We start from the raw sequence: 288,358 nt of genomic DNA, 5'->3' as shown, positions 1-288,358 counted from the left end.
CTCTCTCTCTTTTTTTTTCTTTTTTTTTTTTTCCCATGCTGCTAGTGAGTAATGAACATGATTATTTTACTGAGAATAGGGGAGAAAATGGAAACTAAGCAAACAACTGCAGTACTAGAAAAGTCTACTTCATACATTATGTTGATAAGGAAAATGTAGCTTGGTGAGTTTACAATGCTTGAGTTTCAAATTGAATTGATATAAATAAAAGTGCTTTGTATGCATTGCAGAGCACTTTCAGGAGGCTGTTTCCTGCTTTTCGTGATGCAGTATCTTATAATGAAATAGGTGTTTGGGCTTTTCAGTAATGATGTGATGCATTTTATCTAGACTATCTTACACTGCACAGGAATAGGAAATTAGTAATTGAGCAACATGGTACATTTAGTCAGTTATCCTCACACTGAAATTTGAAAAATAAAATTACTTAAAAAGCTTTTAGATTTTATCTTCTTTAAAATTTTCCTTTGCTCTAACTCCTCCCCAGAGGCCCAAGTTTATTATAGACCACAAATGCACACATAAAAGATTCTGGCTAGACTCAGTACACCTTAGATCCTTTTCACTGGAAGGCACAATGAGAAAAGCTGACCAGAAGAGATGCAGTAATGTATTCACGTCAGAAGATCTACATTTTGCATGTAAATGTAAAAAAATGTCTGTCTCCCTTATTTCTGAAAAATTACCATAAAAATCTCACTTAAATCTGAATTTTTTGCTGCTTTCCATGACAAAGCTACTATATATACTAGGAACATACACCTTGCTGTTAATGACTTTGAAGCCATCACTTCACCAGTTGACAATAGAATCCCGATCAACTTTTAAAGACAGATGTACATTCTCAGACAGCCTAAAGACATGTGCCTAAAACCAAGGTAAAACTTTCAGAGAATTATTTTGGTAATGGATTCTCCATATGTTGCAGCACACCACTTTTTCACAAACGGAGATTTCATGTTTTGCATCTGTCCTGGCAGAACTTTGCCTTATGAAATACTGCTAACTATATGTATTATATGCCAAAAATGTCTTTTAGTCACATGATGGATCTTTTGCGGAAAAACACTGGAAATAATGCAGTCATACCATACAGATTTCAGACTGGAACCTGAAGTAGGAAAATATCAACAATAATACAAAATGCCCTAACGCAACAGAGTAATAAACTCTACCTCTTAACAATTTCAAGCATTAGTCATTGTGTAGTTTTAAAAATTTACAGCAAGGTGATGAAGATCCTGATGATTAATCATAAATGAAAAGATAAAAGATTTTTACTCTTCAAATTCTATTAATAAATTAGCAAATAAATTGTCTGCATATGAAACATTCCAGTGACAACTCCCAGTGTAATTCTCATATGAATGTAAGGAAATAGAGCTTTGACTCCCAGATTCTAAAGTGTGTTAAGACTTGAAAAAATAAATTTTTTTGGGTGGATATCTTGAAGACTTCTAGTAGTTTTATGTTTTCTGAAGTAAAACTCTAATGGGAATTTTGGGTGTCCAATGCTGTTCTTCCTGGTACTTCTGCCAACACTGCGCCTCATTGCCTTGCATATTCTGAGAGTGTCAGATTCCTAGTTTACAGTCTGACTCTAAGACCTATGGAAGTCCTCCTAAGGGAAAAATATTTATTGATTTGATCGAAGGTTATCAAACACTAAGAAATTAAAGACAGTTTTTGTGTGCATCTTACAAACAAAATATAACTTCAGATGTTTGTAAGAGAAAATACCATTTCAATGTAAAGTTATAATGAAGAATTAAAATAAGTTAATATTGTTCTGAATAAGGACTCATGAGACACATACCACATTTTCATTATAGTTTACCATCCCTGTTAATCTTATTTAAGACTCAACTTGATTAACTCAATTCCCTAATGCTAGTTCTAAAATTTGTATTTTTTACTTAAGTTAAAAAATACATACATAGAATACCCTCACGCATAGTGATCAAGTAAGGATCTCCCTTTTAAATATATGGAAATCAGTTAATTTTCCATGTATTTTTAACAGAGATGATGGTGGAACAGTTCAGAAATGCTATCAGTATTTGACTGCTGCCCATGTAGAGGCTTGATGCCAAATGGACAAGGCATCAACACTGATGCCAAGAACTAGTTTGGCAGAGATGGAGATTTGACTCATGGATACATTCCTAAGGGAAGAATAAATACTAAATTGAACGTCACAGACATTGCTGCTGTAGCAACGCCTGGTGGGTTGTCTCAGGAAATGTCAATGGGGTAGATCTTTGCCCGAGATTCTGCGAGTGGGAAGAAGCTCAGATCATTCAGGACAGGAAAGAAATGGGGGAGTATTGGCTTAAAGGCATGTTTTCACTTCCTTTCCAACATCAGAGAGGCTTTGTATAGGTGTTCCATGTAAGTGACTCAGAAGGCAGGGACAGCTGCTTTCTCTACAGCTTTTGTGGACTGTGTTTGAGGTTGTTGAGATATAAATTGAGATGAATTGGACCCCTATCATAACTAAACTACCATTAATTCAGAAAAATGTTTTCAACAGAGAGGAAAAATGAAAGAGAGTTATGTACAAGGACATGAAATACAGAAGTACTTACATCACAGAACCCCGTATCACAAATGACTGTTCCTATTTACCCAAATGGGCACAGACAATCCCTCTGTACCATTTATCTCCATCATACTGAGAATTTATTTACTCTTGCTAATGAAACTTGTTTTAGAAACTCATTCCATTCTATAGTCAGAACAATGTAAGAAATAGTCAGATTTTCTAGAGAAAAGCTTTTACTGCAAAACATTTCAAGATCTTTCATGGCAGAATCCTCAGTACGGGAAGTGGCCAAAGAGCCATTGTCTAACAGTCAGTTAAGAAAATTAAGATACACAACAATGGAATGAGCCTTCCTTTTCTGTAACGGTGACATTAGCTTGTTATGACTATCTGAAGAAAGAAAGTAGCTTATTTTGGAGCAGTATCTTTAGTCAGCTATATTGGAACAGATGTATATGGTTCCAGTGAGACTAAGGCCAGAATCTGTCTCATTTTGTTTAAGCCTTTTTGATATAACTTTACTATATGCATATAAATGACTTTGACTTGACATGGAGAGAAATAACTCAGGTTGGTTTTAATGAGATCTAGATTATTAACTGTAACACACATTGTTCTTTTTCATATACTGAGCACAGCCGAGTAAATTTTAATTGTGATGCTTAGGGATTTTCATTAGCAGTGAAACCCCTTGTGCACTGAAATGAGAGTATTCCCTAGAGAGTGCAGAAGCAAGTAAGAAAGAATATGTAATGAACTGAGCTCAGTGAAAATGAAGGTCAGAGCCAAAATTCATGCAGAGAAAAAAAAAAAAAGGGACACCTTAGGAAACTGCATTATCAAATACAAAATACAACCTGGAATACATACACCTTGACAAGTAGCAGGGAGAAATCGCTAGTTAGTTCAGTTACAATTAAACGATAAAATGTAGGTGGATTTGCAGTGGATTTGAAAGCCAAAATCCAAAATACATTTTAAGGAACAAAATTTTCACTGATTTACCAAACAAAATATGACTTTATTGGCTAGAATCTTGGCTTGTATGACTATCAAGTACCAATTTGTACTGCTTTTAAACTAACATACAGTATTTTTTTTTTCTAAAACGCAATGTGTAAAGTATTTGTCACATCAATCAAATGAAAGTTAGTAGTACTGCCAGTACAGAGTTTACCAAAAAGGAAAATTACAGCTTTATGTTGCAGTAGAGAAAAAAAAAAAAAACAGGGAGAAAATCCTCTCTAGAAAAACATCATGATGTGGACAAACATGGACAGACGCAAATTTTGGATGATGAAGACTAATCAGCACCATATGAATTACTCCTGGAATAGACAAAATACAGTAAACAAACTCTGAACAGCATGAGTACTGCGGGCTGTGAACAGCAGAAAGCAGGCAAATTATCAAACAGAAATGACTGACAGAGGACCTTGTGTTTACTGTTGAGCAGCAGCATGCCTTTTCAGCTACAGTTCAGCTACAAATCAAGTGAGATGATAAAAGTTTAATAGCTGTCCCAGTTCTTGTGAAGCAGCAAAGAGGCCATACTGAGCACTCACAGGTATTTGATATTTGACAGTGAACAGTTATTCCTTTCCTAATTTGTCTGACATGTCCACCACAGGATTTATCCTAGGGTTATCCTGTTCACCAAATCTCATCTAGAACAGTGGTTATTGATGAGCATTTGAATTTTACACTTTTTAAGTAGTACTTCTTCTTAAAAAAGTTTTTCTTCACAGTTAGATGTCCCAGAAGGGTTTTGATGTTCACTGTGGACTCAGTAGCCTGATGAAAAGAACTGTGGCCTTTCAAGAAGTTTTAATAGTGGCTTCCCTCCCTTTTTTGTTCTAATATCATTTACATAATTCAGCATTTGAACTTACTGATTAGAGTGATTTATCACAGTTGTCAGTCACAGTAAATATTATAGTTAAAACTTTACAGCATTGCAAGAAACACAATGGTTGAGCTTACAAACTTCATTGTGATGTTACTGTGGTATTTTCTGTGTTTTGTTTTGTTGTTGTTGTTTGTTTTTTCAAAGTGGATTAAAAAAAAGAAAGAAAGAAAAAAAGCAGAAACAAGAGAAAGTTGAAAAATGCATGGAAATGGATGGAAAAGCATCGTTATTCTCAGCTTTGCCAATATTCAACCACATATGCATCAAAAATAACTCAGCTGACACTGATAAGAGTTACTCTGCCTTTAGGGTGGAGAAACCGAATAGAATATGGTTTACTACTCACTCAGCATCTCTGGTTGATGGGGAGATGTCATGCCTAACAGTTAAAACACATGGCCTTGGATTGGTGTGCAGTCAAACTCCCTTGCAAAATGAAAAGAATGCTGAGATAACAAATAGTCTATCCTCTATGACAAGCTTTACGAATTTCACTATGTTAATAGACAGATGAACGTTTTGCATATTTAAACTATCCAGAGAAAAAAACAACAGTTTGAATCTTTACTATCATGTCTGGAAGTTTATCCCCAAAGTACATGACTTTTTCAAGTAACCCTGAACATATTGTCTATGTATACTATACGCAGATGTGTTCTGCTCCTCCTTTCAGCTGACCAGAAGCAGTAGGCCTGTATTAGCAAGAACAGGACTTAACATCTCCTGCTTCCCCGCCAAGCTTATTAGTGTGGGCTGAATGCCTCATTAACCCTGTGAGTATGGCTTTTAGTTGGTTCAGAGATCACACAGCATCTTAGGGGTGCCTGCAAAAGACTGATGAAATGGCACTATATTGTATTTAAGACCAAAAAAGCAGAGATTTTAGTATGACTCTATGGATATGATTTTAGGCCGTAGATGTGTATAGGACTTCATATCTTTCAACTCTCTCAGTACAGCCAGATCCTGCATCTTAAGAAGTGCTTACTAATCTCATAGTGATGCTTAAAAACAAGTAAGATGAAATGCATGAGCTATCTTTAAAAACACTGACTGTTTGCCAAGTCTACTTATTTCCTACATAAAAGGCTTTGGGGGTTTATGTTATACTCAGGAAAGAGGAGGGGAAAAAAAAGAAAAAAAAGAAAAAAAAAAACAATTTCTAAAGAAAAAGAAAGAGAATTTCTAAAGAAAAATTAATGCCAAAGAATGTAATTATAAACTGAACAGAGAGGAGGGGGAAGAAGTGGAAACCTTTTGGAATAAATTATGGGAAGATAGTCACAAGCATACCAGAGGAAGAGCTAAACTCTTTTCCTTTCACTGGGTGAAAAGAAGGACAGGAGAGCAGGACGGGAGTTTATTACCTGCTGTAAAGTGCGCTCAGACAGGATGAAAAGAATGGTTTGCTGGCCTTGTAACAAAGTAGCTGTTAATCTCATGCATACACCCTAGTGCTTTGTTTCAGAAATCTGGCTTGTGCTGAATCAAACGAACAAGGATCATGACTTGGTAGTAGCTTTAAGATGTTCAAAACCTACATAAGCCAGACATAAAGCACTGGCAAGGGACAAAAGAAAAATTTCAACTAAGAATGATTCATGGAAGATATAATTGTGTAAGGAAGCTCTGGGAAGGACTGGAAGACTTTCATTTACGTGAGCTCGATGAAATAGTTATTTCATTCATGAATTGGTTCCCATTTTTTACACTTCCCACTCTCTTCATATCTCTAGAATTTCTCTTTGCCAAACTGTTGTCTTTTTTTTTTTTTCAGTTAATAATATATATATAGTTCTATAAAATCCTTGGCACTTACAGATATATCAAGTAGAAGCACCTATGATGCTTTTTTCAGGAAAAAAAAAAAAAAAGGAGAAAATCTTAACTGGCTACTAGCAGGAAATAGACATGTCTGCTTTTAGAATTCAGGATTGTGTAGGAAACCTGGAAACAAGCTGGTGAGAAATGTCCAAAGCTTCTCCATTTATGAGTGTCTGTTTAGATTTTGTATGGTCTTCGCTTAATGGAGGGGACGCTTCTTTCCAAAGGGCACAATGGAAAAGTGTTAGACTTCATAAAGGAGCAGCACGGTTTGTGAATTCAGTAGGGTTTGAGATCTGAGCAAAACCTCAGTGGTTCTGACAGCAATCCACTCCTCTGCATTCATTTCTCCAAAACAGTCAGAACCATTTTTTTTTCAGCTTTGTTGCTTCCTGCAGCTGACAGTTATTTGACACAGTTAATGTCCACAGTAGGTATTGAAAGCCGTCAGCCAGTAATAACCTTCATTGTTAAACAGAAACAGGTAGTCTCTCTTCTCCTTGGCATAACAAGGAAAATAGACATTTTTCCACTGCAGGAATTAAAATTATTTGACACTAATATTCCAATAGTGCCATACACACTGAATAGTAATTTACAGGTGCAAAAGGACAGAAGTTTCCCAATGCACATTAATATCTTTCTCAAGAAGAAAAATTCATCTAGGCCTTGAAAAATATAATTTTCTTGCTTCAGTGCAGTACACAAGTTGAACCCCTTTCCCTTTTGCGTGTTAAAAATCAAGAACTGAACTCTGTAAACAAGACTGTTCAAGTAAAGAAAACACATAATTAGATCTTAATTTTAGAGGAAGGAACTGATAATTGTGAGATTACCCTTCAGCTGTAGGAACATCTTGCTCCAGGAAAGGTTCCATTGAATTAAATAAGGCCATTTGGGGAACAAGATAATATTCAATACAAATATTAGTTTCAGAGATTTAGATACTGAACTAAACAATTTCATCAGCAGTCTTACAAAACGTGTACTTGATCTGAAGTATAAAGATCACCATATTTTTCTGTTAAATAGACAAGTCAATGCTAGGAATGCTCCCAAATTAACACAAATGTATACTTAAAGAAAACAAATTATTTTATGTATGGTTATTTTATGTATTAAAACATCAGGTTGCTGCATTTTAAAAATCTTATTCTTGTTTTCTGTTTTCTAGATATTTCTTCATTTAGTCCCCCACTTCTCATTTGGCAATGGGACAAAAACTACTCAGCTGCTTTCAACATACATGTAACTGTTTATGTATTTGGATCGCCACATACCAAATACAATGAACTGTTACAAAGTCCATATTACAAAGAACAGCATGGCATGTTAAACCAAAGCATCAACTCCTCTCTTTAAAATTGTAAAAGGCTACAGAAGCAGCTGAACTACTTCTAGGTTCAATAGAAGATTCATTTTTACAAAATCAATATGTCGAAAGTAAAACAAAATTATTGTTTCCACCTTTTAAATTCAAAAACATTTCTAGGTCCATTTAAGCAGCATTAAATAACAAATTTTAAAGGATAATAGATTTATAAAAGACTAGAAGACTAAGATATGTCATACGGGCCAGGACAAGAACCTAATGAACACACAGAAACATCTTTATTGATATGGAAAATTTTCGAAATAACCAGTAGAAACGAAATCACTGGGTGTATTTTTCCTGGTCAAAATTGTCTGGTGAATAAATTTGAAGACTGAAACATTATGGTCATGCAAAGTGATTATGAAATATATATAAGAACCTGGAAATTAACACTCAGAGAGATGAAACTGCACTAAAAACAGTACAGCCATGCTGATTTATGTTATTCAAGGTATGGCCTTAATGTCCGCTATGTAATAATTGGGTGTATGCAACTGTTCAGGTGTTTATTTATGTTCTAGTTTTCTTGAAGGGAACTTCAAGGGATCAGTTATAGACGTCTTACCTGAAGGCAGTTCCAGGAGAAAGACAACAAATTTGTTCTCTCTAGCTTAAAAAAAAATGCAGAATATTCACCTTTCTTCACCCACCCACAGAAAATATCCCTCCATCAACACTTTTTCACTGACTGAATCACCTTAAACTGCCTACTGATCAGATTAGACACAAATTAATTTCTAACTAAATTGCCTCATGACATATCACAAGCCATCACACGTCTCACAGTGTGGTGCCTCCATTATGTGCAGTGACATTACTAGGCGATACGTCATGTTCAGAAAGCACCGTCTCTTTAATTGCCTGTCACTACAAAACACTTCTGTTTTAAATAACAACAATTCCTAGCAACTTTGTTTTCATGACTGAATTTATACAGTTCCGTGCTGAATCTTAGAGAAAAGGCAGGATAACAGGTCAGTGGTAAATAAGGATATCTGTCCATCAGCTATGCTGAGCAGAGCAGATGAAATGGTCGCACCTTCCATAATCATCTGGCCTCCAGCAATGTTATCATCCCTGGAAGTTTCTCCAGAAGGACAGTTAACAAATCTGGACTTTCAGTAGAGCTGCTGGTAAGAAAGATTTGCTTGAGCACCTTTGTGCTCTTCTCCATATCTCTTAGAGGGCTGCACCTCTGTAACTCTTAATAAAGTTGAGATGACACAGGCAGAACAATGGTCTCACAGGTTAACTTGAAGTGGATTTTGAAATGGGTTTAAGCACAGAGGGTTTCATAACCTCTGGAATTCCTCAAGCAGTGTCTAGAGGAAGAGACTAGCAGCGAGGTTACACATCATTCCTCCCTGACTGAGTGAATAGATATGAGCATCTCCCTGCTACTTCTGCACAACCAACTACATGCACTGCCCCTTTCTCAAAGCTATGGGCTCCCAGTCTCTTGAGAAAACTGAGTTCAGTTAGGTGCACATACTGTGTTTGGACATGGTTTGATGAGTTCTCATTTGTGAAAATAGAGGATTAGTTGGCCTGAACTGAGATAAGGTTAATCCTGAATCAGATGGTAAAATAAAACAAAGGGTAAAAATTAGATTCAGAGTATTTTATTTATTTATTTTGTTAAAATTTGCTGACACCCCACTCCCTGCCCTAATTATATACTACAGTGACTCAAGATATTTTCTTGGTCTGCCACTGTCTTCAGGCTACCTGCTATATATCATGTCACTGTCTCGTCTTTAATTTCATTTTGCATGTACATCATAAGAGATAATGTCTACCCTTTGTCAATCCTCAGTTTTCTGTTGTGTCCAAATGTCTCCCATGAAGCAAAAGAGGTGAACACAGCTATCTGTGCAGAGATCAAAAGACAGGGAAACAGCTGTGTTCTTTCATGCAGAGCTGTTTTGTAGGATTAACAAGAGAAACAACACTGGGGGCAAGACAGAGGAGTTACAATAACGTTTGCATTAGACAACTTTTGCTCCTACCACCAAATTTACAAACTGCAGCAAAAATCATCTCCCATCTGCAAGAAAAGCAACTGGGCGTTATATACTACTACAACTGCATGGTCTTCAGACAGCATGTCAGCTTTGAAGAGTACAGGTCAAACTTGGCACAAGTTAGTGTCTAAAACAATTTGATATCATCGACCTTATCTTTAAGTCTTGTTCATTTCACATGATGATACCATCAAACAGCTTGCCACAATTGGCAATTGTAGCTAAAAAAGAGGACGAAGCATTACATTATAGTGGCATTAAAAATGTCCAAGTACAAAATCTTCTATGAAAGGGGCTGGCAGGGGAAGTGCAGGGGGTGGACTGTTTGAAAAACAACAGCTGTACAGCCAATATGTTTGTCTTGTCTGTAGCCTCTCCCAAACTTTAGCCACAATGTATTCAAAGTAAACTACGAAACAAGTTCTTCCCCTTTTCATTTAACATTATTGGCCTAATTCTATTTTTCTACTGTTTTTCAAGCCTCCTTATTTTGGTTTATCACTAACACCCTTCCTAAGATCATTTTATGGACTTAGAAATACAGTGCATCCAACTTTGCACACCAAAAACAATCTAAAGGCCCTGGCCTACTTCTAGAAATGCCTAAATTTTTATTCATTTATTTATTTTAACCTGAAGTAAGCAGGAATCATAGGATCCTATCTTGAACGTGTTCCACAGAACTCATAAATTTAAAAAAAAAAAAGTCCCTTTTCCTCACTCTGGATAGTAAGATGGATTTTTCTAACAGCTTTAGCCTGGCTCAGCTTGCTATTCCAGTCAGTTTTGTTGCTTTTGATGATAAGAAGTCAAAATAAAAGTTCTGGAAATCCCAGGTTACTTGTCATTTAAACAGGAAGGATCACTTGCCCATATATAAACTGAGGTCTGTGACTGAAAACAAAAACAAGCCTTTTGTTTTGTTTTGTTTTGTTTCTGCTTTACAGGACTTAGGGTTTTTAGATGGTCATTTAGCTGGTAGTGATATCTGTTACAAATGGACTGATTCATGGGGGATTTAACATAAGCCAGGTTCATTTTAGGCCAGTACTCATCTTTCGTACTTCTGATAAGCCTCCCTGACAATGCAACAATAAGAAGACTTGAAAATAAATAATGTTTCAGTCAATTAGACCTTATTTTAAAAAGGATTCATGGCAATTCAATAATTGAAAATCATTTGGCTTCTTGCCTCCTTCAGTAATTATTCTGACTTATTCCTTGCAGCTGATTCAAAGCTGTCTAGCGGCATACCTTCCTCACCGGTAAATGAAGCCTTTCATCTTAGCGAAAACATTTCATAGGCTAAGGAGACTAGATGAGATTTCTTGGGTCACAATATCCAGCTCCTTTTCTTTTGGAGTTAACCATGTAACAAAGCCATGCTCACACCTTTTTTTTATTTCCATATACCAGGATGCCTAATTTCACAGTAGATGAAAACAGAATGTGGGAAAGAATGATCAGTCATCAAAAACAATTTGGGGAGTCTTTATAGCCTCTAATATCTTTGCACCCATAAGTAACAGCTAAAGGAAGGCTGTAATTAGATTAGGCTATTTTTAAATGACCCATTCTTTGCATGAAAAGCTGTTTGGTGGGACATTTTTGCTGCCAATGCAACTTGAGACGTAGCTGTAGCAGCTGAGGATTTATATGTTGTTGTTTTTTTGACCATGTGTTTTTTTCAGCAGATGCTGCCATTAATATTTAACTCTGAGGGCCTCTAATTTTATTACCTGGGAAACAGTTAAATACTGATAAGATGTGAGACTCTACCAAGAGACAGATACTCAGTAAATATCACATTATATCTATTACTCTGCTCATAAATAGAAAGACTAAACTGTATGCCTTTTTCAACACTGAAGGAAGCTTTTTCGGGGACTGACTTCTCTATTTTCTGTGTAATCAAATAAGACCACAGAAGATGCTCCAGGCAGTTCAGAGCTGGTACTTCTGACCAAAAACTGTATATTAGACTTTCAAGGGGTTCAAAAGGCTACAGAAGAAAATGGTAAGTCAAAATATGTAAAATATTTATTTGCATACTAGTGCTTTTAGAAAGCTTTATTTTCTAAATGATATCTCTGTACAAAACCAGACTATAATATCATGACAATCTTGTAATATTTTAGCTTAATACTCCCTTTAAAGTGATTTCATTTGCTTTTACAGACTACAGAATAGGCATCTAGGACACTGAAACCTTAGATCTAAGGAAACAGAATCAGAAGTCTTCATTTCCATTTCTGTTCTTGTCCTTGATTTGCTGTGTTAAGATAAAGAAATCAGTTCAGTTTATAGATCTGCCTAAAAATATATAGATATATAAATTACATTTCCAATAGTTTGGGAGTCTTGATTCACAGGTATCCCAAACCACTGTATTAGAGGATTGATAAAATCACTGGACGGGGGTTGTCTCAGTAATGGAAGGTAACCCTTTTTATTTGTGTAACCCTGGCAAGTAGATATCTCTGCTTATAACTTCATTATATTCAGTGATAAAGATGAAGTTTTGGTGAGCAAATTTTAGCCCTCCTGACGAGTTCCAAACCGGTCCCTTTAACTGCCTGCTATCCGTCACTCATTGCATGGGATTTGTGATCTAAGACAACTGATTTTTTTCTGCTGTCTGAAGAGATGCCTGAAATATCCCAAGCAGGAAAATAGTAAATAACAAATATTTAAAAACAAATATGAGTGTTAGATCATGACTGCCTTTGTTCAAGTCCAAATGCAGGTATTCACATGACATTCTCCAAAAATAGTGCATTGTGTGAGCATTCACACTTGGAAAGCAAGGTATTTCATGAGGGTTGAGTGTAACAAATTTCAAGGGATTCACACCAATATCGTTAACATTGTTTATTAGCATTTATCTGTCTTCAGGTGCTTGGAGACTCTCAAGTGAAAAGTTATAAATATATACTAAGTGCAGCACTTTTTTTCCTTGATATCTAAATTTTTTCTCCAGATAAAAGAAAGAGGCAATCACATATCAACAAAAAACACTCAGCAAGGTGCTTTCTGGGTATTTGACATTCCTTTTTAATTTACACCTATCACAAAATCACTTTCTGTGTGATCCATAAATCAAAGAATTAGAATAACTTCCTGCCTTTTGGGCATGGAGTAGATAGAATTTCATAAGCATACACTGTAAATCCCATTCCCAGAATACAGACCTATGAGACTGTGCTTCTCTACCCATTTTCTTCATTTTTAACTGAGCAATAGTCAGTAACAAGTGTATCAGACATTGTGTTAGATCTCCAAGCCAGAGTCAAGAAACATTGGCAGCAAAAATACAACGATTATTATTTCATGCTCCTCTCCTTTCCCTGCCTTTCCAATGATTGTTTCATGCATTTATTTTGGTAACAGGAAAAAAAAAAAAAAGAAAAAAAAAGTTAGTAATCCATTGGTGTTATCAGAATTACTAGGCACATCTAGATGATGCAGCATGATGAAGAGAAAAGGAGAGCTAGTACCACACCAGAACATGAAGCTAGTTTTTCTTCACAACCCACCAGAATGTTGGTGGTTGGTGGAGCTCAGCCAGAGCTGAGTCTGCTTGAGCACCTTTTTTTCCTGTGATGTAAAAGTCTAAGTACCACAACTAAACATTTATTAGGATTTACACACCTAGCCCCCAGTTAGTTCCATGACCTTCATTCACCTTCTGAAATAACTCTGTAAATCCAGCTGTACATTATCTACAATGTGTATCCCATTCAGTTGTAGTCAATCTGATAGAAAATGTTTTGGCAGAGCAGTTTTGTATCCACATCCTTAAACCTGCCAGAAAGAGTGAATTTCTCTCACAACAGATCAGTAAAGTCAAAATGCATAATTCTTGTGCTGTTTTAACTCCCTGTAATACAGATTATAACATAATGGTTTATAACTTGTTGAGAACAAAATATTTTATAATATTTCTTTTCACCATTTACTTACTTATTTATGTGTTTTATGAGGTTTCTACTTTTCAATTTTAAGAGGAACATAAAACTTGCTAGAAGAGGGCAGAAGAAAGTCAGCTCTCTGGTCTCAAGCAGGGACCAACAGGGCATGCCTCGAAGCCCACAAAACACAGCAGAAGCTCAGGAAGCCTTTGGGACATCTCCTCTGCCTCCTGCAACTGGTGGCTGAATATTTCCAGACTTCTAGACTGTGAGTTGGAGAATCAGCACTTTATACACTTTAGTCCTATATCACTTAAAACACTCCTGGAAATCTCAAATCTCATGAGCGAAGTTTTGAAAATACGTCATTTAATGTGGAATGAACTTGGGACTTTCAATTAGTCCCCAAATTATTTATAATTTCCTATAGAAACCGATATACTTTCTTGAACTGACACTTTTATCTGGAACTGTGGAAAGTAGCTAGTATTTTTTAGAAGATGCCTCCTGCAAAACATTTTATTTTACATAGTTATATCATTTCATGCAGATTATTCAATAGCTCTGAAACAAGGCAATACAGTCATCAATTTAGTTGTTACAAATTGATCGTGCAGTAGATTTTGATAAACCATCCCTTTAACTATCATACGGAATTACTGAACACTGCAATGTTCAGGCTACTAAATAACACACTCAAATAAATCTTCTATGTTAATGCTGATGTGGATTTTATATTGACTTTGACTTCAGAAAAATTATTTATTTTTTTTTCATCTTCCTACAAGCTGCATATGCAGAACTATTTATCGTTAAAGCAAACTATGCAAACGTAATGTTATGGCAGTATGCATGGTTCCTTTTCAGCAACTGAGCAAAAATACCATAAAAAAATAAGATACGTATTTAACATGCCTAACAATTCACAGGTAATCAAGTACAAATACAGAATTAAGTGCAATTTTTTAAACAGAAGAATCATTGCTGAATATTTGTATCTGTCTATACTGGGATAAATACGGAACTCTGTTTAAGATGATACAAAGGGATTCTTGTGATAATGAGCTTGCATTCCTGAATGCCATTATTTCCACTGGTAAACTAAATTTTCAAAAAATTTAATTGTTCCAAGCCAAAGCAGAAGAAAGCTGGAGGAGGGAGGGAAAGCCCTAACACTGTGGAATGGTTGGTCAATAAGGCTCTAAAAGACAATATGAACATAAGATACAGTTTGTAAAGCATTGAGGCAATTAAGAAGGAAAAATGAAAATGAATGGAAGTTGAAAGTCTGCTGAAAAAGAATCTAATCCACTGCTGCTGAAAATCTTATCCATATTCTTCTAAGAACATCACAAAGGTAAATGACATAAGGAAAAGATTTTCAAAGACACAGAAGGACAAATAAGTGCCCAACTCCCATTAAAAGTGGGAGTCCCATTGACTGCTTTCAATAAATCCACTAGAAACAAATATAGACTCTTAATTTATGGAGAAATGGGAAACAATTTGTTTTACTCAGAGCATTATGAATTGCAGTGCTAAACCAAGGAGGAGAACAATTTAGATAACCCTATCACTCAGACAGCAGGAAAAATAAATAAATAAATAAGTTTGGTTTTTTTGCATTGAACAAATGAATGATGGTCATGAGAAAGGTATCAAAATGACAGTACAGAGACATTCACCGAGATAAACCTACCCATAAGGAAGGCACCCACAACATTGTGATGACGATTTTTCAGCAAGTTCATGACATGCAACTGTTTGACATCCTTCATGGAGAAATTCCCCAGAGCAGCACTGAGCTCTTAGCAGCATTAAGTACTTTGTCTTAATCTAACAAGCCACAGAAAATACATGGAACAATGATTTTAAGCACATTCCTAAAGACGAGAAGGTCCTGTATGATTTGCTACACAGTGGGCAATTGTTGCCTGTGCAGACTCCAGTGAAGATGAACTTCAAATATTAGTATCATTTCTAGTTAGCTTTTCTGTCTGATAGCCAAGTACCTAGAATATATAAAGACATAACCAAAGCATCACAGGCATGACTGAGAACTTTTTGTTTATACTCAAAATATTGTTTATATTTATTAAAAATAAAATATTTATTTAATAAAAATATTTATTAAAGTGGCAACAAGAGGGTTTAAAATGAGCGATCTTTATCCCCTGCCCCTCACAGCATAAATCTTGGAAAAGGCAGCATTCTTGGAAGTGTGAAGAGCAGAATACACCTTTAAGAAATATGAAACCCATTTGGGCTCTCTAAAATACAGAAAAAATATACTGCAGTTTCACGCAAACCTCTTGTTTCAAGGAATATGCTCTTACTGTAAGTAGAAAAGTATATGCTGGAGCAGCCCAGCTTGGTGGTTGCATTGCAAAGGTACAGACCACAGGCTGCATGGGGGCTTGGAGGCAATCTGGGCTTGAAGTGCCCTTCTGTATGAGATAACGTATAATTCTGAAAGTCTGTGAGAGTTCAACAAGCTCTGAAATTACAATGTAAAAAATAAAAAAGCAACAAAACTGTGAATAACATTTGAAATTTCTTCTTATTTCACAACTTCTTAACTTCAGAGATGCAGCAAAACCTGTTCTCAGGTAACAGATAGTTGTAAAGTGATTTAATATCCTCAGATGAAAGTAGCCATATAAAAAGTAAGTCACAATAGATTGGTATTTGTTATTTCGTGACATACACACATCTTGTTCTCATTTATGTGGCAACAAACTGAAGAAATCTCAGCACTGTTTATAGGTGGGGAAGGAAACAATCAATTCCTAAGTGCCATGTATACAGGGAAGGCTGCATTAAACCAAAAGGATTACAGCAGTTAGGTTAAGGGAGAGAGTGGACATATTTCAAGAGCGCTGAGTAACTCTTCATTTACCCTGTGCATCAGAGCTGGCTCAAGCTTCTTCAATAAAATAGACAAAAGTTCAAATTAGATGCTCCGAATGAAGGCGAGTCATTCCTGCCATGGCAGGGGAATGGAAAGGAAAAAACAGACTGGGAGGTAAGGCAGCTGGAGATAGCTGCAAGGATCCCAGCTTGCTGTCCCTGCTCTCCTGCTGTGAGCGTGGGACATTGGATGGGGTGGCACCGCTGCTAGAGGCAGCCGCCTACGCAGCAGTGGCCGTCATGCCTTACAGCCCACCGGGGCCTCAGCAGCTGGCACCGGGGCTGGCAACCTGTTCAACTCACAGACACTGCAAGCAGGGCAGCTACAGCTGGGTAGCTCTCGGTGGCTTGTCCTGGGTGGCTGGCCATTTAGCTTGTGCATAAAGCCAGCCTTGCTGCGTCTTGTTGCATATCTAACTTCTGACGAACTTGAAACTGTCCAGCACCGCCCTGCTGCCAAAGAAGTTATGTTAACATTTCTACTACCCTAATGGTGCAGGATCATGTGGTGGAGGATAGGGAGGTATATACATGATACAGAGTGGATGTTTTATTATTCAGCTGATGTTAGTCAAGTTTTTATTACTGTGCTTCCCAGGGTACGTGTTCAAACCAAATCACAGGCACGCATTCACTGCAGCGAAGCCACATGGGCAGCAGAAATAACAAAAAAACATAACAAAACCACATGGATCACTAGTGACCTGGCTGTGTCATTCTCTCCCACCAATGAAAATCAGAGCTGAATGGGCACTATATTACCACAGAGCAAATGAGCCCACAGCTATTGCTGGCCAAAATGTTTACTGCTCTTGTTCCTGCTGTGTCATTCCAAGGATTTAACTCCAGTATGAAGGGAGATAGTATTGCTTTTTTTTTTTTTTTTTTTTTTAATACAGCCATCTGCAATGCTGAACCTTTAGCCTAGACGAGCAGACTTCTCATTAATCTTGTTTTTCATTAAAGAAAATGAGTTCATAAACAAGAATAGGAACAGGTATCTGGAATGCTTTTCAGGATTTATCACAAGCCTCCCTGTGTTGATGAATTATTTATATGTGAAGTTCTTCAGTGTATACTATGAAATTGCCGTCAGAGGGCTTTTTCCAGGTATTTTGGGAGAGACACAAATATGGAAGATTTTTTCTCCTCAGCCTCTCCATTTTCCCTCAAAAACTTGGAAGTCTAGTGATTGATTTAAACCAAATGTGATTAAAGACAGTGATTTCAGAGAACTTAATGCACGTTTCATGATTATTGGTCAGCAGGTACAGGACAGATGGCATAGAAGAAAAGGGTCAGAGCAGACCCTGCATCATTAGAACCGGCTAGATGACCTACCCCCAAGGCATTTATACCATTAAGATATGGAATTTCATTTTTCATTGCTTACAGAACCACATCTTACCAGAATCAATATTTATCCATTAATCATACTAAAGAGTGGCAATTGCATAAATAATAATCATTTTTATCAGTACTTCATACTAATAACTCACTGTTGGTCAGCAGCCATTAACCTGTGCCTCTATGGACTCAAGATAGCTGCACTATGTTACAGAAGAAAAATGTTCCACTTCATATTCTTCAAGTGGACAGTTAACAAGCAAGCAGCTCAAAGTGCTCAACACTAGTAAGGAACGGTTGGGACCAATTACTTTTTTAAAAACTAGTCATACTGGAGAATTAAAATGAATTTAATTTCCTCTTGATCAGACATATGGAAAGCAGCTTCAGAAAATCCATCCAACAAGAATTTAAGCCTGATTACACATGCCAATTTCAATATGACTGAAAAAATAGAACTGATTATTTGAGGCAGTCAACAAATTGTCTTAATTTTTCATACTGCTTCACTAGCTTTTAGAAGAGAAAGAAAGTCCTCCAAGAGTCTGCCTACCCTTCCAAGCTCTCTCTCTGGAGAAACAACTTTGACTCCTATTGTGTCCTGAGAGCACATGGGAAAAAAGGAAGAAAATGTGCTTCCCTTTTCTCTTCTGCCCACACAACAACCTTTAGGTGAACTTCATTTACAGTTAAGCATATTAATGTTCACCCCAACTGAAATGACAAAGATTTATTGCTTAAAGTGATCCTCCACAAGCTGTATGTATATAGGGATTAGTATTGTATGATCTCTTACTTCTGAAAACTGACTAGGTGTTTCAGTCTTTAGGGCAAAGCCATGCTGCATTATGTTAAATAATAATAATAATAATAATGTGTTTGTGATAAAACAATGCCAAGCAAAATTATCAGTGCTGCTGACTGCATAATAACTTGTTTTCATTACAATATTTCTCTATCTGCCATCCCAGTCAACTTACTACTTTATTCAACTCCTATACCCCTATCTCAATAAGCTTTTTGAATTAGGAAATATCATTTATTATGAATTTGTACTATGTCACTGCATGAACATTGCACATTATTCCCAAAATAAATTTCAGTAAAAAGTCCAAAATAAAGCCAGTATGTAAGTCCAGGTAAGAGAAGGTGTTTAGAGCTGACACAGAATTTGAAGTTTTTGCAGTGTTCCCTCAACTTTAGTCTACCTGGATATTTAGGAGGCTAAAAAGATCTCCTTTAGTATGTAAATTAGACACTACATAACTGGAAATGAAGTGACATTTAAGTCAGTTAATTTATACCCAATTTAGTATTTTGATAATGATGACATAACCATTCCTTTTGATTTAAAGGAATTATAATACTGGAGTTATTCATTTACTTGTGTAATTTTCAGTTCAGTAGGTAGCCAATGGATTCATCTTTTACCTAATTATTAGGATTCACGTTGGCCCCCTTATCCGATGATTATTTCTATTTTTAGCCACAGGCATACATATTGAACCCTCTAAGTAGAAACAAGTTTAGAATCTACAAAATTCTTCCATAGTGACTTTTGCGGAGATACTTTCTGTTATGCCAGAGAGATTTATTGACTTTGCAATGAATCAAATCAGAAGGTTATATGCTTACTACTGGCCTGTGTTTCATCTGAAACTAATTATAACATGTTCAGTGGAAACAGAATTAAGACACAGTTCACAAAATAATAAATAAAATAAAAATAAAAAATAACGATAAAAAAGAAAAATAAAACCTGTAGAATCAGTTTCTGCTCAGCTATAAAAATCACATCCTGAACTGGTAAAAATAAAATAACTTCAGAAACTTTTTTCAGATTGGGGCCAACCTCCATGGGATGTGCTGGAAGCTAGGATGTGAATGCTGCTTTCAGTACTATGCTTGAACAGAAAACACTTTGAATCAAATCTTGTAGGGAAGATCATCTTTTCTCTGTTGATCCATATTGCTGGTGACCAGACTGACTGACTGATAGAGAAAACACCTCCATTTCTAAAACTTTTAAAATAATGTATGTGGGGGGGATATCCAAAGTACATCATATCTTACAGGTTGATTTTTTTCAAAGGTTCTACACATTGTCTTAATTCAACACAGATAAAATAGAAAAAAATACGAATTACTTCATTAGACAAGTAAAAAAATGTCTGCCATCATACCAGTAAGTTCAGCACAACTGAGAACTAAGTAAAAATGCATTTTCATTAAAAAGAATATATTATTCTCCAGAAGATATGAAATAGAAATCCTTTTTCGATTACATGTTGAATGATCATATTTATAATGAGAAAAATATCAAAAATCCACGTGATACTCTCTTGCTGGTGTTCATTTTCTTTTTACAGAGTAGAAATATTTATTATTTTCTTTCAGGAGAAAAAACCCCCGGCATAAGATTTTTAAATTTCAGGGTATACATTATAATCTCCTTAAAACAACAACAATGATCCAGAAACTAAGCATAAGCCCTGTCAAGGACACATTACCGTTCTACATCATACTGCCACAGGTCATAAGCTATTCATTTTCCAGCTATTTTGTTAACGATGCCTTGTAAGGATTTTCTACTGTGTATTTTTTTTCTTGCCATATTCCATAAATCATCACATAGCACTCTTACCTTTCTGTAACGAATGAAAATTCGGTGTGTAGGATGTTTCATGGAGTTGCAAGAATAATAACAATGGGTTTCAAGAAATCAAAGATCAGTGAAGCCATATGTGGCCATAAGTGTGAATTTCAAAATAGAATCATTTCATTCCAGAAGTTATAAAGATGGACTTATGTATGTAGCAATTAGACAAACAGATTGCTTCAAGTCAACCCAAACAGAAGGCAGCTGCCATGTTCAGTGTTCCTTGGGAATCATGTATATTTCATCAAAGATTATTTTTATATATTCAGTCTCCAAATTTGTGATCTATTTTCCTGTGTGAACCTCCAGGACCATGCAGACCATTATGAAAATCCAGGTTCAGTGCTAATATACTCCATATTAAAAATTAAACATATGCAGAACAGGACAACTACAGCAAAGCTCCAAATCTTTTCCAAAAGATTTTGTTTTGAAAAGGTCTGTTGAGTTAAAAGAGCAGAAGGAGGGAGAGAGAATCATCTGCTTCATGAATATTATATTTCTGTTGACAAGAGACTGATTTTGTACATTGCTGATTACTAGACAATAAAGGATAAATAAAATTTAACCTTGTATAGTTTTATATTTTTCTTCCCCTCTATAAGAGTAAGGTTAACCTAAAACATAGGAGGTTCATCAGCAATCCACTAACCCCTCTCTTCTGTAAACCCTAAAATATCGCACTCCATGAATTGATTTTCTTTCATTCTCTGCTGCAGGCATAACTGTTAATGAAGTTGCCAGGTCTGTTGAGATTCTAAAGATTTATTTGTTATACTGAACATAACGTCAAGTCAGAGAGTTATTGGCTGCTTTACTTTGACAGTTTTATTCATGAAGCAGAATACTGGAACTTACGGAAGCTTAGCTCATTCAATATATCATTCCTGAAACTTAGTTAAAAGATTAATGTAAACTTAGTTTAAAGGAGAACAATTGCATTTAACATGCAAATATTTTATAAATAAATTGTCATAAAACATCTAAGTGAATTATTCTGTCATAATCACTTTGAGGAAAGTTGTGGGCTGACTTCCTTGTACTAGCAATCAATCCAAACCATAGAAGTCAGTATTAGAAATGTCCCTTTAAATGTCCTACACTGTTCAATGTCCCTATCCACTATTGTGCTCAGCTCAGCTACATCAAGGTAAATTTGGAACTCAAATTTGGATCTGGGACATAAAAATTAGACTTGAGACAAAACATCAGTTTGCTACCTCCAGAAATAAGTAAAAACACTCAATATTGTTATTTGTATAGTTGTGGTACTAAAATTCATGCAGCAAGAGAGGAACCCCACCGTTCAATGTGATGTCCCGTTTTAACCATAGCTCAGAGCTAAGACTCAGACCAGTACTCTCTCGTGGCTCCCTGGCCTTGATGATCAGGATAACACATCCCAGTGCCTGCCAAGCTTGGCTGTGAGCTACTACAAGCTAGGGTTTTATCATCAAAATTTTAGGAAACAAGGGAAAAACGGACTGCGGATTGAGAGCTGTTTATCATTAAGACACTGGTGGTCTTAAACCATACTCACTCAGAGTGGTCCCACGAGTTCCAAGAAGAAATCAAAAAAGATAATTCAAAATTATTTTAGGAAAGTTAAACAAATGATGGTGTTTAAATTGAGTTGTTTGAAAAAATGGAAATTTAAACAATAAGAAATTGTTATGACCATCAGTGACAAATGCTAGTTTAGAAAAACAATACACTGTTCTACAATCAGAAGGAAGAAAATTACCAGTGCAGGTGAGACACTTTCTGGAAACTGAAAGCTTTAGCTTACACAGAGTGCTTTCAAATCAAAAGCAGAACAATTTAAAATTGTCAGCAATTAACTTAAAACTCTGTTTCTATGTTGTTGTTGTTTCTTGGAAAAATCCCATAGATAGTGAGTTGTCCACATTTGCAGAGCTGGACTTTTTATAAAGAAAAGTCAACTATTGGACTTAATGTACTGAAAAAAAAAAAAAGTCCTTTAACTGTTAAATACTATTCATTTTGGCATCACTGACCAAAACAAAACAAAACAAAACAACTAACAAACAAACAAAACTTAGAAATATTTTAATGTGCACCATTTTGGTAGGATTTAGTAAGGAAAAATGAATTTGGTTTCTGGAGCCATTTAATCAAATATCTATTTTCTGAAAATATGAATTTGCTAATCAAAAACTTAGCATCACAAACTTGAGAAACATTTGAGATTTCCTTAACTCAAATAAATAAATAAACCCAAATTCCTACCTTGAATTGAAGAAAGGATGCTTAAACCTTTGAGTGAAAACATTTTTTTCTGAAGTGACTAGAGGCTTCTACCAAACATGCAAGCACCTGAACAGAAGAGACAGGGTTTTTGGACTCCTATTCTCTTAGACAACTCCAGTGACACCAAATAAGCTCTATCTTAAAACCAGTTTGATTTCTTCTTTTCCTCTCAATCCCCCTCCCAAGACACTCAAGTACTCCTACTAGAAAATATATGCCTGTGGATCTTGAAACATAAAAATTAGAACAAAACCAACACAACACTTGAGTTTAATAATATATACATTTGCCAGAATATAAATGTATGGAAGTCAATATTTATGGCCTTCCAGAAACAAGACACATGGCAGTGCAGAGAGGTGGGAAGGCTTTTATGAGTTTGGGATGGCTGCATTACTCAGGGAAGAACTAAATTCCCATAAAAATCTTTACACCCTTCCAATCACAGTGTGTTCTGTGTACATTTTCTCTTGTAGAAAATAACATTTTACAGTGTTTTTAAAAGATTATTTTTTGTCTTTCTTTTACAAAGCAAAAATACCTTTAGCTATAATGAGTCAAAAACAGCAGGAAAAGAATATGATATGGAATATATCCATAATATACTTGGACATAGAATGAGAAGACACTAAAAAAAAAAAACTGTGCTTCTCTCTCAGTATTTCCTATGTAAGTGCTATTTACCCTGTCAGTCCTTTGCTGAAAATACGAAATGACTTGATCCAGCCATGACATATTCCTTCCATACATCTAGTCTTTCCTTTGGCATATTCTGATCTTGCACTAAAATTGGTTCAGTAAGAATCTGGACCTTCCAATTCCCAATAAGTGCATTTTGCTTAGTGCTCCCCCATTACTCTTTTCTTGCAATCTTCACTGAACCTCAGCGTTATTCTCCCAGTCCCAAATCATATCATATCATATATTCATGCTTTATCAAATCATATTCATGCTTTCAGTGTTTTGTGAATAATACTTAAAATCTGTGTCCAAAATAAGGCTTTTGCTTCCATTGCTTCACTTACAAAATAGTTTAAAATGTCTCAAAAAAAAAAAAAAGTCATTTCAATAACTTATTCTTCCCTCCTCCCCCCAGGAAAAACAAAAAGCAACAAATGAAGAACAATTCAGGTTTAGGCAACCTGGATGTTTTTGTTTCTTCTTTTCCTGTTCCTTTGTTCTGTCACTAAACTGAACGTTGCAGACAACCCTGGCCAGAGGCAAAGTACAGTGCACATTTATCACACAATTCTACATATTATCTCAGGGACATCACCTACAAACATATAATGCATAATTTTCTGTAAAAGCTCCTTGCTCAGCAGTCTCTAATGCCTGAATTTGTCATTTGACAGGCAAAGGTGAAGATGAGACAAAATGAGAAAAATAATGTTTTTTCTATTAGGTAATGACAGAAGTTTCTGCAGTATGCCCTCCCTCTCAGCCAAACTCCATAGAACGTCAAGAGTTGTTCTACACAGGTAAAACTGGTCTTCACATATATAATTATTGCAAGAATTCATGGAATACCTCGTGTCTATCTCCTACCAAAGCGACCAATTTCATTAGAAAAACAGGAGTTTAATAGACAAGAAAAACAGGAGTTCAATAAAATACAGCAGAGTTCCACAAACCAGGGAAAAACACATGTTCTTGTTCAAGGTCATAGACCCAGTCTGAGATGTTGTTAAATTAAAGCTAGCCTTTTGAGATTCTTAAATTATCTGTGTCATGTGGATTGGGACCACTGACAGCTGATGAGAAAATTACTTCTATACTATCTCAGGGGAATTCCCATACCTATTAGGCCTCAGTGGAAATGAGATAAGTTTGCTTTAAGCTCCTTCTGGGCTGTATGCCAGAGTTTGGCAGAGTGCATAAAAGAAACAGAGCTCCCAGGCCAGCAATCACTTAGGTTTGGATTTGGTGTTTGACAAGGAATGCCCAAATGAAATAAAATTAAAAAAAAAAAAAAAGTGTCTAGTTTTGACTAGGTGAATCAGACAGTACAGTCTTTCAAAAGAGTTAATGTTAAGAGACAAATATCTTCTTATTTCCAAATAAGAATTGGTGGGTAAGAGGGTGGGATTGGGTGTGCAAACAAAGCTGAGTCAGTAAAAAAATAACATAAAAACAAGGTTATCAATTTAGCAGCCAAAGTTTACAAAATATGCTGTAGGACAGTTATAGATCCTGATGTGCAATTTCTCAGATGCACATGACAGATCATAATAAATAATAAACCAATGCACAAATGTAGCTTATATCTTGGGGGATAATGCCACATTCTTTTCACTTGCAGGTCATCAGCTGTCGTTTTAATTCCTATCATTAAGGTCTTCTAAATCCCTCAACACTGGCAGCCCACTTCTAAATAAATAATGCCGGATTCCTGTAGATAGCTGAGTTTTCTAGGCAATAATTGAATGTAACAGAGCAGAGTATCTTTTCTTAATTGTCACAAAAAAAGCAGGAAAAGTGTACTTTATTCCAACATTGTACACGGTGGTCTTTTGTCCCTCCTTACTTTACGGAGTGCTAGGCACTGTCCATCTTTTCTTTGCATCTATCTGTTCACTCCTAGGTGAACTACTCTGTGTTTGTTGGTATGTCTTTTACATTTGACTCTCTCTCTGTTGGTCCCTCTCTCTGGCTTCATTAACATATTGGAATACAAGATACGATCATGGATAATTCACATTGTATGGACCCTCAACAGGTCTCTACTGCAACCTCCTGGGTGAGCAGGGTGAGCTATGAGGTTCAATCAAGTTACCTAGAGTTTTATGCAGGCTAATCTTGAAGGTCTCCAAGAATGGAGACTGCACAACCTCTTTGGGCAACCTGTTCACCGTCCTCATGGTGAAAAATTTTCTTCTTGTATCCAGTCAACAATTCATATAACTTAAAGCATAATTCCCACTGCACCTTATCATCTAATTTTTGAAGGAGGTTCCTATTTCTCCATGACTGATCATACACAGACTCCTATAGCCTCCATTTAGAAATTAATGGAAAGCTTACATTCAGTTGTTATGCTCTACTATTTAATGTTTGTTACCCGACATGTGAATAATATGTTCTTACCTGTAAGATTTGGTTACCTTTTCCACCCAAATTGATTCTCTTTTTCATGGTTAAAGAAAATAAATCTCACCTGTGTTTCCGTGATTTAATACCATCATTGGTTTATTAATCTCTGGAGAAAGTGTTTAGAAAAAAAATATACTTAATGCTTGAAAGAAAATGAAGTAATACTGCAACTTTTCACTTATTTCCTTTCAGTATTTTTTCCAAACTGTACAGAGATCTACAAATATCATGATGTTGTTTTGTAGATGTAATCTGGAATATGTTTTGAAGTACACTAAAGAAGAAATAAAGTCTCTCCACTATTACTATTTACACAGCTGAACCAGTCTGTCAGAAAGCTGAATGAAAAGTCACTGTATCCTTGCTTTCAGTTCCAGGCCAAGCTGGAAATACGTTAGGGTACTCTAAATTTTATCAGCTGCCATCATCTCCTTTGGCATTGCCTGTACCAGGAGCTCCAGAAGAAGAGATATAAAGAACACTCTCATTTGTTCCTGGTCACCTGGGATTTCTCCACTTTAAGAGAATCCTCAGTTGGAAATGGCAAAATTAGAAAAATCCGCCCACAAGACCTGAAAGAGTGGCTAGGCATAAAGAATCTGATCTGGTGTCTGTCATTATTTTAATTGCTTTTTAAATATAAGATGGAAGGAAGGAGGGAAGGAGGGAAGGAGGGAAGGAGGGAAGGAGGGAGGGAAGGAGGGAGGGAAGGAGGGAGGGAGGGAGGGAGGGAGGGAAGGATCTCTGAAGGCAGCCTGAAGAACATATTAAAAATTTTATGTGAATATTCATTTGCTTTGTTCATATTCCTTTTTGTTTGTGTTTCCCAAAATACTCCAGAGAAAAAGCTTTCCTAGCTCAAGTATTTGCAAAGATTTAGTACTGTATGCTTGAATTGCAAATAGAATAGTAGGAATAGTACACTCAAGTATGTGGTTCACATTGCTTTTAGTTATAAGTCATTTGAACAGAGGACAGGAAAGTTGCCACATGCTTTCCCTAAATGAATATTCATAATTGAGTGTTTGTGAATGCCTGAGAATTACTGACTTTAAAAGACAAAATGGAAAGCCTACAAATAATTCTGACTAATGTATGAATTGGAGAACAGTGGATTGAAGAGAATAAAACAAATGGATACACTTCAAGATGAAAAGCGCAACCGTGCTCTTCAGTGAGATGGCTAAAACCTACCTTCCGTTATTTTGCTTTAACAACTACCAAAGAACAGTCTAGGTCAGCCAGCCTCTGCCTTATACTTACAAAACCTTTCTTTCACCTTCTTTCAAAGGGGGCATATTTGTGTTCTGGAGGCTGTGCATGTGAGAACCTCAGGTTTCCTTCTCCTCCAGGATACTAAGGGGCACTTCCTTCTGGGAAGTGATCATTTTCTGACCCTCAGCTTCATTGCACACCAGTTAAAAAGCTAGAAACAAATCACAATCAGGCATACTGTACTTTAACCCTGCCTATACTCTCCAATTAATTAACCTAAAGTGAAAGAGTCCACAGATCCTTCTGTCAGTCTAACTTGCATGAGAAATTCTTCCTTAACTGCTGAAACCTGCCAAGAGTATTTCAGAAGCACAAGAGCAAAAACTACTGTGAAAGAATAATTACTGTTACCATAAGAGATTTCCCTACAAAGGTTATGAGGAGATCCATCAAGACCCATCCAAGCTTAGGCAAAAAAGCAACAGACTCATTTCTTTCTGTTTATGAGTCTGATGTTCAAATACAGAGGAAGGTGACTATCATCTCCAGGCCAAAGCTAGAGCAAGGGAAGAAAAAGAGGTTGTTTCTCAAGTGCCCACGTAGGACCCTCCATGCCCAGCTGCCTTGTGCACCCATGCAGGAACAAGGTGAAAATTTGAAAAGCAGCAATTGCAAGGAGTCCAGGCGAGGAGAGGGAGAGGGCCCAAAATAGAATTCTGATCTCAGGCAACCTCAAATTATAGACTGCGTTGGAAACGAATGACATCTCAAAGCCAAGTTGCTATAGTGAACCTGGAGGAGAGTAAGCGTGCGTGTGTGAATAGAGCTTCCCACTTGATTCATTGCTGTTATATGCAAATTGCTAGTATTGTTTTGTTGGTAAATCTACTGTGTGCTATCAATGTCATCATCAGATACTCATGAACTGTGACTCACAACACATCTGACAGTTTTTTGTTTTTTCCCTTGAGCTCTAGCTTTGTATTTTCATGTTGTTGTGTGTGCTCCTAAAGGACCAAATTCTGAAATATTTTAATCAGGAAACACAACCGCTATATCTGCGGAGGCCAGGCATTTACAACTGAAAAATAGCTTTAACCCCAGAAGAGTGATTGAGAGACAGAGAAATGAATTGTGACTTTAAACGTAGCCTGCATGAAAAAGCAAGCAAGGGAGGATGTTGTTTGGGGGGGGAAGTCTTATTTCACTAGAGACTTAGGGCTTAATAGGGTCCGAAGCCTTGGCTTGCCCTACAGAAGGGAGTATGTCCATTGGAGCAGAGTTAAGCTTAGTGAATGTGGGGCCTCTCTGAGCAAAAACCTAAGAGTCTGCATTGATTTCCTACAGCAAGATACTGCAACATTCCCTCACGTTAAAGTTAATTCTGTTTGATACTGTTTATCTGGCTAAGACACATTGACATGGAACATTTTTCAATATAAGAAGATTTAGACTCCTATTTGTGACCACTGTCAGAGAGGATTCCTGCATCACTTGGCTGACAGCAGGCAGGGAAAATAGGCAGCTGTGAGAACTGCCTACCATTAATAATCTGGTATATTTCCAGGTGTTGTCACTGAATGTCACTCTGACATATTCCCTGAAGAACCCTCACTATCTAACTGCCACAAGCATAGGTGAGATTTGTAATAATGCTCAGGAGTCTCACAGAAGGGTTCTCACTCAGTTTTCCAGTTCTGCATCTGCTTGCACAGAGACAAGCCTTTTGATAGGCCTCAAAAGTGTCACATAAAATGTCTTGTATATTTCATGTTTTTAATGCAAGCTTTTGCTTGCTAGCTACAGCAGGCTCAACTATCCCCAGCTGCTACTACTACTATTTTCGGGACCTGTTTTATAAGTAGCTCTTCTTAAAGAGTATGTTGTAACAGAGATGAGATCATAAGAGACTTAGACACAAGGACCACAAGCCTTGGTTAGCAGGGAATGGAGCCCTGAACATTTCTGTGCTTAAGCTCAGTAAAGAGTGCAGAGATGAAAGACAGAAAGTGCCTACTGTTCCCCCTTCTCCTGTCCTCCTTCTTCCCCAGTCCATTTGTGTTTCTTGCTGTTCTAGAAAATCACGCTTGGCAGTCTTCATCCAGTTGAAGCTCTTCTTCTGAGTAGAAAAAATGGTGCTGATTATGGATCCTGTTCCAGGCTGGCAATTTACACATCTTAACATTCATTCACATAAACTCCACATCCTTAATGATAATGATGTGCATCCTACTCTTATAGTTGGATCTTGGCAAGTAATACCAAATACTCAGAATTTCTTCTGTCCCACCTTTTAACACAACTTACAAGCACTCAGATGTCCTGTAACAATACAGTAAGCAATACTTCTAAAGGCAAAATACTTAAAAGATTTAAATAATAATAGAAAAATTTTATTCGGATATCACCCCAGCAAGACCTAATCAATATACTTCTTATGTTATTTTAATAGGTAGTAGAAATTTGGATTCTTAGGTCCTTCAGAGTACATGAGACCTTTCAGATAGCTGTAAGACAATCCTAATTCTGTAATCAACAGGTGAAAAAGTAGCGGAACTGTCATCACATGAAGCTTTATTGACTTCTTGGACTAAGACACTCAAAGTGTGAATTTCTGCTTATGGGCTTACAAAGAAATATATGATCTACATCGTAAACCACTAATATCATATCAGTATTTGCATACTAGATCAAATCCCAGAACTCCTCAGTGGATCTCTGGATACTAATCAAAATTTCCATAAATGAAGCTCACTCAGTATTTTCTTAATTTATACCAGGTCCTTGGAACACTTTGAAATTTAAATACTTTAATCACAGGCTGCACTGCATTTCTCTAATAAGCAAGAGTTCATGGAACGTGCTGCTCTGCAATAGAACACATCCTACGGTGGCTCATAATATGAGTGGGAAGGTAACAGACACTTTTAATAGCACAAATTAACTTGATGGTAATGAGGAAGCCTCTCTGTCAGTGATATCACAAATTAAATTATCTGCTACCTCGCTAGTGATGAGCAATAAATAAGAAAACTACAGGATTGCTTATGAATAAAACAGCACCAGATCAGCCTGAAGATCTCTGTCCCGGAATCGTTTTGGCATAGCCACATTTACTCCCTTAACTCTGATACCATTTGTTTGTAGGTAAACTGGATCTTCAGCATTATCTTAATTAAGCTTTTAAAATTTAATTTCCTATTTCAAAGGAGAGTATCTTGGGCACTACACAGCATGTTTCCATTAACAATGCAGCAGCTTCAACAGACTACTTTCAAGATGAACAGAAAACAACAACAAAAAGAACTCTATCAGCCATGTCCCTGTGGGGAAAGGAGGGAGATCTGTTCAACATGAGTCTCTTGATAGCCACCATAAAACACAATAGATTTCCCAAAGGAAGTCAGTCACTATGCAATTAAGCTCCAAACTATGCTTTAAGGCCATATAGTTTATTTAAAGTAAACTTTGAGTTTGTAGGCAAATGTTAAAGACAACAAATACTTTGTATTAAAAGGCATGTTTTGTTTTTGGTGTTTTTTGAGGGGGGGAATCTTTGATATTTTAAGATTTAATTCATATCAGAGCCCTTTGTTTTTATGACTTTGAAAGTAATTGAAGACACTAGCACATTATTTTCCCAAAACTAGTTACAACAGAACAGGTTTGCCAACTGTTATAGCTGTAACAAAACTCATTCAAAGAGATTCCAAGACTGCTCTTGGCAGTTTAATAATTAATCATATTAACTGCAGATGCAATACCCTTACTTGGCACTTGTTAAAATTGCAAAATCTAAAAGATCCAAGACAATGAATGATCCAAATAGTTAAAGTACAATGAATTTTTAAAAACTTTTATAAAGTGCAACGAATCATTGATGTCAACCAAGATTGTAAAATACAGAAATATTAATGATTGTTTTCTTTGTTGTTGTTGTTTTTTCCATACCTTTGATATGATTCTGCACTTTCCACTTAAATCCAGAATGTATAATATCCCATGAGTCATTACTGAGAGATAAAGATGAACCTGCAGCAACTGAGCTTAAAATTTCGCAGCTCACACAATATAACACTGATGTACTTTGTGAACAATTGAGGATAAGGTTTGAGTTTATCATGTGCTGGTGTTTTAATTGAAGCAGTTTAATAACACTTGACATATTATGCAGCCTTTTCCAGTTAACATGCTATTGTAACTAAGTATGTAAGTGTAATAAGGTTAATTGAGCAGTCCTTTGGCAAATAGGTAATACAGAAACATTGCTAGTGATCTGCCAACCCTCTGCTAATAAAAGTGATGTTAGAATAGAGATACAAAATAATGCAGGTCTGAGCTGTTTCAGTCAACAAGGTAAGGCTAAAAAGGAGAGCAGAGTGAAAAGTAGTAATACATTCTCCTCAGTTAGGATTTTCAAGATTTAGTGGAGAAATAATGTTTTAGCAGTCCTAGTCAGTTGGAACATAAAAATAAATGCATATATGTGTCCAGTCAGAGAATACATGCTGACGAAAGCTTATTTTAGAAGGTAAAAACTCAGTGAATGAAAAAACAAAACAAAAAAAAAGAACTAACACATAGTTGATAAAAAGATAAAATATTAGACAAAGCCGTTTGGCTGTAATTCCAGTAAGATTAGTGCTCTGTTAGATACACTAGAGTTTAAATAGTCCAAAATTGTACAAATTGCACAAATAATCCATACTTTTATTTCCCTGCTTACTAGAAAGACCAAATTTCCTGAAATAGTCTGATTTTATGGAACCATATTTCTTTGTATTCATGATGGTGAGTAGCAAGAGATCTCCTCTTAAATACTGAACTAGTTTTGAGAAAGTTTTTCTTTTGTGTTTAGTAAGGACAATGAAACTATTCACAGATAGCCTCTGCTGGAAAGAAAGGATATTTTGCAATAACTATTTTGTAAAATAATGGAACTAGGCGAACACTGGGAGAAAATGAAAAAATATATTTTGTATAACCATGTCTGGCAAATTTTGAAAGTCTTGAGTAAAAGTGTTTTATAGACAGATCACGCAAACAGCACCATTAAAATTAAACTATATTCAAGTATGCTCTGTTAAAACTGAAATAGTTATAATTTTCCATTCAGGGAATGAATTAAAATATTGCATTATCTAGTAAAGTTATCTAAAGATTTAAGAAGATTATACTGAGAAAGCAAGGCAAAAGTGAAAGTATATTTATCTAAGCTATTTTGAATTTGCAAAAGCATCCCCAAGATCACAAGTAGAAACAAAAGTTCCAAACATCCAGATAATTCTGAAAGTGGTTTAAATTCATTAATAATTGGTTGGATCTTTTTGGCATATACAATGATATTTATAGCCTAACACACAGTAAAATATACAACGATGAACCTAGAACAGCGAGATTATGAAGACCGCAGTCTGCGAGTAGATGAACAATCTACTTACAATATACTGAATGACTGTATGTAATTTTTCTGTATATATGTTTAAGGTAAAAACAATTCCAAATATTTATTCATTCATTTGATCAAAAGAAACTTCCATATTTTGTGATACTGCTTCAGTCACATCAAAGAGCTTTCATTATTTTGTGCAACTATAGAACTGCAGTTGATTCATATTTCTATTAGATTTGATTTCAGACATTCATAAATGAGATATGGACAACTGCAACAGAAGTACTAATGCTGCTTGTCTTCTGTGAATGATAAAAATTTTGATTTAAGTCTTGTCAATGCTGACAATTGATTTAGGGAAAAAAACAGAACACCCTTATCACCCGATTCCATAGAATTTCTTCCTTTATTGCAGTTTGGATGCAATATTAAAGCACATTCTGTTTCACCTTGTTTTAATTGTTGGTTTGTCGGGCTTTATTTTGTTCTTACTTTCACAGTAGATTTGGACAAGAACTGTGTACAATTGAGTGAATTAACAAATTATTTAGACTTGTTTCTACTTATATTTAGAATAAGATAACTGAGAACACAAACCTTGTTGCAGAAAAAAAAAAGAAATTGTGTGAGGACAGTGGAAACAATACAGCTCAACACCAAATCTCTGGACATCTAAAGCTCAGCCAGTTTATGTTGGAAATGCTACTACTGTTCTTTTTAGTACAATTTTAAGCACTTTTTAGGTCTCTCTGGTGTGATGACACGTTCTGTTTGAAGACTGAAATGATAATCTGTAAGACTGGGATCAAAGGCACAGAGATCTGGAAGCGTCTTGCTGTCATGGCCATAAAGCAAGACCTTACCTGCCACAGTATTCCAGGATATTGAGAAAAGACAGGTACAGCTTAGGCTTTCTTGTAAATAGATACACCAGACATGTGTTTAGCATGCCTAATGCCTTCAGTGAGGTCTCCTGCTTCTTTGTAGATAACTACCTCATTTTTACTTTCATTTGACTTTTCATTTTACTAATCATTTTTACTTTCCAGCATATTACTCTCATAGGCTGTGTTGCCAAATGTGGTATCATTCCTAGACTCATATGGGCAATAAACTCACAGGAAAAAGTATCAAGATTATATCTAGCTATGCAGAGCAAGGCAAGCAAAATAAATTGTAAATCCACATACCTATCCATATTCTAGTCCTCTGAGTTCGTTTCATAGTTACAGATTTACGAAGTCCTCTCATCCAAAAGCACAGCCTCAATTTTGCAGCTTTTAGTTTTAAGTGTAATCTCCTTCCACTTACATCTTGACATAACACAGTAAATGTATTTATTTATGTAAATTATCTATCATCTTGCGCCTATTTACAGAAACAAAGACAGGCCACAGGATACAAATATATCATCTTCCATAGCTGCCTGCCTCCTCTTCCCCCCATCTACACACATGCAATTTACAGCCATTTTTGTTTCTTTCCCTCAAAAACAATCTGATAAGACAGAATGTCTCTGACCTTGGTGACTCACTATTACTCAAACACAGGTTAGTAAAATGAATTCACACCAGAACTATTTGCTTCCAAACAAATAGTTACAACTTGCCAAAAACCTTTAGCGACCACATGGTTATACAGGTATTCTGAGTTTGTAATTTTTTTTTTTTTTTAACATTTCTCAGGCAAACGAGCAAAATACAAAACCCTGGTGCTATATTGAAAAATAGTTAGGGGTAGGCCAAGAACAAAGCTTGAAATCGTGCTTCCAAGGCTCTGCACAGTCCCCTTGTGTGTGCTGATTGCTACAACCTGTCATCTCTTGTTGATACGAGAAAAAGGCTATGCGTGGCAAAGAAAATTATGCAGACCAGCTATAACACACAGATTTTCTTCTGATAGATCATGATATTCTATTGGAACCAGAATGGACCATGATAATGAGAATACATGCACATCTGTTAATGTGCATACATCTTACTGATAATTAAACATGCTTCAAAGTGTCAGAAAACCATGCATTTATAATGTTTGGCTATCATATTGAATTTTCTTATTTCATTAGTAAAAGTCAAACAGCTTTATTTTAAAATACTTTTTTAATATTTTTAAAAATTTTCATTACAGCAAGCTTCCAAATTACAGACTGACTCTTACAATAAGCCTTTGTAATACATTCCATCACTTCAATATTTTACTGTGTATTCAAATTACTTGCAGCATACCCAACAGTTAGTAACTTTAGCCTTACAGTTTAAATAGAAGTTGACCACCTTCCCTAAGAGACTGCTTACAGCCTTCAGACTTTTGCTTTCATTACTCAAATACATGCTAAACTCAAGATTAATCCTTGATGGTTTTCCTCGTAACAAATCAGAATGCTGTACTCTGCTTGAGTCCACAGTGGCCAACAGAAGGCTTTCTTACTGAGTAAATTAGCAATATAAATTCCACACAGCTGAATGTATTTAGGTGCATGGTGAGATCATTAACCTTATTATGCCACCCCATCTTCTTTTTAAGCTTCCTACTAATCTGTTGTTAATAGATAAATGTGCCAAATCATTGCCTACAAATGCCTTTTCCTACAATGGAAATCATCATTTGTGCTGCTACCATTTATCATTCATGTTTCTAAGGTGCCTCTTATGCTAACATGTGGAAGACATTACAAACATTTTGTAACTCCACAGAGGGAAGCGCTGGTGCTGCTGTCTGTCTGTTTGTTCCCATCTGTGTATTCACAGACAGCCAGCCAGGTCGAGCTGACTCACTTCAGAGCCCTGTTGTTTAGGAAATATCTTGTGACACAGAAGAGGTTCCTGAATTCTGCAAAACTATAGCTCAGTTTGCTGTCTCTTGGCCTTCTCCAGAGGAAATTCTCTTTCCTTCACACCAACTTGCCAGCACTTTGTTTAGACTCAGACCTACACCAGGTATAAAAAGCCTAGTGCACAGTCCCGTCTAAAGGGACCTGCTAGCTGGTGGCATTACGCTACAGGGAGACTGATGTGGCTATCAGCCTGGAAAGATATGGCTTCAGGTGCTAGCAGAGAATTGCCCAACTGGAGCTGTCTGAGTCCTGCTCTCTCTTAAGGAAGTATACTAGCAGTCACTTGCAAAATCCCACTATCCCAGTGTGGTGGTTTTACTCGGGTGGGCAGCCGAGCTCCACCACAACCCCTCTCTCACTCCCCCTCCTCAAAGAGGAACGGGGAGAAAATATGAAGGCCGCAGGGGACTTCTGCTCCGGTGCCTGGAGCACCTCTCCCCCTCCTTCTTCACTGACCTTGGCGCCTGCAAGGCTGTTCCTCACTCCTCTCACTCTCCCAGCTGCTGTGTGGCGCAGCGTTTTCCCTGACTTAAAAATGCTCTCACAGAGGTGCAAAACAACATCACTTATTGGCTCAGCTCTGGTCAGCAGTGGGGCCCTTACCAAACATGGGGCAGCTTCTAGATCCTTCTCACAGAAGCCACCCCTATGGCCCCCGCTACCAAAACCTTGCCACGTAAACCCACTACACCCAGGTCACTTTATTCTGTCACAAGATGAAGTTTCCTAAACTTCTCCCATATCTAAGGCACTCTCACAGGGAAGCACCTTACTTCTCTCTCTCCTCACAGCTCAATTGAAAACTATCTTGTTAAGACTGGTTACTTAATGCGTCCTTGTGACTAACTATAACTCACTTTAATTAATTTGATATTTTTGTGTCCTTGATGTTCTCAGTACAAGTTGACAGTATTCTCTGGAAACATTATTTCTTCACGTCCCTCCACACGTCTGTTAGCTACTTCTTTGTATTGCTAGTGAATCTAAACAACACCTTCAGGCGAACCTTGATTAGCATGTTAATTAGGAAATTCCTAGCAGGCACTTTGGGTGACAGCTTACTCCCAAACACCAACAATAAAACGTGTTCAGATTGAAATACCAGGTTGAATTATAAATATGGACACACTGGAAATGCTCATCAAACAAATAAATCCCTCTCTGCATTCCATGTTCCTTTCCCTTACTTCTTCTGAGGTACAAGCCCTTAGAAAGCAAATGCTTGCACGAAAGAAGTCAGGCGCTGGTTTCTGAAGCAGCCTCCAGGGACTGTTGATCTTTCTATTCCTTCTCTTTACTGTAAAATACTAACACAGATACAGGACTGAGAGCTATGGAAAGCAAGGCTAGTCCGGTACTCCAAGCACCTCTTTGCTAGCTGAGACCTAATCCTGTCTGCACCTCATTGACGGCTATGGGAACGTTGCCAATGATTGTGGCAGCCTTTGGGTAATGCATAAATTGTGCAAGGTCAGATTATGAAACACAGTCTACTCTTCTGCTTTACAAGACAATATCCTTTCTGCATGCAAGTCCCAGCTGATGTAAAGCCTGTGCCATCTCCCTTTCCACATACCTCATTGCACCGCACCAGTTGCTACCTGACAGTGAAAGATATCCAGAACAAATTGGTACAAAGCACTGACTTTCCAATACTGGTTTAAATGAGCAGGATTATCACATACCACCTCAAACTGAAATATACTGCTTTCCTTTCCCCCCCTTCTTCCAAAACAAACAGTCAAAACTGAATCCAGGTCCATAGCTGTTTAAGAAATGTTTGTTTATCCTTAAAAAAAATCTGCCTTTACAATTTTTTGCTTTACTATTTTGGAGCTAAGGCTCATTCAGCATGCATCCAGTACACAAGCAACAGTGATGAAACACAGTTGCAATAAGAACTAGTTCCCAGCTGAACGAAGAATGCTGATTTTTTATTGTGCATGGGTTAGTGAGGAAGAGAAAATGCCCATCATTGTTCTCAGTTGAATTATTCTTCTTTTCAATAAGATTTTTTTAATATGGATGGAGTCTCAAAGTGTCCCAGTTCTCCCGCATAATTTCCTACTGAGTAGTGCTTTAATCTGCTATTAGTCTCAGTATTTTCAGTGGGGCTACACAAAAGTACAAGGACTTTTGCAGATAACTACACAGTAAGATTAGACAAAGTCTACTATCCCAGCATGTCTACTGTAATCCACATGGGGAAGTTTCTACCCTGGAGACAATGACATGTTTGTCAATGGTGTATTATCAAAGCATTTAATTAAACTAGGGCTGTAGGTTCTGTACACAACATACTGGACTGTGAACTGTGGCATCTGAAAAGAGAAATGGCACCCTTCCTGCCATTTCCACTCCAAGGATGGTAACCCTCAATAAACAGTAACTCCACAAACTTTGCCAAAATCTGAGTTTACCCATTAGAGCTTCAGTACATTACTCACCATCACCTTGCAAAGGGAGATTCATCCTCACGTATGTATCCCATTAAGACACCTGGAGTATGGACATCCCCTGCAAACCAGAGGCCCCTTTCTGTCTCCATTCCCCTTCACAAAACGTAGCTTGAACAGACAACTTTGACTAGAGACATAACGTTCAGGATGCTAACATTAATCAGTATCCTACCTTTGTTCTGTCTGAATCTAGATGGTTTTAGTAGAGAAGGGATGAAACCAGTACAAGCTGAGGTCTTCTGTTATGGTTGGGAACCACTGTTTTTACCTGCTTTTTGATCACTTTTCCTTTCAATAACTCATTGTGGATTAGGTCGGCTTCAACACAAAATTAATTCCGACAACTTCAGCTCACCGTTGTATAACAAAGAAGCACATTTGGGCCTAGAAATCTCTTGCAGCGAAATGCTGGTACAAAAGGGTATTCTTTCCTCGTGTCTAGCTCAGTCAGTAATTTATTCTAGGGGCAATATGGTACTTGATACACAGATAGGGGAGCACATACAGATACAAAAGATTTGTGTTCAGACAAATTAGGTTACTGAAGAAAAAAGCAAATAAATGCGAATTTTCAGTCTGAAGGTTTGAGATGGGGACTGGGATAGTTCTGTCATCAGTTTGAGTAGGTAACCTTTCTTTATGAAACAAAGTACTGCTAGGCAGGTTTATGTAATAAATGCCCATATGTTCATTATTTTACACTAACAACAAATGCACGCAATAACTGAGATGGAGCTGTTATGCACATTAAAGTATTTATATGTATAGTTTGCCTGTAGACATTTCTAAGGTAAGGAAAAAAAAAAAGTGGAAATACAAAACATCAATATTATTGACTTTTTAGCAGAAAGGTATTCACATAATACTTCTGAACCCTAGCCCATATTAAAACAAAAACAAACCAACAAAAAAGCATAGTTCTTTAAAGCTGATGCAGAAGAAAACTAAATTTTGTAGAGGCAAAAACTGGAAAATGAACATGTCATTCCTACATATTCATTGAAATGTGGCTCCAGGGGATATAGATATACACAGAATATAGGCGTTGGAGCAGTATAGTGGCATTAACTTGAAAAAGTCCTTTAAATCCTAATTAATTTTAGAACACATCTGGAAGAATTGAAGTGTAGCACCAATATAATTTTTAATGTTGAGTATGCTTTCAGTACTCAGGCAAAGTATTTCACAAAAAAAATATTTTTCCTCCCTCAGGAGCTCTCCAGATTTTCCTTATTTTTCCTCAAGGGAAAGAATAAAACAAACAACAACATAACAGACATTTCCTCCTCTTCCACCACAGCCGAACAAACACGCATAATCAAATGAGAAATATGTTTTTTGCCCTTAAAGTTTCTTAGTGCTTTCTTATCTCAGCAATCTTTAGATAATGTGGGCAATGGGAAGTGTATGTTATTCAGCCTGTTAATTTCTTGCTCTTCATATTCTTGGTGGGAAACTAAGAAGAAAAGGCAGGTGGAATAATGGCTTTCTTGAAGAGAGTGGAACCTAAATTTCACCCAGGCTACACATTCATTTATATGTTGCAATTCTTAACAAAGTGTTTTTTTCAAGTTGTGCTTTACATGTTCTTTGTAAGAACAGTGTCAAACTGTAATAGCATCAAATTATGCCATGTGAGCATTCAGGCCCTGAAACCAAGTATTTTTGCATTAAGGCAAAAATGCATGCATAGAATGAATTGTGCAATCACAATGCATGTTAGTAGCCACGGTTTTATCTGTTCTGTTGTTTGATTTCACAAAAGAGAGGAAGGAATGACAAAGTCTTCAGATGTATGACACAGAATCAAAAAGCATTCAGGTGACTACACCCCAGTTAATGTGTTTGTCAATATAAAACAGCTTAAGTAGGGAGACTGGATATTGGTTTGATTGCTCTTACAAGATACATTATATTTTGGTTTCAAAGGCAACTTGAGTCTAATCCAAAAGCCACTGAAATATGTGGAAAGCCTCCTACTGGCTTCAGTGGGCTTTGGTAAAGTACAGTGTAGCCTCCAGCCTGATTTCATGTTAAGAGAGCAGTTGTGGATTATCCAATACTTTAGGAGTACTAAAGATTTCACCCTATGTCAGTATTATATTTACAAACATAGAAGCACGTAGATGAGAACACTGCCATCACCCATGCAGAGTTGTGACTATTATTTCTTACATCTTAAGAATGTTAATCACAATCTCCTTCCACCAACAAGGTTGCTAAATACATGTTCCAAAAATTTCATATTTAAAATATGCAAGTGAAAACATTATGGTAACTCTTTACATATCCAGTAGCACAGAGCTGCAGCATGTTTAGACACAAGATCTTCATTTGTTTCTAAGTGGTAGAGGGGGAAGGGAGATATCCCAATTCCTTGACAACATTAGATTATGCATAAAGACAATCACAACGTGTTTAACAATTTATATTTTAATTTACAGCCAGTAACTTGCATAGTTGACTATACCCACAAATAATACACAATACCAAATAACCATCTTTTACCATGAGTAATGCACTGTTATTGTGCTGGAATATCTCACCAAAAAAATGTTGGTGCTGGATTTAAAAATGCAGATTTACTTAAAAGTTTAAGAAGGTGCTTGTTTTAATTGAACAGTACCCAGTGTATGGACAGCCTTGCTGAAATTCTGTAATAAAGAATATTATTTAATTATCACTGTTGCCATTAGTGGTACTACATAATGAAATATTGGTACTGTCCTTGGCTTTGTTCTACAGACAATTTAAGAATTATCCTTTATGTTGGTGTAGACCAACTACAAAAGCCTACTGACATTCTTTTCCTTGTTGGCATATGTTCTTTTTTCTGTTCTCTGTAATTACCAAGCCTCTAGTATACACTTGAATACACTAGCAATGAAAATGGAAAACATAAAATATTTAATACTAAACCTTCAAGGTGAGCACACACAGATATACATAAATCCCCTACTTCTTACAAACCTATGCCTACATTGTCGTTGTTTTTTGACTGAGCAACCTACAGAAGAACATTTCTATATATCTTAGGAATACTACAGGGACCATAAGCCAAAAACAAACAAAACAACAACAACAAAAAAAATCACTGCGGAAACAAACAAACATTAAAGTTGCTTTCCAATTTCAATGTTACCCAGAACAGATAGAGCAGAAAATCGTACTTCCCATGCAGGGGTCTCTTGACTCTCATTGAAAGGCAGCACAATATTCTAGAAATCTTCAGATAGCACTTGTCTCTTGGGATACTGTAATCCAATAATAGTGATTAAGAAGACCCCAACTATCTATAACCTATGCCAAGGCTGACACTAAACCAGCTGCCCATTCAGAGCCAAAAATTGTGGTTTTGAGGCCCTGGTGTCTGCTCTGTCCAGCAGATACTGAATGAACAGCTATTAATTGCAGCTATTAATTAGAGCACATATTTATGCCAGTGCTCTTCCCAATTGGAATACAATTCAGTGCATTTCTCTTTGCACAGAACGCAACAGTTTTTAATAAACTAGAGGGAAAGATAACTTACTTCCCATTCTCTTCCTCCTGCATTCCTATTTGAAGAAAAAAAAAATCATTCTCCAGGAGAAAAGAAAACTGTGGAGTATGTATATCCCTCTGGGTTCATGATGGACCCCTTCAGTTTTATCAACACAGAGGTATAAATAAGCTGTTCTATTACAATACCCATGAAAATCAGAAGACTTTAAAATTTCTTTTCATATATACCAGTCCTTTGTTTTCTTTCCAGTCTGCCCCATTTGAGATTTGGCACAAATATTTAAACTCAAGCCAGAGTAGGAGAAAAAATGACTCAGGATCTTCCCAGGAGGAACTTCAATTCCATGCTTTTGTGATAAAGTTCATTTTTTGTTTTGTTCATTTTTTTCCACTAGCATTCTCTTGTTCATTTTGAACAAGCAACTACCCACTGGATACTCCAACGTGAACACTCATCAAGCATCATTGGATCCCCAAAATTCATATTCCTTTCCTCCAGATTGCTCTTTTATACAAATAAATGTTTAACATGATTTCAAATCATAAAACCCTTTTTTCAAATTTCTCTCACTATAACCAAAGCCATGTTATGCCTTTTTTTTTTTTTAATCAGGGAAACAGACTCTTCCTCTCAGCCAAAGTTCAAATCCCGTATCTCCAAGTGCCACTCAAGCTGTTACACTCTAAAATTCATGACTCCTGTCATTCAAGCAATCTGGAGGAGGCAGAACATCCTTGGTGCTGCTCTCTTGACCCTTTGTAAAGCTAGCAGCAGTGTTTTTCAGCACAACAGATTAACCTGCTACTCATGTTTCTTTCTGCCTCTGGCTGCATCTGACTTCTTGTCTCCATTATGTAATAAGTAAATCTTTAGTCACTGCAAAACCGTGTTGGTCAGCAGATAGATTTCACCACCTCCTTCCCCAGAAAAATGGTTTGGATTTGGATTCATTTTACCTGAATTACTGAAGTTGATGGCAACAAGCTTGGATATCCAACTTTGCTCCCACTTAGGCATTCATTGCAATAAGGTCTGTTTCCAAATCAATAACCTTGGCACTCTTGGGGAATGAAATGAAGTTATCACAATCACTGTCTGAGCTGAGAGTCTGGTGACAATCACTCCACCACTGTGGAGTACGGGTTAATCTGGGCAGTAAATTGGGATGTTCTTCTAAAAACATCAGCAATATTGTAATGAAAATGTCAGTAAATCTATTCCCTAAATTACAGCAGCCTTAAGTAACAGGGATGTGGTAGTACAAAAAAGCTAATTAAGCAAGTATCAGAGGCATCTTTTACTGCCTCCCACATTAATGTTTCATTAAGGAACTCCTGGAACTGCTCTTAGACTGGAATAATCACAGCATGCATGTGTTATGGACAGCATAAATGATAATGTGAAGTGCAGGACAGTACAAAGCACAGACTTAAATGTTAATCAGTCCTATACTTTATCTTAAGTTTGTATTCTTCAAAATACAAACACTGAGAAGGGAAAACCCATATTTTCTTCATCAAAACTACTTACAGCCTTAGGTAGAGTCATTTTTTACTTTCCTCAGACCACCCAGAGGCAGGTCAAATGGAGTACAACACATGAATGACAGTTTTGCTTCCTTATGATTTTCGCACACAGAAGCTGACAGACAGTATGACTATACACGTGCCTGACATCTTACCAACATTTTTCATGCTCTCCTGTAATAAATCTTTGACAAACAGCAATGAAAGTAGCAACATTTTCACAAAAGATGGCTTGGTCATCATGGTACCATCATGGTACTCATACTATAGAAATGAAACTTAAGTAAAGACATGGTTGGGCTGCACCAGCCCAGGAGACATACCCCATGAAACTGTTCTCCTTTGTGTTTGTCAGATTTGAGAGACTTGTGTTCCATTTGTTCATAGCCCACTGAACATTTACAACTTTTCATGGCTAGGTGACAGCTTTGAGTATAGAGGCTAACGTTGTTGGGTAAGATAGACTACATAGGTCTTAAGTAGATGGACACTTTTAAACTACCATCAAATTCTGTGCTTTCTTACATAACGAATAAAAGTGTTTTTGTTTGTTTTTGTTGTGTTTTTTGTTGTTATTGTTTGTTTTGTTTTCCCCCAAGCCTATAACACATTTGATTAGGAGCCTCCAGATGAATTCAAATCAAAACTGGATTCCATGGATTTTGGACACGAAGATCAACTCTAGTCTGCATGGAAATATTTCTTGCAAATACAAAACTGGATCCACAGGTTTCACTTACATTTAAAATTTCCCATACTGATTAGTTCCTTTTAGGTAATTCTTTGCCATGAAAACAAAACAAAACAAAACAAAAACACAAGCAAATAAACACAGAAAATTAACCTATCAACTATTACCTAAATATTTTGATTAGAATCTGAAAGTCAGCAAATTCTCATATAAAACACTAACAGACCACACGGGTTTCTTAAAAAAGATCGGCATGTCCCATAGAAAGTAGGTAACAATGGTTATGAAGGCTAAAGCTTTGACACCCAGGCATTTTTTCAATATTCATTGAAAATAATATAGTCACATGCCTGCTAAACCCCACACCAAGGCAATATAACTGTATGCATAATCTTCTAGTTAAAAGATTAGCATTTAAAACCAGCATTTAAAACACAAGACTGGCCTCTGAAGTATTTTGGAAAACAGAACAAAAATGAAAATCTTGATCAGCCCCTGTTAAAATATGATAAATAAATCCTCACAGAATGGAATGGTTTTCAATGCAATATCACAACTTAATTTTTGTATATTTAGTAAACATATCTGAATGTTAGCATCTCTGTACAAGAGAAGGGAAAATATTGAAATGAATGACAGATCTCTACCTGTGAACACATCCTATGGTTGGAGATGATTAATGAAGATGGTAGGGGGCTGCCAAATCCAGAACCTCTGCACACAGTGTTTGTCACCTTCTACATTGCAAGGATGAGCTCTATCTGCAGAGACAGATGTTGTTTGGTCTTTCTTGTGTTTCACAGGAGGGAATGTCACCGGGACATAACTTCTCATTGATACACTTCATAGTAGAGGAGGTTGCCTCAAAGCTTTTACTAAATGCAAATGTAAAGCTCTGAAGCTTGGATCTTACTAGCATGGACACACCAATAAAAATGTAAGAAGGAAAAGCCCATTTAATTTCTCCTCTGATTGTAAGATAGCTCTCAGCAAACATGTTCAGCTTTCACCTGTTACAATTTTAATGTCACAACTAACCACCAAAATAACCATCATTATACAACACTTACATACTGGGGAAATCTCCCAGTATAAAGGCTCTCAGTTCCACCTACTCAGGCTAGATGTGTGCGTGCCAGAAAGGCCTGAGCAGATCGTGCAGTGCACACTGTGCTAGCGATGAGGCTACGTGCTCCTCAACAAAGTAATAGGAAAATTCATATTTAACACTGCATTTTCCATTATTTAAAACACTTGACAGTGCTTCTATTGTTTTTCATCCAAATTACAGCTTGGTGAAATGAACCACAATCATGTACTAAGAACATTTATGTTCGTGTCTCACTGTGCAAACCTGGAAAGAGTACATATGGAAAAATGGGCATGTGTCTTAATACATGGAAAAATAGGATTGAAACCCCTTAAAAATGCTGGAGGAGACAGGGGATTTTTACGTACAGATCACTGTCACTAATGGGTAAAGTGTCTTACAATTTGGACTCTCTTCATGATACAAAGTTAGCATTGCTATGTTGCCTTTATAAGGAAACGTATATGAAATCAACATATTTGAAATGGCTTTCCTGTGTCTATAATGTTAAGGGCATTTGAGAACACAAGTATGAAGCTGCTTTCTAAATTAATAATGTCTACTCCTTATGTCATTACGTGACGGAAACAGGTTCTTGAAACTTACTGACTGTGAATGATTCACTTAAACCACTGCTGAGCCAAAAGTAACAAAGAACAAATCACTTTCCAGCCAACATGGCACAGTCCCATTGCTTGAGGAACTGAAACCAGCAGGAATGCTGCAAGGACAGAAAGGGTAGCAGACTCTTCCCTCCAAGCCCAGCCCTCCTAAAGACAGGGAGATGGATATTGCTTCTGTTCTGCTCTCTGTGAAACCAAATTAGTGCTCTCTGGAGCTGAACTCGGAGAAAAGAACTTGGAGAAAAGGGAAGACTACTCACTAAATGACATAGAGGAGCTGAATTGTTTGTTGATGCCAGGTGGTGCAGGAGCTCAGAAGAAGAGAGCTTTGAATCTCATTAGAATATAAACAAAGCAAACTTCTGATATAGGAAAAGCTCTGACCTGACAGCTTAAGCAGAAAATGATACAACTTGTCCCTCTGCATATGTCCTCACTGGGCAAAACTTCTTCAGGACTGCTCTTAGATCAAGCAGATTTCAGTGTAACCTCTGGAGACAACAGCTTCCTGCAGTACCACTGGGTCGCTTGAGAAGGTCCCTTCCTTTCCTACCCTCAGGGCCTTGGCAGCATGTTTGCTTCTAACTGTCCTCAAGAGTATCCTAATTTGTTCTTCTGCTATAGGTCCAAGCTGAGTGAATCAGTCCCATACAAGCTGTGCTTGTGCACCAGAATATTTCCTACATGGGAAGCATGTTTGGGGAAGGCAGCAGCTCTTTCCCTTGAAGACATGGCTTGATCCAGAGTGCTGGATGAGCCAAGATGAAGCATACAGGCAATCCACCCTCTGCTATCTCCTGACTTAAGAAAAAAAGGGGGGTAAGAAAGAAAAAAAAACAGCACTAGAAACAAACAGAATGGATAGTGTCTGCCAGATCTGCTTATTTCAATACTAATGGCCATTCAGGACCTTGAAAATCTTAGTACTCTGTATTCCAGCTGGTCTTTTCTCCTGCCAGCACAGTATGTTCAACTGGCACACTGTTACATGCCAGGGGCCATGCTGCTAATCCATGAGAATGTGGCAAAGACAACAGAGTTAAGTTTTAATACTACAAGCAGCAGTTCTTATGCATTACATTGCTTTACAGCCAATGTTGCCTGAGTGAAGGTTCACTCCTCACAGACCTGCCACAGAGCCCTCTAGCAGCACAAAACAAGTCATCCTACTGGATACAGTCATATACCATCAGAGCAGCGTACAGACATACACAGGGATTTATATATCGGACAGATCTTTAACACTGGGCAATAACATTACCCAGCCATCTCTTATCACTGTTGTGAAATTCATCTGTGAAGACAGAGGTCCCCATGGTAGTGGAAATCATGCCACACAGATGCTGCTCTATGCTCTTTCAATCCTTTTGTTGGTCTTTAATGTGCCTTTGTTCCTCTGCATGCTGCAGAAGAGAAATGAACAGCTGGTGATTGTCTCCAACTTTATATCTAGCTTTTATTTAAAAATTTCACAGTGCCTCCAATCTTCCCAGCAGACTGAAACAGAATGAAAAGCCTTACTTACAATACACATTCCTCCTGTGCTTCTGTACCTGGCATTTCGAGTGCAGGTTGCTGGATTCCCCCTCTCCAGCTTTACTCCCCAGCGTCCTTGCTTGCTTGCTAGATGCATTTAGAAAGCATCCGACTGGACCACTAACAGATGGCCTGCTGTGACTTCAGGCACCTGTTGAGCCAGGTGTTTCCATATTGAAGCTATTACAGACAATTCAATCCATGCTATGATGCTTTTTGAGATGCTAAATGATCACTCTGATTTAAAGTACAGCAGCATGAAGTTTTTGAAAGCCATATGCCATCACTGCTTATACAGATAAGGCCAACTACTCGGTGTAAATAATATACCTCACAGGAAACCAATAGAATAAGATGATTTGCGTTAGTATGACCCATATTCTGTAAGTAGATCTTTTACAATGCAATTTATTCCTGACAACTAGAAAATTATTAACCTTTAGAAGTGGCTACTCTCATCTCCTGAAGTTCCATTTGACTACAAGAGAGAGCCTCCAGCTAATAGACTACCCTTTATAAAATCTGCTGTGGAAAATTCCAAACACTGGATCCACTAGAAGGCATCACAACACATTGTGCAGACATTTCACGGGCCACTGCCACTTCTGAGTGGCCCATGAAATAACAGCTTTACTTACTATGCATAAAACAAACATTCCAGTGAAATGAAAGAAATCCAGGTTTTCTAAATATGTGGACTGGGACTAGCCTTCACATACAATGTTATTTGTAGCTACCAGCAAGCAAATTTCAGCATTTAACAGAAAGGGGACTGGGAAAGAGATCCTGCTACCTTTTCCTCCAGCCCTGCCCTGTCCATTTCCCCAGAAAGTTTCTGGAATTTACCAGCCCCCAAATTCTGCAAGTTGAAAGGGAAGAAAAAGAGTTTACCTACATTAGGTTTAAATCTTAGCAAGTACAGGTGGTGCTCCACAATCAAACATGACCGAACAAGAAATAAAACAATCCCTATAAATTTCTTTGCCATTCAGACACAGGAAAGTTTGTCTATAAATTGAAGTATATGTCATAAGGCTTGACAGTTGCATGAGATTTATATCATAAACTGTGTTAGGAATACAATAATGTGTTGCACTGCACACTGCATAGCATGATTTTTAGTTCCCTGAACATCACACCCAGCATTTAGACTCTGAGCACCATTTGGGAAAGAATTTGGAAACCAAGAGAGATGCCCAGGGCTAGCAGCATCGACAGCAGGTGGTTCTAGCTAGCAGCCAGTGCTTCTAACTATACTGTGCCTGCACTTCAGCATCCAATGGCTCTGTGTCAATGCATCAGACTGGTTCATTACAATGCAAAGGGGAGACTCCGGTCTAGCTGAGAAGACAAGGTATTTCTGTCAGCACTGAGTAGCCCCTGTTGTTGATGTTGCTAAATATAGAACATTTTGACTACCACATCACAGTGTGGAAGGCCAGTAGTAGAAAAGAAAACCCTCTGCATGTATAATGAAATAAGAACCTATGAAATTATTCAGACAAAGCATTCAGATTCCATATTGGGGTCAGTGGGATTCACATCTCCTTATCTTGTTCTTGATGTGAGATTTTTGCTCATCAGCCCTGTCTCCTTCCCACATATGCTGAACATGACGGAGCAGCTTTTCCCAAGTAAGGACCTCTTCAACCAGCTTTGGTTAGGCTGCCTCCAGCCTATTACCAGGATGGATAGATTGTCATTGCTGCTTGAGAGTGGGACTGATGAGCAGGGTCCACATCACCTCTCCATCACTTTTACTCTGCAATGACACATTCAAAACCTCAGTTCACTCTCCCCCACTTCTCTCTTTACCTCTCTGTTCTTGTGCACTTTTAGTTGAACCTTCTGTTTAACTGAAGGCTTAGCCCTGGCATTCTCCCATTTCCACGTTTTTTAGGCAGAGAATATGCTGAACCTACATCATCTAATGACTTCCCCCCACCCTCCATGTCCCATTCCTCCCCATTATGAGGATCCTAATCAGCACTTTTTTAGGCCAGCCTTTGGCCTGTTTAACAATGCCAAAATCACATCAGTCAAGAAGAGTCTGAACTGAAAATCTGGCCCTGCAAAAATATTAATTCAGTTAGAGAAAGGCAATCTTACAGAAAAATATTCCCAATTGTTAATTTTTGCTATAGCTGTGTTATGTTAGCTCATTGAAATTTAATTGCTAAAGGGTTATAAGAGCCTAGAAACAGACCTAGCATCTGTCTTTTTTTAATGTCTCAATTATCACCACAGTAATTTAATGGCACCGTGTTAGAGAATCACCATTGACATGCTAATGAATGGCACCATGTTCACTTACATTAGCTCTATTTTTAAGAGGTTATAGGTTGAAGACAGACATTTTATGCTTCAGATATCACTAAGGCAAGCTGTATCACATTTATCTCATTTTGCTTTTACAACTCAAATTACGTATCTTAAAAATGTTCACTGAACAGTGAACTGCAAATGGGTTAAACTGTGGTCAATTACAATTATGTACTTGCTTCTTTAGATCAAAATAAGTAACACAAATCCTTTCAAACCATTTATTACTTAATTTGTCTGTCAGCATTTACTGTGGAAATTCTGTTCAGTTTGTTTTGTTTTTCACAAACAGATATGTCCTTTACGATTAGCTTTTTTTAATTGAACAGCCATGCTTTATTATAAATGTTTTACACTGTTCTCATTTCACTGAACCAAGTTTACCTATCAATATTTTTCCTTCATTTATTCTGCAGAAACTGTTCCTAACTAAAAAGTCCCAAATCTATTACATCTAAATGATCACAGCAATTTCCATAATAAGAGATGCAATGATGTACACTGAGCTATTTATCTGCAGGCTTTTCAACACATCGTATATGAATTTCTATAGACAAGTAATAAGGGATTGACTTCACAAACACAATGGAACAGCCTTCTGAGATCAGCTAAGTACTAGTGTTATCATCCGAATTAATTTTGTATGGAAAGCTGCATCCTGACAATAATGTGAAGGGATTTTTCACTTCAGCAAAATTAGCACAAGAGTGGCAAATGTAAATAATAATCCTATCATATTTAATATTAACATATATCTAATAACCTTTTCCAATTCATTTCATTCTATCATCCATGCATGCTTTCATCAGTTCCACTGCACAGCTTAGTTCTGCCATGAACAATTACAGAGGCAAGGCTGCAACAGATTTAGGTACAGGAATCAACTGTGATGTTTCAGAATGTCTCAGCTCTCCTGGCTTTTCAGTCCCACACATAAGATACACAGAGGAGTATACTTGAAGTTGTATAATAAAAAATTAAGTTTTCTAAGTGTATTGTTGGCAACACAATCATTACAGAGAGAGCTTCGTTACATTACATCTCACAGAATAATCTCTCCTCTGTTTAACCTACATAGGGAGGTTATAATTGCACCTTCGAGTCCTCAGCACTTCAGGCAGTGTTCATTGCACCCCCTGGTGTCCACAACTCCTATAGCAGCATCTAAAAATCTAGTGAAAAAAAGATCATTTCTGCAGCTTTCTCTGCTCTCCCTGCTTCTGGGTTTAATAAATAAATAAACAAACAAATTCACACAAGCCTCTAAATGCTAACACAGTTTTTAGGTTTTCTCCCATTTGACGCTTATTGCTTTTGTGTTGTGAATGTTACTTCCTCCCCTGGATGAAAAAGAGAGAAACCAAACCTGGGCTTTTCTGCAGGGTCAAGTGTAAGAGGCTTGGGACAGGGAGGCAAATACCACTCTTAATTTCTCTGTCTGCCATCACCTCTCACAGAAAAATACCACAATGTGTGGAGCTAATCTTGTTACTGAGACATTTCTCTGGCCAAGTGCCAGGCTGTCCCTCTGTGATTAGGCTGCAGTCTTTTAGGAGAGTTGTCACTAATTAGCTTTGTAATCACAGTGAGGGAAGCAATGCGGGTGGAGGAAAAAACTGGTCATTCCATTAACTATTTCTTATCTGCAACCTCAGGAGCTTATAAATTGCATCACAGTAATAATTACCATCTGTCTAGTTGCAGATGTCCACACAGTTTTACTCTCAGACACCCCTTCCACTGCTCTTTCATTTTTGCTATTCTGTCACTCAAGATGATGCTACCGCATTTATTTTTTTCATAAAGAGGTAACCTCTCTGCACAGAGCCATCACACTTCCTTTGTTGAGAAGTATGGAAAACTTTCTAAGCCAGACTATGCCACAGCTGCGTGGTATGAGAACACACAAAGAAATAAAAAAGCAAATGAAATTCTGTCAGGTAACTTAGAATCCTAGAATAATTGAATGGCTTGTGTTGGAAGGGACCTTAAAGATCACTTAGTTCCAACCCCCCTGCCATGGACTGGGATGCCACCCACCAGATCAGGTTGTCCAAGGTCCCATCCAGCCTGCCCTTGAGCACCTCCTGAGATGGGGTACCCACAGCTTCTCTGGGCAACCTCTTCCAGTGCCTCACCAACCTCTGAGTAAAGAATTTCCTCTTTATATCCTCTAAATCTCCCCTCTTTTAGTTTAACACTGTTCTCCTGTGTCCTATCACTATCTGCCTATCTAAAATGTTGATCTCCAAACTTGTTACATCTATTTGAGTGGAAATCTTGCACCTCCATATTTGCAGGAGAGCCTATATTCTGTCTGAACTTGTCATCCTGACAAACTGATCTAGGAAGAACTTCACAGGAGAATTGTGGCAGACTTCCTCTCCTCCCTCATACTACTCTTTTAGACAAAGGACATAATTTGCAGAGTAAGTTTCAACTGAAAAATTAGGGGAAGGTTGCTTAGATGAGTTTAGGGCATATAATCTAGTGAATATTTTTCCCTAGCACCATGTTGATTGCTTGAAGGTGAGTTTGTAATACACTCACTGGCTATAACTATGGTTTATATTTTCTCATGCTACTCTTTATTAACCCTCTACAACTGTGAGCTTGGTATCAATCATTACAGGGATTACAGCCTTCCTCACACAATTTAAACCTGAAGGGTAATACATGGTCCTTAAAAGAAAAACTATTTATCGCAGGAGGAGTCCAATCTATCTGCAAGTATCTGTAACTGGGGGCTTTGAGATATAGGGCAGGGAATAGAAATGAATTAAACCTTTGTGATGTTGATCTAAAAACGATGGATGATACAATCAATTGCAACTTCTTCAAGGGTCTTCTTGCTCATGTTTTGCAGGATTAGATTTACATTGGTGCTCATGAAAATTCATTATATTAACCTCCAGAGTGACCTGGTTAAAGGTCCTCATCCCAATTAATTGTTTTCAACATGCAATTGTAACTAGGTAAGGAACCTTTCACCTCCAGGTGACTGATTGGAATTTTATGTGGGTCAAGAGGAATTGAAAATCACCAAGAACATTTCTAATTTGGATCAATAATCTCATGAGCTAGGAGAAGTAAATCACCATTAGAAGGTTGAACAATGCTGGGTTAAATTAAGTTCACAGCTTCCTCTTATTCCAGGGAGTATGTGTATACACTTGGCTAGTTAGGATACAGCTAAACAAAGTTTGGCAAAAATTCAGGTAATATTTTTTTCCAGTGATTTTCTTTTTTTTTTTTTAAGTACAATTTTTGTGAATCAACATAATAAATGGGAAATATGAAAAGAATTACCATAGAAATTGCTTCTTGTTCCATAGTATGTAGTCAACAGCAGTCATCTTTCTACAGGATCTCTATCAAGCAAGACTGCTTTAGCTAAACACTGGAGTGGATTATTTTTTTTCTCAGAATCCAAATTCATGGATTCCAAATTCAAAGCCATACTTAAAAAAAAAAGTCTAGACCAGCTCCCAGAGAATTTTCAAAAGCAGCCTTGAGTGCACCATCAGTGGTCACAAACCCAAGAACTGATGGACATAAAAGTTTCTTGAGTCCTGCCGGGCATAAAATAACAATGTGAGGAAAATAACCATAGCTTTAATTTGAAATTATTTTTAAAATACTCCTTACCATACAAGACACATGAGCTTTATTAAATAATAGCTAATCTAAAAACTTTGTAACTATACATTTCTAGGATGTATTTTTTATTTCATCTTCTATGTCAAGAAAGCTAATTCTCATGTACAACCCCACACAGCCATAATTTTTTTTTCAGTTTTAGTAGCAAGCTATTCTCTTGATCAGAAAACCTGCTTGAATTATATATTCAAAGCAGTCACTTTGTAATTTTGTCTCTTATAACCAGGCGCCACCAAATCACTCACCACAATGGTTTTTTATTATTAACTCTCTAAAGACACTAGGCATTTAAAAGACAGAAGGAAATTATAAATTTAAATTAAGGCACAGAAAGGTCATCTTTGGAATACCATATACTTTCTACTTTTAGACTAATATTTCTCTTCAGGGGAACTGCACCAGATTACCCACAAAGACTTTATCCCTGCTGTTCCACAGGCTTTTCAGCAATGAATGCTTATCACACTTTTAAATTTAGGGGTGAGTAAATATAGGATTAAAAAAGGAGAGAGACTCTTGGAATCCCAAGTCTTGGAATTCGATATGCAAAACACACATATTCTATTCTTCAACTTCAAATCTATCAAAACCTGTCACAAACTTCAGGTTTTGTGGTCAGAGCTCATTAACATTTGCATAATCATGTCTACTAAAAGAAGGTCTTCTCCTACACATGAGCATGTTCAGCTCCCACTAGCAAGAGCAAGAATTAATTACCAATGTTACAAGTGCCAAGAATCTCAGCTCACCTGATTGCTGAGGTCTTGAATATCACATCAATGATCAGAAGCTTGAACTTAAAAATTCCCCTTCTCCTGCTTCCTACTTTGAGAGAATATGCAATGTTGTAGCAATGTACAGCAATGGGATTCATTCTGCAGCTTCTTGTCTCCTCAAGAGGGATTTAGTACAAATTCTGTCTTAAGACTTTCTATGAATCTGGACTGCATATACCAATGTTCTGTACTTAAAGGAAAAATGCAAGTCACAAACATGAACCTTCCAAAAGAAAAAGTACTACAGTGTGGCAATGACAACCAGAGCAACAGCGGCGCAGGTATCCATGCTTGGGACTGTTTTCACTTTTCTCTGCAACATAGCATGTCTGCTCCCCAGGACCAACATTACAGCACCTCAACCTGCTCTTCAGCATAACCATCTCCAATTCTTGCAATTAAAGTAAAGCCTCCTGTAAAACATTTGTATGTTTCAAACCTCACCAGTGCAGAACCCCCTGCCACTGACTCCTGGACTACAGCTCTGGCTCTTAAGATGTTAATTGTACAACTCTCCCTAGTGAAGATTAATGCATATTTACTTTTATGGTGTCTCTGAGAGTAATCTAGTGCCAAAGGGTGAATTTTCCTCACTGTTCAAGTGTTTTAATTAAAACAAGCCATGTAACATTCAAGCATTTAAAAACAAACTAAACCCAAAGGATAAACCACAGCCATCACCACTGCTAGTAGCTTGGCAGGGTGCTGTGACCCACAGTGCCTGCAGCAGCCCTATGAGTTTTGCATGAGCCAGTACCTGGCTGGACTGTCCGAGTGTAAGTACCAGCAATGGCATGCTTCATGGGGAGTACTTCAGGGGACTGATCTGATCAAAGCCAAATGTAGTTAGCTGGAGGTTCAGAGGTGGATGGATGATTGCTGTACTACACAGTGCAAGAGAGCTCTCAATGCCCATGAACATCCAGGCAGAGGTAAGCAAATTTTAGTTAGTCTTTTCAAGTCTTTTCAAACAGAAAAGGCTTAAAAAAAAACACAGGGGTTTGGGTGTCTAATTTTCTGCGCACCAAGGGCTTCCATTGATTTCACTCATTTTAATTTTTTATAAAGAATGAAGACTTCTATAAACAGTGACACAAAAAAAAGGAACAACAAAACACAGCGTTTCTAAACTGCAAATTTTCTGCTATGTTGAAATAACTTCCATGGCTTAAAAGGGAACTTAGACCATGTAAAAAGCAGAATGCAAACAGGTAATGGCGCGCACTACAAAAGAGAAACAATTATGCGTGATAAACACTCTCATATTTTGAGCAGAAGTTCTGGAAACTTGAAAGATTAGATTAAATCCAACTCATTTAGTCCAATAACTTAGGCAGAGTCAAATTTAATGATAAGACTAGGTATGTAATTTTCTGCACTTGTTTTGTGTAGTGATGAATGCATTTAAAGATTAGCAGGTTGCAAACACTTCAATTAAAACATATTTGTTATAATGGCACCTAAAATGAAGCATCTCAAAAGGAATTGTGGGTAGTATACACAATATGCTTGTGGGCAGAGATTTGAACCTTCATGAAGAAAGCTCTCAGCCTGCCTTGAAGAAAACTATAATCAATCTCTACTGTTTGTCCAGTGGGCTTTGGAAGAGAGAGTAAAGCCTGAAGGATGCCAATATTTATATCTGAGAAATTCAATTTTATCTGACAGCAACACTAATCACAAAGAAAGAACAAAACAAAACCAACCAAAAAAAAAAGCCAGCATACTTCAGTGGTTAATTTTTCTTTTCTCCCCTGTTGCAACTGCTCTATTAAATTTAATGAAGTTCTCCCTAAGCTTTTCAAAGCAGTGAGCTTTGAAGAAACAAAGATGGGATACAGCAATGCATAAGGAAGAATTTTCCTAAACAAGCTAGTGGGAAATATGTAAATAATCCCAGCATAGGCAAGTCCATGCACAGCAACAATTGTATAGAAAAGCCTACATTGTTCTAATCAGATGGTGTTTCTCCTGCAGTCCATCTGGTAGAGCACTATATTTAGGTCCCTTGGGGTAATTCCACCATATGCTCTTTTCTGTGAGGAAGTTTATTTATTTTTTTTCCTAATGCATTCATTCCATGAGGTGTGTGGTGGCCCCTACTGGTGAATGCCACTTTCAGCATTTGTGAATGCCACTGTGTCCTTGGTTCCATAAAGGCCTTTCTACATTACAGCCGTGCTACAAAGCCAAGTATTCTGCTTCAGAACTAAAGTCATCAATTATTCCTTGGAATTATAGGCACTTTGCTGCTATATTTGACAGTTTGATGTTCTACATGAAAATGCTGTAGCAGTCAGACTGCTGGTAATGCATTCTTCCCATGAAAAAAATGGGATTTTCTTTGAGAAAAAATCTCCGTGGCAATTTCTTACAGATCAACAGTTCATTTTTCTAACCATTCTTTTAATGGTGATCTATGTTCTTGAAATATTTGACCCACATATATTCTATGTTTAATAAGGACTTGTGAAAGGCATGCATCTTTTCTAACAGACGTGAACTAAGAAAAAAAATATCATGACTAAAGCATTCAGGGATCCAAATCACAAAAACAAGTAACTATGGCTCAGCTCTTCCAATGTTCATATTTGTTGAAAACATCCTATCAATCAGTGGACTTAAACAGGGTTGAACTTACCCCAGTGACATCTCCTAGACTGACTAAATGTAAGAGACATTGCTTTTTGACAGCTGGTTTAGTTCACACCAATCCCATGGGTAACTGGCACTATAAAGAATACTGCCCTCTCAGTTCTGTTTCATTACATCTATCTTTCCACCCACAAAAAGTCATATAGTGAGCTGATGTACGATCTTTGGTTGTCATTAGCAGGCTTCACTCATGTCAGAATTGGGTGCAGAATAAAGAAAAAATGTAGACTTGGTTCACATGAATGATGTACCATGTCTCTGTCCAGGGCTGGGTGCAAAGGCAGGTGCTTATGTTTAACTTGTTTCTTGAAAACTTCTATAAAATATCAAGATTTCTGGGACTGAATCCAGTAAATAAAAGTAATGAAAATCAAATGATTATAAGAAAGCTATTGCAAATTAATCTGAGAACCAGCACATTCAGGAGGGAAGTATTCACTTAAGTCTACACAATCAGCGATTACCTACAGATCAGAATGAAATTATTTTATCTTTCACCAGCCAGCAGTGGAAAAAGGTAAAATTTCTGTGGGTTTTGCTTAACTCATTCTGAGGCATGAACTAGCAAATTCAATTCCCAGTATTATAAATATATTTGTTTGGCTTATGCAAATTACCCTGGAAGGCTAGTACCCCAGACAGCTGTATTTTAGGTGAAAAAATGTGTTGTTCTGTGAGACATCAAGACCATCTTGTTCTGCACAAAAGATTTTGAATATTCTTAAAATCCAAGCAATGCTCTCTCCTTAAAAATTAAATACAGGGACTTTGAAAAGATTTATAAAACAGTGCAAGTTCTACTAACTTCTGTTGTAATTCGTAATTACAAATTTTCTAATTTGTAAATTACGGAATGAATAGCAAAGGTAGATTTCTCTTGACTTTACAATGGATTATTTCAGTAGAAGTTAGAATACTGACAGAACCACACTTAACACAGGCTGCATGTTGTTATTTGGGTAGTAAAGCATGAGACAGATGTTATTCCTAAAGTCATCCCTGACCCAGGCGCACTCTGAAAATACTAAAAGATGCCACGTTTTCATCATGGACCAGCTGATATTTTTACAGAAACATAAGACACATTTTTGGGTACGTGAATAATTTGTAAGTCTGAAATAGAAATAGCTATCCACACTAATGAAGGCTTTATGTGTCAAAAGATGGCCAGTACTTTTCAACAACTTCGCATGCTAATTAATACCTTAATTTGCACCCCACATATACCCTTAGATCATCATCAACAACACTGCTGCTATAATAATTCATCTTTATATAGATCTGGCATCTCAAACATCTTGCGGTTAAACAGCAGACTGCTTGATGTATTTACATGGGTTTTAAATATTATACTGAACTTCATACACACTCTTTTCTTCTTTTGAAAAGGGGGAGGCAGAGGGAAGAAGCATTGTCAGCACATCACATTTAGAAGGAGAGTCTTCCAAACATGACCCAAGCATTACTGCTCCAGTACTGACTTCCTCAGTTTGCAAAGCAACAAGCAGTGCAGATCAACAGATACAGACAATCACGTTTGCTCTGCCAGTACTCATTCTGATGGATCATGACCAAGCTTCAGTCTGGAAGCTGTGCAGACACATCAGCATGGCTCTCTGTCCACTGAATTCTGCATGGCTTATTAACTCAGACATACAACTGCGTTGTGCCATGCGCAGCAGTCGGTGGTCTCCCAAATCATTGCTAACAGGCAGCATGAATATATGGCTGTCTAAAACCATCTCTGTAGTCACACCTGGAACGTAAGAATGTAACTGAGAGCAGCAGTGCTGTGTCAGACCACAACTTCATCTAACTCAAGACCTGCCTCCAACAGTGGCTGAGATTGCCAGAAAAGAGCACATGAACAGGACAAGTGTATATACTGTTTCCTTTGTGGACTCACATCTGCAGGGACATGAACTCTTCTTTAATGCCTATTAATCCACCCACTAGTGACATTTGAGATGACTGATTTATTATTGTTCATTTTTTACAGGTTGGTTGCAGCAATATATACAAATTGGTGTTACTGTGTAGTACTGAATATTCTTAAGCAGTTGTAAGCTAACTAAGATACTAAACGTATTAAAGGCAAGTGCCATATGTTTTCTGACAAATAGATAAAGCTTGAAATAATTAGAGGTAAGACTTACTTCCTGGCTGTATATTGGTTTCAGACTTCTACATACAGGGCTTGCTCTGTGGGAAGGAAAAAATCTTCATAATATGTTCAGGCATCCTGGTCTTCATTAAAACAGTATGCACTCCTCCTAAAGGGCAGCACACATCTGAGAATTTCAAAGTATTTAATCACTCAGCTCTGAGACAGGCACTGTCTCTAGGTTTCATCTCTATCTAAACTAGATCCTTCCACCTTACAGACAGAAAAATCAAACATTCTGGAAGACAGAGTGATATATACATAATGAAAAGGAAAAAATGTTAAGTTGATATGAAATTGAAGTTATAAAAATAAAGATTATATTTTTACGCATAAGTCATCAGAACTAAAAAGCCCATCAAATGAACAAGAAAAAAAAAAAAGTAGTTCAAAATGTAGAAAGCATCATATGTTTGCCATCTTCCGAACATACAACATTCCTACCTGTTATGTAGATAAGTGTTTTCCTAGGCTCTTCATAAAAAATTGTTGGCATGTGCAAACTAAGACACATGGTAGACATGATCTCTTATCTAAGGTCACCACATATATTGGAAACAGAGCTTTGAATTGAATCCAAATTTGCTCCTTCTTTTAATTTAGAGATCTTTCTACGAAGTTATACTGTCCACTGCCCATGACATTTTTAACAAAAAAAAAAATGCATTGGTTCCTAGAAATTCATCAATATATCTTTCCACTAAAAAGCATGTTTCACAAAGACAGAGCATTGTACACAGCTCAGCGTAGCTGCCTTTGACTTCTACATTACAACAGGATGCACTGGTTCAGTTCCACACCTCTTACAACTTGTTGTTTACATGGAGTCAAGAATACTCTGTGAATAACAGTAAGGTCAATCCCTTGTATCTCTCTAATCAGTGATCATTTCTGCATAATAATTGGGTGAATGACAGTAAAAAATCAGCAAGCCTAGTCCAATAGAGATTCAGTAAAAGTAATTCAGATGAACACTATCTGTGCCTCTTTAAATTCAGTTGTGATTTATTTATTTTTTGCTAGACTTTTCATTTCATTCAGCAATGAATTCTAAGTTGGGTGGTAAACAGTATCTTAATTTATATTCACAGAGGTCTACATCCTTTGAAATACTCTCAGTCCCCACTGCAATTCCTGAACCTCTCGATACGAAGTACACACGTACATCAGCCTCACTGCTGCTGCTGTCAGGCAGCTTGCTAGAGTCACTGTTGTCATCACTGTCACGATGCATGTTTCATCAGCTATACACTTCATAACATACAAGTAGAGAAAATGACTGCATGGCTTTTAGGGATACTGAATAGCCAAGGGCTATAATAAACCATCTTAACTACCCGGGGCTGGGGCAACTTGTCAGACCAGTTGATTAAGCTTGGATTAGCAGAGTGAAAAATCTGCTATTTAGTACTCTTTCCATGCAGGTAACTTTTTGACTTCAATCTGATTTGTGAACAAGGAACGGAAACAGGGATCACATCCAGAGGTGATGTCCCCACCAGCGACACCATAAGCAGCTGACACTTTTGAGTGTCTCTTTTCTTAGCACGGACCTGATGAATGACCTGATGTATACCCTGATGAATGCCTCTTCCTGTCTTGATGTCAACCCCTGAAGTGCCTCATACAGAAATGGAACAGCATCCCAGAAATTGGTGATTTCATTCAACTTTCACTCAACAGTGATTGTCACTGGTTTGGCAGAGACAGAGCCAAGGCCTGTGCCCATTTATTCTCCCATTCTTGTACTATTCCCCTATTCCTTTGTGCCACAGCTTATGCTGAAGTAAACAACTTCAGGGAAGGTCCTTCCTTGTCTGACTACATGCATGTGTAGTAACAGGAGCTCTCTCTCAGAGGTAACAGCTGCTCTTTCTCACCTGCTCCACAATAATGGCTTTCAGATAGCTCCAATAAAAAATGGTCTTTATTACTGTTCGTGCTCACACTGCACAACAGTTAGTTGTATTGATGGAAACTGACATAACCATTCAAGTCAAACTACAATGGCAAATCTTTCAGTGCTTCTGGGTTCAGCAACTGGTAAGCATAAATCTAGAGCCTTTGGTGCAAATCTCTTCTAGCCATCCGTTCTGTAAGGGCAGACTCGAATTCATGGACACATTCAAAGTGCATGTTGTGAAAACAAGACTTCGCCACTTCATAAATGTTCACAACTCTGTCCTGCTTTTGAATTTTGCATGTTTGGGGGCTAAGACGAAAACTGTTCCGTCCCTGTATGCTTCTTTGTTGATTGCTTTCTTGGTTGTCATCGTTAAACTTCAAAACTGAAAGCAAACTCATGTGCTTATCTTGTTGTTATTTAGAATATATCAGAGAAAACTTTATGTGATAGGAAATTTACCAGATCCTACAGACACTGTGTAAATATTTGCAGGCTTAGCAGAAATAGAGTAACAAAGACAACCAGCAATCACAGTAGCATTGGACAATTACTTCACTGTCAATCCTTCATTCAACACACTTTTTTAAGTTTTATAATTTCTATTTGTGCCTAGGAATATTTTCCCTCAAAATATCTGGCATTTGTCCTTTTGTACAAAAAGTGAGCATCAATTTCCTTGGTTGACTGGCAACATTTCTACCAGCATGCCTTTGTGATGGTTTGGACCCAGAATAGGGTCACATGCATTCCCCTTTCCAAGTAATGTCTTTCTACTCTGCCACACCTGCTACGCACAATTTGTTTGAAATAATTCTTGGCTAAAGGTTTATTCCAAAATCCATATACTTCCAATCCTGGGTATAATGCATCTTATATGCACTAATCTTTCTTTTCTGCTTTCAGTCATAAAAGTTCAAAGTTAATGAATAAATAGAAAGTTTTTGTTTGTTTCTGTACAGTTCTTTTAAAAATCACAAAAAAATCTTCGACTGTCCATAAACAAAACCACATGGAGGACCAGGTGGTAAAATGATCCTGTTTAGTTACATTAGTGCTTGTGAAAAGTCAAAACAGATAGTTCCTAAAATAGGAATAAATAAAAGAAAGTTTTTGCACTTTTTCCCCACCTCTTTTGCACCCACTGTATAGCCATGCAAGTTGCGAGAATGCAGGTAGAGTATAAACTACATTTTTTCCTGAGACTTTGATGAAGAAACGCCAGGATCTGAGGCTGGGTGCTTGAGGTACCTTTTGCACATCAGACAGAGGAGTGACTCCCTTCTTTTGCACCACAGGGAGTGTCCTGGCTCTTTCTTTTATTGCGGTACCTTCAGAAGCTACCTGTGATCTCTCAGTGTCACAGCACCACTTCAGTTATTCCCTAAAATTTCAACGCTATTTTCCTTTGTAAAAGAAAAAAACATGAAGATATCTACTCTGCTCAGATTCTGCTCATTGAAAAAACAATGGCTTTTTGAACCTTTAGAAAAGTAAAACACAGATACAGTGTAATTAACTAGAAAACAGAAATGTAGCTTTGTCACATAATCTACGTTTTCTTGCTTCCAGGAATCATGTTATATAGATTTGTTTTATTGATGAATTTTTCATTTATATGCTAAATTGAGCCTCATTTTTGAGACTTTCCACTTAGTTGAAATTGTTCTTTTCTCCTGCATACCTTGATTAAAAGGAACCTGGGAAAAAAAGAAAAAAAAAAGTATATTCTAGAAATTAAATCAGTATATTTTTTATGAGTGTAATATACTGAAAGAGCATAATATGCATTAAAAATGTTTAGCAAAAAATACTGGTAATCTAAATACAGCAATGCAGCATGACAGCAGCACTAACTGCAGTATGCACTGTATGATACAAATCCATTTTGTCACATTACCGTGTGACAAAAAATGCACTGGAACTCTTTTAGATATTTCTCAAAGTATGTAAGCCAATCTGATGACTAGAAGAGCATGGCTTTGCTTTACTGGTTCTATCCATAATTTCTAAGGGTTCACTACACCTTTGCCTGAACTGCCACTTCTAGGCAGTATCTAGGGATGTGAACCTGCAAAACCATATTTCAGAAATAATGAATGTCCACCTTCCACCTTTTTGTGAAGGCACTTTAAGAATCTCATTAAAAACAAAAACTAATTAAAAAGGGGGGGGGGGGGGGTAAATTAAGAATTGATGGATTTGAAAGACATCTTTATGGGGACAAATTATGACAGCAATACTGTATGTGGTATAAGCAGCATCTTTTTTATTTCCTACAGAGGACTTCAATGCTTACAAAAAGTATGACACCAAACCCACAGGGATAAATATCCTCTTTGTTCAGAGGGGACCTTGGGGTCAGATTCACAGTCCTTTATATTTTTCACCATATGTTTGGAAACCAAGAGTTGTTCTGAACAAATTTTGAAATATTAAATATTAAAAAGTACTGCACCTAACTAAAATTGTAGCATGATTGCCAGAAGTAATCTGTGTTTGTCTCTACTTTGATCTAGAATACGTAAATATATTGATGAAAATGCTTCCAAAAAAAAAGTTTGATAATAATAATTTTAAAAAATAGAGAGAGAGAGAAAGAGGGAGAGACAGAAACACACAACCATGGAAGGGACTTCTGTCTACTACAGGGTTTATATCAATAGTGCATCAACATGGTGCTTGAAAGCTCCCCATATTAGAAAGGTAAGAACATCTCAGTGGGTGTCCTTAAATCTCTGAACCATAAGCACAGTTTTACATGAGAAGGTGAGGAAAGAATATGTTGTGATTATTGGTGATTGAAGTCATTTCAGCAATGTGAAACAGTTGTTACGTGGGAAATATAATCTTACCTCTAGAAAAGCAAAGGATTCCTACTTCCAAACGTATCTATTCAACATCTATTCATGGCTTGCCCTTCACTCTAAAATAATACTGGCAACAATGCTTTTCTGTTCCTAAAATAATAATTAAAAAAAATCCAATCTCTTATCCTCCTATAAAGTGTCACAAACTTTTCATTTTCATTTACAAAATCCCCCCAGAGCACCAAATGACAGTTACAACTAAATTAAACTAATGCACGCATCAAAATGGCAGCTCTGCATTAAATTCTCTTCAGGCTAAACAATCCCATTGTGTGTGCATATGTATAGAGAGAAAGAGCGCGTGTGTGGAACAAAACAAACGCACGAAGGCAAATTTACATACATATCATACTAAAGGTTAAAATAATGTCTCTATTTTACCTAGAAAGAGATCAATATTCTAAAAATAGCTTTCCGTATATTTACGTACAGCAATACATCACGAATAGAAATATCTGATTCATTCACTGTGAAACATAACTAAGTTTAGAGGTTACAAGTCTGACAAGCATATATTCTACACCCAAAACTGTTTTGTCTAAGGTTTCCCAAGATGTAGCTATCTGAAAATTACCTTTTGTCTTCTGCACCTCAGCGTGACAGCTCAGGTTTCAGCAGAGGCCAACTGAAGGACATCACAGTATAAAATTATAACATTATGGCAGCTGCTAAAACAAATGGAAACACAGAATTACAGTATACAGTACTAAGAAGGAGTATTTTACTAGCATGGATTTGTCTAATAAAATTTTGTGAATGTCAAATCTTTAGCCACAGGGACACTAACGACTTAAAGGAATTAAACAGGTGTTTTACATGCTGAGCAGTGAAACATGGTAATGATATTCCTATCTGCTCCTTAAATAAAATACCTTTCCTAAATTTCAGAGAAAGCAAATACTTGACAAAGCAAAATGGCGTAGTGCATTGCTAAGCTTCACACCATACAATAGATGTGTAAACATTAAAACTTACAGTTCATACTTCTATTACATATTCCATCAAATATGGCTTGAAATTCTTACAAAATTCTACTTCAGTCGTGCACTAGTATATTAACCACTGTAGAAGCCCTAAAGACTGGTCAGTCCCCCCTGCAGAATAAAGAAATCTTGTTTGCATGCATTCAATAGAATTACTGCTGAGAATTTGGCCCTTTTTTTCTGACAGCTTCCGTTTTCACATTGTCACAAACATGTGAGTTAACTTATACACATATGGTTTATTAGAGTAGTTCCTAGCGCTTGGTATCCCAATAGACCTTTTGGCGATATGTGATTGACAGAACACAAAGGGCACAGTGTTCAACTTCCACTAAAATTCGTGAGATCAACTGCTTATATACCTTTGAAAGTCTGGGTCAAATGACTTCAAACCTTATTCTAAGTTTCTCCATAAACAACAGTGACCTCATTCTGGAATGACTCATTTGATGCAAACGCTTCCTCAGGCTTTCCAGTGTTCACTACCTTGCTTTGAGTAGACAAGCTGGTTTCACTTGTTCAGGCAAAAGCACGATAGTCTTCGACTAAATTTGCGTTATCTGATGCAAAGACTGAAAAGAGATATTACGTAGGATTTCAAAAGTCCTACGTTGAAATGAATCACAAATTTAGATAAGGTAGCATTTTTTCAGACCTAAATTATAGCTTGAGTTCTACAGAAGTTTGGCTATTAGGACACCCTGTCCAATTAGTCAGAAATGTGTAAGTGCTGCCTAACAGAATTAAACTTTAATGAAGATGAAACATATCCTGTAAAATATCCCAAATTATCAGACAAGTAGGAGGTTCACTGGCTGATGAGAAACAGAACTTTGAGGAGTGAGTTACATTTATTTTCAACAAGTGATGAAACAGAAATATAAAGTGCCATAGAGTATAGACATATGAAAATGCTTTTTACTTAATGGAGGATGACTAGCCACAAGGAAAGTCTGTCTGCACAGTGTATATTAAACAGATAACAGCAAACACTATCCATATTTCAAAAAGCCCAGAGTTTCATTAACCCAACACTGAGAGAGTACATACTGCATCTCAGCAGGGAATAGAATGGCCTGAAGTTAAGGAACTACATATAAAAGTCCAAGCATATATCAGCGGAATCAAAATTCAGGCAAAGAAACATCTGAAATTTTGTTACACATTCATTTTGCTATTGGATTCTCAAAAGGAGTTTCCTGATGTGAGGAATTTTAACTGTCATAAACATGTAAGGCATCCTGAATCTTGTAAGCATATAGACTTCCTTGATCCTGATACTCTGAAGTTCTGCCACACAGCAAAGTAATTCCTAGTGCCTTGGTTTTGCTGCACATAGCTTAAAAGCTTATAAGAGGTTCATGTATCTTTTCTAATGAAGTCAACAATGCAGTCCAGCTATAAATCTCTAGTCCTTGATAAGCTTTTGTTGAGACAACAGTTAGTAAAGGCATATCCTCTGGGATTTAGATTCTCTTGGCATGCATTTACCGGTGTCACACAAAATAAACTATGCATCTGAGATGGACAGCTGGATGCCTGCCACCCATGAATGGAAGAGCTAATTCCTGCTTAATGTTAGAAGGGATGGACACAGAGCAAGAGTAGAGCTTTGCTCTGTAATTTCCAGCATTCATGTTGTGAAATCAACTGGAGGAAATAGGGACTACAGTCAACAGGGGCTAGCACGCAAATGTTATCTTAGTTCCTTGTGATCAACAGGATCTGTATCAGGTACCTAGCTATCTAACACCTTTTCTAAGAAAATTCCACCTTTGAGAGTTGTTGCAGGCCAGATTTCATAACAGATTTGAGTCACCTGAGCTAGTCACAACTTTATGTCCATTGTAGGTGCTTAGGCTCAGGTACAGAAAGTTCTAGTAAGCACTGCGGCATCCCGTACTTGTAGAGTTAAATGCCTTGGAAAAAAAAAAAATCCAAATCCAAAACTTGGAAGCTGCTGAAATGTTGCAAATAGACAAGGGCTCTTGACAGAAGGGACTGCACATCTGGTGAGAGATGGGAGAAGAAAACCTTCACTCAGTGCTACAAGAACTCATACTTTAACCTTGGAAGTTATTGAGCCCTACAGGTAGGAGCATAATTTTTCTTTTCAAAGCAACAAACGAACCTCACTAAATATATTGCTGTCCTGAGAAGCTATGGTTTAAATATCCCTGGCAGACAAAAAAAAAAAATCAAAATATCTCATTTCCTGAAAAAATTATCTAGCCACTACCCCAGTATATGAAAAGAGGGTATTACTTCTTCCTTTGTAAATTAAAGAATGAGCATTTGGAGCTCAAGTCTGTGATCCTTTACTAGATGCATACTGAGAGCCTCCACCAGGAAACCTCCACAGCAGTTTAAACAGGGGAATATATATTTCTAGACTCTGGCTGAGTTTCCAGATAATCATCCCCAAGAAGTAGTTTTCAGTGAGACTACAGACATACGAACTTAACGGGGAGGTGCTTTAGGCATCTGCAGGTTCAGTTATGACATGGTGTACAAGATCACGGTTTTGAAATCAAATACACTGATTCAGCCAAAGTCTTTTCTTCGATCTGGCTTAGCTTTTGAGTTAATCTTTCATAACATAGGATACATGCTCCCATAGTTCTGGTTTGGCCAAAGTACTGAAGTGGGACTTACATTTTAACGGGTTAACATTTTTATTCACAATATTATGTGACTCTTTATATCTTAGCATGCAATAAAACTGAATTTTAAAGGTATCTAATTAATACCATTGGGTTAAATGCAATAGTTGAAATAATTAGCATATTATTTACCATGTCTGATTATAAACTTAATTATTTTCCACAATCCATAGCAGTGTTTCAGTTGTTCATGAGACACAGTCAGGTAGGCTAATTTGACAATATCTTTGCTGCTTTGTATCACTCATAGTAATTAGCCTCTTAACATCTGCACCTATTTCCTCTTGTGTGGTTAATGTACATTTAAAATGTCTAAAATAAACTATTTCCCCAAAGTGATATTTTACTTCAACTTGGCCACAGGCCAACTTTTTAATATCCACCTTTACTTTTGGCTTAGCATTTCTGATTCCTACTGTAAGAGAGTAAAGGAAGCAACTCCAGCTGAGAGAAGAAAAAAAAACACAACTTGCACTGACCATTTATGGATATCTTTGCAAAGATGGAAAAAAATAGTAGAGCTTAGAAAATTGTCCAGGGAATATCTGTCCCAGCAAAACCTCTGAAAACCTTGAACTGTGAGGTTCTTTAGGAATTGGCATTATGTTATTTCAGTTCTATCTTACATTCTATGGTGTAAAAAAAAAAAAAGGGGGGGGGGGTAGCCGACTCATCGCATTAAGTACTTTATTTCTCAAAAAAGGGCCCAATCCAAAACTCAGAGAAGCTAAAGGAAGCATTTTAATTATCTCAACAGTCTTTAGGTCAAACTCACCTGCTTTCAGGAAGATGTTAAAATTTAACTGGATTATTTCTCTTTGCTGAGTGGTTAGGTTACATAAGGATGAAGCATGTCATGATAACTGATTACTATAGCAGTCTAGGAGTGAAATATGAAGTGCTAGCTGGATTAGTTGATGAGTTCTTTATTGCTGCTTTTTATGTGAAGGAAAAAAGATTTCTCTGTAAAATTATATCTAGTTAGATTTTACAAATGATAATGGTGACAAAACTTTTCAGTGATCTGAGATGCTTTAATCATCTCCTGATTAGTCAGGGAATATTTATGTTAAATAAAATAATCTAGCAATAAAAGAAATCAGCTTTCCATTCCTCTCAGACTTTCTACTTCAGGACTATACCAGCTTTGCTCCTGTGAAGCTCTTCTCATCTTTGCATTCAGTAGAGAAAAGAAAGGTCTGATGATTCTTCTAAATGCCCAAGGGCTTTCCTGTTCAAAAGTTTAAGAGGGCTCATGGAATTATTACTGAAGCTATTGCAAAGCAAAACAGTTTTTAAACATTTCAGTGCAATTTAGTATCCTGCTCTGGGATTTCACTGAACAGAATCTCCTTCTTCTTCTAAAGTGTATCACAGTGTCATACCTTATTCATAGGACAATGCAAATTTGACAGGCACCTCCATGAAGTCATTCCTTAGACCAGTCCATCTTTGTGCACAATATGTGAGAAGAAAACCACCAAGAAAACAGGATCTAAACCACTCTGAATTCCTCTGTCTAAGAATCAGTGCAGGTGAATAACTACAAGGACACACACAATAAGACGAGAGCTCAGATGCCACCCATAAAAACAACATCCACAAATGGTATCCCTCATCTATGGACTACACAGTCTTCAAAATGATGCCCATGTTCTTTCGAAGTACAAGCTTTAACTCTGTAAAGAAACCCATGTACAAATACACACACTTGAGACTTCAACATTGCTTCAGTCCCACTGGCACTGAGGGCAAAGTTTGCATAAATTTAATTTGTATAAGCCCATAAAGGATGAGATACCCACTACTAAAAATAAGGGAGTTAAGTGGCAGGTCATATTAATAAAGTACAGAGCATTTTAGACACAAAACTTACTTCTCAGAAGTTACTTGAAATTAAGAAACTGACAGAGTCTAGGAAAACCTTAATGATTCTGTGATTCTAACTGAGTGTATTCAAGCTCTTGTAGACCTTCAGGTCAACTGAAGGTTCAGTCAACTGAAGTTGACTGAAGGTCTACAAGAGCTTGAATACACTCAGTTAGAATCATAGAATCATTAAGGTTGGAAAAGACCTTCAAGATCATCTGGTCCAACCATCACCCGACTACCAATGTCACCCACTAAACCATGTCCCTAAGCGCCAGGTCCAACCTCCCCATGAATACCCCCAGGGATGGTGACTCCACCACTTCCCTGGGCAACCCATTCCAATGCCTGATTACTCTTTCTGAGAAATGTCTCCTAACTTTCCCCTCCGTTCTACACAAACTTGTCATAGATTAACTTCTGGGGCAGTGACCAATGGTGAACATTCATCAAAGACTACACAGTGTTACAGATTTTAGGGAACTCACAAATTCAAGGCCACAGGGAAGTACTGTGGTTAGTATTTGACTTGCTACTTAAAACAGACTATTTAGTTTCACCTAGCTGCCCTTGCACTGAAGAAAATTCTCTGCAACATGAAGCTGAAGATAGACACCTCAAAAACTAAGATCAAAGTTCCCATACTGAGATTTTTATACCAAGAACTGAGAGAAACTCAGTTCTCAACTTTGAAGGTTCCTTAGCTTTCAACATGGTTGCTGAGCAGGACCACACCAAACTTTAAATCCGAGAGGAAAATCTGTAAATCTACCCCTAAAGCAACAATTAAGAACTACCTTATATACTATTATGTGGTGAAGGAAAGAGAGCAGAACTTAATCTCACTGCAAAATACAATATAGGGCTATAGCATATTAGGATTCTCAGAAGCAGTTTTAAATCAATCTAGATTTTTAGGATTACTTAATGAACTTATTTGGCATTATTTGTAATTGCTGTGAAAAAAAGCTGCCCAATGTTGCTTTCCCTCCTCATTCATGTTTCTCGTTATCAAAGAGGAAGGTGTTAAGTCAAAAATAGGAGCTCCTGCCAGAACTGCCATTCTGTCATGCCCTCATGGGATCACAGTTATAAATCCTTCAATACACCACAAAACATAAATCTGAGTAACTGAAGATTGAGTTCCCAGTTGCATGACAGAATGCACTGAACAGGGCATTTGTATGCATGTATATACACATATATGTATATATGTGTGCGTATATGTATATATATATATATATACAAAAATAAGTACGTAGGTATGGGCCCAAGATAGTTCCAGGCACAAAACATTTACTGCCTGAGAAGGGATAAGTTTGAGAATGACCTTTCATTTTCATTCAACCTTTCAGAAGACATGATTAAACTCTTATCTGCTGGCATTGTAATTGATTTTCCCCAAAGGACCATTTATCAGAGAATAAACTGGTTTTGGACCTTGAAGTGTATATTTTGTGGCTTTTACATATCAATTGGTCTTTTAAAAGAAGCCTTCCTTTCCAGAAGCACTTCTGAGAATATCAGAAAAAAGAGTAAAAATAATTCAGACAGACTTCCTGGCCTTTTGTCAGTACATCATTCCAGCAAAGCTTGTCGATTGAAAGATGAACTTTTGAGAAGAGATAGTTTCAATGAGTAGGACTAGACATAACCAAAAAGTTGTACTGGAAAAGCAGGGGTCCAAGAAGACTTTGTTTTAATCAGTATGCAGGGAGATGACTGTTCATGTAAAGTTGGGGCTTTAAAAACAAAGGTACAAATCCTCTTTCCCCTCTGTCAGGGAAGGTGGAAGGTACTTCACAGAATCATAGAAGAGCTTGGTCTCTTCCCTTTGAAAATAAATAAATAAGTAGATATTAGTAAGAAGATAACACCTGCTATTCAAATACTACTCTTAGTGCTTACACTCACTATATTTATGTGGTAACAACTACTTTGGGGAAAAAAAAAAAGCAAAAAAAAAAACAACAACAACTGCCAGTTCACAGATTTTTTTCAGCAAATGTCTTTCAGTTGTTTTTGTCACTAGCACAGATACAGACTTCTGGAGGCTGTTTCTCATATGTCACATCAATTGATCATTACCTTTAAAAAACTAAATCCTGATGCAGTGAAATATTTCTGCATATTCTCAAATCCAACTGACTTCAATTTAACAGTGAACATGCTGTCCTGAAATATAAAACTTAGGCATTCTATTTAGGGACAGGCAAAATGTTTTCAAATTCCAAACATGAGCCAGAAGTTCTTAACACTGAATGTTTAATTAATTCATTTTAACACTGTTTCTAATCAGAGTACATACAGTAGAGAGAATCACATAGTTTCATAAGCAGTCCAATACTAGAATGTGCAGAATCAGACACAGGATTCACTAATTGTAGGAACAAGACTTAGTACTCTAGATGCACTGAGAATAACTTCATTGTTGCAACTAGAAAAGAATTTAAGTTAACCAGAAAGTAATTACCTGCATGGTGCAGCAGAGGTAAAGTGATATCTAGATTTAACACTTACGTTAATTGAATTATACATCTGCTGTGGGAAAAAAAATAACTCCCTTAAATTCAAATTATATTCTCCCAAATGTGATTATACATAACACATTTGCCCATTCTCAGACAATAATAAAGCAAATATTGTTACACCAGAAGGCAGAATTACTAGGAATTTTTACTGTAAGAAATACAAGAACATACAGTTAAACAAAAGATTGGCGGACAAACGCTAACTCTCTGTAAAGACCTTTACTTGATTCCAAGGCTAACAAGAGGACTTGGGAAGTGACCCAACACAGCATCTGAGCACATGCTTAGCCCTGAGCTTTTGAGTTAGTTGTCTCAGTCTCATCATGCTTAAGAGTTTTGGCATAGACAGGCATTATACAAGCTGTAGATTCTCCTTTAGAGATAAGTTATATAAGGTGTCAGTTTGACAAACCATTCATCTAACAAGCCTTCAGGGCAATAATTAAATACACCTTTGGTACCTAATCCTCTCTTTTGGAGGGGGCTGCTTAAGTACTTTAACTTCTGGGGAATACAAGAAACAGAGTTTCATGACATGCCAGGGCTCCAGATCAACACTGATGCTGCCTGTCAGGAGCTACCTGTAGCTTCTTGCAGTCGTCTCAGATTCAGTCACACACAAAATAGAACAAAATCAGAGACCAGGAGGGAGGATACGATTCAGATGGATTTGCAGAGTTGTCTACACCACCAGATTAGGGAACACTTTATTGATAAATAAAACTTTGCTTTTCTCTGGAGATCTTACAGCAATGTCAGCTTTGGTAATTTCATTTACAGAAGAACAGCTGAATTGCTGGAGTACAAGTGCCGTGCTGATGGCTAGCCAGCAGACTTGAGGCAAAGCCTGGAAAAAGACCTGCGTAAGAGTGCAATAGGCAATACTGAATCTCTGAAAAGCCCACCACAGGGAGAGGGTTATAAACCAAGGAGAAAATCTCAGAAGACTTTACTTATGGAACAGTGTCAGTTTGAAGCAGGTTAGTTTTAAAACTATATAGCAACTGAGATGAAAAATGCACTTTAAAACTTGCCTTGCTTTCCAAATGAATGATGGGTATAATTTACTGTTCAAATGCACATGGGAAGGGATTAGTTTATTGGGTACGCTGGCTTGTCACTGCATGCATTTCACTTGTAGGAGCCCTTAGGCACTGTTCAGAGTTGGACACTGCTCTGATTTAGCAGTCACCAACTGGCAAAAGGGACAGCTGCACCAGGGATGATTCTCAAGCACAAATGTTTGTGCTGATTAAGCTAATTGAGGTTAACTTCTTCTAACTCACTATGCAAAAAGCTCTATCTTGCCTTTGGCTTCAGCCAGGGGATATCATGATAACAGCTACTCCAGTAACTGCCCAATATCCTAGAAAAGCTGGCACTAGAATCAAACAAGAGAAATGAATTGGGGGGGAATATAGGATGACAAGACAATTTGATCTCAAGAGATGTGCAAATAAATTTAACAGAATGTTAAAAAATACTGACTTGGAGGGAATGTGTCTAAGCAGCCCCTTGTTCCAATAAATTCAAACCTTAACTCTGCTCCTCCATCTGGCACAGTAATTTCCAGGGTGATTTGAGAATTAATGTGCAGATTTCAGAGTATTTAGAAAAGTCAACATTTCAACATAACCGTTCCTCAACTTTAACTGTAGCACAACTGGTTCCGTAATATAACTAAATGTACCTCGTCACAGGAATCTTCAGTCAAAATGATAAAGGGGTTACTAGTAACATGCACGATACCGTTCTAGCTTGGATGAGAACAGCAGTTTTGCCTACGCATTCTGTGGCCTCTTACATAAAACAATGTGACATCATCTATTTGTCCAAATGAGAAAGTGGTCTTCAAACCACGTCTTCACGGATGTCTTAGCAAAGTTCTCACTATGCACATGCCCCAAACTACAATATTTGGCCAGAAAAAAAAGTGCTACAGAAGCATGACAAAGGGACTGGCATGATACAACACTGTCTCTCATACTTGCAGTGCAGTAATGAACCCAGAAAACAGAAGATATTCAGTAACAATCTTATATTGAGATTGGATTATGAATTAACTGAGGCTGTTCATTTAAACAAGTGATCGAAATTCAGAGAGCACTAGGCTACGAAATTATACCACTTCTTAGACAAAAACTTAACCAAATTTCAAAGAGAGAACTAAGATCATGGTTTGAGTTAGTAGAGCCCTGATAAAGTCAGTGCAGCTGCACTGATTTATACTAGCTGAGCATTCATTTAGCATATCCCCTAAAACAGCAAATTGAATCATTGCAGAGAGTCAGTAGCATTTCAGCAAGACTAATGACATGTTCTCTACACCTCAAAGTAGGGATCCCAAGAGTACAAGCACATACTAGAGACCTTGGAAATACAGGCACAGGATGAAGCCAAAGGCCTGCAGCATCTAAATACAAGTGGTCAATTTTTAAAGGAATGTAACCTTGACAGTCGGCTAAAACTAGTTTTAGGGCATAACAAAGAGAAAAATAAGTGGTATCCAGCATATGTAAAATGACTTATGTTGGAAAAACACAAAGGTAGTAACAAGAAGGTATAAATATGAGTCACAACCCTTACAAGAACAGGAGTGAAGTATTCCAGCATTGTCCCCCAGAGTTAAGGATGTTCCACAGCTTCGGTGGAGAGAGTGCTGCTTTTTGATTTGTCACTCACTGTCTTTTGCTACTTCTATTTATCACACATAAAGTATTATATTTACTAAGTAACTGGGTACAGTAAATTAGAATTGTAGAGAGCTGTGTGTATATATATTTACGATGTATTTTCTCGTCTTACCTCATCAAATGACAAGGTGATTAATATCAGCACATTGTCAGAGTAAACCTTATAATATTTAATTTTCTCCATAGATATGCATTAATACGGTAGCACTAATAGGTGTACAAATGCTGAAACATTCCACATCTGTGCTATTCTTAATTTATTTTCTTTTATTTTAATCATGTATTGCATAGAATGTTTTTAGCACATGGCGTAGAGAAAGTGAATAATGATAGGTGCAATCTGGGAAAATTTAGAACTAGTAGCAAACTCCTCATCTTTTATCATTCCCCTGCACCAAAGGGCAGGAATCTGAACTCACTGATCTGTGAAGTTCTGTATGTGCAGACTATACCTTATAAACTTAGAATTTTGGTTCAGAGTTTCCTTTTCCAATCCTCTGCAGAACTGTATTTACAAGCTGCACTTTGACATGTGAACAAGGATGTAGAACCAGTGGGCTAAGGCTAAGATTGCTACTGAAAAAAGGACCCTGGACCACAGTGACAAACATGTTTCTGTACTTTAAGTGTGAAGATGCACAACAAGGATCTTCAAATGCATTCTGGCTTTTAACTCCTTCTAGGTCAACTGGCTTCTAAACACCTTTGTGGTTCTGGGCCTTTCAGTGGGAGCTGCAGTTCTCTCCACCAACATCCCTTAGTCAGTCAGGAGTAGAAGGGGCAGGTGCAGACAGCACAGATCAGGGACTAGTAAGTGAAGCAACCTGTAAAACGGGACTTTCTGTCCTCCTTCCCTCATCCCAAAGACAAACTTTAAGAAAAACCTTCTTTCATTTTGCTTCAAAGCTGTGTGTTGCAGCCACTCAGTATATAAGAAAACCTTCTACCCTTTCATACTTAAAAGCATACTGGCTTTTGTTAGCCTATTATCATCTGGCATATGTCACACTGCAGTGAAATTGGTTTAGTCCTATAAAGGGCAATGGGACACAACCAGCCTGTTGATTACAATACCGACATACTGATGGCAGCAATATAAACACAAATATCCTTAAAAATTCTCTGGTGCTTGTTCTAGACATCAGTAAATTGTGCAAATTAGCTGTTCACTCCAGCATTTTGGCATTTGATTTAAAAAATAAAAAATAAAAAATCTTTTTCTGCATCACACACTTTTCTCTTAGGAGCAACACACAAGGAAAAAAGAAACACACATTTTGATATTATGAAGTAGTAGGGAATGCTTGGCTGTTCATATTGCTCAGTTCGTTTCACATTTCTTTACTCATTTCCCTTCAAAGAGAGAGATTCTTCTGCACTATAGGATTTGATACATTGTTCTGCACTGCTGCATTCTGGATAGGGAGGAATACTTTAAAACTATTGACTAATGTCCATAGGCATCTGGGGAGCCATCCTTCCCTTTACAGAATCTTTGCACACAGATCCCATTTGGGGAAGATGTGTGGCACAACCCTCAAGGCTGCCAGTATGCATAACCCTCCTGTGACGAATAATCAAAGCACCAGTGTCCCTCAGCAAATATTATACAGTGCTTTAGTGTTCCAGGCTCTGAAACGCAGCTTTAACTCTGACATCTACCTTCCCCTGAGCTGGCTTGATACAGCACTTGAGTCACATAGAGGCAGGCAAAATGACCTTGTGAACAAGAATCTACTATGCAAACTTTCTAGTTAGAAAAACTCCACACTGCTGCCATTTGCCTTCCAACCTAAATATTACTCCATGATTTCCCATTGCAGTTGAACAAGCACTCAGAGCGCTTGCCCAAGAGGCAGACTGGTCTGCAGTAAGTCTGTGGGACTTACCCACGGGAAGCAGGGAAGGGAACTGCCTTCAGGTGTTAGTGGTTCCTTTGGGGTGATAAAGCAGAAGAGGAGATTCTCCCTTTAACCTTGAGAACTTTGTTCCTCACCTTGTTCCACCTTTATTCTGTCTGCCATAAAATGACTATCCACAATATTGTGATGAATCAAAAAATAACTGCAGTAGCATAATGACTATATTGTCATTCTGTAAAGTAAGAGTTAAATGTATTAATCCTAGCAAGCACTTGAATTTGTTATGCTATCAAAAGCAGGCAGGCAATATTCAAAGCATTAAACACAATAGTGCATTTCTAGAGGATTAAGTCTATATTTCAGGTATGTTGTCACATGGGACTAAAGGTCAAGTACTTACAGCCAACTGATAAGTGAAATAATCCTCCAGAAGTACTTTGCCTGCAGAGACTTATTATTCTGAAACAGAAATTATTAAGGAAAAAAAAAAATAAAGAAGGAAAAAAAATCCAGAGCCTTAATTTTTTTCAGATCAATTCTATACACATAACTTTCTTCAAAGCCAATCAGAAAAGCAAAATATTTCAGCTATTCTGAATATATATTCTATTTCTTGATTTCAGATACTATTCATATCACTAGGATAGCGCTGTGGATTAGTTTTAGCCGATTACGTGAAACCAATATTGTTTAAAAATTCAAACTACTAAAAACCTGCATGTTTCTGGCACCTGTGTGAAGAAGTCTGAGGCTGCTATGGTGGAATGACTGCTTAAGTTGACAGTTATGTCTGGAAACTGAAGATACTGTGCCATTGTCTGCCTCTCTTATCCTTAAGGAATATGGTGTAAAACATACTTGATGCAAGTTAAGGAGACAAGGGATAATTTTGTATATGTGAATCTTGTTCTTGCAAAATCCCTTCCAAATGTTCAAGTTATTTTACTGAAAAATTCTGCTTAACTGAACTTCTGTGGCACTGCAGCTGCATACACAATGGAACTGTCCTTCAGGGCAGCTCCCAGTCAAGACTAACCCCGGCTGTCCTACAATACCAAGACTTGTCAGAGAAACAATTTAGTTTCTAATCACGTGGTAGGCAGACCCAAAACTACTGCACAAGTTAAGTCAAAGAGGACACATTTCTCATTGTCTGATAGAAAAAATCCTACAGAATTGATGTCAGAGCCCCATCATTTTCTATTACATTGCTAAGCTACCTTAAAAATAAAAAGCATTTGAAAAAGCGTGAGGGATGCAACATTCATCTGATAAATTTTTTACAGTTCTTATAAGGCTTTTTTTTTCTTTGTCAGAACACATATCAAATAAAAGAGACACCAAAGATAAGAAAGAGCATAGTTTTTCTGATTTCCCTAGAACAGCACTGGACAAGAAAAGTGTTTGCATTACCCTTTTTCAAAACAAGACAGTGAAAGGTCTGATCCATATTCCGTAAGTTTCTCCAGAGCTTAGAGAAGGCCCAAACAGTTGGGAGAAGAGTAAGTAAATAGAGATTCTAGATATTTGTGCAATCTTTTTTAGCAAATCATAATTGCATTTATTTTTTTTTTTGATGAAACTTTCAGTGACCAAGAGCACAATTCATTTAGAAGATGTGGTAATATCTATTTTAAATGACATTTTACCAGCATGAACCAGGTGATTCAGATTGGATGGGTTTACATTACATAAGAACAATTGCCACCAGTTGAGGATCAAGTTCAAAAGGATGGGCCTGAGTCAATGAAGAAATCAAATTGGAAATTACCATCATCAACAGTATTTAAGATGTTCTCAAGTATGTCAAACAGCAATCCAATTTCCAGAAATACTATTTTTGGATCTCTGTGTTCCAGGAATTTTACACAGGTGACATCTCCCATCATATATGGAAACTACCTCAGACAAGAGACTCTGTCATCAGTACAAACTAAAACACTCCCAACTCAGACAAGCATGACCTTTTAAATGGTACCTGCATGTCATCTCACTATTAAGTACTGTATCCATAATCTGCCCACCATTCTGCAATCTAAAAATACTGCCTAAGGCATTTGTTTGCTTTTCTAGTCTCATAATTGCAGCCTGTTTCTGCAGCAGATTCTGACATTCTCTTGTTTGCTAGCTGAACTCATTCTGTCATGAAAGGTCAGAAAGCAAACTGCTCCAGAATGTCAATAGGTGTTTAAAGTATTCCACCTCTACCTGAATTTCTCGTGTGCTAAACGATCAAGTGTTGATTTAGAAGTTATTAACTTTAAGGTAGGCAACTTGAGCCCATAAAGGGAAAATTTGCTCTTTATTTATCTTCTTCAATGAAAATTTGAGTCCAGGTCACATTGACCATCAGCAGATACTCAAAGATGAAGACTATTGCTCTTCTTTAATCCCCCATAACAGTTCCACAACATGTATTTAATGCCAGTGATATTTAGTGTTTCAGGAGGCTGGTTTGTTTGTTCAACCAATGATGTTGCACTATAGATATATTAATATGACTTTCCTCTGGTTTTCCACAGTGATGCAATGGAACTCTAAGTCAAAATAAATAGTATCTGGTGCTATATAATATTTTTCATACGTGTATTTCAAAGACACTTTACAAAGATAGTTCAGGATCGTTATTTCTAATAAGAAAGGAGAAATTTGTTGCAAGGTGTCCAGTTTGCCAGTATTGAAGCCAGGAACATAATGCAGGTTCAGTGCATGGGATCAAACAGACTCTTTTGCCCAAAAGCAGACTAACAAGCTAAAGTGATGACTGCATCACTGTAATATGGCAGAACACCAGTGAATTTGTGAGGAAATCACAGGACAAAGAAATATTTGCAATTCTCAAAGCTATAACTGTGTAAAATTTTGAATTAGAAATATTTTCTGCAAAGCACTCTTTTCCTTACTTGACATGATCAAAAATTAGAGAAAATTCATGTTTAGGCTATAATTGAAAGTTGATATTTATTAAACTTAATGCTGCATTCCCCAACTTGAAATTCTTTATTGATGAAGATTTCTTAACATTTTGTTTTCATTTTACATTAGGTTTCCTGTCTCCTTTAAAAAGAGAAGAACGATTAAAAGCAATGCTATTTTTCTCATACTTTTTAGAGTGTTTATAATGTTGTCTTTAACATTTCTTTCGCATTCAATACCCTTCAATGTAATTGAGTTTTGAGAGCTTATTTTGAATCCACTCAGTTCATCACAATATCTCTAAAAAAGAAATATACATGCAGCAGATCACATATAAACACAATACATTTCAAGATCTAGCTTGCAAAAAGGAACCTACCAGAAAAATCGCACTGAGAATATCATGAGAGAGTAGGGGAGCTGAATTTATATTATTTCAAAGCTTGTGATCTTATTTTCTCTAAAAACAATGAGTTTTCTACATTATTTCTATTTTTCTCCAGTAAAATGAAATATATAAATAAATATATATCAATGAAAAATAAAATGAAACGTTTGTTTTCATATTCTTAATCGCTTAGTGTATGTTTGTTTTAAACACTAGCTTCAAAAAGGGTGAATAAGACCCAGTTTTGCAGAAACAAACAAGCACCAAAATGTCATGATCAAATACAGGAAATTTCAGCTCAAGAGAACTTCTTGTTTACAAAGTGAGGAGCAACAGAAAATGGAGTTTACAGTGAAGCTGCATTTCCAGCACAACTTCCTATTTTATACATAAATGATAGATCTCTCAATGTACACTGCAGTCATTTAATTGGAAACAAAAAAGCTAGCTGGTCTCTGAAAAACAAACTGGAGACTGAATAATGAAGTAATCTCTGAACACTGCTTCAGTTTGCCATGCAGTCTGTTGCTTTTATCCAGCAGCATACAATTTAAACATTTTTGTTTATTTCCTGATTATTTTTTTTCTTTACAAGAACAGATAGACAGTACCAACTATTAGTCTCCTTCACCATTAGTATGCCATATGCATGCTGTGCTCCAGCTGTCATGTTAAAAATGCATAAGGCTAAATTAAAAAATGCTGAGAAGACTTTTGGTGATAATCAGATAACTCTCCATGTAAAATATGATTTAGAATGATTATATTTTCCACACATTTCATATCAGTAATATAGCTGAAGGATAGAAGAATACCACATTTTGATAATTATCCCTTATGGACATTCTGTGTCGTACTATTTCTCAAAAGCATTCAAAAGTGCAAGCACTGCATCACAGCTTCAGCTGGTACAGACAGTAGTGAATCCAGCAATTTTCACCAGCTTGAGTGTTCTGATCAAATGAGACCAACAGCTTTTCTCTTTGGAAGGAAAACAAACTCTTGTAAAAATAGTTATCAGACAACTCAATAAATTCAGTGAGCTGAACTATGACGTTCAGCTGAAATCAGACTAATTACCATGAATTCCAGAAAGTTCTCAGTCCAAAAGTGGTCAGGGTTTCTGGAAGCTAGCTGACCTCAGATGGAAGATGAATCATGCAGATGAAGCCAAACAAGCTACCATAAAACAAGACTGTCCTACACGTGTTGCATTTGAGGGAAATGAATTTTAACTGGTTTAGTTGCAGCCTTTCCTACCCTTCTGTCCACAGCAAGGACACAATGAAGGAAATATGTCATGGCCGTTGGACTCTTTTTTTCATATTTCCCCAGTGTGCAATCAGCTGCATACATGATTGCCTCACTTTCTGCTCATGGCCTTCTCTGAAGCATCCCAACATCATTTCTCAGCTACACTGGAACGTTTAGTGGTAACACCCCAGCAGCAGCGTTAGTGACACTTGGGATTATTCTTTTCAGGTAATGTAACACTAGGAAGCTACATTCTTCTTCCACACTCAGTCATGTTAAGTTATTAAACGCACTACGTCACACTGCCCCGGAAGCAGGGAAAAACAGCAGTAAGAAGCAGATCCTGTGCAATCAGACCCTCTGCTGGGCATAGCGATGGACCGGCTCTTTGAGCATGGTTTCACTGACTGCACCAGGCTTTGCGTTTAGAAATCTGCAGACACTGAAAGTCATTTAATTTTTGTTATTGGATCCCCAAAGTCCAATAGTCAACCTGGGACAACAGATACTGTAAAATAATATTCTCTGAGGGATTTATAGAATCCTTCCTTTGCAGATAAGAAGACTATAACCTAATCCATCATCCTAGCCTGTCTGTGGTTTTGTTTTTACACATGGGAAAGAAACTCATCAAAACTATTGTTCAGCTGAAGAGACTTATTTCTAAAGCAAAAAATAATAATAATTCTAGACAATCTGTATATCTACACAGAGGTTAATAATTGTCAAGTCAGAAAAAAACAGGCACATCTAGATTTTTTTTTAAATTCTTAGACTACTGCATAATGAAGTCTAACAATTCTCCCCTCCAACTAAAGAAATTAAATTTCTAAATATATGATTATTCTATTTATTATAAGAAAAGGTATTTATTGAGGATCAAGCAGCTATCAGAAAATGATAATCAAGAGAATTCTGTGCTGTGCATAATGAAGCATTCAACTATTTTAAAAAGACATGTAATTTATTTTATGTTTAGTAGCAGGATAGATTCATTACGTGTTTTATAACAGACATTAAAAATCTATGTTGAGCAACTAAAAATCTATCTTTGAGAAATCCGGCCTAGTGGAAGGTGTCCCTGCCCATGGCTGGGGCGGGTGGAATTAGATGATCTTTAAGGTCCCTTCCAACCCAGACCATTCCATGATTCTGTGATCCTGCCCACAAGCTGTAATTTTAGACTTAAGGAAAAAGTCCACATCATTCTGAGAACCACACATACTTAACAAAAATAAAAAATAAACCACAGGTGTTTTAAATATGTGAGTGTACTAAAGCACTGTTGGAACGTGAATCACTTTTGAGACGCAAGTGCATTGATAACTCAGAATTTCTCACAGTTACTAAAACTATTTACATGGGAAACTCCATCTAGACACATTTCACCAATGTGGAAAAAAAAAATGCTATCACACTTTCCCTAGTAATTAAAATGTGTAGCATTTGAACAACAGGAATAGCTATTTTCTATTCTCACAGCATATCTAACCTAGGGGACAGCACTGGTGCGACAGAATGGACTGAAGTGCCAAGAAGAAAAATGTATAAAAGATCTATATTGCACATAACTCTATGGAATTCTCCATTGTTGCCATCCTGTGCTTTAGTGCCACTATAAATAGAATGAGCCCTAAACAAATCTAATTTAAATGAAGAGATACATTGACCCTTATGCCAGGCCAGTCTCCTCATGTAACAGATAATACGTAGTTTACAAGATTTCTCAGCATCTGCTCTTTTCCTTTTCGTACTGAACCCTATGCCAACAGTGGAATTTTAAACCCTCTTACTTAAATGTATGGATTTAATATACGGCAGTAAGTTCAAAAAGTCTCACGTTGAACCTTCTGTACCAATACAGATTGACTTTATAGTGAATGGGATGGATATCTGACATACCTGGGTAATGTAGGGAGTGCACCATGGAATCGCATAGCACATGTAGATGTGAAAACCGTATGCACCAAATGGCAATTTAGTTCAAGTTTTGAGACTTCTCAATATCACTGGTTCAACACTGCAAGCAACAGATTAATTCTCTTTATTGCTTTATCACTAAACATGGTGGGTTAATGAATCTAATAAAACAGAAGATCAGCATTTTATAACAAAAAGAAAGCATTTAAATTTGCTTTAAAAGCAACAGACGAGTATGTGGGACAGAAAAGTAATACTTCACAGTAAAATTCACTCAAGCAATTGATCTAGCCAAACACTGTACCGACAGTCAGACTTGAAAAATTGAAATTAGTCAGACAGCCTTTTATTTCATCCAGTAGTTAAACTAACCTCACTAAGTGTTTGGAGGAATCATGTGTCTATCATGTAGGGCAATCGTGCTTCTAACTTATGTTAAAAATAAGTGTGTAATTTCTTTGACATAATCAACTTTGGCAGCTTTTTTTCAGGGGAAAGACCAATTCAGGGAAGTCTCCTGAGCAAACGAACACAGCTGCTTTTGCAGCCGGAGCTCAGATGGAATGGGAACATGGCATCAATCCTACACGCAAACCTGTCTCTTTCACATCAGTGACTGATGTGACAATTTTGAGGTCTCAAGGGACTCTACAATTTGCTCCCTTGTAGTCCATTTTTTGTTGCTGTTGCTCTTTTTTTGACATTTCTATTCACCAGAAAAGGAAATCAATTGCTGCAGTAATTTGTTTCTCATTCTCTTTTCACTGAGTCCACTCCTAGGTTTCTTTCTATAATATGTTCCAGAATCTTCCTATTGTTACTTTTATAAAGGAAGGTTTGCTTTCTTATTCATTTATGTAATATCACATGCCAAAACTCACATGCTGCAGTGTAACATAGCCATCTACACCTTATACATCTTAAGACAGTCAATTAGCTGTCAATGGTATCTGAAGCAGTCCAGTCCAGATAAATTTGCCTAACTGCTTAGCCAGGTCCTAAGTATGTAGTCCCTCACCTAATTTTTTCACATGGGTATGAAGCTCAGTTCTGTTTTTTCAGACCTTTCAAGTTTGGTTTTTTGTTTATTTGTTTTTGTTTTGTTTTGTTTTCTTTCTTCCGTTGTTAAGAAGGAAAAACATGAGAATTCTAGGAACAATGCTCCCTTTTCTTCTTCAGCCAGGACTCTACATTTGGCAAGATTACAGGAAAGAACTGGCAGCTGCTGTGTACTTGGTGGTTGGTCAAGCCATCTACATCACCACAAAAAGGAAGGAGTTCCTAGAACTTCAAAGTGCCTTTCCTTACAGAGGGTAAAGAGTAATTACCTCAAACCAAAATATCAGCAGAAAGAAAAAGCTTCAGAATGAATCAATAAAATGAACAGTAACAAATTGCTTTTACTGATTCAACAGTTCAGTGTATTTTCTAAATTCTCCTGAATTCATTTACGTTTGACATACATGGACTGTCTTTATTTCAGTTCCCTTCTACATCAGGGAACTCTTCTTTCTAACACAAATTTCAGAACTCTTCCCTGTCTCCTGTTATTCTCCCTGATGCTCTGTAACTTGTTTTGTTCTCTGACACTGCTTATCATTTTCAGCCTTCAGTTAGTAGTAGCAGCAACCATTTTATCAATTCCGCTTGAAAAGACCAAGCTAAATTATATAGCAAAATTATAGTATATAATGATGATGATTTATCTTTTTTAATTACAAACAATAAGCTTGGCTAAACTAAAGTGTCTAGCCATAGTAGTGCAGTATTGAAAAATGGAGGTAATTTAATTTTTCCTGCTGTTTGTTCTTCTGTTGCTATAAAAGTATTCTTTCCAGCCATCAGATCTCATACCTAAATTCTAATTCCAATGATATAAATAGCAGCCACAATCATGGAGCTGAACTACTTCATCTCTAGGCAAACATGAGCAATATTATTATATCGCATGCATGTATGTATCATTATTAAGCAAATAGTTGTTTGGTGTAAGACCACAAACCAGAAAATTAACCAAGGTATCTCATTACATAGTATAATCTCTCCAGATGTGACTGAAAGTCCATGAAGTATTGCCCATTTTTCTAGTTCTAAGAATGCTTCATATACAGCTTGTTATTAATTGAATAAAAAAGTTTAGCTGTGTTGCACCTTCATTGTCTTTTCAGTTCTATATAGCTCATTAATGTATTCCCTTCCCTTCTATTTTTAAAATTTCTGTTCTGTTGAATGAAAACTCTGCAGCTGTTCATTTTGTTTCTTTGCAGTACATCACAGGATGACAAGTAAATCAGCAGCTCTATTTTTTTTTTTTTAAAGTTTGGACAGAACACTAGAATACAATGTTTTTGGGTTAAAGAGTTGTGTGACACTTTTTAAAGAAACTATTCCCACCTATTCCCACTTTTATCTTAGAAAAAAAGAGAGAGCTTAGCAACTGAACACTGGGGGAGAAAAATATTTTGTTCTCAGAGATCTTCAACACATAGAATTCAATGACAAAACTTCAAATGATGTTACCATGAACAGCATTTGGCCCTAGATTTTTTCTTTATGAATATCACACTTTTTTCTGTACCCTGAGCAACACTGCATGCATATTATATGCTTAACAGCATTTCAGAACCTCCATGATTTCAGGAAGCCCTTAAAACCATCAAGACATGAAAAAGAGTTGATAACAGGCACAAAATGGGCATAAAATTTTACCTACCATCCTCTCCTTCAGTAAGATCTTCAAAAGAAAATAAACACTCATTTTACAAGGTGGAAATTGCTATACCTCATCTTCCCAGCAGTACTCTCCCTATGCATTGGGCTCAATTTAAGCTTTTGTTTCTGGTAGTTCCTGTGTTACAGTCATCATGTCACCCCCTCACATAGAATCCAGGCTGTATAAATCAATCTATCTTTTGGGGAACACTACATTTTACCTTAAAATATCATCAGGTTATGTGCTATTTCAAAAACAAACAATCAAAAACAAACAAACAAAAAACACCTTCAAACTTTTAACATGCTAAAATAATCTTCTCTGATTTTCTCAGAATGCTGGGACTTAGCTGACCCAGTCACGTCTGAAGTCTTTACCAATTTTGTCTCTTCTATTTTGTGTAGCTAAAACTACTGTGAAGGCCATATAATAGTATCTAAATATTATTCTGGCAATCATCTTACATTTTAAAGATTCAGAATGCTAATAACCTAATTCCTCTTCTTGACCCCTGTTCCACCAAATCCAAGGACCAAAAAAATCAGTCTAGAGATATTTCAAGTTACCTAGTGTTAACCTCTGCATCCTGGATAATATTCGCAGTGTCATCTAGGGATTTCAGTAGTACTAAATCAAATCCACTTAAGCTACTGACAGAAACATTAAATATTCAAGTCTGTTCAACATACAGAATCACTCAAAATATTATTTCATCTTGTAAAATTTACAAACTTTCCCCACCAATGAGCTATTATAAAATAATATATTTACCATAAGAGGTTAGTTATTATGATATTATATAACTTCCCATTAATTTATTCCATTTTTGCACAGTCTTTTCGGCAATTACATTGGTAATGTTACATTGTTTGCCTGTACAAATATTATATGCCTATTGAGTATTTACACAGCAGCTCTTCCCATTAATGTGCACTTCCAGGATCTCTTATGAAAAATTAACATTCAAATGGATATGGAGACAAGTTATTTCAAACAGGTAATCAAATACATTTATCACATTCACTAACACTTAAGTAGGGAATCATAGGACACAGATGGAAGTTAATGAATTTCTTCTGTAAAAAGAAATTTTACTGTATGTGTATTTTGACTGTATCATAACAAAGAAAGTTTTTAATGCTTATTCCAGCACAAAACTCTCATCAACACAAGAGGAGCTTTGCTAATGTAAGAATTGCAGAAATGGGTACACAGCAAAACAATCAGCAAGACTTTTAAATGTGCTTACACTTGTGTTGAATCAGGACAAACAACTTAGGCCATACAAATTCCAACAGCATTAAATGAAAAGCACGAGGCATTTCTACTAAGAGAAGTAAAATATTCCTACACCTTCAAATCACACTCCAGCAAAGTGTGTAAAAATATTCCCTATTGCTTACAGTCAGCAAATTTGGACAATGACAAGCCAAATGAAAATTCACACCCACAGTGTGAAGTTAGAAAGCCCCTTTGGAAAAAAAAAAAAAAACAACACCCCTACAACTTCTGTACAACATGGCAAAGTAACACCTCTAAAAGACCTTGCTGACATAGCTATATTCAAGAACTCCAAAACGTTATATATGGGTAACAAAAATAATTAGAAACAGAGGAAAATCATTACACTGGTGGCAAAGAAAAAAAAAAATAGCACTGATTCCATATAGCTTACAATGGAAGCAATGACTGATAAACAAATACTCCTTTTTATTTCACAAAACCTTCCAGTTACATGGAATTTTATGTTTATTAAATCCATATAAAACCATAAATACTATATTCAATTATTTGAGAAATTGTTTTATAGCAAATAGAGGGTTTATTGAAAAAATAAAATATAAAAGAAAATAAATAATAATATATCAAATATATATTATGAAATTAAAACACAGAGAAATTCCTGCTGTTCTCCTTGGTTTTTGTTGTGTTTTTTTTTTTTTTTTGGTTGTTGTTGTTGTTAGTAACAACAACAAAAAATGCTAACACTTCTATGAAGAAATTTCAACCCAAAAGTTGCTATTCCAAAGGCACCACTAACTACATCATGTTAATTCTAGCAATTTCTTAATAGAAAACACTTTTCCAGGATAGAAGATAACTGAACATAACATAAATAGAGCATCCTGGAGTCCAACCCATGACCTCCTGCCCCAAATCACACACTACAATATCTTCAGCTTTGAGCACGAGAAGTTCCATTAAGCTTAATAACTTCTTATATCAGAGCTAATTGCAAAGTTAGGGAATGTTTCTGTCTCTTTCAGCTGAAGTCACAGAATGACTTCAGATCAGAGCAATGCATACATTTTTTTTTGGGAATAAGTACTGTTTTCAGTAAACCAGATCTTGTTCCACTAGGTAAAATCAGTAACATATGTTAAAAAATACAAGGATATTACCATGGTCACAAAAAAGTACATGATGAACCATTTCCAAACAGAAGACTGGATGACTAACAAATAAATGTATGTAGCTCTTATATAGGTATATCAATTTGACATTATAAAAAGTAATCTCAACTGTTATTAACCTTCTGACTTTCTCCTTAGTAGCTGGTTGATTCCTTACAAGCATTTTAGAGGAATCATTAAAAAAAAAAAAAAAAGTTCAAAAAAGCAGTCTTCTATGGATAGCATACAATTACTTTCTACGAGAGATCTGCAGTGGAAATAGCATGGTATGTAATAAACAGAAAAAGATATTTTCAAAATGTCTTTTCATCAAGCATATTAGACACGACACAAAGTATTTGACATGAGATTCTACTTTATGGGGTACTATTCTTCATAACAGCAAAGATATATGATGGATTGTAGAATATTCATTGCATACTTGAGTTTCTCAGACCCAAAAAGTTGTTGAGAAACTGAACACAGTCATGCACACATCAATAATCATAGTTTCCACGAGATACTATTGGGTGTATCTAGTTTTCAACGTTGTGTTAGCTAAATTTGCTGGTAGTGAGTTAATTACATTTATTGTAATTAATGTATCTTGCTAATTCATAATTTGGGTAAAGATTGCTTCTCTAAACTCAGGAATTTGGTTGTTCTGCTATAAAGGTACCTCAAACAAAATACAGAAAGAAAATCAAGCAACTAAAACACATAAATATGGTGGGAAGAGAATTTTCATTTTTCTAGCATGCTTGAGTTAGAGCTTTGGTGCTCAGCATGTGATATTGAAATGTGAGATTTAACTATTCACTGAGATAAAACGACAATTCACAGTTTTCAGAATTTCCTCCATCATGAAACACAACCCTACTTATTTCTGAATATAATTTCTCTTTAAGTTTTGCTACCAATATGATAGGTATTTACGCCTTGCTGTAGATAGATAATACTCAACTGACAGAAGGGTGAAGTCTTACTGAGAGTTTCTGCATAAACAGCTATAATTCTACTAAATGGGTCTTCAGGGTGTTGTGGAGAGCCCAATAATTCTAATAATTTTCTTATTACCAGCTTCCTTCATACTAGCTGGATCACTAACATTCATTTTTCATCTTCAGAAATGACAAAGAAAAGGAACTATATTGACAGCTAACAGAAATGGACATGATAATAAAGGTAAATGAGTATACTAGCTAAAATAAGAACACTGCTTTTACTGATATGACAAATTTTTCTACTTTAAATAACAAGACAGATACCATTCTGAGAGCAATCTGACCATTCAGAACATTAATAAATATAGACGGGAAGGTGGGGGGGTCTGACATTTTTATTTATAATCATATTTCATGGACTGACATTAGGATTTAGTTACACTCATTCAGCATCTTATTTGAAAACAGTCCTATTTTCAAAACAGAGCACAATAACCTACAAAACAGAAGTGGAAAATCTGGGGATGCGGGACTTGGATTGATCTTGAATAAACCTTGGGATGTCGGATATATCAGCCTTGACCTAATAAATGCTAAGCCTAAAGCTGATTTAAGGGGGGGGGGGGGGGGGGGGGGGAAGTGAGCATAAAGAAAGCATTCCAAGACAGACAGAGGGTACAAGAAAAGCTTAACACCGTAATTTAGAGATCTGCTGACAATTTATGAGTATACTACTAAATCAAAAATAGTCAGTAGACATGGGATTTTTTCATACAAGCAGGAATTTTAGATAAGATATACTGAAAACAGAGCTAAGAGGAAACTTATGGTCTGGAAACTATTCCCAGTTCAAAAAAAGAGGACACAAAAATCAGTTCTCCCTATTGCTATTAGCAGCATGGGATCCTCTCTGAACTTTTCGTCATCTATAGTAGTCTGCATCTCTCTTGAGTGACAGAAAGTATTTCTTTACTGAGGCCCTGTTCATAACCTAGCGATGCCAGTAGAAAATCTCCATTTGACTTCAACAGGTTTCAGATCCAGCCCTATCTGCAGAAAGGCTCATTCTGAACTGAGAGTTCCAAAATACACTGAAGACTCACTGTAATTATTCTTCACTTTGGCAAGGCTTCAGACCTCCTCTTATGGGCCCAAGCAGGCCTTGAAGTGAACTGTATCATGCCCAATCCCCTTATCAATTGGAAGAAAAAAAGCACCAACAGCCACACACAGCTGATTTGCACCTCTCATCACACTGATAGTAAAAATTTCAGCTGCTGAGGGATCTTTTCTCTCACACATCATGCTGCTACATAGGGCACATGCATAATATTTTCTTTTATTTTGGCTAATACTTATTACTAATGTATGTAACATGTGGTATCTTGTTATAAATTCAATTAAATGTTAATGTAAACATCTGCTCAACTTCATTTGTATATTGATGTGTCAGGCCAAGAACTAAAATTGTTACCCTCTGAATTTTCTTTACATTACGCTCTCCTCCAAGGGAAAAGAGACAAGGGAAAGAAACCTGTTAAATTGACACTGTGCAGCCATAAACTTCTTTAAATTATTGACACTTTAAAAGAGATCTGTATCAAAGCAACTGAGATTAAAGGTGCAACAGTTAAAACATTAAAATATTTCTCGCATGGCTCAGGGATCTATTGGGAGTTTCCACTTCCATTCACCAGAAAAGCAAAAGAAAACAAAACAAAAACCAGCAAAGCTAAGTTCAAAATAAAGTCACAAACAAGTTATTAGTTTCTAATGAGAGTTTTTCTGTTTGTGGGTAGGCTTTTTTGTTGTTGTTTTTTACAATGGAATAATATTCTGTGGTGGCAGAATTTTCAATTTCATATCAGTACTGAGACATCAATTTCACATTTCTTCTTGGGCCTGTTCAACATATATATGCTAGTGAATACTTTAGAACAGCTCCTCTAATTCAAGGAATACGTTTGCATCTGTGTTCAGAGACAGACCATCTCTCTGCCCTTCTTGTATCACACAACTACATGATTGTCTCAATACTGCTTTTTGGTTGGCTTTTTTGGTGTAGGTGTAGTTTCTGCCCCAGAGACTTTTGGTCATAAATCAGTCCCAGAGAGTTTCAGACCTACCTGATTTCACAATTATTATTCTTCAACACTTAAGTCCCCAGCAGTATATCATAAACTTTTATCTCAGGTGCTCAAGAATCATGTGACATCTTCAAGACAGGAAGCACCAGAGGAGGTATCTGGTTTTGCAAGCCATACCAGCAACTATCATACCTGACAATAACTAAAGGATCCACCTGAATTCTTTCATGCTGTCAGTACTGACAGAATCTAAAAAACGGATAAATAGAGCTGAGAACTGCGAATGAGGACATTCCATGAAAACCTATCTGGGGCAAGTTGAGATTGGAGAGCAGTTCATGAATCAAAAGAAGGCGTTGGTGGTCTTGGAACTTGCTGAACTATTCCCACTGTAGTACATAGACTAAGAAGACGGAACAGGTCAGGACAGATAGTAAACTAATGGTAATGAGTAGCAAACTAAAATAAGCAATTTAAGGCTTCACCAAGAAATACAGTTAGAACACTGTCATAACTGTATTAATTGTCTTACTCTTGGGAAGCTAAAATAGAGCATTAGTGGTCTCTGATGGCAATGCCTTGGTGGTTGGTGAAAATGTTGGTGGAATGTTTTGATTACTTCTAAACTAATTGGATTAGTGCTTATATAATTAAATAGGATTACTCTGACTCTTCAAATTAATAGGATTTTTCCTTATCAATTCCAAGCCTAAATGTTACAAAATTGCATATTTCTAAATAGTTCCCACAAGAATTGTGTGAATCACGACAGTACCCAGACTCATAACTGCAAAGTGGTTTCTCTGAAAGCTCCCTCCTGAATGTATTTATGTGGTGTTTTCAAAATCCTCTGAATAAATATATAAATCCAAACAAACCAATGTTTTCCAGTGCCTTATTTGCACTTATACCAATTCTAAACTGAATTTGCCAACCACACACATATTTACCGAAACAGGGCTTTTTCTGAACATGTAATAATACAATGTTCTTTCCAGAATTAAATGTTGCTTTAAGGATTACTCTTTTTTTTTCTTTTTTTTTTTCCCTTTAACCAATTTCCAGTCCATTAAGCTGCTGTACTTTTCTGTAACTATTTAACTTGGACATTAACCTTTGTGGCTGGCTGCTATCTCTTAAATACATTTATTTGCAATATACTTCAATAGGTTGTCAGAAACATTTTTCCTTGAGAAATACGGAAGGCAAACTAATAAGCTTAGTACAGCATCTTTGCTGCCATTTCTAGTTTTGGATGTCCCATTGAGCTCTCACACGAAATCTCTGATAAAATAAAAAACTATGGTTTTGAAAAAATACATTATTAAATCAATAGAAAGAAATCCACACCAGTGCAGGACTTTATTTACAACACCGATTTAGATGGTAATTTATACAGACCAAGCAGACCAATGCACACATACTTGGCATGAATTCATGGAATTCATGATTTCAGTAACTCTGTCTCTATTTCCCCAGCATGTTCTGTCACCAAGGTTCTTCCAACAGAAGTCTGCTTTAGGAGCCTATGTTCTCTGCCAATTAGTCCATGGACAAAGCAAACCATTCAGTATCAGGCCACTCCTTTTCCACTAAATAGGAGTCTGTGCTCCTCATCCACTCCTCATACAGCTCCACAAACCTCTGGAGATTCTTTCAGAACCTTCTTTAGAAACAAACCCTATGGCCCAACAAAGTCTGCTCTCCTTTTCAGTCATCTCATACCCAAGAAGCGATTTCTGATGATATCTTCATTATGAAGGTGTATCACTTACTGTGGGAGTTAGAAACCTGAGAATGAATTAACTCACAGATTGTGCAAAACCCATCACAATGAAGAAAGGATGACCAACCAAATCCTTCAAAATTGAGGGTGCTCTTCTCTTAAAAAAAAAATAAAAATACTGAAATATTCTGTTGCACTTAACTTCAACCAAATTTTTAAAAGCAACTTGATTCGAATCTGCTATGCACTCTTTCTCTCTCTCGGTGTGTATTTAGATCACATGACATATTCATACATTCATACATTTTAATTCTGTCATTTCTTCCTGTGTCTGAATCACTAATGATGGATATTGAGGCAATGTCACCTTATTTAATACCATGGCTGCTACTACTAATAATCCAGATTCTTCGTGTAGAATTGTCCTCTGCTAGAATTTTCTCACATTGCATATTCCTTTGCATAGGGGAAAAAAAAAATCCTTAGGCTTGTAAGCTATGCTATACTGAGAACACTATCAATCAAACACAGAAGTGATGAAAACTCCAACCTATGTAAATTATTCTCTCTCCACTCTACTGAAGTGTTTACTCTAGTCTTACAGTTTTCATTGATTGCAAACTTGACATCTATAGTTTCAGTAATTTTGAAATTCTACCACTGGTGGTCAAATATAACTCAAATATAAATGTCTGTTTCCGACAAATTCAGTATATACAAAAAGTGATTGCACTGACATTTATAAGAAGGTAATCTTCACTTTTAATGATGAAAACAGTTGTGCAGATGCTGAATTGCAATAAAATTGCAAAAGTTGTTTTTACTATGATCACTAAGACTGTTTATGTGAACCTGATTCACTTTTATTCCTAGTTAGAACTGATTTCGCTATTTCAAATTAGAATAAAATTTCAAATTTGCATCATACTTCTGGTGACACATATTGTTAGATATTTCATCGTGTTAATTTTGAATATCAGCTAAGAGTCTGAAATACAAGAAATGTCAAACGTTCCACAAAGCTAAAACTGATGACAGAAAATATTTTAGATTGATTTATACCATCTTCCCTTTTAAGATTTGTTTAAAAAGCTTTGCTGAACTCCTGGAAATAAATATTTTTTAAAAAAGCCAATACTTATCACTTCAGGTCCACCTCAAGCATCCTAAAAACTGAAGTGCTAAGAAAGTCAGCCATCTCATCTTATTGCTGTAGAATTCTTCCTACTAATTGAGTAGAAGAGAATGAATGCAGTGAGGGAAATTTCTTTTTTTTTTTTTTTTTTTTTTCCTTCTGCCAGTAGTAGCATCAGTTCTTCCAGTTTTTCCAGAGCTGGAAAGATACTCAGCATGAGAAAGATACAGAGTGTGAGATACTCATAGCAACAAACCACAGCAACTCTTCCTTACTTCTGTTAGGCGTATGTTTTCTTCTTTAACCTGATCTTTACACCTTACGGGTTGCTCTTTAGTGGCTGAATACCATTTTCTGGAAAAAGGGAGGCATGGAAAGGACTTCCTAAAGGGTGTTTGAACCCAGCAATAAGACCACAATAGAAATTACAGTTATCTTATTGGAAGAACTGAGTGGCGCAGGACAATATTTGCTATGCTTTTGCTGTGCCCTTAAAAGCAACAATAATGTGATCCAATCATTCAAACTACATTAACAGCAGCTGAAATTTGTTTTATATTTTCTTATTTGCCATAATTAGTCTCCAAAGCTCATAATTTATGCTGTAGTTAAAATCCACAATGCCCTGCTATGAACACTTGATGCAAAATTAATGAATGAATAGGCAAAATCCCTACCCCAAGCTCTCAACACAGCATACTCCCTGGAGTTTTTCTTTATTAAGCACCAATGAAGCATAAACCTCAACTTTTTTTTTTTCCCTTTGTTTTTCATGTTCCTTGGGTTTCTCCATAGTATAATTTAAGACTTGAGTAAACAGCAGGTGGAGAGGTTTAGAGGCTGCTGAGTGTTGCTGCTCAAGTTTGCAAAGTTTGAGCAGATGCCCAGATTCAATTCTGCAGGGGGTGATTTTATGCCTTGCATTGGGCAGACATTCTTTTCTTCATTATAGGTTATCCGGATAAGCCACAAGAACTAGTTGTAAAAATGCACTCCCTGACAGAAAGGTATAGATGGAAAGGGAAATACTTTACCTCAGTTACCTCAGCCCAGAAAAATTAGGGGACTACTGAAGAATTAAGAAAGACATTAAAAAAAAATTACAACTTTTTCCTTGCATTCTATGCTTCCAGGTAGATGCTGCCTTGCTTTATCCAGATGTTTGCACAGGTAGTTGGAAATTTACTGGAAGTTGATAATTAGTGAGTCATAATTGGCCTTTATGTTAGCTCAGGGTTCCAGCTTGCTCTTCTGCTTCCTGGAGAGTTCATAGAGACTGACGATATAATCACATGCAAGGCAACACATGCTCTCCAGTCAGAAAGCTAAGGCTCAATGATACATTCCTACACCCAGTTTCTGCTGCTATCTGTAGATTAGGGGTACCTGGCTTGAGCATCTTGGCTCTTTGAATACTAACCAGAAACTGAACACAGTTACTGAAGGCAATATAGTAACAGTCTCCAAGGGAGAATGGGCTATCAGGAATCAGCTGACAAGTCTGTTTGTCAGGTCTCTAAAAAACAGGGTTTCAATTGGAGCAATATATCCCATAACAATCCTACCAATTCAGCACACTCATCAGGAGAACCCCACTGAGAAAAAGTCTTGAGCAGTTCCAGCTCTGAATGTTCAATATTTAGAAGTATAACAGTCCACTTTTGTCTTGGGAACAGCATTTCCAGATCAGCAGGTTTACAACATATAGACAACGCAAAGAAGCAAACACCTGAATTGCATCTCCTGCTACTAGACTGCTAACTACTGCCAAGGGAAATCAATGAAGGACCTGGCTTAGACAGTAGCATGCACTATTCAATGGCAAAGCCCTCTTTAGTGTCTTCAACTATTTTCAGGCCAGCTTACCTTTTTCAGTGAGTGAAAACAGGCACAAGTTAGCAAGGCAAAAGAGTTTGCAAGCGTGACGCACTGTAAGGTACGGTGTCTAACAGCAAGAAGGTTACACTATTCCTACCCCTCTGATGCACTTACCTCAAATCATCTTATTATTTCACAGTCAAGGTAAAAGTCATCTTTTCTGGCAACACTGTACAAAACTTGCATACCATTCAAAGGACGTAGCCAAAGACAGGCATGCAGCTCTCTCTGTCTTCTCATTTATTAGAGAAGGCAGAGAGAGCTGCATGTGTCTTCCCTGTACGTGCCCCTTATTTTTTTCATCTTCTCAAAGTGCATTTTAATCTGTCCCTTTAGTACTATTGTGGCCACAGATAAAACCTGCCCTGCTTGCATGTGCTTGGTAAAATAAATAAATAAATAAATAAATAAATAAATAAATAAATACACTAATGTATTATTGGCACTTTCAAGTCTTTCCTCTTAATGTATATTTTATCTCTGTAAATATAAGCATTTTAAAATTCAGTTATTGTTCTTTTCATGAGTTTCTGATTGAAAAAAAACGAGTTTTCCAGTTTATTTGTAAGTAGATCCAAGGCAAATCATCACTCCTTCATGCACTTTGCCTACTGAGAAATTGATTTGACTTGAGCAGAACTGCATTAAAAAGCAGCATGAGAAGAATATAGGAAAAGAGGAAAAATGATGTGATAATTATAACAGATATCTATCGACCCTATTATTAATCTTGGATGTTACTCACAAATCTGAGTAGCAGGCTCATTAGCAAAAACATAACCTTATTTTTAACAGTTATTTTGCACTCGTTTGCAGCAAAGGCATGACAAAGTAACATGGATTTTGTACATCTGTCTTATGGTTTGGGTGATTAAATACTGGGAAGGCACTAAGCACAGATGGATTACAAACAATTATAAAAATAAATATTTGATCCAGCTTTTAAGTGGAAGTTCTAAAATTTGAAGCTCAAGTGCTAATTACATATTTCATGTCATACAAAAATTACACAGAAAGCAATTATCAATGTTACCTAGAAAAAAAAGCATAATTTGTAAGTTTGCATAATATTCTGTTTCCATTTCTATTGCTTCTGGTGTTGCATCATTCATAAAGGTAACGATATCTACTAATGGTAGTAAAATACTTGAAAAATCTAACCCAATGATCATGTCTCTACTCATTTCCTCTTGTCCCCTATCCTAGCAGAATGTAGTGATGTCATTAATTTTGAAAATGCAAGTTTTTGTGGTGTTTACAGACCAAGTTTCTGCTGGAGCACTGAACTTTTCAAAACACAAGCCATTTGAGAATTCCAGCAAATAACAGATTTGATCAACAAGTTAAAGTTATCCATAAAATCCAAGAGATCTTCCTTGTTTCAAACACCTCCTTGGGCACTCCCTAAAGCAAACTCGGTGTACAGTTTGAACAACTTCTCAACTACTGACTTCTGTCAACATGCATCTTGTAAATCCCATAGGTCATGGAAAAAATTTATATTTTAAGATATCAAAGTAAATCCTACTGCTTGGATTAATTAGTTCAGCAAACTTGTACTGTCTCTAAGCGTAAGAGGTTCATAGATCCATAATGCTATTGTTCTGAAAGATAGGTGTCAAAATCTTATAGCTGAATCACTAGCAAACAGATGACTCTTTCCAATTGACAGCAACTTATTTTTAGACATATAGACTACAGTAAAGAAATCTGCTTGTCCGGGACTGAAGACCTTGTGATGCCCTAAGAACATCACCCAGTGATATTTACCTACTGTATCTAAGATAATAATTTTTCACCTTATTACCTTAATTTTTGTTTTCTAGATTTCAGGAGAGTTACTTCTAAAAATGTGTACGAATTCACTTCTCATCATTTCTGTCCCATAGCAGAGTTCCTGATTCTGTATCTGTGTAGTGGGGAATGGTGTAATGCTGTTGGAAACAATTTTGAAGTGTTTTGAGGTTGCAAATTGGCAAGAAAATGACAGATCACCAAAACTGTGAAAATAAATGAATACAATAAAAATATAAAATACATAAAAATATATATTATATATATTATATATATATTATAAAATATAGAAATTCCTGAGGAAATTCAGGCATTTTTACAAGGTGGTGTGATATTTCTGAATACTGATTTGAAGTGGAAACTTCTTTAAGACTAGATTTACGCAAAATAACAGAGGTAGCCTACAACACGTCTTAATTTTTCTCCCTGAGATTCTACATAACTGCAAATTCTTGGCATAGTGTCACCACTTAAAATCAAACATGTGATGTGTAGACTTTTAATGCTTTTAAAAACATTTCTAAGAGAGTACAAATGAAAACTTCTGTTCTGTACAAATGAAGACTTCACAGTACAGAGGAATAGGGTTAAAAGCAACACAAGGACACTTCTGGAGCTAAAAGCAATAATAAGTTGTGCAGTATAACCATCATGTAGACAAATTGTTTACATACAGCAGAGAGGAAAGATGCCAGAAAAATCCTTTAATATTCATAGCTACTTTTCTTAACCATTTCTCACCTGGTTTTGTGTTCAAAAATGTATCTTTGGCATGTTGTACCAGATGATCATTTGAAACTGTATCATACAAAATAACTTTGCCTAAATAAAACTCTAATTAGTCATTTTTAGTTTTTAATTATCAGTTTTCCCCTCAGGCCTCCAGGACCACCTGTTACTCTAAAATTCATAATCATTTTAAACACAGTCTCATATTAATCTTTTTCTTTTGATTAAATTCAAGAGCATTTTTATTCTATTCCAAGAACATAACATTTTAAAAATGCTACTTACTTTGCTAACTGGTCATTCGTACTTTAATCATGAATAATAGTTAGTTAATATTTTTGCCAACTTTAATTGTCTTTCAAAATAACAATTGCTGTATTTTAATTGCACTTCTAAAAAATATCGATGCAAATTGTATTTTATACTGAAGACACTTTCCATGACTACCTGAAAATTCAAAGAGAAAGAAAACACTTTGAAGAGAAAAAAAAATGCACATACGGTCTTGTTCTGTCTCTCCAAAAATCTTTGCATAGGCTATCTCAGTAATTATGTCTTCACCCTTTTCCTCTTGTCCCCTATCCTGACCTAATATAGTGACCTCATAGAAAATGCAAGTTTCTGTGGCATTTATGAACCACATTTCTTCTGGAGCACTGAAGGCCAGTTATCAGCTGGATTCAACATCGTGTAATCAGTTTGCAGAGTAACATTACAGCATGTCTTAACAAAGGACAAGACCCCAGCTGCTCAGTTCCAGGTATGATTTTGTATCCTTGCATGGAAGCTTTTTCTCTTTACAGGTACACTTTTTCATTTGAAAGGTACACAGGTACACATTTCATTTTACTTTTTCAACTTACAGCGTGTCACAATTGAAAACTCTTTTGCCTTGCTAACTTGTGCCTGTTTTCACTCACTGAAAAATCACTCAGATTTCAAATTCAGTACATATCAACATGTCTGAAGAGGAAAAGTAGCCAATACTCCTTCTCTAAATCTCAGGGCTCAAAACATGGTGATCATCAAAACTTTCTTGACCCAGAGACCTCATGATGAAAGCCAACCTTTAAGCACTTGGAATTCAGCTGATGTGGTAGAATATAAATTTAGCATAAGGTGTCAGGTTGTGTGGTATTCAGAATAATAAATACTTTGAATGGCCCAAGGAACCTATTAGCAGAGAATGTAAGATAAAGAACATTACTGTGATGTATGAGTAGCTCTGGAAAAGGAAATCCTAAACACACTCTGAGCTTCAATAGCTGTAACTGCTGAGAAACCATGAGGATCACCTCCATCTAGACGTGATTAATTTTTTTCATTTAGAACTATTATACGTGACAGTTAAACCATTCATCCCTGTAATGGTTATAAGATCTTTAGCAGCACGCTGGTCAATAGGAAATCCAGGTATGTTTCATATGAAATTGTGTTGGTTTATGACCTCTACGACATACGTTAGGCTAGGGCTACTCCTTAGAATTTTTACTTAGAGAGTCAAGTTTTCTAACTTAAATTGTCTTTTAACCGAAGTATTCTCTGATCTATCTATAAACACATCAGTTTACAAGTGCAGAACTGCAGATTATATTTACCTCATCACAGGATAATGTTACCAAGTGAGTCAGTAGATTCAATACAACCTATCCAATCCAAACAGTCTTTTTCACCAAGTAAAAACCAACATTCACCAACAAAAAGAGAATTTGTCTTTATTCTAGCTAAAATTATCTGTGCCTACCTATGCCAACTAAGTTGCCTTTATTACCCTGAAAATCATGTAAGTTAAATCTACCAAACACTGTCAAAAACTGCAAAAAACTGCTCCAAACTTACTTCTCACAGCTGTTGGACATCCGCTATCCTTAAGAGTGTGTATACTATGAAATTCAAAGGCTTACTGGCAGTTTATGTAGACATACTGATGCTGGCTTTAAATAAACTAGCTTTGCTGCAGACAGGAATGTTGCTATGGTAGCATTTAAGTCAATGCAGGCCACAAAACCGAAGTTCAGGGATCTAGTGTCCGCTAACCTCCTTGTTGCCACGGCTGCACTGCTCTAAGTACCAGCTAATTTAGCAAATTCTAATCTGACTCTGCTCATTGCAATCTGGTATTTAGATTGCACTATAGACCTACGCTGAGATTAGGAGGACAAATTGTAGAAAATATTTCTGCCCCAGTCTTCCTAAAGGAGATTGTAGTTGGGAAACAAGATCAAAGTGTCACAAACTCCCTCAAAATAAACAGAATTCATTCATACAACAAACACACATTTAGCATATTCCTTAACTGAAGCACTATTCTTAATCAATCCTGAGCGGCTTTGTCAGTAAGACAGGAATAGCATTTTCTTTGGTACTTTCTAGCAAAGTTCAGGATGCAACACACTGTGCTTATACACTCTGTATTTGTTTAGAGAGTTAAAAATGGCTTTATTGATAGAAAAATCTTGATCAATAATGTGAGTCTTAATCTTTCTGACTGATAAAACTTGATTTTGATATTAAATTATTTTCCTTAAATACCCCATATTACTCCACTAAAAAATAGTTTATAACCAAAACTTTTATCCTCCTGTGTACTTTCTCCTTCCTCTCCATAAAGATTCATGGTTCTAAATCTGAGGAAAATCACCCTTAATCTAAATGTTTACAAAATCTTATTCACTTAAAAATAACTAACATCATGACTATAACTTTGCTTTACATAGTAAGCTTAACGAGCACAAAATGTCTTTGTAGGATATCATGAAGGTTGCTTCCCCACTTGCAGATACCCAGATCTTTAGTCTTACTCTGCTACTGCTTGGAAGTGGTAAGGAAAGGCTGACTTTTCATATTCTTTCTAATTTTCTGCATGTTATTCTCTCCATTTTCAAAGCTACATCCCAGACACTGAATTCTTTGACAAACCCCTTATAATAATAAAAATTCTTGTATTACAGCAAGGTTTTATTATTAAAAATTTCCTAGAATGACAACTAAGAGCTTCCCATTTCTTACACAAATAAATATATGTTGGAGTTAATATGACTACTGCTAATCTAAGTGGATGTAACACACAGAGACTGAATGTAGCTAATAAAGAACAGTCTCTGAATGTGCCCCCTTCTGAAGTAGCAAGGCTTATTTTGAGGGCAGCAGGAAAGCTTGTGAAGTTGAACAAAGAAAAAAAAAAACATTTTGTTAAAAATTAGAATGATCAATTAGATGTATTGACTGATTAGATGGATGGACAGCTTTCCTGATTTCCATCCATTGGAAGATTTTTGTTCCTCACAAAACCCACTTCTCAACACGGTGGTTTGACGTTATATTGAATGTCTTATAAAATCCAGCTTTCAGCAAGTGTCTGATGACAAAGCCCAAAGTACAGAGAGGAAGAAATAAGTTCTAACTGCTGTGCTAACCAGGCAGCCTCTGGTCCACCACTGAACAGTTGGTAGAGGGTGCTTCACATTATACAGCGTGGCTTCCTCATAAGTACACACCCCTGCTGTGCTCAGCAGGGATGAAGATAGGTTTGGCAAGCATCCTGCCCTTTAGGGCCCTGAGGATTTTTCTCGCTTAGCCCCCTATATAAAACCAGTTCTGCTGCTGCAAATGGAAAATAGCAGGAATACTGACATCCCTATCCTTTTCTCTGAAGTCAGTTTGTGGCAGTCCTAGTGGTGGCCAAGGAATCTCATTAAAATGAAATCTCTACAACTATTTTTCTACACTTCTTTCACAGGAATTCATACCCAAGAGGCATATACAAAGCAATGAGGTGTAAGAATGTAAATATCACATGATATAAATAAATTATAACAAGATAGTGGGCATTTGTCACATCCTCACCTTGAATAAGCATTGTGACAGCACCACTGTTCATCAACCCAAAATCTGTGGGGAATAGGATGCAGTTTATGAAATGAAACTGAAAATCTTCCTGACTGAAACATTAGAGGCCCTACAGTTTGGCGTGACTTTTCAAGTTTGCACTTATTATCCAGCTACACTTCCTCCGCACAGAGGATAAGTCTTTCCCCTTCAGAAGTGACAGGGATAGAGGAGGAAGTCTATAAATCAATGAGGTACAAGACTTATCTCTATCCAGTCATGTATGGATTAAATAGGACTACTCGTCTCATTTTCAAGGTCTTTTCTTACAGTAAATCTAAGCAAACATGGATTAGATTTCCCCATAGTAAAGCTGCAAACAGAGACAGGCAGGTTGTTTTTTTTCCACACTTTTTGTTCCTTCAAAGCATACCTGTATTTTATTATTTAACAGTATTCAAGATAACCCAATAAAAAGTTAAATTTATTTCCCTTGTCTTATCCTTTGTGGCAAAGTTTCTAATGCATACTGTGTCGTATGCATTCCTAAAGTCTTTTTTTTGAAGAGCTCCATATGTAATTACCATGACAAAAGAGATTTAAGTCTCTATTACAGGTTACCAGCTCTGCCATAGGTAATCTGGCAAAGGAAAATCATGCAAAGAAGTCTTAGCTGGCCTGTCTAACTTGCTGTTACTGGACAAGTAACTAGTTCTGAGTCAGATTCAATGGGTCCTCTTAAATACTGAACTCAGTAGGACAAAACATGTAAATGGAGCAAACTCTTTGAAAAAAAGATATAAAATACAGCAGCAGCAGAGTCTTATTATCTAGCTTTATTTCTCCTGATAGCCCATTTTCCACCTCTTTGCCAAATAAGTAGGATCTATTTATGCTGATCTTTAGATTAGGGGTTAGAAGGAAATTCTTCACTCAGAGGGTGGTGAGGCACTGGAACAGGTTGCCCAGAGAGGTTGTGGATGTCCTATCCCTGGAGGCATTCAGGTCCGGGTTGGACAAGGCCCCGGGCAACCTGATCTAGTGAGTGGCATCCCTACCCATGGCAGGGGTTTGGAACTACATGATATTTAAGGTCTCTTCCAAACCGAGCCATTCTATGATTTTACGAATTAAGCAGATCTTTTTTAAAAATCAACAGCAAATGAAACCAACCAACCACCACCAAAGAAACTCCATGCATAAACAACAGAAACAAACAAACAAACAAGAACAAAACAAATTTCAATTTGATCATAAATATGGTTCGTTTCTCTCTGTATCTATTTCTTCATCATTTACTCCTATGGCAGTTGTCATACCACCCTGCTCAGCCGCAACTTCATCTTCCCACTTTACTGCATATGCCTTGCAAATGTCTTTCCTGCCAACATCTTGGCTATATTAACAGCAAAGCAAAGACTGAAAATGTGACTATAGTTTCCAGACTTGACCATATTAGTCTGTATGTTTCCTTATAACAAGATGCATTTCTAAAGCGGTGAAGGAAACTTGTTAAAAATAGCAAAACCATGGACTGTTTTTGTGATTACATATACGTAATTACTGTGTTCTAGTATGTTCTAGTAACACTGCATGTTAGAAAGTATTAAATTGGATGTCGATTCCCTAAAAGGAAAAAAAAATATATATAGCTTTCCAGTCTCCAAGAATTTCGAACTCTTACATTTAGTTTTAATGACAGTTTCATCTGCAGCATGAATTATACAGTGTCTGGGTGTGTAGGTGTGAACATTGTGGGATTCCTACTAAAACCCTACTACCAGTGGGATACAGTTGCAAATGAAAAAGCTATTCCTTACTCATTTTGCTGAGGTTGTATATTATTGGTGAGCTATGTCGCACATTTTCAAGTGATCGGCTATTAACAAGACAAAAATGGGTCAAGATTTAGCTTTCTCACTGCTTTCTCTCAGTAATTTATTACTGTTACCAACAGACTCTACCAACATTCAGTCCCGGTGGTAACAAGTTTTCTTCAAGAATAGGAGATTACTCATTAGCTGTATCTAATAATTAATATAGACATCATTAGGAAGAAAAGAATTTGGCTGTTGACTTCCACTAGAGACTATGTACAGCATGGGTTATAAATTGTCTCCACATGAACATGTTTATAGGATGAAGAACATTTCAACAATATAACACAAATTCTGAAATACGCAAGATTTATCAGATAACTCTCCCCAAAATGTAGAGCACAATGTTATAACCACTTATAGGTTGTTGTATTAGTATTTCTATTAAAGAATTTCATTTTGCTTGAACACACTAATGCTCAAAAGAGACATATTTTGCTCATCCTCAACATTCAGGAAGCCATCCACAGTATGGTTCTCTCCAACTAAACGATTCACATCAATAATTCACAGCTGACCATAAACTAAACACTTCATAATTTATTCACTGATAAAGGAAACCCCATTACTCAGGGAGAACAGCAGAAATATGCTTTAGCAGTGCAAACTCATAATGACCATTCTGCCTTGAGCAAAGGTCTAACATTTTCCTTCAAATAAGGATGCTTTCTTGGCTGAGAAAAGGAAGCAGAAAGAATTGGATTGTAAAGATTTTTGATGTGATTGTGATGTGAAATATCTGTCTCTTATAAACAAAAATGCCAGTCCACATTTAAACACTGTCATTTGCTTTAGGACAATTGTTTCCTTTAAGGACTTTTAAATGAATCCTTCATCTTTTGCTGCTCCTGTAACACAGGCATAATTTGTTTCTGACCTTAAAATTGAGATGTAGCAAGCTTATCTTTAAAGAATTCATCCAGGTAACTCTCATCAAAGTTACTGAGTAATAAAGCCAGGTTAACCAAAGCAAGATTAGCCCCGGGATAACATTAAATTATAACCCCTCGTACGCTCTAGGTCTGTCTACCTATTCATTTATATTTCTGGAAAAATAACACATATACCATGCCACTAGTGTACAGAACATATGGCTCTATGATTATTATTCCACAGCATGAAGTTGTTGCATGATATACAGTGTCCTCTGCTGAAGAGAAAAGGACTTCCATCAGAGAGCAGCAACACATAACTTGCCTGTTTGATTTTGTGGGAACACTTCAGCTTTACTACCTGTATACAGGACTATAAACATGTTTCAGCAACAATCTGAGGTATGTTTCTAAACCCTGAAAAAGTAAAAATGAACAACATTCACCTGAACTTTCTGAAAATTCTTGTTCCTCCTCTCTTACTTTCAGCTTATTAGATGCTACTGCTACCTGTGCTGGTGTAGCCTAAACATATTCAATTCATCAAGATCCTGAAGCTGAAAACAAATGAGAGTGAAAAAAGGACTAATTGCAAAACAGTCTGTAGTAGATCAAAAACACTTCAGTTGTCCTGACACACTGGAGCTGACAAGTATAACTCCATTAACTTCAAAAGGCTTTCTCTTCAGGACTCCAAAAATAAGTTTAGTTTCACAAGTGTACTGCTGTTGATGTGTGATATTTTAGGGAAGAATTCATAGTGAGGTACAGTGAGTCACACCTGACTTCTCTTATACATTCCTCTTATATCCTCTTATATCCTTAATATCTTATATCCTTATATCTTATATCCTCTTATATTATGTCCTTATATCATTCCTCTTGTGCTTCAACAACAAAAGTTCTTCTCATGTTCTAAAATAAAAAATATTAATTCCTCACATGGCCACAGATCATTAAGGTACATTACTGAAGAATGATTAGTATAGTATGCAACTATCTTTACAGAAATTTAGTTTGTATATATATATATATATATATTTGTTTATATATATACTACAATATTACCAAGGAATACCTCAAAGTTCAGTGCACCAGCAACACAAGAAGATGTTCATTTTATTTGTAGGTATGTGATTGTATAATTTAATTTCACGTGATCAATCTTAATGTAAAGAACATACAGTAAATTTTATTAGGAACTTCTGGAGAACATTATTTTCATAGTAAGGAAAACTTTAAATAAATAATCTTGCAAGTGATATATGCATTATTCTAAGTGAGAAGCAGCAAGTCAGTCAGGGTTTATCAGATTCTTTACATCACCCTATAAAAAGAAAAATGTTGTTAGAATTGGGTCCAAATTTGGATATTTTCGTAACTGACATTTGTGGCACTTGGGTTCCATGAACCTTATGTCAAAACCTCAAGCAAATTTTTTACTGCAGGACAGGGAACTTTTTTTTGGAAAGTCAGGTTTGTTCATGTTATCAATATGAATTACATCAGTACCTAGAGACACCAACCGAAATCAGCCCTTGTTGTAATAGGTGCAATATTTATATGTAGCAAGAGATGCACATGAAATCTTATCATCAGGATAGTCCAAGTATTAAAGAGATGAAAAGAGGTAAATGGCAGTTAAGATCATGTGTTATTCCAGGCTCAGATGCTGACCTGATACCTGGTTGTCATCTCTTCCTATATTGTGCTGCACCATCTAGCAGCTAAGTCCATTTGAAGAAAAATGGCATCACAAACAAAATTCATACAAGTAGATATACTTCCAAGAAAAAAGTTCAGGGGTGGAGAAAAAAAGCATATATTCAAGGCCACAAGTTACCCTAGCAGCAAGCTGAACAATGCATGGTCTTCAAACTGTAAAATAGTAAAGAAATAAAATGTTTTCAATTCTTATCAAGATATATTCTAAAGTACATCTGAAACATACCAGTAAACTATATGCAAGCATTGTAAGAATATTACCTTATGATTCATTCTCTGTTCCTCTCAGTTCCAGTTATTTACAATTATTCTTTGCAATTTACTCAAATACAGAAAAGGAAGGATAGTCATGGTTTAAAACAAATCAAAACAAAACAAAACAAGGAGGAAAGTCTTTATGCCCAATGGTTTGTAGTACAAGATGGCCTTTGAAGGGAATGCATTATATAGAAAATCTTGTAAATGTAGAATACTTCTTCTTTTCTTTTAAATAAAATAGCCTATTATTTTCATAACCTCATAATTTAATATAATCTTGCATCATAACGGGATGAGTCTTACCCCATACACAATGGTGTACTTCCAAGCAAGAAAACTCTTATTTCACAAATGTTTTGTTGCTTAAAAAACTTAAAGTTTTGCTGAAAAACTTATCTCTGTTGCATCCTAGTGCCAGTGGAACCAGGAAACCTTTCAACAAGTCTCTATCTTAGATGAAATCCTGGTACAGATAATACCAGCAATCAGAATTTTACACTGATTCTTGTCTGAAACATTAAGTCAGTGTCATGATAATGGAGCTTATGGGAAAAAGTTAAGTCTTTGTTTTTTACCCGTGAAACAGCACATAGTCTTAAAGAAACAGGCACCTTTGCATATTGTTTTTAGTGAAAGTTAGGAATCTGTATTCTTTGAAAAAGATTCTTGGACAAAGCTTGTTTCCAGTTAAAGTAATTTAAATCCAGAGTAGCTTAACTGGTATCTACAGAGATGTTCAAATTTACATAGAAGCCATTAAGAAGAACTTGTTTCTACATTCCACATAAACTGATTTAGCAATTTTTAGAATTTTCCTTTATAAAGCACAGTATGGACAACTACAATTATTCCAGGGACACTCTGGTATATTATTCTGTATGGCAATTCCATCTAACTTTAAAGAAAGTAATTAAATATACTCTAGCATGTTGCTGCAAAATTGATTACCACTTTGCTGTGAATAGCTATGCATTTATATATAAAGATGAATGTTCCTTTCTAGAAGCAGATCATTTCCAGATTAATGGGTAAATTACTATTCCTTGGAAATTAATGCGACTAGGTCTATTTCTGCAGCAATTTAAATCTTCACAAATTAAACGTTAAATGCTTTGCTCTTTTCCCTACCCATTGTCTTCCTGCTTTGGTGAAAAAAAGAAAAGAAAAAAAAGGTAAGAAATTTACAGAACAAATTCTGTTGTCACTTAGGTGGGAAAAGTAACTTACAAAGTTGCTAGTTGGTGTTGTAAAGCCCAGTGTTGCAATCGTGTTAAAATATATATATATACATATATATGAATCAAACCTCTCCATATTATGAAATGCCATATTTTTAATGAACAGTATCAAGCAAGGTAGTTTCATTTCGTTTGACCCTTTAAAGATTAATTTTTTTCAATTTTCTTCCAAGAACCATACAGGCTAGGACCTTTTTTTTAAAAAAAAAAAGGTGGCATTCTCACATAATCACAGAGTGGGACTGTGACAAAAAAAAAACAGATATTGGAAGTGGGTTAAAGTGATGTCTTGAAAGCTGAATCTGACCTTAAGTTAGTTGCTAGTTGTTTCATTCATTTTGGACACTATTCATATACAGTTTACCTTGCCTCCCACCCCTTCATCCCTTTGAAATATGCTTTGACAACTTGATAGGAATAGTGTTCCCTGAAGTCCGTTCCCAGAACAATCAATGCAATAATTTTCCTGGGACACCAGTAATACTGAGTAAGAAGGCAGGTCTTATCCAGATCTGCTTACAAGTCTTAAGCACTATTTTGTAATAGACTTTACTGTAAGTAAAGATCGTCTAATTAGTAATATCTGTTTTTTCTTCAGCTAGTAAAAAGCAATCCCTTTTTAAAGTCTCTTTTTTCTCCTATTAGTTATGTTTGTTATGAGGTACCATGGAAACTGAGTGGCAATATAGTGTGGCATTTGCAAAAATATACGCAGATTGAACAGGATAAAATGACAATTAAAAAGGATCTGTGAACCTTGCTGTGTCTCTGATATGTGCTTTTTATTAAATTATTATTTCATGATCATTAAGCAATTAAGCTATTCTTCCTGTTCTAAGTGAGGAAACAATTAATGATCTCTCTGGTTTCAGAAGCTAGAGGGAAGATTAAAAAGCTATTTTTAATGTCTGAGGAAAATTGACAGTTGAGAATCAATAAGAAAATGACAAAAAGCTCAGCAGACTCTGGTGGCTCACCAGGACAGTATGATAAGACTTCCCAGTTTCTAAAGACAGCCATATACAAGTGCTGTATTCAAGTGGTAACGAGACATGCCAGTCTTAATGGTTAACACTGACGTAGGTACAGATAGAATTAAAAACAGCACAAATCCTAAGCAGAACTTCAACTAACACTTATGGACCTAAGTGACCCTAAAGCAGCTGATATTCCATATTAAATTAAAAAAAAAAAAACACCACTGAATCTACCTATGTGATTCTTTTACCAAAGAGACACAGTTATGCCTGGCAAAGGCATACATCTTCTTCTCACATGACCAACACAAACCACAAACATGTGATTCCCTTCTCAGAGAGTTCCTTCCTCTTTTCTATGAAGAAATCTTTAAATGGAGGTTTGGTTTAAATAATCACATATTACGGTGTGCTATGTGAAAAGATGAAGAAGGGAGCAGCATTGTCCTTTATTTTTCCATCTCCCCATATATAATATCAATATTACAGCCAGAGCTCTGGGAAAAAAAAAAAATACCTTGTAACTCAGTGTAGTGTTTCCCCCATGACTGACCAAAAGCAAATCTAACTCCTGACATCTTTATTTAGGCCATGTATGCAAGCTCTGTGAAAAGCTAACCTGTGCAATGAGAGATGTGCTGAACCTTTGACATTTCTACAGATATACATCAGTGCCATAGAGATTTAGGTGAACATTTCAATTCCAATAGAGTAAACACATCATTCTTATTGATTTAAACTTACCTAAAAAAGATTGAAAACATTAACTTCATAACGTCTAGTTTAATGGTTGGCTGGGTGATCTTATGCACTGCATTGACAGCCCAGCAATGAATCTAACTCTCTAAAATGCATGACACTTTCAAGAAATTAAATGAAATTTAATTGTGGCACCAGCTCAAATATACCCCTCCCCAGATAACTTCTTGAAGTACAGATTTCAGAAATAGCACAACACTGAAACACAGAAGAAACTATGAAAGCTGGTTTCTTTTGACTAATCTCTTGAATTCTCATGGTTAGAAAAATTGACAAGATAAAGTAAACCACAGGATTCATAAACAAATGAAAAAATCAAAGCTCTCAAAGGTAAAACCATATATTTCACATTAAAAAAATAGGATAAAGATTTCATTATGCTTACAAATGATCTGTAGTTCAAGTTGTACTTTTTTCTTTTTCTTTTCTTTTTTTTTTTTTTTTTAATCTACTTAAGAATTTTTAAGAACGGTAAGGCATGGAGTGATCTGACAAATATAATCAATACTTCCAGAAGTTCAGTACTTGAAAGAAACACTCAGTAAGAGAAAAAGCTAATACAGTTAAAAACTTTCCCATATAGTGCTGTTCCCAGTGGAACATACACAAAAACAAACAATTTATCCTAATAAATTTTCAGTGAGAAGGAGGGTTAGTAGTTTTTAAGGTTTTCAGGGAAATCTCGTATGAGGGAGATCTGTGATGGCAGCAGCACAAGGACATGATGAGTTGCTCCACAATTGCCTTCTAGAAGAACTACATCCAGTTTGATTCTATTTAATTTTCGGCACCTACTAGATGCTTAAAATAGAGCACTATTCTCCTTCAAACCTCATTTAGACAGGAAAGAGAAACAATGGTCTCTGAAAAGCTTTTTTTTATTATTATTATTCAGTCACTTTCTGGACTGTCTTTTCTGTCTCTTTTCTAAAGGATGGTCAGTACTTCTGCCTGACATTATGGACACTGTGTGAACATACACCTTGACCTGAAAAGAGATGAGAATGACTGAAATGCAGTTGTAATATTTTTCTTAATAACTGTTAGTCATTCACTGGAAACTCTTTCCCTTTTAAATCATACCATGAAAGGTGAACTTGAATATTTAGAAAACTTGGTTACTCCAGATATACCAGCAGTAACTTGGAAGGAAATGCAAAGCCCTTTCTCTCTGTTTCAGTCATACAGTCCCATTTCATTGCATTACTCATTTACTTTAAGGGGCTAAGGGACAAGACTTAAATATTGCTTTAAAAATCTTTATCTATGCTCTCAGCTACATAATTACCAGCTTTCACAACACTGAAGAGAGTGATAACGGCTAACACAAATGATTCATGAGCTGAAGTGCCATCACACCCATAAGGGGGTTCGTTTACAAGACAGAGTTTTCAGTAGCAGTCAGACAACATCAGGCCTACAGACAATGATCAGCAAAGATGTAATCCAGCTCCCACCAAAGTCACTGTGAATGTTTCCATTTGCTTCAGCAGGTGTTGAACTAGAGAATACTCTGCTGGAGAAATGCTAACTATAAAAATACTCAACTGACGCTGACCACTGTATCGCTGGAAAGCCTGCCAAAGATATTTCATGATCACATTTGGGTAATCTTGTGAATGAACTCAAACTCTTGTGAACTAACTCCTTATCTGGGCTCTAAGGAAAAATGGAAGTTTAAATTCTAATTATCACCAGCATCTTGATCACCAATCATTTCATATGCAAGATTAGCATGTCAAATGAACATTTTCTCTATATAGGGAAATCTGTCACAGAAAGCAATTGGTGAAACAGTTGCCACTGTTTTTATGGCATTCACTAACAGAGGCCAAAAATTTCAGCAGGAGGCAAGTATGTTGCAAACAGCTTTTTTCCCAGTGCAACACAGGTCTTTCAGAGACTACACTACTATTAATCCTACCAGCATTTTAGAGGAATCATACCACCTACAACAGAGATGGAATGATTCCAATCGTCTTGTCCAACTACAGCTCCACTTTGACTTAGATGAGATAGATGTGCAAATTAGGTAGTCCTCTGCCTACTGGAGATTCTGGTATGCAAAAATACAACTTTAGGAATTGGCAGATTCTCCTTGGCCTGCAATTTTGTGTCTTTTGCTCTTCCATATTTCACAGAAGATAAAATTTCCTAACTTGGCAGCCAGGAACAGAGGAATGAGAGGACAATAATTCTGTAATTACTTCAGAAAGAGAATAGTGAGGTTTGCTGCCTTGTGTGTCATCAACATCTAGTCAGGAAGTTTAGCATACAGAAATAGCATTCTCTGCTTGTAAGAGGAAATAGCATATAAAGTATTAAAACTGAAAGGAATGGGAACTGGAGAGGTTACTGCAGGTCCTAGAAAAACTAATAACAGCACTTGTGTTAGCTATGCTATAATGCAAGGGAATTCTCCATTATCTAGAAGGAAATGTCAGCCAAGGACCCAAAATTAAAGAAGTAAACATTATGTATGAAAAACAGAGAAGGATCTTAAATATGGAAATCATCCCCTCCAAAATAGGAATTTACACCGGATGAATATAAGACATCTGCAGAGATGGATGCAAAAAAATTACAACAAGATGCCATGGTGAAATCTCCCATTAAATTGCCATTTAAGGATTAAAATCCCTTAGTTTTTACATGAGACTTTTTGCAGGAAATTAGAGTTAAATGTACACTGAAAGCCAGAAGACATAAAATGGTATATCTAGCTCATTTTACCACTCAAATGCTATTGTATTACTAGGGGTACATCAGCAGGTAGGTGAATTAAATGAAAGAATAAAAAGGGAAGTAATAAGTGGAAAAGAGAATGATAAATTGGTTCCCAATTCACACCCTTATTACATATCAGCATGACTATAGCAAGCCATAGCAAGGGCAAACACAAGACTTTTCCTATTGAATTATATTATTTCTTACATGTTTTTTTAAATATCAAAATACTAACAAGGAAAGCGTCTTTGTTAATTCAGTATCCTATTTTCAGCAAGAGCAATGTTACCAGCTTCAGAAGGAATAGTATGGAGAAGGAACACAAATAAAAAAAAAGGTGCTTTTATAACTTCACAGATTGGTTTATGACTTTGTGTATGAGGGTTTTGATTTCTTACCGTTTGAGAAATTGTTTAATCCTTCCAAAAATAACTGTGAACACTTGCTAGACACAGAAATATGTAATCTGATCTGCATGTTTACTTTGATCACAAAATTATAGAAATTTAATGCTGACAGAAACTTCCAAAGATCACCTATATTTACTCCTTTCACTGAGGAATCAAGTATAACTAAACCATCCTCAGTGTTTAATTTGTCTTTGAATTTTCCACAAAGTTCCTAATGGTCTGTTCCAATGATTCCCCAGTGCTATAGACAGAAAAAAAAAAAATCCTAATATATACAATAAATAATTTTTGCTTGATGTTAAGATGTCTTCTTGCTTTTCTATGAATTATGCTTGCTTACTTAAGAAAAATCTTACAAACACTTCCCTCCTTCCTTTTAATGGCAACAATCTTAACAGAATACAAAAATCAAATTCCTAATAACCTATTCTACCATGACTCTGTTTTACCCCTTTTACATAGTGATTTGGTTTAGCTCTTTCTAAAAAGAGTTCCTTTTAATTTAAATGGTCTTGTGATTCATCTAAACTTTGCATTTGCTTACTATGTACTAGTCAATATTTTCCTTGTCTTATGGTTAATTTTCTATACCAAATCAAGAAGAGAAGTTGGATCCAAATCAGAAGGGTACTTCTATATCCAGAGTACCCTGGACTGAGTCACAGAAAAGTAACAGTAGTTGGTTTCATTGAAGCAAAGTATTATTTAATTTTGCCATGAAATTCATTTAAGGATTCTGTTCTACTGTAATATTATCTCCTTATGTTCAAGAAGTTTCCAAAATGTATTGTTTAAATGCCCTGGAAATCTTAAAGTAATGTTACTTATTTTCTGAATATGATGCATCAAATATTGATTAAAATAATAAGTATATGCATACAAGAGTCTGATCTATTAAAAGTAAATATTGTTTTGGAGTGAATACCTCAGTATTTTTTTCTAGGAAACCCACAAGTCAATCAGCGAATGTGTTAGAGAATCTCTGTATTCAAACACTGGAAACGCAACTCATTTTTCCTTCTCTGCAATATATGTATTATATATATATTATATATATATATAAAAATAAAGTTCTAGATTTTTTTATTCTATGATGTAAGAAATATGGCTGGTCAGATACATGATCGCAATTTCTCTGCCTTGATTCCAGAAAGCAAGTGATATATACTTCATTTACTCAAAATTCTTTGTGAGCATGTGATAGCAATTAAGGCCAATGCTGTACTAAGGCAACAAGTGTGACCTTAAGTGATTACCCTTATGTTACCATGATGATTTTCTAATAAGAATGTAAGTAGATTCTTTTAAATTTTAGAACATGGCTATCCCTAATGTGGGACATAAAAACTCAGTAGAAAACTATGTGATAAAAAGGAAAATGTTAGACCTGATATACTGGAAATGTCTAAGAACCTCCTGTTTCCTCCTCCTTAGTTATTGCATGTATAGCTTCTGCTTTTATATTGCATTACTTAAATACTAATTCACTGTCTATTTTGCATTTCAAAGAGTGGTTTTCTTGACTGTAAATAGGCATGCTGTACTTTTTGTTCCAGGAACCCCAAACTTCTAAAATACATTCCCCACAATTTCACAAGCTTCCTCCCCTCAACATTCCTCTCAGCTATTAGCTCCTTTATTCCATTTCATATAAATACAACTTTCCCCCCTCTCACACAGTGGTAATGGCAAGTACAATAACGTTCACATGAATTTACTTGTCATGAGACATTTTTTAACCTAACTCTGAACATCCGTGTAATACCTATAAAGAAAAAGCAGAACAGAAGCAGTGAAAATATATTTATGAAGCTCCATGCTGTAACAAGTACTAAAACCAGATAAGGTGTTGCAAAAACGTCTGTGATTCTCTACACAGCTAATCACTACACTTAGTAGATGCATTCTGTGATACTCTCCTCTCAATATTAAGCTGGGGGGGGAAAGAAATGAAAAAGAGAAAAGAGAAAACAGAAAGGATAAAGGAGAAAAAGAAAAAAGATCTCTTTGAAACCCCCTTAAAAGAACCAGTTCAACTTTTTCCATATTCTTCGATATTTTTTTCTTTCCATTCTTTCAGAAACCTTTTCAAAGTCAGTTAATATTTCTAGTTAAAGAAATAGTTCATTTGTTGAACACTGTTGATGATGGACACCATCACATACCTTTTCATTATATTGTCTATTCCACACAAGACCAGTTTATTCTATACTTGTCTTAACATCAGCAACTGTTCATGTTTACATTACATCTTTAGAATAAGGCTCTTTCCTGAACTTGACTCTTCAGTTACATTCATTTAATAGTCTCTCATGGGTATATCCTTTAAAACTCTTGTCTGCTGCAAGATGTATTTGGCATGGCAAGCAGTTTGCACCCTGCTGTGCTGTGTAACATATTATATCCCAGTGATATCTTTCAGTGGAATCCCTGCAGCACAGCAACTGGCAGAGGATTGTAAGCAAACAGGATAAAAGATCATTTTCTTTCCATATTTCAAAGCAGTTGTGTTTTTTTTCTTTTTAGACAAGCTACTTAATTTTTAATAATGCAGTATAGAAGTACAATGCAAAGTTGAAATTAAATGAAGAGACAAACAAAATAGAATTTCTAGTGAAAACCAGGTAATCATTAGTGTGGTGCATTAACAAATCTGGCTTAGAACAAAAAAAGTACCTTTATGCTAGCAATGGTTTCTCAGAATGCCTCACAAGACATACACAGAAACTTGAAAGATTGATCATTACATTCAGAACTCACTGTAGGACAAATGGTTTAGACTGAGATTCCTGGACAGAATTTCAAATGTTAAGACTGTGTCTGTTCAGGTGTTTCCCAAAATCACCACTTATATGATCCACTCATATAATCCAAACATACAACCTCTGTCACACACTGTTATCAGGAGGTTCAATTCATTTACTAATGGATATCTTAAGCTTGGTACTCTGCTGGCATTGCTGGAACATGAATTTCTGCTTTATCAATGGCTTCTGGGAGCTCTCCTTCCAGCAGCCTTTGCACCTTGCTTTGGGGCCTTTCTGTTTCAGCCTATCTTTTACCCATAATTGTATCAAAGGTTTGAGTTTTATGCTGTGACTCTGCAAGAAGGATATTAAATATGGCTCAACATTACGGATACTGTATTACATGGAACTTTGATTTTTGCTGGTGGGACATTTTATACATGCAATGAAGATACAGTCAATACCATTGCACAGTGCACATTTGCCTTGTGCACAGCCAGCAAGAGTACCATTCTCAGCACTTACTGTCCAGGAAACTCTGCCAAAAACTCATCTTAATAATGTTCTTCAAACCTGCCAAAGGAAAACTGCCTGTAATGGACATAAAAATCAGAGACAGAAGCAAGGATGGATGCACACAGACAAAAGCAGAGCAAGGAAAAGGAGACAGAATAATTTTGGAAACAATCTAAAAATTCATGTGAATTTAAAAAGGATTAATTAGATACATTTTTGTAAGATGTTATTTAATGTGACTCTATCTTTGTGACAAAAATATAAGATTTTCTTTCACCTTTTCAAGCTGAATAAAGCAAAAAATTAGGAATAATAATACCTTCAAGGCATTGAATATATGTTATAAAACCAATTTTAATTACAACACAGTGTGTAAATGCAGCAAGACATTTCTATTGAGTTACTGTAGTGTTGATATCATAGACTGACACCAATGCTGTTCTTGCAGTTGATTTTGCACCTGTCTTTGTCAATTGGGGATGGAGGAATTTGCTAAACACCTTCGGGCCTGAAGAACATTTGTGCACACTGGCCGTAATTCTGTTATCTGTTATTTCCACACACATATGATGTTATGAAGAAAACTGCCGATATCAGTAATCATGGGAATTGAAAGGCTGTGTAGATTTTACACAAAGCACTACACAAAGCAATGTGCCTATTTATAATCCATTGTCAGCTACCCCCTCACATCTTTGCCAAAGGAAATGCCTGGCAGATCCAAGTATTGTTTAACATCCATCTTAAAGCAAAAATTACACTATAACAGAGTTTGTTCCATTCACCTGCTGATTTTGGTGGTGACAGAAAGCCTACTAATATCATCAGAGGAAAACAAATGAGAGTCTGACATCAATTTTGGAGTTAATACCTGTAAACAGCAACTGAGAATGTTTCCTGGTAACTGCACCCTACCCGCAGGTCCACCAATCCCATTTAGCATTTATCATGCTGCCATATATTCTGACTGTTACTTGCATATCTCTATAAGCACCCCAGATAGCTGGGAGTGTATGTAAAACCAACCTGAAATGATGCTAATTGCTTCCTGTGAACATGCAGCTGAATTAACTTTTCTTCAAATTTGCCCTGAGGTTCTACATTAATTATGCCACAGGTGCAAACAGGGGATGAAAAGAGGAAAAGATAACAGGAAATAAAGCATTCAAACCTTTAATCTGTTTTTCTTTCTTTTTCCAAGTTCACAACTACTTGCCTAGTTCTATTCCCTTCTCCTGATTGCCTACCCTTGGCATCTTTGGTACCCATGTCCTCAAATACTCTCTTCTATTTGCAGTCTTCCCATACTTATCCCTTCATAAACATTATCTGTTCTACAACTGTGCCTAGATCTCGGCCTTTGTGAGGGGTACAAAGAGAGAGAGTTCTTGACTCATCCAGGCTGCAATAGCAGAGAAAGGTTAATACCTTAATATAAGTTACCTGATTGAATAGGACAAAGTGGATGCCCCCAGTCGACAACAGCCCACCAGTGGAGTCAGAAATAAAGCCCATATCTCTGAAGTCAGACCTGTATCTAGTTGCAATCTAAACCAGATTAGATTTTTTTTTTTAACTCCATCATAAGAATCTCCAATTAAACAACACTTAAGTATTTCAGTCAATTAAGCATGAGCATTACTTTTAGTAGCAGTGTTGTGGTTTAACCTGGCCGGCAGCTAAGCACCATGAAGCTGTTTGCTCACCCTCCTCCCCGCAATGGGATGGGGGAGAGAATTGGAAAAAAAAAAAAAAAAAAGAAAAAGAAAAAAAAAAAAAGGAAAAGCTTGTGGATTAAGATAGGGACAGTTTATTAGGACAGAAAAATAATAATAATAACGCTAATAGTAATAATGTGTACAAAACAAGCAATGCATAATGTGATTGCTCACCATCCGCTGACCGATGCCCAGGCCAGCCCTGAGCAGTGGTCCCCTCACCCCAGCCAGCCACCCCATATTAATTTCTCAGCATGATGACATAAAGTATGGAACATCCCTTTGGCCAGTCTGGGTCAGCTGTCCTGGTTCTGTCCCCTCCCAGCTCCTGCTGCACCCCCAGCCCGCCCACTGGCAGGGCAGTGTGAGAAGCTGAAAAGTCTTTGGCTTAGAGTAAGCACTGCTCTGCAACAACTAAAACATCAGCGTGTTATCAACATTACTCTAATTCCAAAACGCAGCACTATACCAGCTACCAGGAGGAGAATTAACTCTATCCTAGCCAAAAGCAGGACAAGCAGTCAATAGACAGACAGATGTGATGACGAAAAATAATTTTTATGTCTGATATACAATAAGCAAGTCAGACTCATTCTGTCATAATAAGTAATTTTGTTAGGCTTTGTTAGGCTTTGGGGATCTTAATATACCGCAGTTTTTGAGGACATCCCTAGTAATTATGGGAAGAACTATTCCATCCACCTCCACAGACATGCTTTACATGACCTGCTTTATTGCACTGGTGGTTACTTGACCTATTTATCCACACTTTCCACAATGTTGCCACATTTTCAAGTTTTTAAAATAATTGTTATAGAGACAATATGTAATCTGTACTTTAGCTATATTGATACCAGGATTATTCACATGCCTGAAGTTGAGAAGAATAGAACATTCAGGTGTTTACCCACATCTCTTCCAACCAATCAATAAAATTAAAGTGCCTATGGTAATGATGAATTTGCTCACATTGAAATTCCCAGCTACAGTACAGAGACTCACCACCTAGGAAAGAATGGGATGTGGAAACAAAATTAACAACTGAATAGAAATGTGTGAAGATGTCTCAGTTGAGAATGAGGATTTATTAGGGAGATGAGGCTGTCTTACAGACAAGTTAAAATATCAGGAATGACTGAAAGCAAGAGAACGGCAAACTAGAGTCAGATTTCATCTGCCAAATTAACACAAAATATTCAAAATCTGCCCATCAACCTCCATTTGAGAGCTAAGTGGCAGGTACAATCCTCAGCAAGAACAATTTGGGGCAAAAAAAAAAAAAAAGAGAATTACTATCATATCTCTTTAATATCAAAACATCATAGTGTAGACAGCCTGCCAAACTCAAACTGCATCATTAACACAAAGAAAACAGGATGCTGGACAAGATCATGAAATTGTAATGGACTTAGAAACACAGCTACATCTACTTCAGACATTTTGCAAGAAAAAAAACATCAAAAATAGAAAATATGTTGTCTTTTTACCTAAACCTCCAGGAGAAAGCAGTTAATTCTTATTTGAATCAGTGTACCTTACTTGGAATGGAAGATGTTAATATTCTAGAGGAAAGCAATGCATAGAAAATGGATTCTGAGCCTTGTAACAATGCTACTAATGTTATCTCACTAAAATAATTTTTTGCTTATTTTAATGTGTGTGAATCTTAAATTAGGTTATAAAATCTTATGAAGTAACACATCCCTTTTTAGAGGCCTGACACTTATACAACGTCAGCAGACGGAGGCATGCTCTGAGTGCTTAATGACATTGATCAATGAACTAACAGCACTTTCACACAAACATGACCTTTACCTTTATCTGAAATCAAATGCACAGATGTGCTAGAAGAAAACATGGATTCGGGAGTCCATTTATTATTTCCACTTAAGGCATTGTCACAGCCATTGATCTTCAAGCTATTTTAGAAGCAAGATCATAACTTTTTGAAATGTATGCGGTTTATAATTATTTTTAGCTAATACAGACAGTAGAGCTAATAGAGTGGATACTATCATTTATTAGTTAAACAAACAAATGTGTCCAGATATATGAAAGACTAACATAACAAACTATAGCTCGTTTGATTTACATACCTTTTAGTAGCATTCAATTCAAGTCATAAAATGAAAGTTTAATGAGACTTTGTTTAAATAAATGAAAAAAAATATTTGGATTACATTTAAAATTATTTGGATGATATTTAAAACAATCTTAAATTGATTGCTTCCATCATATTTACAAAACATGAATATATATATTCTAGACTATGGAAGAGAACTGTAGCTTTAAAATTTCCGTCTGAGACAGGATGTAATAAAACTGTTATCTTTACTACATGCAAAGACTCACTAATTTGTGGTCACTGTGAATATCATTACATATTAAACCAAGTAAATTTTCACGCCAGGCAACTGCCCACCATCTGACAGCACTTTCAGTGTTTGCATGAACCATTACGACCAACTCATGTCTGACAGATATCACAAGCAATGAATAGTAGTGTAATCTAACACCAAGGTAATATTCATTACAGATTTAGTATCTGTGATATAATTAATATATATATATATATAAAATAAAAATGGCACTCAAAAATCCTGTTGGTAGTGTCACTTCAATTTTTCTGCTATGAAACTGTGAGACACATCATCTTATAAGTGAAGATATGTCTAGAACACAACGCATCAGTTTTGCTCACTTTGTGAAATTTCTCTTACACAAGCTCTGCTTCAGAGTTCATACTGAAAGCACATCTTTCTGGGAACTCCAAATTAAGGATTTACTGCAGTGCTGTATGTAAGAACCTTTTGAACAAACAAACAAACAAAAACATTTTTTAAACATTTGTAGTAGTGACCTGGCTGAAACTCTGTTCCACAAGGATCTCATAAATGGACAAATACTTGGCATTTCCATTACTTTATCTCAAGTCTTTCTTGACCCTGAAGGCCTTTGCTAGCAACCGTACCAGTACTGCAATCATCCCTTTTTGTGAAACAATTTCCATATCCTTATCTCTGTAACAAAACAATATAATGTGCCATTTCATCAAAATCAGCAATATTTATTTACGGCTTGATATGACCATTTGATAAAGCTGCTTGACAACATTAAGAGGTCTAACAATCAACCTGGCAAGTGTTCCAGAGCCACCTGAGATGTAAAACTAGCACTGTTTGAGCAACAGTCTTTGATTCCCACTACATGGCAACAGAATACTGTACTGCAGTTGGTTGACTGACATGCACCTCTACATGATCACACTTATCTTACCATTTTCAGCTTACATCTGTCTGTGCTGAATGATGTGGATCTACTGTGTGTTCTCTAACAACTATTTAATCTCTATCTTGAGGTCAAAAGCTCACCTGACTTCTGAAGTGTACAGAGATCTTCAGCCTCCTCTGATCTGCTTTCCTACCTTAACTTGCAATAAAAAGACTGAGCTTTATGGACTAATCACTTTCATGTTGTCCTGTCATTCAGCAGCCAAATCCATCATGCTATTTCTAGACCCTTCTCAGTTTCACACTGGAAAGAAGAGCAATGCTAACAGATATAAAGTTATTTTTTTAGACAAACAAAGCATCAGGTGTGGCCAGGTGCATGATTCACATGTGAAAGACTGCTCTGTGTATGAATTTTATTAGGTCTAAGCACATAGGATTTATGGCAAATGCTTTAGCTAGGCAAAATCTACTAATGATAGTAATAGTAAAATATCAGTTACTCTGATTGTATTTGGATTAAAAGTAGTCACTTCAGCAATCTTTCACATTGTCATTATAAGGGAAATGAGTTCTAACTGTATGCTGCTTCAAGACATAAAAATCCAGTGAGGCAATTTCATTAGACATGTAGGGCAGAAACTCCAAAATTATAACCTCAACTCTGCTATGAAGTCAAATCCCACTAAATTCCCAAAATATTCGTAAGTTGATGGTAGGCAATGAAACAAAAGATCGACAACTGGGGGAAAATCATAAGCGTATTAATATTTTATGCTAATATATTGAAATTGATTTAGAGTTCTGTGTTTTTTTAACCGCCACTGATATTACATATGCATAGAATATTTTATAAAAGATTATATTATGGAGTCAGTTAATTACCTACCTGCTGCACATTAAGTATTCATTCAGTTAAATTAATTTACATAATAATAATAAAAAAACACCTACAAACAAAAAAGAAGGCTATTTTTCTTATGCAGGCCATTTAAAATTGCTGAATCTTTGTGGGTTTTTGTTTGTTTATTTTTGCTTTGTTTTGTTTTGTTTTCTCTTTTGACCATAAAGGAAACACTGAATAATGTTTGCCATGTTGAATTTAAACCCTGTGAAAGAGGAACTCAGACTCAATTTATTTCATGGTGTTTTAAGTTTATTGTGCCGGTGGACTCAGTAAATTAGAATGCTCATTAAATTGAATGGAACTGGTGGCACCATATAGATTAAAAACTTTACTGAAATCCAGGTAAGCAACCTCCACAGCCTTTCCCTCATTTCCGAAGTAGGTTATCTTGTGATAGAAGGAGATCAGGTGAGTCAAATGGGACCTGCCTTTCATAAGCCCATGCTGACTGCATCTGATCACTTGATTATCCCATGTGTCACGAGATGGCATTCAAGATGATCTACTCCATAACTTTTCCTGGTACCAAAGTCAGATTGACAGGCATCCTGGACAACTGATGACAAATTATTGAAAGTGGCTTGGTGAGCACTTCCACCAGCTCCTTCAGTATCCTTGGATGAGTCCCATCCAGCCTCATAGACTTTTGAAAGTTTTGATGATGTACTAGGTCACCTACAGTTTTCTATTGGATTACAGGTATTTCATCTTGCCCCCTGTTACCATCTTCTAACTCACGGGGCTGAGTTAGAAGAAAACCTACCAATATTTTATTTTATACATAGCAGAGACTATAAAACAGTACAGTTAATAATAACATTCTAATAAATGATACCATGCCTTTTATTATATTCTCAAAATTAATGGCTCAATTACATGACATGCTATGCCCTGCCTTTTTTTTTTTTTTTAATTATGCTTCCATTGTGGTTGGAAGTATTGAAATTTCATAAGCTTTTAAAATAGTCTTTCAAAAATGAGTATTCACTAGTTATGACCCCAATTTAATGGCAAAAAAGTGGCCTTTTTCATTGATAACGTAAGTTACTTAGTGTACAAAATAGCACCTATTTTTAAATGCTTCTTTTTTTAATGATATCAGCAACTTCAGTTCATGTTTTCCCTTTATAAAATTGTTCTTACAAGTGTTTTTATGTTGTATTAAATGTCATCTCCGTTACAATAATTTTCAGTTGATTTTGACTTCCATATTCATAAATTCATTGCAATAATAAATCGTCTGTCAGTGCTTCCACATTTTCATTTGAACTTGTTAATGAATAGCTCAATAAACACGTAAATGCCTGCCATATTATTTACATTTACAGTAAACATACCAATCCTTTTTGGATTCTAGCCGTTTACTCAAAATTTATTCATCTGTATAGGAAAGCTTTTCATATTGGCTGATTACTATTATGGCTGTATCCCCATACAGCAGAAAATCATTCCCCTAAAAGTTTTTTAAAAACGACTTCCACCAACATACTAAGGTGTTTAATGTTATTTCACATTCTGCATAAATAATTGACACTGAATGTCAGTCGTTGCAAGAAAAGTTATTTTGCCACATGTGAAAATAATTCAATAATAATTTCATTCATTCTTGGATCAACTATTGCACTGAGACACCTTCTTTGGAAAAACACAGAAATACCAGTAACTTGCACTTAATTATATTCACAACATCAAAATGTTCATGACAGAGAAAGATTTATGAGGATTTAAATTATTGGCTAGCTCCCCAAAAAATACAGATGAGTAACATCAGCAACTGCTCATAATGAAATAGTTTGTATTGTTATCCAGAGATAAAAATGTCTATATGTGCTGACGAAAGCAGAGTGAAGTTCTCCTCTGCTCTCAAATGCCATTAGTGGTTGTCCATGAAAGGTAAGAACACCCATTGAGTTCTTAAACAAATTCTAGGTTGGTGAGTTTTGCAGCTATACAGAAATTCAAAACTTGATGCTGACAGGGCTTTTTGCTCAGATAACATGGCATACAGTCATGTCATATCAACATTCATAGCTTTCTGAGAAAAAAAAAAGTTTGAATCACATAAAAAAATAGTTATGCTTCCTTAGCTGGAGCTACTATTGAAGTAGTAGTTCTCACAAATATCACAATCTGATATTTGAAGTACAGCTCAGATCTATAGTGTATCATCTGAAAAGCCAGGAAAAGAAAAAGCTGTTTACCTTACTCATAAGAATCATTACCAAGAAGATGAGATTCATACTTGTGCACCACAAACTATTACATAAGAAGTATCACCTTTAAATCAGCTGTCAAATTAGCTCCACTCTTTGGTGTTTGGTTTTGTGGTTAAAAAAAAAAAAAAAAAAAAAAGTTCTGTCACTGAAGTCTCTTCAGTCACACCATTCATATTTATTAACAGTAACAGTTTTTCACTGTAAGTTACATCACCTTATATTATGGGTTTCTGCAAGAACATAGGCCATACACATACAGTTTGTTACATTGACATTTATTGTCAGTTTTATTTGCAGTTTTATGGATGTAGCTTCAAAAGTTAGATGTATTTCTATTATTTTTAATACAATGTTTTTATGTGATAGTGCACTTGCTGAAACAATTACTATTCCAAATACGGGAATTAGTTCTATTTGATTTATGTCAGTCTGATGTGACTGACGGAAGCTCTAATGACAGCCAATATTTCATGTGATGAAGTGCATCTCTTATAAACACAGCACACATTGCCTACACATAACCTACTGTCAAAAATGTAAAATAAAATTTGCTAGACTTGTCAGTGAAGAATGAAATAAAATTCCTCAGTGATGGCAGCTCAAATACTCTATTTAAGTAGCAAGCACTACTTATTTGGGAGCTATTTAGCTACATGTATTTGTGTTATTGAGCAGAAATCAAAAACTTTGATGTTACTCATTAGCTTCACAGCAACATACACAAAGGAAGAAGAAACCAGAAGGCCTAATCAGCAAAGCCTTACGGGCATCAAATAGCTAAATATCTTCCAGCATTCAGGCTGTGGTGTTTCTGTTTTCACTGATCAGTAACTATTCTCCATACCCAGCAGTAGTTAAGAATTGGCAACAACTAGAACTGTATTTATAAATGCTTCACATTTCTCCATTATGCAGCTAATGAACTGAGTAAGAGTTGGGAACCTCGAGAACATGAGCCTAAGTGCTTGATATGACCCTCAGCAGAGGTTGTCCAACATTATATAACCATGCTGTACTTGAACAAGAGAGGGCTTTTGCCCTGATCAGATTGGTTTTGTTCCAGCAACTCTATCACTACTGATATTTGATTCATAAAATTTAAAAATTACAATTGTTTAAACAAATCTATACTTCCTATGGTGAAAACATCAAACTTGACGGTTCTAGAAAAAGGGGTACATAAAAAAATGTTAGCATTCACTGATGATCCTAAGGTATTCAGGGTTTTAAAAATGAAGGCTGATGGAAAAAAAAAATGCAGAAGACCTCAAAATACTGAGCAATCAGGTTACAAAACAGCAGGTGAACCCAAGCCCTATCTGTACATAGACAGGGAAGAGGAAATACCTGTAACTCTGAAAACACCCAGTAGAGTTAAAAAGCCAATGAATGCTGTATTTCCGGAAAGAAACAGAAAACCAAATAGAATACACATGTTGGTTTTGTACTGACCTGCAGTATGTCTGCATACCTGATTCTGTGTTCAGTTCTACTCTTTTCTTTCAAAACTACACACAGAAATCTGAAAAAAAAAAAAAAAAAAAAGTAAGAAAAGAGTAGCAAGGGCAATCAAAGCTATAGAATGGAGAACAGACTTGGACTTTGTACTGTGAAAAAGAAATGACTGTGGAGGTATTTAATAGATGTCTTAATGAGTAACAATTTGGAATTCTTAAATGAAAATCTCAGATGGCAGGTTCAGAATAAATAAATGGTGCAAATTAATCACACACACTGTAGTGAAACTTTGGGATTAACTACTTCAAGAGTGGTTCAGATATCAAGAGTTCATCTAGGTTCGAAAAGCCATTGACTAACTCACAGAAGGAAAAACTTCCCCTTGGGTTTATTAAGCTCAAACATAACACATTTGATTGATAAGATTCCTTTAATGAGGTTTCCATCAGAATGCCACTTGCCTGAGGAACACTAGAGAATATGATAATGATACCTGAGAAAAAAGTTTAAAACCTATGCAAAAAAATATAAGAGCTATAATCTTAACTGGATTACAGTCCAAAGAAATTTGAGAAAAATTAAGGATGCTAACACCAGAATATGTTTTGAGATAATCAATGTCTACAAAATATATGAAAACATAACTAAAGACATTGTTACCAAGAGGCATATTCAGACTCTGTATGTTTTCGAGATGATCAGCTCTGCCAAGAAAGTTGCTTTGTTTTCCAAGGAAAGCTTTCAGTAGTATTTAGCTATCTTATTCACTAAATTAATTTGCTGTGCTTTGCAAATTATAACTGCAGCAACAATGTAATAAAGCATAGATTATACTATTTAATTCTATGAAATAAGTAAACAATAGTTACAGCAGAATGTCAAGAGTTTAAGAGAAAGCTCTTTGAATAGATCATTTTACCATTTTCTACTCATTTAAGCCATTAAGTTCCCCAGGAATAGTTATCAGTTGCGTTCATCAATCCATGAAGGTTATCTGAACACTCTCTGAAATGAACACTTTAGAGTAGTCAATGAAAAACAAACTTCACGTTCTTTAAGCCTGAGAAGTTGGTACCTAAACAATCCTGAGTTGGTATTTTTCCTTTTTTAAGCATACCATGCTTGTTCTGTACAATGGATAACGTGTCTGACATATCTAAGTTGTAAACTGCCATCTGCCAGCTACAATTCCCTTCCCCTTTTAAATATAAAAAAGTGAAATCCTTTCTTCATGTTTATAGTAAAGTGATGGCTGACAACCAATTTGTCAATCAACCAACTGACACAACCAACAGTCTCCACAAACTTCACTTACATCAAAATAAATAAATAAATAAAAATTCCCCACATCAAAATCAACATATCATTACAATGTGGATAAAGCAGACCATTTACACACACTCCACATTTTGTCCCTGCACCACATTACTACCACACGTATTCTTTGTAACTATTACACCACAAATTCTTCACTAATTTTTTACATCTTCTCGGGCAACTAGTTTGGGCCACTCTGAGAGACACTGAATTAGGCTGATCTTTGGCTTAATCCAGCACAGGTACTCATATTCTGAAGTCAGACAAAAGGGTAGGGGAATACAGCTTTTATTTTCCTTAAAAACAGTTTGTAGTTTAAATATCCCATTGTCCCTGCAGATGCTTTTACTTTAAACATTACATTTCCCTTCTTCTATTCCTTGTCTTTAAATCTCCTTTAAAACCCTTCTGTACCTGTTACAGGCAGTGAAACTGTACCAGATAATCCAGGTATGGTAATTTAATTTGAGAGGATGTTCAGGCCCTTTAAATCAGCAGGTGATGCTCTTTTCCAGTATAAAATATAAAAGTGGGGGAAGATTAATCAGTGCCACAACATGAGTGCTGATGAACATTCATTAGTAAAATTGGCAAACACTTTAGAAACATCACATGCAGTCTAAACTGAGCACAGCAGACTACGCAAAGGCTACAGAGTCTATGGGGCTGTCACTCAAGTGTCCTGCATGTTTATGTACATCACACTTTCTACTAAAGGACTACTTTCTAAATCACCACAAAATCAAAAGGATGTACACTTGCTATGCACTGCCTCTTGCAGGTACCCACACAAACATAGCAACAGAACCTGAAGTTTTGTAGCTTTTACTGAAAGCAATACTGGAGTTGAAGATTTATATATGAATATATAAAAGTATATATACTCTTTATATATGTATATATAAAAGTATTTATACACATTTGTGTATATACATGTATGAGTATTGTAGACAGAGAATCAAAAAGAACTCTTACATGGATTTTCTTAATTGATGGGGTTGGGCAGTGACATTATCCAATGGCATAAATGATCTTCGCAAACATAATACAGTTACATAGTCTGGTGGTCTGCAACAGGTCCAAATGCATACACTTACTGAAATTAATGTCATTCATCACATTGATGCATCACCGTCATTCAGATAAAAGAAAAAAAAATCTTTACATCTTCCTAGAAAATGCAACAAAGGAAAACAGAAATTACTCTTCCATGATAAAGTATAATTCAGTAGGAGACTAGTGGTATATCTTTCCAGTCAGTATTTCCATATGTATTAAAGACAAAAATTTTTGACACCAATAGCCATAATCACTAGCTGTCAGTAGACTTCCAATAAATGTGTAAAAAACGTCCACTGGAATTCCCACATTTTTAATTAAAAGGGAGGCAATTATTCGTTACAGATTTTGGGCAGGTCATTTTATACGTAGATGACATATCTAATGAAATATTCATTTCTTCTGCCCAACGCAAACAATGCTATCAACACAGAAGATAGTTGTGCTAGCAACTACTAGCTACTATGTATTGCATTTTAAAAGAATGAAGAAAATAAATCCCTTTTTACTGTAAATGAAATCTCATTCAGAGTTATTAACCATTTACATTTAGACATGCCTATATAGCTCATAATCAGATGCATCACTGTACCAATGACACAATAAAGTAAATGACATAAAGGTCTGAAGAACCTTCTTCAAATGTGTCTGTTATACCCTTTGGTATTTTTAACTGATCAGAGATGCATACTGCTGGGAGCTTTTGCATTGGCACAGATAGAATGTCGATACCTGTGAAATATCTATGCTCATGAACATCTCTTCTCTGCAAGCCTTCCATAAAGCATTCTGAGATGTTCACAGTTCAGCATACACACACACAACCAAAAAAAAAAAAAAAAAAAAAAACACTTTAATTTTTAAGATCCTGACTTCCATAAGTCAGAGATTTAATCACATACCTAATTTGAATCCAGATCTGTTAGTGTTGCAAATATTCATTATGTAAATGGTAACCTCTGTGTTTCTCCCAGATAAACTCTCAGTACCAAGATGTTTCAGTCATATCTACTTCCCATCCAAAGCACTTCTGGTATTTCTAAATCACCTACTAGAATTTTAATGCAGATTTACCTAGGAATTTCCAGACTTTGAGGATAAGCCTTGTTACCAGAATCTCTGCATTACTCTCTATAAGAAGAGGGGGAGCTTCACACAATACTTCTCAACAAGCAATTTTGCTTTGTTTTTGATTTGATGAGAAAACTTGAAACAACCAAAAAAAAAAACCCCACACTTTCATTTTTCCAATATTGCAAATAACATGTTATCCAGAAGGAAAATGTTTGTGCATGATCTAGGGGAAAATTATGTTAGCAATGCACATAATATTAAAGATTCTGCAACATCTAGTCTCTCCTTCCAGCCTTAAGTGTGATGTATTGGTTTTAAGATGGCCTATAAGATTAGCAGGTTATTTAAAAAAGAATTTTAACAGCATTGGATTTTGCACATAAGAAACAAACCTAAGCTATTGTCTGTTGTCTCTGAAACTATATCTGTATTGCTAGCTAGAAGAGCAAGGCTTGAAAGAGGTAGTTTAACAAATAATCTTTTATTTCTCAAATCAGTAACAGTCAATGGCCTGTTTAGGGAGTTACAGACTAAGACGCTATTGCTAATACTAAAGAAGAAAAAAAAAATTATCTTAGAACCTTGAAGCTTTAGTGTGATTTGATGTTTCCTGGAATCTCTTTGGGCTCTGTATCTTGGCTTATAAGAAGCTGATATTTTCTTCATTGCCTCAGCCTGAAGTAAATATTCCTGTGTACACTCTTACTTTTTAAAATATTTACACATATGTTTCTTCTTACAAACTTCTGTTAATGACAGCAGTGAGACTACTGACATATGGTTATAGAACAGATGCCTACTTTTTTAACTCAAGGTATTAGGTAGTTAACAAGTTTCATTTATAAATGACTTATAGGACTATCAGTAACTGCAGACTACTCTACGACATATTCCTGAGAATTCGTCCTGAAGAGTGACACTCACATACCCTATAAGCTCCAAGAGGATACTGCACCATAACCCTTGTGCTGCGAATAGTACAGAGGATTTATTGTGTCTCTGTGAATTCCCAGAAGCACAGTGATCTGAGTAGGCCAATGACATGAGAAGAGATCAGCACCTTGTGCCTTTCAGCTTCTTTCAAACAGGAACTGTCAAAAAGTCTTCCTCTTCTACAAAGCATTTGTGTGACGCTGTGGAAACACTGAGGGTGCTAGACTTCCATTGACTTGCTAGCCTATTAAAAGATTATTATCCTCACAGGGAAGGTTTTTTTACATGTATTCCTCAAATCCCTATGCTGTGGTAAGTGGGGAATAGAAAAGGCCATATACACCCTTGCATTGTGGCAGGGAAGGAGATTGTCAGATAGACATACCTTCACACTGTCCTTTTCCAGAGATAATGTTGGAGCTATTAATAGCTATGTTTTACAATCCACATTTCAAAAACACCCCCTCCACTGCAAACGTTCACAATGACCTTTAATTCTCCTTATATTAGCAGCAAAGGACCTTTCCAGAAATATTTAGCCCAATGGCACACATTTTGTATTAGCCCTTGCTCATTCAAGCTTCTTGAACACGTCTGGAGGGTCCTTAAACAAATTTTTCGACACTATTGATGGAACCTTTCCGACAGCTCATTAGGCGAACGGCAGAGAATTCATGAGCTTTTCCAAACGTGCCTAGAGACTCGTGTTCATCAGAGTTCAGTGCTAGCTAACAAATTGCTGCAGCTCTAATTAAAACGTAAAGTAATTCTAAGCACACAACCTTTAGTAAATCAAATGCACCAAATGATTAAAAAAATTGTTTCAATTGTAGTAATAGTTTACCAAAAGAGAATATTATGTTTGCACTTAATGAAAACGAAGAACAATTTTATATCACAGAGTATCTGAAAGCTGAGCAGAAAAAGGGCATTTTTAAAAAGTTACAGTTTATGAAAGAGGCTCCTTGTTGTGATGAAGAGATTATTAAGACACATTTTTAACACAAACTGCCATGATCTCTGTAGTGCAAACAAATGGAATTTCTAATGAAGCACACATTATATCCTTCTGATAATATTATTGTCATTAACAGTGTTTCAATGAAAACCCAGTGTATGGTAATAATTACAATGCTTCACTGGAAAGTGACTTCCAAATCTGAATACTCAAATTGAGGTCAAAGGCCAACAACATTCCCATTAAAAGCAAAAGCTCCTCAATATGATTTCAGTTAACTCCTATAGCTTCCTGTTTCATATCCATTATAATAGAGAGTGAAATTTCAATATGTAAACTTATATTGAGATGGTTGTTTCATAAACATTGCCTCAAAAGGTTGAAAGAAGCAAAAGGAATACCAATATAGACTTTTTAGGAAAGGTTTATAAATTGTAGGGTTGGACAATGTTATTGAGAGTAACAATAAACTCACACTCACACCTTCAATACTGTACTCACTTGCATTCCTTAATCACGTACTGTGGTAGTATAGAGCAACAGTGAATAACAGTGCAGAACTCTGTATGGGTACTTCTCTGTGGCTTAAATATCAATAGAATTTGCATTAAAATAAGCTTTATTAAATATACGTATATATATAAAGAAGCATAGCAAAGAATAAAATTATGGCCAGTAAACAAAAATAGTGGAAGACTCTCTTAGAAGTCTGTAAAAATGCATACAAACATCTGTCTCAGAAGTCTACCATTAAAACAACTTGAACTTGAAACCTCTCAAACATTGCCTTGCTGAGAAAATACACACACAAGACCGATTCACTCTTACAAAGTATAACTCCTATTAAGAAGTGTTGCAATCTCTCACTTTTGTTTGAAACTGCAAAAATACGCCACATGACGATAATGTCCAAAATTTAGTTCAAGCATAAGAAAACTTATAGTTTATGATCTTCCTTCACTGTTTCTCTGTTTCCTTTCTCCTCCTCCAACAACAGCATATTCTAACAAGGTTGGTGCTGTCAAGCAAGCAGCAGAATTTAGTCTCTTTCTGCACCAATGGCTCCCTCTCTTCAGGACTCCATGAATTAGGGCCTCATCAACTCACAAATACGAAGATACAAAGGGTGACCAATGATGCATCACATAAAGGCCTGCAGCAGCATTTATTAGCAGCTGACACAGAGAATAGTTTTGCCTTATCACAGCAGTAATGAAATCTACAGGATTAGACTCTAGTTTGTCTCCTGTGCAAAGCTTCATAGCCAAACTTCTCTCTCATATGTGTGTGTCAATGCACAGAATGCAAAGCACATTTTTCCTTTCAAAAGCTCATGATACAGCAACTTCCAGATAGGGAGCTGCTCTTACGTTGTTAATGCATGGCACAAATGCCAGCTGCTCAGCAGCACATGCTTGAACTAACTAGTAAAATCCCTATTCTTAGTCTTACCTCCTGTGAACAAGCTGACAAAGAAATTAAGTCTGATATAAGAGCCTCAGTCTCTCAAAACTGATGGCTTGAAACGCATTGATCCTAAGACTTTTATGCACATGCTTAACTTTCAGTGTGACACTAAAATACGTCAACTTCTATATGATATAACCAAGGCTGTAGCAAGAAAAACTGCCTTGCTGCTGTACATCTCTGAGTGAACAGAGGGAATCACTCTGAAAGTGATCAGTGCAACAATATTCACCAGCATGAACATAACACAAACTTTATTTCTAACTGTCCTCTAGCTTTTAACTGCCTTCTTAACTGGCTTGTAAAAATCAGATGAGGGAGAAGTATCCTGTTTCTCAGGACAAAATTTGTAAGTCAGAATTTCTGGATGGAGAAAAATACAAGGGTTGCAAAGCTTCAGAGAATAGTGTTCTTCACCATGGAAACTTCAAATGAAATCTGTGCCTCGCTGAAGAAGCAATAGTCCTCTAGCTGACTTCTGCACAGCAATGGGATTTCACCCACCATACTACAAGGAAGACTCCAGTATCAGGAACATTTTGGAGTCAAGCTGTTGTTCCAATATAAACTCAGTTAGAAGCATAGAAATGCATATGAATTTTCTTTCCAGTCATCAGAGAAAAGGGGCTAAAGATGACCAAGGAGAGAAATTCTTAGGTTTAAAGCTTTGAAAGAATGAATTCCAGAATCCAGAAGCAACTAACAGATCTATATTTTAGTCTTCCATCACCTAACCTGCTCCCTTCATATTAAAACACAAATTTTATGTTGCCCAGCTCCTGCACTGACCCCTATAATAAGGTCCTCTCTGCACAGGGAAATATTTTTTAGAGAGACGTCATGGCTAATTCTCAACATCTAAATATGTGACTGGTGGTCTGTGGTCTGTTCAAGCCCTAACTACTGGCAGTGTCTTTCACAGACAGACAATACCTGCTATTTGTGTTCTGTTTGAAAATGAAATAACAAACCCTTCTTAAAAAAAAAAAAAAAAAAAAAAACTCTTTAAATATTCTGGTAGAGTTAACATTCTCTCCATTCTAAGGTTTCCCATGAAAATGCAAACCCATGTATAGCTGTGGATTCTGAAAACATGCTCCACTGGGTGTTCAACTATCCTACCTTTGCAGCCCTGTAACTGTGTGATTCGTCAGCATATTCTTTCAGTGTTGAACTCAGTGATGTTTCTCAGCTCAGCAATATTTCATTTTTCACCAATGCCAGAAAAAATGGGTGCATGACAAGAAGCTTAAACAATTTTCAGTATAAGTGGCTTTCTTTCTTTCACCTCTTCCTTTGTTTTTGTTTGTGGTAGTTTTTTCTGTTGTTTTTTTTTCTATGTGTTGTTTAGTCAGGAGATGAAGTCTTATAGCCCTAAAACTAAGCATTTCAGCATTCATTTTTCTGAAGAATGCTTTTCAGGGTTTCACACTGTTTTTGGTGGGTTTATCTCCTATCAACTAATTTCTGTGAACGATGGAGAAATTTGAAACTATGTTTGGGATGTTCTTGTCTTCAATTCCTTTAGGGCTTCCATTTGTTCACATATACAAAAAGGATAAAACTCCATTTAGGCAGACAGCAGTGAAGGATGGCTGATTACCTGTATGACAATGAATTCACTGCATCTTCCCTGCACATCCCTCCCTCTGCCGCAATGACCTCAAAGGCTCTTACTGCAATGCTCTTATCTAACCCACAGCCTTCCTTTCTGACATTTCTTTGCATTCTCCTTTTCGTGAACGACAGGGATGGGACAGCATTATAGACTCAGAGTAAGATTCATTTGTTCTACCTACCATCAGAGGTAATTCTCCATTGCTATGAGAAGGCTTGTTAGTGGCTCAGATGTGTAAGATGAGAGAAGCCATTTCAGCACATCACAGAAAACAGGTATTCATTTGGTTTTGGGAGAAGCTGAAAATCCTCTCTAGGTGGATTTGGGGGATAGATTGGATAAAACATGGAAGGACCAGAACTGCAGTTCATGACTGGTGACAGGAACTGAACTAAGGACTTGCATTCCATCATGTATTCTACATATTTGGGACCACAGGCTTTCCTGAAGCTACTTCATACCAGACCCACAAGAAGCACAGTGTCTTAGCTTCTCTGCTTCTGTGTCTTCGTAGGCATAAAGGTCTGGGCAAGAGGAAAGTTATACCTAAAACCTGCAAAAGCTAAAGAAAGCTATAGTTTAAAATGATAAGAGGCTGACTTCCCAGCCTTTTATTTGCTGCTCAGCTGTTCAGCATTATCTCACATAGCGAAACCAGTTAGTGCAGGATTATGGCACTCATTCCACTCTTTCTAATAAAAAAAAAAAAGGGGGGGGGTGGGGTGGAATACTGAACTTTCTCTTTTGAATATCTGGGAAAGGATCCTCGTTTTAGATCCTTGTTGTTCTGCCTTCATCATCCAGAACAGGAGAGATAAAATGGATGGAACTACTTGATAATTTCCCGCTGGTACAGAGTATCAGTTAACTTCTGCTCCCTAGGTGTGTCTAACCTCAGTTTAGGGTGAAAGCTAGGGCAGGAAATCTGGTAAACTGCATGTGGTAGAGTACCTGGCCCTTAAAGCTACAAACGCTCTCATTTCTTTTACTCCTTTCTTTTACTTTTAAAAGTTCACAGGAACATTTATTCCAGCCTCTGAACATAATCACTGAGTTTCATAAAGAACAAGATTCCCACAAGGCCTCATAAAAGTTATTCTCGGTGTTATAGCTCTACTTCAAAGGGCAAAAAAAGCCATTTTACAATAACCTTGCTGTCATAGAGTGCTTACAGCCAGGGCCTTCTTTGGGTATAATCCATAATAAAAAGGAATCCTTTGGGACTATCTGTCCAATTGCCATGTGCAAAACAAAGCAGAAAAAGTGCTGGATACTCATCTGTACATTAAGCTGCTGACACTCACAGCATCAAAAATAAAGGAATAAAAAGATAGGGTAATTAGATAGCTCTATCGAAGTGGCCTTCTCTGAGGGATTTATTTTGCATATACATCATGTCTTTTAGTTCCAATTTTTCTTTTTTTTTTTTTTTAGCTCAAGCTATCATTACTTGCAACGCACTCTGCACAACTTTGTGTTGATAAAGATCATTTGAACTCCATGTGGACTAGAATTTGGCAAGTACAAATCAATTTAAACCCTACATTTCTAACTGTCTCAAACATAATGGCTGCTGTGCCCCTGAAGGAAAAGATCATGCAATTTTACTTAGATTTTGTGTTGGTTTCTGTTGCTTTTTTGTAAAGTCACTACATATCTGAAGAACTGGGTTGTTAAAATACAGATCTTCAAAAGCCAAATCCGCAGGGAATACAAAGTAAAAATTCATAAAGCAACATTATTTTTCTTCACAACAGCTAGCAGTTTCATCTTAGAACTGCATTATCCTCTTCGAACTGGGTACTTTTTTTAATTTACGTAACGGAAAACCTCTATCCTCCTGTTAGAGGATATCTGTCCTGTTTCCTGAAAACTTTTATGGTCTGCCCTCATACACCTATCTCGGTAAGCAATCCATAGTAAAAAGCGTCTGTTGCATCTGGCTAAACCACACACTATTAATCAACATATTTAACAACTTTCTTCCCATGTCAAATATATTTTGGGTGTATGCTATGCTCTAGGAACTTCTCAGCTGGTCCACGGAGGATCAGTCTGATGCTAGTATAACCATTAAACCTAACTTTTTTGCTTTCTTCCTCAAACATCCCCAGATCTTGGGAGCAAGCCGAGGGTATGCAATTCAACGCAGCTTATGTACCCTGACTGTTTTAGGAAAGATCTATTAATAAGAAAGGATGGTAGTGCTGGTGAGATAGGAAGAAGTTGGAGCATAAATGGTGCCTTTGGAAAGACATAAAATCTTCAACTCCTAGCACATTTATGTTTCTGATACTGGCATTCTGTATTTCATCACTTCATTGTGAAAAGGCCATCAGATCAAAGAGAGGTACTTTGTACAGTACACTGCTTAAATGAAAAATGGACATTATTTTCTATTTTGGTAGAGCTGTATTGTGATTATGCTATTGCCGTGTTTCAAATTTAGAGTCTCATATAATTTTACATTCAGTCAGTTTGTGTGTTTTTTTCAAAGTAGTTTCAATTAGCTAAAAAAATATTTTTTTCCTCCTGCTTTACTTTTTTGCTTAAAATTAAAATTAATAACCTAGACTGGTAATATTTATCTCTTGACACATCTATAAAGGGATGGAAATTTTTACAAGAAGCAAACATGTCACAGAAAGAAAACTTCTGATCAAAGTCACATACCACAGATTAGTTTCATGAGTAGTCCTGACCACAATAGAGATCTCCTACTTCAAGAACTCCTTTTCAAGCCTCTTTCATCTACACTCTCTTTCATCGTCTCTTTCTCTTTTTCCTTTACTTTTTTTTTTTTAACATGCTTAGTTAAGATCTTCCATCTTTCTTATTTTAAAGGATGTGCAAGATCACATGCACCAATGGCTATTATTAAATGCTTTAAGATAAAGCATAGATTTGCTGGAGACCATTTTTCCTTGACATTTTCTGGAGTTTATAGTTAATCTTCCTTTTAGTAGTTTTAAAATCTCCATCAGACACACCCTTATTGTTACAGAGGTCAGCTTGAAGTTGACACCTGAGAGTTATTCTACCAAGAGAAAACGAAAATTCGCTGATATTTCCTATGGTTGCTTTTCAAACTCTTCCTGAAGAAGGACTGAGCTAGTACCTATTTCATACTCAAAGTCAACAACTCAAACTCACAACTCAAATCAAAGGGAGGAGGACTGACTTTTCAGTCAACTATAAGGAAACAGAATCTAGCTCAGGATGCAAAAAGAAGGAAGATGCAAGAACTCAAAGCAACTTACTAAATTTATTAGCACCTGGACCAGTGAATCAAAGGAACACTTCAGAGCCAGAAAGAGAAGTCATGCCAACAGAAGAATGTTCCTAAACTAATCGAGAAAGAGACAGAAGAAAACATATTGGGATGAAGAAAACACACAGCATGCTTTAATAAACTTTTTTGAAATGTCTAAATGTCTTCATAGGAAAAGGCATTTGCTTTCACAGAATAAGCAATACAATGGAACAGATGCCATTGCCTCAGGCATTTCAAAGCAAAATCTGTAGGTTCTGTTTAAGTTATTGACAAAGGGGATAAAGTTTAAGCTGAGGCGAATGTTTTTTTTTTTTCTATTCTCCAAGTCCTACAAACGAATTGCTTATCGAACAGCTCTAGTGAGAACCACTGTGGCATTTTTAATCAGGTGTTCACTTACTCGCCTCCATGTTCCTAGTTTCAAATAGAAGAGCAACTGTCCCAAATATAGAAGCCATGCAACAGGTTTAAAAAAAATCTTAACCATGCCAGAACTAAATCATTAATAAAGCTCATAATGTTCTGCCTCCTGGCAGATGACAAGAAAAACATAGGATTTAAAGCATTTCTTTGTTATATTAACTGTCATAAACATACCTCTGGAAATCTACATTTCTCTCCAATTGCTGATGGTACAGTATGGTGATGGTATTTGAAAGGTATCAGCTACAGTCACACCGTTTTATTTCTGTGTGACTACTGCACAAACTATAGGTCCTCCAATACTTGATGCAGTTGAAATTTTAAATCTCATTCAGTGAGAGATTTGAAATGAGAAGCAAGTTGACTAATTTAGCAATGCCATCCTTATCAAAGAGGAGCAAATGAAGTGCTCCAGGCCTCCACACTCTAAATTACATCTCAGTAAACTGCCATCAAAATATTCTGCACCTCCAGTTCCATAAGAACAAACCTTCCACAAATCCCTGTGGCAATTAGAAAAGTTACTTATAATACAGACTTTTAAGCAATATTAATTTTAACTGTTCCACTAAAAGCTTTTATCTCAGAGAAAGCTTCTTATGCAATTTCTTCTTAGAGAAGAGCATTCTTCTCTAGCATTCTTCTAGCATTCATCTAGCATTCTTCTCTTAGAGAAGAGCAGGATGTCAGAAATACTGGAGTTTTGAAAGGAGAACTCAGAAATTATCAGAATAATCTGAAAAGCTGCACATAGAATGTGCTTAATGACCATGGGCTACTGTCTGCAACTTCCTCAAATTTCAGAAGATTTTCAGTAAATTTAACCCCTGATTTTTTTTCTTCACATAGAAAATGGCTCTGTTGTGTAAAATTTGCAGAACACAAAAATTTGACAAAGGCATTTTTAGAGCATAAATTTAATTGAAAAATGAAGCTTACTCATTACTCAGATGTTGAGGGGTTTATTGAGGTATATAAAATGAATAATATTTAAGTCAGTCCAGACTATATTCATTTTTATATTATTAGGTGATTATTATAAAAACTCAAAAGGATTAAAGGTAATCATTACTGTCTCCTAGATTTAGGAAGTAAATCTAGGGAATTTACTTGGGAAGTAAAAAATAAGCATGCTTTTGGGAAAGAAGATTGTAGAACCAAAGACCATGAAGTAGAAATATGTAGGTATACTCAGCATGATGATATTCTTTTTGTCATTCTTACTGACTTCTGTTTCTTTGTGCACAACTTTTCTTTCTGACCTGCTTATATCACTGTGATACACTTGGTTGACCAAAAGACAGCTTTATTCTTTAAAAGCTGCTGAGTTTTGCTGAGTGCAAAAATTATCTTTAAAAGACCTGACAGATAAATTAGTCAGTAGGTTTCAGTTATGTACAATCCATAACAAAAGTTTCCATTGATTTTTTTCCTTGTTGCATAGAAATTAACTCACAGAGCAAGTGATACTTCTGTGTACTTTTAGTGCTTGTCATTTAATAACACCTTTTTGAGTTTTAAGTCATGCCATTATTCATGCAAAAAAGAAAAAAAAAAAAAAAGCAGATGGCTAGTTAAAAGTCCAGATTTGTTTCTGGGGCTTTTAAAAATAAGTATACTCTTAAAAATGTAGCTGCATTGCATAAAGGCGAACTGCAAATATGGACAATTTCCCTTCTAGCAAAGATACAACATCCCAATACAAGCCTTAGGAATAAAACGCACCAACTCCTAAACATTAAGCAGCAAAAGGTAAGAAGACTTGTTTTGCTAGCATTGGAGATATAAGACTTTTCATAACACATATAATTTTTCATCAGAATTCAAAGCACTTTAAAATCAGTGTTGTTTTATACTTAGACAAATTGAGGTACAGTGAAGCAGGACTGAATTGCACAGGGTCACCAAGAAGGACACAAACTTCCTAGTACTCCCTAGTTAAACTTACACATACAGATGCCTCTTTCAGGACAGCAGTTAAAAAATAAATAAAAAATTGTAATGTAGAGGTCCATGCCTATTCATATACATATTTTCTTAGAGACTTGTCTGATATTAAACCCCATACCTTGTTTTATCTTACTTGGGCCTACCTACTACTTATTACTGAGAAACTACTAAAATGTGAGTAATAATACTTTCGCTTTCACCTTATTCAAATTCTAAATCTTTTTCTGCTAATTAATTATCGTTAGGAATAGCTGAACAAATGTTGTCTAAACAGAAACCCATGAGAGCTGAAGACCTCCAGAAATGCAGAAATTCCTCAAGCATTGTGTAATTTAATTTTCAGAAATAGAAATAAACCTTATTTTTATAGTGCAAGAGGATGTAGTAGAATGCATTATTCCATTAAGGTTTTTTTAAAAGGAAACTAACTGCATCAATGAAAATGCTTTTCATTCTTTTTTATAAATCATATTACGAGCACAGAATTTCCTTCAGGTTTTGAATGATGATGTAAATAATTCAGGCATAATACTGTCAATGGCACTTGGATTTGGCCTCATGCTTAAACCATGTTAGCTATAAATTACTATTTTACAATTCAAGTCTTGTTGCCTGAGAAGGAGATGATTAGAGTGTAATAACTGCAAGGCTTTTATTCAACCAGTTAAGTAAACATTTCAAACACCCTTTAGAATAAAGCTTGGATTAAAAAATGAAGAAAGGTGATATATGTACTTGAGAATTTTGGATAACAACTACCATTAACTTCTTAGAGATCAGGGAACTGTAAAATAGAGAAAAATAGAGTCATGTCAAGTCATGGAAAAAGAAAACAAAAGGAAAAAATCATCAAATGGTGTCAAAATATAAGCAGAAACAGCTTACTATCTGTATAGGTACAAGAGGAATAAGAAATGATCCCTGTCCCATTTCATTCAGATACGCTTAAGAAATTAATGCTCAGAATCTCCTTCTGGGATGTGAGGGTGACTTGAAAGCACCTTTCTCCTGTTCATCACTATGAAACTCTGTCCTCTTCAAATAAGAGGCACAGAATACAGACAATCTTTTCCGGACACTGACAGCCAGATCAGCCTGCTGCACTTGGCCTGTTACTTTGGAAACTGAGCACAAGTGGCTAACAGACTGCCTTCAGTCTTGCATACCTCTGTGAATTTTTCCACCCGGAAGACATAATCCTACTCAGGGAAATTTTACTTTTCAAAGCATGTCATTGTTCTTTTCTCTTTCAGTAAGAGTTTAAAATGCTTAGCATAATTTCAAACTGTCTATAGAATCCTTCCTCCCTCATTATAATATCAAACTATTGCAGCCCTCAGAAGAGGCAAAAAAAATAAATAAGTGACCCTCTTGCCCTGGGTATATATATTGAAAATTAAAAGTTTAATAGATCAACAATGTTCTTAAAACTCAGTTTGCAGCAGTATCCCTAGCACTCTTCTGTATATTTTCCTAGGAACTGGGTTCTACAGTCTGCAAGTGACAGTGGTAAAATTAAAATCTGGAATTTGCAAATGTGAAAACAAAAATGCAGAGAGAAAAGGCAGAATTGTGATTAGAAGCAAAGAGGAAATAATTTGAGCAGTGTTTGACTAAAGTTTTCTTGGTATCCAGTCAGATGAACATGATTTACCAATTACACTTAGGGATAGAATCTGTAGAAGATGGCACAATCTTTTAGCTTCAGAGGGTCTACATTAATGAACCTTCTCCAACTCTCAAATGGAATTAAACCTACACAAAATGAAGCGATTGGCTATAAAAGTAAACTGTGTTGTTTAGTCAGTGAGGGAGAGTACCAACTCTGAACTAATAATTTATTTACAAAACATCAGAATTTAACTTCAATGATTAAACAGAAATCAGAAGAACATAGATAGAGAACGAGGAGGGCCCTGCCTCTGTCTTGGACTTAACATAAATTCATCCTAGTACAGAATCATAGAATGGTTTGGGTTGGAAGGGACCTTAAGGACCATGTAGTTCCAAGCTCCATCTTCACAGGGAGTTTATATTTCATTCCTAGTCTCATACAGAGTTGCTTACATACTTACAGAAGTTCATATTTACTCCTTACACTGTTGGTAAGTTATTAAACAGAAAGCATAAATAACGGCATAAATTATAAATACTTTTTAAATAATTATCCAATGTAAGAAAAAAAAAAACTTTGAAGTTGGAGAAGAAAAAGAGACAAAATTTCTTATCGTAAGGACATCAACTGTTTTTATTCAAGCATTTTTCAATAACTCTTTAGGTAAAAATTTCTTTCAAGCTAAGTTAAAAGTTTCGGAAAGAGGATCTCTAAATAGAGGATATTTTATCTTGTAATTAATGTAACTAAACTCATGATAATGTTGGATGTCTCAGATGATGATAAGTCAAGTAAGTTCCCGCTATTCCAGCATCACTTGTGATTCTGTAGAATGTTGTGGTTTCATTAATCATGCTGAAGTGCAGCAATTATTTTTAAATGTTTCCTGTGCAGTAAAATTGTTTTTACTGTATCTTGGTATTCTCTTACATTTGAACTGTTTTCTTTCACACCCAGTGCCTTTGTTTGCATTCTCACAGCATTTGTCAGTCTTTGTTCACAACTGCAAAGCAGCCTAATCATTTCCTAGTTACAGCTATGACACTGAGTCATCATCATTCATGTCACAGCATATCAAGTTTATTTTAACATAAATGTACCATACCAAACTTTCCACTATACTACAGAGGTCATCTCATTTGAATTACACACAGTTGAGATTTGCTTGATATTGGTGTTATCCAGAGGGCCTTCCCCATTTCACAGAACAAAATTCCTTTTTGCAACATTGCAGCCATTCAAGGTAATACGAAGGTTTCTGTCTCAGACACAAGCAGTGTCTTAAATGCCCTTCTCATCAAAGCATGAAAGAAATTTTTTTTCTATGCAACCTAACACCATGAGGTGCTAGCAGCTGACTTACAAGAGATTGTGCTGGAAATACAGTATATTACTTTGCTTGAAAATGGTAAATATCAGATGATCCCCAGGAAATGACTTGCATCATAACACAAGGATCTTAAAGAGTCCTACATCCACAGCTAGACCACTGACTTGGCTAAGGGTTTCTTTTTGTTTTATTCATTTAATTCACAAAACAGTATGATGAGAGATGACTCACAAAACCACTTGTGGAAAATTGGTAGTCTGAATTGAACAGCACCTCCACATCAGAAGAGATTAAATGCTACTCTGACTGTACAAAGTTGTGCTAGCAACGTAAAAAAAAAAAAAAAAAAAACAGATAACAGCAAGGGTTTGAAATTTGAATAGTTGATAGGAGAGACCCAGCTCATTTGGAGTTCACAGAACAGGGTCATCATGACACAGTGCCCAGTAGGATAACAGAAAATATGTAAAAATTAAGCTCACTTAGACTACAGACCCACTCTGTAGGTTAACTTTCCCAGCACACGCTCTTCTGTGGGCTATCTGGATCCAGGGATATGCAGCAAGTGAGATAATGTATTTCATCTGAGTGAATAGTTAGAGGACAGGAAAGAAAAGCATAAGCTTTAGAGGTGATTAAAGAAGAAATGTGTGAGCCAATAGCAAACAACTCTCCAATCTTGTATCTTGAGAATCAGCGAGAAAGCATGGTAAAAACTTTATAAAAGAAATAAATGGCTGCTCTCAATTTTTAACCATGAAAAACTGTGGCATATATCTTACCACAGATGAAGCCTGTCCAGACTGAATAATGTGACATAAAAGCACTCAGACCTGGACTTTGGTTCAGTCTTCCAGAGGAGCCACGAATTCATCTTCAGGATTCATGTATTTTGGAAGCTAGGATGCAGGCATATAGATGCAACACAAAATAAGGTACTCGATCAAGAGCAAATTAACTCTGTGTGTGTACCTATAGCTCATACACATACCCCTCTTCCCTCGCCTTTTAGGATAGAGTATACATAATAAAATCCATTCAAAGAAAGCTGTAGTCTACCTGTCAGGAAAACTGTACCAAGAACCACTTCCATCTAGGAGTCAGTTCAACTGCCTGCTATAGGAGAACCTTTCAGACTTCTTGCAGAGATTAGGGCACCTTTGGCATAGTCAGTGAACACATGACTGGTTTTGTCTTCCCTTTCTCAAGAGAAGCCTATGTAAAAATGGAGACAAACATTGTGCTTAAGGCTGCACATCTCAGTTAACATATGCTTTTAACCAGCAGGCTTTCAGCCTATAAAGTTTCTTGTCAAAATGGAATGCAGATTTATATATACATATATTTTTTTTAATTTTGTCATTCTTAAAGGAGCCTTAGTATTCATCCACTACTAGCCTCTCTACCACTAGCCTGGCCAAACCAGTTTGATTAAGTTCAATACTCTACAATTTATCCGTGGAAGAGAGGACAGGACAATGGCATCAAAAGTATCTGAGTATCAATGCCACATTAAAAAAGTCTCCTTTGAGAGCCTTTCAAAAGAAGGTCCTTTGAGGCTGTAAAACGTAGAGTGGAGTAATACAAGATTCGAGTGATGTCAGAAAAAAAAATCCCTTATTCCATTGTAAACTGAATGAGTCTCCATACACCTCTTGAACACCTGCAATTATCTTTTCTTCTGCTTTGTATTAATCTGCATATTTCATTACCATTTCTTGAATAGTATATGAGTCAATTTAGTAACATACTGTAGAACTTCTGTAACAGAAGGGACTGCCTTTCCTTCACACAGGAACCAAACACAATCAGAGTTTCTGCCTGGGACAGATTTGGTGAATGCTTTGAGGTGTAATAAATTAGATGACAACCACAGTGATATCACCTTATTAAATATATCATGAACTACTCTTTAGTGATTTATTGCATCACTCTTTAGCTTACTGTGTATTCCAAACAAGTCATAATTATTCTTGCATGTAATATATACAAATCACATCCAAGTATTTTGATGAGTTTCTGAAAGTCAGCATGCAAAAAGGTTGCATCTTTATGGAACTTGTATGAAATTACTTATAAAATTCTGGTTTAAAATCACTTTATTTAGATATTAAATCACAAATTATTTTGATAATGTACTACTTTAAAAATGTGCAAAAAATAAAACTGAGAAATAAAAAATCAAAAGGATTGACCATTGGTCTAGAGATTTTGAGGGCGTAATGTTTCTTCATCTAAAAATGCATCTGAGGAAACAGGAATGTGAGCAGAAGAGCAAAGGAAAAAAATCACTTTGTTCACTAAGGCTAACCAAGGAATTGTGTTTGTATTACTAAAGAGAGGTTGTGTTGGAGCATGGAGAGGTACTTATTTACGAAGATTAAAAGAAAGGTCAGGAAGTTATGGAATAAGGGTGTTTCAATGTTGTTTTGCATTGCTGGCAGCACAGCAGCTCTGTTGCTACAAGGATCATTCTCTGCACCTACTATTAATTGTATGTAATATCCCCTGTATACCTGCACGTGAATCCTAGCCTGGAGCACCAATCACTGAATCCACCCATGCTCCCAATCCCTCTTCATGAATCTATTTTTGTTTTTTTCTAAAATAAATCTAAATAATTTCTTAATTATTTAACAATGTGCCAATCACCAAAAGGCCAAAAGTGACTTAAAATGATTGAACAGACACATAAAAAATAGGCACACTGAAAAGAAAAGTAAGCCTCATTATAGTCTCCTTTGCACTACGTCACAATTCCCTCCATCCTTTCTCTGATATCTCTGCTGCAAGTCTTTTTTGGTATAAATGTATACATCACCAAAGAAATCAAAATTTACAGTTGTAGCTTCACTGAAATTAGAGTTATAGAAGAGTTTTTGTGGCATTGTATTTGTGCCATTATTCCCCAGGAATTCTCTGCTCCCATTTTTTCTGCTTATCTATCTTCTAGAGTGCAGACTAAGGCAAGCTCTCTGTCTTCTGTGACCAAAGTGCAATAAAAAGCAACAACTGAATTTAAAATATTTATTAGAAGTGTAGAGAATGAAAAGAGAAAAGCAACCAAGGGAAAAGCAGCAGCAAAAGTGCATTGGACAAGGTTACTTTAACTGCCAATTAATGTTCAAAAATATCCTCTGCAACAAGCACAAACATGACAGTCATGAAAAAGAATAAGGCTGGGGTGTTAATAAATACTTGATACAAAATGCAGCTACTGGAAAGTAGGTTCTTCCCCAGGAATTCCTATATCGAACAATGTACTTTCCCTCCCTTCTCCTGAAAGGATACTAAACATCCCAGGCAAAGGTTCAAAGCTCAAAGAACCCATCAATTTTGAATTCCCAAGCAGTGCACACAGAGCAAGGCCTGTATCGGGCAGCCTGTGTCTGTCAGTAGGGGAACAAGATAAATGAGGCAGTATATACTAGTTGCCAAGATAACTGATATGAGGAACTGCAGCCTGAAGTTTACAACTTGCTTTGCCACTGTTGCTGCATCCCTTGGCCCCTTGTGCCCCTTCAACTTCTTGACTGTTTAGATGGGAAGTTCTTGGAGTAAGTATTTCACAAACACACAACAATAAAAAGTACCTACCCCAACAGGGCCTAAGGGACCTGAGGCAGAAAGTCTATAAAAACAATATATAACAAGTCTTCTGCGAAACTGTTTCTTTACCATTAGTGCGTTGAAGTGTTTTGAAATTACTCGTGTATCCTGTGTTTTCCGCATACCAAATTCCTCTCAAAACAGAATAGGAACGAGACAGTGCTTCCATTGCCAAACTTTTACACATTTGACTTTAGAGCTGAGTTTTCCTTTAATTGTCTTCTTTCTCCTACATAACCTGATTAATGACATGCCTTTTTTCCCCATCAGCATCATGTGTTTGAACACTGCGTTGAATTGTGACTTTATCTAATGAGCCATAAATACTGTCTTTTATAATATATCAGCTTTTGCCTTTGGGCTTCTGTTACCTAACACAAACTTGTCCCATTGATATTCCTGCAGTCTTTCACAGTTAATAGTGTTTTTTTAGCCCTATTTTTGTAACACTATCCTATTTTCAATAGCTGACTTCCTAACAGTCGTATTCATAATTAAAATAGATTTAAAACAAAAATCAAGTACCATTCTGTTAAAATATTTTCTATTTAAAAAGTGAAAGTATATAAACTGCAAAATGAGGTAATTAGCTTAATTTCAAAAGAATGAATATAGTCCAAATACTAAAATGAAAGAAGCATTTTTTAGAAAGCACCAAGTGATTTAGGATCTCTGAATTAACTTCTAAAAATAGATATGCATTAATTGTTTCCAAATACTTATTCATCTAAAGATACAGCCACATTTTGAAAAATGTGGTAGACTTCTCTCTCTTTGAAAGTGGTATTGGAAAAACGTTGCCCACGGACTCCTAACTCACTTTCGAAAATGTGATAGTATTGAAAGGAATAGAAATCACTTATTAGAGAGCCTGAAGTTGCATAGTGTATAAAGGCTTGCAATTAAAGACAAAGAGGTTAATGACATTTAATCTGTGTTTATGAGGTTGTTGGTTGGCAGAAAATTTCTTGCCTAAGGAGCTTGCTAAGAACACAGGAGTAAGCAGATAGAGGAGATGGGAACAAAGTGTTTAGTTTAAAACAATTTCAGGCACATAAGCCTCTCATTTTACTGAGAAATACTCAATTACTTTGATTATAGTTTGGGCTATATCACTTTTAGTTTGGGCTATTTCTTGTTCTGCACAAATATAAGACTCTCAAGATGTCTATGTAGGAGATGGGCTAGAAAAGCTATACAGCCTAGAAACTGCTCCCCTTTGTGCTCCAGCCAAATAAAAAGAACATTCATATTTTCAGGAAGGAAAGGGAGTTTTCCATAGCTCCATGTCCATGAAATTTTGCTTTGTGAGTGAAGTTTTCAGCTATTTTCTTACTGTAATATCCATTATGTGGCAGATACTAAAAATTAATAAAATATTAACTGCTGAATTTAAAATTCAGTTATTTCAATCCAAAACGTTTTTATTTATAAAATGCATTATAAAGTCACAGTATCTCAACTTGGAATTATGTTCTGCTTAATAGATAGCTTATACAAGTTTTTACTCTTTGTTAACCCTTACAAAAAGGCACAGCGGCCCTGTCTCCTGACATCTTATCCAACAATTCTCTACATAATCAGTGTGGCAGAATGAGTCCAACACTCAACAGTCACTCATGTTACATATCCCAGAATGAACTTCTAATTAGATGAGAAAGGTGAGCATTCCTTTTATCTTGGCATAAAACAAAGTTTTCATAAATTAAAGTTCTCCCCTTCCATGAGGTGAAAAAACAAACAAGCTAACTAAAAAACATTAATCTCATGGAAAGTCAATAAAGGTACGAGTTAGGCTGGTTGGATTTTCCGAGTGTCTCAATGTTAGATGAGTGTCTCAATGTTGCACATGAACCAACAATAACACAAACTGTCTTTTTCAAGGTTCAAAGACATTTAAAAAAAAAAAAAAGAAACACCACTGAAGATCCAATCAAATCATGCATGATTTAGGTAATTATCTTCACTCTAAGACCTGTTTGCCTTTACATCTTGATTACCAAATCTCTTTGTGTTTTCTGAATGCTACTTTTGCTTCCCCATTCCCCTGCTAATCCTTACCCATCACTGAGTCATGGGTATTTGATACACAATTTATATTTTGCACATAGGAAACAAGGTAAACCTGTAATTTTGACTACTAGTACAATTGGAAATGAACAGCATGGCAACAATACGTAAAACTGAATTCTCTAATGGACAACAGAGGCATAACTCACTTTCAAACACAAGTTTCTCCTCATTTTTCAGAGAGTAAATGGGTGGATGTGGAAGGATTTACCTCCAGTAAGAAAAAGCTCAACAAATTGCAATTGGTGGTAACTAAATAATGACATATTGAGAACTAAGGGTACAATTTTCGTAAGTACATTTAACCAAAGACTTCTTACAGAAACATGTCACTTTTATGTTCTGAATTACAGAATTAAGTGAAGATATCATACACACTGTGAGTTTCCTGGATTCACAGATTTAAACTTGTACCAACCATACAATTTCCCAAACACTGTGCTAAGTGGTCAGGACAGCAATTTTCTTACTGAGTGTAATGCAATGAGGTCTGCTTTTGGGATGAATATACATTAAGGTGAAGGACCTACTATGTTCAGACCTGTCATGCTTTAGTTTGGATCTGCACTCCCAGTAGACAGAACATAAGAGAATTGATCTTTAGAAGTATGCAGACAGAAAAATGTATGCTAGCCTCTTTCCCATCTAGAAAAGAAGGGAAGGAAACTACTGCATATGAAATAATATAAAAAATCCCTTTAGTGATACATCACTTAATATAACTGCACCACTTACAAGCTAGCAAGAAAATTTAAGTATAATATGAAATCATATTTTTTTAAAATATCAGTATTTAAATGAAATAATAGTTTGGTAGGCTAAAAGACTTTTCAACAGAAATTCAAATATTCATAGTTTCACTCTGCAAACATATCTCTCTACACATTTGCAATTTTCAGTATTTTAGAGGTCTTTAACTCGTGACTTGAGCATACACAATTGACTGCGAGACTTTTCAGTAATGTAAAACTAAGACTGCAGTAACAGCCTAACAAAGACTGTTGTTCAATGCTTGTTGTTCAAAGCTAGGATCCCCCACAGAATGCAGGACTGCTGACAGATAAAGAGGAAATACTGACAGAACTGTTTCTGCTGCAGTGAAATTTCACTGAAGCTAAAAACATTTCTATTTCAATAGCACATGTGGACTGCTGGGCAAAAATGGAAGAAAGACACTATATAAGATAAAACATAGTCTAGACTGGATGAAAGCCCGGTTCAAGTTCCTTATTTAGAGTGATATAGATGAAATACTCGGCTGTATTTCAGCCAGAGTATTCTACTGCAGATGTTTCCAAGTCAGGACTTAAATCTGCTTCTCACATCTGCAGCCAGTTGGTACCCATAGCTTTCTTCAGCCTGCCACCATTTTCACAGCAAAACATTATTTTTTTTTTCCAGTTTAGTGCTAATGAAAACAAAACTACAAAGCTCCAGAACATGCTGCAAAGCAGAATAATTCAGCCTTCTCAGGAAGACCCCATCCTGATAACCAGCTAAAAATATAAATGTGAATTAGATAAAGCAGATGAATGGCTTTGATTCACAGCACAGAGGGTTCAGTCTAAGCCTTTGCTTTATCAATCTACAGAACACAAAAGATGTGGCAAAAAGTGCAAGGTGTGTATTCACAGTCAAGGGTATGTTGTCCAGAAAAAATACAGAATAGGCATTAAAGATATTCAAGTGTAATGCCCCATATTATTATTTGCATCTGAATAGCTGCTAACCCAAAACTGGCCTTCAGAAGGCTTGAGGGAATTTCCCTTCTAAAATATTTCCTCCACAACTAGTGATGCCATAGTTAATCTGTACACAGCTTGAACAACATTGTGCTGCTGAGTTTGCCACTCAAAGACAAAATGCAGCAAGGGGGGAGATGGTTGCATTGTTTCTCTTCCCATGGACCTTTCACAGCTGCACTAAATTCTTCTTTTTTCAAACTCCAAACATCAGCTGATTTTGAAGCTCCAGAGTCAGTTCAGAGTAAAAACCTCTTTCACCCATAAACATAAACATACAGAAGCATTACTTTTATATCAGTTCTCAAAGTAACAGGGCTTAAATGAATTCCGCATCCCAGACTACGCATGTGTTTTGAAAACTTTTGATAACGCCTCAAAAACAAAGAGAAGTTTCTTTGCAAGCCACTATACAAGCAAATGTGCTCAAAATAGGCAGTGATTACATATACTTTTAAACGATACCTTGAACTCCACTGAGTCAGTATAGACTTCATGCAAATTGTCCTTGAGGATTTTGATTGTTCCATAAAGTGTCTCTGGGACTGTTAGGAACACTGCACACTCCCCTTGCTACTATTAAATGAAATGATGCATAGCATACTGGATGGGAAATGCTGAAAAATTGGCTTGGGTTGAGGGGGAGATTCTTGTACAAGCCTAGAAAATTGAACAATCTTGAAAATCCATAGCAACAAACAGTTTGTCTAAAATAAGCAATATAGAATGCATCTGAACTAAAGACCCACACAAATACAAAAATACCTTACGTATATAGAAAACAAAGCAAAAAATAACCAAAACAAAATAACACATTACAATGGATTTGCAACTACTTGCTCTTCTAAAGTAAATATGGTACCAAAATTTTAAAATCATTGTAAATATTGTTTGAGGAAAAATAAATAAAATAAAATAAAAATCAGAGATTCATGCAAAACCCATCCTTACAACTGATAGAAAAAAAAATCTGACATACAAAAGACATATATTTGGGTGGGCTTATTAAAAAAAAAGCATGATAAGGATTAAACTTGCTTCTCAGTTACTCATGAAAAGGCTTTGGGGATGGAAGGTTTATCACCTTTCCACTTGCACTTCTTCTTAAAATGTATTGTCAGCTACTAGTATATCAGATGAATTTCAGGAACTGAAATTTCCCCAGCAATGCAATTTCTTTGTTTCAGAGCATAACTAAGATTTGAATACCATTCAAGTTCCTTGTAAAGCTCACCTCGAGAGTTTAAATGGGATGTATGTTAATAACTTGCATAAAAGGGGATGTACATGTAAAATAGAATGTTTATAACACATGCATGTAAATCTCTAAAGAGTTTATCAGTCATTGGTTTAAAAGTTGTGCATTAGAGCAGAATAGATGATGATTATTCCACAGTGCTGGAAAACAAAATGAAAAGGAAAAAAAGGAGTAGTGAAAAAATATTTGGATTAATTATATGCTTCAATGTTGACAGAACCTGATTCAATTCACCCCAGGGTACACAGGAAACTAGCCAATGTAATCTGTGAGTCATTAATGATTATTTTTGAGAATTTGTCGAAGATATAAAGAGAAGCTCTAAAGGACTGGTGAAGGGCAAACTTTATGAGTATTTCCAAAATGAGAAAAAGGTCCTGGAAAATTATAGATCAGCCAATCTTACTTCAATGTTCAAAAAGATACTAGAACAAATCACTTAAGAGTCAATTTAAAAGCACCTACAGGATAATAAAGGTGATAAAAAGCAGCCAACTAGGATCTGTCAAGAACAAATCACATCAAAATGATCCAATTTCCTTCTGTGACAGGATAATGGGCCTAGTAGATAAGGGAAAGGCATTAGAGACTGTCTGTCTTGACTTTAGTAATGCACTTGATGCTGTCCCTCAGGACACTCTCATGAGTAAACTAGGAAATCTGGTTTCAATGAAGACAACAGAAGAGGAGCACAAAAATTCACATAAGACCAGCAAGCAACAGTTTGCTGCCAACTGGAAATGCATTTTCAGCTGAGTTCTAGAGGAGTCTGTCCTGGACCCAGTTCTAGACATCTTTTCAGTCAACACTGGAATGATAGGATAGAGAAAACACTTTAAATGTTAACTTTATACAGAGTTTAAAAATAACTGAGAAAGAGGATAGAGTCCCAAATGGATTAAAAAAAAAAAAAAAGTTAATCAGTTGTAGAAAATTCAGAAGTGTTTGCTTTATGCCATCAAGCAAAAAGTCTGTATAAAACTCTGCACTTTTTCTTACATGTTCACATTAAATTTTGTTCAGTGTTTGTTAATTGTTTCTACTGTCCTGAAGTAGTAGCCACAGGAAATGGACTCAGAGGAAAGCTAGTATTATTTTAGAACACTTATACAACCTTCCCTCCATTTTGTGACTTCCTTCAGCAACACCATAGATTGAAATGTATTTATGTTTTTCTAAAGTGTATTTTTTTAATTTGATTCTAAGTTTTGAAGTAGTGGCTGTGCCACGCTAAAAGCATAAAGCTAAAAACTTTTCCTGATTTTCCAGACAACAAAAGTAGAAAATAGGACCAATCAGTAACTTATTTTATTATTTATACAATCAACCTGTATTGAAACAACCTGACCTTCCTTCAAATCACAGTGGATTTTTCAGATCTATCCAGTATTTTGCATTAGGTGTTCATAGATTTTAATATAGAAAACATTTTGATGCTCAGGTAAAAAGACACTTTAAGGACAAATACATTTGCCAAGTCTATCTTGATATGTTAGGTAGCTAAAATACATTTTGTCATGGAAAGCATTATATTTTGTCATAGAAGACATTATAACCATACTTCTCAAAAAAAAAAAAAAAATGCAGATCCTCATCCTACTTTGATCCCAACTCATTATAATGCTTGAGTGAGCTGTTTCAGCTCTCATTCTATTTAAAAGACAAAGGATAATTATTTCTCCATTTACCTCCCCGTGGTGAATAATTAGTTAATCTTTGTGCAATGACTTCAAACTGTATAAAAATGCTAAACGTTATTATTAGCATCACCCAAGCTGGGTAAGATGCAGAAAAAATACTGTTGCATATATCCTATCATATCCAATTGTTATGCCTTGCAGTACAAAAAAAAAAAAAAAAAAAAGGCTGTTTTGAACTGAGATAGAACAGTGAAAAGGAAATGCTGAATGCATTCTAAAAAAAGAAACAAGAAAGAGACCAAATAGAGATATCAACACAGAACTGACAGCTTGTCAGGACAGAGGGGAAAAGTACGCGTGACCCAGTCAGCCAGACAGCCACACCTCCAAGCCAAAGACAGCTCAGCTGGAAACAGATCAAAACTTTTAGCAAATGTTCAGAGTGATCTCAGTCATTCATTTAAACAGGAAATCCCTAAACCCACAATCTTTAGCAATTTGCAGCAAGTAAGAATTTTGATAAAAGTGTGGAATTTGCAGAACTGCAGAGATTCCTCTGGAAACTGCTGCAGGGTTGAATGAGGGGGATAAGACCTAAGCAAAGTGTACAACACCTAAGTGTAAAAGATGTAAGCAAAAACCCATATTCCATAGTTTAAAGGTAAAAAAATAAAAATAAAAAATAAAAAATCACATTTCTGCAAGATAACATGACTCTCTATAATCTCCAACAGGTCATCTATCTTGGTTCATTCTTTACATTTCACTGTCAAAGATGAATAACAAGAGAGGGAGAAAGAAAGACAAATTAACTGGCAATTTAAAATCTCTTTGCATTAAAGATGGTATGCCAGTATGCTGCTACTGAAGCATATCAGAGGGTGAATGGTGACTTCTACCAGTGTACACTGCACATGCAGTCCCAATGGTTTTTGGTACAGATGTTCTTTTTCCTTAATGCCACTACAAACCTAGGTCCCCTGTATTCAAGGACAGTTTTTGATTTACAAAGGCGTGCTTATATGTTCTGCTACTAAGTCTTATGGCCTCAGATACGGCAAGGAACCACATTGCTGACATAGTTTAAAAGATCAGTAATTGCTCAGCCAGCCATGAGATGAGGGATGGTCAATTGTCAAAAGATGATAGGCATTTAGAGGTTACATTGCATTAAACTAAACTGTTTTTTTAACCATTAGTTACAATTCCCTGTTTAGTTTTGCAGACAATAAAATGCTAGTGCTAGTATTTTTCTTCACCAATGTGAAACTAATTTTAAGTTATTTGCTAATAATGCACAGTTAAAATTTCTATAGAGATTTTGTAGGTTTTTCACTGCTTGAATCATCAATTTGACAACTTGTGTGGGGAAAATCAGTATTGGTAAGGTTGAAAAATCCTGTTCTCCAAAGGCAAGCATGAGTGACAGAAGTCAAGATTTAGAAAAAAAAAACCAGCTGAGTAAGGGCCTGTGGGTAACCCAGGAATAGATCAACCATCAGCTAGCATATTCAGATACATGCACACTTTATATTCAACCCAGGCTAAGGCTCCAACGGGCAAAGATAATGAGTACTGAAACATAGATTTGGGGTTTGAACGTCTACAAAATGGGGTTTTGCATTGCTGCTTTTCCCTTCCCCTGGTGATTACCTTTGGCCTTTCCCACCTTTCATGCCATTAGTAGGTATTGAGCAGAACTGTAATCTGAGCAACCTTTAGCTATTTAAGCATGTGAGTAGAGACATAGGTTTATCCTTTGCTCATTGCTCTAGCAAAAGACCATTCTCCCTAGAGAAGAAATTCTGTCTAAGAAATTATAAGGTTAGTACAGGCTACAGGTGTAAATTATCTCCTTCTTGTCCCTGTAGCATAAACTATGCATTCAAATACCAATCTGTTTTTATCTACAGCATCCCCCAAGGTGAGCAAAAACTTGGCTTTCTTCTTACCTGATTAGTTATGAAAAGTACTTTCACTATCACTTCTGCTAACATGTAGTGTTTTATTCAGAGCATGGTTGCCTTGGCTTTAGCTCTCTTCAGAGCCCACCATTTCATTTCTAATTCCTGGCCTAAACAACCCAGGAGACTTCAGAAAGTTTTGGTCATGGAGCCTTTAATCCTTTCCGACACCAAAGAAAAAGTCAGCTTTTGGTTCCCTGACCACAGGTCTACGAAAGCACTCTACAGTATAGTGGTCATTCTCTCTCTCTCCAACTTTGCTCAAAGACTTCAATTTAAAAATCACAATGTAAAAAAAAAAAAAAAAAAAAACTTTTCAGTTCAAAAACCACATGGGTATGCTAAAAATCCTGCTTGGGGGCAGGAGGATCTAACTGAAATTAATTTCCCCTCAAAAATTAAGTAATGAAAGTAATGACTTGTTGTGGCTATAACAGGAATTAATTAATGATGAGAAACACTGAGGGTGAAGATATCTGCTGACAATGCTGAAACAAAAGCAATATTCCTGCATTCAGTAAAAGAAAAGGTAGAATACATACCTGAACCAGTGCAAGAAATGACTGACTTTATCACTGATGTAAATTCCTGAAACAGAGTATCAGGAAGAAGAGAGTTGAGCAGAAAAAGGCACAAGGCCAAAAATAAAGTCAGCATACTTCTATGTGATGCCTAAAAAGCAAAAATAGAATGCCTAAAAATAAGACAAGTCTTTGACATAAAATATACTGTTGACTGGCCAAAATCAGTGGGTCAGATAGGTCACATGAATTTTGTTGTACCATAAGAGTCTACAGAAACTAATAAGATCAATTTTCTAAGTGGTAATAAACTCATGAGAATTTCTGTGGATGTAATTACAAACAGTACAAATGGACTAATGCTGTAAACCTGCAGATTTCTTATTAGGAGAAGGATATTTAGTGCCTCAGTCTAGTCCACTGCCCATGTTCCAAAACAGATAAGGAACGGGAACATAAGACTAGTACTGGCATATGCGATAGTTTCTCTAAGTGTCCTCAAATCTCTGCTTGAAGTTCAGGGATGTTCTGACCTAAAAGTAGTTCCCATGGATTTGGCAACTGTTAAGGAATTTCTTTTCAATACACCTCTTCTTTCTCTGAGCCTCTGAAAATTTTTCTCATGCACAGCATTCTGTGGAAAATAATCCCACAATTTCATACAATAAGAAACTAACATTTTCTTTTCTTGTTTTGAAACTGCCACTTGACAGTTTACCTAGCCTCCCATGGTAAAAACAGAACAATGCACACAGCATATGTAACAATCTGTTACATTTAATTACAAATAAATGCATATGAGAAAAATTAGACTTTTTCTCCTGTGTGTTTCAAAAAATAGAGACATGTTATATAACTTTATTTTGGAGCAATTTTTCCAACGCACATCATTATATTATTAAAAAATATGAGAATAAAAGGGGAGGGAGAAGGGGGGAGAAGCTAGTTCTATCAGCTCTGTTGTGGCTCCAGTTCAGCACATCTGTTGGTTATCATGGTCTGCCAGGGAAGTATAAAGCTATAATGCATGTAGCAAAAATAAAGCTATTTTAAGTTTGAAAGTAAAAGTTTTATGTCTTCAGATAACAGGAGGGTCTGAATTAATGTCCATAGAATTTGAATAGACAGAGCCTCCCATATTTTGAGATTCACTTGGTAATAATATAGAAGTGGTACTTTGTTAATTTATTTTTTCCTTAATCTAGAGAAGTAAAAAAAAATGGACTTTGGACTACATCTCTTTTTAAAAACTGTGGATATATTTTAAGCTGTTACAGCAGAAGAGCTTCTGTGACATCACTCCTGCAAAACTATCTTTTTTTTTTCTTGGTTCTTCCTTTTTATGCCAGTGTTTCCACTTCCCTCCTTTCTATTATACACCTATAACATTTTTACTGTCCTTTCCTTCATCTCTTGCTCTTCCAGAGTACTTAGGGGAATGTATGGTTTGTTTTTTCCATCTCAAAAAACAAAATCAAATCTAAATTATATGATTACCAAGAAAGAAAATACCAGTTTACACAAAAGGTATTAGAAGATAATGCATAAAACAATCTGTTTCCTTCTTAAGAAGAATTCAGGATTTTATTTTCCATTGCCGTGATCTTCACTGAAATCTGTTTTAACGTGTTCATAATGATCCTTAAATCTCCTAAGAAATACTCCCAAGTTAAAAAACTTTTATTCGGAAAACATCCATGTACTGGAGGAGTTCATATCTATCCTTTCCACCTCTTTGACCTTACCAAATTTACATTCCACATGGATTTATGCTGCTCAGTTCCTTGGTCCTCCTGCGCTGATGGGTGCTGAGATGGGCTTGCTCTTCACTCTCAGGCACTAGAGCACTGACAGAGAGAACTACAGAGTTCAGACAGCAATCTAGAAGACATTTGGAAAGACTGGTCTCTGACTGCCTTGCTTCAGTTCCCTTTCTGTTACCCAGTGCTTTCTCCTCTGTCTGACTTCCACTTCTCAGGCCTCGCTTTTTAACAGGTATTTCTTCACCCCAGGAACATAAGAATGGATCCTGTTTCTGTTTGCTAGAAAATCTACGTTCCACCTGTTCCTTACATGAAGATGGTAAAAGGAACAGCTCACAAAACATAGGTGTGAAGAGGGATATTTTTTTAATTGCACATAATTTTCTCACAGCTCTGATCCATATGAAATCCGTGCCCTCACCTGGCATAGTTCTCATCTCCTTACAGTATTAACACTAAAACCTCTGTATAACTGAAAAAGAAAGAAAACAAACAAGTCCTGGATTATGTCCTCCACGGAATAATTTATGGGGGCTAAGAACAACAGAAATCAGATTATCTTAAACTCAATCACATATTTCAAGAGCCTCTTAAAGCAAAGCAAATGAAGACATTTCTAAAATAGGAAACAAAGCTCTTCACAGTCACTACTCCTTAGTCTTAATTATTTTAATTAATTTTTTTGTTGTTGCAAATGCAAGGTTTTTTATGCTTTGCCACTTCTGTGTAATCAAGTTTCTTTCAATATTAGCTGATTAATCTCTGCTTTCTCTTTCAGATGATTGTATTTGTTCAAAGTCAGAGTTCAGCTCAAAATGACACACTGTAGGAATAACCTACTGAAAAAGCTAATCCTTGTTGGTAATTAGCTTGTAATGACTTCTAAAGGGAAAAAGAAGCTGCAAGTGAAAAACAAGTTTGTTTTTCTTCTCCACAGTATTTATGTCTTAAGGAAATACTGCAGTAATGCCAAAAGTTATTGGCTTAGTTATTAAATCACAAGTGGTCTTCTGTCAATTTGAGACTTACAATACTCTCTCTTTTTATTTTATATTTTTTATTTTATTTTTAAACTGGGATTGAAAAGTACTGAAACAGACACTTTGGTGTTTTTTCCTGGAGAATTTTTATCCAGAGGTTACTTGAATTCTACCTATGATGTGTTAAGAATCAAATTAGAATGGTTACTTTTATACCAAGCAGCTTAAAGAAATGTACAAAGAATAGCCAAAAAAAAAAAAAAAAAAATCAGCAGTAATTAGGGAAGGAAACACAGGAGATACAACAAACACAACTGCACACACATTTGGTCCAGCAGGGATAACAGCACTTTCTTTGTGCCCTAAACAGCAGATGGTGTGGGACTGCAAGGATTCCAAATCAAAAGCCTCAAATATTCAAGTTTCAGCTAGCTCTGTTTATAGTACAAAAAGCTTTTATCTACTCTGCCTTTCAGCTTCTTGCAAGCAACAGGCAGCAAGAAGTCCCTTAAAAAATATTCAGTTTTCCAGCTTGATTCTAGTTCTTTAGCCATTCGGACTACTAGAAGCACATATGGTGTCTGATAAAGCTTCTTGCATACTGATATGTCACAAACATGATTGGGACTATTTCTTATGTTGTATTTCCTTCTCTGTTAGCTTCCATCTACACCTATTACAATATGCATTGATAAATCATACTGTACTAAAGTTGGCGATGAATCATCAAAATAATAGTCATACTACTTTTCATTACTTCTGCCATGAACTTCTTTGTTGCTCATCTTTTATGGTACTTCCTTGCTTTAGGGTTTCCCGTTTTTCAGTTATTCTGACTTAGTTAATCTGTGAACTGATGAGTTTTCCATTTTACTGGACATCATCCATCTTCTTTTACAGTCAGATTTGACTAGATAGGCAATTGTTCACAGTGTAGACATGCTGTTACTTGAGTTGCTGTGTCCCAATTCAGCTCCAGTGGATCTTCGTGAAAGCACAGAATAGGCAGTAGTAATGGTATGAAGAAGTTACTTAATCTTTTTACTGCAGTAATGTTAGATGGTTCTCCTAAACTGTGTTGCAAATTCCAGACTCATTAGTGCTTTTTATGCCTTCCTTCCTGTTTCCATATAAAGCTGGCACCTGTCACTCAAAATCTCCCATTTCAAAGCAGAAGTCAAATCAGAAGATATTACAGCCAAAAAAAGTAACACGTTGGGGGCAGTTTATCTGCAAGACTACCTCTACTCATCTTGAATAGACTCTGGACATTGTTTGCAAAAGAATACTAGAACACACATGGCATAATGTTTAACCAATAAGACATTTTTTTTGCTGTAGTAAAAACCCAGATTCCACCATATTCAAAGATTTGGAAAACAGAAGGAAAATTGAGAACCCCATCAAGTCTCATGAAAACTAGATGAAGCTTCTTCTCTGGATTCACTGCAGAAACAGAATAGTTTGCAATGAGTCCTCACTTATTTCTATTTGTCCTTTATGATACTGAAGTTTGACTTTTATGTACTCTGAATTCTCACTATTCCCACTCCATAGGTTTTAACTTTTGAAATAAGAAAAAAGAAAGAAGCCATGGAAGGCACTTGAAAGAACAGTATCCAGGCAGTGACCAATCAACACTGCACTGTTAATAGTACCAAAGAATCTGTCTTAGGAAGACAAATTTCTAGAATTAACACTTTCAGGAATGACAGCAACAAAAGACAAAGATCCATGACCCTATATTTGTTGAGGATATACAATGGGTCTGAGTTTGGCAAAATAGTATTATGTAACTGTTTATCTTCCGGCATTATTGGTTTTGCCTCCCATCCTGTGGCATGATAGAAGCAATTTTAGCAAATAGAAACAGATGTTTAATATATACTTTAATATATAACAATATATATAATGTTTAATATATAACAGATGCTTTAATACATACTATACATATAATATATAGAGATCCTCAAAAGGTGCCTCAGCACAACTTCAAAATCCACGAGTTGACACCTTAGAGTACCCAGTAACCTACTTTTCAACTTTTGTTTTCTTCTTTCCTAAAAACATTCAGTAACATTTAGAGGGACATCTTTCACCCCTTACTGAAAAAAAAAAAAATACTACTTCTCCATAATGGTCTTGCTTCATTGAATTCACAGTAGTTTTCCATAAAAATTTTTATATATATATATATTATATGAATCCAGCAGCCTAACAGATACATAACCATGTTAACAGGCATTCAGTACACCCACTTTTGAAGCCATTCCAATCTCCTGCTGAGAAACATATTCTTTGTCTTTGTATTACTTTTTATACCCTCACATCATTCCCTAGCTCTGGAACAGATTATCTCCTGCATAAATTTACAGTATATTAGACAAATACATTAATGAACTGATGGAGAAACTGACTTGCATCAAAAAATTGTTGTCCTATCAAAAAACTGGCATTTTAGCAAAACTTATGAACAGGAAAATCAAATGTGTTGGTCTAACTTCTAAACACATATATGTTTATATATATTACATAATAATATATAATCCCATAAGGAAAAAGACTTCATTCCTCCCCACCACTTCAGCACTTAAGGAAAGTTAACAGCATCTCTGTGCTTGGTTCCCTCTCCGATGTGAAGGAAATGAACATATTGCCAGGCTCCCACAAACGAGTATTTTCAAGTTTGCATAGCTTTGTTATTTCAAAACCAATTGCTTCAAACAAGGCAAAGCGCAGATTACTCATGCCTCCTGCTGAGCTTGATGCTTTAAAAGAGAGGCTTTTAGACTTATGTAACACAAAAAAGTGCCAATGTTTTCTGAACAGCAGAAAATACCCTTTTCCTCACATTCTTATGCTGTAAATCATGGACCTAGCTGAATGTTTGTGATGGGACTATCCAAAACAAATTTGGAGTTTAGACCTAGCAAAGGAAAATTCAGTAAATCGGTAGTCAGTAAAACTAGGGGATTTGGAGAGAAATGTCTTAGAAACTAAGTATTTATGTTGCTAATCAGGCACTCCTGGATATCTTGATTCTGCACGGAATTACCATCTGAATGCATAAAGCTGTACTTGGCACACAAAACAGAACTAAAAATGTTATTTTTCTAACAATACCACAGTACCTATGAGGAAGAAGGCTGGAGGTATCAAAAGGACTGTCCAAAGTAAGTCTTCTGAGATGACGGCTCTCTGTGCATGTAAGACTTCCGTGCTTTGCATCCACAAAATATAGACCAAAATGGAAAGACCAAGATGGAGAGACCAAATGATCCACAAACATATGATCTGGATTACCTTTGCGTCTCAAGTTAGATGCTGAGCAGCCTTAGTGGTTTAAAAGATCCAAGCATTCATTTCATGGCCTCTGTTTTTCATTTGAATCTTAAAAATTAAATCTTTATTAATGAATGCTGCCAATACTCTTATTCAAACCTTTGTTTAAAAAGTACTGTATTTTGTACATGGGAGAGAGAATGCCCTGTGCTGTTCTAAGGGGCAGCATGGAAACAGCTCAAAGCAAATGAAGACTGCACTTCACCTTTTTTTTTTTTTTAATCTCAGAGCAAATTTAGCACGAAATACTACCAAAATTAAGTTACTAGTTGGAGTTAACGCAATGTCTTTAACAACCTCTGAACCCAGCAAAAATTTTACCTTGGATATAGAAAATCTACATCTGTACCCATACCTTGGCTTTGTATTATTTCCTAGATGATATTTTCTTAAGGCCCATGTGTTTGGGGGATTTCAGTTATATTTATACTATGTATAGTTATAGATATGTAAACATGAAATAGCTTTACCCCTTCTTTAGATGACTTCAAAAACAAAGAGAAAGAAATATCCAACTTTCTTTAATTGTACGTGACTAACATAAATGCTTTTCTGATTTACAAGGTCTGAACCAGAAAAATCAAGTAAGATTTGTACTAAAATAACTTGGCACCATATCGTTAAGAGATTTAGATGTGGATAGAAGCAAAAAGAAGCTAGCTCTTCATCTGTATGAGCCTGAACTATACATATGGCAACTGTCCAAACTGAGGATCTTCCCCCCCAATCTAGAAGAACAAGACACACTTCAAGCTTAGTACAAACAACTTTCCAGCCCCTTCTCCCTTCTGAGTAAAACCCCAAGCACAAACTCCATAATCTTTTGTATTCCCTGTTTGTAGTCATTCTTTTACTTGGCTGACAGATTACAGCCTGGTGTGATGGAAGACTAGCATCTTCTTAATTGACTTGGCAGTACAGAAGTACAGAGGGTAGGACTGCTTTGTCATCTAAATCATGCTGTTTAGGCAGAACCTCTATTGCTACTTTGAAACATCTGGCCCAATTAAAGCAGGACAGTGTCCTAACTCATCTGAATGGCAGAGGAAGGTTAATGTTGCATGCCCCAAAGGCAAAAATCTGTTACACGCAGTATCCAGGATGTTCTCACCTATTACAGAAATTTTGGCTGTCTGAGGGAAGTTTGTCAAGTTAGGCAACAAATCAAGATGGGGATGGGGGGAATGATGGTGACGACAGTTCAGTTCAGTACAGAAAAAATATGTGCACACCAACTTCTGCCAGTGCTGGCACTGCAGGCACAATACCTTAGGACTTCAGGCATATTTTCTTGGTTATTTGTAAGCACAGATACACATAAATGTAGCTTCTGAACGTGCAAAATGGATGTCAGGTTAAAACCATTGAAAACATCCAAGGAGAGGCACTGCACAATGAGGCTGGGCTTCTTGCAATGACAGTGGAAATTGTTCATCCCTATAATGTGCAATATGAATCTTCAATTATGGGTTCAGTATAGAGTCTCTTAGTGAGCTCATTAAGCTTGCTTTATATATTTCAAACAATAGTTTTCCAATAATTCACATCTTCTTCACAATGGTAACAATGTGGCAATCTATTTAAGAGATAGAAATTAAAACAATTTATTGTATTAATTAGCATCTTTTCTTTCACTCAGAGATATTTGTTCCAAGTAATCTGACAATTTAATTGAGGATATCATTGATTTAATTATTATTTTTTTTCTTTTGAGGAAGGCTGTTACTATTGGATAGTGCTGGAAATTAACGGGGGGGATGGGGAGGAGGAGGAGAGAAACCCTAGAAAAACTATAAAGGCAAAAAATGTTATTTTATTCCCTCACACGGTTCTTTTGAAATTCACAGCCTTTTCTTGTTAGCCTGAATGACTTTGATAGATCAAAAATACAGGCAGAGAAGCACTAAGAAGTCCTAACAACCCAGACTATTTCAGTGATGTGGCTTGACCATTAATCAAAACAGTGCCTATATATGTAAAATGGCATTAACTGGTCTAAATTCAGATGCCAATTTTCTTTCCTTCCAAATATTAGTCTTTGTAGATTTTTGAAAACCTGATATTGATCTTACCCCACCATTGAAATGCCTTCTTGCTCTGATCCATCTGCTTAATGTAATCAAAAGATTAGTGCCTTAACAAGACTATTTAAAAGCATGTGATTTATTATTTAAAAGAACATTCAGGAATTCACTGGGAAAAAAAAAAGCTTTGAAAACAAAATTATATTTATAAATTTAAAATCTTTTATTTGAAGGGGCAGGAAGTGACTTTCAGGTTCCTAGCAGAACTATAAATTGACCAAATCCAAGATGGCAAGAGCAGATACCTCTACAAATGTTTTCTCTAAGTTCTTTGACACAACTCTTGCTCCAAGATAATACCTTATATCTTTGTGCAGATACAACATTCTGGAAAAGCAGAACAACATTATTCTTTAATGGAACTAAAATGTTTTCAAAACAGAGCAGGATAACTCAGTTGCTGTTTGTCAAGTGCAAAGAGCACTAGCACTTCAAAGGAGAGGAAAAAAAAAAAAAAACAGGTGAATCAGAACCAGCTCACTAAACACTTCATAGGAAAACACTGTTGTTTTTTTCCTACTCATTACAAAACCAAAGGAGAGAGATGAGAGGTACTTGAAGGACACAATTTTCAGATACACCATATTATTTTTGTGGGTTTTGCACAAAGATATCTAAAAGTATTCAGGAAGGATAACTAGAAGACCTCCTTCATTGCTTTATTTCAATTTAGCCAGATTCCTCAATTATCTCTCTGCATTATTCACATACAGTCATGGCTACTTATTATTTTATGCTTGTATCCTACACAATTGAAGTCAATAAGTGACTTGTTACTAACTTTGTTCCAAGCAGGTTTTGTCCCTATTCACGAGCAGAGACACACAGCTCCAAGTAGTTTTAGACAGTGGTTGTAAATACTCGGTACTTATTCTTGTCCAAAATTAACTGTTTCTCTTTTTTATTTTGTTATTTGCAAGAATTATTATTGACAGCAGGCTACCTTGTATGTCACTTTTTTTTTTGTCTTTGTGAATGAAAGATACCAAGTCCAAGGGAGTTTTTTTTTGCTTGTTGTTTTGTTTTAAAAGGTGGAGTAAAAAAAGGCCATTCTAGCACATGAGATTTCAGTTGGCATGCATAAGCACTGTCTAAGCTTTATCATTCCAGGCACTGTGCAGAGAAAAACCAAAGCTGAATGCATCCTAATGACACTCTCCCTCCACCCTATCTCCCAGTTTCTCCTTCAACCAAATAGTGAAATCTTTGGAAAAAGTTTGAAGGATTTTCCTTCGCTTCCATCCTATCCTCAGTGACGGATCATGAATATTTGTCTCTCGCTTTTAAAACATTAGATGCAAGACATGGCACTCATTAGTGTCGCAACATTGCTGGTTATTTTGCCGTTAGCTCAGACTGGTTATAGTTCACTTTAAAGGACATTCTCAAAGAACCCAAATTAAGGCTCGTTCCATCTTAATTATGCACAAAATTAAGAATATAAGAACCTCACCCGACAACCTGCTCACCTGAAGTTATAAAACAGTTTAAGAGCTTTTCTGGACTGGTGCTTTTATGACAACATGGAAAATTATTCAACCATTAAGAAGCTAGTGAGATTTAAGAACTCTCCCAAAGATGCTGTATACAGTAAAGCACTGTAGGGTCTGAACCACAAATACATCATGGGCCTAAACTTAATTTTTCATTATACTCAAGGTGACCTTACAGTGTCTATAACTGCTTCTATATCTGAATAATTTGCTGAGTGATCAGAACACTAGCAGCCTCCCTCATAACTTGGCCACAACTTCAGATGGGTGCAAGTATATAACAGAAACCTTCCCGGAGAACTAAGCAGAAGAGTGGTTCGGGGTTTGAGTTTTGTTTGGTTGGTTTTCAAAGAAAAACACTTGATCATAATGTCTGTTGTCGTTCTTGGGAAATTTAGCCAGTGTAAGAAAAACTATCACAATATTGATATGTAAGAACATAACTGGGTTGTTTGTTAAGTGGTTATATCACATATTTTACTCCTAAAATCCATTAATAAAAGAACATTGGAAGAGTATATAGGCAGTAAGATATTGCTCTCATCTCTACTTCCTATAGCTTTGAAAATAACTCTTGTTCAATTGTTTTTAATTTTAGTTCACATATTGCCACTTTAAACAAAGCAACATATGTTAATATTCTACATAAGTAACAGAAGAAACAGCGCCAGAATTCTGCCAGAATACAAGGCAGAGAATCTAACAGAGTGAAATTATTCCACAAGTTATTAAGAACATATAAAAAAAAGAAGTCTTTACTCAGCCTGAAATGAGAAATATACCTAAGATCCAAGTCAGGCCTGACAGATGTGGTCTTGGACAAATCAGTTAAATACCTAGAGCATTTAAAACCAAGAAGTAGTTATGCTTGTAGATGCTGGAACCTTAAATCAAATTTAAACTACTCCAAGTGAGAATATCCACCTACAAGCTAACTCATTTGTCTCCAGTATGAGATAAAATGCCTGTATTCACTGCACAGTAAGAGTATGTAAACAGGCAGTCACCCCATTATAACCGATGGGCTCTACAGCTATTTTGCCATAGTCGGGTTGCTTAAGCAGCGCCTCCATTTTAAGAGGTGTTATCCATCAAAAACATGTTGCTTGTCCTCCAGGCTGCTTGTCTTGACAATAAGCTACTGTGCCCTCAGTTATGTAAGGCTGTGTTTCCACATTAGCCTATTAATTATTCCAATTTAAAATTGTAGAGAATAATTTACCAGAAGGGTAGATGAAACAGAAGCAACTATTTTACTAATAATAATTGAGATTATGGGACCTTCTGGCTTAGGACAGAGATCTGAAACCAAATCTACCCTCTAGTGAACTCTAACACTGAACTGCAGCCAAGTACACTCTGAAATCTGACTTCCATTTTAAAAGAATGGCTTAAATCTTTTTCTTAAGTTTTAAGATAAAGTGTTTCTGTGGACAGCCAGCTAATCTCATCTCTACCCTGGGATTAGAACAAATACAAAATAAGCAAATTAGAAGCAAGTTCCAGTAATGTCAGCAGACTTGCATTTGTGCTCTGGGTATAACATGGCATAACGTGCCATACTGACCTCTTAAGAAGTATATGCTAATAAACTTTTCATAAAAATTGTAACTGCTGTGTGAATCACTCTGATTACCTATTGACCATTTCTGTGATCTGCTTCTACTATAAATGAAACAGAAAATATATGGAACATAACGAACTGTGGTACTAATAAGCAGTGCTTGTAGAACGTTGATCCCTGTTGAGACACACTGCATCTTTGAAATCTTTACATCTCTCCAAGAAACATATTTACTTATTATTTGTTTTAACAGTCATAGATCAGAAACCCACCCTGTGTGTCTCCATATAAATAATTCTGAAGTTTCCGACCATTTCCAGACTGCTCTCTCAGTCCTGTGCTTAATTCTGATTCTGTGAGAGCTGGAATTGCTGGAATTACTTGTCTCTCATTAATGTATTTGTGTAAGCATTTGCATGTTACAGCAGCTACTTAAACCTCACAAAACAAACAAACAAAAAAACTGTTTTCTACAAGAAGCAGGTGAAAACCAGCTCCACTACAAGGTCTGAGTCAGCAGCAACCTATGGCAGAATTCAAGAGAGATAGGAATGTCTCCAACTCTGAAACTCTGCAACAGGGCTTCACATTTTCCAGTTTTGGCAAGTTTGTGATTCAGGCCCATGAAAGGATTCCCCCTTTCTTCAGAACCAGGCAGACAACAAAACAGTGATGGCAAACTGCTGACTCTTCTCCACTGCATGTTCCTGAAGCTGGAATATCCTCAAAGAGGTTTTGCTGAGAGGTTCTGGAAAGAGCATTCACACAAAGTTTAGCAATCTTGAACATTTGATTTGATGCACCACAGGAATCTTTTAACCTGACAATAAACCTTGAGAAGAACTCTCTGAAAGTCACAGCAGGAAAACTTGAGGGAAACAGATTCAGAAGCCTGCATCCTGAAGGTGACACTCTCTGGGATTAAGTGGTGAAGCAATTTAGACTGATGATTTACTCTAATGAGCTTTAATACCACCACTGTGTCAGGCAGGAAACAGGTTATATCCTGTAGCAAAAGGTTTTGATTTGGCTTTCTGAAGGGATCTGAAAATATATCATGACCTGGTTGCATAACCCGTAGGATACTAAAAGAGAGATGGATCTCAGGCTTGGTTCAGTTCTCAGTAGGACCACTGACATTCTGTGTAGTTCTAAAGAAGCTTCTTAAGCTTCATAACTTCACCTGTAAAATAACGATAGCTTTTTTTTTTTCTTTTTTTTTTTTGGTGCACCTTTTCTACTCAATTTGTAACCATCTTGAGTGGAAATTTTCTCATTCTATGTCTACAGCACAGTACAGCTCAGAACTTGTCTGTGAGGCATAGACCACCAGCAGAAGCAAAAAAAAAAAAAAAAATCTATACTCTCAGATGCCGTATAGATTTTGAATCATTAGCTATGAGATCTGTATTCAAAGCACACTCCATAACAATATCCCAGCTCTAACTGTTGCTACAAGAGATTTTCTTCCCAAAACTTCAAGTCATCTCAGACATCCTGGCAGATCTATGAAATTACATCAGATACAGTTTTAGCAGATTGTGTGGAGTTTTGTATATTGTGTGTGTGTGTGTGTGTGTGTTGTTGCTTGTTTGTTTGTTTTAAACTGAATTTCTAATAAGGAATTTGGAATCTTCAGAATTCATATACATCTGCAAAAATCGCCTTCCTTCCTCTTCTTTCTGCCAAAGACCATGAAGAATTTGTGCTTTTTTGCCAATATTTTGTAACATCCATCTTCAAATACACAACCATGTTCCTCCTGTCCAGTCCCAACTGTAAGACATCTGCACTAGACATCATTGTCCAAAGGTTTTATAGCCTACCAGTAGAGGCAGATGTGCAAACAGGACTATTCTACTCAGAAGGTATGTTTCATAATCCTCATTGTATCCCAAGTAGCACTGATCCATAAAGGAGTTGAATCACCTTGTCCTAAGTTCACGTACTGGTCATAAGGAAAACCAGCAACAGAACTGTGGTTTTTTCAGCCCCTCTTTATTCACTAGGCTTCGGAATATGCATATGCACTTGCTCATGCAAATACTTTTTATCAGGCATCGTTAAGGTTTAAGTCATGAATTAAAACTGAAAAACACAGTTATAACCCAGGTGATTAAGATGACATTGCTGCTACAGTTGAGGCTACCTTTCCAGCTCTCAAAGAAAGGGCCATGGGAAGACAGCATGCTGAACTTCTACACAGGTGACCATTCTCTTCGCAAAAGTACAGACGATTCAGTTAACAACAGAAAAATCTCTTCTGAAGATGCCAAACACTTTGGGTTAAACCTTATCCATGTGTTTACCGTTAAGCACACTAACATACTCCTACTGACTTCAGTAGTTCCAACCTAGTCCCTCCGTGGGCAGGTACTTAATTTGGGGATTTGTGCCAAGTCAACAGAAGCTATTTGTGTGCCTACACTTCAGTCCATGTTTGAGTGCTTTGCTGGAGTGGGTCCAGTGCCCTCTTTTCAGAAGTGAGCATTTAATATGAAACAAAGCACTTGGCATGCAGGTATTTTAAGGATGTTTTAGAGTATTGTATGTGTTCTGCTACCGTTCTGTAAGGGGAAGTCCCTTAGTCCTGTAGGCAACAGGAGCTCTGTATTAAAAAATAATGGATGAGAGTCATATTCAGTCATATCCTAACTCAGACCAAAGCATCCTATTTTTTGTGAGATAAGCACAGTATGTGCTAAACTGTGCAACTGTGAGCCGCTGTTTCATCTATTGCAGATTTTATTAAGTTCTTCCAGAGAGGAAACCATTAGGCAAAAGCTGTATTCAATCTGCAGGAGCAGATAGTGCAGATGGCCAATGCATTACTCTCAAACAGAAAAGCTAAGCACCCTTCTGGCTACATATAAAGTTCTGGAATGAGAATATATGAACAACATGATTATTTGGACCAGTCAGTTCTGGCTAGAAACAAACTGGCAGCAATGACAAAATTTTCAGAGCAGTCATATCCCAAACTGGAATGCTGCACAGTATTTTCTTTATACCTGAAGTAGTTCAGTATCAGAACATCTCAAGTGCCATACAGTTTATTTAAAGATGATTTTTTTCCTAACCGAATCTTGAGTGAGTCATCAATCACTGAGCAGTTCCATGCTGTTTTTCCTCTATCGCAAGCTAACATTAAACTTTGTATAATCACTTATGACAGTGTTTTTCAAACATTTTTAAGATGCAGCCACTTTTGCCTCATCAGTCTTCCTGCCACCCTTCCATTCCCTCCAGCCTTCCTCCTCCCCAGGCATCAGCACCTCCATTTCTCCTCAGCAGGGGAACAAAAACAGGCTGTAATTACTGTCTGCAAGTATTTACTCACTCCCACATCTTAATGGAACTGAACTGCTGATCTTTCCACAACCCTAAAATAGGTCTCAATACTCAGCTGAAAAAAAAAATATTACTGATTTAATAAACAATGCAGTCTCCAAACATCCCAGTTTGGCACAGTTACCTCTGTGCCAACAAGTTAAACAAAAATATTTGGAAACTTATCTTTACTACCATCGCAGTTTTTATACGTACAGGACTCTAACATGCATTGTAATGCCACCCCTGCACATAGATCATGTAGGTAGTGCAAGGAAGAAGCATTTGAGTAAGAAGAGCCCATACTCTGTTTGAAGAGAGAGACACCGCTAAGGTTCAAATACTAACAGACTGCCGCATGAAAACCTTCATTTTTGATTAAATACCATAACAAAACCTATGTTTGCACTGCCTCTTACTTGGACCAGTAACCCCACTGCCTGAACACCTTGATTTTGCTGTTGGAGCCAAGCAGAAAATGTATCTACAGTAGGAAAACATATTGTTCAGAATTTTCCCTTTAGATATGTTCAGGCAATGTTAGTTATACTTTACTGCAAACTTCAGTATATATTTGAGTATGGTCTGTGTGTATGTGCAGGTGGGTGAAACGGGGAGTAGAGAAGTAGGGAAGGTTCATTCTCTGGAGCAGAGTAAGCAAACTGGTTTGTGCTGACAAGACAAGTTACCAAAAAGAATGAGGAGGTAGGGATACTAAGTACATAAGATAGGCACAACATTTCTGAAGTCATTCAGACTCTGCCTTAGATATCCAGGAGGTGGTAGTTAAGAAAATTGTCCCCCAACTTCAGCAGAAAGTCAAATGAATGGTCATTAAAACATAAATAACTTGGAATACACTTTAATGCCATTTTAAATGTACAGTAAGACAGGGAGATGCTAGGCAGTGAGCCATCTAATCGATCTTTTCTCTTGATATACCTGTTACCAACAATGAAAAAGGAACTAAACTGAATAATATATACCAGAAATCAATTACTTTGATTTTAGGAATACATTCAGAAAGCGAGTATGAAACAATAGGCAAGAAAGAATTGAGTAGTCATTAGTCACTGAATCACCATATAGTGTACAGAATATTCTCCAGTCAGACATACTCAATGTGCCAACAGTAAACCATGTATTTAATAGGGAAGGGTGGACTTGATCTTCTACCGGCTTGAGAATCTTGCCTTAGAAGTAAAACAGATGTAGAGAAAGGGTTTTTTGTTTTGTTTTGTTTTTGCTGTTGTTTGCCTTTTTTTTTTTTTACATCTGCATTTACATTTCCCTATGTTAACCGCAAGCTTAATCAGACAATATACATTTAAACCCAACTTTCTGAACTTTCTCCAGGCATAGCAATTATAACATGACCCATTACACACTATCTCTGAATGTGGTCCACCACAGATAACAGAGTTCAAGAGAGATCTGTTCATTCATTTAACTCCCATTTTGAAGAAAAGATAGAGTATATATCTAATTACAAGGACAAACTTCCCAACAGAAGTGGGAAAAAAAATGGTTGCAGATATATCCTATTCTAGATCTAGCTAATTCAGTGGGAGAAGTTGCAGTACTTGTCTGCTTGGCAGTTATAGATAAAAACTACTTACCTTCCTGTAGCTCTTCCTTAAACACCACCACCAACAACAAAAAAATGTTTCATCTGAGCAGAGCAAACAATCAGATAACTATCGACATCACATTTAAGACAAAGCATCTTCTGTAGTGCTGAGATATAAAAGGATTAGTACCAATAACACTGCTGTCAGTGACAGTGAAAACACCAGTCTTTAAAGAAGGTTTACTTCCATAAGGACACCAACACAAGTCTAGATTTCTAAGTCTGCAGGTACATCAGATGCTAACAACTTCTGAAAAAGTTGTCACTTTGCATCATGCACTGCAAGTGTTTCACTCAGCAGGCCAACTTGTGGTCCAGGGCTGGTCTGCTGCCCCAACACACAAGGAGACTGGAAACAGCTGCTCAAGTGATGGAGCCAGTGCAGAAGCATAAGCCTCTCCCAGCACCTGTCATCTCATGTTTGAAACCTAAGATATGGCTCTGATCATGCAAAATGAAGCCGGGGCCCTGTCTCCTCCTGAACTTCTGCCTGATATGAACAGCTGAGAGCAGCTGCTGCTTTTCCTGTAACACCACAGGCTGCTAGGCAGAGCCCCCAGATGGGCTCCAGCTCCCACAGCCACAGAGGTGGGATTATCCTACCTGCATTACCCATAAGGATGGAACTCTGTGGAACAAAATGCCAAGGTGATCTCTGAAAGTCAACTGAAACTTAATCTATATAGCAATAAACACTAAAATCACATCTGGCATCTGATTTAGCTTTGTATAGGTAAGCTTTACCAAAAAAAAAAAACAAAACTATTTCTGTCTACACTCACTTCTAAGAATTCTCAGTAATAGTTTGTAGATCAACAGTCTTTGCAGAGTCTCTTCTCTTCCCAGGAAGACTTTGTTTTGCCAAAGTTACAGGCAGGCTTACTGCAAAGTAAGTAAGACTGTAATTGCCAGCCAGACTTCTCTAAAAAGTCATTATATGCCTATTTAATATGTGCAAGACAAGCATTTCTTTTTTTTTCCTCTCTATGCAGAATTGGTAGCTAAATTTTTTTACTTAAACTTGTGGCTCTATTAATCTCATTTTAATGTTTTTGCCTTCTCTGGTTCCATTTCCTACATCATTGCGAGACTGCATCTCATCACACACATCTAATTCATCATTTTAGTTTGAGTCATTAATCTTTGCCTCTCCTCCAAAAGATAAGCCATGTTTAATAGCTATATAATATAACGTGCATCAAGGTGCTGAAGGACTATTTTGCAAACTTTGGGAGAACATTGTAGCTACACCAAATATAATTACACATCCAAATATCATTTTTTTAAGAGGCCAAAAGTTCTCTCTATAACAGCAAAAGCTAGGAATACATTATAAATAATTTTTGCTTGAGTATTGGGAAAAATAAAAGAACACAATCTGTTCCCTCATGTCCTCCTCCCCCAGGCTAGTAAATGTTATCTTTAAATAATGAAAATAAGAATGCAGTTTAAAAAAAAAAAAAAGAGTTAGCACTGATAAATATTTACTAACTCAATAGCATCCTCCTTGAAGAGGCAGAACACTTACAGAAGATTAGATTGTCAAACAAATAAATGAGCCTCATATTGATCTTGCATACCTTGATACAGAACTTAACCTGTGATAAGCACCGTGTCTTCAAACATTTCTCCAATTATCTGCTACTACTTGCTTGACTCATAATTAGTGACAGCACAGCCTAAACACTACCAAACAAGTACCAGACACTAAGGCATTGTATCCAAGAATCATGTTACTTTGATGAATTGGCACATTTAACAGCTTTGTCTTTTAAAACACTGCTTAAAGCTTCATAAATATTTTCTTCAGGACTCCAAAGTCATCAGGTTTCTTCAACCCAATGTTTTAGCTGACTAGTGCACTGGAACGCTACATCATCAACCATGTTCTTGATTTCTCCAAATTAAATTAAAATAGAGGAAGTAACATAGAGACTTTTGTGCCCCCTCTTGACTCAAAAGCTGGTCACAATGCAACTGGTGCCTTATATTAGGTAGGAAAGACTGAAGATATCAGCAACAAAGATTTTACTAGAACTGCTGCAGTAAGACACTTTTCATACTTTATTCCTGCTTCTCATTTTACTGTATGAGGAGGAATTGGAGGTATACATTAGAATGATTACCCAGCCTTTCTGGAAAGCTTTTTTGTTATTACTGTTTTTAGTTCCATTGTGTGACATACCTATAGCACGGGACAAGTGTAGTAGAGAAATTAATCAAGTGGTCAGCCAGTCTTGATCTGAGGGAACACCTCTGACCATATTCAAAAGAATAACAGAGTGGTTTGGGTTGGAAGGGGCCTTAAAGACCATCTAGTTCCAGTCCCCCTGCCATGGGCAGAGACACCTTCCACTACACCAGGTTGCTCAAAGCCCCATCCAGCCTGGCCTTGAACACTTCCTGGGATGGGGCATCCACTAAAGAGTTCAGCAAACTTTGAAAGAAAAGTTTTACTTTTTGATTTTAGTGGAGCAAGAACTGGAAGTAGAATCTTTCACTGAATTTATATCAGTACAGACTCCTTGAAACAATAAAAGGATAATGTGACAGCTCATCCTACCACTTCATATCACAACTAGAGTTTCAGATAGAGAACAGCTTTTAAAAAAAAGTTATTTCTTGAACTAAAATTGCCCATTTTTTAATAGCACAATTTTGATAAAGCATTAAACAAACTTTGTATATGAATGGTAAATGCAAATAATGCAAATCAAATTTGAGAAACAATGATCTTCAAAATTCCTTGGGGGCTCCTGGGAGTATATGGAAGTGATCAAGTTTCTCAAGTCATAAATAAATGTTCTGTTAAATAATGATAGATTCCATGCCACCCAGTCACTTCTCTGGTTCCTGAATTCCTAAGGGTTCCTGAATTCCTGAGGGTTTTTTTGGTTGTTTGTTTTGTTTTTGTGTTTTTTTTTTCCCAGCTTTTATTTAATGAATATGTTTCTTAAAATCAGTTGGACCTAAAGACTCAAAAACTGGAAGGCAAATAAAAAGTAATACACATTAATTGTTTTTTATGTCCTTATGTTTTAATCCAAGCTTATAAATTGGATGCCCATCAGATAAATAGTGGAGAAAAGGAAAAAAAAAAAAGGAAAAAAAAGTCTAGAAACACAGGAATACACAAACACAATTTAGATGGTCTGCTCCCATAGCCCTTGCCACTGACGGTAAATTTAATAACCATGTTTAACATCAACAACTAAAAACACCTCAAAAAGAACCACTGCTTCATTTTATGTTTATTTTAATGGATTATTATAACACTTCATTATTTCCTCTTGCACTCTGTACGTGACTTAAGTATGATTAAATCTGCTGAACTTTTGTTAAAAATATTATAACTGCAACAAATACAGAAATTATATTAACCATGAATCACAATACTAATGTTATTTTAAACTAACACTTTGTGCCTGATACTTTATACATCATAAATGATTCACAACACTAAAATAATAAGTAAATTATAACTGATCACTTTCCAATTTAAAAAAGGAGAATTGAGTGACAGACTTTCTTCCAAATACTTACTAATGCACAGCTCACATTATCCTTCCAATACTTATCTAACTTTACAAGGAATATGCAGTGCTACACTCTCCCCTTTGTAATTATTACAATATTTGATTTCCAATATCCATATTTTAAACCTTTCTAAGTTGAAAATAATTGATCAAAGTCCTGTCTTTCTCAGCTTGGCTCCAAAATTTCTTACATTTCAATGGATGTTAGGGTATTGTGACAATTTCAAGTTCTCAACAGTCTGAGGCCTGTGCATATCTTTTTTTGAAGTAAATACTAACCTGGCTGTTCAGTGGACGCTCAGGGCACAAAATGGTTGTTCTTTGCAAATCAACCATAAGCACGCTACAGCTCCTGTGGCTTTATACATAGGACTGAACTCAGCATCGGTTTCACCGTTATTCCACAAGGAGGCACAGCGCTCTTGCAGCCTCCATTTGCAAACCTTGCACAGCCTCTTTCCTGCTTTCCAAATTATTACCTGTCTTCAAGAGATAAATGGAGATGTGGGACTCACTTGTAGCAGCAGATCTGTCCAGCGCTTTTTTCACTTCTGAATGACCCTCAGTTTCATTCAGCCTACTCTCATTGACTGTATTTGCCAGGACTGTAATTGTCATGGAAGACTTTACTGGGATATCTGCTGTTTCTCCTTGTCAGGACTTAGTACTGATTTCCAACCACTCACTCCCCTCCTTTGCTGTTCTTAATCAACCAATATATAAACACTACCCCATTACCAGTGTCAGGTGGGTCCTTGTGTATAAGCTGCTTCTGATTTCTTCTTAGGAATGGATTCATAATCTCTCTAAATACAGTTTTGTTTCTTTCCCCCTGTTCCCACCATCCCCCTCCACCTTACATATTAGTTCTTAACTTCTGTCAAAGTCATTCTCAACTCCTGATGCCAACAGTGCAAGCATTCAAAATCTCCCAGCAATATTAGCAATTTTTAAATGTGAAAAGGTGGAGCTTTTTCTTTTGAAAGCCTTGCTTTCAACGTACACCATCAGCTCTTTCTATGATTTGATCCAGTCCCTTAAACTCGGATACTTGCACTGATTTTCATAGGAGCTACCACTTGGCTTTGAAAAGTGTATTTTCTTTGAGAAAAGGACTCTGCAGCTTCCGTAACACCTTTGACTCAGACTGAAGCACCTACTTGGCAGGTCTGAGCACCTAGATCTCAGCCACAGCTTTTTACTCGAGTGAAATGAGCATCCATTGCACATCTTCTAAACACCTTGTTTTTTCTTTTTTCTGTTTGTTTGCTTTCTTTTCTGTCTTCAGAATGATGGAGATAAAGTTAATACTGACATGCATGGTACAGTTATGACTCAAACTTATGAAACTGTATTTTTATGGATCCTTAGCTGATGTAAATGCATGTACCTATAATATCAAAGAAAATGGCTGAAAGTCGTAAGAGATACAACAATCTTGTTGGGTGGGTTTTTTTCATGGTACAACGCAACACCTCACTAATGCTATGTTCTCTATTAAAAAGCAGACAAGATACAGTGGCATAGTTTGTTGCACTTCACTAAGAAACCAGTAAGCATCCTACCTAATGTTGCCAATGTACATTTTCCATGACAACCATAGTACCCTGCTGACAAATGATAATGTCATTGCAACATATCCTTAAAGCACCGTAATTACTACTGTTGGCATGAGGGCATACGAGCTGGTGTTGACTTGAATTGAATGAGCAAAGATCTTGGGACTAGGCTAATAAAACGACTGGGAAGCTGTGAGTACCTTATTTTTTAGACAAGAAAGGAAAGGAAAACAGTGCATCTCATTAATAAGATGCACACTACTGCTGCACATGTTCTACTGATGTAGTGCATGTACAGTGAACAGTACTTGGTGCCTCACAGCTTTGGGAGATTCACTCTGTGAAACAAGGAAAATCCCATTAAATGCATCTGTGCTAGTAATCTGCCAGTATGATGATGATAAAATAATCTGTTCAGGAATCAGAATGCAGACTGCAGTCAAGACATCCAAAATGAACTATAAACTATTGTTTAAAATAATTACCTCAAATAATTACAAGAGTGCATTTAACCCATAGGAACATAATTCCACTTAGATTCTGATACCTCTTGTCAATAGATGACTTTCCAGTTAGAAAAAGCCATCCAGTGTACGTGGAAAAAAACAGAGCCAGGGCTGTGACTGAAATCAAGCATCTCTATTCTGCTACAAATTGACTTTTTAGAATTGTACTGTGCAGTGTTCCTACTCAGCCACAATGAATACTTTCCTCAGTCATTAAAAATACTTTTCCTAGGCTGTTTCAATATGATTATTCAGCTTGCAAACACCGGAAAAAAATTCTATTTTATGCCAGTGGGATAAAGCGCTCGCTAGTCAGGCATTATAACAACTCTTCAATAACTCCATGCTGATCTTGAAAATTTCAAGCCTATTTTCCCTGTTACTGAAAAATCATTCACAAGTATAGATAAGATTCACTTGATCTCAGTTATAGGGAGGTACTGCACATGAAATCCAAATGCATAACTGTAAAACAACAAGAGTGTACAGTTTCCTCCCCTCTCCTGCTTTTTTCCTGCAATATCATGCTCGAAAATATATTATTCAACACCAAATAACTCTTAACTTCCATGAATGAAACGCTTGAAATCTGCAGAAAATTGCCTGTTTACAGCTAACACATCCCTCAGCTGAAAGGACATCTCAAGCTATTCAGATGCTCTTTGTGCTGCATGTTTATCTTGCAATAACTAGTTGGCAAACATACAGCTGGGAAGAAGTGATTTATTAACGATATGAAGTAGTTCCAATGTGGATTTACTAAAAGCTTACACAAAGCTAAAGTATAATGAATTGCAAAGAAAAACAACACATCTGGGTTTTCCATTCATTTATATTACAGCTAGTACAAGTTTACTGGTTTCTAGTGAGATAAATCTTGACATCCTCATAAGAGAAAGCACAACTCTGCAAAAATTGCCAAAACAAACCCGTGACAAGGATCACAGTCGTTCCTTGGAACACTTAAAATTAAAACCAAACAGTGCCATCAAACTAAGGCCAAAGTTTGGCTGCTGAAACTTGGTTACATACTTCAGGGCACATAAACCATAAAATTAAGGTCATTTTTAATCAAGATCACACTTTTAATATAGGAAAATATTAATGCTGATGTCCACTAGACCTATGTGATATTTGTTCCAGTTCTGAGCAACAGAATAATTCTACATGTACACTGTATTACTTTTAAAATCATAGGTCTGTTATTGCAGGGTATACAAAATCACCATTGCTTTATAAAAAGGTAATGTTCTCCCAGGCAGACCAGAAGTGCCAAGAATTGCACACTGTTTCAGCTCCAAAATCCCCTCATGACTTATTCCCAGGACCTGCTTTTCCAAGAACAAACATTGAAAAAAACACCCATTTCAGTGCCCTGCAAGAATCCTAGTATTGCCTTAAAAGTCATGAGACTTCACTTGAAGAATAAATGTAAAGTTTCTTCCCTGCCTCCTGCTTTTCTGAGCCTAGCTTAATCAGGTATCCTTGTTCCATATTTTCAAGACTTTCTCCCAACAACAGTCAGAAGCAATTTCACTGAAAACAAAAATAGATTCTCATGAAATCTGTTGACCACAGAAAACAAAGTGTGAAAAGAAACATTACAGAACCATGACAAAACCCGACAGGTTTTCAACTCTGTGTTTTTCTTCTGATTTCTGATAAACTTTAATGGTAAGCAGAAAACAACCGTTTGCTAGAAATACTTCTCTTTTGTGTGTGTATTCACCTGAGTCTTTCTGACAGATTTCAATATAATATTTGAGGTTAGGTTAGTTTCTGTTACCGTAAGCAAAGCAATTATTCCTTGTGGTAAAATAAGGTGATCCATCACCATTTAAGACATGGATGAAAAAATGCAAAGCATTTATGATAAAATACCTAGGCCTCACTATATAAGACATTATCTGGTTAAGCCAAAAACATTCCTTAACTGCCCTGTCCCACAACAACTGTAAGCCTTGTTACTTTATTTTAGAAATGGAAACTAGAGTCTCTTGATTTTAATATGTGGCACTGAGGTAAATATGTTCATAAGCTATTGTAGGATGCAGGAACTGACACACATGCTGGAATCACATTTTCCAAATCAAACCATGCTGATTTAGGGTATATGTCTGACGGATGGAAGAGGCTGCCAATGGTTTCACTTCAGGTCTGAGATGTACTTTTACTCTAAGTCACACATCAGAGGGAAACACCTACAGAATCAGCACTGACTTGTTACCAAAACAGGTGATTTCAAGATTTTCCACCTGTTAGGTCATTAGTTCTATTAAGTTCAGGTTCTCTTTTGCTTAAACATTTTTAAAAGAAATACGGAATAGAACCATACATACCAGGCCCATCCCATATTACCTCTAGAGTATTTTGTCAAATGTTTTTCTTATACTAGAAAATATGAGCAAATTAGATCTGCACATTTAAAACAAAAAAAAAAACCTTCTAAGTCTTTAAACTTGCAGCCTAAAGGCTAGAATATGTTTAGTGTAAGGTCTCAAAGCACTTAGATACCTGTTTTTCATTCATGTCTGCTAAGCTTCATTCTCTTGCTAAGGATGGTACCGATGCTCAACTCACTGCTAAGTAATACACCAGTTTCCACTTACATGTAACAGGGGGGCAAGGGGAGAGCGCACTAACAAGAAAAGCTGTAACAACAAATACAAAAGCCATTTTCAGCAACTATTTGAGAGTGAGATTAAATATACTTATTGGTGACTGTACTGATGTTAGAGATCTGTGTTTCTGCATATATGTATGCATTTGTTTAAAACGCAATATTGAAAATATCATCATATTACACTGCATTGTGCTGCGCTGGAGGTTGAAGAAGAGGGGAAAAGAGAAAAATTAAGTCCGTGTAAAATTACCAGAATTTGGTTCCAAAAGTTGCTGGTTATCTTCTGAGTCTAAGGGAGGTCCTGTATTAAACTAGAATACATCTCATTTTTTATCTGAGCAATAACTCAGTGTTTCCTCGTATGACAGATAACAAAGCACAATATTTATGAACTCTCTAGTTTACTAGAAGGTATTTAACATACCTGAAAGACATCCATCACAAAAATCTAGTACTTGCAAACAACAAAATACATATGACCTCTTACATGGAACAACGTAAGAAATTAAGGTAGAAAAACAGCTGTAGTAATTCATCTATTTCCAAAGACAAAGGCAAAAATCAGATAATTGTTAGAGTTGATTGGATTCACCTAGAGTTATATGAGAGCATTTGATTTGCAAATATCAATACGCAAAATAAAAAACTACATACTATTATTTTTTCCTTCATTTTTCACCCAGAGACAAATTTAGTCAAGGGAAACACAGATGGTATCATCAGTATCTTAAAAATAAAAAAACTGTTTTATAGCGTATGTAAATTAAACACAAGAAAGGTTATCTTTCTCCACCTCTATCTCCTAAACATGGGGCAGTGGGCAAAGTCTAACAATTAATTGGATAAACAAGTATCAGCAGCTATCTATTGCAAAGACATTGCAATACTATTTCACACCTACAGAAATAAAATAAACCCACTTTAATTTTCATGAAATTACTCCTAAAGAACTTTTAGAAATCTCTGAGTATGCAATGATATGAACATGGCACCAAACTTTTCTTTGATGACTCTCAAACGCAAAGAGAAACAGCTTTGAAACCAAATGATTTTGCTAAGTAAACCTCCTCACTCAAGAAATAATACAAGCATCAGAGCTCAAGCATGCAAATTCTCGGTCTTGCATTATTCCCTATGTTACTTCTTCCAAGCTATTCTTGCTAGCACACCATGGTATTTGTTGCTACACTGCTGCACTTTCACAGCTTTTTCTGCTGCATTTTCTGTTCTGCACTGCTGTCATACTTCCTTTCAGAAAGCCAGAGTGCTCATAGAGCAGAAGAAATGTATTTTATCACCTAACCAAAAAGGCAGTTATCAGAAAATAATACAGTCGCACAGTCAGGACAAAAGCATCTATGGGACTAAGCATGTCAGGAATTTTACATTTCACTAACTTGTTTAACCGGGGCATAAAAATAAATCATCAGGCACAGATCCCTTTTGCAAGAGCAAAAGAATCCTGCTGCAGTAAGTTTTGCAGGGCTGTTACAGAGTGCAACCCTGAGTTCCAAGATAATTGAAAGGCCTTGACCCAGTGCAAAGCCACTGGCTTTTTCTCCCAGGACACCTTTCGCTGAGCTTGCCTGGGTCCCTTGCACAGATAGGAGTTGTGCAGCCTATCCATGGAAAGGTTTGTAAGATGCCTAGATTCTGCTTTGATACTTGCTGAAAAATGTTAGAATCTTACCTCCTAATTTAATTTTAACTGTGTTCAATCATATATTGTGCTTAAGAATCACAGGACAAGTCAAATTGTGACACACTTCTACAAATAGCTCTGGTGATGTAACAAGGCTATATAAAGAACAAGTTCCTGTTCAGCTTCAGTTTGTTAAAATATCTATACGTTTATACTTGTGTATTTACATATTATATAAATATTTATATGTATGTGTATTTTATATAAACACAATTTCAATCTTTTATACAGAAATGGCTGAAAGCTGGCACAAAACACAACCTGTTAATTCACATTACAGTTATAAAAATATCAAATTTAATACAAATAAACAAAGCATAATTCATAGCCACCTTTAAGGATATCTTCAAAGTATATCAATGCATTTTGTTTTTTTTAAAGGCAGCTTTCATCAGCTTTATGTGAGTAAGAAACAGTTTTCAGCTTTTACGAACAGAAATATCAAGATAGACATTCTTTTATCATCTTTTTTTTTTTTTTTGTAGCTTTTCCTCATCTCTCCAAACTAAAGATGTTTGTGGTATTGGTCAGCCTTACAACACATGTAAATCCCACTGAAATCTATATATTACCTTAATGATTCAAATATAACAGTACTGTGGAACATAAAGTTATCTTTGTATGAAATTTGGAAATGGTTAATATTTAATACCAGGCCTGGAAAGAGAAGACTGAACAAACATTTCAGCCCTTTTTATTACAGCTATCATCTTTATTCTAGACTGAACACTGCAAGAACAGATAGTGACGAAATGATTATGTTTCCACCATGGAAACTGTATTACCAAATTAAACAAAAAGAAAAGACCTTTTATAAAAATAAGGCTGCATATGAATCTGTCAAGTTTTTTCCAAAACTATAGATTTGGAGTGACAGTCAAAAGGAGAAGGAAGTAAATCGAGCTTTGTAAGACTATATTCTTATTTACATCAGTCAAAGGTTGTCACAGGTTAACTGTTTTCTACTGTCGTGAGATCAGAAACAGATTTTTTTTTTTAATTAAGCTTGTGAGTGTTTGCATGTGTGTATGTACATGTACACACTGAAAGAAGAGAAAGCAACCATCATCTTACCAGTTGTCTTCTCCCATTTTTCTGCCACATTTGCTGTTCTTATGCTCTGAAAACAGAAGATCAGAGACAGAATAAATTCAGAAGAAAAAATATAAAATTATACTATTATTTGCTACTGGATTATCAATATCACAACGTATTAGTGGTGTTACCTGACCAGTGTAGGCATTGTAAGACTGTTCCTATAGTAAATTCCATGTGTGTGACATATACGTACTGTAATGGCTTCCCTCTGTTTGCATAACTGTTGACAATTTGCCTGTGTTTACTAAAATAAAAATTGTTCTGTTCAACTTCATTATTTTAAGTTCAATATTATAACATCATAAATAGGAATCCCACTTAAAATTCAGATGACATCTGACCTGAACACTTATCTGGAATTTATATTCTTGATTAGAATTTTTGCAAATTACATTATGTGTACATTTAAATATACACTGTATTCTGCATGAATTATAACTGAATACTTCAGAGTACTATCACAAAAAGATATTCCTTCCCTACAGAAACATGTAGTATAGCTGTCTTTTCCCTCAAATATACACACAAATAGGCTAGAGGAAAACAACTTCTTTCTTTTAAACTGTAGGCAGGATTACTGAAACTCTTCCCAAAACTGAACTCAAAGCAAGGTTTTCCTACCTGTGTTGCTAGTCACGAGAAAGAATCCCTTGCTTATAAAATTTCACTGTCCACATAGTACAGGAGCAACTAATAAAAAAAGCACAGCTACTGGATAAGCAATGTGCATAGCAACAAAAGTCCTGATTGCTCCTCCATACTCCTCTCTCTGCTGTTTCAGGTACCCACATCTTTCAGCAATGCAAACTGCAGCTAATGAAAAAGCTGCTTTGTTTATTGAGGGTGATGGTCAGCGATTATAATTACAAGGCATATTTAAACTGTACAATCCTTAGTGTGCCTCAGTAAGCATCACAGTCTCTAAAACACAATGTTTTAGAATCCATTTAATTCTAGTTTCCATCATTACTGCTTGTGTGAGTCTTGGGTATCATTTTTGCTTTAAACCTACTGAAGGCTGAGATTTATTCCAGCCGGGGCAACAATTCTGTTTGTCTGTGTGTAACAGCAGTCCAACAATGCATCACAGTCACCTAAGTTTTTATGTCCATTACAGTCCTGAGTTCACAGGTGCCTCTTATGGTCTAGGTCTTCCTTCACATAACCTTTGCTGCTGTTTTATGTCCCAGATTGAGTATTTAACCTGAACTTTCTTTCCCAGCTGTGATGGCCAGAGATCCAAGCTAAATCAGGCTGCTCCTCCGAGTAGGCCTCACTCATATATCTGCCTACTAGTTTCTATTATTCTCCAGACTCAGATTTCAGAGATCTGAGGACAGATGGGGCAGTCCAACAAGGCAGTAGGACTTTCCTTCCATTTTGCCATTTCCACCAGCTCTCTGGTGCTTTTTGCAGACAACCCTCTCTTCCCATTGTTTTGTGGGTACTTAGAGGAAGTCATCCTACCTCCACATTGGTGCTGAATCATTTAAATTCTGCTTCAGTGAACTGTACCTCATTGTCTAAATAGTCAGTGTCAGCTACCTTTTTTTCTGCAATACACACTTTCAGCTTTCTAATCCTAGCACTTGTCTGAGTGACAATTCATCTTCCAGAAACGGGAGAAGTAATGTTCCAACACATAGTTTCCATCATTAAAGAGAACAAAGAGGAAAAAGATTGGACTCAGAGTTAGGACAGAATTTTATGGGATCAGACAATCCCTTTCCACTATCAGTCTGTAATTTTACATGACTTGTAATGTTTTATGCATGCCCTTAGGGATTCACAGCTAGCTATAAGATATACTCCCTGATTGACTTTAGTCCTGACCAGCTGCGAAATGTGTATTTCCCAATGATGAGCTCTTAAATCTACTGTTATCCTGTTTATGCTACATTCTATCCTGTTACCAGAGATAACTCATCTCTTGATATGAAGACTGTACACAACTGGTCATTTGCTGTGACCAGCTTTCAAATTTGAATTATTTTATTGCTTGTAATACCCTACACTGTTCACTGCAGCGATTGATTAAAATACCTCATTTAAAGACACAAATGCAGTATAACAAGCTGATGTGTACTATCTTTGAGTTCCATCTGTTATATACTTTGGAAGATATATCCACCTCACATTAAAAGCAATTACCTAAGGCAATGCTTTATCTTCCCACCACAAATCTGCAGCCTCAAGAGCAAGTTATTTAACTGGTTACTGGGAATCTGTAGTGGCTTCCATTGTGATGTTTTGTAAGAGCTTGTCATCAGACAGCATATCCTCAATACATCTAAAAGTAACTGAATGGAATCATTCTGCTCCTCCTTTGATGACTATAAATATAGCCCGGACAGCTAGCCTTAGAGCACATTTCAACCATCTTAAGTTGCATGAAGTGAATCCCACCACAGCAGCCTTGCATTGTTTGGAAAAGCCCATTGATAGCTCTATACAGGGAATTTTATTTAACAAATAAATACTGGCTTGACAAATTAATTTCAAAAACTGCACTGATGGATAGACTTAGCAAGTCTCTTTGTTTCCTTTGCCACAAAGAAGGTGCTTCTAAAAGGTAAAGGACATTCTCAAAGTAGATATGAGTCATGCCTTTATAAAGCTGCTAGACCTAGGGTTGAGTTTAAGTGGTACTCAGAAAGAATGGTGAGACAAGAGCAAAAACCTTGCAAGTCTTTGGCAACAAAAATACCCAGGAGTTTGTTAAAAGGCCCAAACAAAGTATAGGCTCTTATAACTCCTAATATACCAAAGAGAGCTACTTACAGGAAATAAAAAATTACTCTTAGCAGATTTTCTTCATACAGACCTCTTAATGGCAACCAAGATTCCAAATATTAAGGTCTGATTTATACCTCTTATTTTTCCTCTTGGCTAATGAATTGTGCTAGATTAATAGAAAGCAACCCACTCAGTCAGAAATATATCTTCATTTTAGCTTCTCAAAGCAAACTGTCATTTCTCCATCAAGACAAAATGCTGGTATAAAGGAAGACAAATAAAAATCCTATATAGCAAGGGATAGAGGCATAGCAAGTTCACTTAACTGTTTCCATTTTCTTTTCACCAAATATTCCATGTACATCTTTGATTATGATTGTAATTTGCACAGAAAGACAATCCTAAAGTGATATTGCATACTCCTGTACCTTTTAACTAGACATGAGTGCTCAAAGAAGTCCTTAATATGGAATGTATACATGTTTAATGGGTGGAATATGGCAGGAGAAAAGTGGTTCCTTACTAAATTGCTGACATGACAAGATTTGTCATTTCTTATTAGGCAACTTAGTGCAATGCCATGGCTGATTATATCTTTTGATGCTACAGAAGCTGAAACAAAAGTGCTTTTCTTAAACTTCTAACAAGCATCTGAAAGTAACAAAATACCTGCTGCAACTGCAGGTAACTGTAAGCTCTTGCACATCAGTACTTTCCATAACTCTGCAGTGCCTGGGGGAAGGGGAGGTTATAAAATATTCGCTGCTTCAAGTAAGAAGGTTCCAAGTCATTAAATGCCAGATCTTCCATACACAAATAAAATGCTCTGAATTCTTCTCCTTAGGATGCTGGCATTGATATTCTTTCATGGCTCTCTTTAGCGTAACAGATGCTAAACAGTGAAATCACTCTTAGTAAATATATACCTTGTTCTACAGTGCCGGTTAGTGACATGAAATCTATTTATACAGGTGGGTAAGCACTGAAACACCTCATTAACTCCTGTTTATTCTAGAGGGTTTGGATAAGGCTTTAAAGCCCCACATCCCACAAACTGATTCTTAATATGAACCCATGCAGATCAGACTGGATTTCTACTCAGTCATTACATCAGCAAGGATATCAACATCACAGCAGACTGCAAGTGAGGCACCTAACCAATGATCTACACAGAGACACATGTAGAGTGTTTTTTATTATTATTATTATCAGGTTTGCATATGCTGTTATGATAAAATCCCACAGAATACACAAACTTTAAGAGACTATTTCCCAGAGGCTTTCAATCTCCCTGTATACATTTTTACTATCACAGTTGCTTCCTATGACTTTTGAGGAGTTATGTTTTCACCTCGTCATTTCCTTTTTCTGCTTCTTTCAGTCTCCTTATTCACTAATGGAACAAGCCCCTTTTTCTTATAACTCTACTAGCTTTTTCCTCATCTTCCTTGTGTTGACAACAAAATCAAAACTAACAAAAAAGCAACCTCATCCATTTTGAGTTGTGTTGTCTACACAAGCGTGCCCTCAAGCCCCTATCTGAACTCATCAATTCTAATTCTATCTATAAACACTGGAAAAATGTTCTCATTCAGTAATTCTTATAGATGGCACTTTCATTTCTAAATAACTTCATAATGTTTCCTGAGATTTCTGTAGTTGCTCATTTTTGTTGTTTCCATCAGTCTTCTAATCATCCTTAGTGCTGTTCTCAGTATGCATCATATTTCCAGGTCAGGCGCTATCTTTAAGTAAACAAAATGAAAACCTTATACTTTTCCTGCAAATTCCTTGTTTCATTCTCAGCTTGCTGGTTCCATTAACCATTGCTGATTGACTTTTTAAATTTTTTGCCTAAATCACTCTCTCTCCATTATTAAACTGAGCTACTAATTCAATATTCCGTGGACCACTAACAGGCACTAACAGGATTAATTTTTTATTTTTTTTTTGCAAAAAATTCCAGTGATGAACTTGCCATTTTTCTCAGAATAAACAAGATGTTCCAAAACAACTTGCACCCTCCCCATCACTTGGATCATTTGGGCAGCTAGAATTATTAACTCTTGGAAAAATGTGTGATTTTCTTACAATCTGAACATCTCCTGCCTGAAATGCCAGAAGTCTAAAGAAAATGACACAAAATCAATTTCATCATTATGGGAGCTATCCTTTACAAGCAAATAAAAACAGAGCCAGAGCTGCCATTGACTCTCCTTCCCCTGAAAAACAGTATTTTCTTTTAACTTCCTCCCAAAATTTTTCCTCAGCCACTGCCTAACTTGGAAGGCTATCTGAAGGAAACATCTTTGAAGTTCAGCTCATTGAGCAAGACTTCTGCCATGGAAAAGATACATGCTCTAACTCACACTATCCTCCCTCCCCTTCCCCTGGATCACCCCTCTTGAGGACTTTGTTCAGCCACGAATTTCCCTTTGGACTGAGACAGTTTTCTCACTAAAGTTTCTGAGATTTCAGAATGCCCTTATTTTACACTGGATAGAGTCCAAAACCTTTGATGTTCTTCCACTAATTAAAAGATAGACAGCCTTCCTCAGAATAACTATCTTCTGATTAAAAAAATAAATTGATCAAAAGATTTCTGTCTGGTAACAGACTACTTCACAGACAGATTCCTTAGATAACAGACCTAAAATCACAGAAAAGAGCAGCTCTATTATCACTATTATTAAAGAGAAGAAGAAAGGAAGAATATTTACTTTAGGACTCTCTTCATGACAGGATCACCAAGCACCTGGTGACCCCACCTGCCTCCCTGAGGAAAAACCTCTTTAAACTATAAGCACACATAGTCTGTTTATCATGAAAGACCCGTTTTAACAGAACACAAAACAGCAGATTACAATAAGATAAATAAGACCCAGTGTGTGAGTCCAGGTGAATAAAAAGTTTCCAAAGACACATATGCCACCCCCTGCAGGGTGGGCTTGTTCCCCAGCCCAGACTCAGGAAGGCTTCTAGAACCACGTGGACTTTTCTAGACTCCTACCAGGAATCTAGACTCTTCTAGACTCCTTCTTCCTTTCAACCAGCAAAAGGGCCTGCAAACAACCACCAAGGGCCCACCTGCTTGGGCTGCCGCCCCCCTTGCACAGGGTCCTGCTCTCCTGACTGCCCCTGGGCAGCTCTTGCTGAGGGAGCCGGGCTGCCCCCTGCCCCACGGCACCCACTCGCCGCAGCACCCACTGCAGCCCATCCCTAAACAAAGGCCAAGATGGCGCCTTGCGCTGCCATCTCAGCCTTGCTGCGCTTCAGGGGTGGCGGTAAAGAAAGCAAAGAAACATGAGGAGAAGATTAAAAGTTATCACCAGGTTTGTATTCCTTTGGGGATAACAACCGATTTGCTCTAACGCATGTGCCTTGGACACCTGAATTTTTCACCCCGATTCCTCTTTGTTTTCAATTCGCTAGGTTTGAAGTAGATCTTAGTACCTCCCAAGTACAGTAAATAGCTGGTGAGGTCAGGACCCTTGCTAACAGACTCATGAAGTTATGACCTTTTCGGGCTCTGTTGGCGTGAAGCAGACCACCACAACCACCCAACCTTCTGCGAGACCCCTCCTGTGGGAGCCGTTTCATTAGCCTAGGGAAATTATAAGAATCTCATTTACACCACAGATTATGAAATATGCAATTAATTAAACCCATGGAAGTCTACAGCAAAACTCCACAGTTTAATGAAAATTCAGAGAGATGAACAGATACATGCAACATGAAACCTGAGCTATTCTGAGAGTTCTGCTGTCTGTAATACTCCACAGTACATCATACATGCACTGCAGTAGATTTGATAAAAGTAAATGGAGCCTTGCTCATATAACTATGAGCTGCCAAGAAATGGTGTGAGGCTTGAGAACTGACAGATCAGTGGACTAATGCAGCAACACATAGCAAAGTCTCATTACACTATCAGCTGTGATGTAATAAATAAACACATTATGAACTTATTTTGGGTGGCTCACAACAACAAAGGTAGATATCTACTTTTATAGTACAGTAATGCTACTGTATTATACTAAGGGGATGAAAGCTGGTTAATCATTAATCAACTCATTAATGATCAATGCACACTGTAGAAGTATTTTCTATTTATATCCTAAATTGTGCAGCTTAGGAAATGGTAATAGTGTATGTGCTAAGTCAATGTGAGACACAAAAAGAACAGTTTCATAACAAGTGAAATGAGAGACAAAATTTCAAGATGTCATTTCTCTTCAGATGATGATAATGTGCCCATTGCTACATAAAAAGTCTAAGGGTGTTGGGAAGAGGACCCCCAGTGTCTGATTTCCTCTGGCATGAAATCATACCCTCTCCAACAGGATTTAGTGGAGGCTGAGTGCAGTAAAAGGACTTAATGATCTCTGAATCAGGATCACTTTTTTGTGTCACTGACAGTCTGTCCCTTTGATTATTGGCTGTGGCTTTTCTCCTGATGGCTGGTAAAAGATGTGGCAAACATTTCAGCTGCAGGAGGATTGCAGAGAAAATGTGGAGTCTGGGAGCCAGTCTAAACACTGTTGAGAGCAGAACTTTGTAAGGTGTCAGCTTGTTTAAATGCATAAAGGAGAAAAGAGCACTAATGAAAATACCTTCAAGGACACTTCACCACGTTCTGACAGAGAAGGACATTGGCAGCCCACTTTCAAGCTTTTTTTTTTTTTTTTAAACTGTGCTCCCCCTGTTCTGCCTGAGCCAAAAAAAGTAGCATAACTAAAAATTGCAATTATAGGAAACTGTCAAAATTATCTTTTCTGATTTAGGATGACGTGGTTTAGCAAGATCAGGGAGGGTTTTTTGGTTGTTTGTTTGGTTTGGTTTTCAGTTTCATCATAACTGAATCTCAAAATACTGTCTCAGTTTGGCAAGGAACACAAGCTCTTCAGCTTCCAGACTACAGCATGCTGCTTGAATACAAACCTCCCTGAGAAATACAAGTGGAGCCAGTAGGTATCTACACCACCAGCTCTGTCAGAAAGCCTGTCCAGCAGTCCCAGTCCTCCCAGCCTGCACATTGTTTACACTCACAAAGCTATAAGGTATTTCACAGGGGGGAGAGAAAAGGACCCAAAAAAAATGTGGAAAACAAATTTCACAATGTTTTTTTTTAAAATTTGTTGAGGGGAAGGCTGGACTTTTAAAAAGACCAAATAGCCATGAGATAGGGAAGAACTCTATTTGTCCTGCTCACCACAGCTAACTTTGTTAGAATATGTGACTTAACCAAAATTCCATGTTTTTGTTTATTTTACTTTGGGAACATATTTCTCTGTTGCTACAATACTTATATGAGGATTGTATGAAGCACAATCCAGCACCAAATATGTGTGCTACCCAAGGAACTCATAATAGAAATATATTACACCCATATTAATATTGATGGGATTTAGTAATTAACATACTAAGTACTTAGAGACAATTCTTGAATTGCAGTTAGAATTAAACTTTAATCAGAAACATCTGAAAGCAATAACTAAAATGAAAATAAATTGATAACAGTAAAATTTAATTTTAAAATCCAATATTCAGTATGAAGTGCATATTATATCCCAGGAACATACTTATTTCTCCTTTAGTGCAACAGCATATATCAACATGAGACACACTTGGGTTTTGGTATCCTTACAGTATTCTCTCACTGTTACAAATGAAACTGCACTAGATCCATGTTTAGTCAGTTAGCATTTTCTATGATGGAAATTGTAGGATTTGAATTTCATAACCACAGATAAAAGTCATGGCACGTGAAACCCTAACACTCAGGGCCACATGCTTGGCTATAGAAGCAAAACTGACAGTTCCAACGATGGTAGATCACTGAGAAAAAAATCTAGAGCTATGAATTTTACCATGCAAAGGGCAAAAGGTAATAATTCATTTGTGCAACTCATTAGAATCTAAATGTTATTTTAAAATTACTTATTGATTATAAAAGAATGATTATTCTTATTATACAGCGTGTGTATCTGAAAATATTTTAAAGAAAATGATGAACACTATTTTGGGATACAAAGCACTTTCTAGATTAGATTTATGTACATGGTAGCTCCATAAACATGCACTGTCTTACTGAACCTCTGAGGAATTGAACAAGGAAACAGCATGAACAAAATATATGGCAATGAGGGATTTACATCTACCTACTTACGTGGTGAAATTCACAGTCTCAAATACTACTTGAGGGCATACTATTTACAGTCAAAGGGATACTAATTACGTAGACTGTGAATAACTTCATAGAGCTCAGAAATGAGCTTGTATTTTAGAATACTTACTATGAATTTATTGCTTCAGGCATTGCAATATAGGTGCCTTTCACCCAGGCTGCTTAGAAATGAGGGCAGCATTCTTTCTGATGCCATCCACACAGACAGAAACCAGGAAGGGTCCAATATATAATGGATATTTCCATGTAGAGTCTTATTACAGTGAAGTCTGCATCTGTATAAACCAATTTTTTTCTTTTTTTTGTCTTTTCTTTTGTCCATCTTCTTCTAGTACACTTTATTTAAAGCAGTTTTAATTTCAAATTTTGTAAATACTCATCAGATGCCTTTGTGAGATATGACATGCAATTTCTGTTCCTATTCTTCTCGTAAGGTTAAATACATGATTACACAGACATTGATCAGTGGATTTACTTTATTCTATGCCTAAATAACGTAATTGTTTTCTACCGCAGAATTGTCAATCAGCAGATCAGAGGTCTGGCCACAACTTCTGCTGTAACCCCTGCTTAAATGCCTCTCTGGGCTGGTTATCAATCATTACGATAGATTTGTGAGGGTCTCATTAGCCACGTGATTTTTAAACATGCCAATTTCCTGATGCCAATACAATTAAGTTCAACTTAAACAGAAGGATAAAAAAAGTTTCTTTTTTATATATATAAATGAACCAAACCATTTCACAAACTTCATTTATCTAGTTTTTTTGTAGCCAAAACACAGGCCATGTGCTTTATTGTGCAAGCTCTTACTTTTAATTTTGTCATTCCCAGGAATGCATCCAAATAAAATAGTCCATGCCTGGCACACTTACCCATACTTCTGTACTAAAGTCGCCGTATCTGAGACTTTAATTTTGTTTCTCCCTAGACGGTAATTTGGTAAAAATATTTCTCAACCTGTCCTGCTTCCAAATATATTCCAGACATGGAAAACCTTTCACATTAAACACAAAATAGCCTTTATTCAAATTAGTAGCTCCAGTGGCTCAAAGAGGAATTACTCCATAATGAAAACTACTTGTATAAGGATGACCAGGATCTGTCCCTTAAGCTTTCTACAAGAACCTCCCACATGAAGATGAACAGTCAAAACAGATCTATTTCTTCTTTCATGATTTGGTACAGAACTTCCAAACTTTGCCATCAAGTGGTCTTTGTCTCATTTTAAAAAGAATATTTATAAAAAGGGCAACACCAAAAGGATTTCTCTTGTACCATAGGGATCCTTCTATTAAAGCTTTCAACCAGGCTGTTTCATTCTGAAGGACTTCACTTAGCAAGTCTAAAACCTTTGGATTTTTAAGCTGAAGTTTTTGAAGTTTGAAAATTTGTGTGACAGAGCCTGAGAAAACACATTAAAGTCATTGTAAATATCAAGGAAATTTAGTTTTCATGAAAGAAAGAAATATCCATTTACTTTGATGCATCATCCTGATGTTTGACAAGTACTGGCCAATGAAATCTTCCAGGATACAATACTTTCATCTCCAGAAATTGCACTTTATTTTATAGCAATCGATGGTAGTAAATAGTAAACATAGACATGGTGTGATTTACTTTAGTTAAACCTAAATTTATATAAAGTATGAGCATCATTACTTATTATACATTAATTCAACCTATACATTCAAAACTTCAAGTGTAACCAGGGAAAAATGGCAGTCATTAATTCCTGTAAAACACATGGTTTATGAAGTCAGTTACCATTTCTAGCATTTAAAAGACTCACTGAAATTGGATAGTCAGTAATAATGATCAGTTTGAAAGATACCCATACTGTTACTGTGCATTACGAAGCATATCTAATGGTAGTTCAGGTTACTGATGCAATGGACCTAAATCCAGGCTCCTCATTGCTTTCATGGAAAAAAATGAAATTTCACTATGATTATCACTGCATATAAACAGTGATTTTAATGTCATATTCACTAAGCTGCTGAATGCCGAAGTTCTTCTCTATTTCTCAGGTTTTATTGAAGAAACAAAGTAAAGAGCATCTGATTAGTCATGTTCTACAGTCTGTAAAACAGTCATGTCCATTTGAAATTGCATTTCCCTGCAACACCTGAGACTTACTGGGCCTCCAAAGCATCTCTAAGATCTTTAGAATCTTAGATCTAGAATCTATTTTCTGATTTTTCCCCAGTACAAAATAAAAATTAATGTCATCAGATATGCAAAATAGTTTTTGGAGACAAGGTGTCAATCCACCATAGGCAATTTAAGTCAATTGGATGAACTGATACTAAAATAAATACCTCTTGATACAGCAGTCCATTCCAATCTGTTTTAAAATATGAAAATAATATTCTACAACATAAAATGAGACTGACCCTTAACCAGTTAATAGCTCTAAATTAAATTAGTCCACCAATGGATTGCTTCTATGTAAAAAGGTCCTTTCATCAGTTAAAAGGTTGAATACTCAAGCTGTTCTTTCTAACAGATGTACTATTTTAAATTGGAACAAGTGAAAAAGTTATTTCCAGCAGCATGAATGAGCATTTTGCAGTTTATTTGTTTGTTTATTTGTTTTGCACCTGTATTCTCTCTGCTCCTGCTTTTAAAGTTGAGTCACAGTTGTCAATTTAGGTATTCTTGATGAAAAAATATATTAAGTATGTTTTTTCATGTGCAATAGAATAAGCATCCCTTTAGTTTCACTCACAGGTTGCTAAAGCACATTTCATCTGCTCAACTGTTAGCTCACAGGGTATGTTTCTAATAAGACAATGGGAAGAAAAGTGTAAAATCAAATAAAATGCTAACGGTTTGAATGTGAGGATGAGTTTCAATCAATAACTGATTTTAATCTTAAACATTATTTTCTATTCTCTTCTAGTATCTAGTGTATTCTAGATGTATAGAACCATTTATTTTTAGGCTAGATGTAACACTGAACTCTTAACACACTCTTAGCTGCACAGCCAAACTGATAAAATATAAATCAGTCTGATTTAGGAAGAAGTCTTGTTCCCTAACCTTTGCTGTGGTAGAGAAGCTTCACTTAAGTGGGTTGCATTGAAAATTCTTACCTTTATCAATTTCTACCGATTGCCTCTACAGTAACTTCCTCTGAACTAATAGTGAGAGTGTAAGTATTTATAGCATGGACCTAGGAGCAAACTACTGTTTCATCAGTAGTTACCAGCTACTGAACCGTTACTCTAGCCCTGAGGAGAAGAATCCTGCAATTTCTCTACATCATCTACGTGGTCTGCTAGCTAGGACTGTATCAAGGTCTTCAAGTAAACCACTGTAAAGTTCACATAAGTACAGTTTTGTTCTATGCAAGGTCAGCAACTGATAAACTTGCTCCTTCCATTGTACTAAAATTGTGGTTACAGAGACCACACAACAAAAATCCTTAACATTTTGATGTGATTTGATCTGTCAGCCTTCTAGTTTGCATAGTGGAATCTGTCACAGAGCTTTGACTAATAACTTTACAGGATTTATTTTTATTTTCTTTTTTGCTCTCCACCCGCCACCCCGACGAATGCCTTTGAAAAGAAAAAAGGCACAGTTTTGTTCTGACAGTAAGCTATCAGTATAGTCACAGACTGGCTCTTGTAAGTTATTAGGCTTACTTGATTAATGAGAAGACATTAGTAAATCACCAAATAATAGCCATTTCACAATGGAGATTCCTTGAGGTGCTATAGCAGGCAACACAATTATCTTACATGGTTCCTGATATGCAGTATAATTCTTAATAAACTTGTATCTTCAAGACAACTGCGATTGTTCAGCTCCATGTATTCCTTTGAGATTGACATAAAAAGGAAATTTTCTGAGTCTGAGAACACCAGCCAGTGTGGACCTTTCTACTTTTATAACCCTATAAGAGTTTAGGGACTCTTCTTCCCCACCTCCAACTTCTAAAAGGACTTCAGTTTGATGACTTCTGTCTGCACCAACAAAAGCACAGACATTCACAAGCAGGATCACAGCACAACAGGGAACCACTTTAACATTATTTCAAGGCACCTTTTTGCAGCAAAGTATTATAAGCTTAACATTGAGAATTTTAAACCTTTTGTGAGCTTAATTCATACCAGGAAAATTTAATGCAGCTTTTGTCTGAAGAACTATACAGGTATTCATTTAATATACATACCATACACAGTGTCTTGAACCCGTGCCACTAAGTCAGTGGGAGCTCTGCCTGAACAAAGGCAGAATCAGACCCAATATATTATTATAATTATTGTAGTAAGAAGATTTACTTATGCATATAAAATCTAGCTAAAACAACACATACTCCAGGCTCTCAATTCTTAATATTTAATATGTGTTAAGTGTTTTAACAGTATTAAAATAATCAGCCCTACTGTGATACAATTATCCTTTTAGAAGAAAGAACACCTTCTGTTGCCCCTTAATCGTGTGGAAGACTACCTATAAAACAGAAGTCTTGCTTCATTCCTAAAAAGTTTTCCAGATGTGGATTGTTTCAAACTATGAGGAATGGAAGTTTCAGCAACTCAGCTATCAGTGATCACTAAAGAAAAAAATGTCACATAAAAGAGTGGCTAAAGTTATATCTTGCCTCCACAGAAAATTATTCCAACAATAAATTGTTACTTTTGTTCATCTCACTATGATGAATATCATGAATAACGAATACATTATGATTCAAGAAAAAAAATCTATCCATTGTTAATTTCATAGCTATTGTATCTGAGTAGGGATTGACATATCCCTTCCGTCCCGTAACCATCCTTTAAAAGACATGACAACAGTGATTAGCATCACAGGGGGCTAAGCATACTCATCCTAGTTATTCTTTTGCCTCTCTAGAGACTCTGGGGGGAAGAGCCCACTAGGAAAGGATGGCAATGAATTTTTGTGGGAAACTGACGGATCTTTGAATTATTCCTCACTTCAATTGCTACTGTGGAAAGAGGAGGAAAAAAATTGAAAATCAATACCAACACAATGTTTCATGCCATCTAGGAATTATGAAGAGGATTGAATGGGCTCCAGATATCTGAGTAATGTCACTGATATACCTGTTGTTCTTTAAAATAATAGTCTCGGTGGAAACAGTATACCAGTTCCCTACTGAGCAAACTAAACAGTCTTTTGGTTTTCTGAAAAAGGAACAAACAAAGACTACACTTATAATGCATAAAATTGATTATTTTATTTTCCTTATGTGTAAGTTTATGAGTCTATCGTAAACATTGAATACTTTATTAAAATACCTTTCTGCTCTGGGTCATCCAGACATCTAGGGAACGATTTATTTGCTGGTGGCAAAATTCATAGAGAGCTCACCCTAAATCTATTCATTAGCTAAATTTGATGCTGTAAGACTTAGTACATTTATAACCACTACATCGATTTCATACTTGGTAGCAAAGAAGCACATCCTCAGATATTTAGAGCTAGGTTGCAGTGTGTACATCTGTATCAGAATAACATAAGTAAAGGTATGTCGAATGAACAAACTAAAAGACATTTTAATCTACACGCATGTTATGTTTGTAATTTGTAAGAGATAATTCATAGTCATTATTTAATTTTCTCAAACAGGCAAAATAAAAAATGGAGTTAATATCAGGATAAAATCTCATTGCATATAACAGAGTAATGATTTCAGCACTATAATATCAAGAGAATTGTTTCTCATTTTGTGTTAGACTACACAGTGATGGAAAAATAAAAGGTAGTCCACAGCAGCACGGAATAATTCTCATAAGTCAAAAGCACCATAGCTCCTACTGAAGTGTTTTTGCTTTGACACATGATATGCATTCATACGAAGTATTTCACAGTTAAGAAATCTTTATTTTTAATGCTTGTAGCAGGGGCATGGATGAAAGTCTTCCAATCCCATTGTGGAAGCAACTGACTCTCTTCTTAAAAGAAAATCACCCTTACTTTGCATCCTGCATGTTCTAAGTATTCCCTGCTCCACACAAGAAACATCATAAGGCTTCTTCAAGGTAAACTTCATAGATGGCTTTAATCACCATCAGTCTAAAAGCTATTTTAGGAAAGGTAAGGGGTCAGAACACGCTTTAAAGACAGAGCTATGCCGTAGGCAGTGGAAGTGTTTGCTGGCTCCAAATGTCTCTAGAAGATACTTTTATCTCCACGTGGGAAGCAAAAGCCAGAAGTACACCATGCGCATGCCCTTATTTTCACACAAAGGCAGTACAGTATTTGAGCCAGAAGGAAGCTGTGGATGACAAAAGCATGAAAGCTGTGAGATACTTTACAGGGTTCAACTGCCCCAGAGCACAGTCAGGGCCTACATGTATCAAGATGACAACTGTTCATCCAGAAGTCAGTGAATTCAATCAAATTTATACCAACCAACATGTTGGGACTGGTTAACTTTCTATAGAGTTACTTGCTAAGTAATGAGTTAGTACATATTCATTTCCTTCAAGTATCCGGCCATTAAAAGAACTCTAAAACCTGAACAGATATCACCTAACTTATTCATATAGTCTGTTAAGAGAGATATATTATTTTTCTTTCATTAGAAATCATCTAGCTTTGTTTGACACACTACCTATCAGCATGATTAGTCAGCTCTTCCCTTTATAATAATACAGACCAAACTATACAAAAATGTAAAGTTGGGGAGAATAATACATTTAGAACTAAAGTCAAAAATTACTTTCAAAAAAATCAATAAACAAAAAAGATGAAAAAGTAATTAAGTAGCTGCTTAAATAAAGAGGTGACTACTTTGGCAAGATTATCAGGCAACCATACTTCATTGCTTTGGTTGTTAAAGCATATTAACTATAAATATTGTTGCCATCAGAATTAATTCACTTTTAAAAATTAAGGCTTTTATAATCCTAATCCAACACTTATTAGTGCAGGTTGCTCTGCCTGGGGGCTGAAACAATTTTATTCTCGGTTCCCATGATGAGTACCATACAAAGTGTTTGATGCTTGCTGACTGAACTCATTCTGTCAGCAGAACAGTTGATATTTCACACTAGAATGCTAACTGTACTTCAAGGACAAGTCATCTGATCAAAGGGTACCACAAATCTTCACAGAGGATGACAGATGGGAAATGGTAAAGTGTTATTTATGTGAATGACCATTATGAATTTAAGATGCTCTTCTAAGCCATTTCACCATTACTCGTTCACCTTTTAAATAACCCCTAATTCTTGGCATTGCAATTATCATTCAGCTGCATAATATTATAGCTGAATAGTCAGTTTATGTGACAACAGCATAAGCTACTGCATACACACAAATACAGACACACAAAGGCACACACATACAAGTTTGGAAGCAATTTTTTTTTGTTTTATATTTAGATGTTATAAATACTCAGTGATCCAAGACAGAAAAATGACCTGACATTTTAAAAACATGAGGTAGTCAAATACCAAAACCAATCCGTCTTCCCTATTGAAATAGTTCTTATTTGACATGAAGGAATTTACTCAGAAATGACCAATACTCTCCTTATAATGGACTGTATCACCTGGTGTAAACTTCAGAAGACTACTGGTTGAGAAAAAAGCATCTTCTCAATTGACTGATGTAGGTTCATAATCTCCAAGACAGGACATTTTGGGAAGTAAGTTGTTGAACGAAGGAAAAAGAGAAGTGAAATAGAGCTGCCAAAGAGGGAAATACAGAGAGACAGTAAATCTTTCACTAAGGCCTATTCTGTGGATCCAAAGGTTGTGTCCATGAGATGGAACATGACCCTGGTCAAGAAAACTACAACTGATAATCATCCTCCAGCTCAGCAAACACACTGTTGACTGTAACCACTTAAGCACTTAATCCAAACTTGAGATATTGAGAACAAAAACCTGGTCTCCTTAATATTCCAGATATCCTCTGAAATTCAAAGCAGTGATTTATTAGCCAAGAAGGAATGTATTACCTTTGATACATCTGGAAGCACAGTAAGTATTCTCAATGTAACCACATTATTCCTCTGAATGAAAAAGGCAATTCTTTCCAGCACAGCTTCACTATTTATAAAAAGAGAATATTCAGTGGCTGCACAACTGAGAGGCTGTCAAGGATCCATAAGTCATATTGCCTTGAAAAAAAGATTCCAGTATTTCCTTCACACCATCCAAACAGCCACAGATAACAATGTCCATTGTTTAAGGTGGCATGACATTTTTCTGCTAGCTCTTCATCATTTTAATCCCTCACTTGTATTTTAGAAAAAGGTGGAAGAAAAACTTTTTATATTTTAAAAAATAATCAAATAGAGTATAGAGAAGAATTTGTCTTAATGCTGTTTCCAGAAACATTACATGTCTCTGAACACCTGATTTACAACTTTATCCCTAATCACTTTATAAATTCAAGGACATTTTGCCTTTACTCTAGACAGCAAAGAGCAGATATGAACTGGACATCTAAACTGAAATATACAAAGCAGTCAACAGGATTTATATCTGTTCCCTGAAAATGAATAAAAGATATCTAAAACCCCATAGCATCTTGGAAATTTCAGCTCCAAAGTGAAGGCTTTGTACAAGCTTTTTACACGCAAAGAACAGAAGGCTTCCAAGAAAGTCAGACCTAAGGTATCTAGACTGAAATGAATCTAATCACTTTTAAGATACGAAGAACGCTCAATGCACATCAGTTTGATCTTTTTCTCCCTGAGCAAACTGCCCCCTCACACTTTCCTGTCTGTTTTCAAATTGCATTGAGCATCACCAGGATGATTTCTAAGTATTTAATATTATTGAATAATGTTAGCAAGTTATTCAGTAACATGTACTGCACAGCAGCTACCAGAAAAAATCAAAACAAAGACTACATACTGGTAAATAGCGAGTCTAACTACTACTTCATGAATGTTAACAAGTCTGGATTGTCCTGTATAGCTTGGGGAGACAATATAACACGGTAGAGTACCTGGAATGGATCAGTCAGTCCCTACAAATGAATTTCTCCCTTGCATATTATGGCACAGATTTCCTACACTAACTCAATATGATTTGCAAGTACTTATGATGTCCCTTTAACTGATTCAGATTAAATATTAAGAAAAAAAGTTTCACTTGCATGTTGAAGAGGATATGTGTACATATGTGTACAAGGCTGAACAAAACCACCAGAACTGCATTAAATGAGTTCAAGTAAATGAGCAAGACAAGTCAGATGTAATACCATACAACTACATTTTCTCTATTAAATGTTTATTTTAGTTAAATACCATACAACTACATTTTCTCTATTAAATGTTTATTTTAGTTACTGTTTCTCTACAATATAGAAAATTATGTTTATTATTCAAGGTAATCAGAGACAAACGTCATGAGCATCTCAAAAGCTAGATATTCAAAATTACATTTAGATATATATATATAGTTTGTAATGGAATAAAGATCATGACACAATTTTTTGTGTGCATAACATCATCACAGCAGGATTTCCATGCTTTAAAAACAGATCAATGGTTATGAAAGTTTACACGGTTTAAGCATTTCTGCCAAGCAGGAATGTCATTTAATAAATTATGCATTAAAGGTAAAACATTCAATAAAGCAATAAGAAAAGCTTTTTTTTACTTTATCCTCCTACTTCAAGTAGACCCCTACAATTAATTAGGATGAGCCGAACTGAGCTCTTCAACTGCAGTGTAATAAACAGTAAGTTTGACCTAAACTAAATGTGTACCCAGTGTAAACTAGCAATTTACGTTATTCAGCTGTCATACAAATAATGTGCTCAAATCCAAACAAATTATAAAGATTGTTCTTTTGAGTTCTAGCCCAAATCTTCTTAATGTCAGTGGAAGGATTACTTGTGCTCTTAATAAGAGTTGGATCAGACTAGCAGAGGCTAATATAGAAAATACCCTGCCATGAAAAACTTGGCTTGTTTGAGAGAGAGACCACATCTTTTGCTTGCTAACATTCCAACATACACCAGTTGACCACGGGTCCTTTAATTTATATACCTTAACTTTCTTTTAATCAGAATGAGACTATATCAGAATATGACTGAGATCACGAAGAAGTCAAATCAAAATGGCAGCAACTCCAGATCAAATTTTAAGTGATCCCACTGGAGTAATCTCTCTGCCATTCTTCTGCATTGACTCTTCAAAATAAAGCACTTCAAAAAGTAATCCAACCTGAAAAGACAAAGACCCTTCCTGAATCTAGTCTGTTTTGATGTTAGCAAATGTGAGAACAATAAGCAATTCTTCAGCTTCCACACTATTTGGATTTTCTCCAATCTGGGAGAAATATTCAAACTCTTTTCCATCTACAAAGCCCTGGAAGCAACAAAGAACCTGCATATTTTGGCATAGCTATGAGGATGTTTGAGATAATGGCATCACATTGACTGATGTAGCAACATTAGGCAAGTTTCTAGTTCATAAAAGGACCAAACAGAAGTTGAATCAAGGTAAAGAAAGACACAAACTGGCTGATGAACCACTGCAATAAAAAAAATCTGCTTGGCCAAACTATATTTTGATTGGATGATTTTGCCTTTGAATCTTAAGGCGTTTAATCTTAGAAGTCGAAAAAAATCAGAAATGATCAATATGAGACATATTTTGTAATGTGCCTCAGAGAAAAGCACATGAAGTGCAAAAGATTTTAAACAGATTCAAATATAAAAGGAATGATTACTTTAGACTTTGAGGAAGCAAGAGAGTGAAGAATATGTTCATATGTCAAAGTCAAGGGGAAAAATAAGGGGAACAGCTCAGATTCAGATGCTGTAGAGTAGTATTTGTGGGAAAAGGTGTCTCTGTGGAAGAGCTGCAGCATAGTCTCAAAGCCTGCCTGTTGATGCCTACCCTACCCTACCGTACCCTATCCCTGTGCCAAATATATACATATAACCACTGATTAATTTACAGATCTGAACATATATGCCAGGCGGGTTGAAAAGGGTACCTGTTAAGTCCATCCTACAGATAAGGAAGTATTTTTATCCTATTCTCACATCTTCCTTTTCATCTTTGTTGTTCCTCATGTTTCTGCAGTTATTTTCATCTTTCTCCCATAACATTTTTTAATGGGAATGAGATTACATTTGACCCAACCCTAAATCAGTCAATATACTTTCTTCTGTGCAAACATAATATACTTGAATAATAATAGTTATTATTATTACGTGGCCATAGTAGCTATAAAAACACAGTTAATTTTTTGATAGTAAAGGCAACTTACATTTTAACTACATAACATCCCAGGAAAATTCTATGAGTAAGGAGAAAGGTTACAAAATCCAGGAGAAAATTCTTTTCTTACAGAATGACTGAGGTGGTGGGAATGGAAGGATATAAATACAAAACAAAATTACTTTCAGGATATCATAACCTGGACTCAGACAAACCAGTATGTACCTTTTTGTGTGGCATAACTTTCTGCATTTAATTCAGAGTCAGTTGACATGAGTAAGAAAAAAAGTCTTACTGAATTTGCTAGCATTCAGAGAAAGCTGTAAATCTGGAATTAGCCACAGTGCAACCATTCGTAATTTTTATGTGATAGGTTCATGGGGGCTATGTATGTATTATGTAGAATACCTGTCAAAATCTGGCAACTAAACAGTCATTGAGAATATAGAAGAGTCTGAGTCAGCTCACAGAAATCACACTTCCCGTGGAGCCACAGGACTTGGAATGAAAATTCTTTGGTCCAGAACCGGTCCTATAACTACAGGTACAGGTATTCTTCTAAGCAAGAGTGGAACATCATGACATGCAGCTGAATTTACAAAATGCTCTTATGGTAAAAATCTCAAAGAGGATATAAGTCCATGAAAGAATCCTGATCCATTCTTGATTCACGGTATTAGCTCGTCTGATAACTGAGTTTTTAAAGTTTGGTATTTCATTTAGAACTGTAAAAATACTTAACCTTCAGTCTGAATTGCATTCAAACATAGAATTGTTTCCAGCTTGACCTGACTCTGAATTAGCAGCGGACTGCTTGATATACTTTTAATGTCTGCAGACTGGCACTGGAGAGGAACAGTCGTGGTCGACTAGCTTATCCTGCCATGTTCTGAACCTGCCATGCATTTAGAGTTCAAACTAAGGTCAGCTGAGAAGCTCATGTGCTGCCTTGGGTCCCACTCGGTTAACTCTACTTCTGGAGGCAGGAAACTGAGTTTATTATCCGAGTCCCTAGGTATTCGATGTATCGGTATACCCAATGATGCTTAAAAGAAGAGTGTATCAGTTTTCATTTGTAATATATTTGTATGCTGCTATCTATCAGGTCAAAGCACTAAACTCAGGCTAAATTGGTTTGTGCTTTAGAGCTGGATGCAGTGAACAAGGAGCATTGTCCTTTTATCCTTCAGGATGCAGAGATATTCTTAAGAAATCAATTGATCCTATTTTCTTTTATTTTGTTTTCCTCCAATGTGAATCATTAAGAGGCCAATTATTTATAGCATGGAAAGAAGCAAGCATTGTCCATGAAAGCCAGCAGAGATGTCCAGAAATACAAACTGGAGTTCACTAAAAAATCTTTAGCAGAAGTGCTTCACTTCAGTGGAGTGACATTAAGATTACAAACCCTGAGGAGGTAACAAATGCTTTCTGCAATGTATAACTATACTGGCCCACAAGTGCTTTCTGAGAATCTCTCTTTCATTCCCCCATTTGGGTCTATTGTGAACCTAGGGAGATGTGCCTTACCACCTATGAAATTAAATTATGCAGTATGTTTTCTCCATGCCTCCCCCAGTTTTTCAGTTATACTGACTACTTATTGCATAGATACATAACCCACTAGCTCCTGCTGCCACTTGGCACATCCACCAATGCCTCTAGATAAGAACTCCAAAAATAAAGAGGATACAGGTGTTCAAGTGACTTTATAGAATCATCCAAATCCCGTCAGAGGCACTATGAAGGCTGTAGTCTCAGCTGCTTACAATTGCTTTAATCAGAAGGCTATCTTTCACTTCATGTACTTAATGGAGCAGAGAACTTACCTCCCAGCTTTATCTAAAATAGGATCAACATGCAGAACAGTCTTGTGTTTTGTTCAACACTGACATTCCCAAAACAGAAATGTCCTGTGCCTTGAATAGCTTAATTACCAGTTTTCTGTAAGTGTGACTTCTCTTATAGTTAAGAACTCCAAAGCAGGAGGGTTTCTATCTTCTCATATCTTTTCCTCATCACTTGCTTCATCATCTCTTCAGCTCACCAGTCTCCTCTAGGATTCTCATCCCATCCACTTTACTACCCACATGATGACATGAAATTGGACTCTTCAGACTACTGGTGACAAGCTACTTCATTCCTCTTGGAGGAAAAAAAAAAAAAAAAAAAAAGCCTGCCAGAATTCAAGAAGCGTTTGGATAAAGCTCTCAGACACATGGTCTGATTTTTTGGGGACCCAGGAGTTGGACTTGATGATCCTTGTGGGTCCCTTCCAACTTGGAAATTCTGTGATTCTATGAAATGCTCAAATTCCACATCTAGTGAGAAAATAGCATATGTAGTATGTAAAGTCAACGGATTTTTTTTGCTAAACTACATAAAATCAAATAAACAGGGAAAAATCTGTAAAGCATGGGATATAACTGAGTCATGAAAAATGTGAAGAAGTAATTATAACTGAACTGCTTTATGGTTTTAAATTCAGACACACAGTTTACAGTAGACAACTCATTAACTTGGCATGCTACTTGCTACCTTAAGTCATGAGTGTAAGGAATTGTAACAAAAATGTTAGTCTTCAGTCTTTCCATGTCAGTCTTCTTGCAGATAAAACAAGTAGATAAAGAATGTCCAAAAAAAAATAAATTCTTCTAAATAGCTGAGTTAGATCTTTCATAATTAGAGATTAAATTCTTAACTACAGACCAATCTACAAAAGCCTAAAGGAAAATAAACCAAATCTACAAAGAAGAACAGACTGTAGATGTGGAGACCATTCTCTTTGTTATGACAGCAATGGCAAAGCTTTTATATTGTTTTTTTTGTTGTTTTGTTTTTTATCTGTTGAATTTAAATACACATATGAAAAATAAGAGATTTTTTAATGTGTTTTACAAATGGAGAACTAAGGTGGTATTTTACACTGAAAGCTAACAATATTTCTAAAACTGTCCTCAAGACCCAAATCATTTCACATACATACAGGAAATCTCCAAGAACAGGTTCAGGCATGGCTGAAGGTCACTGGAGCATTTGGGAGCTGCAAATGTGTAGCCATTAATCATTATAGCCAGATAAAATTTTCTTTGCAATCTAAGAATTCTGGCTGGCTTGGTAAGAAGGGTAAGCCTTCCTTTCTTAGATCATATTAAAAATCTGCAGGAATAAAGTTGGAGAAAATTAATTATATAACACCCTTCAGTGGAATATGGAGAACAAATCCAGTCAAATGAAGTTGTTATGCTGGATACAATGAATATTAATGCTATTATTTGTTTTGGAGTAGCATCAAGAGAACAGAGCACAGCATAAACTACTCTTCAGACACCACAAAAAGACCCTGAAGAATTTCTGCTAAGTGCATCAGCCGCTATGACAGGCAACTACTCTGGTACAAACTAACAAAGAAATTGCTGCAATTCTTTAGTTCAGCATCAGTTGCCCCACGTATGATAGGCTAAAGCATCGATTATCAGAACAGTGAAGGTGCAGGGAAGGCTGGGGACACAGATGATTATCTAAGACAGATCTGGGAAACCACCAGAAAGAATTCTTTTCCTCACCTTCGTATTTGTTGAGCTTAAATAAACAAATAGAAAGACTTTACCCAGCAGAGTCATAACAGCTTTGACAACAAAACAGAATGACATATTTAATAACCCAAAACAGTCCAGAAAGAAGAAAACTATGGTACGATAGTTTTGTTTTCCTGCAATATAACTTCTTCCTTCATTAAACCAGCCATGAAAAACATTGCAGTTGCAGAATAACCTTACACTGGTAAATAAGAAGAAACAGTTACTCAGCTAAATCAGGAGTTTGGATTGTGACCTTAATGAATAAGTCTTGTTAGAAACTGAACTTTTTGTGCAGTGAAATTTAAGTAATCAGTCCCCTGGGATCAAAGAAAATATCTTTAATTTGATCCCAGAGTAACAAACTGGCATATCAGCATCCCTTCAGAGAGGAAAGAGACAAGTTTGTTTACTTTAGCAAAAGGTAGATAGGATCCTAAATATGCAGTGTTTACTTGGACCTTTCTGGTTTGGCAGCAAATAAAAATACAGTTTTCTTTGAAAAGGAGAATACAAACACAAATCAGAATCCTGCTGTCTTACTTAAAAAATATTTAATTTGTGTGTTTATGTAGAAACTAGCCACAAAGCATAAATCCGATCTCCTTTAAATATGGAAATCAGGTCTTGGCCTCTCAAATCCAGAGGTTTTACTCTCTGGACATATATAGATAAATCATATACACAGATTTATCATAGATGGAGAAGAAGATGGACAAAAACATATAAAGTCTGTAGATAAACCAAATAGCCTTCTACTTTTATTTTCTGGCAATAGCCAACATGCTTAATGAAAGCATATAAGAAATAAGGATAAGTATAGGGTGATCCTTCTTCAAGTATAGCCTCCTGAGGAAATAAAGTAGAGCCAGCATCCAAACCATTGTGTTTAATGACCACTGAAGGACCTGGTATCCATAAATTTGTCTAATCATCCCTCTTCTAATAACTTAAAATTGCAGCCTGTAACTCAATTTACCCTGTGCAGTACAGTTCTTCATTTCATTTGTTTTAAACCTGCTGCTAATCATGCTGCCCAGAGAAGCTGTGGATACCCCATCCCTGGAAGTTTCCAAGGCCAGGTTGGATGGGGCTTTGAGCAACCTGATTTAGTGGGAGCTGTCCCTGCCCATGGCAGCGGGGTTGGAACTAGATGACCTTTAAGGTCTCTTCCAACCCAAACCATTCTATGATTCTATGATTTCATTGCCAGTGAGTTACTCAAAATTCAATGCACAAATTAAGCATTTATTTAATGTTGTTTTTGTTGTCCTGCTTCCCTATTCCTGTTCTAATCATTACCAGCATTGTGGGGACTGTGAACTAAGTCTTCAGCTGCCCTACAAACATTGTAGGAATCTGGACAAATGAGTGAACAGAACTTTGTCAGGATGTATACGTTAATAGCCATAAGAACAAACTCAATCTGAGTTTTACTCAGGAAAGTTAGCAAAGTTTGTGAAGGGTCACTGGTAACCATGAATTACAGCAGAAGTTTGGATTTAAAATATATTTGTTATTCTGAGCAAGTATTTTATTTGTATTATAACCCACAGGGATCTTAGAGATTGGGCAGCAGCTCTACTTCATCTACTCTTGTATGGCTGCTACAACATCTCTCTTCCCATTACATTTGTTGTCCTGGTTTAACACAATAAGGCACAGGGTCGCATGCCTAGATCATTATATTCTTGGAAAAAAACAAAAATTGGTTTTCTAAAGTTCATCTTGTATCTGAATTACTGGCTGTATATTCTTTAACGTTTATCATCCTTTCAGAAGCTTTCTTCTGTTCTATTTTTCATGAAGAATTTCAGGACTAGCTTGGAAAGATTAAGCAAGAGCTGCCATTAAGTTCACAATATGAAAATAAAGTAATTTGTTTGCTTGATTGATTGCCACAGTGCTCTCCCAAGATGTGACTAACGCAAGCTAAAGAGCAGTGCAGGGAGGTCATTAAGGTTTGTATAGATTTCCTCTGAATTCTGGATAATATATCAGCAGTCTTTGTTACTTCCACTTGAAATTTTTAATTTGAATAACCAGAAACAACCAAGCAGTCAATCATTTGCTTCCCTTAAAGCCGAGACCATTTTATGTTGATATTTCAGGTAGAACAGAGAGCATAATGCTGTGATGCGTTATGCATGCTGTTAGTCCCACTAAGACAATGACATTAGAGTAGGGCAAGTAAATGACCAAATGATACACTGAATATAAGGTTTTTGACTCCTTCTACTCTGACAGATCAAGAAATTGAGTAGAAATAAATACAATTCATCATCTTAAGCAGTAACAAGCAAGGAGCAGTTGGTTTGCATGGAAAATAGAAGGAAGAAGGCAGGCAGACTACATGTTAAAATATTATTGTGGGAAAAAAAATGATCAATGCTGGCTTTGTGTTAGAGTTGTGATTTGGACTGGAAAAGAATGTAATAAATGAATGTATTGCTGGGCCAAATTTACCCAAGTTTTATGAAAGCTGAATTTCACTTTGCTGAACACTCTATTTATGTATCAAGGCTACAACTTCCACATGAAGAAAACAAAAACAGATAAACAGTAGTCAGTATTGTAGTCTTTTATAAGAGTGTTTTCATGATACAAAAGTTTTAAAACTTAATCTAATACTTCTTTCTGTGTCAAAGATGGTATCTTTTCATTGTCTGTATCACCAAAATCACTCTTAGATGGGCTTCACCAGTTTTAGATTTTTGACATCTTTCATCATTGTCACTTGCAATAGTTTTCTGCTCAGAAAACATCAGAACTCCTTCCTTTAAAAAATAAGTCTTCTGTTTCCATATAGTAGCTGGCAGGAAAGTTTGTAATTGATGCATTCTTTCTAGATCAAAACGTCCAGCCAGAAAGTTTTATGTGGGTTTCTAGAAGTAGGCTCTTAGTTACTGCTCCAGCTTTCAAGTACATCAAGTAGTCTGCAACTACAATTGAACATCTGCAACAAAGATGGTCAAATAAAGATATTTTTTTCCAAAAGCTAACTAAATAAAAGCATAATATGCATGGATATTCCAAGATCTGTTAGATACTCCTACTTGCTGGGCAAGTTATCCAACCTCTGTTCGCTATCTCCCAAATAAGAAATTTCTTTAAGAAAAGCCTGTTAAGCATCTCTTCCACTTGCATTCCAAATGAAACAAAGACTGTCAAAATATCTCCTTAATATTAAAAACAAAATAGCAACTTACAAGAGAAAATGAAGCCACACAACCAAGAACATCAGTGTATTAGATTGCTTCCATGACTTGAATTCATCAAATGCAAGAATATCATAGGAAAATACTTCCCCCCCAGAATATAGTAGAAAGGTTAGATGCCTATTGCAGAGCATACATGCTGAAAGGTTGGTTTGAGGAGGTAACTGGAAGCTAAAACTAGCAGAGCACATGTTCTTTCTAAGGAGCTACAGGTGAGTGCCCCACCTAGGTGCCACCCGTAGTTGCTGGAGAAAACTTTCACAGGTGGCAGCAACAAAGTGAACCTGATCCTTTCTGTACTAGCATCAAACAAAACTGAAAATAAACAACAAATTTCTTTTTCAGCTACAGGGAACAATTCCAGTGCAGTTTTGTGATACGGCGGGTAATTAAAACTACCTACTAGAAAGAGAACTACTGAATGGTGCATCTTAAGTTTTATATTTTAAAATAATATTTAACTATTGAGTAAACCCTTTTAGGACCACAGATGTTCTACAACTTCAAACGTGTTTTATTTCCAAGTTGCTAACTTGGAAAATCACAGTCTTGTGAATTGTGTACATGTGTCATGTGTGGTTTCACATGACCAATGACATCCTGATTTCACCAGTGGATTTCATCCTGTGTTCAAGACCTTCCTTAAAAATACTGCACTGAACATGAGCATTAAAAAGAGAGCCAGTGACATGAAACAGCAGTCTCCCAAAAAGAACTGAAAGGCATCCGTTGATTAAAAAAAAAAAAAAATCAAAGCCAGGATATGCTCACATTGAAGACAGAGTTCCCTTAAGTTCATACTACTATAAACTAGAACATAATCTGGTGTTTTTATTTCAGACAAAGGGCAAGCTGGTAGGAACTTACACAAATAGGCCACACACTGCCAACACATTACACACCAGGAAGGCTAAAGTTAGCAGTCACAAGGGATCTCCTGGATTTTCTAAAGTTTCTAGTTACATTTCTAACGAGCACTAGAAAGAATTTTCTATCAGCATCTTGCTCTTTGTCAACAGGATTTTTCCCTGATCCTACAGCCAGCTATCACACCACCGATCAGCCACACCGACCTCCAGGACTGCAGCCACAGCAATGTTCTCCCAGCGCTACAGTAGCACCATTTGCAATCTTCATCTTCAGGGTGACACACAAAGCGCAGATACTGATCTTCAAACTCTGTATGATGATAGTACCAAGGTCTTTGCATAAGTGTCACCGTGACAAAGAAAATGCTAGCGCTACCAATCTATTGAGACAAGTGGGAACTAGAGATACAGTCAATAAATACCCTTTCTTTACTTCCAAAAGTCTCTCCTTTGGTGCAGCAGAGACCACACATCTCTTGAAATAAGAGGATAAAATTAATTTACTTGTTACTCAGACTGATTGAGGACGTTCTTGACATTTACTTTGGTGTGGTAGTCTGGCATTTGCAAAATGTTCTGTGCAACTGGACCACTCATGCTCAAGGAGGGCTATTCTTATTAGCCTCAAACTACTTATAAATTACAGCTGGTTTCTGTGTCAGTTCATTTAAACCAATTTGAACAGGCTGCTGTAGGATGTCCTGTAGCAAAATGATCAGTGTCCTTTGAGACATTGATGGTTTAGTTTCTGTGACACTTTCCTCCCATGATTTGCACTGAATGCATCCTAACAGCATTTGTGACTTTCTTGTCTCCTTCCTAGTAAGTCAACTACTAATTAATCAAAACCTGATTTTAATTGGTAACATTTTCACATTAATTTGAAACATGATTGAAAGTGCTTCGAGTCAAACATCACCTTCTGTTCTTCCAAAAAGTAGTCAAAAATCCCCTCTCAAAAAAAAAAGTATACATTAAATTCCTCAAGAACAGTATTTTCATAATACTTGAACAAATACATAGTAAAGCTCAAATTCAAGAGCATTCAAACATAAGAATTGCTTGCCAACTTCGATTCACCATGTTTTGAAGGCTTTCTCATCTGTCTAACACAAGCATACAATCACTCTGACACCATTTACAAACAAGTGTAAAATAACATCAGGGTTATTACATTATGCTGAGCATTTCAAAATCACTGCATGATCAAGTGGATTACTCTGACATCTGACTGACCTTTGTTTCAGTTTTAAGTATAAGTTTGAGAAAATTTATTGTCCAGCTCCCTGATCTAAGCAAAGGCTCTTGCTAGTGCAGAGTTGGAACTGACGGTCACTGTGAAGGAAGCATCCAAAAAGCATTTAAGAACTGGTACTGGAAAAAAAAAAAAATATATATATATATATATATATATATATATTTCTCTCCTTGCAAGAAAAAAGCATCAAAAACAAAAGGCAGGGGAAAAAAATAGGATTCCTTGAAACAAATGAAGGCCCAAAATACCAGCAGCAAGTCTATTCACCTTCAGAAAGTATTGAACTAGGTCACTGAGGCTTAGCGATAATACCCACATTTAGATCATTATTAAAATAAGACCAATTTGTTTAGACAATGAGCAGCCACCATCTCTTCGCTTCTCATACCTTCTTGTAGTACCAGACAGAACAAGGTAAGCTGCTGATTCTTAAGATCACTGAATATCATTCCACATTGTAAAGTAATTTGATTTGCCAAACACCTACATACATTGAACACAGAAGACTCTCTCTGACCTCAGAGTCAGATTTACGAGATTTACATCCTTTAAGTTATAGGGCTTATGTATGTTAAGCATCAACACCTGAAAATATTACCCCAGTGACCTACACAGATGTTGAATAATGATTGTAAACAGTTGCTCTTTTTAAAAATAAGATTTCCAGCTTGAAAACCTTTTAGTAGGATTGTATTTGTGCAAACTTTCAGAGTTCACATGAAGCTTTTTGAGCCTATGTAGATCAGTGTAATAGAAAGAGCTCAATAAAGTTCTGATATAAGAGGGTATGTTTTTGATAGAACAGAAGTTAAAAGCTTTATTTTAGTATGTTTACCTTACTAAAGAGTTTGTCTTAGAACTGAGTTTTCATTTCGTGTTCCAGAGAGTATTCCAAGAGCAGAACCTATTTATTGTCGTAATGCTTAAAACCTTCTGTATCTGTATCTGAAGGATAAAGATCGTCTAGAATACTGATTGTGGTTGGACTACAATACATGCAATAAGGTGGTGGTGTTTTGGACTGGGGGTAGGAGTAGGGCAGTTAGAAGGGTGTTCCTAACGTCATAATTCAGTCCTAAAGTCAAAGTTTGTTCCAACAACTGCAATATTCTGGCATAACAGAGCAATGAGAATACCATTCTGATAGCAAACAGAACCCTATAGTTTAAAATAGGCACCTAAAAGTCTTCAATACATTCTTACCTTCAAATTAGGTCTTAGAACTACAACATTTTTCTGATTACTGGATTCCAGTCAAAAGACAAAAAAAAAAAACCTTTATCATCTCTGCATGGCTTGCTGTTTTCTAGTCAAGCATGCTGACTGCAGCATAAAGCCACACTTCTTTATTAAAATGTCAAATTCTTTTCTGTCCCAAATTTCCCTGAACACCAAAGGATGTTTCTGAAGAAATACCTTACCAACAGTTAAATTTCCAAACATCAAATTAAAAAATCATGGAATAAAACAGAGGTGAGAAAGGCTATTGTACTGCATTGCAGTTTTATTTTACTTTCTAAAACAGCTGAATATTCAATGGTGATAAAATAGTATCCACAGACAAGAAGGCACCAATTCCATATAATGCATATTTATTGAAATAATAAAATGATCTGAACCAAAGGCAATATTATTATTAAAATGAGACAATACACAGTTATATAGCACCATAACTTTATGCGGTACTTTGCCAAGACTAAAACAGAACACCTATAACACACACATATTCTAAATGTGAGAAATGAAACATGATGAAATTCAAAATAAAAGACGGTTGAAAATAAAAATTTGAGTTTAAAAAATAAAAATAAAAGGAATGAGTGAAATAATTTTATCAATTTTCATATAAAAACTCTCAACATACCAACTGAGGACAGGATATTTGCCTTTATAAACTGCAAATGTTTTTTTGTTTGTTTTCTCAAATACATGTTCCTGATACAATACAAGAGAGAAGGCACAGTGCAGGAAAGATCCAGTAGAAGAAACTTTACACTACAAAGTAACTCGACTATATGGTCTATAGTGTGCACAACGAATCCTTTCCATGCTCTTGGAGAACTGTCACTGAAGTCAGATTGCAAAGCTGTTCCCATGACATGAGAGAGGCATGGAAAAGATCACAAGGAAAGGAGGCATCAAGGAAGTTCTTTCTAATTGCCATATGAATACACAGAGGAACAGAAAAGAGGAAAACAACATTTTTTTCACCTAAACCCTGACAATTTTCTTCTAAAAATTTATTTTTTAATTCAGAAGTCATATCTCTGTATCACAACATGCTCAAGGAATAAGCACATACTTCCACTGTAGCTGGACCACACTGTTTTTGCATTAGTGAGGACTGTGATGGTAAAGCATCATGCAACATAGGTAAAGAATCTGTTCCATAAATTTGAGTGCGGAGGGATGAACGTGATTTCTCTACTATCATTTTCCTCTGAAAATTTATAGATGAGGACCCATAAAAGGACATTTATGAGTTTCCCATTTTTAAAGGAATGCAAAAAGATTTTGTTGAAAGAACCCAATTCCTATTAACCAAATGCTAATCCATATGAAAACTGTCCAACTGTCTAGAATCCTATTTCTCTTTCATACAAATGCCAGTAAGTATCCTCAATGTTCACTAAACAATTAAAGAAAGGGGGGGAAAATTGTTTTAGAAGTCTATCTTCATTCTTGGAAGCCATGACAAAACAAAATAGATTCATTAGAATTCATATTTTGCTTGACTAAAGTGATAATGGAACATCTAGCTTGTCAATCTTGTGTATACCAATATTATTTCACTGACTACCCTGGACTAATTTTTGCTAACTGAGAATGAAGCTCAACACATCTTATCGTTATCCTCTGTGGTATGCAATTCAAAGATAAATACACATTTTTATCTCTGAGTAGGATAAATCCAGAATAAGCTTTCTGAAATTAATTGGGGTTACTGCAGTCTTACTCTGATGTCATTCAGATCTGTGCATTGTCTAAAATAAATACAGCATATTTGTACAAGAGTGAATGAATTTCACTGGAGGAAGGGATTCTGATATTTGTGAACAGCACAGCAGCTCACCAGCAGAGAGAGAGATTAAGCAATCACCACCTAAGAAGTCAGGCCATTTTTTGGCCATGTGCACATATTTAATTTCCCCCCTGCAGGAGAGAGAGTCTGCTGGCTGACTGGGGGTCTCCACAGCTTTCATTGTACTCCAGCATAAAGAGACTGACTTCGAGTCAGCATCTCAGTCCTGCTAGAAATGTCACAACCAGAAGCTCTGGCCGTTGAGTTCAAGACAGTGAAAAACTTATAGTTATCCCAGTCTTACACAGTAACGCATAATGGGCTGCTTCATTTTTAACTCCTACAGTGACACCAACAATGAAAGTTTTAAATGCATAGAATTAAAACCAGTTTTGCAAGTATAACCCGTTGTAAATATGACAAAATTCAGACTATGGTTGAAGAGAAATCAGTTGAGCTATTTTCTCAAAGGAAGAAAAAAAAAAAGTCACCTAATATGAATAAAAAGAAACCAGAAGAGTTGATTAGGAATATGGAAAGAAAACTAATACTGCAGTGCATATTCTGTGTAAATGTTAGAGTGACTCTCTCATTTTTCTGTTCTATTTAGCTGACTATTACATAGAATTCAGTGAACAGTTCTGGCAGGAGGAGACTCTCTTGATATTTAGAGAGATTTCACATGCATGACCTCATGTGGATCTGCTCAGTGATATGCATGATGAGCCAGAGAAGGACACAAATAACATTCACTGGGGACCAGTGCTGGTCCTATTGATGCTGATGGGGTTTTGATTGTTCCCTTTGGCGAGGCTGATAATTTTAATAAAAAAAAGATGAAATCCCAAAGTGAATCTAACTATCATCCAATACAACTGACACTGCGGGAAGTACAATATGCAGTTAGAAAGAAAATTAACTGTGTTCTCTACAGCATATCCATCATGTGTGAGCAGTATAACAACTCTGGATAATCAAGACTGCTTTTTTCATTTAGCTAAAAATAAATATTGAAAACACACGGTAATCATCCCTTCTAAAAAAAAAAAAAAAATCTATCTTAAATCATACTGACAACCATCTAATTATCAGGATGCTCATAAGCAAGTCTCCCCTCCAAGGGATTAATAATAGAAGACTGCTACTTTCCCAAAAGACCAAGATATTATACAAACGAACTTTTGATAGTTCCTCTATGCCTGTGCACACCTTTCTTGCTAGAAGATAAACAACTAATTTCTATCTAATGCACTCTCTTCTTAACACACAATCATTCTACTAGCTATAACACTTCTGAGACATTAACCATACCTGTGCACACTAGCACATCTGTTTCTTCACAATATGTCTGCTTATATGTTCATGAGATGTATTGACTCATAACAAGTGAATAGGGCCCTGCACACTTAGTGTTGACCCTTGCAAAGACACGTATGCCACTGATATGCAACAACTATCCCTTAACTGAACTGACAGAAGGAATTACCAACATGGCTCAACACAGTAACACCAGCAACAAAAGCATGGGAGCATTATTTACATTTCTAAATCTATCATTTATTGTGCCTCAGTTCCCATTACAGTAACTTTACAGTAACTACAGTAACTAACTTACAGTAACTTACAGTAACTACAGTAACTAACAGTAAAGTTCCCAATACAGTAACTTTTGGCGTTCACTTTTACAAATGGAGAAAACAGGAAAATATATTTTAAAATTCAGTTTTTACCAAACTAGTATATTGGAAAGCATTACTTGCACGTAATGAAATGCTAACTAGAAATGCCACACACACACCCCAAGAGCCCCAGCAATTGCAATCTAGAGCCAGCACCTCTGAACATTGCAGAAAATTGTCAGTTCCATGGACAGAGGCATACAAACTCGATTTAATGAATGTCTGATGTATAAATGAAGAGTTCAACATAATGTCTCATAAAAACAGCATAAGACTTTATAGTGAACTAAGATTAGAATTACAGGTTACCCTGGTTACAGCTACTGATGAATTTCAAACGAAGCTAGAATTAGCTTGAATCATTCATTGCATACATTAGCTAGTGTAGGAAAGAAAAAAGCTTGACAATGAATTATCACTAGGGAAGGCAATTTTGATCTGAACTGATGTTTCACTAAATGTAAACAATTTTTTAATTAGTTTTTTCAATGACTTCAGGTTGTGCTATTATTGATAGTACCCCAATTGTTATTTGCAAATAAGCAGAGGCTTTGCTAAATAAGTTATAGCAGACTTTGTAATTAATTTTGGTGTGATCTACTCTTGGTAAATCCTCTGGGAAATTAACTCATACAGATACTAACACAATTATTTGTATTAAACTGCCTCTGATCTTCAACAGATAAGTTTACTTTGATAAAATACATGGACTTGTAAGATTTCACAAAGCTGGACTTCAGCTGACCATTTCAAAATTCAACAAAACTTACTGAAAGAACTTAATTATTAATACTTCAGCAGTTTTGAGAGAGCTCAGTATTTGTACAGTTTGCAGAAGAAAATGGTGGTTTTCCGGGCAATCTGAGTACAAGAAGTGATGTGCAAGAAGATAGGAACAAAAACTTTGTTCTTTTCTCTTTTTATAAAAGGCAGCACTGTGTCATTGGAAGAGAGTAAGTTAGAAAAATGTAAAATGTTTGAGGAAATTTCCTACCGCATAACAATAAATTAATAGAAGAATAAAAATTTTATTGCTAGCTTGTCATATATTCAGGACAACACCTACAACATAACAAGATAAGTGCTGCTTTTCGATACATATTAATGTGTTCAGCAAAGCAAACTTTTTCTGCTTTATTGATGGACTTAATTCAGATGACAGATACACGTAAGATTTCCTTCTGTGTTCTCAGGTCATCACATACCTGTGTAATTTATTGTCCATAAACATCCCTATGTTGTTGTTTCTTTTGATGGATTGAACAAACCTGTCAAGATTATCTCTTGTCAAGGGCACCATATTGTTAGGTAACTGCAGTGGAATAATACTGTTAATGTCGGTAGACTCTAGTCTGGAATACTTATTTTGTCTCCTGCAATTCCTAATAAAACCGTACTATCAGGAGAGGAAAAAATAGAACTAATCAAATTTAAAAGATTAAAATACAGTGGATTTTGAACCCTTATTGGAGGTAATATCATGATCATGAAAACTACGTAATTAAACCTGCCATCATAAAAACAACAGCTATTTTGTAATCACTAAGCAAAACACTAACAAACTAAGACTGAAACAGTTTTCAATCACCTTTCCACAGAACATCAAAAGCATTGCTTGGATACAGATTCCTGTCTAACAAAGGCAGCATTTCAGACTGTTGATAGCAAACAGTTAAAAGCAGAATCTAGATGAAGCTGTAAAACTTGTCTTTCAATATCACAAACACTTCATAAAAACGGGTATATAAATTAATTAATTCTTTAATTTATGGTTCCAGTGACAACGGACATAAATTAGGGTCACAAAACTCTTTAGGCAGACTGTTATTCTATATAACAAAAGAGAAACACACTTTTCTCATAGCAGACACTGAAAATAACCATGAAACTATTGTTAACTTAATTCTTTGTAATACATACTATGGGAGAGAACGTCAGCAGGGACAGAAGCAAGCAATCCATTTACTGACATGATATTATAATAATTTCAGCCAGTTCAGAATCTATCACACAGCAAATATCACTTGAAATATGCATGCCGAGTAGTTACCCATATAAACAATGTCTCTTCTTGTACAGCTAGCACCTCCAGTAGAATACTTCCCTATGGTATAGGAGAGCTTCTGACAGAGATTTAATGCTGGAGAGGAAAGATTAAGCGAGTAATTTAGAAAGACTGAAAGAATTGCATAGGAAAGTTTGCATAATGTCACCCTTTGATATGCCCTAAGCTCAGACCATTAGGAGGATCAAGCTCATAGCTTCACAAGCTATTTTGGCCATCATTCATGAGCTATCATTATAAATGACCCTCATCAAAAAAAAAAAAAAAAAAGAAAAAGGAAAAATGGAACCAAACACAGTGTTCTTTATAGATGGAAGTTCCAAAATGAAAGCAATCTGGAGATCACTGTCAATTTTAGCTCCTACTAAAAGCCAACAGTTTTATGAATGGCAATGTTTTCTAAGCCAAGACCTAACAAGGTAAACATCTCCTATCATGTAGTCTTGTGAACATCTGCTATCAATAATCATTTCCTCTACTGTTCTATCATCCTCCAAGAAAGAAACAACCGTGTGTTGCCTGTAATTGATGACAGATTAGGGTATGTTTGAATTTTCCTCTGATGATCAATAGCTCATTAAGTGAAACTGCTTCACAAACAAGTTAATAGTTAAGAATGTGTTAAAATTCTTTCAGGTATCTAAAGGCCAAAAGCTCTCCAGAGTAAAGACAAAGGTCAGTGATTATGAGTCCAGTTTCCAACAGTGATGAGGCAAGTTTGCTTGATTGCTCAGGGCAATCAAGGCGTATTGATGTGCTTAGGGCCCTGGTGAAATGCTCTCCTGCAGAGAGCAGTCTCCTTCACTAGCAAGAGGTGTCAGCTCCATCCTGGTAGGCACCAAGAGGATGGAAAGAGGATTGTTTGTGCCTTGAAAAATGCACCTGTTTCATGCATGCACACCTTGGTCCCACAGCACAGACTTCAGGAACTCGTCAGGTCACTTTGCACACTGTGAGAAACAAGTGCTGCTGCTGAGCCCACTGGAGTTAGGAGCCTCCAGCACCTTCTTAAATTTGCTTAGTATCAGGGGTTTAGAAAGTGACACTGTTAGCTTGGCTGCATATCTCCTGCATGCCTCTACATTTTAAGCAACCATTATCGATTCTTTTATACAGTAACCTTTTAAACTAATGGATTAAGACAGACAGTCTTCCTAAACAAATAGCTTATACATACAAAATTGTAAGTTGACAACAAATCATCTTTCTTTTCCCCATCCAAATTGTTCTCTGCCTGACACCCTGTTGAAATAAACTCGCCTATCACTTCCATGGAGCTAAACAAAGATTTACGTCAGCTGAAATCTACCTGTAGTCTACATTTAAGCTCCTAAAACAATTCCAATGCAGTGCTGTACCAGAGGTTTTTCATTTATAGACAGAATGTTATTTAAAAAAAAGAAAAACTAGCAAAAATAAAGATTCTAACCAATACAATCTATCTTGGTAAATCAAGGCACAGAAAGAAATTTTCTAATGCTCTGCACATAGCTAATGAACTAGGAGATAGGAGCAAAAATCTGCTTTCTACTGTATGTTTAATCTGCATTTCATTTTGTTCCTGGGTGAAAAAAAAAAAAAGAAAGAAAAAAGACAAAATAGAACTGGGGAAACTGGAATGCATAATATTGGAGGACGAGCATAACAACTTTCAGCTGAAAGATATCTGTAGTAAATTGAAAGTTTTTAAAAATTGTGTTTAGTTCTGCCTGTAATGCAGTCTCGATACTGTCTGATTCATGTTTTCTACTGTTTAAGTAAGCATGTTATAAGTGATTAGATAAAAGAGAAAGTACATTATATAATACTCTAAAGTAACTTACTAATAGATTTTCAAAGATCATTAAAAACTGTAATTTATTCCTAGACCTTTATGCTTTCCTACAAAAGTATAATTAATACGATTTTTAAATCTGCTTGCAGATTTAATACACACTTCATTTAATTTATGCCAGTGAGTCTACAAAAAAGGTGAACAATTTGCAGAGGCAAAAGAAATTTATATAAACAAGCTTGTAACCTGTTGTTTGAAGGCTTCAGAATGTATATGTACAAAATTATAGACACAGATGATTTCATGAATTTCAAGCTCTTACATATGTGAGAAAAAAATAAACACTTAGGAATTTTGAGACCATTCTTACACCTAAAAAAAAATCCGTGTTCAGGCTTCTGCTTCCATTTCATGTTGCTTATATTCCAAAGTTCAGCCTTGCTTGATCCACAAGAGGGTTTCATTTTCCCCTGTCCTTAATATATACCTATGGTTAACTAAGGTACAACCCCAGAAAGGTTACTGAGTGCTAGGAACACCTGCCTAAGATACGTAAACCTTTCTATGTGTTGTATAAATACTGTAGGACTTCAATTCTCACTCTGCACTGGAGACACTTACAGCTGAGTACCACAGTGCCCAGCGTTGCTGCAGCCATGTCTGCTTTGGAATGACTCAGAGGCGCTGTAGTCACATACTGGACATGTCCCAAACCGGAGCCACATTAGGTGCCTGGGAATTTCCAGTACCTCCAAGTTTAAAATGCATATGCTAGAACTGCAAGCATCTAACTTTTGCCAGCACCCACCTAACTGTCATCCAGATCCAAATTTTGTTACCTAAACTTACTTAGGGAACTAGCTATGATTACTAGCCAATGATTACTCCAAAAAAAAAAAAAATCATTCCTATATTTTTCTATATTTTGTCTTCTTATCTTTTTTCTGCTAAAATTCTTTTAGCTACACTTACACCTACTGCAAAAAGAATTCACCAACTTTCATCAAAGCTATGGCCTTTAAAGGTAATCTAATATGTCATCTAAGCAGCATTATCATTTTCTGAAAACAGAGGAAACTCTGTCCTCTAAAAGAAATTAAGGAGGAGAGGAAATTGGTTGAGATATTAAAATACGTCTGCAGTGAGCCATTTAAAAGACAATAGCGAGAGAGACCTTTACTGAAAGGATAATGAGAAAATTGCTTTGCACTCAGCACAGTGTTTATATGCGAAGAGTCCCTTGTAGCCTTCTGCTTCCAAAAAAACAAGCAACAGTTGAATGTTACAGGCAGAGGATGTCAAGAAACAAAGCTGTTGCAATTTAAGTTGTTATTTGTCTTGAGATTTTTTTCTTTTTATATGAGATGGACTAAATACAGACAGATATACTTGTAACATGAATGTGCAGTACTAGCTTAATAGCTAGCAATCATCTGTTCATTACAATCATCCAGAAACTATCAGCACTTTACTGTAAATATGGGTTGGTTTGTAAATGTTGCAGTCACGTGTTGCCAAAGTTTTCCTCACTTACTTTGCTTTCAGGCCTATGTGTACTGGGTTTATGTGGCGAGGTTTTGGTAGCAGGGGGCTGCAGGGGTGGCCTCTGTGAGCAGAGCCCAGCAGCTGCCCTATGGCATATAGAGCCAGCTCCAGCTGAATCCAAAAGGGACCTGCCGCTGGTCAGAGCTGAGCCATGAGTGACACTGGTTGTGCCTCTGGGAGAGCACATTTAAGGAAGGGAAAAACCTGCTGCACAACAGCAGCTGGGAGAGAGGAGTGAGAAGCAGCCCTGCAACCCCCAAGGTCAGCGCAGAAGGAGGGCAGGAGGTGCTCCAGGCACGAGCAGCAGTTCCCCTGCGGCCTGTGGAGAGGCCCCTGGTGGAGCAGGCTGTCCCACTGCAGCCCACGGGTCCCACACGGAGCAGATCTCCACGCTGCAGCCCGTGGAGGAGCCCCCGGTGGAGCAGGTGGATGTGGCCTGGAGGAGGCTGCGGCCCATGGAGAGCCCCTTCCCCATTCCCTCGCACCACTCAGGGAGAGGATGCAGAAGAGGGTGGATGGCTGAAGGTGGGTTTGGTTTGCTTTTAGTTTATCACTGCTCTAGTCTGCTAGTGATTGGCAATAAATTACATTAACCTCCTTATCTCTGAGTCTGTTTTGCCCGTAATGGTAATTGGTGAGCCATTTCCCAGTCCTTATCTCAACCTCTGGACCCTTCCCATTGTATTTTCTCCACCTCTTCCTTTGACGAGAGGCATGAAAGAGCAGCTGTGGTGGAGTTCGGCTGCCCAGCATGGTGAAACAACCACACGATGTTTCACTGAGAACTGTTCAAAAAAGCAAGGATCTGACTGGGAAGGGATAGAAGTAAAGAGTAGGATTAAATGGAATAAATTAGGGAAAAACAGTTTTCAGAATGGAAGAAATATGCTGCTCCTCAGCCCCAAATTGTTGTAGCAAATTTTTTCCAGCCTTAGAAAAGTAAGGAAATGATATTTCTTCCATTTCATAGAGGAAGAATTGAAGCACTACATGGAAAAATTACTTGGAAGCATCAATATCACTGACTTGAACCCATGACTCCCAAGATAAAGTAAATAACAGAAACAAAAATCACAACTAATTTCCTTTCAGTTTCCTGTTTGCTTGTTGAATAATTTTAAAGACCATGGTCTGTTCCCAATAGACGAATGTCTCCTCTCAGTTATATTCCTTTGTCTTTTTTCTCAGGGCAGAGGAGATGTGGCAGCCACACCAAAATTTACTTATAAAGCTGGTCTACCAGGCCAGAAGTAATAAAAATCCTTGTTATATCACTACTGTGGAATAACAGAGGATGCAAGTTCATAGAGGCATCATCTGAACACTTTCCATGACCATTAAACTCACTTCTCAAATAGAAAAGAAATTTGATGGGGGTAAAATAGCTTATATTGACTAACATTTTCATTATGTAGCACGATGCAGCTCAGAAAAGAATGGTCTGTTACTGCTGGTCTCTAATGGGCGTTTATTATCCCTTGGCATGCTGCAGTGCAAGAGTACTGCAGGTGATTAATGATCTTACCTGCTGCAAACGAGCAATTGGAGAAACATCCATTTCATTTACTATATGAGAAACACTACTAAAGTGTAACTATCCAAGTACTTGTAGAGGAGGACACTTTATAATTAATAACGAATTGGCTCAGCCACCTTAAAGGCCATATAAACTGGAGTTTAGAAGTAACACCTTTTATGAACTGACAAACCTTTCCCTGCTGGTGCTTGAGTTACAGAATAGCTTCATCTTTCAGAAGAACATGTTTTGAAAACATCTTGTCACGGAAGAAGCTATGCTATCTCTGCTGAAATTAGACCTACCAGTCTGGGGATGATCACACCACAGGCATTACAAGTTGTGGTCTTTATATAGTCCTGCAATAACTCTCACCCTAGTGTCTCCCTCATTTTAAATTGGTTCTGCTGAGATGACATGGTTCACTCCTACGTAACTCAGTGTATTTATTGGTGAGGCTAAACTTTTCTGCAGGTCTCAGTAAGGCCTGTCTTCCTCTGCCAATGTTTTTATAACTACAGAGTGGACTGCAGCTGCCTAGCACAGTTTCCATGCTGCTAACAACTTAATACATATCAAAGAGAGAATTCTCGTCTGTAATGAGGGAGGGAGAGAATAACTACAAATCCCAAGGCCCAGACATTATGGTAAATCTAGTGCATTAAAAGTACATGTTCAAGCTATTAATTTAGAGCAGTAATTAAAATCTGAGCCTCCCATATGACGGATTCTAAGTATTTTAAGCATCTAATGCACTTCTCAAGTAGGTGATTTTCTGTTTCATTTTCATTGTGGATATTGGACATTTCATGTATGTCTTTGCCTCCCATTTTGACCAGACCTTCCATTCTGCATCTGCCCGAAGTTTGGGATTAGGAAAGATTTAGTTCAGGGGAATCAGCATTTTTCAAACAGGAACCCTCTAAATCTTTTACAGAAAGTTCCCAGATGAATCTCGTTGAAAACACTCATTACCCTGAGGGCTTCCACCCTACTGAATTTCAAAGGTCTTTTACAAGCAGTTGAGGTGTTGAAACTGTTCAAATAAAGGTTACAAGAACCCTCCATAATAGGAAGTGGCAAGCCGCAGAGGTATAAGAATTGCTACTAGTTCCTCCAGTAGAAATTAGCTAGGGTAGCAATGTAATAATGATAGCATTAGAGAAAACGAATGTCTCTAATTCCCAGATGAGCTGTTGTCCTGTAACTTACAGATCTGTCTGGGATAATTTCCTCTTTCATTGGCATTCCTATCCAAGTGCGATAGGAGCTGCCCACGCAGCCCCAAGAATGTCAGAGCTGACGCTGTGAAGAACAGCAGCTCTAACGATTACCTGGCCACCCCGCGTCAGCTGCAGTCCCCCTGCACTCCATGTAATGGTATCAGTAAAACTTTCCTACCTCATAAAGCATAACCTGACTAATTATCAATATCATGCATAATGGGTTTGTGGCATCTTATAGATCATCATGACAGTGTATAGCCACTTGTCAATACCCCTGCAGCATCCACAGTGCTATTACAAAGTGTGAGCCCACCATTCCTGTTTAAATCTGTTTCCAGAGATTTGAGTCAGAACATTTGTTTTTAGGCAGGAGACTAAAGTCCTGATTCTGACTTCAACCACACCGGTTTTAACCCAGTGCAATTCTTTTGCTTCCTGTGGGGTGGTTTCTAGCCTACTGAAGTGAATGAGATCAGAAATAGACAAAAACTCCCTGAACTGACATGTCTGCTTCTCTCATGTTTCATTGCCACTTAGTGCCATCAGATTGTGCCTTCGGGTCTTGCTGACGCACTGCCTGAGCTTCCCCTTACAGCAATTTGGCCACAGAAGATACAGCAAAAACACATTGCTTTGGCTTTATATTTATTTCTCCCCTTCCTTGTCCTTCTTCAACAGAACCACTCGTTTCCTCTTCCTGCACTGACTTTTTCAGTATGAAAAAATGAAAATAAAAAAACTTGCAGAATGAATCTTCCAACCTTCCCTCCTCATTACACCAATCACAGATTGTTCAGAGCCACGTTCTCTTAAATGTTAAATGCTTCTGTAAACCGCTGTTTGTGTCACTCTTTGCAATCACAGCTTTTAGCATATCCCCTTGCAATACTCACTAATTTCTTTTAACTATTTTTACATCTTACAAACAATAGATAAACACAGGTACTGCCAAATAAAGGCAGCAATATCTTCCTAGCCTCTGATAGCCTTGTCATCAATTTCTCAAACAATGGCTGTTAAATTGCCCACCCAATCTCTTTTCGAACTCCTAGGTAACTACATGTTTCCTCACAAGCTTGACCTTCCAGCTAATATGAAAACATGCAGGAGCAAATGGAAGTTGGCCTGGATTTTCATCTCTCCGGGTCCTTAGATGTTTCAGCAAAAGCAAACCAAGTTATCTTTGGAAAAAGAAATGTCAAACCCATAACATTCAGAGGGTAATTTGTTTACATGTTTCTAAGATATTGCAATACAATATTTTTGCTCAGCATTTTTGCTTGGTGAGAGAAAATATTTGTACAGCTTTTCCTTTCATTGCAATCGAAGAAAATGAAGTGTCTAGTACCTGTCATATGTTCATGGTCATACTGGTAAGAAACCTGCATATAAAACACATTTGTTTGTTTTATCTAAATAACCGCATTACCTGCCAGCAGAATGCAAACGATACAACACACTGAAACAGATATCAACATGGATTTGAGTCAGGAAGATAAGGAGGAGAACAGTCATTTATATTTCAGAGCATATGAAATAATCCTAGCAAGTGTGTTTGACTCTTACTGAGTTAACATCGAAACATGTTTGCAGGGCAGTTCATTTTGGTTCTCTGAGCACCAGTCTAAGGACGGGACATGTACTGGAAATCAGAAGGCTTAAAACAGCCATCAGAGACAAAATACCTAACTTTCAGGCAACTTAAGCATAATGATGTGAATCCCCCACTTTCTAAATTTTTAGTTTACCCTTTATCAAAACACATAAAAGGTAATACCTTACAGAGTAAGGAGAGGCAAGTTAGAAGTGTGATGCAGCTCTAAACCAATAATGGGTAATAATCAAATGTATAGGTAAAGCACTCATTAGTTTTTCAGCCTTGTCCAAACCTGTCATACATTTGGCTTCTCAACCCACATCCTCATAAGCTGGCCCTAAAGCCATATGTAACGAGTCAAAGAGGTATCGGGGTTCTACAGGCACTTCAAACTGAAAGAGGATGTCAGATGAAGAGAATAAGGAACCAAGAGGATGAGAAAAGCGTGAAGAACAAAGGAAAGAGAATTGGGAAGAGAACACAAACAGAGGCCGTCAATAACAGCATAAACACTGGAGTGTATCTCCCATGAAGACTGGGAGGAAGTTAGTGTAGTGAAACCTAGCATGGGTGTCTTATGTCACCTCCTAAACTGCTTATTAGGAAGTGTTACACAGTACAGCATGTGTATGGAACTGGGATTGATCCAGACCAGCACAGCACTTCGGGGCAAGAGATTTAGGAGACAAGCCTTCACTGATACAGGATGCACACAAATATACATAAGACAAATTGCAATGACAAGGCTATATTTCTACTGAGGGATGTAGTGTGCAACAGTGAAAGAACCCCCCTGGGCAAACAGAGCTTTCAGTGAACTTCTGCTAAAATGCTGAGATCTGTGCTACTGAAGGGTTTGATTTAAAAAACAGAAAGAGATGATATGTAAGCTGCAGGCATCATCCAACATACCGTACTGTAAACCCAGAACTCAGTAAACAAGGATGGGCAGGTAGCTTAAAACGTGCAGCAGAACCACGTCCTGTGGTTTTAAATTTTGAAAATTATTAATAAGCCAAATAACAATAACATAATGACTGTCACAGAGCAGAGAAAAAAAAATGACAGTTCCCAAACAACCAACAATCGAAATGTGGGGCTGAGATAATAAGAGCAAGATGCTCTTAGCACCTTATTCTGCTATAGGTTTCAAACACAAAACATATTGATCTGTCCCATCAGACCACTATGAATGAAAACAAATATTAATATGCATTAACTCTCCTTCTGTAGTCTTAATTCAATCCAAGCATGAAAGCATGAGAGGAATATGAAAATGTAAAGATTAGTTTTCACCTTGTGCTGTACAAGTGAATTGTGTTGCTCCGAGAAAGATTCTGGAACATTGCTGTGAAAGGCCCTGTCCCTGCAGGAAAACTGAAGTAGAGGGTGAGCGCATAGGTGAATGGATAATAGAAATGCTTTTGAGAGAACAAAAGATGAACAAAAGAGACTAATATCTTATTCTGTAAGTAGACTCTTAGGACTTTGCATAGCATTTCAAGTGGAAATAAAAATTCTAAAAAAAAAAATTAAAAATTGGCACTTCTGTATAGTCCAAGCTATTATTCCCCAGTTCTTTCCTCCCTTTGAAGTTACATCACTGCAGGTACAATAAAATCTACCCAGGGCAGAAATCTTTTACATGCCTTTCCAAGGAACCACACCTAAAGTCACTTCAGAAAGTTGATCTGAGGTGTGCTCCACTGAATGTACTGGGAACGTTGCTATTAGCCTTAATGAGCAGTGTCAAACTTTTAATGCGCAATAAAGCAGCCCACTGACTTAATGGTGCCTCTCATGAAAGCACATTATATCTGTGCTCCGTGCGTATTCCCAAGTGACTCGGCATGCTGTGGGTTTTATCATCAAATGGTTTGAAACTTTCTTACACTGGCCAGGAATGTAAAACTACAACAGACAGGCACAACTCCTTCTCCTCTTCAGTCTCACTTAACTGTAATAAGTTTCATTAAATAGGAGGAAAAAAACTGAAAGACATTCTGCCAGTTCTTACAGAGGGAATTTTAAGGCTCCAGGACCCCGTTAGAGGAAGAGAAGTCTTGTTATGGTAGTGAAGGGAGGATGGGCAGCAAAGGGGTGAACAGGGAAGAGCTATTTGAAGTTCTTTGATAGGTGGGTAATATTGAGGAGCAAGGAAAATGGCCCCCTACTTTTCCCCATTTCCAAATTAGCATAGGTGGAGGCATGCTAAAATGGTTCTATGCATATCTCATGCAGAGTAAGCTAGAGTATCCCCACTGCACTGGGCTTGTTTAAACACATCTCGTAATGCAGAAGAGGGACAAATACCAGTAATTGCTTCCTCCTGGATGTTATTGCTGTGGTCATAACGTTTAATTTTCAAAAGGTGATAATAGTATCCATAACCTCCCCCTGTCTGCCCAAAAAGTCTGTTCTTAAAGTACGTGTATACAGACAGAGACAGCCAAAAGTAGAAATAAGAAAAGAGTATCTGGAAAATATGAATACTTTGTCTTTATATCCTTTAGGGAAAAAAGGACAGTGTGGCTCCAGTCATAAGCCCATTGTACTAAACACTGAAAAATACACAGCCAACATTTTTATTGTAAATCTTCAAAACATGCTGTTTTTTCTCTTGAAGAATGTGTACCCTTGAGAATCTGAGTCTGAAATATAATAAGAAAATTCCTGAAAATTCTCAGAACCCTCTCAACTAAGGCTATTTGTTAAGGACTTAGCACAGATCTTAAAGAATCAAAAAGCTTGGTTAGATAAACAATCTTCATTTCACTTCACTCTCATTACCAACAACTGTAACAAGATGTATCCTCATAATACATCACAAATGAGCTTGGGCCTCACTTATTGTCTGCACAAAGGTAATTTCTTCAGCTTTCTATGAGTTACGAAGTCAGATCCAGTTCTTGTGCAGACAGGTGTGAGGTTACTGACTTCCAGCATATCAAGAGCATTGCTACATTTGGGCCATGATCTTTTACACACTTCTGAATCATTTTTTTCATGGCCGTAGCGCGGGACCTGACTTCTTTACCAGAATGCTGCATTTCTCCTTCAAGTAACCAGTACTTTTTTCTAAAGGCAAGTGGTTGATCCTGCATACAACCTTCCCCTCTCTACCTGGCAGGTATTTCATGATGCAGTTGGCTAGGCTTTTCCTGTAAACCTTTGCAAGATGAAACTGCAATTATATCAGTTACGAGACACACAAACCTCTCAGAAACAAACTGAGTGAGTCTCTGAGGCTACAACATAAAACTTCAGAGTGTCTCCCCCCTCACCCCACAAATGATTGTTTGGCTACAAATCCATGCATTTATCATTAGTGTGTTCCATCTTTTGTTCTCAAGCAACTGAAATCCACTTTATACAGCCTCTCTCTTACCACAAAAAGTTATTAACAGTCTTACAGAGCTTTTCAACCAAGCCAAATATTGGCTTGCCTGAAGTTTAGCATGCAACTTCTGCAGTCCACACACACCAAAACTTCATATTTGAATATATATGAGCACGGATCACTTTTGGCCATTCAACTGGAAACCTGCAGGACGCCTGTATGTAAATATTATTTCTTGTCTGAAATCTGGTTTAGATTACACCAAAACATACGAAATACTTTCCTCTGTGTTTTGTTGACAGGTTTATACGTTAGCCAGACTCTTCTCTGCAAGGATTAACCTCCGCCCATACCTCTCAAGCATTTGTAGCAACGCTATAAATAATCTTGAAAAATGCACAGAAGGCAGGATAGCAATGTCTGGTCATACAAGATGCAATGTCAGCATCCATACTGACAGACACGGTGTTTTTATGGGGAAGAGTCTACAACTGATGGCTGCCATGAAATATTCTGACTGTTCTGCTGCTAAAGCACATGTAAGTCGTCCTCTCAGTCCCCTCCAAGGGAATAACAGTAAATTCAGTCACATCACCTGTGCAACATTCATAATATACAGAAACACTAGGGTACAGGGTAAAAACAACAAAAAAAAAAAACTCCAGGCACCTGTGAAAGCATATGAAAATTCTTCCTCTTACATATATACCTTTATTCATTTAGTACTATATTATGAATAGTTAGCTAGATCCCATTAAAATTCAGTGGCGGACTACAGAGTACTGAAATGTGAATTTGCATACTAATTAACAACAGAAAGTTCTGCAATCAGAATTATCAAAGACACGTTGGAGTAATCTCTGAAGGGAAAAAGTCCTGATTCTACTTGATATTTGCTAAAAAATATGAACCAGCTACCAATTATAAAGTATTCCTGACTGACAGATAAAATCAATTCGCCTGTAAGTAATTTAAGAACGTCTAAGTTTAAATCACGTCTTAAGGAGCGACTTGTATGACATAAATTTTTGTTGCAAATACTAAATGAAGAAAGACGTTCAATGAAGACTTTCAAAATCATTCAACCTGTTTCTGTGCTGAAAATAAAGGAGAAATTAAGGCAGACTTGCTGTACATTGGCATCTTCCATAAGCTAGGCCATCATGTTTGGACATATGCTGAATAAGGTGAAAGGCAAAGATCACCTCTTTTACTCAGGTTACATGATGCAAAATGCCCATACCAAGAGGCAGCAGACTGTTTCCTATTTTAATAGCTGTATTTTTCACCTATTCGGGGGTGACCTTTAGCCAGACAATGTTTCCTGTGTCCTTTTTCCCTTTCCTTTTCCACTCTTCATTAATATTTCAAAATATTAAAATATGACATTCACCACTTCAACTAGAGAGCCTGTCTGGTCTATGATTTTGCTCTTGCAGTTTCTGTATCATTTAAACCTTTCAGATGCTCTGAATCAGGTGGCATCATCCACCAGGCAATGGGAATAGCACAGACAGTCCTGAGAAAGTACTTGTTAGTCAGACATCGAGCTCTTTCTTTTATGCTTCCGTGAAAAACTCGCAGGATGTGCAATGTTTAAATGACAACAGGATCTGGCTTCTGTGTTTAAATCCCCCACTTGAGCCACGTGGAAGGGCCCTCACAAACCAGCCTGTGCAATCCTCCCCTATTGCATGGAGAGCCCTTTGTGGTGGAGAGCCGTGTTTGTGCCAATCCTGCAGTCACAGCACTCGGTGTGAAGGGCTCTGAGCCAGCAACGTCAGCGCAACAAGTCAGAAAATGCTGCAGGAGGCTGAATTGTACCTTCCTGCTCCCCTTCACTGCTCTGGGTCATTTAGGCTTAGCCTAATCTGTTCCCTAGCAGAACGGCTCTGCGCTCCTGAGTGATGCTGTGCTGCCAGTTTGACATCTCTGATGGTCAATACCCCAAAGGGCAAAACCAAACACTTGAAAATGAGGTGATGAAAACTAGAGTATTCTTTTGAAATTATAGGCCTTGGTGGCTGGCGGCCCTTGGTGAGGCCTTTGGTAGCACCACAGGCTCATTCCTATGTTACAAAAGTTGGATAAGCATGAACATACTTGTCTGTTGGGGTGCAGGAATAAAGGCTCCAAATTCAGAAGCAAATGCATTGCTCTACCCTGCAGTCAGTTATAATATGTTGTTTCTCATTAAGATCTGAAGTCCATGTCTAAAGCTACATGTGCTCTACTAGCTCAAAACTTACCAAACATGCATTGTGTCACAAAATCAGCATTATATCAAATAAAATAAAGCAAAAAATACCCATGACATCACAACCTCAATCACTGAAATTCACTATAATTGATACATATGGAAATAATAAACTAAATTTGTCCATGACTTAGTTTCTTCTCTCGTTCATATCAGTTCTTCAGCTGGTGGTGTAAAGTCACCAGTAATATCCCTTACATTTGGCATTTTGTTTTATTTCCTCCTGTCTGAACATTAAACCTTCAGATATTCCAATTACATATGAAAGATGGGTCTCTTCCTTTTGCTTCACTGTAGATGTTTTTCATTTGCCATTTGAACTACATAAATGAATGTTGTCAGCTTTAGTTAACTTCAAAAGCTACACTTCTGATCTGTCTTACCAATTTTTTTGATTTTTAATGTATAATTTTGTTAGGTTTTACCCACAAAGCCCTTTATTCTATACAGATGGAAGGAAAGCATACAATAAAATATACAATGCAACAGCAGTTGTTATTAAAGAAACCATCCTATAGACAATAATCTTGGAATATCATGCTCCTTGAATTAAAGTAAAAGAGGAAAATATGGAAAAGAAAGAGAAGAAGAGATATTGAGAAATTACAAAGAAAACTGAACTAATAGGAAAAAGAAGCTTTCCCAAAAATTTCGATTAATTGGCCCCAGAAATTTTCAAAATGATTCCAATATCAAACAATTTGAATAATTTTATTTTTTTTCAGATTTTCTGTCCAAAAAATGGAATTTAATTTCAAAAGCTGGACATTATTTTAAACTTACAGTTTAATCCTGCTTTCAGTTTCTGCTTTTTACCGCACCATAAATTTAAAGAAAGGGTTGCAACCCAAATTTTCTGTAAAAAAAATATGAAAATAATTACTGATCATCCATAATTATAAAAGTTACTCTAAACACATAACATTTTATCATAGGCGAGTCCAGTGAGTACGAATAGTTTTTAGATGCACAGGGAAAAATATATAGAGAAAAAATATACCTTGAGAATGTTTATCAGCTACAGCCTTTGTCTTTCTCTTTTCAGCTCATGGGACTTAAATTCCAACATCTTAAATTCCTTACAGATTTTTTTAATACACTAGGAGATTTCATCAGATCTGATAATTCATGCACAGCTCATGCACTACTAGCAGTTGTCCTTACTTCCAGGAAAGGCCACTGTAGCTTCTAGCATTGCTAACGACGTGCACAGCTAAGCTTTTTAGGTTCTTTAAAGCACCAGATAAGATGCCCTAAGTAAGCATTATGTAACTCTCCATAGATTTTTGTCTAGCTCTTTTTCATCTATCCTAACTAGCATTTTGCTGAGTAAGCTCTTATGTTCATTTCTTACATATCCTTAACCAATTACATGAGAAGAGCATCTCCAGTTTCACCTCAGCTGAACTTCTGCTCACCACACAAATTCTGTTTTTCATTAAAACTAGTCAAATGTTTCATTAGTTTCCAGTTTACAGATTTTTCAGTTCTTTACGTTTCTCCTGAATTTATTTCTGTTCTGACATTTTGTCACGCGTAGCTTTGGTATCACTGTGCCAATTAAGTCCCTGCTACTTTCTGGTAGCCAGATTCTCATATAAAGGACTGCGCACCACTTCTGGGTAAGCGTCTTTCAGGACCCCCCACACTGACACAAGCAGGAGTACTAAGTGCACCTATTTTCTGTGAGAGGGAGGTTAACAGAACAGTAACAATCACGAGCATTCAGCTCCACTAGAACTGAAGCATTAAGAGGTTCATCTCTATTTTGCCTGTCAGTAAATTTCTTCTATCATAACAGCAACTGCCTTGCTCCTTTGACAAAGTGCACGCTCTGTATTTCACTCTTTTCATTACCCCCTGAATGCTCTATTCTACCCTTTATCTGTCTCATTACCACAGCGCCTATCACAAGAGGCTGATGACATCTGAAACCGCGCAGCAAAAACTGACACATAAAGGTGTATTCAGAGGTAATTCACCACAGCAGGTGACTATCATAATGCAGCTGATTGAAAACTGGCGTGATGTCCGGGGCACGGCAGAGGTGGACTGTTCAGTGTAGGTGATAACGCTGCGTGCGCGAAGCAGTGCTAAGTGATTGTGACCAAAGGAAAGACAGCCGCAGGATTCAGCACCACCGTCTTCATTCTCACCTCCAGCACTTGCTGTGAAAAGGCGCATTACAAAACTGTCATCTCCGAGGTGTTAAATACGGCACCCTGTGCTTACACGCTATCTCCATGACAGCCACGCGACACGCAGCCGAGCAGCGCAGCCTCCTGACACTGTTGGGCTCCTCGGCCCCGGATCCCGCACGCCAACCTGCCGTCGGCTTCCCCAGCACGAGGTCAGCGGGACAGGGAGCTTTGTACCAGCAACAAGCTGTGATCGGGGGTTTTCTCCAGCTATCAGTGAGTGATTTATTGATGCAGTGAAGTTCATGTGTTTTTACAGCCTTTCAGCGCTGGGAAGAAGACAGGTAAAATGCCATTCGGAGCAGTTTGTATCTCTCTCCTACAAAACGGGAGGGCGTAACAGGCAGAGGTAGCAGAATGATAACAGATTGCTGGAGTTAAATCCAGAGCAAAAAGTAATATGATGTGGAAAAAGGATATTCAGGAGGGCAAATTACGTCTTTTAAATGAAACGTTAAACTGAATCTTGTCTCCAAACAGAGATGGGGAGGCGAAGGGAAGCAGGAATGGCTGGTGAAAAGGGAATGACTTGAAGCAGTAGGAAGCCTCTTCTGTCAACTCCATTTTAAAGCATACAACTTCTAAAATGAATAAACTTTTTCGCATGTAAGAAAACTGGGAAAAGAGTTCTTAATTTATTTTTTTGCATTGTTTTTGAGCTTTGCAACTGAAAATAAGATGCCTTTGCTACTTTTATATTATTTTATTTTTTAAATCATGCTTGGCAAGCAAGCCATTGATGTTATATTACTTGCAATTCTGTTCTTTTCAGAAGTATATATAAGTCAAACGGAAGAGCCTGTTAACCTTGAATAGGATACCGTGCACGTGCTATTGCTCTTGAAGGCTTTTTATACTCCGCTACTTTGGAAAAGGCCGCATTTCTACCAAGCAGGTGGAATAATCAGAACTCTTCCTCTCTTGGGCACCTGCTTCTAAGGCATGAAATAAGTAAAAACTTAGCTATTAAAACTATCTCATTCACGACTGATGCATGCTGAACCTCAAACAGGAACTACAGTTAAGAAGGAGTACTATGCCTCTTGTTTTTTGGACAGATGAGATTATTCCTGACACTCACCACACAGCAGCTGTTTTATGTTTGATTTTTCCTAATGGATTGAATCCTTTCTCCAAGTTGTGTCTCAAAGGAGTATAATGCTGCCACTTGGGTAGGTTAAAATAGATTTCTAGATCTTCTGACAACAACCTCGTGGACCAGAATCCTTTGACAGATCCATATTGTTATACATTATTTTTCCTAGAAGAATAACATCACAATGATGCAAAACCATTGCACAGTACTAATTTCAGACTTCACAGTTACACAGCTACCGGGGAGGGATCTAAGTCAGGGTCACAGAGTAATGCACAACCTTGCATATTTCTTCAGATACAAAGGTGATGAGGGTTTTCCAGCCAAACTTGAATGTCTACAGTTTCTGTACCATAGCATCCAGCTGCAAATAAAAGATTTTGAGGTTAAGCGTCCATCCTTCACCTTATGCACCAACGGAAGCCACCCAAAGAGGCAACTGAGCACACCCACAGCACGGTCATGCCCATTCTCTGAAAATCCTTTCAGAGGAAACCACACCTTGCTCCCATCCCTGCTATAGCTCTAAGCTATTTAATGAATAGAGATAAGTTCATGCTTTCAGCTGGGCACCACACTTTCTAAAGCATAACAATAACAGGTGATGACAAAATGTTACATCACAAACAAATTCTGTTTGATATGAAAAATGCATTGTCCACTTGAGATAAAACGTACTACTGTGGCCATAAATCTGCAACTGGAGCTGAGTGAAAATAAGCAGCTTCAGGTCAGGGAACTGCACATAGGTAGAGGTGGTATAGATCATCTTATAATTTAGAGGCAATGGTTGCAAAGTGCTTAGCTCTGATGGGTAGAATTATTTACAGCGAGTGCAGAGAATAATCTAGTGATATGTGAGGCTCCGCAGTTACATAAAAGAGAGAGATTGCCCTTTGATCCAAATATCTGTGCACTCTTACAGCCCTCATTACAGACGTTGATCATCCAAGCCTTCTGCATTGCTGCTAGATGAAAAGAGATGAGAGTGATATTATCTCTCCTGCTCAGCAACTTATCTATGGGAGCTGTGGAATTATTTGACTGATAGGGCTGTACAAAAAATGGAGCCTGTAGTGATCACCGTTCCTTGGCAACTTTGCCTTAGAGAATGAATGCAGTGAGTTCTGCCACACGAAACCACAATGACTGTAGAGGAAACAATTTTTCATCCTGAAATAAGCAACCTCTCACGTATATACCAACAAACACATACGCTTTTCTTTCCAGTTATTGCATTATGCTTATTCTGTTCACAAATTATTATTATTAGTCAAATGCTTTTCTTAAATAGAACATTTTCCAATCATAAGTATAGCCAAAAAGTCATACACAGCACTCTGTGTAACAAAATCTCCATCAAATCCCCCTTGACAAACATATTTACATAACTCAGATCAAAACATTAAGCTTGAAGATACTGCAAGGGAAGAAAGATGGAAAGAAAAAAAATAAACGCATCTAAATCTGAACCTACATAATAAATGTATTCTTCTATCAGAGGAACAACCTGTTGTGCTAAATGCTTCTTTACTTGCAGAGTTTAGCCAATGCTATTCAAACACTTTGAGTTAGAATCTGCTCTTGCATGGATCTCATACCTCCTTTTAAACAAAGAGAAGGAGGCATGAGAGCACAAATAGGGTGGTGTTGTCTTTTAAAGTAATTTTCCTCTATAGTTAATAATATCAATTTTCATGGGAGCTCTCGCTTCTATACTGTTAGCCTGGATAAACTAATCCTCCCAATCAGTCTTTATTACGTTTGATACTCTCAGAGATTTATGTGCTTTTAGTCAAAACAAGAAAGCTTTTCTGAAGCCCGCTATTCATGTATTGATGTATTTTTTATGATGGCAGGCCAACAATTCAGTAGAATGAAACAAAACAGTTGTGTAGGCACAGCTTTCCTTCGGAACACTCTCTGGATTTTTTAATTTGTGTTGATTTAGATACCGATACTGCTCATATACAAAAAAGAACAACCCTCTGAATTTTCAATATGGAGATGAAGAGATTATTTTTTTTAAGAAATTGCAGCCGCAGAGAAAATTGCCATCAATAAAATGATATATGATCATTTATGCAGCAGAAATAACTAATAGAGCTGAGACTGCACAAAAGTGTAATGTTCATCTTACACAAAGTATTCTTCAATGAGACTATATGCAAATCAGTATTTGTGCTGTCGAAGATACTGATTAAACTTATAATTTAGGTTTTTAATTGAACTTTTTTATTGGATTTTTCACAATAGTTCTGCCTCATATATATGAATAATTAACTGCTGTAAAATAAGTTTCCAAAATAAAATCATAAATTCCAGAATGACTTTTTTTTTTCTTAATTTAATTCTGGTAAATTTCTGCAGCATACATCCTGTGCCTGGCTTTTACTATGTTCCATACACATGATCCTAACACAACTGTACAAAAAGACAGAATGTAAACAATGTATATCTGTAAATGGTGCAAATTCACACACACACAAAAAAAATACATTCATAAAATAAATATGACTGTTGTCCTGCAGAACAGCAAGCTTTATTTATGATATATACTATGGGTTGGTATTTTAACCTTAATTATTTTGGCAATAAGAAAAGATGAAATAAGGACACATTAGCATTAGTGCTTCTGAATTTAGCACTGGTATTTCATTGGCTTACAAATGAATATCTGTCAGCTGAGTTCAATGAGGCAGTAACTTCACAGTGCTAAACATCAGAGTGATGCACTACTTGAAACTCCAACAAGGCAAGGAAAATAAAGTAAAGCACACTGGATGTGAACATAGAATCACAGAATATTCTGAGTTGGAAGGAACCCACAAGGATCATTGAGTCCAACTCCTGGACACATTCATGAACAAAATCTATGAGAGAAGCTCAATGATCTTAACCATCAACTAAATTAAACCACTTGGCTTTTAGCCTCTCAAGTTAAAAGCCAAGATTCTCCAGACAGATAAAAATAAGACTAAAAGCAATCACAATGTTAACATGTCAGACTGAAAGGAAAAATATATATGTATCCTGCTTTGTTTGTGCATAACAAAGTATGATACAGTAACATCTCATGCTCAATTAACATGTCTTTTGGAGGGGATTATAAATGATTAATAGCTGATAATAGGTCATGCAAGGTGTGACTAGTATGCATTTCTGATGATTATAAATATACAGTCAGAGGATGATAAGGATGGCCCCTGTCTGTCAGCAACCTATCAACCCTTATGGCAACCTATAAAAATTTATCAACTATTTACTATCCACAATGGAGAAGATCTAGTGGACTAGCTTGAGAAAGAGAGTACGTAAACCAGACACTACTGAAAACACAGTGCTAGCTAATGTGTAATGACTGCATTACTGTACAGTATCTAAGCATACAGAGATATCATAGGTTTGCAGGAACACCTAGGTATGATCCTCTGACATAAATGAAGTTTCTTGGACATTTCAATTGCTATCAGCCATAGGGACCTACTCAAAGACTTGTAATGATTGAGGTGAACAGGCACACATCTGACCGTGGTTGTGCCACGATTGTTACAAACGCTACTACCAGCATTGCTGTTAGAGTCCTTTGGTTGAACTGAGATTATAATATATGTGCCACTTTACACTAATCTTTGGGAAGAAAAAAGATGGCACTGCAGTACAGAATCAAGGTTCAGATTTCTGTTTGTTTTTTTGTTTGTTTGTTTTTAAGAGCAAAATGGCTCTAAGTTAACTGCCTACCTAGCAATATTGAATTCATTTATAGAAGTATAAATCCAGAAAAGCCCATTAGCTTCAATGAAATCATTCCACTTTTATACTGCCATAATTTAGGTCAAATTCTGACTCTTACTTTACTCCATATTACACAAAGCATTTTCACAGACGCACGGTAACAAATCCATCAGTTATGTTACCTGGAAATCCTGATGCTGTATATTCTTTCTGAAGACAGGTATTCAGCTGCTTGTTTATCACTTACATTTGCAAAATTAAAATATAGCCCATAAACTGCTGAATGTTATTTCCAATAAACCTGAAATAGAAATGGGAAACACTATACCAAGCAAGTGAAGTTACTTTTAAATGACAGTCAGCTGTTTATGTGTACTAATTTGTGAAGGCCTAGTTCTCCAATCTGTCTGTAACACTAATGCATACAGACTGCTAATACGCCTTGAATCCCTATAAAAAGCCTTCAGTCTCCAACAGATTCAGTGTTTTCTGTGAGGAGACATGCACTACATGACTTACGTCTGTTGTTTACCAACTCTTTAAAAACAGACCGTTTTTGCAGAGGCAGCCCCTTGTTCAGTGATGGAAAGTGTTGCCTGTCCTGGGCCATGGAGACAGGTTTGGAGTTAGTTGTCCAAACCAGTCACTTAACCTTCTTATCAAACCAAATCCTGTTTGGGCTGCCTTTCCCCTTTATGGTAAGAAAGCTATTCCTGCTTGCTGATGCTCCAGCCTTTTTCTGTAACCACCTGCTACTACAAGGCCTGCAAAGATTTCCACCAAATACCTTGGCCATAAACAATCCCTTGAAGCTCTACCAGTGTTGCCAACAGAGACAGGCGAAGAACAGAGACAGCTTGCAGAGCTAAAAGGAGAGAAAAAAAGCATCCCAAACTAAAAGGAAGTTTTTCTTTTCCATTAACTGTTTTAAGCCTCCTGGGTGACTTTGTGGAATCACTGCGGCAAGTTGTGAATGATGTATGAAATGAGAAATCCCTGCCCACCCAGTGGAAAAAAGAATTTACAGACAGTGCTTTGCAATCACTTACATGCTCTGCTGTTTGATGTAGTACTTAGCCAAGTTACAACCACAAAAGCCTGCCAACCACTGAGATAGCAGCATTTTTTGAAAATGGAGGAGCCTTTTTCAGCACTGAAAGCATGGAAGCAAAGTCTATTCTGCAGTCTATTAAGGGTAGCACACAAGTTAAAAATTTACTCTGCATTTTCAAGCTGACCTTCAAAACGATATTGAATAGCAAGCAATATACTTTTAATGTAAGACTAGAAGAACATTTTTATCACTTGAGTTACACTATTTAAAGTTAATAAAATAGAAAAGTTTATATTTTATTTCATCTTTATAATCTGATTATGTTACACTTGTTTTGTCTTTGTAAACAAATGCATTCTTTGAGATACAACAAATAGAGACACAGGAATTTAGGAATATGAAAGAATTTAGTATTTACAAAGGAGATATGAATTTTCCTTAATTGCTTATTCTTTTATCCATAAAAATGATGTTCAGTAAGCACAAAACTGACCTCCTTTTGACTTAGAGACTTTTAATTTAAAAAATATTTCAAGCCGACTTCAAGGTTTTCTTACTAAACTGTTTCAAAAGTTCTAAGAATTCAGAAATCCTTTATATAAACCTTAACAATTTCAAGCAAATGTGTTCTTTTAATTCTTAACTTTCATTTGAAAAGTAAGAAAAGCTTAAAAAGTCTTACTGAAAAGCATTGTAATTCAACAACAACAACAAAAATAATAAAAGATGTATGAAGGAGATATTATCACTATAGAACATTATTAATGATTGACCATATTATAAGTTTCTCTATTTTTGTCTAAAGTTAATTCTAAGTGGAAACTCTTGCAAGTAAACATGAGTTTTTGATTTACAAGTTTTTTGCTCCTCAAATAAAAGATGCAATCCTTACTCCTCTCCGCAAAAAAAAAAAGGGCAGATTTTCCCCATTTAAGTTAATGAACATTTTGCCATTGGTTCAACGGCAAGATTTTTCAGCGTAAATCACTTCTCAAAAACCTGGTGCTAAAACACTTAGAATAGCCTAGCACTTACTGAAACCATACAGGCTATAGTTGACACTGGGGTAAAGTTGATATTAAAAGGAGCTTGTATGAGGAGAATGTATGCGTAGTTATACGTGCATTAATAGCTAGCCCCTGTATGTTTTTATCTGTAAAAAAGACTAATAATTAGACCCCAGTATTTCAATTACATCCTTTCATACAGAAGAGTTAGTGTTCCATTGTTTAGGCTCTTCTCTACCAACAAGGACTAAGTGGAAAAAACACTTTTAATACTATTTTTAATACTATTAAAAGTCCCGATACAATATTTACAGAAACACCATAATTACCTAAGCTCAACAGTGAGCAAACAAACTTCCATGAATACACATTTTAGCAATGACCAAGTTTCCACAAAGAGCTAGACATTCACTCAGTCCTAGCAGTAGCTCCCTTGACTACTTTTACTACTTGCAGCATTAAGTCTTGATTTCATTGCTAGTTTTGCTATCAACTTACCGTGGCCATGATTTCCCACTGGCATGCACAAGTCAAAAATGTTCATTAATAAGGAAGGCTGATGGACTATTGTCTAAAATATATAGTGAATACAGAGAGTAAACCAGCACAAGTTGACTGCCCCTCAATTTATTCTCTCTTTGGCAGACTATATCACTTCCATTAAAACAATCCATGCCTTAAGAATAAATTTAATTAGTAATAAAGATATTGTTTAATACATATTTTTTCAACTTCTTAAACACAGAGAGATTTTTTTCAAATTATGAGTTTTTCAGAAATTGGGAAATCTGAAATGAGAGTTTTTCCCATGCGGTTTGAACTATACCCTGGTACATTCCTCTTTTTAAAGAATGACTCCAATTTTCACTAGAAGATAGTAAACAATATCCAGACTTTCAGATCAGCTATTTATTGCATTTTTATTTAGCAGGTCGTAACTTAGATTAACTGAAAGGGCAGCTAGTGTTAAACTGGTATGTATATAAACTTCCTAAAAAAATCTATTGTTTTCAACTGATATTACTATTATGGAATTATTTCCATTTCTCTTCCCTTGACCTTCTACATGTTTAAGTGCAACAATCTTTCACATAACTGTGGTTACATATTAAAAAGACATGGCTGCCCAGCATTAGAATTCAGTGGAGCTATATAATACTGTTTCAAAAGCTTTTTTTTTTTTTCAATCTCATGGTCATCAGAACTGCATAGAAATAACAATGAAGAAAATTTTTACCAACAATATTTCAGTTGTCTGGGACTTGCTGAAAGGGAGCTATATTCAAAATGACAACGCATTACAGCAAGGTGAGCAAAATATTTGGAAAAAGATCCTGTAGGAAGTCCACTGCAGTCCATGTAGTTTAAACATTTGAGTGTCACTTATTCAAAATGTCATCAGCACAAGCAGAATGCCTCAAGCACTGGATTAGCAGCTGATTCATTCATTTTAACTTCTACAAATGCCAGAAGCAGTTCATGATCTTTGTTGTCCAAATATAATTTGTCAGAGGAAATCCCAGCAAATAGCTAATATTATATCTTCTCTTTAATGGGGTTTTGCATTCATGTTTCTGCATCTGATTTTAACCTCTATTAATTGTAGTATCATTTTTTTAGTTAATAAAAGGTGTCAATTTCAGGAGTATTTTTAGCGAAGTGTTTCTTCATTTCTTTCAAATTTCTTTCACATTAAAGCACCTCAGAGTTAAAAGAATTCTTTTGGACTTCTGAGCAAAATTATGAGTGATACATGCGCCATTTAATGAAACGACTATTACCAATATATACTGGTACTTAAATGAATTCTGTTTTTATGCCACTACTCTATTATGAGCTCAGAATTAATAAATATTACTTTAAATCTGCACTCTGCTGGTTGTGTGGCTATTAGATCCAGACTGAGTTTGCTTTCTGCTACATGGAGCTTTTCCAGCCATTCAGCACATGCAACAGTACATGCTCTTTGCAGCCATGAACTGATTTGGCCCAGAGCTACTCTTCTGGAGAAAAGTGAATGCATACTGTCAGCAAGAATTAGAATTCATTAATAGGGTAAAATAAAAGATTTTCCTTTTGCAGAGATCCCAGCTAGGTGAGATGGAATGGGGCAACATCTATTCAATATTTTAACTTCCTACAATGTTGATGATTGTTTAAAAAAAAAAATGTACATAAAATTTACCCATCTAGCTCATTCTAGGTGAAGAATTTGGACAATATTTAGCAATGATTATCAGAAAAATCAGGTACAGGTATGACAGAAGAAAGTAGATCTGCTGGCACATCTTTCTGAGGTGAGAGGTCTGAAAACAGACTGGTTAGCACTTGGGTTTCAGAGTTTGATCTTTACTCCTGTTCTGTTTCTAAACATCACCGAGACTCGTGAACTACTCAGCATACAACTGAATAAAAACAAGTACAAAGATTCCTTGCCACTTTTTTTTTTTTTTAATCTGAGTAGTTATAGCAAGTTTTTGCTTCTGATAGTAGAAAACTTCAAAAATAAAAAGGGTATGTCCCAAGAAATGTACTGTGGAAATAGTTACTAAGTAAGAAGTGCCAGAAATAAGAGGTCTCCCTCCAAAAATTTGCTTAATTGTAACAAGTGATAATTTCAACTGACTTGTAGTATTACAAGATGGCTGTACAGAATCCAACTTCTCTTCTGCAGCTGATCACTAGCTATTTGCAGCTCTTGTCACTCACCAGCAGTGGCAGACCTTTCAAGCATACTGCAGCATCCGCACTGTCAACATCAGCAAACCTGTCTAATTATGGCCACGAGCTTACACCAGCTGCTGCTCTTACAAAGAATGAGGATAGATGCAAGTAGCAGTGTGGTGTTGCAACCATACAAAGACCATTTAGCCAGGAAGGACATAGCTAACACTCTTTGATTTGAGCATACCCTTATGCAAATATGACTCAAGACAAAGTATTCTTGTTTGTTTTTGTGAAACTAGTCTGTTCTCCTCTGATTATCATCTGAAATTGATTCTAGTGTATCCAAGAAAACAAACAACATATAGCTTTACTTGAGAGCTATCATCTCACACAAATCCTGAGAAACATGAAGGATGGCTTAAATTGAAAGGGACTACTGGAACTGGAAAATATCACATAGTTAAAACACTTTTTTCCCAGCAATTTAACAGAATCTGCTGTTGTTCTGTGGGTATAGCGCCAAGACACAAATTATCTCTGCTGAAAGGAGCTGATAAAGCCAGAGATGCTCAACTGCCTGTAGCTCAAGAAATGGAAGTCCAGGCATCACAAAAAGTGAGACAAGTGTATGAACAGATATTTGGGCTTGTCAGGAACAAGCAGCAATGAATGCTTCATGCTGGATTCCTAATTCTTCAGTCCTTGCCAATAAATTGTGACCCAAATGCTCTTATTTTTCTTATTTAAGAACAAACTATAGCTCTTATGGCATGAATCATCTTAGAGAAACTTTGGGAAAGCATTCTGGTTCATTTCAGCACTGTCATCCGTCTGTATGGTCTAGTTCTTCAGCAGGAACTTTTCAAAGCAGTTTGCAGGGTAAACAGAAGACAGCCTTGAAACAGCTCTTGTGAGGATATGCACATGGTATCTGTTCATCAAAGAATGATTATTAAAGGCTGAATACTGAGCTTTAGGCACAGTACGTTCCTTTCATGGAATGTATTATGAAGACAAGTATCAATACTACACATAGCATCTACATCTAAATAATATAGAAAACATGATTCAAGGAAACACCAAATATTTCTAGCGTTCTCAAAAGAAGCACAGTTACATTTGAAATTTGCCAAAATCTAGAAGAAAAGAATTTGCTCAGACAGCTGTCGGCTGTTCTCTCAAAGTTTCTCATGAAATAATGTTTTTGAAATTGGCAACACATGGAGAACTGGAAGCAGTATGATCCCTAACAGCTTACTCCCTACATTTACTTAGAACAAGCATGCATTAGCTCTACTGAATTCAGTAGAGCAACACCTACGCCTGGTCATTTTTGATTTTGGTAATTATCACATCGGGACACCTACTGGAGATGTACAAAAGTTATTATACTGAAGAGATGTGAGCTAAAGGTGCTTCCAAATGACTCTCAAAAAGGTACAGTTTCACTGTGACCCCATACAGTGTTCTCCACTTCCAAAGACTGGCTGTTTGTCTTACAAGGATGAAGTTTTATAAAGTTCACTAAGAAAATCAAAAATGCAGTCTGGTTTAAAATATTCTCTCCATCACTATCCTCCTTGTATAATCTTCATGATGTGACAAGCACTAAAATATTCAGTGTAGCTGTGGGGCAGGATAGAAGGAACTTGAGAGTAGATGGAGAATTTATGGACACAAGTGCGAGGCAGTAACAGTTCTGAACAGCACATGCTCATTTGTACCTTTGATTTTTTAACTGGATACTCACTTTGTGGTTTGAAAGGATATTAAAGATGTAAGAAAAGGAAGCAAGGCAAGCATCAGAGCAATAGGGATAAAATGTGTGGTTTAATGAGAAGCCACAGACAAATGCGTCCTCAGGAATTATTCTCACTGAGGTCCATTCTCCCTCATGCAAGGATATCTGATGCAACCCTAGCATAAACCCTTTTCAAACAGGGATAATTCAACGTGATACAGTTACTCAAGATCTCCTTCCAGTCCTCCTCCATGCAACCTTCAGCTGGGTGCCCCACATCCCTCTGCAAGAAAGTGCAGAGAGGGGAACCAGCCTGGCATTCATAAGGTTGTATTCTTGTTCCTGCTCTGGTGCTGCCGTAACTTCCAGGGCGTACAGGGCTCTTGCAGCATCACAGGCAGATAATTCTTTGTATGGTTCTGAAAGTTTTGCTCAACATAATGCACTTTTTTTTTTTTTTGAGTTACTCTTTTAGTTCATAGATAATTAATTAAATTAAAAATGCCATGCTTGAATGTGTCATGTATCAATTTTGAAGACTTAATTATAAGAGTGAATTCAGCTTTGATTAAGCTTTTCTTCTGAGAGCAGTAGCTGTCATTCTCCTTTGTGTTAATATAAGAGGATCACTCTGGCTCAGTCGGCAAAAATGCCACCATGTTATTTATTCCTGACAACAGTCTAGAAGTCAGCCTTGTCTGAAGACAAAAGCTGCAGGTACAATGGTCATTTTCTACATTGTGCATCCACAGAGAGCCATGGCATTATGTTCTCCCCACAAAAACTAGTCGAAAAGATCAGTGCAAAGTGACAATAACAAAACATTTAGAATAACATAGTTAGGATCAGTTTGTTGAAGGAAACCGACGTTTGAAAAGGAAATAGTTTGTTGTGTCAACCTGTCTAAGTGCTGTAATTTCTATTGTGGTTGGGGGATTGGGTGTTTGTTTTTTTTTTTGGCTTTTAGGCATGATCAGATTGTGTGAAAATTGCGGAGACTCTTGCACTTAAATTGATACAGAAAAATCTAAGTAATAGGAGTTAATTAGAAATCAGGAAATTTCAGAATTGGAACTCTGAAAAACAAAGCACTACTACTTGAATGAATCCTAGCTGGAATGGGGAGGAGGGGACTGAAAACTGTTCAAAAGAACATGATTCTTAATTTGCATGTTCAGAAGATACCTTGGAAATATGCAACTGCTTGAAATCCAGCAAACTTATGAACTCTACAGGTAGCCTGCTTCACCTATTCCATGTATCTCCATGAGAGCAAAGCGTATATAGAGTGGCAGGTGATATGTTCTCAGGCACTTAGATGTTTTGAAAGTGATTCACACAGCACCCATTAACAAGAACTAATCATGAGCAGGAATAGAGGCTTAGTTTGAACAGAGACTGAAAGCTACTTAATAGGGAAGGAAACAATACCCACAGAACAGGACTGCTTTCATGTAGTGCACATGCCAGTCATTCCCTTGGACAGATTCCTATCACCTGAAGCTCTGCTAGCTTTATATATTAGCTTTAAACTGGACTAAGGTGCTATATTTAATTCCAAAATCATAATTAACAGCTTCCCTTGTGTTAAAGCAAATTCAACAGCCCCATACTTTTGCCGTGGAAATGTAATCCACTTGATGCCAAACAGAAATAGCAAGAGCTTCTGTTATTATTTATATTATCACAGCTATTAAAGGGCAACACTACTGTATTTAGAGAATGGAAATTGAAGCTCCATTTATAAAAAACCTACACTGTTGCACACAATACTTGCCTGAGAGAGTAAAAAAGAGGAAAAATAGATGAGAAAAGGCAAGCATTCTTCATTTGATAGACAGTAGCAAAGGCAAGGAATCCAGTAGTTTCATACCACCTAAATAAAGTCAAACTAATTGAAATGCCTTAGTTAAGAATACAGAAACTTGAGGCTTTTTTGTATACTCAAGGGGAAGAGATTGGTACACCACAGATCTTAGGAGGGCTGATTAGCTATGTAGAAATGCCACACTTTGTCTACTAACTATTCAGGGAGCCTCAGGCAGTCGCATGACTACTTTGTGTCTCATTAAATTTCGGAAGTTAGGTGGGATAAATCCAAGCCAGAGAGGTTAGAAGACTTGCCCAAGGTCAGAATGGGTGACTTGGCACAAAAAAGAACTGAACCCAAAACTTGGGAATCTTGGACCACTTTGTTGGTCCCGAGTCATCTCTAATACCATTAGCAAAACTGAAAGTACATAAAACTGAATTTAGAAATATCCTTGCCTAAATGAAGCTACGGTTTGGTAAAACCTAGACATGCTGAGAATCCCAACTATACAGCTACTCCCATAGGGAGCAATTGCAATAATCCATTTTTTCTGCTCTGAATTGCCCCCAGGAAAATGTAGAGTGCCTCAGAGCACAGGCAGAGTTTCCATACATTTTTATATTTGTTGATTGTCATGAGTTGAGCCCTTACGGCTCAACTATACCATGGAGAGGCAGGTCACGCCATCAGGAATGGTGTAAGTGTCCATTTGTATTCTGCTATTTCTGCATCAGCTTTGTAGTACCAGAAGGAAACTCCACCGAAAGTAAGGAAAATAATGAGGTACAACTACGCACCCAAAGCATGCTGTCTCTGAGGTGCTTAGAGTAGATGATTGATATGAGCAAGAATGAATTGACACTGTCTGTAATTGATGCCTTTCTTAGCAGTTTTTGTATCTTCTCTTACGTTATTTTTTCCTGGAGTAAGTGTGGGGAAAGTTAACCCCGCAATCACACAGAGATTACAGAGACAGAGGAAGTAATAAAGAAAAATAAACCACAAGTGAGTATCAAGATGAGTTGTTTAACTCATCTGTATGCAACCTATCCAAACACTAACATCTACTTAACTGTCTCAACTATTTGGATTATAATCTTCTCAGGACATGGACAAACTCCCATTCTGAAACTGTACAGGAACTACTACAGTAAATTTGGTTTCTCATCAGCACCCGCAGGTCCACTGAAATATATATTAATAAGAACCCTTCAGTTTCACACCAGAGGCCTAATCCTAGCAGTCAGTAAAATGACAAGATGCTTCACCTAAAGCCACTAATGCAGCCCATAAAATAATTTCACTCTACAAAACAATTATTTAGTGCTTCAGAGAAAGGTGACGGACAGTTTTCAATAATCTCTTTACTCTCCACAAATGTTTGCTTGTGGTTGAAAGAGGGAATTGCTAGATGAAGGTCAGCACTGCAGGTGTGACTGGTCCAGCAACTGCAAATGACCCATAAGACTTCCAGCCAAACACTTAATATTCTAGTCAACTAGAAGAAACAATTATAGTATAGAAAGCCTATGACAGAATTGGCTTTGCAAGATTTATATTTAACAACCCCAAACAAAAAGTTACATAGGAAGTACAATACATCATTTCTAATTCTATGCATACACTCCCCAGAGCAGCTACAGGAACACAGGAATGCAGGATATGCCATATCAGTGCTGCTGATGGCTCTATCAAATCCAGCATCCTGCCTGCATTTCAATGATGGGGGAAAGTATGCCTTGAAGTCGTTTCTATTATAATTTTTCAAGGTTATGAAGTACTTTTGGATCTTTCTGAATAAGAAGTGCTATGATAAATATTTTTACTATAAATACTGATAAATATTTTTACTATATGCATGCAGTTGTAATATAATACTAAAGGGAGACAGGTTATGGAGTGCAGTTAAAACTCTTGCAGCTGAGAAGAGAGTAATTTTCATTTTTATTTTCTTTAGCAAATAAACCAAGTGGGAGAGCCATGAAATCGTTCTAAAAATCATTTAGAAATATATTATTCTTGAATGCAGACTTTGAGGCAAACTGATCTGAATACAGTGAGTCACATTGGTTTTTAAAATAAAGAAATAAGTGAGAAATTAAAAATAACCTCAATAATGCTAGTGCCTACTTGGTCTTCTTAGGTAATTCTCAGCCTTCTTTGATTTGTGCACATTTTCAAGCAACATTTGGGTTTCCCCACACATCGCAACATATAGCACATACACTGTTCGAATTCTCCACGCCAAACTCAGCACTGAGCCAAAGGGCATAGCATACATGCTAGAAAGAGGTGTGAATTACGCACCAGTTTAGTCTCACTTCTGCATTTGGCCTTACAATTGTAATTCTATACTAACCACATTAAATGAAACGTGTTTCAAAATGCCAGGTAGAACCAGATCAGGCAATACCTTGGGCAGGCTTAGGAAATATTTATTCAATGGAACATGAGAAGAAGTATAGCGGTTCACATTCTTAATCCAGTTATTCTAGTGCTCTGTCAACAGAAGCCATCATTATCTGACACAGAATAAGGTAAAAGAAATCCTCCCATGTCAAAAATATAATTAGAATTCTCAGATCCGTAATAAGTGATTTGTAAAAATGCCTCACCCCAACATTTTTAGTCTACTTTGAATTGTTCTGCTTACAGATGTGCAGGGGCTGCCAAACTCTAGAATACAAAGTCCAAAGCAAGTAATAGCATCTGTGCTCTCTGCTTCTTCACTTACATTTTCAGGAGTCATGGTCAAGTTTTTTATTTACTATGTGACTGTTTATCCATCCATTCAAAAAGATCATGAAGGGGTTAATTTAAGAGTTTGTTGAGAAGACCTTCCTAATCACCACATAGCTAGTGTTATATAAATATTGCAATACTCCAGCAAACATCTGCTGAACCTGATCACTGCAATTTCAAACCCTATTTTTTCCTGTTTGCCTTGAAGGAACTATCACAACAATACAATCCACTTTCAAGAGCCCTTTCACTGATTTTTTTCATCTTTTTTACTTCTTCAGTGCACAATGCTATGCATCTCAGAATTTACCCATTTTACTTTTCCTTTATTACACTGTTTTTTCCTGGCACTGTCCTTTCTTCCTTCCCTTCAGTCACAAGGGACTCACGTTTATCATGTTCTTGCATACACATTTCGAACTTAATCAAACAGACTTTAAATACATAAGGACCTATATACATCCAACTTCCTCCTGCAGGCATAGTTTTATCACAAAGTTTATACGAAACCATACTGTAGCACTGAGGGTAACTAATTCAAGACACTCACTGTTCTTGTTTTGCCATGAACATTTCTGTTCTCTATTTTTTTTCCTCTAGTTTATTATCCTGCGAAATTACCGTTTCTCCACCACTACCATCCCCTCACAACTCTCTTCAGTCAAACACTTTCCAGTCTTTGTCTGAATGTGATTAGTCACCGTTTTGCACGTAGGTATTTTGCATTCCACTGACTCCAGTATTAATTTTTATTGCTGTCAATGAGACCTCCACAAATACATTAAAGATCTATGCAGAAACTAAACCACAATAGCAAACACAGACACAACTTTCAGATTCCATAAAGAAAATAAATGAAGCCATATAGGAGTTCTGACAACTTGATAACACAACATATCTACCCTGCTCAGGGGATGGAACTTGAAATTATTTTATCTGGCAATAAAACTGACTTCAGTTTTCTTCGAGCATAGTCAGGCACATCACACCTGTACCCTCTGCAGAAGACAGTTTATTGCTATTTACAACATAATCTATTAGTAGTCATAAACACATAGTAATAGGCTTGGAGTTCACTGACGCTGACTGGAACACACATGGCATACTTTCTAATTAAATCATCCGTACAGACCAAAACTAATTAAATCTGATAAGCCATGTGAACAGGAGGCACTTATTCGCTCTATGGGACACATGAAAACAACCGCACCTTAAAGATTCAAATAAAAGTAAAAATACTTTGTTGGCTTTAACAAGGGAGTCCAAAAGGTGATTAGCCTTTGTGCAAACTTTTGGTTGCTGATTTGAACCTGTGACTCAAAGAGGCAGAGGTGGTTTAAAGATCTAGGCCAGTTCTGATTTTTCTGTACAGTTTCCTCCTCTGAAGTTCAGTGCCCACAGTGACCCAGCCATTCCCAGTACCAGCGGGTGGAGTGCTGCTGAAGGAACAGGTGAGGCTTCAGAGGGTTGACATTTTCTTCTTCAAAAAAAAAAATCCCTTACTTTTTTATTACAAAGCACCAATTCATGAAAATGCTTATCTCATGTGATTTGAACTTCGATTCTTCTAAAGGGATTTGGAAGAAACACACTCATTTTTTTCTAGTTAAAGAAAACATTCCTGTAGACAGAAAAAGTATGTGCAACGTGTTATTGGCTTTTACCTTAACCTTTCTGAGCTCTGTTTTCCAGGCTCTTTTTCATTCTGTCTACACAGCACTTCACCTCATACCATCCCTGTGTTTTTCCTCTTTACCTTGTACCTTAAGGATCTGTTTTCATTTAAAATAAATTCTACCACATTTGGGTTTACAGAAAACATTTAAATACTTGAAATGACATACAGCAACCTTACTCAGTCTTTATGCAAAAACGGCAGATTTATCACATAATAAAACATGACACTGGATGCCAGAAAGTCCAGTCCAGTCCAGTCCAGATAGTGCCAGCTACGATCAGAGAACGGCAGCTTCTTAGAATTTGGCAGCGAAGGAAAAGTAATGATGCTGCAACGTGAAAGCTGAAATCCCAGGACTTTGCAATAACTTAATAATCATCCAGGAAATAACAGAATGAATTTGATTTTTCAATGAACAGGTGAATTTGATTTTTCAGTTCCTAACTATGGAATGACTTCCAGTGAGGTCTTTCAGTTAAACTCACAAAAAAATTCATATCTAGAGTTGAGAAAGAATATCGGTCTTGAGATAAATGTTTTGCCTTTTGTTGCATCTCTAGAAAACTCTGCCAAACTGAAGGAAGGATGTTTTGCATTTCCAATACAGCAGTACATGAGTAATTCTTTTCAGTCTTGTTCCCGGGTTCTAGAAAAGGAGCTTTCTAATATTATTGAGGGAAAGAACATGCGAATCCCAACCCTTACTTAAGAGGTTAAAATCTCTCTGACTTATTATAGATTTATATTCTATTCAATTTACAAAGTAAAACAACACTCCCAGCTGCCTCTCACCTTCGTTTGCCAAACATATGATGAGAAACTTCATTGCCTTTCCTTCTAAAATGTAACCATTTCTCCTTCAGTGCCCAGGGGGGATAGGGCCCTGGTACTCAGAAACCAGCCTGAGTTCTGCAAAGCAGTCTAGGGATTTAGGATTACCATAAACAGAAAACTTGTGTTATACAGCCAGGGCAGCTATGAAATCTCAGCTACCTGCCATCTGCAAATGTGCAACTTTTAGTTGGGAATGTTTACTATAACTTTTATGTGTTTTGGTTTCCCTGTGGGGTGGTGTTATGTTTAGTTCTATCTGTAGTACTCCAAACCAAACTCATTTTTCATTCTGATTACAAATGGTGCTCACTAAATACCAATTTGCAGAGTTTTCATTAAGGCTGGGAACACTAGGCCAGCAGTATTTCAACAGAATATAATTTCCAGAACACATGCTGCTCCTGCAAGTAGACGGCTCTCCCACTGGAAATACAGGAGCATCAACAGCCCCACTGGAAATCTGGTTTCCATTCGACTTAGCAAAGCACACACATGGTGTGAAACAGGCTTTCCCTCGGAAAGCTTACAAAATAGAGAGGAACTAGGAAGAAAGCAAGCTGCAAAAAATCAGGGGACTCAGTCATACTGCTAGGAGAGAAGGGAATGAAATTCAGATCTGTTTGCACAATCCATTGCATTTTCTAGAACCAACTCTTGCTCTAAGCATCCAGTTTAGCACATGATGCATACTAACAGTCACCCCTCTCACACATTTTTGGCTATGTTTGGCTGCTTTGCTTTGTAATCTCCTCTTCCCATGTGGAATCTACAAAGTCAGTGACGTCTTTAAAAACTGTGCCTCCGTATGGCTGAACACAGCCTAAATATTTTGGGTGCTCTTATAAATAAAAATAATGATTTAAGTCTTACTGATTAATGGATTAAAGCTCCTTTTGTAAAGAGGTCTGGACACAGATTGTATTTTTCATGGACTAAATCTGTTTGAATCTTTAGCCTTTAGGGACCTTTCTGTTTATTAGCACCATTTAGCATTTTCTCAGCTTTTAACGCTCTGTTGTTTAGCTATGCATGACATACTTCCAATGGTAAGTTAGCATAACAGCACAACATGTTTTGCCTGCCTTTTTGGATTGTAAATATTTGTGCTGTTGCTATCAACAGCTCTGTGATTCTGTACCAGGCTGTGTATATAAATATATATAGAGAGAGAACTAGATATAGAACTGGATACATTTATGAACAAATATACTTAAAGAAACATTAGGCAAAACCAATCTTTGTCTAATAAGTAATAGAGTCATTTGCGTGAATGGACAGGTCTTGAAAGAGAAACATTCAGGACGTTTGTGGTTAAGGTACCCACATTAAAACATTAACTTTCATCCAGAGTGGCAGAAGCTGACAGACGTGATTTTGCTTGTACTAACTCAATAAATGCAGGTCAAACCCAGTTAAAAAATCAGACATCACTAAGTGGCATGCAGTTCTGGTGCTCTGAGAGAAGAGAGGCGCAGAATGAGTTTTACTCTTCTCTGTCTCTCAGATGCACGTAGCTCTGCCTGCTGTCCTCAGAACAGGGAGAAAAAAAGAGGGTCTCACCCAAGCTCATTCCTTGTTGCTCACATTACAATAGGACCGATCCAGCACATTTCTTGAAGAACTCAGCTTCTTCAAAAAAACAGTGGCCATGGAGCAAACTGACAGCAAACTCCTTGGCAGGCACAATGCAATCAACCGCTACAAGAGGGCCTCCAGCAGCAGCCCAATTACTATTAACAAGTAATGACAACTTAATCCAAAATGGCTTAAAACATACTATTGCACTAATATTTAAATCACCAACTACTAAATGCATTACTCACCTCTCTGATGCCTAGTACACATTCCCCTAGCTGAATAAGTAACAGTACTGAGATAGAGGGGACCAATCGATTTATCTTTGCAAAGGCACAATTTCTCTACGTGACTACAGTGACTCCTGGGAATAGCAGCTGCTGCAGGATTTATGGTGACGTTTTCTGGCTCCTGAGTTACACCTGCTCATTACTTTGTTTTCCGTACACTGAAGAGAGGTGTGATAGATTTTTCTGTAGTTAAATTTGGAAACCATGCGATCCTGACCTCTCATGTCACTGATTTGAATTCAACCCCCTTTTTTTCTGATTTATTGAGAATGGAGTCAGACCCAAACACTGAGCAACTGCTGACCACCACCCCACTAATAGCTTACTACGTCATGGTATGGTGGAAGTATATGCGGACTGATATGTCTATACAGGACACAAGCTGTTCAGCATAGGCTGTTTTTCACTTCATTAACAGCGGGAGACTGGCCAAAACTAAGTTAACAGTCTATACATAAATCTGCTGGACATAAAATATGCTGCAGGGCTCATTCGGCATTTTTCTAAAGGTAACATTAATCACATCTGACAACAGACTATTGGTGTGTTCTCCGAACACACTGGGGAAGGTACAAGGTCATGAGTCGTGTGGCTGGAATAATCAAAGATTTGGAAAATTTGCATTCATGGTTAAGATTCATCTGGTAGATATATACATCCTAGGCAAAAAAAATAGCAAATGTGGGCATGCTGAGCAAGTGGGAAAACATGTCATAACCAGTAAAAAAAACACCAGGATTACATAAGGGGTATGGGTTAGAAGGGAATAGTCAAAAAGGAAAACTAAATAGAACAGTAGGATTCAATGCCCCTCACACACACAGACTGCAGACTGTAATATATTGGAATATTGGCTTGGAAATTCTGCACATTTCCCATAAAAATGAAAAAATATTCTGGCAAGATACCACAGAACATATTGATCAGTGAGCTGCATTAGTTTTATTTTTCACTATCTCCACTGATTGCACATGGCTTTGCAGTGTGCAGGGATTTCACTTATAATTCACTTTTTGTAATATTTATAGTGGACAAATTTGGGATACATAATCATATTTACAGCTACTGGGACTGCTGACGCTGAGGCACAGAAAACAAAGGCCTCCTCTGGATGATAAAGGAAAGGTGGCTAAGGAGAAGGGCACAAACACATTAAATCAGTGCTGCTTTACAGATTCCCAAATAGATTTCTCCACTGAGATGAATGGGCAGTTAAAACCTCCCAAGCCATTGTTTTTTCTAAGCTAGTCACTAGCTGAATAAAATGTCACCTATTTGGCTATGTGCCTCATTTAGGTTTTATGATTATTTTTTAATAAAAGCCAATTCTGTGTTGCTGTTATCTGACTAGAAATTTGAACAGTCTCAAAATCTGCAGTTGCACAAAACCAGCAGAGATGGACTAGGCAAGAAGCAGCACTGGTTTCAGAAGACAGGTGTTAAGCAGCTTTCAGATGGTATAAAATCCTAACAATCTTATTCACGTGTTTAAGATATATATATAATCTGGGTAATATTTGAAAGTGTCCAAAGACCTAAATAGATGTGGATAACGCTAATTTGTTTATTAAGTAGAAAAAAAGGCATTGGTTTGCTACAGATGGCACCTATAGGTCCCCAGGTAGACTTATAGATTTTGGCTATAATCTCAGAAGTACCCAGGGGTGCAGGTACACCAAACAGAGCCATGCTAAATTGGAGACACCCAGATTAGTTGCCACCATTCACTGCTGCAGAAGTAGCCCTTGAAAGAGAACAGCCACTTTCCCTGGGGTCGAATTATCCCAGGACCTGCACCGTAACTGCACAGTCCTGGGGGCAAATCGCTCAGAGCCAAGTGAGTTACGACTGCAGAGTGCCACACTGCACAGTATTATATCTGCTCCAAATAGCTTGGGAGCTGCCGAGATGACAGACTGTCTGAGATATGGCTGAAAAATAATTAAATCTGAGGTAATCAACAGCAAACATTTTCCCTCTAAGAGTTGCAAAGAGGATTTGGGGGTATAACCATTTGCTTGTTTTTCTAATACAGATTTTGACCATGGCAGCAGCATCCTTCAGCTGTTCCCTCACCCTCCTGTCCTACACCATTCCCTGGAAGCTCTGCTACTCCCTTAAGATGGCACGGCAGGTCCTCAAATCCCACAAATGTTTCTTGTGGCTGCCAAATGGGGTTCACTCTGACACGGACCAAGCCTGTAAGGCTCTTTTTGAAGTTTACAATGCTTTGAGTTTATTTTGAAACACAGTCATCCCAGAGGAAAATCTTCAAATTGCAGTCAGGTCCTTTGTGATACTACAAAGCTCTGCATTTTGCCTAGCAGGGATGAGATGCTTCATATGTGTATGTTTTTGCCATCTCTATCTCCTTCAGTATCAATGTAGAGAGGATTCACAGTTGAAATAACAGAATGTCTTTCTTCTTTTGCACTTTTACAATTAAATGTTAAGCGTGACACTCCTTTTTCAAGCCAAAGTGGCCTTAAAAGCTAATAGCAGTAAGAAACAAATTACTGAAGGAAAAAACATAACATGCCTAAGGAGGAAAAGAAAGCTGGCACTGGTACTTATTTCTCATCCAGCAGTAATGTGGGTTTTGTCAGGTAGAAATAAAACTCATTCACCTCTCTTATAGCCTGATCCAGATTACTGCAGATATAATGTAAGAATATGTTAAGTATAGAATGAGAAGATATCAGCTACTGCATATGGTTATTTTAATTAGGACCTTGAAAACCTGAGTAGTGAAATTTTAAGAGTATGTACTGACATTTTAGGCATATGTGTAATGAATATTTAAACAATCCTGTGAAATATCTGCCTAGAATTAAAAATACTGCCTTTATTATGGCCAGTGATATTATTTCTGGCACGGGTTTAGACGGTATGATATTTAATGCTTTTATGCAATAAAAGGTTGCTGTATTATGTGTGAGTCTCCGTATGTGGGTGTAGAATGATAGATATCTAGGAAATTAGCTCATTAGAGTTACCATATCATGTTAGATAGTCACCATACATTTCCTCTGTGCTCCTAGATGCACCAAGAGGCTAGATGTTTTCAAAATTGTACACTGAAGATAGACAGATGCAGAGAGAAAGCATACATAGTAAAAGGTGACTATTATAACATTCAAATGGCATATCGACAATATTCTAGGCAAATATCTGTAATTAATCACGTACAGTCCACATCCCTCTTTTTGTGTAAGAACATCCCTTTTTTTGTGCAAATGAGATCAAGAAGTAGGAAAGTGAATAGCGTGCCATTAGTATACTAATTAGTATTTAGTAAGTCATAACTTCGAAAATACTCTGCTTTCCATCTTGTACCCTGGGAAGTTCCTGGCCTCAGTTCCCAAGACTTGTTGGTTTACAGGGCTGTATTAATATACTACAAAATGCTTCCTAGCATTAATTGCAGCATTCATTATTTGCTTCATGTCCAGCCTCAATCACTGATTGTGTTTCTGCTGGATACAGAGCCTCAAATTCACAGCAAACGTTGGTCTGTCATGTCACAGCCTCTCTAGCCCACCAAAAAGGTAGAACTCAAAATAAGTTCCAAGGTATAAGACAGCAATTGTAACACAGTTTTACAGGGCAGGAGATTAAACAAAGTTCTTGGTGTTACATACCTCAACTAAAGCAGTAACATTTTTATTCCCTGCATTCTCAAAGAATACTGCTTTCTTTTCCTTTCTGCTCACTAAAAGAGCTAGTCAAGCTCACACTGCTTCAGAGCCTGATGAGACATAGATACAAGGCTGAAGCATATATTTTTTTTTCATTCTATGCTTTATATTTGAATTTAATTTATAATACCAGGTAGTCAAAATAGCTCTTGAACTTTACACTTAGATTTTTGAAGTATTTTTAATAGTAAAATTGCTACTGCCTCATCTGAATAGGGATTTCTGCTGGTGTAGGTCCCTACCAGTAAAGTAGTAAACTTTCTGCAAGTACTGATAGATCAGGCTGTGGTCAAATCAATACAATTATGTCCATTTACACCACTGTCTCTCTTTCAAAGGATTTTAAAATATTTGCAATATCACTTTTTATCATTTCATTCTCCAATCATAAATAAAATGACTAAGTAAGGACAATTCTCAGAATAAAATGACGCAGAAATAGCCTCTTTATGAAAAGCAAAGTGATGCCATTCATATTGTCTAGATGGCAATTAAACATAATATCTTGTGCCACAGCAATAGAAACAAATTAATTTAAAGGCAAACAAGAACTAGCTTCATATCCTAGACAGACATAGTACAGTTTGAGAAATTATTTACAAATTTAAAATTACAAAGTATTTCCCTGGACAGTTACCTGAGTACAGAAACACAAATCTAGCCAAACTGCAAAGAACTGTCCTTAGTCCGTCCTTTGCACTGGAAGTTGCTACTTCTATAATAAAGAGTGGGTGTCTGGGAGGAAAGGGGGGGGGGGGTGGAGGGCGGGGTGTGGAGAGAAAAAAAGAAAGAAGAAAAAAAAAAGAAAGAAAAAAAAGGATTTTTTCACAGACATAATTGAATCTAACAAAACCCTTTTGCCTGTTACCTATGAAACTTGCCTGGCACATATGCTTGGGCTATCAAATGCATCTCAGGAGAAAGACAGTCTTTACCCACCCTGTGGAGCTGCCCAAGAGCAGCAGGTCAGACAGAGGGACTGGCAGCCAAAAGAGCAACAAAGAAAAGTGTTGCATGTATGGCCAATGCCCAGCTGCAGAGAGAATCTAAACCCAAATACTAAGGCATTGTCAAGCCATTTTAGCACCAGCAAAAATTGAACAAAATAAAATAAGTGCAAGGTTAGCACATCTCTTATCACTTATAATGAACTCACACGTATAATGGCCTTAGTGAAGAGCACACAGTTTAAATGAAATCTTCTTTAACAGATACTCTTATACTATATCACCATCTGAGTGGTAACAAGCAGCATTCGTTGCACTCTAAGTGTGCACATAACAGTAAAACACTGAAGCATGAAATGGAAGTCATAGACTGTGGGCTATCTTGCTAAGCAGTGCTTCACATGCCCACTGGAAACAGATCATTTGAGAAAATGGCAGGCGCTCCTATTACTATTTATTATATCTTGGTGTAACCAGTCACTGAGAAGTTTGTTAATGGAGTCTAACAAATACTGATATACCTGATTGTGCTGTGCCACCACCAACAAATTTAGAAATATTAGGGAAGGCTATTTTCTAATATATTACAATGTATGCAATTACATGCCAACAGCACTGGTTAGTTTTAACGAAAGCCTGACCTTCATCTTTTAGCTGATTCCCTCTGGTAAAATCAGAGATGGCAGAAGAATGGGAAACATCATTCCAAATACACATGAGCTCTACGTGACTTTGAGAAATCGTTATAATTAACGTATATATACACACATATGTTAACACAAGCTTAAGCATGTCCAAGTATGTTTGAAATATGACTAGCAATAGAGAAAAATTAATATACTGGTTTCAGAAATCCAAATTTGCCTTCTGCTTAACTGTAACAATATGAACATAAAAAAGCAGAAATTCAGCACCATCTGGAAATACCCCATTATATATAGAAGGGAAAGGGAAAGGGATTACAACCTTGAACCTTAATTCCTTGGAAAGCAATGAAAGTATTAATAAAACAAAATAAAGTAAAAAAAAAAGTATTGGACATAAGCATACACAGAATGTATTCAGAAAGCTTTATTAAAGGACAATACAGCTACTGTGACAAGGACAAAGCAATTAATATGAATTGGTAGTTAGTCTAATAGTTCTGTTTGTGATATAAACGTGGTTCTAATATACAGCGTTTCTGGTTCTTCAGGCGGCAGAAAACTTACAACTTGAATTATCCCCAGCAGTTTGTCTCTTGCTGTTTTTCTGACAGCTTCTGGACTAAAGGTATTTATTAATTTCCAGACCTGCCCACATACCTGTTAGATGTCAGCCTCTATATGCACACTACCAAACAAAATAAGAAAAAATAAGGAAGCAGGAGTTACTAGAGAAGAACAAGGGAATGACTGTGTTGCTTTATGTAACTCTGGTAGAAATCTTTCATTTAGTAATATTTTTTCAGTTGTCCATATCCTTCTCCAGAGCTGAAATAGATTCAGCAAGGATGAGATGTCTGTGAAACAAAAGAACCTATTGGTCTTATGTATTTTCTTAAAATATGTTACAGAATATTTATGCTTATCATTTATGCTTACCTTTATGCTTATCATTTACATGCAAAAGGTTGTCCTCCTCCTTGGAAACTGTTGCTAAAATCAACAAGGTGGGTCAGACTAGCTGTTTTACAAATGGCAGAGGTCTACCTTGATGAGACCTTGAGGTCTCATCATTCATGATGTCAAACAGCAAAAATATGGGAACTGAACTTTCAACAAAACACCGTTTTCAAAAATATAAGAAAAAGACTGTTTTTTTTAGCCGAAGTCATGAACAAAAGCCATCTGTTCCAAGGAGAACAAAAGATGTTGAGGGGTAAAAACTAATGTGTGTAAGGGTTGGTTTTAAATGAAAGTTACGACCTGTCAATGAAAAAACATTTGAACTTATCAAAATTTTTTTTTCAAACATTCAATCATCAGATACCTTCAAAAAGAGTGTTTTTCCTACATTACAAACAAGTCTGAATACTAAAAAATTGACATTCATGCTTTCATAAAAGAGCTGTTATCAAGATAGTGCTTCTATTGCTGTCCAGGCATCGAAACAGTTTTTCATCATAACACTGATGAATACCATAAAGCATAGATAGAAGCACTCCTGAAAGCAGTAAGAACAAATTTTGACCTTAGTCTGAACATGCAATTGCATTGTCCAGGACAGACAATAACATTTGACTCCATTAGAAATATTAAACACATTTCACTCATTAAAGGCTTGTTTCAAGGGAACGTGGTTCTTGCTTACGAAGGATTTGGTTGGATTCCAAACTGTTATACCCAACTGTGGTTTTAGTCTTTATATTTGCTACTTTTGTAACGTTGAGGTGACTGAACTTTCTTTCATGTATATTTTATAATTGAGTGGCTTATTATTTGAATTTTTTCTTTTTGAATAATTGATTTTTTGGCAGCAGTGAGGATCACAAATTCTTTTATACTTGATGCTTGGTATTCTCCATTTGGTGGATGCTTTTAAAAATGGTTTGTTTTGAAGACAGTCACATAAGGTAAAGGATTGATAGGGTTATCTTCTGAATTTGGATAAGTTATCTCATGACTTAGATGATGATCGCAAACCATCAGCAGAATACATAACAAAATAAAATGAAAAATGTTTAAGTAGCCCAAGTAGTGGAAAATCTTTACAATACATAGCATATCTCTATGAAAAATGAATACAGCACTAGAAATTAGTATCAACTAAGAACAGGCAAGACGGCTACACTCACCAACTAATCCAGCCTCCAAGATTAATCTAAGCTACTTCTCATCTCTGCTGACTTTAATTAAACCCCTCTGCCTAGTTTCATGAGTTGGTAAATCTTTTAAAATTAATTCCATACTCCTGTTTGCAAGTTTGTTTTACTTCTAAACCTGACGAGCGTGGCTGAGAATCTGGTACCTAGTACATCTTAGTTGCTTCCACAGGCTTTTAAAAATGTTTCATCATGGCTAAGAATTGAGTTTAAATATATTTCTGAATTTAATCATAGAGGTTTGCAGTCATATCAAGAAATCACCCTGCTTGCTGAACAGAATCACCTCTTGCTATGACTGCCTCGTTACAGCTCACCACTATCCTCAGCTTCCCTTGATCTGTCAGGAGGAGGCACATACTGTGAGCTTTCCAAGTCTATTGATTCTGACATGCCTGCCATTTCCTTAACAAAACAACTTGCCTGTTTTCAACATAGAACCCTGGCAAGAGAACATTTACCATCTGGCTCTTAAACAAGGGTCAAGGAGCCAAGACATATTGTTCTGCTCAAACATGTCAACGAACCCTTTATCTTCAGATGCAATTTGGTAAGTTGCCTTGACTAGCAGAACAGTATCTCTGCTGTTTCAGTCTCTGCCTTTGAAATAGAGAGGCTGAAAGCTCTAAGTCCTGTATCGCACACTTTTAAATCGGTCAAGGTAAATAAATATCCTGCCATCTGCACCTTCCACAGAGAAAAAAATAAACCAACACAGACCCTGGGCAGCCTGGCATATCTCTAGCATACGACCAATGGCCACTGGAAGAGGAGAGAGGGTGCAGACTTCAGTGCACAAGACTGACTAGTAGTGGGTGAACAGGTTTTGATTCGATTTTGCAAGATTCAAGAAAAAGCATTGCTCTGTGACTCTGAATAGGGTGATGCCCTTGTTAGTGTTTAAAAATGAGCTTTTCCATCTTTTTCAAGGCAGCCTGCACTCTGCTCTGAACATGCTGCCGTTCAGTCCCATTTCCACATGGAAGTCCAGCACGCTGGGGACTTTGCAAATGCTCCTGTATTGTCTCACCTGCAATACTACCCCACACAAATGGAAACATAAGCTCTCCACAAACAGCGAGTGGTGCTTAGCACAAGTGCTCACTCATTTTACAAAGTACCTGGCATAGTCATGTCCGTATGTCTGCATGCTATGTAAATCACTCCAAAATGGCATTTTCTTGATGGAATAAGAAACCGCTTGACAAAATGAAAAGGCTGATTTCCCAAATCCCTTTTCAGGGAGACAAAGCTCAGCCAACAATCTGACCACATCTGCTCCATCTGCTGATGATCACAGCTGAATTCACATCTGTGCAGGCAGCTATTTTGTGTCAGTGTCATGATGATGTCAGAAAAAGAACAGATTAGCAAATGAGGTCTTGGAATAATTTGTAAGGGTTAAGATACAGATTAATATTGTAGCAATTAAAAGGCTAGAGAAGGTGACAATATTACTTGCAAAGGTGCGTGTGAATTTGTATGATTATGGTAATTAAAATTATGGTAATGAATTATTGATAGACAATAAATATTAGAGTTCGTTAATTTTCTTGTTTGATACCTCAGACAAAGAAGAATGAACACAGTCTAAAAGACCAATCCCTGCTGAATAGCACTGAAACATGTAAAATGAGGTTGCTCTATAATATTTCTTCAAAATTATAGGAGTTATCCTTCCTGTCACATGAAGAACAAAGGATCTGATACATACTTCTTAGAAAAATTTACCAACCGCTGAACTAAAATCAGCAAAATTAGGTACTTACAATAAATTGTATGATAAGGAAATCCCCAGGGAAAATATATTTAAAAAAAAGACAAACAGAAATGCCTTTTGGCCACTAAAATATAGCAAACAACTGCCTGTTGAAGATTTAAATGAATGGAAGGAGGATACAGTTAAAATTATTTAAACAGTAACTAATTTAATTTTCAATAATTTTATCATATTTTAAAATTTAGAAGTTTTTGCTCTGTTTTGACTACACTATAGGACAGTAGATATACTTAGACACATCAGGAAGTAGCACATTAAGGTGTGTAGCTTACCAAAGACTGGTTCAGCACGTCCAAGTCAGAAATATCAGAGACAGAAATACCCAAAGCTACAAATAACACACAAACATTTGGTATGGCATACTTCAGTACTACTTAGTTTTCTCAGGAAGGGCAAGTATACGCATGCATTTGTTTTCCAAATTGTCACCGACAAGTCAAAGGGGGAAGAATGAAAGGCGTGGGACTTAATTGGTACCATCAAAAAGGAAAAAGAACCCTCACATCATGGTGTGGATCCAGAATGGTGTGCTACTTCCAAAGCTAATTCCAAACCTGGAAACAGTTTGAAATATACTCTTGAGCTGAAATTCCCTCTATTTTATTAGGGAGCTTAAGGAACCAAATGGAACTAGTCTGATTCTAAGATACAAAATTTTTAGAAGAGAGAAATCAGCTTATTTCAGGTAAATGTCTGCAACATGCTGCTTTTACAGGGAACTCACTCTGGAAAAACGATTCAAGGTCATTTCAGAGACAGATGCTTTGAGCCAGAATCTGACCGTCCCTTGCTTTCTACATGCATTTTTTGTGACCACCTGGCTCTCACAGGTTGCTCTGTATGCACTTGCTCCAAAAGGGGAACAAATTCAGTACTGACCTGGCAACTCTGCGACACAACACGGAATTTCTTAAAGAGGAGGAAATGTTCAAACCTCATACTGGGTATATATCAGTTACGTCTATACCCCGAGAAAGGGGTCTGTAAACTAATACTGACAGTAGAAAACTTAGTTAAAACAAGAAGAAGAGAAAAAAAAAAAAGAAAAAAAGGAAAAGAAAAAAAAAAGAAACAGACTTTCCATCTGTTTTCCCAGCTGCTTCTGTAAAGACAAATTTCTCCCTGTTGAAAATGACAAAATTGTTGTTGTAGTGCAGCCTTTTCAGAAAAAGCCACAAGAATTCTTGACTGACAAGCCCTTTAAACAATGGCATGAGTCAAGTTTTGTCTTGCACTTGTTAGATTTGTATGTAAGAGACTTCCAGAAATTACACAGATGAGAGATGAAATAAGGCTGAAGGAATGGCCAGAATCTGTTATAAACAAAATAATATATTTACAATGTAGTTATTTTATGACATGAAGTAGGGAAAGATGAGGGAACAATAGTTTTGACTGGTCAAAATTTGACTTTTTTCAGTAGAATTTTCTGACAAAAATTCAGAAAACATTTTTGTTAGAATACCCCACAGTAATGTTGAATGACTTGGCTAAATTAAAAAAGAAAAAAAAAAAAAAGGAAAAGGCATTGTTGCCGAAAGCCAAATACTTCCACTCTGCAAATTGCCATTTTAAGTCCCTAGAGTATTAAATGACCATCCCTCTTTGCAGCCTAAGCTCCTTGGTCAGCACATCCCAGCTGGAAAAGCAGACCCCATAGTGGAGAATAGGGGTATAAAGAATCCCAACTCCATCTCTAAGACTGCTGCATTACTGAGTGCTTAATATTACCGTTTTTAAACAATGCCATAATATCATTAGGTATTTCATATTGGAGCTTTATTCGGCAGTCAGAAAAAAAGCTGTCTCTTTCTTCCTTACCGCTCACAGACTCGGTGTGGGAGGCAAACGGCAGTATGCCCAGCATGAGCAGGCTTCCCACACACTGCTCCTCTGTGCAGAGCTCTGTGGCACAAGACACTTTCCAAACCCCACAGCACCATGTCTCACCCCTTTCTGAACTCTGCCAACAAACCCCTTCTGGCATGTGATGTCTTTCTCAAAGCATAATCATCCAGTGCTCCTCTGCGTCATCCGGCACATTTCAACAGCCAGCTGTTGGGTCACAGTCCACTGCACTTGGCCTTCACGGGCCAAGCACCATTCAAGAACCAGAGGAGAATCTGGACATCCTTTTTGCTTACCCGTGTAAGGAAGTGGGATCATACTGCTCGTTCTATCTAATGCGCAGAGCTTGCTTTGTATCAGAAACTGAGAGCAACCCAAACCTCCCTGATCCAGTCAGAACCCTGCATCCCCCTTGCCCCTTGACTGCAGACTCCTTTACTGCTAAGCTGGTTTTTGCAATGCAGTGTGACAGTCTCATTCTTCCTATTTTTGAAGCAGGGTCTTTGTACTGAGCAGCAAATCCTGGGATTAGTTAATCTGTAAATTCCACAATATGCTCCTCATTTCTAAAAGATTATTCTTATCTCAGGGAAAGCTGCTTTGACTATTTTTGTTTTCTCTTTTCTTGTATCCCAAGCCTTTGGGAGCTGATTGCTAGCATCACAACTCTGAGGAGGCAGTTAGCAGGAGCAAAGTTCAATTAATTTGAAGTTGGGCAAAGTGAGTGTCGATAGACCTCCACACATCCATAAAACCAAACAACAATATGCAGATAAAGTCTCCACAGAGTGTTCTGAGTATTTGTACTTCTCAAATTCACTGCTGCACCAATAGTCTCAAGGCTGACAACTTTTCACAAAGGACTGAAATTAATGAAGTACCCCTTAACAGTACTTCTCAACTTCATAAGAAACGTAGAGTTCTTTCTAATTCTAGTCATCAAACTCTTTGAATTTCAAATGTGGGGTTGTTTTTGTTTGTTTGTTTGTTGTTTTGTTTTTTTTTTTAAAAAAAAGCAAGGACCGTCAGCAAAATTCAAAAGTCAGTTCTGAAAATGGAACCTAGTTAAAAGATGATGTTCTCACTTTTCTCATTTCAGTAACTTCCACATTTTATTTCATTTCTCTGAATGTTTCTTCCAGAAGTAATAAAATATTGCTGGAATACTACAGTTTGTCAGTAAAATGTTTTCTCATTAGCAAGTAGGAGAAGGGGAATAATACAGACAAGGAATTGAAAAACACAGAGAGCAATGCAGAAAAAGACAGGGAATACGGAGGATAATGGCGACTATAGGAAAGAGCAGCATGCAAATAAAATTGATGTGTTTGCTTTTATGCTTTGTGGAAATGGGTGAGACTAATGCTGACTAGTAAAATTCCCCTTAGCTCCACTGGTTTCAAAGATTCTACAGTTTAACTGGTGTTAAACCCTACATAAATGCATTTTAAACATTGTAACTGTTCTTGATATGCTAAAACATGCAGGTAAAAAGAAATGTCATTTTATTTTTCTCTTTAGAAATCTGACCACAAATGCTGCTCTTTCTTCTGAGAGAAGCCTTTACATTTTTGATTTACAATTTTGTAAAGCATGTGAAAAACAGTTTCCTGGATAAACAGTCTCTCACTCTATTGCAACATTAAAAAATAAATAAAATAAATTAAAATAAAAAAACACCTGTAGTATTTAACAGAAATGAAACTTGCTAGATGCTGTAGGGAAGTTTCAAAGAAGATTCTCCAAAGGCAGAATTACGCCCTTCCTACAGGTCTTTTGAACCATTATGTTAGACTACTAGAACAGGGTTGTAATTTCCTATTAACTTTTATGGGATGTTTAAAAAAATCTATGGAAAATTAATTTCTTATTAAGTTCCATGATTATTTCTTGAGGCATATTGTAGTATTGCTATAACTAATGATAATGTGTCATTTAGATAGCACATTTCACCTTCAAAGTACTTTACAAACATTATACTATTTTTTTTTTCTGATATAGTACAAACACCAGTGCTTTCCAGAGAAACAATGAGCTCTATCAACACCTCAGAACTGAATTTAGAATCATGTCTGCCTTTTCTGAATTTCAATGCCCCAATATAGAGGGGCTAAAAACATGGAAGTGAATTTAAATGACGTCCAAAATTCAAAACTTTCCGACTCGAACCATTAGAGAGAGGTATGAAACTAAATCTAAGCTTCTGAGCCCGGATATTGTTTCCATGCAGCTGTCAGCACTATGAGTTGTTAGAATGAAGTGGGGAAAATGTGAAAAAGTGATGACTAAAATTGCCTGTGCCCCATAGATTTCCCATTTAAATCAAAGGCAAAACTGACTTCAAAGGAAGCTGGAACAGCCACAAATAGTATATGTAAAAAATGAGGAACATTTTCCTTATGAAGACAGCTAATATTTTATAACGGTGCCTGTTGTGCCTGGAGCTTATTTCTTTCTGCAAAATGTATTCCCCAATATTTATATCCCTTTATATTCACAAGGATTAAGAACAGTGAAGCTGTCTCAACCAGTTAGTAAAATCCTCCATGCAAAGGCTGTAATCCTCCACGTTACTGGAGTTGAATTGTGGACCATGACCCTCAACAAAGTCTGCAGACAACAGCTCTCTCAAATGAGCTTCAACACGGCCAAAATGGACTAAACCAGCTCCAACTGGAAATAACTTCTAAGTAAACAATATAATATTTGATGGTCCAAATCAGTGTCTGGTGCATTGCCACCAGCTTCCATGCAGTTACCCCAGGGATAAATTGTCCTATTCTGTCTAAATTAATTTGCTCATATGTCTGGAGGTTACATACTTTTATGCATGCTTTTATGAAAATCCACATATAACCTTCAGTAATCCAAAAGAACCTCAAAAGAATAGCATACTAAGTTCAAGTTTAAAACACCTTGCAGTTTTAAAATTACCTCAACTCATAAGACAAACATCTAAATGACCAGATTTAGACAGCATTTCTATGTTTAATTCTAGGTAGACCAGTGCCTATTTTGCTAATAGCTTATTGCTCAGCTATACTATTTCCTGAAAGGTAATTGCACAAAAAATTGTCAGGCTACATAACAGACATGGCTTAAAACCAACTGTGACATGAACACAAGGGAAATAAGGTGCTGTTACTCCTAATAAATGTGATTAGAAATTATGAGATAAAAACGTCAGACTCATTTTTAACATTATTACATAATATCATGTTCTCAGTATTTGTGTGTGTATTTTTGTGCAAGTATTTTTAAATTCTGTATGCAATATACCACCATAACTTGGTTGATCTGAGCCTTGGGAGCAAACTTGCCTATTGAAATCAGTAGGAGTTTTGTTATAGACTTCTTTGGGAAACAGATATCCTTCCTACATTATTCACAACATTTGACACACTAAAGACTGGAAAAAGTAAGAGGGATCTGACATGATGTTCAAGTATTATTTTTGTGCTCTAGAAGGTGATACAAGGCTTTGAAAGGAAAATATATATCTTTGTTGTTTCAAAACCTATTTGAAGTCTTTTTAGTGTTCAGCTATAAATCTAACCACAATTTCACTATAGCACTTGTAGAACAAGTTGGCATCACTAAATTTGTTGAACTGCCATAGTGGTCAACTGGACCCATACTTTCAGCATAGCATTCTAAGGAAAGGAAATGTTTGTGATTATATGGTGTGTGTTTGTCAGGTGGTGAGTACTTAAGAGCCCATAACTTAGATGTTAGAAAATCCAGACAAGCCCTACAAAGCACAGGAAAGCAGGCTCCAGTGTTTCTCCTCCTTTTGAAACTACCTCATTCAGACAGACAAGCTTTTGTCACTTCAGGATGACAGGACAGTTCTCAGGAATAGGCCATTAATCAGTGGTTATCTTTTAAAGCTCAATATCTACTGATGAAAGATGAAAATTGAGTGAACGAGTTACTGTTTTGAACTTGATAAATATCAAGTTCCTACTGGTAACCACAAAGCAAAGGAAGAGCAGCAGAGGGGAGAATTTCTGGTTCCAGAATCTTTGGTAACTACATTTCTCTGATAAGGAGCCTTCACCACTTTATATTGGGGCCACTTTCCACTGAGGAGCAGAGCTTTTGTGAAAACCATTTTCACAGAAGAGTAGAGATTTTCATTTAACAGGAGAGAGACTGGTAGTGTATCTTTGTTCGGGGAGGGCGGGGGGGGGGGGGTGAAAAGACCAGAAAGTCTCTGTTCTGCAATGACATCGATTAATCAGTTTCTCTGTAATTACCACCATATGCATATAACAGTGCAATGCTACATTTTCAATATGTGAAAGTCCCATGGTTGCTCACCAGAGCTGATCAATAACACAAGTTTGAAAAGGTCTGATCCTGGACTTCTTTTTGGGTAAACCTTCCTCTACTACCAATGGGAGCTGTGTTTCAGTAAAGACATCTGGATGAGTTCTCTGGTTTTGCTGAACTAGAAGGTCTATCCTTGCCACAGTATGTCCACGTTATTGCTGCAAAACAAATCACTGAGGTCCATAGGACTGCAGTAGAGCTATCATCTTGGCAAGGCACAGACATGAAGAATTAGGGAATCAAATAGCAGGAAGCTGTGTTGAGTTTTCATCTCCCCATGGCAAGTGAATGCAGCGTATGTGAAACCCTGACAAAGACTCCAACTGACTCTGGAGTAGCGACTAGTGACAAGACTAAGTGTTCAACTTGGAGTCTCTTTTCTAGGAAGAGATAAAGGCCATGTTCACAAAGAACACTAGTATCAGAGGCCTTTATTGCATTATGAACTAATTTAGTTTCACATTCAGACTATTCAAGCAAGTCTAGCTTTCTATTTTCATCAGCTGCTGTTCATTAAGAGTTTGAAACAGAAAATGATGGCAAATCATTTTCTAATTTTTAATTTTAGTCCAAGATTGTTCTGATAACCATATTGGCTTGGATATAAACAACAATAAATGCAAATTGGCTTCCACAAAAAGGATAGACAGTTCCCTAACCACTGTAATTAATATTGCTAGGCTGGGTACTTTGAGGTCCTTGTGTTTCTCAGAGTTGCTATGTGCTAGCTAAAATCTGTTCAGTCAGGCTGATTTTGGCGTTCATCCACATATATTAATTTGGCCCAGAAGCATTCCAGAAACTTAATTAAGCTGGCAGGTTGCATTCTCTTATGGTCCATCTTGAACACAGTCACATTTTTAAAACTTGAATTAGCGAATAAATTAATTTGGGCTGCCTACTTAAAACTCTAACAAAACAAACAAAAAAAATCTTCCTTTAAAAAAGTAGTGTTGTTTATATTAAAGTGTGTTTTAAAAGCACCCATTTTTGTGGAAGTGAAGACGCAGACTTTGCAGTAAATAGCTGATTAATGCCTCAAAGACAGTGCACACTCTGCAGCTGGTTCCTTCCTTCAGCACTATAGTTCATTCCCTGCCATTTGTGATATACTCAGACCTTGACTGTTTAGCTGCTGGCTCAGCCCACCTAACTGTTCTAATCAGCCATGAAAACCTTTTTATTTACTGCTAAGCACAGTGAAAGATGGACCTGAACCAACACTTGAAGTTCAGGAGCTTTCTACATTCTAACCAAACACTCAGAGCTGAACCTTACTTCTATGCAAGAAAATGGGTATATTTTTAACCATTGTAATGTATTTTTACTTATGTCTCCGGGTGGTGCCTGTGCTCTAATTCAGAGGCTATGTATGGACAGCAAAGCTTTTTCTAAAATTTTGTTCTGGGGTGCCTGAATATAGCCCTCTTTTACCCTAAAAGATGAGAAATACAATGGTTAATTTTTATACCCATTTATGACACTCAAAGAATCTGTTCAGAGATCCAGTGATACATGGTGACCTGTGGGTCCTGGTTCGTGTTCTGTGGCAGAATGGGGTTCTTTAAGGAACTGCAAAGGAGTTAGGCGCAAGAGAAAACTGATGTCCTTAGGAAGGCCTGCTAGCTAACAGAGAAAACCCTGACTTAACCCAAGATAGAAATTTTTCCCTTATTTTCCAAGATGAAGGAACAAAAGTATGGGATTTTATTTTTTTTTAATTCATGCAGCTAGGATTCTTCCAAAGAGGGGGTGAAAAAACAGCTAGAAAAGTCTCAAAGCACACCTGCTACACCTCCACTGAGTTCTACATTGGTTTGCCTCAGAAGGGGTTAATTGATAAGGCCCTTAAAATATTTGGTTTATATTTGAGTCCCTCTATGTGCTGCATTTTGAAGAACAACTTCTGGAGGAGGATTTGCATGTATTATTGTCGTAAATGGAAACTCCCATTGAGAAACTGAGCATGAGTATTATTTCACCTTAAAGTCTATTGTTAATAGCTGCATATTTATTGAAAAAGATTTTAAATAAGCTAATTCAGTGAGTAGTTGATAGCAATTATGTGACTTCCCCATGCTGAACACAAGCCTTCAAACAGAGAATAGATCAAAACAAGGAAGCTCTTTGTTTTTCCTACTCATGAAGTCCCAAGCCACCTATGTTCAAATGACACATTCTCTATTCTGCCTACAGAGGATTTAACTGAAAGAAATTTATTCCCTACCCAAAGATCAAATTAAGTCTATTCAGGAAACAAAGTTAGAAACTGAATTTCAAATAATTTAATTACACCATATAATTACTTTACAGGATCCATAAAGTATTCATTAAACAATAGTAATTCCTACCTGATTCCCACTATGACACACATTATGCCTCTGAAACATAAAAGAGTTTAAATTCTTTCTTTTACTGAGCTAATGAAAATGTTAAATTACACTAGCAAGAGCCAACTGAGCAATTGAAACAACCATTTCAAACAGATGATCTGGGATGATACAGTATGTTTCAAGGTGGGAAAACATTATTAAATAAATTGCTAGGGCATGAATGCAACACCCGGCAGTTAAACTCAGCGGGCCATAAATGATTCTAACTATGATTTCAGCATTATTAATGTGTTCATCTATCTCTCCAAAACAGTCAGTGAAAATATGGATAAATTTTTGAAGACAACTATTCTGTAACAGAAAGAAGTCTCATGTTGTCATTTAGTTACTATATGCATTCATAGAATTATTATTTATCATTTAAATAACCACTGATTAAAACAAACAGAAAATATATATATATATAAACCTGTATAATCTTTAGTTGCTATTTTGTTGTTCTAGTTCACTGGGCATTTAATTAAGATTTGGAAACCCAGTCTGCATTCTGTAGTCCCCATAGTTTCAGTGGAAATGCTGGTTGGAAGCATACTGCAATAACTGTTCCTTTTTCCATCAAAATTGACACCAGTCTCAATCCCTCTACAATATGAGAGTTAAGCCTGCATACATTTCTCAAAAGGAATTACAGGGTGGTTCTTCTTACTTGAAGTAATGACATGTCAGCACTGCAAAACGCGCTTAGACGGTGGCTGCCACTAATTACATCTGGATTTGGAGTCCATCCGCGCTGAGGTTTGACTCACTCTGCCCCACTCTGGGGCAGAGCACTGCGACAACCAGGCTGGGCTGCTCTCAGGACCTGAGCTCATATCTTACTCAGGACTCCAGTGATCACTACATTCGTATCAGCAAGATGGGACAGTGCAGTTATACTCACAGAAAGCATGACTCTGTATCTGAGGGTCGAGGCTGCTTGGCTCCCATCTCTGCCACACATCTCTTTTGCGAATGCAAGCTATTCACTCTCACTATTTTTAACTTCCCCACATCAAACAGAGAAACTATGACTTCAGCTTGTCCAAGTTGTTGATACAGACTTCCAGCCTCTGGGGCTACCTCCTGTTGGGCACATTTACTTAAATTTAAAACCGGGGACTCTGTTTGTGGTCCTAAAGCATATCATGTCTGTCCTGCTTTAACTATGAATTCAATTTACGATGCCACCCCCACCCAGGGTCTTGAGAAACACCTCTCGTGATCACTGTCATATTGATACTGAAAATTGCCTTGATGGGCAGATGGGCAATCCCAGGTAGCTTTGGAGTTCCACCCTCTCCTGCTATGCATGCAAGAGAGGTTCCCATTTTCAGCTGGCTTAATTTAATTGTAAATGTGGCTACACCACCTTTAAGCAGTTCGTGGTAGAGAGTCCCAAGCCAGCTCATGGCCCTCTGGGCATTGCTGCCGTATGAATTTTAGAAGCTATTATCAGTATGACAGACCAAGGTTTTCAGTAAGAACCAGTGACTCCACAGAAATTGCACACAATCCCAGGGAGCCCCCCAGTCAAATAGATACCATCTACAGGAGCACACCAGTACCTCCCCTCTATTATCTGTGGAATGAAATGAACAAATTTAAAGCAGATGCATTTACAAGGAAAAAACTCTTCATGTCATTTGAGAAACTTTATGTTGTTTTTTTTTTTTTCACCTAGTATGCAGTCCAATCACTAGAAACAAATGGAGAAGAGTGTGACCATTTCGGAGAATCCATAGCATTTTTCCAAGTGTTTTAGGCATCCTCTCAGACACAACATTGAGTGACAGGGAAAGGGGAAAGAGCTATTCTGAGAGCTGGATGAGATATGAAATTTCTTTATGTTCAACAGATAATTTTTTACTTCCAAAAAATCATGTGTGTGCCAGAGGCACTCAAAAGAACTTAATGAATTGGAGGAAACTCTCAAGTTTCTAGGTACCTTTCTTGCAGGTTCCTCTGGATATCCCGTTCAGTTTGTCCAGGATCATGTAACAGTATTTTGACCCATAAAAGAATCTAATGGGACTTATTCTCATAATAAATGTTTTAGTTCCCCTCTCCAAATTGATGAATTGCTGATGAGGTGGTGGCCAGTTCCATAATACTTAGCACACACAGCTGTGTGTTTTGCAGGAACAAAAATAACCAAGAAACTCCAAAAAAAAAAAAAAAAAGGCAAAGAACTGCCAAAAAAATGCAAAATACCTGCCAAAGAACACAAACACAAAAAACAACTCATCAAAGAACACCACAGTGCCAAAGAGTGAAAAAAAAAACACGAAAAGAAAAAAAAATGCCAAAACAACTGCCAAAATGCAGAAAAAGTAAAATTTCCAAAACTCAAAGACCCCAAATTCCCAAAATCCCATGCCCCCCAAATCCCATGCTGTATTGCAAAACTGAAAAAGAAAAACCTTCCAAAAGTGTAAAAAAATCGTCCCCCAAAATGGCAAGAAACCACACCATAAATTCAAGAACCAACAAAGAAAAAAAAAGTAATAAAATCTCCCCAAAAATGCAAGAAAAGCCTGCCAAAAATGAAAAAATGGAGGGAATGCAAAGAAGCCTGATGAAACCACAATAAATACTCATCAAAAATTCAAAAATAAAGCATGCCAAAAGCAACCTATGGTCATTCCTTTTTATTTTTATTAAGTTGCTCGAGGTGAATCTTTAGCAGGGTTACACTAGGCTCCATGAATATCCATGGAGACACCTATGCCACAGATAATTTGTTCTTATGTAGCAAAACCAGTTTTATTCCTATTTCATATACAGCCTGGAAAGAAGCAATGACTGACTCAGGGACACAGAAACCTTCTGAGTTCAAGACACCCCCACCCTACCCCCCAAAAAACAGAAAAACTACTGAAAAACATTTAAACTCAACTAAACTGAACATATCCCACCACAGAGTAAACTAAGACCGTAATACATCATCAAAGAAGTTGAGCCAGCCTGAGCATGACTTTCTGAAGGCAACTGTCACACTATCAGCTGTCTATGCCTTTTTTGCAAGTTGAAAACACCACTGTACATTTCCAAGGAAAGAGGGCTGGCAATAAACAAAAATAAGTGGTTATGAAATCTTATTTGCCACTAAACATTTCAATTTTCATAAAACTGCAGATTCTCCTAAGCTTCTGTATTTCAGTTAGGCTGGACTTGAAACATTCCCTCCATCTGTATCAGAGGGTAGGCAATAGACATTACTGCAATATAAATGACAAACACTAGTAACTGCAAAGTTTATAGTGCTGCAACATATTTCTAAATATTCTTGTTTGTAGCAGGACAGGAATACACAAACATTTAGCAAGCCCTGGAAGAAAAATTTCTAGTACGTAAGAAATCAATATAATATGTTTATCATGTAATTTACCACAGTAAATTACCCAAGCTATGAGCAGGGATATTATTTAGATGAAGACTGTTGCTTTTGCATTTTTGTTTCTTCACCTAATTTATTCTGGTTATTCTATATCTGTGCAAATGTCTACCTAATTATGCAGGCTCATAATTTGACTAAAACGGCAAAGCAACAGTAAGAATCTATTACTAATGATGTGAAAGATTGCTCTCTGTCTATATTTATTGTTTAATTCCCTGTGCATTAGTTCCTCAGCATGTCTAGAAAGATGCATTCATATGATGGGTAGTGCTATGAATTGGTCTGCAGGCAGATTTGTATTTCAGCAGCATGAAAGTGATCTACAGACACCCTGTGCTCTGTACCAAAGAATCATTTAGAAAAATATATTGTAGCTTATGGACTGCTTAACCCTAAGATATTTTGAATGAAATAATTCACTCTGAATTCAATTATAAGCAGAGCACCACCTTCTCTTTACATAAAACTTTCACAGTGACCTTAGGAAATGGCGAAACAGAACCATTTCCAAATAAATTAACTCACCATTGATTTCTTACATATGAGACTATGAGGTCACCAGCAGCTTTTTCTGAGTAAGAAGCTGAAGGATATTTTACTTTCTGGTTTGTGTTAGGACTAGCAGTGAAAGCCCTTACAGAGCAAATGGGCACTTGCTATCGACCATTTTGATATTTGATATCAACTACTGCTATGAGTTGGACTTGGTGATCCTTGCGGGTCCCTTCCAACTTGGGATGTTCTACGAGCACAGAATCAATTCACAGTGGCCACCATCACCTGAGACAGATGGCTCTGTGGTGGTATCCCTGGAGCGCATCGCACACAAGGTAAGGAGAAGCAGCTTAACGTTTATAGAGAAAGATTAGGCTGAAGTGCGGTTGTGGTAATTCCTGCAGACTGACAGCAAGCTGCTGGTTAATTAAGACAGCTGATTTGCTGCAGTTTTTTAAACCACAATAATTTGGTTGTATATCTAAGCCTAAGAAGAACTTTCACCGTTCTGTCCCATGTCAGCTACAGTAAAAGAAATATTTGCGTTTCAAAACTGCCTGAAGGAAAGGCAAACTTCCTAGAGAGTGCACCTGAAATTTCGCAGTTGTTGCATCTACTGGCCCATCTGCCCTTACAGTAGTAAATGAAATAGCTTACCCGTACAAATTGCTAAAGTGTGCTTTTATGCATCATACCAGAAGCCTCGGACTTCTGTGGCACTGGCTTGGCACAGAATATCTGCAGTCTCCTTGGCTTCACTCACCACCCCTTCCCAGCAAGTCAAGACACTGAACAAGAAATGGATTTCTCCAGGCCTCCGCCTCTTTTCAGAGTGAGGTAGAACCACCGTCAGCATCCCTTCAAGTTGTTACAGACCAGAAGGCAGATGCTGTCACGGCTGATACTCTGTTCTCTGTTTTGGGGAGGAAAGGGGGGCAGGGAATTGAGCAAGTCGTTTAAGGGCACTGTGGTTTAGATCCCACAGCGAGCATATTGCTATCCATCACTATCAGCTGATTCCTACAGATATGATTCAGATATCCAGCAGGCATGTAATCAAGAGATGATCACACATCCTAGGATTCATTTTAGCTGATGTGTCTCAGAATCAAAATCTGTGATCTGAGCAAAGAAATCTTTAGCTGTAGCTTCTAGGCTCTAACTCCCACCACCAGCTGTGGTTCAGAAGCATGCAGCCTCCCAGTCCCAGCCGTGTACAGACTGTCTCTATTGATTGAGGGTTCTTAGTTTAGAAACTTCCTCCTGCACACCAGCCGATAATCTGTCTGCCAGTGTCTCAGTCATGCCTCCCTTCTTTGGGATCATGTTCTCAGTCTGCAAGCTTCTGCTGTGACAAAAAATGCTTAATTTGAACACTGGATGACTAAATACTAACTATAAAACACTAATGAATGCAGAGAATTTTGTAACACTGGTTTGGATAATAAACTCTTAAGGCTAGATGTTTACTTAAACTTTCCAAATCTGTTCTATCATCTCGTTCTGGAGGGGAATCCACTGTACTAGAGATTTCTTTTAAAATGTCAAGGCCTTTAGCTATCCAGTTGAAAGTCTTTAAACATACACATCAACTGCATGGAGCACTAGTAACTCAAAAGTAACTAACTCAGAAGCCAGTAACTCTGGCTTTTAAATTAAAGAGAGTGAATAAAGTAACTCTGAGCAATTCAAAATCATTACTGATGCTTTTCCTCCTTATCATTCAACAGAGAAGCCTGATCAAGATGCCTAACTTACCCACTTGTACTAGTGGTTCTCAATACTGCCCAAGATTGCTCAGTTCATTTGATGGCCAACTACCACCAGAACCCCAAAAGCATCAAAAACAGAAAATATTCTTCTGATAACAGCCAATTTCCAGAAAACAAGCTCAGACATTTAGGCACTTCTTTTCCTTTTTTTTTTTTTTTTTTTACAATGAATTTGTCTGTCTATTCCCTTTTCTTGAAAGCTTGACATGACAAAATACACATAATTAGCAACACGCCAGCAGTATCTTTAGGGGTTTGCTCCTTTTATTTTGATCTAAAACCAAATGTAAAGAATTTCCATTTTATATATATCTAAAATAAAGAAACCCTGTGAAGTGTAGCTAGTAGAGGTTTGCTGTGCTTTCAGTCATTCAAGTCAAGATCATCTAGCAGCTATTTGTATGCATATTCTCCCCAGACTGAGTTGGGTTTGTCTCTGTTGATCTTTCCTGTTTGAACATACTTGTGCTCATAATACCTCTCCAAGGATAGCAGCAGAGTTATTTCTAACAGAATAATTTCCTATTATTATGATTTAACTGGTGGGGGAAAAAAAAATATTCCAAGAATCCGAATCTTGACTTCATACATTCCACCAGTGTCAGCAAGAAATAGACTCACATACATTAAGGTCTGACCCAAAGTCATTTTCAAAGGAGCACAGAGCTGACCAGCAAAACTCAGTTTTCCACATCCTAATGCAGTGCCCTAACCACTAGATTACATCTTTTGAACTCACTGTGCACAGTCAGGGATTTGATTTTCAGAAGCAAGCATTTACTAGCTGTTCTTTTCCACTGCTTAGCAGAAACTTGGTTCCATCAGGTTAGATCAGTGACTTGGAGATATAACAAGAGAAAGAGAGACAGTATCTTCATGAAAACTTAAAAGGATCTGAGGGACTTGAATCAGGAGAATAAAGCCTTTGCCCACTCTATTTCACACGCAGTCTGACAGGGAGACCTTGAGATAGCAATTAGGGAATAGCCATGATTTCTGATTCCTCCCTAAACCCCTAGTTATTCTTCTTCCATGGAAATCCTTGATCTAGCTCCCTAAGATTAGCACAGAGGAGTATTCACAGGAACAGTGCCATCCATACACGCTAGGGCAGATGATCCTCAATGCAATTTCATTTAAAAACAAGTAGCTATAAGATCGCATGTAATAGAAAAACAGAGCACTGCTGTATTTGGTTAATACAGAGTTGTTTAGAAGCAGACTTTAATACTCCACATAAAATTTACAGAAGCCACTGCACAGTTAACACTTATTTAAAGCATTTTTAAAATGTGATCGAGGCATGTTTCTTCATGTGGAACTTAAAATTATGTTTTTTATGTTGCCATACTGGCCCTGCAACTGCACATGAGAGACCTGAACTGATCATGTGGGGCAAACTTCAAAGTGAGATGAGTCAGAATTGCTATCCATCCATAGGAGGGATGCATGAAGCCTATGTATGTATATATGTGTATATATACATGTGTGTGTATATATATAATGTACATATTATAAATATGTTTATATTACATATATATATATATCTTTTACGTTATATTGCATATATATTACTCTCCTAAAAAGAAGAGAGAGTAGTAACACCACCTACGCACCCACAAAATCAAACCCAAATAAACAACAGGAGCACTGCACACTGAGTTAAATTCTGCTAGCACCTGTGACACAGTGAAATCTGCGAGCATAACAACTTTCAAATAGATATTTTTCTTACACTAATTATGTTGTGTAGCAAATGATACAGGTTCATTAGATAGGGTTACCCTTGTCACCACTATTTGCAGTGGATTTAGGTCCAGCAGTTGAGAGGATGTGCTGTGTATTAGAATGACTGCCAGCCTATATAAATTACTTCAGGACAAGGATGGCACCCCAGAATTAACAAGTGAGCTGTGTCAAACTGTTCCTCAGGCTTCAGAGAGAGAGGTGGAAATTTCTCAAGGTCTGAAACTCAGCTGTTATACATCAGACAACTCATCCTGCATAAACATTTATAATGTTGTTAATTGTATATACTTTGAGGGATTTAATGCATAAACACAATATATGCAACGCGCATATAATTTAATATACACAAACAAACATAAACATAACATACATACATGCACATGTATACATATAGAAGAGAAAGATACCTAAAATACAATTCACATACAGACATGGAGCCCACTTTGAAATCAGGGACACTGGTTGATTAAAACAAGAGTTCAGAAAGACAAACCTTTTGATGATCATCTTTAAAATGGCATTCTGGAATTTACCATTATTTGCCACCTCTCAAACGTCTGATTTCTTTCAAAACTGACAAATGAACCTAAAGGACATATGAACCATTAGAAGGGGTTTGAAAAGTTCTACTTTGAATTGCTCTACCTTCTAGTAAATACTTCCCTTTGCATGGCATTTGTCCCTGGCATTGGGGACTACAGGTTGTCCAAAACAAGGTTCTGGGATGATTACTTCCAAATTCAGAAGATTTAATTATCTCATTATGGAAATTAAGCATCATCTGATAACTAATCCTGCTGCATCTTATTATAAAATATAATCAAAAGCAGACACAGTATGATATTAAATACAAATTAGCATTAGAATAATGTGAATGCTAAGAAATAACCTCCATGTAAATAAAGATTTAAAACTGCATAATATTAGAGGAGCTATTGTAAAGCCACACACAAATACGTAATTACAGATATTTTGCAGAATGTACATTATATTATCATTGCATTATAATGTGGCCATTGGGGTCCAGAATTTACAGCTGTATTACAAAAGGGGCTCCTTCTAGCGGATAGTGGAAAGAATAACTGAGTAAGAACATCATGGCAAAGTTTAATTGAAATTTTATTAATACTTCTATGCATCACGGTTCAATTCATTCAATTTATAGCAGGTAAAATTTAAGACATTATAATTTTTAAATTAATAAAATAATCCCCAATCTCCACAGAAAGCCGACTCTTTATCTGCTACTTTTCATTTTATAAAGCTTTAGCCTCCGTGGGTATGGAGATTCTGTGCAGAACTTAGCAGTCAGCACTTATCTCTCTCCAGAGATACTTATCTGGTCTATCTCATGAAGTTTTTTATTATTTTTAACTATGTATAGATAAACTTGGCTTACAGCAAAATTCTCACAATCACAGCATCCTTTTGAACATTTCTCTAGCTTGTTTATTGACAAGGAAATAGAGATCTCTTTTCTTCTTTGACCTAACTACAAATAATTATCCCCTGGGGTACAAGGTTAGCAGCAGGCATACGTGGGAATGGTCACTTTCCTGCATTACCCATTAACACAAAAATACACAACCTGATTATCTATGATGGCCTGCTTCCTGCAATATTTTATCTCATGATCATATCTGGATTAAAGTTATTTTGCCTTTGGGAGCCATATGGTTGTGGAATAACATATATTTTAAAATATATAAACGAAGTGATAAGGCTCTGTGTAGAGATGGACTTTTACTACTCTGTGTTTCCAGGGGTGGGATGCGCACGGAAAGATCCTCCACAGCTCAAGATCCCTCACGCTCCTTGGCCACACTTGGTGGGAACAGACTCTCTGTGAGCTGTGCCAGGGTGTGGAGGTGCAGCAGAACAGCACATCAAGGTGCCTTGCTACTTCCTCAGATGCACAGGAAGACTTGATGCAGGTCTGGCTGCACAGACTATGACTGACATCAAAAGGAAATGGGGTGTAGCAGAAAACAAACTTCAGAAACTGGGGAGACCCCCATCCTAACAGCTCCTTTTGGGGATCACAAGAACTGGTTACGTGGCTAGGTCAATGTGATCCTAACAGTCCCATCAAAATGAAACTCAGTCAAGAGCAGGTGACTGAAGTTCACAGCAAGAAAAACTGAGCAGACTTCTGCTCTCATACATACTAGTAGCTTTATGCATATTCTGAATGCCTGAGTAAGAATAACAGTGCAGCAGTGAGTGCCTCACCCTGCTTAAGTTTAAATTCTTTTTTAGTCTACCTGACTGTCTGCGAAGGCTGAGGTTGCAGTTCTGAAGTTGGTATGTGAAAATCGGGTTTTGAAAGATCTTCAGGGATCTGTACACTGACAGACAAAACACACTGAAGTGTAAATAGGACTCCTTCAATCCATACCTGGCTCTACTCTAATCCTGCAGAGAGATGATAACTATCTGCTGGCACAAGTGTGTAGCCATTTGCAATGGGAATATGTCTGTCCCTCAGATGTTTACAGAAATTTATCTTTAGCCTCCTAAGCAAAAAATGCATTTTTGGAAAATTTTTGGAAATTTCGCATGTAACTTGGACATCATTGAAATGACCTCTAAATATAACTACATTAAGTATCAAATATACCTTAAACTGAAGAACTTTGAAAAAAAATGAGATTTTATTTTATTTCTTTGATATTGTACATCTGTCATGTCAGGGACCAAAAAGGGGGTTATTAGAGTACTATTAACTTGAGAACTCATCTTGAGAGCTTCAATCCACTGTGGTCTACTGTGTCAATGCTTATAGAGAGAACGTTTTTATTTCACAGTCCATTGAGTCAACGGATGGAGCTGTCTCAGTCTGCTGGGTTAATGTGGGTGCTGATACATAGTAAATGCACTTACAGTATTAAAGAGCATCACTAAATTTTTCATTAAAAAGCATGAAAAGCTCCATATTCTGAATAGTATCTTGGCAAAATAAAACAAGTCAATTATTTGTTTTTCAGAATAGGAAAAACAATTAATTCATACTGTAAATTATTTGCTAGCTTTGCCACCGAGATTAAAAGGGAAAAATAATTTTATTTTTCTGAAGTTACGATAGCCCAGAGAGCATGTTTAAAAGGTCAGCACTGCACATATCAATTCATATGAGGGATAATTATACACACAAGTAGTTCTGCATTTATGACAGATTATATTCATTAGTAATGTTTTTCAAGGTCAAGTTGTTGCTAGTTGAGACTGAACAATTTTAGATTTCGAAAGAGGCAAGCAGCTCCTGCAATTGCAGCAAAAAAAAAAGGTGTTTTGTGAAGTGTCCAGTCACGCCCATGTTCTGTGCAAAAGAGGTTACACCATTAAAATGAGGTTTTCGGAATAAAACTGATGAACAGAATTCTAGCACTGGTGGCACCAATGGTGCTTTTTTAATGCTAGACCTTCCTCAGAGTCCTGATAACTCGATGATGATTCCATTTAATTCATGAAGCATGTGAAAGCCTTGAAGGGCTGGCAGTCTCACAGGAGACACTTCATTGGCGTTTGTTATCTGCTGTTTTGCTGACTCTTACTTTAGAAAACTTTAATACAATACGATAGAGGTTACAGACAGAAGTTTCACTGACTTTCCTTGTGAAAGAAGGTAGATTGAAATCAAGACAAATAACAGCTGTCTAGGACTTAATAAAATAATATACCTTCATGAAGGAAGACTCATAATTTGCATGAGGACAAAGGAAAAAAAATAGAGAAATTTGTATGTACTATGAAATTTGTGTCAAAGTGTCATTTGGTTATTTATATTTTAAGCATCACCAGTTGGAAAAATATTTAACCTTTGTCCACTGACAGAATTACTTCTTTTTGACATTATTCAAAGACTTAATCAACTGGGAATAATGTGCAAAATCTTCATATCGCGTCTTAGCACAATATTCTTTCATACTTATTATAGATCCTTCTTAAATCCTTATATTTAATGAAACCATTATAATAAAATAAACATTTCTAAGAAACGAATTAGAGATCTTGTAATATTTTTAACTTACGCTCACGCATATTTTCAGTCCAAATACATACCTAATGGTTAATTAAGTCCTGAGAACATTGCAGTTTTCCAAACAGTAAAATTATTTTGAGATTTTGAAGAACTGGATTATTTCCTTTGATACAGATAATTATTAGCACTAAAGCTACAGAGAGAGCCTTAACTTTACTGGACTTCGCTAACACCTGCACAAAAAGCATCATTGCTGATACTGCCTCATATAAAGACTCCCTGGCTAGTGTCCACAGTGGCTTCTACAAATTAGGTAGTCCCTACAGGTGCCAATGCCAAGTTCTCCCTCCACTAATACACATCTTACATGCCTGAAAGAAAGAGTAAAGGGGTCCACAGGAGAAGGAAGATCCCCAGCACATGGCTGAAAAATTCATCAGCTACTGTATCTAAGCCCAAACTAGGTATTTTTGTCCTTCTACTGTGCTTTGAGTACTTATGGACAAGGAACACTCCAGCACTATGGCAGTTCTGGACTTCAAAACATCTGAAAATCATTGCACTAGCAACCAGAACCGAGGACATTTTTGTGAGGCAAAACAGGGCTTCTATCATCATATACAACACCAAAAAAAAAAGTTTCTGTTTTAGGGTGTGAATTTCCTTGTTTCCCATCTCTGGTTACAGAATTTCTTAGTTTTAAGGAACAATCATAGGATTATTAATTGAAGAAGAAATATATCTCCTATTGCACCATCAAGGTTAATATGCCAAAAGAGTCAAAACTTGCTTTGCAAGACAACAAAAAGTAATGCAGATAAGAAGCATAAAGACAAATCATGAAATACATTCCCTTTCATTTTACAATACCATTAAAAGTGGAAAATAGAGTTGAGCTGTTTCCTGATGAGAAAGTGCTCTTCCCCAGGCTTACAGTATTTTTTTAGTTGTTGATTTCCTTTAGACAGTGTGCTTCTACCGTCTCCTGGTCTCAAAATGCTTAGAAAATCCTATGTCCATGTTTTATTTTTCATTTCCAAATTGCATCAGGGCATAACTTGTTACCACGTTAACGTATGTTTATGAACTTACACTCTCTCATGAATAGTATTATAGTAATACCTGTGACCCAAGAACACAGAACAAAACCTTAACTCTGTCTCATACAGGGAGTTTCATCCTCCCAACTTTTGACAATGTCAGTGCAACCAACTACTGAATCAAACAACCATGAGCATTATTTGAGCAAAGAATAATTTGGCTAAGAGGTTGGAAGTGACGGCTGTAGTACACCACACATTGTGGCACAGAGTAGCTATGACTTTACATTTATAGAAAAGAGTGTTAGCTATGCATATGGCACTTCCAATGAGAACCAGTACAGTAAATAATCTGTGTGCTGACCAGCTTATTAACCCCTTTACATTAATTCAGAATTATTTTACTTACTGTATTGTCTTCTTGCTACTGGTGGATGAGAAGGGTTCAATAGTCAAGTGGAGGTAAAGTAATTCAGGATCTAAAATAAGAAAACAACTGCATAAGGCTTAGTTATCACATCCTGAAAAACAACATTTTAATGTGAAGTTGAAAGACAATTTTCAGGGTAAAAAAAAAAATCAGAACAAAATGTAACTGTGTTCAAAATGTGCAAATTGCTTTTTGTTCACTTACGCTGGTATAAATCTATAATAATGCAGTGACTAATTGTGCCCTGAGTAGGCAGAAGTGTGCCTGACTAAAAGACTGGAAATGGTAGTTAAATAATTAATGTAAAAACATGTTGATGATCCTAAATAAGAAAATGTGAGATATTTGAAATGAAATAGATGGAATTAGGCAATCTACTTACTACATAAGAGGCATTAGAAATATCCATTAATTGCATATGCCACAAATAAACAAGCCTATGAAGGAGACATTAACATCTTTCCACTTCTGCTTAAGAGGAATGTGCCACAATGCAGTTAGTTTCTCAACAATTAAATAAAGGACTCTACGCATCTAAATACATTTACAATACAAATACAAACCTCACAGCTTGTATGATAGTGAAATTACTAAATGAAGTACTAATATAAATGCTGGGGAGAGGGAGCAGTGATGGAAGAAAACAGACCATACACACTTACTTGATATTAAATGAAGACTGAGATTAATTATTTAGGTGCATATTGCAAAGCAAATTAAATTAAAAGTTGTATTCAAAGACAAAGCCAGCATAGGAAGAGTAATTCAAACTAGGAGCAATAAGGTAGCTGTAGCTTTCTTCTGAAGGGCTTTGAGAGCTTGATGTAGAGAGAAGCACAGGAAAAAAAAAAAAAGGCATTTTGAAGTCTTTTTGAGACCAATTTTCCTAAGAGTGTGTAGTTGTGGTTCCTCTCTGACAGATCAGTAGCATTATTCTGAATAGTGAATGGATCAGAGAAAGCTGGGGAGAGATACCTGAGCCTAACAACACAACCGGGCAACTTCATCAGCATCAGAGTTAGCACTGAGAGTCTGAAACAGCCTATGCAGCTGGGAGAGCCCTGCCTCAGACAGCTAATGAGGCATCGCGGTAAGTAACATTTTCAGCATCACTAAAAAAAGAAATCATTCAGCTTCCTCCGCCTGCATATTCTTCCCTCTCTATTTTCTTCTTGAGCAGACAGAGTAGAGCTGGGGGCTTTATTGTTGCTTGGTCTTACTACTGATTGAAGAGAGATCTTTGTACTTTCAGATGTATTTTGAAACCCAGCCTCCTTTTGCAGTAGTATTTAGGCCTGCAAAACTTCCATCCATGTTTTAATGTAAACTTCTGGGACTGAGCTTACAGCAGCCTGTCAGAGGAATGAGTGCTCCAAATGATGCTATCCATCTTGTGGCCATGCATTTTGCAGGTGCAAAGAAGGATAAATGATTTTAGTCTAATCTAGTACCTGCCTTAACAGTACTCTCATCACCATGGTAACCCTGAAGGAGAAACACACAACTAACCTTTAAGTGTTAGCAGTACGGAAAACATGTTTTCTTCTCTTCTTTGGGATTTTTTTTTTTTTCAAAAAGGTATATAATGCAAAAGATTCAAAACCAAAGACTCTTAATTTGCTCCCCATGCTTTGAGAGGCGATTCTGTTGTGCTCCTTCTTTCGCTTTTGGAAATTCGCACTGTGCTTCAGGGAAGAGATTTTCTTGACAGACTTGCAAATCAGGAATAATTGAGGACTTTGACAAATGTAAAACTCACGCAAAGCTTCTGTGACCTTGGCATCATCTTGATGAGTAATACTCAGTGTCTTGACTTCATTCAGCTTAGCACTCAGATTAAAAACAACACTGAAAAGCTTCAGCAGAAAACTATGTACATACAGCCACATATAAAAACAAAGAGCAGCCTGGCCATCATAAAATGAGCCCTGAAAGACTAAAACAAGAATATATCTGCCTTTAAAAGCCAGCTGTTTTGGCACAAAGACAGTTTATGTGAAAACTCACAGGGGACTTAAGAGAAAGTCTTTTCTCTTTACAGTGTCAGGAAAAAAAGTCACACTGATGCTGCTCTGTTTTCCACAAAACTTGTCAGAATCATGCATTCACATTGGGCCAGCAGCCAGTGAGTGCCCAGCACGTAGCCCCAGTTGACACAGCACAGTGGGAAGCAGGCTGGAGAATGACTGATAGGATTAAGGTCCATTCCTGGGTCTTGTGCTGGCATCCCAGGTTTGCAATGTCCCTGTGTGATGCAGATGTGATTGTGTGTGTCACCCGGTGAGGGCTCTGAGCTGCCTCCGTTACATTTCCCACAGCAACACCACTCTGGCCTTGCAGAAGAGTGCCCTGGGCAAACGGCACCACTCTCCAGATGTGTTCTGTCCTTTGACTGGGAGCAGGTTGAGGAGACAGGAATCCACAGCTCCTCGTCGCTTGCTCCAGGCAGACATCTGTGTCCTCCTGTTAGTCTGTTCATCATCTGACAAAGTTTTAACCCGGGCATAGTCAGCATTTGTGAAAAGTAGCATGCAGTATCATAAGCAAGTCTACAACCATATTTCTTTTCTCTGCTACATCTAGTGTTTGTAGCAGCAAATCAAACAACAGATGTATAGCATCTAGAGTCAGAAAACGTGTTATGTTCCAAACAGATTTACTCTGCAAATATTGGAAGATATTTTCAGCAGCTAATATTATAATTTCTACATTTTTCTTATGAAACAGCCAGGATATAATACTTAAACAGACTATGTACCTTAAACAACAATAACAAGAAGTTTATCTGTTTAGAAAAAAAAGAAATGCAACTTGAGAAAAAAAAGTAATAAATGACACTGAATTGTGTATCTGTTTTGCTCTGTTTTATATCTCAATAATCAGGATCTTTAAAAAAAATTACAAATGCAGGCAATCTTTCTAGTATAAATTCATTTGGGAGAATAGAGATTTAATTACTGTTTTCAGATACTTAAGGTGAGTGTAATACCTGATGACAGTGTCTAAAATTATTATTTTCCCCGTAAGTTTCCTTTCAAGTTAAATATTTAATTTTCTAATTTCAGATTTGTTTACTAGTCCTACAGGAATACACCAGTAGACTGTGCTTAAAAGAAGTGCTAATAAAAACTATCAATTGAGCTTAGATTGTCTACAATTTGAAAATGAAAATCTTATTTAAGTCCCCAACTTTAGTAATATGCAAAATAAAAGAGACAGAAAACTAGAGAAATTAAGGACCAGAAGTCTGATCCTATTACCATGGTACCACTCATAAATAAAGCCACTCTAGGTCACTCAATAATAAATGAAGATTTAAGCTAGGCAATAAATGAAGATTTAAGCTAGGTCACATTTTGAAAATCACAACGGATATCAGTCAGATTTTAGCCAAAAACAGTTGTAGCATGTGAGATGATCTCTGATATTTAATATTTAACTAACACTTACTAAAGACTATAACATACAAGTTTCAACTGCACTTAAAAACTCACGCTCATCTAGGTTAACAGTTTAACAAAAGCACAAATGTGACCTCTCTCCTTCCAGTCTGCTGTTTGGTAGTTGCCTTATGAAAGACAATTTAGCTAATGATTCAGTTAATCTTTTTCTAACCACCCTCATAAATCTTGGATAAACCTTATGAAAGTTCAAGCATTACTTTAAATTACTCCTATTTATAGTCATGTCCAAACAAAAAGACTATAAAGTAAAATTCTAACAAAGGTTTCTATCCATATGGTATTATTCTAAAGTAAAGATTTCTTCACATCCATAAGCCCCTTCTCCTGTCATTTTAAAGCTGATGCACTTATTTATTTCCCTTTTCCCTTCTTTATTTCCCTTCTCTTGCACAAAACTGATCTGCAAAAGACAAAAATGGGCAACAAACCTTTAGATGTTGTAGTTAAAGTCCATCTATGTCTTTTATGGTAAGCAATGCAAATTTTGGCTTGTAGAAATAACCTTATTAGGTATGCAGGCTTTTCTTTAGAAACACTATCATAAAACCCACAGCTAAGTCATTAATCTTTTCAAAAAGCTTGTTGAGATCCCCATAGGCATTTAAATGGATCATAACAGCCTCACATATGAAATGCAGAGCTGCAGCCAAGGATTTGACAGAAGTGCAAATTTGGACAAATAAGACCATCAAAGCTTCAGCTGAAGAGCTTTCTG

This window comes from Anser brachyrhynchus, assembly GCF_964034855.1.
Source record: "Anser brachyrhynchus genome assembly, chromosome: 13".
Classification (NCBI taxonomy): Eukaryota; Metazoa; Chordata; class Aves; order Anseriformes; family Anatidae; genus Anser; species Anser brachyrhynchus.
This window is presented reverse-complemented; position numbering follows the sequence as displayed.